At 42.8% G+C, this 243,793-nt stretch overlaps 1 protein-coding gene across 2 annotated transcripts; it reads left to right on the plus strand.

Moving 5' to 3' along the window:
• Positions 1–59,141: 59,141 nt before the first annotated feature.
• On the plus strand, positions 59,142–243,547 carry cblb (Cbl proto-oncogene B, E3 ubiquitin protein ligase). 2 transcript variants are annotated; one of them, XM_086006910.1, is made up of 17 exons: positions 59,142–59,876; positions 161,015–161,161; positions 178,169–178,325; positions 184,316–184,437; positions 195,484–195,621; positions 195,785–195,872; positions 196,846–196,977; positions 200,192–200,389; positions 207,863–208,048; positions 210,603–210,968; positions 220,700–220,800; positions 226,639–226,794; positions 230,783–230,856; positions 233,148–233,282; positions 235,338–235,481; positions 238,413–238,535; positions 239,518–243,547. In XM_086006910.1, exons 1-17 carry the CDS (start codon positions 59,482–59,484, stop codon positions 239,796–239,798), a joined length of 2,943 nt encoding a protein of 980 aa, XP_085863036.1. In that variant the 5' UTR covers positions 59,142–59,481; the 3' UTR covers positions 239,799–243,547. The 2 variants fall into 2 exon arrangements, with proteins under 2 accessions (XP_085863036.1, XP_085863037.1); XM_086006911.1 differs by having other exon boundaries at positions 59,143–59,876; positions 238,416–238,535.
• The last annotated feature ends 246 nt before the right edge of the window (positions 243,548–243,793 follow it).

Below are 243,793 nucleotides of genomic sequence, written 5' to 3' on the forward strand. Positions count from 1 at the left end.
TGAAATGACGTCAGGATCTGCGCGCGCAGCTGAGTGGGCGCTGCGGTTTTGCGCCGCCGCTAAATCTTGAGTGAAGTTCGCGAGAGGCGCAGATCGCACCGCGCCGCGCCCGGGCGCTAGCCACTTAGCGTCCCACTTCCGCTCCTCCTAAGGCGCTAGCGGCTGGTGCTAACAACTGAATATCTAGGCCTGAGTGTGTCCGCTTCCACCACTTCCATCGGCAGCGAATTCCAGGTCATCACCACTCGCTGTGTAAAAAGGTTTTTCCTCACGTCCTCCCTGTTTCTCTTGCCCAAAACCTTAAATCTGTGTCCCCCTAGTCCTTGTACCATCAACTAGCGGGAACAGCCTTTCCCCGCCTAACCTATCCCAACCAGTCATAATATTGTACACCTCTATCAAATCACCCCGCAACCTCCTTTGCTCTAATGAAAACAAATCCACCTGTCCTTGGAGCTAAGAGCCCCCATCTCTGGAACCATTCTGGTAAATCTCCTCTGCACCCTCTCAAGGGCCTTCACATCCTTCCTAAAGTGTGGTGACCAGAACTAGATGCAATACTCCAGTTGTAGCCTAACCAGAGCTTTACAAAGGTTCAGCATAATTTTTCTACTTTTGTACTCAATACCTCTATTTATGAAACCCAAGATCCAATATGCTTTGTTAACCACTCTCTCAATATGTCCTGTCACCTTCAGGGACCTATGCACATTAACTCCCAGGTCCCTCTGTCTCTGCACACTCTTTAAAACTGTGCCATTAAGTGTATATTGCCTCTCCCTGTTCCTTCTGCCAAAATGTATCACCTCACACTTCTCTGTATTAAATTCCATCTGCCACTTGTCTGCCCATTCTGCTAGCCTTTCTATGTCCTGTTGCAGTCGATTGGTATCATCATCACTGTTTGCCACACCCCCAAGTTTGGTGTCATCGGCAAATTTAGAAATTCTACTCTGTATTCCAATATCCAGGTCATTTATATATATCAAAAAAAGCAGTGGCCCCAGCACTGACCCTTGGGGAACACCACTGTCTACCATCCTCCAGTCTGAAAAACAGCATTTACCACAACTCGCTGTTTTCTGTCCTTAAGCCAATTCCTTATCCAAGCTGCCACTGACCCACCTATTCCATGAGCCTCAATTTTGTTAACCAGCCTTCTAAGTGGTATTTTATCAAACGCCTTCCGAAAATCCATGTAGACAAAATCCATTGCATTCCCTTTATCAATCCTCCCTGTTACTTCATCAAAAAACGTTAAAACTGTTAAATATTCTGTCACTTGTTCTGTTCTCCCTGCAGACATGTTTTAAAACACACACCTCCCCTTCCAGTAACTTTCCACAAAATCACAAATGACATTGAGAAATCCTATAGTCATACCTTTTAACCCTTTGACAAGATTGCTTTGGCATTTGAATAAGGAATCGCTGTGTTGCTCCAGTCAACTTTTCTTTTAATTCCAAATATAGTCATGTTTTCTTCCTGACTGGCTGTAACTTGAAGGTGAATCGCTCTGTAAATAAAGTTTGGTTTGTAATCCTCAGTTTCAGAATGTGAGAATAATTCCTTTCCACTGTTGACACAAGGCTATTGGTCATTCAAAACAATGTGCAGGCCTTTTACAGACTTTTGGCACATTTTGAACTTTCTCAATACATAGATAGGTTATGTTTAACTTGGGCAGTTATAAGAAAAAGAAACAACCCAGAATATTGGAATGAACACTGGTTTGGTTGTCGGACAAGAGTTGCATCTAGCCACACTTATACCCGAATAGAATGGCTGTACTAAGATTGCTTTAAGTCAGGAGTTAAGTGGGACTTGACATGAGGTTTGCCTGGATTTGCTTGTGTTAAGAAAAGCAATAGGATTTGAAACTGTCTGTAGAGTTCTAAGCTAAAATTAATTATTATATATTATATTATAAGATTCCACATGATATTGCTCACAGTGAGTCAGAGAAAGTGGGATGGGGAAAGTGGGCTGTGAAAAGTGTTACAGGAAATAAGTGAATTAATTACAGGATACGCACATGACTTTAAGGGGGAACAATTCAGTTGTTTGCGCCTCCTGTTATCGCCTTAAGAGGGCGCTAATGGGGCGCAAAGCAACTAGTGCCCGGGCGCGGCGATGTTTGCACTGCTCGCAAAATTAACTAAACATTTTGCGGCGGCGCTAAACACTACTGCCACAATCTCCTGCGCCGGCAGATTGTGACGTCAGTCGAGTGCGCAACGCCCCGTTAGCGCCCTGGACCGGATATTGAGTGGCGCCCCCTGCCTTACCGCCTGCCGCTAGCAACGACAGGTTGAGGGGAGCGTTATGCTGTCAGAAAGGGACAAGGGGAGCGCTATTTAAAGGCGACCGTTTCCTGCCTTTTTTTGTCGGTGACATTTTTGCACCACACATTCTGAGAGAGAGAGAGAGAGAGAGAGAGACTTCTGGAGAGATTCAACGCTGTGAGAAGAAGTTTTGAATACTGAGCAACACTTTGCAGATTTATTTTGATTTGCCCTTCCTTGCTTCGCCAGCGCTCTGAGGTAGCGCCTCGCTCCTCAGCCTTTGCACCTTAAGACAGGTGTGAAGCGCCTGATTTAGCGCTCCAATCACCTCCAGGGGCGATAAAAACCAAGTTTGCTGTCGGAGGCGATAATTAACGCCAGGCGCTAAACTTTGTGCATGGCCGATAATGTCGCCCTGTTTGAATTTTTCCCCCAAAATATTTTGTGAGCTTATCTCCTCTGGCACTGCTCCTGCTGTCTCTATGATCACGTAAATGGTTTCAATGTGGAAGATTTAATCACACAACCAACACCTGGCCGGCGAACTGGCAAGAGCTGGAGGCTAAACTCACCGCTCGCCTAGGGCGCTGGACAGGACTGCTCCGAGTGTTGTCCAACAGGGGTCGAGCGCTGGTCATAAATCAACTGGTGATCGCTATGCTGTGGTACCAGTTGGTCACTTTGATCCCTCCCCCTGCATTTGTCGCCAAGATACAGAAGAAGCTCATCGGCTTCTTCTGGGACAAAAGGAAGCACTGGGTCTCTGCCACGGTTCTGAGTCTCCTGCTTAGGGAGGGCAGTCAGGCGCTGGTGTGCCTTCGCACCCAGGCTGCGACTTTCCATCTTCGGACTCTGCAGAGATACCTGTAGGTCGAGGATCCTCCCAGATGGTGTGCGCTGGCGACGTATTTCTCCTGCCAGCTGCACGGCCTCAACTATGACACACAGCTCCTGTTTCTAAACCTGGGGGGTACCCGTGCCTCCTTGCGGGAGCTGCCTGTCTTCTACCAGGAACTACTAAGGGTTTGGAACATGGTCGCCTGCAGATGGAGTTCTCCCCAGTCAGGAGTGGCAGTTGTCCTTTGGGAGCCACTGCTCAGGAATCCGCACCTCCAGAACCGCGGGTTCATGTGGCTGGTGGAGGGCAGGGCCTTGGCTGGCAAAGTGACCAGAGTTGGGGACCTACTTGATGGCGGAGGAGCGGGTTGGATAGCACCAGAGGAGCTGGCGCAGCGCCTGTCCTGGGCCGATGTCCGGCTCGCGGCCAAAGCCATCAAATCGCTGAAAGTGGCACTGGGCCCCGACTCCACTAGGTGTATCGAGGAGGCTCAAGCACATGGGGCGATCCCGTCCGAACTGATCTCCATCCGGACGGAATTCCTCATTGGCGCCCGGCCCCGAAACCCTTCTCGGGAGCCAGCGCCTCACGACTTTAGCCGCCTCCGGGAAATCCCTTCCGTGCCTTTCCATCTGCATGGAGGGGTTTCCTGTACAGGCTGCTCTTGCACACCCTCCATTTTGCCATTCTCGTCTGCCGTCCGGACATGCCTTGGCACACCATTTTGCCGTCCGGAGGAGGCGGGGTTCCCCAATGGGGGGTTCGCTACGTGGGAGTCCTCTCTTTATCTGCTGGGGACTTGGCCTGGAAGGTGTTGCATGAGGCAGTCCCATGCAAAAAGGTTTTAAGTAGGCTCACAGACTCCCAGGCAGCCTGCCTTTTCTGCGGCCTGGAGGAGTCCGTGCTCCACGTTTATATGGAGTGTAAGAGGTTGCAGCCCCATTTCCATTATTTGAAGGAGATGCTCCTCGATTTTTACCTGCACTTCAGTCCCACGCTCCTGATCTTTGGTCACCCGGTGCGGAAGGGTTTGGGAAGATCGGGGGACCTCCTTGTGGGACTGGCCAAAATGGCCATCAACTGGGGTCCAGGCAGCGGGCGGTGGAGGGGGTCGTTCGGCCCGATTGCCTGCCTCTCTTCCGCAGCCACGTTCGCGCCCGGGTGGCCCTGGAGATGGAGCACACAGTGTCCGCCGGCACGCTTGAGGTCTTCCACGACCGGTGGGCACCGCAGAGGCTGGAGTGCATCATCACCCCGGCCAATGAAATTTTAATTTAATTTGTTAAGTTTCATTTAATGTATTTTTGTTTAGTTACAGTTTATTATTTACACCAAAAAGAGTACACCAATGTGAAAGGTAAGTTAAAAAAAACTAAAAGCCTTTTTAAGATTACGGCAGTGAAAACAGGTTCTTAGATTGTTATGGGACTTCAAGAGTTCATACTATATATCTGTATCGTATAATCAATTTATGTCTTTGCAAAGACATCAGGGCTGGTTTAGCCAGCGTGAGGATCAGATGCTTGGAGAAGAGCCCTAATGGAGAAAGAGGGATGTAGGCAAGAAGGTTAGAGGTCAGAGATTGAAGGGATCAGAGGTCACATTGTAAGGCCCAAGGTGGTAGGTTTGAGCTTGAATACTACTAATGAGAAGTTTATTTTTAATTCATTCACCGACAAGGCCAGCATTTATTGCCCATTCCTATTTGCCCTGAGAAGGTGGTCGTGGGCCGTCATCTTGAATTTATGCAGTAGCACAATAGAAAGCCTTGCTGGGCCACTTCAGAGGGAAGTTAGAAGTCAACCAGGTTGGAACTAGAAACATAGAAACATAGAAGATAGGAGCAGGAGTAGGTCATTCGGCCCCTCGAGCCTGTTCTGCCATTTAATGCGATCAAATTCAGTACCCTGTCGCTGCTTTCTCCCCATATCCCTTGATCCCTTTAGCCTTAAGAAATATATCTAACTCCTTCTTGAATATATTTAATGAATTGGCCTCAACTGCCTTCTGTGGTAGAGAATTCCACAGGTTCACCACTCTCTGGGTGAAGAAATTCCTCCTCATCTCAGTCCTAAATGGCTTACCCCTTATCCTTAGACTGTGACCCCTGGTTCTGGACTCCCCCGCCATCAGGAACATCCTTCCTGCATCTAGTCTGTCTAGTCCTGTTAGAATTTTATACGTTTCAATGGGATCCCCTCTCATTCTTCTAAACTCTAGTGAATACAAGCCCAATCGACCCAATCTCTCTTCATACGTCATTCCTGCCATCCCAGGTATCAGTCTGGTGAATCTTCGCTGCACTCCCTCCATGGCAAGAACATCCTTCCTCAGATAAGGTGACCAAAACTGCACACAATACTCAAGGTGTGGTCTCACCAAGGCCATGTATAACTGCAGCAAGACATCTTTGCTCCTGTACTCGAATCCTCTCGCTATGAAGGCTAACATACCATTTGCCTTCTTAACCACCTGCTGAACCTGCATGCTTACCTTCAGCGACTGGTGCACAAGGACACCCAGGTCTCGTTGCACTTCCCCTTTTCCCAATCTATTGCCGTTCAGATAATAATCTGCCTTCCTGTTTTTGCTACCAAAGTGGATAACCTCGCATTTATCCACATTATACTGCATCTGCCATGCATCTGCCCAATCACCCAACCTGTCCAAATCATACTGGAGTTTCTCTGCATCCTCCTCACAGCACACACGCCCACCCAGCTTTGTGTCGTCTGCAAACTTGGAGATATTACATCTGGTTCCCTCGTCTAGATCATTAATATATATTGTGAATAACTGAGGTTCTATCACCGATCCCTGCGGTACCCCATGAGTCACTGCCTGCCACTCGGAAAAAGACCCGTTTATTCCAACTCTTTGCTTCCTGTCTGCCAACCAGTTCTCTATCCAAGTCAGTACCTTACCCCCAATCCCATGTGCTTTAACTTTGCACGCTAATTTCTTATGCGGGACCTTATCAAAAGCCTTCTGAAAGTCCAAATACACCACATCCACTGGTTCTCCCTTATCTATTCTACCAATTACATCCTCAAAAAATTCCAGTAGATTAGTCAAGCATGATTTACCTTTTGTAAATCCATGTTGACTTTGTCCGATCCTGTCACTGTTTTCCAAGTGCTCTGCTATTACATCTTTTATAATGGACTCTAGCATTTTCCCCACTACCGATGTCAGGCTTACCAGTCCATAATTCCCCGTTTTCTTTCTACCACCTTTTTTAAATAGTGGGGTTATATTAGCTACCTTCCAATCCATGGGGACTGTTCTAGAGTCTATAGAATTTTGGAAGATGACCAGCAATGCATCTACTATTTCTAGGGCCACTTCCTTAAGTACCCTAGGATGTAGATTATCAGGCCCTGGGGATTTATCGGCCTTCAATCCTGTCAATTTCCCTAACACCATTTCCCTACAAATACTGATTTCATTCAGTTCCCCCCTCTCATTAGACCCTATGTTCCCCGACATCTCTGGGAGGTTATTTGTGTCCTCCTTTGTGAAGACAGAACCAAAGTATGTATTTAATTGGTCAGCCATTTCTTTGTTCCCCATTATAAATTCTCCTGATTCTGACTGCAAGTGACCTACGCTTGACTTCACCAATCTTTTTCTCTTCACATATCTATAGAAGCTTTTACAGTCAATTTTTATCTTCCCTGCAAGCTTACTCTCATACTCTATTTTCCCTCTCTTAATTAATCCCTTTGTCCTCCTTTGCTGAATCCTAAACTGCTCCCAATCCTCAGGTTTTCTGTTTTTTCTAGCCAATTTATATATCCTCTCCTTGGATCTTATGCTATCCCTAATTTCCCTTGTTAGCCACGGTTGAGTCACCTTTTTTGTTTTATTTTTATGCCAAACAGGGATGAACAAATTCTGTAGTTCACCCATGCGATCTTTAAATGTTTGCCATTGCCTATCCACCGTTAACCCTTTAAGTAACATTCCCCAATCCATCCTAGCCAACTCGCGCCTCATACCATTGTAGTTTCCTTTATTTAAATTCAGGACCCTAGTCTCTGAGTCAACTACTTCACTCTCCATTTTAATGAAGAATTCTATCATATTATGATCGCTCCTCCCCAAGGGGCCTCACACAACAAGATTGCTAATTAATCCTTCCTCATTACATAATACCCAGTCTAAGATGGCCACTAGAGCCACATATAGGCCAGGCTGAGCAAGGATAGCAGGTTTCCTTCTCTAAAGGACATTAGTGGACTAGTTGGGTTTTTAAGACAATCTGACATTTTCATGGTCACTTTTACTGATACCAGCTTTTTCTTTCCAGCCTTTTCTTAAACTGAATTCAAATTCTCAATGTTTGGATTTGAACTCACATATTCTAGATTACTAGTCCAGTAACATAACCACAACACTACCATACTCATTTCACTAGCAGCTCCAAGACTGGGCATGATTGAACAAACAAAATGGTGAACCATGCCAAGGATTTAAAATGTAGGACATGTGTTAGATAAATATTCTGGAGCACTTCTTAATTAACCTCATGGATTCAAGGACAAACTTTGCAAAATGTCTCCTCAGGAAATTAAATAAAAGTAGACCAAATGCTAGTGCAGACTGTACATGGCCTGTTAATTGAATTTGATGGGCGGAATGTCTTTTTCTCATTTCTTGCTTTATCTTGTTCTGATTAGCATTGGTAGGGCTCACGGGGTTGCGGGTAATATATTAGCATGGATAGAGGATTGGCTAACTAACAGAAAACAGAGTCGGGATAAATGGGTCATTTTCAGGTTGGCAAACTGTAACGAGTGGGGTGCCGCAGGAATCAGTGCTGGGGCCTCCACTATTTACAATCTATATTAATGACTTGGATGAAGGAACCGAGTGTAATGTATCCAAATTTGCTGATGATACAAAGATAGGTGGGAAAGCAAATTGTATGGAGAACGCAAAGAATCTCCAAAGGGATATAGATAGGCTAAGTGAGTGGGCAATAATCTGGCAGATGGAGTATAATGTGGGAAAATGCGAGGTTATCCACTTTGGTAGGAAAAATAAAAAAGCAAATTATTATTTAAATGGGGAGAGATTACAAAATGCTGAGGTACAGAGGGATCTGGGGGTCCTTGTATATGAATCACAAAAAGTTAGTATGCAGGTACAGCAAGTAATTAGGAAGGCAAGTGGAATGTTGGCCTTTATTGCAAAGGGAATGGCGTATAAAAGTAGGGAAGTCCTGTTACAATTGTTGGTGAGACCACACCTGGAGTACTGCGTACAGTTTTGGTCTCCTTATTTAAGGAAAGATATACTTGCATTGGAGGCAGTTCAGAGAAGGTTCACGAGGTTGATTCCGGAGATGAAGGGGTTGTCTTATGAAGAAAGATTGAGCAGGTTGGGCCTATACTGATTGGAGTTTAGAAGAATGAGAGGGGATCTTATTGAAACATATAAGATTCTGAAGGGGCTTGACAGAGTAGATGCAGAGAGGATGTTTCCCCTCGTGGGGGAATCTAGAGCTAGGGGGGATCATTTCAGAATAAGGGGGCGCCCATTTAAAACGAAAATGAGGAGGAATTTCTTCTCTCAGAGGGTCATAAATCTTTGGAATTCTCTTCCCCAGAGAGCTGTGGAGGCTGGGTCTTTGAATATATTTAAGGTGGAGATAGAAAGATTTTTGAATGGTAAGGGAGTCAAGGGTTATGGGGAGCGGGCAGGGAAGTGGAGTTGAGGCCAAGATCAGATCAGCCATGATCTTATTGAATGGCGGAGCAGGCTCGAGGGGCTGAATGACCTACTCCTGCTCCTACGTCTTATGTTCTTATGTAGGGATCACATAGAAACTGTTTATGTCACTGGTTCAATCCTTGTAACTCTATATATAGGACTACCACAATAAAAGTGCTTTAACAGTCAGCAGCTTCCTGTAGCTAATATTCTTATAAGCAAAGCAAACTTCTGAGTTTGTGTCTGCCAGTAGTTCATGTTTACATATTTTCTATGAACCTTGACTTGGCATGTAGCTTTTTGTGAATGACTCCAGAGAAAGTTCTAAAATAGAGGTATAGCAATAGAGATATATTAAGGAGAACCAAATAAAGATAAAGACCTGAAAAAGGAAGAGTGAGACTTCTAGCATAATTCTGAATACTAGTCACTATAAAAACAGCAATCCAACTTTTTTTAAAAGCTTTGTTACCTTAGTTGATAACTCAATTGATAAATGCACCACATGGTTTAGTGGAGTTATTTTGTACATTATAGAACACTTATAGCCACAGTGAGCGTGAGAGAAGGAAAAAGTCTGTTAATCTGGACTAGGTTCAAACCTAGAGATAAAAACCAAGTGTAGTAATCTACTGCACCAGTCTCCTCACAAACACTTGCAAATGACACTTCCTGTCCACAAAACCTTGCTTCCTGTAAAACTTTAAATGCCAACATTTTCTCAGTAATCAAAATTTCTACTGGCTAAAATAATGTTTTAAACACAATAAGAAATACAAAAAAATTACATATTACACAATAATATGATTAAACTTATCCACTACTTTTTCTTTGTGTTTTTTAATGCCTTTATTAAAGTTTTTACATAAAGGCCTCAGGCTCGCCCTAAAGCCAGGGTGTGCACTTGATACTTTTGACCAGTGCAGTCCTGAAGTCTGAGCATGTGCAGTGTACACAATTTCCATGGAGGCATCAGCACCAAATGATAAAATATTTGCTCTCTCCGATTTAGTTTTTCATAAGAAATATTTGAAGAAAAGCTAGAGGACAAATTTTAAAAGTTTTATTCAGTTAAAATGTATTATTGAGTGATTTTTAAAAAACAGAGAGATTGGGTCCTTTTTAACCCCCCTCGCCCTGCAAGAATGGTGCGTGGGAGTGGCTAAGATCAGGCCAGATCCACTTACCGGCCTGAGGCTGCTCCGTTCCCGCCCGGCCACATCTTATCTTCACAGACTTTTTGAAGTTGGCCGAGGCTCCCATGCAGGCAAGCAAGGGCCGAATTTAAATGTAAAAGTCGTGGCGCAATGACGTAATTGGTGCTGCGACAAAACGCGATTTTTACAAAGACTCAGGGGGAGGCCCAGCCGGTGTCAAAGCCGCCAGAGAATCCTGACAGGATGCAGCAGACTGGCCCAATGAGGCCAAGGTAAGTAATTTTTGAATCTTCGGAGGAGCAGGAAGAAATCCTTGGGTCTCTCATGCCCCGGCCTCCCCTCTCCCTCCCTACGCCATCATCTGTTTAGACACCCACCAGCACTTACCTTATGCCCGGGCCAGTTCCCTTAAGTCCGAGGTGGTAGCCGGCTCCCGCCTCAATTCCCGCTCCTGTCCGCTGGCCTTGATATCATGCCCGCTGGCTTCAAGCAGGACACTAATCTCAATTATTCAAATGTGGCCCATAAGTTAACATCAGCCAGTTAATATCGCTTCCTTCATAACTGCTAGGTGCACTTCCTGCTACAGGCCTCCCACACACCGTGCCCGTGCCCGCCCCCCTCCCCCTCCCCTTTAAAAGCAGGGCCAATGTGTGTGTGGACAGTTTCCTTCATGTTATATATACATTTTCTCCCCTTATTCCCTGAAGGCACTAGCTCATGCTGGTTTGGTTTCATGGGTGCCATCCTCCCCCTGGTACTTTGCTCAAGTGGTGACTCATTGGTCAGAATTTTCTTTGCCTGGGTGGGTCGGGTGGGGGCGGTTGGCATGGTGGGCTGAGACCCTGTTGTCCTTTTCATCGCGCTCCTCAGAGCGACTTTCCCTTAATGGTGCCTATTAGGGCCGGGTAACGCGCAGGGCTGCCTTATTAAATGGTGCAGGTCTGATGACATCATCGAGGACCCGTTTTCAAGCGGGATATTTAAAGGAGCCATGGCCACATTGCATTTGAAGGTTCACCTAGGACTGTGCAGGCAGCACACTGCACCATTGGAGTGTTGCAAACACTTCCAGAAATGACTGCACAGAGACAGAGGGCTACACCCAGGTTCTCCGATGATTCCCTCAATATGTTTGTGGAGGGAGTGAGAGCATGCAGGGAGGTCCTCTTCCCTGCTGAAGGGCAGAAGAGACATCCCCAGGAGACAAAAAGAGCTTGGTTGGAGACTGCAGAGGAGGTGAAAAGCAGGGATGTTGTCAGGGGGACCTGGGTGCAGTGCCGGAAATGTTTCAATGATCTCATTAGATCAGGAAAGGTGGTGCAAAGCCACACTCAACTTCATCCTGCTGTGCCTCTCATCACATCCCCATCACTCTGCCTTCCCAAACCTACCCCTGCACATCCTTACTCACACCAACATACCTTGCACGTCCACCCATCCCTTTCTCTCTATCTACATTATCACATCCCTATCTGACTAACCACCCCTCACACTCAGCCTCATCCTAACGCAATCATACCAACTAACAACACATAAGGAGGCCATTTGGCACTGGCACCACACTCCCTCATAGTCTCCCTCTAAAGATGTAACCCATCCATTGTTTGCACTCATTCCATCACTCAAACTTCTCATCTTTCCCACCTTGCAGGAGAAGAGAGCCCACAATAAGAGGGAGAAGGAGAGAACTGGAGGTGGGCCTCCATCATTGTCCACCTTAACAGCAGCAGAGAAGGTCGCCCTGGAAGTGTCAGGAGTCGCAGAGCAGCTGGCGGTGGGAGACGGAGAGGGGGACACCTCAACAACCTGGTGACACAACTACATCTCATACAGCTACATGGCATACAACAGTCACTCATATGGTGACTGATGTCAGCAGCCACTGAATGGTCATCATATGCATAATGGTCTTATTACCCATTCTTGATATGACATTTCTAATCATCTCTTTACTCTCCCACAAGTCCATCAAGAGCACCCCCCCCCCCCAACCCCACCACTGTCCAGGAGGAAGAGGAAGACGACTCCTCAGAGGAGCCTCCAGCCTCTGAAGGGGCACCATCACTAGACATAAGCGCACTCAGCACCAACCTCGGTGGGTCCCACGCGAGATAGAGTAGTGCTGTCACCTGGTGTATCACAAGTCACAAGTGAGCAAGAGGAGATGGTGGAGACAGGGACAGCGGTGGAGACTCCTCGCCAGAGGGCGCAGGATGCTCCCAGCTCTACGCAGCTGCACGCAGACGCTGAGCCTCGGGGGCCATCTAGAAAGAGGGTGATCCTGGAGGTGCAGGAAGAAGTGCAGGAGGCTTTACATAGGATATACAGCACAGAAGCAGGCCAATCGGCCCAACCAGTCCATGCCAGCGTTTATGCTCCACTTGAGCCTCCTCCCGTCTTTCCTCATCTAACTCTATCAGCATAACCCTCTAGCCTCCCCTTAAATGCATCTATACTATTCGCTTCAACCACTCCCTGCGGTAGCGAGTTCCACATTCTCACCACTTACTGGGTAAAGAAGTTCCTTCTGAATTCCCTATTGGATTTCTTGGTAACTGTCTTATATTGATGGCCTCTAGTTTTGCTCTTCCCTACAAGTGGTAACATTCTCTCTTTAGCTACTCTATCAAAACCTTTCATGATTTTAAAGACCTTTATTAGGTCACCTCTCAGCCTTCTCTATTCAAGAGAGAAGAGACCCAGCCTGTTCATCATTTCCTGATAGGTAAACCCTCACATTTCTAGAAATAACAACAGAAAATGCTGGAAAAACTCAGCAGGCCAGGCAACATCCGTGGAGAGAAAATAGAGTCGACATTTCGGGTTGAAACCCTTTTTCAAAACTGGAAAGGAAATGAAATAGATCGAAGGCAGGGCTGCGATAGAACAAAAGAAGAAAAGAGACATTAAGAGGTATTCAAAACCAGATGAGATGGTAATAGGACAGTGGAGACAAAAGACGGCTCAGATTAGGTGTGAAGTGTACTGGCAGAAAGAGAGACAGCTGCCATGTGGGAGAGAGAAAAAAAAGGAAAGAGGGGGGAGGGAAAACCCAAAACAAAGGGGTGGAAAAAAAATATAAGTAAAAATGTAATAGAGGCCGAGGTTATGATCTGAAATTGTTGAACTCGATATTGAGTCCGGAAGGCTGCAGAGTGCCTAATCGGAAGATGAGGTGCTGTTCCTCGAGTTTACGTTGAGCTTCCGTGGAACAATGCAAGAGGCCAAGGACGGTGAGGTCTGAGTGGGAATGGAGCGGTGAATTAAAATGACAGGCGACCGGAAGCTCGGGGTCACCCTTATGGACTGAACGGAGGTGTTCCACAAAGCGGTCACCCAATCTGCGTTTGGTCTCCCCAATGTAGAGGAGACCGCATCGTGAGCAGCGAATACAGTATACTAGATTGCAAGAAGTACAAGTAAATCGCTGTTTCACCTGGAAGGGGTGTTTGGGGCCCTGGACAGTGGGAAGGGGGGAGGTATAGGGGCAGGTGTTACAGCTCCTGCACTTGCACGGGAAGGTGCCAGGCAAAGGGGAAGGGCTGTTGGGGGTGATAGAGGAGTGGACTAGGGTGTCTCGGAGGGAGCGGTCCCTACGGAATGCTGAAAGGGGAGGGGAAGATGTGTTTGGTGGTGGGATCACTTTGGAGGTAGCGGAAATGGCAGAGGATGATCTGTTGAATGTGGAGGCTGGTGGGGTGAAAGGTGAGAATAAGGGGAACCCTATCGTGGTTCCGGGAGGGAGGGGCAGGGGTGAGGGCAGAATTGCGGGAGATAGAACGGACACGGTCGAGGGCCGTGTCAACCACGGTAGAGGGGAATCCTCGGTTGAGGAAAAAGGAAGACATGTCGGAAGCACTGGTATGGAAGGTGGCATCGTCGGAGCAGATACGGCGGAGACGGAGAAACTGGGAGAATGGAATAGAGTCCTTACAGGAGGCGGGTTGGGAGGAAGTGTAGTCCAGGTAGCTGTGGGAGTCAGTGGGCTTGTAGTGAATATTGGTCGATAACCTATCCCCAGAGATGGAGACGGAGAAGTCGAGGAAGGGAAGGGAAGAGTCAGAGATGGACCATGTGAAGGTGAGGGAAGGGTGGAAATTGGAGGCAAAGTGAATGAAATTGTCTAGTTCGGGGCGAGAGCAGGAAACGGCACCGATACAGTCATCAATGTATCGGAAAAAGAGGTGAGGGAGGGGACCTGAGTAGGGCTGGAACAAAGAGTGCTCCACATATCCCACGAAAAGGCAGGCATAGCTAGGACCCATGCGGGTACCCATAGCAACACCTTTGATTTGGAGGAAATGAGTGGAGTTAAAGGAGAAGTTGTTCAATGTGAGAACAAGTTCAGCCAGGCGGAGGAGGGTGGTGGTGGATGGGGACTGGTCGGGCCTCTGTTCAAGGAAGAAGCGGAGCGCCCTCAGGCCATCCTGGTGGGGGATGGAGGTGTATAGAGATTGTACGACCATGGTGAAAAGGAAGCGGTTGGGGCCAGGAAACTGGAAACTGTTAAAGTGGCGGAGGGCGTCCAAAGAGTCGCGGATGTAGGTGGGAAGAGACTGGACAAGGGGAGAAAAGATAGAGTCGAGATAGGAAGAGATAAGTTCCGTGGGGCAAGAACAGGCTGAAACGATGGGTCTACCAGGGCAGTCCTGTTTGTGGATCTTGGGAAGGAGGTAGAAGCGGGCTGTGCGGGATTGGGGAACTATGAGGTTGGTGGCCGCGGGGGGAAGATCTCCAGAGGAGATGAGGTCAGTGACAGTCTTGGAAATGGTAGTTTGATGTTCGGTAGTGGGATCATGGTCCAGGTGGAGGTAGGAGGAGGTGTCGGAGAGTTGGCGTTCAGCTTCCACTAGGTAGAGGTCAGTTCGCCAAACAACAACAGCACCACTCTTGTCAGCAGGTTTAATGACAATGTCAGCGTTGGATCTAAGAGAATGGAGTGCTGCAAGTTCAGAGGGAGGTAGGTTGGAGTGAGTGAGGGGAGCAGAGAAATGGAGACGGCCGATGTCACGGCGGCAGTTGTATTTGTCATCACTGTCCCATAGGTTGTTAAATTGTAAACTCGAGGAACAGCACCTCATCTTCCGATTAGGCACTTTGCAGCCTTCCGGACTCAATATCGAGTTCAACAATTTCAGATCATAACCTCGGCCCCTATTACATTTTTACTTATATTTTTTTCCACCCCTTTGTTTTGGGTTTTCCCTCCCCACCTCCTTCATTTTTTTTCTCTCTCCCACATGGCAGCTGGCTCTCTTTCTGCCAGTACACTTCACACCTAATCTGAGCTGTCTTTTGTCTCCACTTGTCCTATTACCATCTCATCTGGTTTTGAATACCTCTTAATGTCCCTTTACTTCTTTTGTTCTATCGCAGCCCTGCCTTCGATCTATTTCATTTCCTTTCCAGTTTTGAAAAAGGGTTCACCCGAAACGTCGACTCTATTTTCTCTCCACGGATGTTGCCTGGCCTGCTGAGTTTTTCCAGCATTTTCTGTTGTTATTTTGGATTTCCAGCATCTGCAGTATTTTGCTGTCGTATCCTCACATTTCTAGTATCATCCTTGTAAATCTTCTCTGCCCCTCTCCTGTGCCTCTCTATCCTTTTTATAATATGGTGACCAGAATTGTAAGTAGTACTCCAAGTGTGGTTTAACCAAGGTTCGATACAAGTTTAGCATAACTTCACTACTTTTCAATTATCTCCCTCTGGCCTGTCTCTCCTCCCTCTCCATTGTTAAGATGGCCTCCAGGGAAAAAGCAGGATCATTATTTCCTCTGCATATGTTAAATAGGTGGTTACCCTATTACTGGCAGTAGCAGATGAGGAAGGAACACTACAGAGGAAAAAGTATTTCATAGAAAATAAATTCAGGGTTATTGAGCAAGAGATTTCAAAATTAAAACTGCGTGCTTGGAAGCATATGGACTAACTCCCACAGAGAGCACTTCTGTCACAGAGAAATCTGTGACATAATCAACACCATATCTCCATGTTTATTGTCAAAAGAACATAGAAGGATGTGAGACAGAGGTTCAAACAACATTATTACCACAAACCACCAAAAGCAGAGAACTGCAGGGTGGGGGTAGTAGGGGGAGGTATACCACAAAGGCAAAGTCTTTGACATGCAGAGGAAGTAGTGGTCCTGCATTTTTTCCCTGGAGGTCATCCTAACAAAGGAGGGGGAGTAAAGCCTCATCACTGAAAAGGATGAATCTGGAAGGATTCAAACATGGATTCTAAATCAGACTGAGTTACCAATGTAATGGGAAAGATAGCTGTATATATCTGCTGTGATGTCTGAATGACATAGGACAGAATTCCATTGCATTTTTCCAGGCCCCTTCATTTTAGTGATGGGGGTGAGAGACATTTACATGTCCCCAGGCATGACCAAACTTATTTTAAGGTGATATGCCTGATCTGTGAAGCACTATTGATGTTTCTATTAAAAATCTTTTAAGAAAAAAACAAAAGTAAAATTAAACTTGTAACACAATGTTGCCAGAAAGTCACGGATTGTGTCACTGCACAACTACAAACCTGGAAAAAAAATGTCTTCCCAGAACATTTTCTGTGATAACAATGACAATTTTTCCTGTACAGCTCCACAAGCACTGGTAAACCTCTGATACTTCATTGAAGTAGCCATACTTCTTATGAGTGTCAATAGATTATTTCACCATGGGGTGGTGTTCTGTCCTCGCCCAATATTTTCACTTCCACCAAGGGTGTCTGAACTGTGATCAGGAGAAGAATCCCTGGCTGATGTTTCTCCTTTCCGGCTCAGGGCATTGTAATGATATCAGCAAATAGTGATGGTATTTGCCTGTTTGATTATTTATGCCTTACCAGCAGAGGGCATGTGAGAGAGGCAGAGTTTAGTTTTAGTTTCGTTTTAGATGGATCTCTAACATGGTGTCTCCTGTAATGCTGTTAACTTAGATGAACAAGCTTTAGATTAAAAGACATTCTCTTTCATCAATGTGTCGTCATTGAACCCATGTAGAAGTCAATACATGGTGTCAGAAGAAGTGATTGAAAGAGATGAAGAGGAAAAATCTGAAGTTAGCAACTCGACGAGATAGTGGCAAGCAAGCTATCCAGCGAAATCAGCTCTCCACATATTAGCAAGCCAAAAGAGAACATCGTTACTTACCTTTGGAGAATAGCTAACGAAGTGAAAAATGGAAGGTTTGCACCCACCGGCGAAGCTTCAGTTGACAGGTAATGTGGCTGAAAATTGGAGAAGGTTCAAACAACGTTTGGAGTTGTATCTAGCGGCAATCGGAGCTGACGAGAAAAGTGATAAAATGAAAGCGTCAGTGTTCTTACATGTTGTGGGTGATGAAGCGCTAGAGGTGTATAATAACTTCACATTCGCTGCTGATGGAGACAAAATGAAGTTGGATAAAATAATGGAACAGTTTGAGGCCTGCTGCATACCTAAACATAACGTGACGTTTGAGAGGCACAGATTTTTCACATGTGTACAGAAAACGGGAGAGACTATTGATCAGTATGTGACTGAACTGAGAAACAGAAGCAAATCGTGTGAATTTGCGGGACTGACAGACTCGCTGATAAAAGACAGACTGGTGTGTGGTATTCCAGATAATGGTCTAAGGGAAAGACTGCTTAAGAGAGCAAAATCTAGACCTGGGAAAAGCCATAGCACTGTGTAGAGCTACAGAGACTGTGAAGTCGCAGGTAAAGAAGCTGTTCAGTGACAGTAGCTGCAACGTGGATGCAGTGAGAAAGAACGGATACAAACCGTTTAACAAAAAGAGTGCCAATGTGAAAAAAGAGGCGTGGCCAGCGAACAAAAATGAAAGGGGCAATCGAAAGTCATGTAGTCGATGCAGTACACAGCATCCACCAAAAAAGTGTCCAGCATATGGTAAAACATGCAATAATTGCAACAAAAACAACCATTAGGCCCGTTGCTGTAAGAATCAAGCGCAACAAAGCAAGGTCCATGCAGTAGATGAAAGCGGGATAGAGGAGTTCTATGTGGATGTTGTGTCTGAAAACAAAAAAGAAAAAAGAGACTGGATGTTGACACTAAAAGTGAATGACATACACATTCCATTTAAATTGGATACTGGAGCACAAGTTAATGTGATATCAGAGACTGATTTTAAGAAAATTAGACCCAGACCAAAGATACATGGAATAAAAGTGAAAGTGACAGGATACTCAGGTACTGATATACCGGTGAAAGGAAGATGCATTGTCAAAGTGACACACAAGGACAGAGAGCACACGCTAGCATTAATCGTGGTGCCAAAGGATGTGCAGGTCATACTAGGTTTAATAGCCTGTGAGAAACTGAACCTGGTAAAGAGAGTCCTCGTTGTGGAAAGCGAAGGAGAGACAGTCTATGATGAACTCATGAAAGAGTACAACGACCTATTTCAGGGTCTAGGCTGCCTTCCAGGAGAACACACGATCAGAGTAGATAAAAGTATGCCAACGGTCATACATCCATGCAGAAAATTTCCGTTTGCTCTTCAAAAGCAACTGAAGGCAGAGTTGGACAGGATGGAAAGCCTGAACGTGATTCAGAAGATAGATGAGCCAACTGAGTGGGTGAGTTCCCTCGTCGTTGTGGACAAAAAGAATGGAAAGCTCAGGATTTGCCTGGATCCAAGAGATCTAAACAGAGCAATAAAGAGAGAGCACTTCAAGCTTCCTACACGTGAGGAAATCATGTCACAGTTTGCAAATGCAAGGTATTTCAGCAAGTTAGATGCATCATCAGGATTTTGGCAGATGAAACTGGATGAGGCAAGTTCAAGACTGTGCACGTTCAACAGTCCATTTGGCAGATACAGATTCCTAAGGTTACCATTTGGCATTGCCTCAGCTCCTGAAGTGTATCACAAAACTATCCATATGATCTATGAGCACCTGGAGGGAGTTGATACATCAATGGATGACATCCTAGTATGGGGAACCACGAGAACTGAGCATGACGAGAGACTGAAAAAAGTGCTGGAAGCAACAAGGAAAACAAACCTGAAGCTGAATAGAGAGAAATGCCAGCTCGGGGTGACAGAACTGACATTCGTGGGAGATATCCTTAGCAGTGAGGGCATCAGACCAGATCCCAGAAAGGTGTCCGCCATTGAGAATATGCCAAAGCCACAATGCAAAAAGGACGTGCAGAGGTTTAATGGAATGATCAACTACATGGGTAAATTCATATCCAACCTCTCAGAAAAGATGGCGCCACTGAGATGACTAACTGAAAAGAACATAGAATGGGAATGGAATCATGAGCATGAGAAGTCATGGAGCAATCTAAAGAAACTGCTCACAGAGGAACCAGTTCTGAGGTTTTATGACCCAGCGAGACCCATCAAGATATCATCAGATGCATCACAGAGTGGGCTCGGTGCCGTTCTTCTGCAAAAATATGACTACTGGCAACCTATTGCATATGCATCGCGCTCAATGACAGACGCAGAGACGCAATATGCTCAAATAGAAAAGGAGCTGCTCAGCATCACATACGCCTGTGAAAGATTTCACCAGTTTGTGGCAGGGCAAGCAATCAGTGTAGAGACTGACCATAAGCCCTTGATTGCATTGTTCCAAAAGCCACTAAATAGCTGTCTGCTTAGAATACAAAGAATGATGATCAGGCTGCAACGCTATACACTGAATGTTGCGTACACACCGGGTAAGCTGATGTATACAGCAGACACATTGTCCAGAGCTGTTGACCCAAGTGAGCCCGCAAACACCAAAATGGATGAAAAAGTGAACGCCTACGTGGACATGATCACAAGTGCACTGCCCATAGCAGATGCAAAAATGGAGCTCATAAAGACTGAGACAAACAAAGATGAAACACTGAGACGACTGAGGAAAAGCATCTTGGATGGATGGCCCAACATGAAGCAAGACTGCTCACCTGACATGGCAGAATACTGGAACTGCAGGGCGGAACTATCAGTGGTCGAAGACATCATCTACAAAGGAAGTAAAATAGTTATCCCAAAGAGTCTGAGAAAAGAGATGTTAAAAAGGATCCATGGAGGACATCTGGGAATCGAAAAGTGTAAGAAAAGAGCACGAGAGGTGATGTACTGGCCACGAATCAACCAAGATGTGACAAATGAGGTGTCAAACTGCACAATATGCCCGAAATATCGAGCAAGCAATCCGGTAGAACCACTAAAGCCACACCCAGCGCCAGACAGACCTTACCAGAAGGTAGGCGCTGACCTATTCGTATGTCAAGGGAAGGACTATCTGGTAGTCACAGACTATTACTCCCTGTATCCAGAGGTTTGTAGACTGTACACCACCACTGCAGATGCTGTGATAACATGTATGAAAGCCATATTCTCCAGACATGGCATGGCAAGCGAGGTCTTCACAGACAACGGACCCCAGTTTTACAATGCAAGTTTCCGACACTTTGCCAAAGAGTGGGACTTTTTCCACACAACGTCAAGTCCTCACTTTCCACAGTCCAATGGACTAGTGGAAAAATCGGTCCAGACAGTGAAAAGACTGATGTACAAGGCAAAAGACAGTGGAACTGACTTCTACCAGAGCATGCTTGTATACCGCACAACGCCGCTCGAGTGTGGTATGTCACCAGCCCAACTCCTTATGGGACGTCTGCTAAGGTCAAACCTACCCATCCCGGAGAACCTCCTGAAAACAAAAGAGAGGGAGAAAGTGAGGAAGTTCAAAGAACAACAGAAAGAAAAGCAAAAGTACTACTATGACAGAGGAACACAAAACCTACCTGAACTCCACACAGGTGACCAAGTAAGGTTCAAAGACAAAACAAACATATGGACTCAGAAGGGAACTGTCCTGAGTGAAGTTCAACCAAGATCATACACCATTCAGACAGATGAGGGTGCTGTTCTGCGAAGAAATCGTCGGGATCTTCTCATGGGACCAGCCACAGCAGGTCAAAAGACTGATACTGTTGAACAACCTGATCACACAGCAGGTCAAAAGACTGATACTGTTGAACAACCTGATCACACAGCTGAGAAATCATCATCTGAGGCAACAGCTCAGATTCAAGGACAATCAATCAGAAAATCCTCACGACACATGAAGCCTCCTGAGAAACTCATTGAGCAAGTTTAAGGACTATTGTTATAGAAGGAAGTAATGTTATTTTATTCTCTCTTCAAGTTCTAGTGTATTTACATATTTCATGTGAACACACAAAACAAGGTTAAAAAACCTTGATAATGATAATGTAAGTTCATTAAGTGTTACAGTTAAAATGCAGAGTAATACAAAGAAAACATGTTGTTAGATAAAAGTAAAATACTTTTGTTTTAAGAAAGGGAGATGTAATGATATCAGCAAATAGTGATGGTATTTGCCTGTTTGATTATGATGCCTTACCAGCATATTTACCTGTTTGATTATTTATGCCTTACCAGCAGAGGACATGTGAGAGAGGCAGAGTTTAGTTTTCACAGAATCACAGAATCACAGAAACCCCACAGTGCAGATAGAGGCCATTTTGTCCCATCGAGCCTGCACCGACACATATCCCACCCGATCCCCGTAACCCCTACACCAACACATATCCCACCCTATCCCCGTAACCCCAGTTTCGTTTTAGATGGATCTCTAACATGGTGTCTCCTGTAATGCTGTTAACTTAGATGAACAAGCTTTAGATTAAAAGACATTCTCTTTCATCAATGTATCGTCATTGAACCCACATACAAATCAATACAGGCATTGGGGCGAATTGTAGCGTCCTTACTGTGGTGTATGTAACCTGTTCCACCTTAAGAGAACTTAAGCCTGTTCCACCTTAAGAGATGTACTACTTTCTCTGGCTGCTGTATACGTAATACCGGTGGTGACCACCGGTATATAAGTACCGTGTAGTGATATTGCTGTTAGTATAGCCCTGACCTCCAACTAGTAAAGACCTGTTGAAACGTTATTCTTGTAGTCTGTGTCAGTAATTAATCTTACATACAACTAGAACACACAGACTTAACAGTGGCGACGAGTCCGATTCTTACCCTGCGGCAGTTTATATCCACGGTGGCTTCGTCCACAGAACGGGCGTCGAAAAGAGGCATCCACCCTCATCACCCTGCTGGAAGACACGTCGCGCGGCAGGCATCGAGAACCCGGAGTGCAGAAGATATCCTGAACTCGAAGCCTCCATCAGCGGCAGTCAGCTATCTTCCTTCTACCTCGGTGGTGGGTAAGCCGGTCAGCGACGCGAGCAGAAAGTCGGCCGCGTTGGCTGTACAGACGGGGAGGGAAGACGGAGGAATAAGGGTGGTGAGATCGATCGCGACCGGAGATAAGGGCCGGGCCGCATTTGGGCCAAAAGGCGCAGCGCGGGGACATCGATCGCGGCTGGTGATAAGGGCCGGGCCGCATTTGGGCCAAAAAGGTGCAGCGTCTGGGGCGACTGAAGGCGCGAGAGCCGCGGTGAAGGCGAACGCAGCCGGTGCTAATAATCAGGCTGCAAGAAGGGCTGCGAGGCGCGACATCGGGGAAGCGCGAATGCCCGAGGGAGCCGCGGTGAAGCGGAGACAGCGTCGGGGGAGTTACTAACCACTGGGAAAGGGGAGCAGCAGCGGCACGCCAAACGCCATTGCAGCCAGCGGGTGAAGAAGGCGAGCGTGGGAAAGACCGCCAAGCGCGGGAAACCGCCATTTTGTAGGCGGAGGACGAAGACAAGAGCGGGAAGCCACCATCTTGGAAAAAGGGAAATCACTAAAAAAAATTGCAACAATGCCTAAACATGGGAACATTAATACCTTTGATAGCGACATCGAAGATTGGGCCACGTATGTAGAACGCATACAAAATTATTGTAAAGCAAATAAAATCCCAGATGATGAGAAAGCACTAACTTTATTAAATTTAATGGGTGCGAAGACATACGGGCAATTGAAACACCTTTTATCACCAGATGAACCGGTGGAGAAGACATTCGAGGAGATTGTTACTGTCCTGAGAAATCATCTAAACCCCACGCCACTGATGCTAGCGGAACGATTTAAATTTTACAGCAGAAAGCAGCTGAAAGATGAAAGCAATGCTGAATATTTAATGGAATTGCGTAAGCTAGCAAAGTACTGTCAGTTTGGAACGGGACTAACAGATGCGCTAAGAGATAAATTTGTGTGTAGATTATTAAAAGAAGATACACAAAAGCAACTGCTCGAGGAGAATGAGCTGACGCTTGAGAAAGCGGTCACTATGGCAGCATCACACGAAGCCGCAGCGAGAGGCACGGCAGTAATGCAGCTACGGTCACCAGAACTCAGTACAAATCAATTGGTTTTGAGTACTGTAAAATGTTATCGTTGTGGAAAGACAACGCACGATCAGAACCAGTGTTGGTTTAAAAACCAAGAATGCAGAACGTGTGGCAGGCTTGGCCACATAGCTAAAGTATGCCGGTCAGGAAAGAAGACCAGCAACAAAAAGTCACCGCAAGGAAAATACATAAAGGTACACAAGGTGACAAAGAACAGTTCGAACGAACAGAAGTCAGATTCAGACGCCAGCAGTAATGAACTGGGTAGCTTAAGAGTACACAACGTTGGTAAGGATGCAGGTCTCCAGACAATTTGGGTCACTCTTCAGATAGCAGGAGTCCAAGTAAAGATGGAATTGGACACTGGATCGGCATTGACGGTCATGACTAAGAAAGATTACAAAAGGTTATTCCAACATATTCCCCTACGGGATACGGAGATTATATTGAAAACATACACGGGGCAAAAGAGTGTACCCCATCAGAAAGATAGAGGTAAAAGTGGTCCACAAGGGCAAAGAAAGCCAAGTAATGGACTTATATGTGCTACCTGAAGGAGGTCCACCACTACTGGGACGGGAGTGGATTAGGAAAATGAATATGGACTGGCACTCCTTAAAGGCACTAACGGTAGATTCCGGGGAAACAGATGTCAAACCTAAACAATTGTCCAGAATATTGGATGATGCTAAAGAGGTGTTCCAGCAGGGACTGGGAACACTGAGAGGAATTACGGCAAACATCAAGATTGATGAACATGCACACCCAAAATGTTTCAAAGCCAGACCGGTACCCTATGCAATACGACCTGCTGTAGAAGCGGAACTGGAAGCGCTAGAACGTTCAGGTGTACTGTCTAAGGTAGATTGGAGTGAGTGGGCTACGCCCATTGTTCCCGTTATGAAACATCCTTCGAGCAACAAGCCAGGAGAACCAGGGAAGGTTCGCATCTGTGGAGACTTCAAGATCACCGTTAGTCCGGTGCTTCACGCGGTGCAGTATCCGCTTCCGCGGATTGAGGATATTTTTGCTTCATTGTCTGGCGGGAAACACTTCACCAAGATAGACCTGGCGCAGGCGTACTTGCAGATGGAGGTTGAAGAAGAGTCACGCCAGTACCTCACGATCAACACGCATAGAGGTTTGTACCGGTATAATAGGCTGGTTTTTGGAGTGGCATCGGCTCCAGCAATTTGGCAGAGGGCCATGGAGCAGGTATTACAGGGAATTCCAGGCACACAATGTTACCTGGACGATATTCTGATTACAGGTGATGGTGATGAAGAACACCTCGCAAACTTGGAACTGGTGCTCAACAGACTGAAAGAGCATGGACTTCGAGTTAATCGGCAGAAATGTGAGTTCTTTCAGAAGCGGATCTCGTACTGTGGTCATGTCATTGACCGGGAGGGGCTTCATAAGTCTCCTGACAAGATAGAGGCAGTTGTAAAGGCTCCCGCTCCGGATAATGTCTCTCAGTTGAGGTCGTTTCTAGGATTGATTAACTATTACCATAAGTTTCTACCGAATCTATCCACGGTACTGCACCCGCTGAACGCTCTTTTACAGAAGGGGGTACCATGGGAATGGAGCGAAAACTGTAAGAAGGCATTTCGCAAAAGCAAAGAATTGATCACCTCAGAGGAAGTGTTGGCTCACTTCAACCCGACACTGCCTATTCGGTTGGCTTGTGATGCTTCTCCATATGGTATTGGGGCAGTACTCTCACACAAGTTGCCAAATGGCACGGAAAGGCCAGTCGCGTTTGCATCCAGATCATTGACCTCCGCTGAGCGCAACTATGCGCAGATCGATAGGGAGGCTCTCAGCCTTGTATGGGGAGTGAAGAAGTTTAATCATTACCTGCAGGGCCAAAAATTCACACTTCTGACAGACCATCAGCCGTTGGTATCCATTTTTAACCCTAAGAAGGGTGTTTCGGTGATGACAGCACAGAGACTCCAGAGATGGTCCCTTTTCCTAGGGGCACATCAATATCAAATAGAATTCAAAGGTACAAAGCAGCATGGCAATGCTGATGGGCTGTCGCGCCTGCCACTACCTGAAGAAGAAGAGACGACGAAAGTTGACCCTGTTGAGTTATTTCATTCGACCATCATCGAGTGTTTACCAATCACCAATGCAAGTATTGAAAGAGAAACCAGGAACGACCCGACACTGTCCCGAGTCTACGAGGTGACAGTTGAGGGATGGCCAACAAATGGTGATCCTCTGTTACCGGCATTCTCGGCAAGGCGAGACCAGCTGTCCGTCTGCCATGGTACTTTGATGTACGGGACAAGAGTGATTATTCCTCCCAAGTTAAGGGAAAGAGTTCTAAAGGAACTGCATGAAGGTCATCTGGGGGGAGTTAAGATGAAAAGTCTTGCTAGGGCTTATGTATGGTGGCCGGGTATTGACCAACAGATAGAGGAGTTGACGAAAAGCTGCGCTGGGTGCCAAAAAGTGCAAAATGCACCTCCGATCGCACCGCTACACCCATGGGAATGGCCTTCAGCCCCATGGCAACGCGTACATATTGACTTTGCCGGTCCATTCATGGACTCCATGTTCCTAATTGCGGTGGACGCACATTCCAAATGGCCAGAAGTGATCGAGATGAATACCACTACTTCAGAAAAGACAATTGTGGTGTTAAGAACAATATTCGCAAGGAACGGATTGCCAGAACAGATATGTTCGGACAACGGACCACAGTTCGTGTCGGAAGAATTCCAAAAATTCTTAAAGAAGAATGGGGTGAAACATTATGGCCTAGAAATTCAGTTGCCTTAGCGCCACTTTTGAGGCGCTAGAGGGACTAGCGCCAGAGTTATGGCCAGTTTAAAAATTCCCTGGGGCCCTAAATCGGCGTTGCACCGGTAGCGCTGCGCCGGCACCGATGACGTCATCGGTGTGCGCAGCGTCCCGGTTGCCGTGGTAACCCGCCCGAACTCCGAAATTGAGTTGCGGCCGCCTCGCCCGTGGCAGCCGCAAGCAACGTTCTGTCAGAGGTGCCTTACTCCAGTTTGCGCCGGCGCATTAAAGGCCCCGCGGCGGCCGGCCACTTTCCCGCCGGCCGCCTGCCCGCAGCTCCCTCCCCGGACTTCTCCCCCACCCCCCCCGGAACAGATGCAAGCCCGGCACTTGTCCGAGGTGCCGGGCTCATTTTTAAGCTGATTTGCGCGGGCCGCGGCCGGGTGCAGGCAGCTCCTCCTTAACGGGAGGAGGAGGCCTGCACGTCCCCAGCCTGCCGCACCGCATCGGGTGTCGCAGCGCCGGAATTGCGGCGCGAAACGGCAGTTAGCGCCGATGTACCGCCGCAAAGACCCTTCAGTAGCGCCGGCAGCCGTTTGGGCGCGGCACTACTGAATTTTTGGCATGCGCAGGGGGACTTAGCGCCGGCACTAACTTCCGGCGCTAAAGCCCTGCCTACGCCAGAACCCAATTTCTAGGCCTATACCTCTGCCCCATATCACCCGGCGACAAATGGGTTGGCCGAGAGATTTGTCCAAAGATTCAAAAAGGCAATAAAGGCCATGAACGATGATCCGATTCTGCTACAACACAAGGTGGACAATTTCCTAATGGCATATCGAAACGCCGCTCATGCAGTGACTAACCAAAGTCCTGCCATGATGTTTTATAACAGGAGGTTGCGGTCCAGGTTGGACTTGTTAAAACCAAATGTGCGGAGGGAAGTGGAAAACAAACAGTTCCGGCATATTAATAACAAGACCACTCGAAGTTTCGACGTAGGACAACCAGTGTTGGCAAGGGACTATGGAAACGAAAAATGGCAGTCCGGAACAATTCGGGCCAGACAAGGACCTCTGATGTACACAGTAGATATTGGTAACAATGCGATAAGGCGTCATGCGGATCAACTGGTAGAATCGAGAGCAAGGGTCGAACCCATGGTTGCGACAGAGACAACTGTGGAAGACGTTAATGAACCTGAAGCATCTACCTCGGCAGGGAATGTACCTGATGATGACGGCCAATACATTGGAAACCAACTAGAGGAGTCACCTCAGCAACAAGAATCAGAGACCACTGAAAGGCATTATCCAACCCGAATCAGAAGGCCTCCTGAGAGACTGAACCTTTGAACTGTTTATACCTGAAGTTATATATGTATATATGTTATTATGTTATGTTAAATGGGGATATGACTGTTAAGCTAAAAAGGGAGGATTGTGGTGTATGTAACCTGTTCCACCTTAAGAGAACTTAAGCCTGTTCCACCTTAAGAGATGTACTACTTTCTCTGGCTGCTGTATACGTAATACCGGTGGTGACCACCGGTATATAAGTACCGTGTAGTGATATTGCTGTTAGTATAGCCCTGACCTCCAACTAGTAAAGACCTGTTGAAACGTTATTCTTGTAGTCTGTGTCAGTAATTAATCTTACATACAACTAGAACACACAGACTTAACACTTACCATGATCCGAACTCATTTCAGCTAACTCAACAGAAGACCAGGAGTCGAACCTGGAATCTTCCTGGAATAATGGTTCAGTATCATGGCAGACAGTGGCTTAGCTATTGAGCCAATAGGCAAGTTCAGAACTACCCCTTTAACAATTCCTTCAAGAGCTCAATAACCCTTTGCTGAATAAACGGAAATTATATGCAGAACGCACAAATATGCAGTGACAGCACTTTGAATGGGTGGAGAATTATAAGTAAGTCACTTCACAATTTAAGTTAACAGGAGTGGTGATTAGTTTATCTTTTTTTTCCCCCATGAATGATCCATTTCCCAAACTCTTAAAAGGCTTGAGAATTGAAAACTATTAGTTACTCACTGAAGTACAGTAAGTCACATGGAAAGCAGTTTCCTGAGTGGAGGCTGCAGTAATCCCTGCTTTGATGACGTCAGTCTGTTAGAATTTCCTGTTCCAATAAAAGCACAGGAAAATCCACTCATTCACAAAAAAACAAAAAGAATACTGGGAACTGGATAGGGATTGTAAAGACTGCTTAGGTATTTTCTACTGGCAGAAATCTGAACCTGGACTGTAAAACATTATGGGGCCATCAGGGAGCAAGTCTGGATGATTGGAATTCCATGAGTTTCTCTTTTTAACTATGTGGGCTTTATTCAACATTTTAAATCATGTATCTACAAACCATCTGTTCTCCAGTTGACCATATTTTATGTAAAATGATTTGCAGAATTGTCCTTTTTGCTGGCTCTTGGTAGTTATATAAAACCTCTTCTAAGCAGCAAACTCCGACTATTGCTAAGTCCTGAAGGAAGTTAACTTTTGCATTGCGTACACTCTAAACTAAACTGCACAGCAGCTGATAAAACTATACTGTATCATTGTTTGATCTAGGATTGTTTTCTAATCATTATCCCATTCTAGCCTAAAGGCACTGACTCATGTTGCAGTAGTTCCACGGACAGTGGCCACACTCCAGTAACTCGCCCATGTGGCTGTTTTCAGATGTGAGTTCAGACAGTGTGAGTCAGCAGGCGATTTAATCATGGGGCGCATCACAGTTTATCCTGATCCTGACTTCACCCAATGTCCACACATGGACATTTTCTAACAGAAATAATTGGGTAGCAATCGAGAACGGGAACCGTGACTGATTTTTCTCCTAATTATCCCAGTGGTACTGATGCAATTGCAGTGCCCCCTCCTCCACTCTGGCCAAGATTAGCTAATGCAATGCCGACTAAAGATCAAAAGCCAAGCATCAACTGATCTGTTTTATTATATGAGAAACAGATTTACTAGAGCAAACTGAGTATTCATTATCAACTTGTCAGCCATCCCTCTTAATATAGAGTATAAAAGGGGAAACAGCAGGGGAGTGGGACTAATTGGATAGCTCTTTCAAACAGCCGGCACAGGCACGGTGGGCCAAATGGCCTCCTTCTGTGCTGTATGATTCTACAATATTCAGGTATTGAAAGACCCTAAAGCCCCAGTAAAGTGACATTCTGGTTTGGTTCGTGGACAATCCTGTAGCAAATAGATATGAGGTCATCCACTTTAAACCTAAGAAAGATAGTATTTTCTAAATGGCAAGAAGCTATGAACTGTGGAGGAGCAGAGAGATTTAGGGATCCAAGACCAAATATCACTAAAACCTGGTGGACAGCTTCAAAAATAATTTAAAAGGCTAATGGAATGTTGGTCTTTATCTCAAAAGAGCTGAAATACAAAGGGATGGAAGTTATGTTACAGTTATACAAAGCTCTGGTTAGACTCCATTTAGAGTACTGCATTTACTTCTGGGCACCGCACCTCAGGAAGGATATATTGGCCTTTGAGGGGGTGCAGCGCAGATTCAACAGAATGATACCCAGACTAAAAGGGTTAAATTACGAGGAGAGGTTGCATAGACTCGGCTTGTATTCCCTTGAGTATAGACGATTAAGGGGTGGACTAATTGGGGTGTTTAAGATGATTAAAGCAATTGGTAAGGTAGGTAGAGAGAAACTATTTCCTCTGGTGGGGAGTCCAGAACAAGGTGGCGTAACCTTAAAATTAGAGCTAGGCCGTTCAGGGGTGATGTCAGGAAGCAGTTCTTCAAACAAACGGTGGTGGAAATCTGGAATTCTATCCCCAAAAAGCTGTTGAGGCTAGGTCAATTGAAAATTTCAAAACTGAGATTGACAGATTTTTGTTAAACTAGGGTATTGAGGGTTACGGAACTAAGGCGGGTAGATGGAGTTAAGATACAGATTAGCCATGATCTAATTGAATGGCAGAACAGGTTCGAGGGGCTGAATGGCCTACTCCTGTTCCTATATTAAAGGATTACAAATGTTACACCCTTGTTCATAAAAGGGGAAAGGGATAAACACAGCAATTACAGACTTTTAATCTGGGACAAAATTAATTAGCACTTGGAAAAGTATGGGCTAATAACTGAAAGTCAGCATGGATTTGTTAAAGGCAAGTCATGTTTGACTAACTTGATTGAGATATTTGATGAAGTAACGGAAAAGGTTGCTGAGGGTAGTGCGGTTGATGTTGTGTATATGGACTTTCAAAAGGTGTTTGATAAATTACCGCATAATAGACTTGATAGCAAAATTAAAGCCCATGGGATTAATGGGGAAGTGGCAGCGTGGATACAAAATTGGTTAAAGGAGAGAAAACAAAGAGTAGTGGTCAACAGTTATTTTTCAGACTGGAGGGAAATATACAGTGATGCCCCCAGGGGTCGTTATTAGGACCACTGCTCTTTTTGATATATATTAATATCCTAGACTTGGGTACTCAGGGCATAATTTCAAAGTTTGCAGATGATACAAAACTGGGAAATGTAGTAAACAGTGAGGAGGATAGTAACTGACTTCAGGAGGAAATAGACAGATTGGTGAAATGGGAACATAAGAACATAAGAAATAGGAGCAGGAGTAGGCCATACGGCCCCTCGGGCCTGCTCCGCCATTCAATAGGATCATGGCTGATCTGAATCTAGACTCACGTCCACTTCCCTGCCCTCTCCCCGTAACCTCTAATTCCCTTATCTGCTAGGAGAATGTCTAATTCCATTTTAAATTTATTTAATGTTGCAGCTTCCACAGCTCTGAGGTAGCAAATTCCATAGATTTACTACCCTCTGAGTGAAGAAGTTTCTCCTCATCTCAGTTTTCAAAGGGCAGCCCCTTATTCTAAGATTATGCCCCCTAGTTCTAGTCTCACCCATCAGTGGAAACATCCTCACCGCATCCACCCGATCAAGCTCCCTCACAATCTTATATGTTTCGATAAGATCGCCTCTCATTCTTCTGAACTCCAATGAGTAGAGTCCCAACCTACTCAACCTTTCCTCATACGTCAACCCCCTCATCTCTGGAATCAACCGAGTGAACCTTCTCTGAACCGCCTCGAGAGCAAGTATATCTTTTCTTAAATATGGACAGATGGCAGATTAAATTTAATGCAGAGAAGTAGTGAAGTGATACATTTTGGTAGGACAAATGAGGAGAGGCAATATGAACTAAATGGTACAATTTTAAAGGGGTGCATCAACAGAGAGAGCTGGGGGTGTATGTACACAAATTTTTGAAGGTGGCAGGACAAGTTGAGAAGGCTGTTAAAAAGCATATGGAATCCTTGGCTTTATTAATAGAGGAATAAAGTATAAAAGCAAGGAAGTTATGCTAAACCTTTATAAAACACTGGTTAGGCCTCAGCTGGAGTATTGTGTTCAATTCTAAGCACCACACTTTAGGAAGGATGTCTAGGCCTTAGAGAGGATGCAGAAGAGATTTACTCGAATGGTACCAGGAATGAGGAACTTAAGTTATGTGGAGAGATTGGAGAAGCTGGGGTTCTTCTCCTTAGAGCAGAGAAGTTTAAGAGGAGATTTGATAGAGGTGTTCAAAATCATGGAGGGTTTTGATAGAGTAAATAAGGAGGAACTGTTTCCAGTGGCAAAAGAGGCAGTAACCAAAGGACACAGATTTAAGGTGATTGGCAAAAGAACCAGAGGCGACATGAGGAAACATTTTTTTTACGCAGCGAGTTGTGATCTGAAATGCACAACCTGAAAGGGTGTTGGAAGCAGATTCAATAGTAACATTCAAAGGGATATTGGATAATTACTTGAAGGGGAAAAAATTACAGGGCTATGGGGAAAGGGCATGGGACTGGGACTAATTGGATAGCTCTACCAAAGAGCCAGCACGGGTATGATGGGCTGAAAAGCCTCCTTCTGTGCTGTATCATTCTATGATTACAGAAATTGTTCCATTATCGACACCTTTGGTGCACTTACCACCTGGGGCTGTGTGCCCAGAGCATTTTAGACCACTTGACTAGACCAAAGAGTGCACTGAAAATCGTTTATGACTATATCAATCTCTGAATGCCTAAAGTTTGATTTCATAAATTTATTAACCAAATTTATAAAAAGATTGTCCGCCCTTCCACTTTTCTCCATTACTCTCCTACTGCTGTTGTCCACCTTTGCGCTTCTGTTTTCAGTCAGGACTGCAGGATTTTCCAGGTACACATACTTCTCGACTGCTACCCTCACTGTGATTGGTTTTTAGTGCAGTGTGGATCGATTCCTGCCACATTTTCCTTTTTGCTTGAAGTGGAGTGCTCGGCTTCTGTAACTGCTTAATCTAATTGCTCAATTGAGAATTGGCAAAACACCCACTGCAAGCAGACAAGTTCAAATGTCACTCCAGATTGGGATTCAAACTCATGGCCATCTGGTTTGAGAGCCCATAGCTGGAGCTGGCAAGCAGCCTCTAAAATACTGATTTGCAATTGCACAGTCCATTGAATTTCTTGAGAAGCTATCTATATGGCACTAAGTTGTGGCAGCTGTATAGCTGCCTTTCAAAGTCAATTTTGTTTGCTATGTAACTGCTATTTGTAAGCTTATAGTGGGCTGGGAGCACTTTGTTCAGACCAGGAGATCATTTGAACCAGCAAATTATTTTGTCATTGTTTATTCAAATTAATGTAGCAAAAATATCAAACTGCCCGAGTGAAAAGGTAATGCACGTTTTTCTCAGACCTCTCTGATTCTCCTACCATACTTATTTTAATGTTTCTTTAGCTCAGGCTGAAGATATCATACTACTTAGTGTAACCTATTGCTAAATATAAGATGTGAGGGCAGGACTCTGTTTACTTTGGGCTGCCACAGTGCAGCCTGTAAATCATACAACCTCCTTTCCCTCCCCCTCAGTCCTATAGCAGCACTGTGTCAGATTTACCATGTGGAGAGTGGGTGGAAAGAGTGTTACTATTGAGACACGAGTTCCAAGGCTGTTCAGAGTCTCCAAACCTGATGGCCCAGTGGATAAAGGCATTTCACGATGTGTTAAACCAGGTTCAATTTCCAGTCTATGCTAGCTAGCTGATTTCAGCTAAGGAAGTGGTAAGGATATTACAATTGCTCGTGGTTCCCCTAAGATAAGCGAGGCCAAAATCAACCAGGGTTGTATATTAAGTGAGGACCAGCTCAAACTTAGCATAGGTGGAATAGCCTATTGACACTCGCCATCCAGGCTTCCACGTTAAAATGGCCACTTGGGTAAGTTACTACAAGGTACCTATAAAACCATGCCCTAGAATAAGTCATGAGAGATGGGGGCAACCTGGAGGAAAAGTACTGAGGCTCTGGCTTGATATTTAAAATGCAATCCTGCTGTCCAAAATACCTTTCACAGTGTACAAGCAGCATGTAGCTATAAAGTGGTGAATTTTTAAAATTTTATTTATTCATTCACGGGATGTGAGCGTCGCTGGCAAGGCCAGCATTTATTGCCAATCCCTAATTGCCCTCGAGAAGGTGGTGGTGAGCCACCTTCTTGAACCGCTGCAGTCTGTGTGGTGAAGGTACTCCCACAGTGCTGTTAGGGAGGGAGTTCCAGGATTTTGACCCAGCGACGATGAAGGATCGGCGATATACTTCCAAGTCAGGATGTTGTATGACTTGGAGGGGAACTTGGAGGTGGTGGTGTTCCCATGCACCTGCTGCCCTTGTCCTTCTAGGTAGTAGAGGTTGTGCGTTTGGGAGGTGCCGTTGAAAAAGCCTTGGTGAGTTGCTACAGTGCATTCATAAACAAAACCCAGAGGGTTGGAGACTCTGAACAGCCTTGGAACAGTTTTAATTATTTTTCCCACATTGCATCTAGGGTTGCCAACTCTGGTTGGACTTATTCCTGGAGGTTTGATCATGTGATTTTGTTAACATGATGTTTCATCATGTGACATTTGCTCACTGTTGCAAATGTTATTGGATTTACCTTAGTTGAATATCTTAGTACTTGAGCATTCCTAAGATAATTAAAGATAATGATGTTATAGTACACAAAAAAAAAATTCCAAACTAAATGTATAATTTTTTGGAATCATGCTGTGCAGACATTTCCAGCAAAAAAATAGTTTTTGGTTTGTTTTTTGTTTTTCATACAGACCCCAGCATCTGCAACATTTGACCCCTTGTGACCCCACCTCATTGTTCTTTGATGTAATGTTTTCCTGACTGACCTGTTTGGACACCAGTCACACCTTTGATTGCTGTGATTATCTCTCTGCTGAGGTGTGATAAAGGGCAGTTAGAAAGATTACCTGTAATCATCTGGCAGTATTCTCTGACTATATAAGCTGTGCCTATATGCATCTCTCCACTTCACCTGACGAAGGAGCAGCGCTCCGAAAGCTTGTGATTTCAAATAAAGCTGTTGGACTATAACCTGGTGTTGTGTGACTTCTTACATTTGTTAAGTGTGCCAGGATTGAAGTGCCCAAGGACAGAATCTACGGCAAACTACCCATTTACATCAGCAACTTTGCATAGCTTAGAAAGCTACTTTGTTGTAACAATTATTCTTCGTGGCTGTTCTCGCTCTGTCCGCCACCATAATTTCGCCGGAGGTGCGGCAACCACACTTGCGACAAAGTTACGGTGACGGGGAGAGGCCAGCTATGAGGAAATTCCAGGCCGGTTCTTGAAGTTGGAGACAGGGAAAGGCTGAGAACCTATCAACAGAGGACAGACAGTTGTAACTGCACAGCCTCGAGCGTCAGAGTGGCAGGTGGGATGGGGATGGGGATTGAGGGGGTGGCAATATATGGGAAGGGTTTTACATCAGCAGCTGTCGCGTGAGAAGTAAACGTACACAGACGCACAGACGTGAATCGTGGATGCAAAAGCACTTTTTCCCGTGTCAATCTTCCATACCTGGAGACTCCCAGACAATCCAGGAGGGTTGGCAACCCTAACTACATTAAAAACAAGGGCAAGAAACTGCCTTTTTTCTGGTAAGTTATTTTTTATTTTTGAACTGTTTTCTCCTTCAAAGTACAGTCATGCCAACTTAAATGAGTAACTGATAAAATAATAAAACATTTGAGAATAAAATCTCCATGCACAAAACCCTTTTCAATCTTTTCCAGTGGTAGCTGTCCTTGTTAAATCAACTGCTAAATAAATAAAACATCAACTGCAAAAGCAAAATTACAAAAATCTGGATTTATTTATTTAAGCACTGTACTACCTCGCTAAGACAGTGTATTAAGTCTTTTTTGCCAATCAATGTGTTAAGCTCTCTTTACTAGCGTTTGTGTTTAGGTGTGAAAATTGCCTAGTAACCAATTCAGTGATGGTTTCAGTCTCTTTTTCACCGTTAGGTGCTAGGCCTCAAGCACTTTTGGTAAGCAATGTGATAAGCGCTTTTGTTTAGTTGTGAAAGCCGCCTCTTCAGCTGCTAATTCTCAAGCTTCGTGATACTTATAATTTACCCACGTTTAAGTGGCGCACCAATCCTTTGCAACAAACTGGCAGAAACTCTCTGTGAATAATGGAAATGCCACGTCTAAAGAAGACTTGCCTTTATATAGCGTCTATCACAACCTCAGGAAATCCCAAAGCCCTTTAAAGCCAGGAAAGACTGAACAGGCTGAGGGGTCTCTTTTCTCTGGAAAAGAGAAGACTGAGAGGTGATCATCTGCAGTATTTTGCTATCAGACTGAGAGGTGACCTGATAGAGGTCTTTACAATTATGAAGGGGTTCGATAGGGTAGATGTAGAAAAGATGTTTCCACTTGTGGGGGAGTCCAAAACTAGGGTCCATAAATATAAGATAGCCAACAAGGAATTCGACAACAACTGGCATTTATATCACGCCATTAATGTACTAAAATGTCCCATGGTGCTTCACAGGAGCATTAGCAGACAACGTTTGACACCAGGAGAAACTTTTTTACTCAGAGTGGTGAGAATGTGGAACACACTACCACACAGAGTGGTGGAGACGCATAGCTTAGATGCATTTAAGCGGAAGCTAGATAAGTACATGTGGGAAAGGAATAGAGGATTTGGTGATAGAGTGAGATGAAGTAAGGTGGGAGGAGGCTTGTATGGAACATAAACAAAGACATAGACCAGTTAGGCTGAATGACCTGTTTTTGTGCTGTAAATTCTATGTAAAGGCCAATGAAGTATTTTTTGAAGTGAAGTCACTATTGTAATGTAGGAAACACAGCAGCCAATTTGCACACAGCAAGGTCCGGCAAACAGCAGTGTGATAATGACCAGATAATCTGTTTTTGTGATGTTGGTTGAGGGACATTGTGGAGAATGCCCCAGTTCCTCTTTGAATAGTGCCATAGGATCTTTTACGTCCACCTGGGAGGGCAGACAGGGCCTCATCCGAAAGATGCCACCTCTGATAGTGCAGCACTCCCTCAGGGCTGCACTGGAGTGTCAGACTAGATTTTGTGCTCAAGTCTCTGGTGTGGGATTTGAACCCACAACCTTCTGATTCAAGGTTGAGAGTGCTACCCACTGAGCCATGAGAGCCAAATTTAACTCAATAGTACCATTTTAACATATAGTGCACCCATGGTGGCACAGTCAGCAATTCCGTAATGTGACACAGGCACTAACATATGTGGAGAAATGAGTGGAAAAATAATTTAGATAGATTAGTGTCAGCCGTGGCTCAGCGGGAATCACTCTCGCCTCTGAGTCAGAAGGTTGTGGGTTCATGTCGCACTGCAGAGACTTGAGCACAAAAATCTAGGCTGACACTCCAGTGTAGTGCTGAGGGAGTGCTGCACTGTCGGAAGTGCCATCTTTCGGATAAACCGAGGCCCTGTCTGTCCTCTCAGGTGGACGTAAAAGATCTCATGGCACTATTTCGAAGAACAGCAGGGGAGTTATCCCTGATGTCCTGGCCAATACGTATCCCTCAATCAACATAACAAAAAACAGGTTATCAGGTCATTATCAGATTGTTGTTTGTGGGAGCTTGCTGTGTGCAATTGGCTGCCATGTTTTGTACATTACAACAGTGACTTCTTCTTCTTCTTCTTAGGCAGTCCCTCGGAACCGAGGATGACTTGCTTCCACATTAAAAATGAGCTCGCAGGTGACTGATTAGTCCAATGCGGGACCTACAGTCTCTGTCACAGGTGGGGCAGACGGTGGTTGACGGGGCGGGTGGGTGGGGTGCTTGGGTTGACGTGCGCTCTTTGCGCTGCCTGCGCTTGGTGACTACACAGTGACTACACTTCAAAAAGTACTTCATTGGCTGTAAAGTGCTTTCGCAAGTCCTGTGGTTGTGAAAGGCGCGATATAAATCAAAGTCTTTCTTTTCTTTTTAGATGTTTAAGCTTTGGTGACATTTTGTACTTCGACTTGAGCAGAGTAACTGACTGAACAATGTACAGTTCTAAGAATGTATAAACTAACAATGGAAAATTGTACTGTTGAAGTTACATTTTCTGGCAATAACCACAGTATATTACACATTGCACAGTCAAGACCCAGGGGATAGCCCTGTTAGCTTGTCTTAATGGTACAGTTTAGGATGCCAATATATATTGCTGAAAGTAGTTGATACAGTCCAGTGTGGCATTCATAGATGCTCTGTTATCATGACCACATCATAAATTCCAGGGACAATTCATCCATGTCTGGCAATCAGCCAGTCAAATGGTTTATTGAGACCGTGACTCATTACTTAGAAGACATATTCAGCCAGTCATTAAACCAAAATCCTGAGTGTGTGGGAGATCATACTGAAGAGGACTGACATAGTGCAATGACTTTCAAACCAAATTTTGCCAAAAATTATAAAGTGGTGAGCACATTGAAAATGTTACTGAGATTGATAATAATGCAGTAATATCTGTTACCCTTCCTACTTCTCCACTTTCTCTCCTCTCGGTCCCGCAATGTCCACACTATCTTCATCATTCAAGAGGTTGGGATGCTACAATCACCTTTGCTTAACATGATTGGAAATGTGCGTGCTTGCATGTTAACGGATCCCTCTGTGGCTAGCTTTCACCAAATTGGCTCGACTAGGGATGTCCAGTTGTTTTGTTTTTGTGGGCCATGTAGATGTGTACAATGGAACCTTGGGGCACATATAATTTGCATATATTTCAAGTTGCTAATACTAACAGATTTAGTATGTATCTGTTAACAGCCCTTTCCAAACTATCAATTTTCAAACAAGACAAATCATTAAATAAAAAATAGGACATAGTTGTTTGGCTTGTAAGAGAAAATTGCCAGGGTAGCATGCCACATGTGGAACACAGTTTGGACACCTCTGGGCTGGATCAAGAGTTACAAATTAACCTCTCGGGAAAGGTAAAATGAAAATTTTAGCTCAGAATGAGATTAAAACTGGAGACTCTTTGTTAGAAAGTTCAGCTCTCTTTAGTGTTGTAATTACCAAGTGTCCTACTAATTATTTTATTTGGACATTATGCTTGCTGCCATTCCTAGAATTTATCACTATCCTCATTTGGAGCTAGCGATGAATATCTCAGGGATAGTAATTATCTTCCTAATGACTATAAAAAATAATGCCACTGTTGTATCAACTCTAATATTGCGGGACCGAGAGGAGAGAAAGTGGAGAAGTAGGAAGGGTAACAGATATTACTGCATTATTATCAATCTCAGTGTGGTAAACCACTGTTATTGTTTACACTGTTGTTATCACTACACAAGGTTACCTCTTGCCTCGCACGCTGTTATACCTAGGCATACCTCAGCTGACTCCGCCCATGGCTCCGCCTGCTTGCCCAGGTATAAAGGTGATTGCTTGGCTAGTATTCTTCCTTGCTGGAACCGATCACCCACGAGAGTGGGCTCTGTTATTTAGCCAATAAAAACCTATAGTTACTATCTTAACTCGTCGCTTTTCATGGAATGAATTGATAGGTGTATCAATTTTATTGGCTAAATTTTGAAATGACTGACCAGCCCCAGCAGCCGACTTGGCTGCGAGCCCTCCGACCGCCGTACCTGGATCTAAATCCACAGGCAGCGAATTCAGCCCTCGACTTCGATCACTGGCTGAGCTGCTTTGAATCCTACCTGGTAGCCTCCGGCGTGCCATCGGAAGCCGACAAACTAAGAGTTCTGACCGCCCAGGTGAGCCCTAAAATTTTTGCACTCATCCGGGACCTTACTACATACGAGGAGGCCCTCGACCTGCTAAAAGAGCAGTACCGGAGCCCAGTAAATTCAATGTATGCCAGACATCTCCTAAGATCCCGCTCACAACAGCCAGGAGAGTCTGTAGATGAATTTTTACGGGCGCTACACTCGGCAGGGACTGTGACTTTAAAGCTGTATTGGCTGCACAACATGCTGAAGGAAATATCCACGATGCCTTCGTGAAAGGCCTTCGGTCCGACTACTCACGGCAAAGACTGCTTGAATCAAAGGACCTCGACTTGAAAGCAGCTACAGCCCTCGCTCGCTCCCTGGAAGTGGCCCATCGGGACCTCGAGGCGTACTCCGGGTACAGTGCTGCGCGACCGTGGGACTCGGGCCCGACTCCGGCCGCAATACCCCTCGCACCGCCGCCCCTGGGACCTACTACGGCGTCAGTGTCCCGGAATCGATCGGGACCGCCACCCCCGGGACCTGCTGCGGCAGCGGAGCCCCGCGATCGGGCCGCCAGCTGCTATTTCTGTGGCCAGGCGAGACATCAAAGGGCGCGCTGCCCTGCAAGGAACGCGACCTGCTCCGGCTGCAGAAAAAAAGGCCACTTCGCGAACGCCTGCAGAGGGAAAGCCACAGACGCCAGCAGTGCCTCATGTGAGTTGTGGGGGCGGCCATCTTTGATCAAGGCCACAGACGCCAGCAGTGCCTCATGTGAGTTGTGGGGGCGGCCATCTTTGATCCAGGCCACCGACGCCAGCAGTGCCTCATGTGAATCATGGGGGCGGCCATCTTTGATCAAGGCCACAGACGCCAGCAGTACCTCATGTGAGTCGTGGGGGCGGCCATCTTCTCCGCCATTTTGTTCGCCGCACCCGGCCGCCATGTTGTCTCCAGACCCGACCACCGCCTCACCTGCCGACGACAGCAGCTCACTCAGCCATACACTGGCCTCCGTCACGCTTGACCAAGCTCTCCCGCATCATCTGTCCAGGTCCATGATGGACATCGAGGTAAACGGCCACGCCACGACCTGCCTGTTCGACAGCGGGAGCACAGAGAGTTTTATTCACCCAGACACGGTGCGCTGCTACTCCCTCACTGTCCGGCCAACGCGCCATCGGATCTCGATGGCGTCGAAGTCCCATTCAACAGACGTCAGCGGATACTGTGTGGTGACCCTGTCGGTTAGGGGCACGGAATATAAAAACTTTAAACTTCTCGTCCTGCCCCAGCTCTGCGCTGCCGTCCTACTAGGGCTGGATTTCCAATGTCACCTCCAAAGTGTCACTTTGGCATACGGTGGACCCCTCCCCCCACTCACAGTCTACAACCAGCAGTTTTTAAACCGCCCGCCGCATACCACCTGCGGCCTCTCCACTCTCAAAGTCCCGCCCCCCTCCTTGTTCGCTAACCTCACCCGCGACTGTAAACCCGTCGCTACCAAGAGCAGGCGGTACAGCGCCGGGGACAGAGCTTTTATTAGATCGGAGGTGCAGCGTCTCCTGAAGGAGGGCATCATCGAGGAGAGCACCAGCCCCTGGCGTGCCCAGGTCGTAGTCGTTAAGACCGGCAATAAAAACCGCCTGGTCATCGACTACAGCCAAACCATAAACCAGTACACCCAGCTGGACGCATACCCACTTCCCCGCATATCTGACATGGTCAACCAGATTGCACAGTACCGGGTATTCTCCACCATCGACCTTAAGTCGGCCTATCACCAACTCCCTATCCGCCCTGAGGACCGCCAGTATGCCGCCTTCGAGACGAATGGCCGCCTCTACCACTTCCTTAGGGTGGCCTTCGGCGTCACCAACGGGGTTTCGGTCTTCCAAAGAGAGATGGACCGGATGGTTGACCAGAACGCGCTGCGGGCCATGTTTCCTTATCTAGATAACGTCACCATCTGCGGCCACGACCAGCAGGACCACGATGTTAATCTGGAGAAATTCCTCCGTACAGCCCAACGGCTGAATCTCACTTACAATAAGGAGAAATGTATGTTTAACACCTCGCGCCTTGCCATCCTCGGCTGCGTAGTAGAGAACGGAGTCATCGGCCCCGGCCCCGAAAGAATGCGCCCCCTCATGGAGCTTCCCCTTCCCCACTGTCAAAAGGCACTGAAGAGAACCCTGGGGCTCTTCGCTTACTATGCCCAATGGGTGCCCAATTATGCGGACAAAGCCAGACCCCTCATGAAGTCCACCTCCTTCCCCCTAACAGCAGAAGCATGCGCAGCCTTCTCCCTCATAAAAGGAGACATTGCGAAGGCCACAATGCACGCAGTGGATGAGTCCATCCCTTTCCAAGTGGAGAGCGATGCATCCGACTTCGCCCTAGCTGCAACCCTTAACCAGGCGGGGAGACCTGTGGCCTTCTTCTCAAGGACCCTCCAGGGCCCTGAGATCCGACACTCTTCTGTCGAGAAGGAGGCCCAGGCGATTGTGGAAGCGGTACGACGCTGGAGGCATTACCTGGCAGGCAAACGATTTACCCTCCTCACCGACCAGAGTTCGGTTGCTTTTATGTTTAATAACAAGCTGAGGAGCAAAATCAAGAACGACAAGATCTTGAGGTGGAGAATTGAGCTCTCCACCTATGAGTACGATATCTTGTACCGGCCTGGTAAACTCAACGAGCCCCCAGATGCTCTATCACGAGGTACATGCGCCAACGCGCAAGTTGATAGACTGCGGACCCTCCACAACGACCTCTGCCACCCCGGGGTCACTAGACTTTACCACTTCATTAAGGCCCGCAACCTGCCCTACTCCATCGAGGAGGTCAGGACCTTGACCAGGAACTGCCAAGTCTGTGCCGAATGCAAACCGCATTTCTATAGGCCGGACAGAGCAAGCCTGATCAAGGCCACCCGCCCCTTCGAGCGCTTGAGCATCGATTTTAAGGGGCCCCTCCCGTCCTCTGACCGTAATGTGTACTTCCTCAACATTATTGACGAGTACTCCCGTTTCCCCTTCGCCATCCCCTGCCCAGACATGACCAGTACCACGGTCATCAAATGCCTGAACGACCTCTTCGCCTTGTTCGGGTTCCCGAACTATATACATAGCGACCGGGGCTCATCCTTCATGAGCGAGGAACTTCGCCAGTTCCTGCTCGCGAGAGGTATTGCTGCGAGCAGGACCACCAGCTACAACCCCCGGGGGAACGGCCAGGTGGAAAGAGAGAACGCGACAGTTTGGAAGGCCATCCTCTTAGCCCTAAAGTCTAAGGGCCTCCCAACCTCTCGCTGGCAGGAAGTCCTCCCGGCAGCGCTCCATCCCATCCGGTCACTGCTTTGTACTGCCATTAACGCCACCCCCCATGAGCAAATGTTCGTTTTCCCCAGGAAGTCGACTACGGGAACCTCGCTACCAACATGGCTGACTTCTCTGGGGCCCGTCCTGCTGCGGAAGCACGTGAGGACCCATAAAATGGACCCCCTGGTCGAGAGGGTGAACCTCCTGCATGCCAACCCCCAGTATGCCTATGTGGAATACCCAGACGGGCGGGAGGACACAGTCTCCTTGCGAAACCTCGCACCCTCGGGCACCCCTGAGACACCACCGTTATCCCCCGCCACTCCCCCAAATCCAGCTCCTGTAGGCAGCATGCCGGAACCCCAGGGGCCTTCGTCGACCACGCAGACACCAGCATTAACATCGAATACTGCACCACCGCCGCCGCTGCTGCGCCGGTCAGAAAGGCTTACGAGGCCTCCTGATAGACTGACATACACGAACTAGTAGTACACTTCACCCCGCCGGACTCAATTTTAAACAAGGGGTGAATGTGGTAAATCACTGTTATTGTTTACACTGTTGTTATCACTACACAAGGTTACCTCTTGCCTCGCACGCTGTTATACCTAGGCATACCTCAGCTGACTCCGCCCATGGCTCCGCCTGCTTGCCCAGGTATAAAGGTGATTGCTTGGCTAGTATTCTTCCTTGCTGGAACCGATCACCCACGAGGGTGGGCTCTGTTATTTAGCCAATAAAAACCTATAGTTACTATCTTAACTCGTCGCTTTTCATGGAATGAATTGATAGGTATATCACTCAGTAACACTTTCAAAGTGCTCACCACTTTATAATTTTTGGCAAAAGTTGGTTTGAAAGTCATTGCACTATGTCAGTCCTCTTCAGTATGATCTCCCACACACTCAGGATTTTGGTTTAATACTGTAACTGGCTGAATATATCTTCTCAGTAATGAGTCACGGTCTCAACGAGCTATTTGATTGGCTGATTTTTGTATTAAGGCTGTGGTGCAAATTTGTAGAAAAACGCTTGTGCCAAAATATTTGTACCACAGCCTTGGAAACACCAATGTCCAGGTCTCCCACTGACTTCCTTCGCACAAACCGTTTGGCTACTTTAATTAAGTCAAAGGAAGATGTTGCCAAATAGAAATTATGTTAGCATTCAACTAAAATGTCTCTTTCAGAAAGTATATGGCTCAAATGACATGTCAAAAATGTTAGATCCGTGTGTTAATGGAGACACGGAATGCAGGAGTTGATTTAACAAGTGTTTACTGAACAAAGTCTGGAGGTGAACTAACAACACAAGACGCTACACAGGCTTATATACCCGAGTGGTCACTACTGGTACTACAGTATACAGGGGCTTCAAAAACATAGTTCCTCTTAAAGGTACATACACTACAATTCCTCCCCTTTTAGATAAATAGTACATAACATTTTAAGTAATCATTAAATAACATTTTTACAAGAACAATAATATACAAATTTGCTGGTTAATCAATTACAAATTCAGTCTCTCTGCAGGCTTCCTGACTCGGTCCGGATAACGCCTCGGTGGTGTAGTAGGTTCTTTTGGCAAGGTCGATTCGGCTTCAATGCTAGTGTTGGGTTCATCTGGTTCCAGTATCACCGGATCGGAGGTAGATACTATGGGTATCTCTGCTTCATCACTAGGCGTATAGAGTTGTGGTGTAGGTTGTCCTTTTTCGGATGACTCTATGATCTGGTCAGCATGGCGCCTTATTATGCTTTCTCCAATGTCCACGGTATACATCAGCGGTCCTAGTCGTGTGCAAATAGTTCCAGGCTGCCATTTCTCGGTACGGTAGTCCCGGGCCAAAACTGGTTGATCTATCTGGAAGGTTCTAGTTGGCCTTTCATTCATGCTTTGAAATTGCCGGTTCTCTACGTCCCTTCTGACGTTTGGCTTGACCAAATCCAGCCGGCATCTTAGTCTTCTATTGAAAAACATCATGGCGGGGGTTTGGTTTGTAACCACATGTGTTGCATTCCTGTACGCAAACAAGAAGTTATCTACCTTATGTTGTAGATTTATGTCTTCATTACCCATGGCCTTTATGGCCTTCTTGAAGGTCTGGACAAACCTTTCAGCCAATCCATTGGTGGCGGGATGGTATGGGGCGGACGTGTAGTGCTTAACCCCATTGTTTTTTAAGAACTTCCTGAATTCTTCGGATACAAATTGCGGTCCATTATCAGAACAGATCTGTTCAGGCAGCCCATTCCTGGCGAATATGGTCCTTAATACTGTGATGGTTTTTTCCGTGGTGGTGGAGGACATCTTTATTACCTCCAGCCACTTGGAGTGTGCATCCACCGCGATTAAGAACATTGAGTCCATAAATGGACCAGCAAAGTCGATATGTACCCTTTGCCATGGAGATGAGGGCCACTCCCATGGATGTAGAGGGGCTTGTGGTGGGGCGTTTTGGACCTTCTGGCATCCTAGACAGCTCTTGGTCATTTCTTCAATGTCTCCATCGATACCTGGCCACCACACAAACGCTCTGGCTAAGTTCTTCATTTTCACTCCACCCAGATGCCCCTCGTGAAGATCCTTTAGCACTCTATCCTTGAGTTTGGGTGGAATCACCACTCTGGATCCACACATCAAGGTTCCTCGGCACACTGACAGCTGTTCTGTTCTTTGCGAGAATGCTGGCAACAATGGTTCGCCAAGTGCTGGCCATCCCTTCACCGTTAAATCGTAGACTCGTGAGAGAGTCGGGTCATTTCGCGTTTCCTTTTCAATGGTAGAATTTGTCACCAGTAGACATTCCACTGTGGCGTTGCCACATTGGGGAAACACTGTGTGTATGTAGATAAACCTGTATAATCCCCTTTTAACTGCTGTATTCCCCTCCCCCCGCAAGACAGTTGCAAGCTGAGAGGAATAAGGCATGTTCAGACTTGCCTGCTGCTGTTAGAAGGAAAACCAATCAGGTTCCAGCAGGTGACCAATCCGTGAGTCATCACAGGTTCGCAGGCTTCACGAATTCAGTACTGTATTGTGAGAGTTGGAGTAAAGACCTATTTCTTGTAGCTCGCTGTGTTGCCTATTTCTTTACGCAGGAGACCGTAGTCCCCCACATTGGTGACCCCGAATGTCGGCGGCCGAAGCCCCCGACTCACGCAGCCCTACAGAGGCCAGCAACGACCCGATGGCAACCAGCAGCAGCCTGATGTCGGCCGGCGCCGCGTCCTTGAAGCTCCCCACCTTCTGGGAACACCAAGCACCAGCTTGGTTCGCGCATTCGGAGGCCCAATTCACCCTTCGCAGGGTTCAAGACGATGAAGAAAGGTACCTCCACGTAGTCTCAGCACTAGCAAGCTCTACCGCCGCCGAAGTTCTCGACCTGCTGGGGAACCCACCACAGACCGGCAAGTACTCAACCATTAAGGGCCGCTTGCTGCAGGCTTACGGCCTGTCCAAGGAGGAGAGGGCCCGCAGGCTTCTCTCACTACCAGGCCTCAGCGATTCTACCCCGACCCAGTTGATGAGCCGGATGCTTGCGCTCCTTGGCTCTGAACCGTAGTGCTTTTTGTTTCGGGCCCTTTTCCTCAGCCTGCTTCCTCAGCAGGTACAGACTGCCCTCGCGGGGTCCCCGATCATGGACTGCGTACAACTGGCAGCCGCCGCGGACAAAGTTTTCGCCGTCGCCCAACTCGGCTGTGCAGCCGCGAGGCTCCCCGACACCACCGAGCGTGCGCCGCCACGCCAGGCCGCAGAACTATGCTACTATCATGCGCGTTTCGGCCACAAGGCCCAACGCTGCAGAGCGCCCTGCTCTTTTGATCAAACCAAGATGGCCGCCCGATCCAACGCACCAGCCCCGCGCCGCCGCCTAGGCCCACTCGACCGCACCCCCGCCGTCACGATGGCCATCGGCACCGCAGGTAAACTGCTGCATATAACCGACTCTCTTTCAGGGCGCAGATTCCTTTGCGACACCGGAGCCCAATGCAGCATAATTCCTGCCTCCCAGCTCGACATCCAGGCAGGCCGCAGTGGCCCACCCCTCGTGGTGGCAAATGGCGCAGCCATCGCTACTTTCGGAAAGCGACGGGCCGAGGTTTGTTTCAACGGCCAGCGATTTACGTGGGATTTCGTGACGGCCTCGGTGGCACATCCTTTGCTGGGCGCCGATTTTCTTTGCGCCCACGGACTCCTGGTCAACGTCCGCGACAGGCGCCTGATCGACGCAGCAACTTTCGCTTCACTGGCCTGCCAGCAGAGCAACAGCCCGGCCCTCGTCGGGTCCTGCTCCGCCCCGGTGCATGAAGACTATGCCCGCTTACTCGCAGATGTCCCGAGGCTCACACAACCGACCTTCTCAGCCGTGGCAGCCAAGCATGGGGTCGAGCACCACATCGCCACTACGGGACCACCAGTGTTCGCTCGAGCCAGACGCCTGGACCCAGCCAAGATGGCGGTGGCCAAGGAAGAATTCGCCACGATGGAAAAACTGGGCATCATCCGCCGCTCAAACAGCCCTTGGTCGTCCCCCCTCCACATTGTGCCCAAGCCGGGCGGTGGCTGGCGCCCCTGCGGCGACTACAGACGGCTCAACGACGCCACCACGCCCGATAGATACCCCATTCCGCACATCCAAGACTTCTCGGCACACCTAGCAGGAAAGTCCGTCTTTTCCAAGGTCGACCTGATTCGCGGCTACCATTAGGTCCCCGTCCACCACGCAGACGTCCAGAAGACGGCGGTCATCACCCCCTTCGGACTGTTCGAGTTCCTGCGCATGCCCTTCGGGCTTAAAAACGCCGCACAGGCCTTCCAACGGCTCATGGACTCCGTCCTACGGGACCTGAACTTCCTGTTCGTCTATCTGGACGATATCCTCGTGGCCAGTACCAGCAAGGCCAAGCACATTGCGCATCTGCGCTCCCTTTTCCAGCGCCTCAGCCAACACGGGCTAATCGTCAACCCGGCCAAATGCCAGTTCGGAGCAGCCCAAATTGACTTTCTCAGCCACAGAATCTCGCCAAGGGGAGCCATTCCCCTACCTTCCAAGGTGCAGGCGGTGGCGGACTTTCCCCAGCCCATCTTGGTTAAGGCGCTGCAGGAATTTTTGGGGATGGTCAATTTCTATCACCGGTTCGTGCCCAAGGCCGCCGCACTCATGCGCCCCCTCTACGAAGCCACCAGGGGCAAAACGGGCAAAGAGCAACTCACCTGGTCCAGCGAGATGGCGACAGCCTTCCACCAGACCAAAAGTGCCTTGGTCAACGCCACACTACTGGCCCACCCCATCCCGGGCGCCAAGACCGCCTTCACCACGGACGCCTCGGATTACGCTGTCGGCGCCGTCCAGCAACAGTGGGTCGAAGGCGCGTGGCAGCCACTGGCATTTTTCAGCCGACAGCTGCGCAAGAACGAGCAGGCCTACAGCACGTTCGACAGAGAGCTCCTGGCCCTGTTCCTGGCAATCCGGCACTTCCGTTTGCTTCTGGAAGGCCGGCCGTTCACCGCATTCGTGGACCACAAGCCGCTCACTTTCGCCATGGCCAAAGTAACCGAACCCTGGTCCGCGCGCCAACAGCGCCAACTCAACTTCATCTCCGAGTTCACCACGGACATCCGCCACGTCGCCGGCAAGGACAATTTGGTGGCCGACTGCCTCTCAAGACCCTCGCTCCACGCAGTGCACCTGGGCGTCGACTACGCCAGCATGGCGAGAGACCAGGCTGCCGACGTGGAGATCCAGGCCCTCAGGACGTCAACTACCAGCCTCACCCTGGCCGACATCCACTTCCACGCAGCCGGCACAACCCTCCTGTGCGACGTCTCAGTCCCCTCGCCTAGGCCGGTCGTTCCATCCGCCTGGCGCAAGCGAGTTTTCGACATCACCCACGGCCTTTCACATCCAGGGATGCGTGCGTCTCAGAAACTTATGTCTGCCAAGTTCGTCTGGCCTGGACTCCACAAGGATGTGAGAGACTGGACTAACACATGCGTGCCGTGTCAGCGCGCTAAGGTCCAGCAGCACACCAAGGCGCCATTGGAGTGTTTCCCGGTGCCCGAGAGGCGTTTCGACCACGTCCACGTCGATCTGGTAGGCCCCTTGCCGCCGTCGCACGGTTTTACACACCTGCTCACGATCGTCGACCGCACCACCAGATGGCCCGAGGTGGTTCCCCTCGCCTCCACCACCACGACCGACGTCGCGCGAGCATTCGTCTTGACATGGGTGGCCCGGTTCGGCGTGCCGACCGACATATCCTCGGACAGAGGCCCCCTGTTCACCTCCCACTTGTGGAATGCCATCATCGCCGGCCTCGGCACCAAGTTGCACAGGACAACAGCCTACCACCCGCAGGCCAACGGGCTCTGCGAGCGCTTTCATCGTTCTTTGAAAGCCTCCCTCCGCACCAGCCTGGCCGACACCAGCTGGATCTACAAACTACCCTGGGTTCTCCTGGGATTGCGTACTGCGCCCAATGAGGACCTCCGCGCCTCTGCGGCCGAGATGGTCTACGGCCAACCGCTCAGAGTACCAGGTGACTTCCTCCCCCTGACAACGGAGCCGTGGTCGGCTGCCAGACAGCTTTCCCTGCACCAGGACGCGGCCCAGCAATTCCGTCCAGTGCCCACTTCACAACATGGCCCGCAACCATCCTACGTGCCTCGAGACTTACGACATGCGGAGTTCGTCTTCGTGCGCCGGGACGCGCACAGAGGCCCGCTGCAGGCACCATACACCGGCCCCTTCCCAGTATTGGAGACGGGGGATAAAGCTTTTCTTATCGATGTCGGCGGGAAGCCGGACCTTATTTCAGTAGACCGCCTCAAACCGGCGCACCTGGACCTCAGCTTCCCGTTTCGGCCGGCTCTTCCCCCACGACGGGGCAGACCTCCCGTGTTGGCGGCGGCCCCACAAGAGGACCAAGACACGCCAGAACCTTACTTCCTGGCCGCCGCCCCACCTTCGCCGGCAGCCCGTCCAGCCAGCCCACCGGCAGACCAGCCGCCAGACCAGCCGACGAACCAACCGGCCGACCTCTCAGACAGCCCTCCTCACACGCCAGATGGCTACTACAGCCGCTACGGGCGCTTGGTCAAACCTCCGCAGAAACTGACTTTTACAGTTAACGAGGATTCTGGGGGGGCGTATGTGGCGTTGCCACATTGGGGAAACACTGTGTGTATGTAGATAAACCTGTATAATCCCCTTTTAACTGCTGTATTCCCCTCCCCCCGCAAGACAGTTGCAAGCTGAGAGGAATAAGGCGCGTTCAGACTTGCCTGCTGCTGTTAGAAGGAAAACCAATCAGGTTCCAGCAGGTGACCAATCCGTGAGTCATCACAGGTTCGCGGGCTTCACGAATTCAGTACTGTATTGTGAGAGTTGGAGTAAAGACCTATTTCTTGTAGCTCGCTGTGTTGCCTATTTCTTTACGCGGGAGACCATAGTCCCCCACACCACTATGATTGAGTGGAATATCTCCACTGGGTCCACTGTAGGCGCCTCTTCCACCGTTGGCAACGGTAGGCGCGATAACCCGTCAGCATTCCCATGCTGTTTTGTTCCTTTGTACTCTATGTCATATTGGTGTGCCCCTAGGAAAAGGGACCACCTCTGTAGCCTTTGCGCTGTCATAATGGGAACGCCCTTTTTAGGGTTGAATATGGAGACGAGGGGTTGATGGTCAGTCAACAAGGTAAACTTTTGTCCGTGTAGGTAATGGTTGAATTTCTTCACCTCCCACACCAGGCTGAGTGCCTCCCTGTCGATCTGGGCATAGTTACGCTCAGCTGAGTTCAATGAGCGTGACGCAAAAGCTATCGGCCGCTCCGAGCCATCAGGGAATCTATGCGATAATACCGCTCCCACGCCATAAGGGGATGCATCGCACGCCAGTCTGATTGGCAGTGATGGGTTGTAATGAGCCAACACTTCCCTGGACGTGATCAAGCCTTTGCATTTATGGAAGGCACGTTTACAGTCTTCGCTCCATTTCCAAACTACTCCCGTTTGTAGCAGTGCGTTAAGCGGGTGCAGAACCGTCGACAAGTTTGGTAAAAATTTATGATAGTAATTTACTAATCCCAGGAACGACCTTAATTGTGAGACATTTTCAGGTGCTGTGGCCTTTACGACCGCTTCAATTTTTTCAGGTGACTTATGCAACCCTTCTTCGTTAATGACATGGCCACAATATGATATTTGTTTCTGGAAAAATTCACATTTGGGGCGATTTGCTCGTAGGCCCCGTTCTCTCAGCCTCGTGAGCACCTGCTCCAAGTTGGCAAGGTGCTCGTTGTCGTTTTCTCCTGTTACAAGGATGTCATCTAGGTAGCATTGAGTCCCCGGAATCCCTTGCAGGGCTTGCTCCATAGCTCTTTGCCAGATAGCCGGAGCTGATGACACTCCGAAAACCAGTCGATTGTACTGGTACAGGCCTTTGTGTGTGTTTATCGTGAGATACTTTTTAGAGGCCTCCTCAACCTCCATCTGTAGATATGCCTGTGCTAAGTCAATTTTGGTGAAACGTTTCCCTCCGGATAGTGAGGCGAAAATATCTTCTATCCTTGGAAGAGGATACTGTACCATGTGAAGAACCGGGTTTACAGTTACCTTGAAGTCCCCACAGATGCGAACTTTTCTCTGTTCTTCAGATTTATCATTATTCAACGTTTTCTTCATGACCGGGGCGATGGGTGTTGCCCACTCGCTCCAATCTACCTTGGATAACACGCCTGCTTTTTCCAAATTCTCCAGCTCTGCCTCGACGGCTGGACGAATTACGTATGGCACCGGCCTTGCCTTAAAAAACTTGGGAATTGCCGCATCTTCCACTTTTATTGAGGCGGTGGCGCCTTTCAGGGTTCCTAGTTCCTGTTGAAACACTTCTTTGGCGTTAGCCAAGATTTCTTTTAATCATCCAGGTATGACGTCATCATCGTTTTTTTTCTTACTGGTCACCGTCAGTGCCTGAATGGAGTGCCAGTCTAAACGTATCTTTCTGATCCATTCACGCCCCAACAACGGCGGACCGCCATCTTGCAGAACGTATAAATACAACTTCTGTATTTCCTTGCCATTGTATACAACAGGCACACTTATTTTCCCTCTGGGGTATACTTTCTGCCCCGTATATGTCTTCAAGACAATGGATGTGTCTTTCAAAGGTATATGCGGAAATAGCCGCTCGTAATCCCGTCGACTCATGATGGTCAGAGCTAATCCTGTATCTAGCTCCATTTTGACTGGGGACCCCGCTATCGTGAGGGTAACCCAAATGGTCTGGTAATCTTCTTTGGCAATTATATTATGTAATTTGAGACAGCTTAGTCTCTTATTTCCGGAGTTGCTATCGCTCTTCTGGTCTTCGGAGCTACTGTCCGTCATCATTTGTACCTTTCTGTACTTTTCCTTATTGACCTTTTTACTGTCAGCGGATTTCTTTCCAGATCTGCATACACGTGCAATGTGTCCCATCTTTCCGCATTGCCTGCATGCTTTGTCCTTGAACCAGCAGTCCTTCTGGTCATGGGTGGATCTGCCGCAGCGATAACATCTCTCGAAACCCCATGTCATTTCATGGGTGCCGAAGTCCTGTGGCTTTTGCTGTATCTCTGCAGCTCCTCTTGCTGCTGCTTCGTATGATACAGCCACACTGAAAGCCTTGTCCAGTGTCAAATCTTTCTCAGAAAGTAGTCTTTTCTGTGTTCCTTTGCTTAGGAGACCGCAGATGAATTTGTCTCGTAGAGAATCTGCCAGTCCTGCCCCGAATTGGCAGTGCTTTGACAGTTTTCGTAATTCAGTGAGGTAATCAGCGTTACTTTCATTCTTGTGCTGATTCCTCCTGAAGAATTTGAATCATTCCGCTATCAGCAGCGGTGTTGGGTTTAAGTGCTCCTGTAAGGTATCAACAATCTCCTTAAAATTCTTGTCCATCGGTTTGGCTGGAGTGATCAAGTTTCGTAACAGCCCATATGTCCTTGCGCCCATCAGATTTAGAAGTACCGATGCCTTTTTATCATCCGCTACTTCATTCGCCTTGCAATATACCTCCACTCTTTCCACATATGTGGTCCAATCTTCTATATCACTATCGAAAGCAGTAATATTGCCAGTCTTCGGCATCTTGAAAATCTAAAATGGCGCTTCCCGCGCTTTTCTTTCTTCCCCGCCATGTTAAGATGGCGCCTCCCGCGCTTTCCCGCCGCTGCCGCTGCTGCCAACGCTGTTCTCCGCGGTTCCCGTTGCGACCTGCGGCTTTTCACGGTATTTCTATTTTTTTTTTAATATATCGCTTCAATAGTTTCTCCGTTACTTGGAGAACCGTTCCCGTCGTGGAGCGGACCCTCTGGGACTTCCCCTCCCTCTGCTCGGCCCGAACGCCGACCTGCTTTGCAGCACCGGCCGCGCCCTGAGTGCTCCACCCTCTGACTCTGTTTGCTTCTGCTTCCCGACTCGCTGCCCGGCCCTGTTGCAGAGCCACCCGATCGAGCTCTAGCCCACCACAGCCCAGGAAGGATCAGTGCACTACCTGCCACCAGCCCGTTTAGCTGGGGAAACCACAGACTGGAGACCAAGCCTGGCCCTCGTTTTCGAGTTTCTTCGAGTTATTTTTTTTTGCTTCTGGCTTCGACCTTCGTCTGAGGAATCGATCCCCTTGAGGTGCTGCCGAATTGCAGGTAAGTTTGTTTCTAACTCGTCGCCACTGTTAGATCCGTGTGTTAATGGAGACACGGAATGCAGGAGTTGATTTAACAAGTGTTTACTGAACAAAGTCTGGAGGTGAACTAACAACACAAGACGCTACACAGGCTTATATACCCGAGTGGTCACTACCGGTACTACAGTATACAGGCTCCCCCCTTTCCTTTTGTTTCTCTCTCACACCTGGCAGCTATCTTTTGCCCTGCCAGTACACTTTACACCTAATCCCAGCCTATTACCATCTCGTCTAGCTTCTAATCTCTTTTACTTCTTTTGGTTCTTTTATTCTTTTGTCCGATCGCAGCCCTGCCTTCGATCTAGTTCCTTTTCTCTCCAGTTTTGAAGAAGGGTCAAACCCGAAACGTCAACTCAAATTTCTCTCCACGGATGTTGCCTGAACTGCTGAGTTTTTCCAGCATTTTCTGTTGTTACTTCAAAAACATAGTTCCTCTTAAAGGTACATACACGACAAAAAATACCTCAACTTCTGTTTGTTTAAAATTACATTAGACACTGACAAAACAATAATTATCTGTAAAACTGTTGGTTGAATTCATACTTATAACTTGTTTTGTGCAGGTATATCTTTCGCTCTTGGGCATATCAAGGGAAAGAGCAGGGGAGTGGGACTAATTGGATAGCTCCACCAAAGAGCCGGCACAGGCATGATGGGCCTATTGGCCTCCTTCTGAGCTGTATCATTCTATAATTCTATGATGTGAAACCAGATCAGTGAATGAGTCAGACCTTTCAAATCATTCATCTGTTTTCTGTCTGTTGCCTGTTGGATTGTGCAATCTTCCTTTCTCCTTACAGAACAAATGTAATGGGTAAATTTATGTCATTTTGAATAAAAAGCTGGTCGGTGGGGTATTGTAAACAGGCTTTCAGATCCAAAATGACATTGATGCCAATTGCTTTATGGGCCAGTTCAGTTCTAGGAAGAGCCTGAGCTACACGTAATGCTGAAGAGCTTGCATTGTAATCTGGTGCTGGATGAATTTCTCCAAAATGACCTCAGTACCAGTAAACTTGACTTGGTAACATTACCAACACATACACATGTAAGATTTTTTAAATAAATGCCATCATATTCTCAATTGCAGCATCATACAATGTGTTTCTAAATGTAGTAAAATGTCTTGCTGCCTCATGGCTGAAGAATGAACAGGCTGGGTCTCTTTTCTCTTGAAAAGGGAAGGCTGAGGGGTGACCTAATAGAGGTCTTTAAAATTATGAAATGTTTTGATAGAGTAGATACAGAGAGAGTGTTTCCACTTGTGGGGATTAGCAAAACTAGACGTCATCAATGTAAGATAGTCACCAAGAAATTAAATAGGGAATTCAGAAGAAACTTCTTTACCAAGAGAGTGGTAAGAATGTGGAACTCGCTACCACAGGGATTGGTTGAAGCGAATCGTATAGATGCATTTAAGGGGAGGCTAGACAAGCATATGAGGGAGAAGGGAATAAAGGGTTATGCTAATTAGAATCTTGGTGTCAGCTGTGGCTCAGTTGGTAGCACACTCACCTCTGAGTTCAAGAAGGTTGTGGGTTCAAGTCCCACTCCAGGGACTTGAGCACATAAAGCTAAGCTGACACTCCAGTACAGTGCTGAGGGAGTGCTGCACTGTTGGAGGTGCCGTCTCTTGGATGAGACATTAAACCAAGATCAGGTGGATGTAAAAGATCCCATGGCACTATTTCGAAGAAGAGTAGTGGAGTTATCCCTGGTAGGCTGGCCAATATTTATCCCTCAACCAACATAATCTGGTCATTATCACATTGCTGTTTGTGGGAGCTTGCTGTGCGCATGTTTCCCACATTACAACAATGACTCCACTTCAAAAGTACTGCATTGGCTGTAAAGCGCTTTGAGACGTCCGGTGGTCGTGAAAGGCACTATATAAATGCAAGTTTTTCTTTAGATGAGGAAAGACGGGAGGAGGCTCGAGTGGAGCATAAATGCCACCATAGACTGGTTGGGTCAAATGGCTTGTTTTTGTGCTGTATATCCTATATATGCAAAGATTCATCATTGGCAAAGATCAGTTTTCAGCTTTATTTATTTATTTTTCTATTTAAAGGGTGGACTCCCAACACGTGGCTCTAGTGCAGATTTGAACATAGGGAATTTTCCAACCATGCCAGCCTGAGCAGATGCTTAGCAAAGGTTGGATTCCCTGCGACAACAGAAAAAAGCAAACTGGAATGAATAACTATTAAAACAAAAGCAAAATGTTGGAAATCTGAAATAAAAACAGAAAATGCTGGAAATACTCAGCACTCTCCACAGGTGCTGCCTGACCTGCTGAGTATTTCCAGCATTTTCTGTTTTTATTTTGGAATAACTATTAATCTATGCTCATGCCAATATACCTCTACTCATAGCCATTTTTAGAGGTGTATTGGTTGAGGGTTGTGGTAATAGCCGGACTGTGTACTTAGCCAAGGAAGTATGTGGCATTCAGCGGGGGAGGGTGGAGGCGCAATTCCGAAGAAAAATAAATCAGTACTCCAAAGCCTGCATTACATCAATGCTGCTATTTAAAAAAAATCTTTCCTTTTTGCCCCTTCTTACAAAAGCACTAACTTTTTCTGGGATGAAGTTCCACATACATACACCTGGCAGATCATCTGTACGTTGCCCAAATGACCACTGCCCATGTGTGAATCTGGACTGTTAGTAAGCTATTCAACGCTCGAGGGAACCATAACTGAGCCTGATTCTGTCCTTAACATGTGTTCATAAATACATCCTCGTTAGCAGGCATCACTGGATAGCAATCAAGATATGGACCCCAGGCTGATTTTTTCCTTCCCATTCCGGGAACACTGAAGTTATCTGCAGCTGAGATCAGCTACCTCATGACAGACCAGGAACTGAGTCTGGGACCTTCCTAATCTGATTTTTGAGCTTAGTATTACATTCCCTTTTTAGCCATTCCAAGAAGTTATTTTCCAACTAATGTAATGTGCTCTTTTAATCATACTGCATTAATTGTGTGAATGCAAATAATATATTTGAATAACAAAGTAGGAATATTAAAATGCTGGTTATGCTGTATGGATACATGTCCTGGATTTGAATGGACTATTTTTACCCTAATTCAGAACTATGTATACCTTTATTTGCTCTTGAACTAGAAATCTTGCCAGTTTATTTTTGAATTCTTTAAATGTGCAGGAGTTGCCTGCCATTAGTGATAACTGACTAGTGTAACCAGGTACTCACACTTTCATAATATAGGGTATCTAGTTTGATCCTCGGAGGAAGCAAAGCAAACTGCTTCTCCAAAGTTTCATTTGCTATATACAGACAGTAGTTTCAGTCACTGATTTCAATGATTATACCAGTTTTATAAATGGGAGGCAATGACATGAATGGTTATTTCAGTTTTTATACTTTTTCCTGAGAAATTGTTTCCTCTGATGTCTAGTTTGTAATTGCACCAACCCCTGTGGAACTGAGCAATAAAGGACAGAAAGCTTCCAGGTTCAATCCTCAGTCTCAACTGAATTAGCTAATCTCTACCATGATTGGGTGGATGCTACAATTGACATCTGCACTCCTAGATAAAAAGAGAAAGAAAAATCAGATAGGGTTCCCACTTACATAGAATTACATAGATTTCTTGGTGACTATCTTATATTGATGGCCTCTGAATACAAGAGCAGGGAGGTTATGCTTAAACTGTATCAAACACTAGTTAGGCCACAGCTAGAGTACTGCATGCAGTTCTGGTCACCACATTACAGGAAAGATGTGCTTGCACTAGAGAGGGTACAGAGGAGATTTACGAGGATGTTGCCTGGGCTGGAGAATTTTAGCTATGAAGAAAGATTGGATAGGCTGGGGTTGTTTTCTTTGGAACAGAGGAGGTTGAGGGGAGACCTTATTGAGGTGTATAAAATTATGAGGGCCATAGATAGAGTGGATAGGAAGGACCTATTTCCCTTAGCAGAGGGGTCAACAACTAGGGGGCATAGATTTAAAATAATTGGTAGGAGGTTTAGAGGAGATTCGAGGGGAAATTTCTTCACCCAGAGGGTGATGGGAGTCTGGAACTCACTGCCTGAAAAGGTGGTAGAGGCAGAAACCCTCACCACATTTAAACAGTGCTTGGATGTACACTTGAATTGCTGTAACCTACAGGGCCATGGACCAAGAGCTGGAAAGTGGGATTGGGCTGGACAGCTCTTTGTCGGCCGGCGCGAACACGATGAGCCGAAATGGCTTCCTTCCGTGCTGTAGATTTCTATGATGAATTCTTCTTCATAAGTGGAAACACTCTCTAGCAAAACCTTTCATAATTTTAAAGACCTCTATTAGGTTACCCCTCTGCCTTCTCTTTACAAGAGAAAAGAAACCCAGCCTGTTCATCCTTTTCAAATCCCTCCATGACCTTGGCCTATCTGGTGTCCAAGGTCACATCATCTGCTCTTCTCCAACAGCTTTCTGCATATCCCTCCCTGTGCTCCACCACTGGTGGGAGAGCCATTATGTAATCCTGCCACCGCACTCAAACTCCCTTCCCAAGTCCTTTGCCTTGCTACACTTCTCTCTATTTTCCAAAGATTGCAAATCCTACTTCCCTAACTTTCCTTGCAAACTCCCGCACGGTATCTGGTTCCGCTTTGTAAAGCACCTAGAAGTTTTGCTGTGTGAAAAACAAAACACAAGTGCAAATTATTGTGTTGGAGGGCTGCTACCATTTCACAGAATCACAGAATCTACAGTGCAGATAGAGGCCATTTCGGCCCATCGAGCCTGCACCGACACATATCCCACCCTATCCCCGTAACCCCACGTATTTAATCTCCTAACACTAAGGGTCAATTTATAATAGCCAAATCAACCTAACCTGCACATCTTTGGACTGTGGGAGGAAACCGGAGCACCCGGAGGAAACCCACGCAAACACGGGGAGAATGTGCAAACTCCACACAGACAGTCGCCCGAGGCCAAATTTGAACCCGGGTCCCTGGCGCTGTGAGGCAACAGTGCTAACCACTATGCCACCGTACAGGAGGAGGTGGTGGCGGTGAGGGGGAACATAATAAAATTGGAAGGTGGGCATAGGGAGTGGAAAGCACAGCTTCTTTAAAGCAGATTTTTAAAGTTGTAACTATTTTTAAGAGTTTGGTACAAGACTTGTTTTATTCCTGTATTAAAAAATTAATGGATTTAAAATAAAATAAGCACACCCACGTAATTTCCTTAACAAAAAAAAAACTGCATACCCCTGTACTACCCCTCCAAATACAAGTGACACACCTAACACTGCGAATTTAAACAAAAGCAAAATAGTGTGGCTGCTGGAAATTGAATTGTGAATTTGAAGTTCGCTCCACGCTGATCCGTGCCCCCGCCAACTGCACTCAGACCGGAAACCCTTTCTCCCTTTGTTTACAATTCTACTCCTCATTCCATTGGTTCCCCTTTATGTAAATAACATGACGTCCCCTAACTTCCGCGTTTTTATCAATGGAGTTTGCATTCAGCGCCCAACGAATAGCTGACCAGCCGGGGATAATACACAAGCTGCAGAATCGCCGCGGCACCGTTACATTGTCGATGTTTCAATCAGCGTTGATTGGTGCTGTGGGCCATGCTGATTTTTTCAGCTCTGTTCCATTGGTCAAATCTGGTTGTCACTTATCCAATAACAACGATCAATAAAAAAAAAACCGCTTTTCATAAAGCTGATTGGTCGAGCGAACCTCCCTTCCCTTTATTCGATTAAGGCACCTGAAATGCCAATCAACAGAGTCGGCCCCGCCCCTTTCTTGTAAACCCCACCTCAATCAAGGCGACTGCGCCAATTAGAAACGCGAACCGACTAAATCGGGGCAGCGATTGGTTCGCTCTGGCGTCCATCGCCCCGCCTCCCCTGCTGCTGAATCTGATTGGTTGCTATGGTAAATGGGCGGAGGGGAAGGAGGGCGGGGCATCTGGCTGGTCTCTGAAGCGGATTGGTGCGATGAGATGTCAGTCAGGCGGCCGGCAGCCCCTACTTTTCCTGCCGCTCGGTGTGTTTGTGAGTCGAGCCGTTTCGGGCTTGGTTTGCAGTTCGGGCCTTTAAAAAAAAAATCCCACACACAACTCCTCCTTCGCCTCCTCCTCTTAGCGCATGCACATGGTGATGTTAGATACCCCGGCACTCGGCCTGATCCTGCTCCCACTGTGCGGTCCGGAGTTTTAAATTTATCCCTGTGTGGGAGGGGGGAGTCTGTATATATTTTCGAAGTTTTAAAAAGAAGAAAGTCCAAGAAGGGGGAAAAAAGGGGGTAGGAACATGGCGGCGGCGCCGAGAAATCCACGTAGCAACGTCAAAAAGGGTCGGATTTTGGGGCTAATCGACGCCATCCAGGACGCGGTCGGGCCGCCGAAGCAGGCGGCCGATAAGCGGATGGTGGAGAAGACCTGGAAGCTGATGGACAAAGTGGTTAGGCTCTGCCAGAATTCCAAGCTGCAGCTGAAAAACAGCCCGCCGTACATTCTGGATATCCTCCCGGACACTTACCAGCATCTCCGTATCATCCTCTCCAAGTACGAGGATCGCATGCACGTCCTGAGCGAGAACGAGTACTTCAAGATCTACATCGACAGCCTGATGAAGAAGTCCAAAAGGGCCATCAGGCTCTTCAAGGAAGGCAAAGAGAGGATGTACGAGGAGCAGTCTCAGGATAGGTAAAATAAACTAACTATATCATCATCAACATCATCATCATAATTGATGCTCTCCACATCTTTCCCCTTTATCTTCCGATGCAAAACAGCATGCAACTTTTCTGAGTACTTGCCAACACTAAGACATGAAATTAGATATTTCTCTTAAAATGGCTTTTACATTGTGGCTGTCAAATGTTGTAGTGTACTGACATTTTCCGCGTAGGTGTATTTTAATAATTAAATATTTAAGTTGCTTGCGCAAAACGAATGGGTTCCCGTTTTCGGGTGAAGAAGTTTCATTTTCAAGAGTATGAACCCAAATAGCATTTTGACCTGCTATAACATCCTTTTTTTCTGGTTAAAACTGAGTAAATGAAAGTTATTCTGAACAAGTTATTGGAGTGGATAATCGCGATTAAATCGTTTCAGTAAATAGAAATCTGTTTTGGAAATTTAACTAATTCCAAATGAGCAGATTCTAAAATATAGTGATGAAATGTGTTTAGCTGAGCCACATATCAAAATCTGTCGAGCTTATTTTGTTTCCCTTTTCCATGATTTCTGGAAACGGTATAAACGGAAACCTATTATACTGGCTGTCGAATTTCCTGGTAATCAGCTGCAAGTTGTTTCTTGATGCACTTGTAATAACGTCACGGTTGTTAATCCTGAGCGTCATCACACAGCAACCAGCGCACTGGTGGTCGGTGGCTGAACTAAAGTACTGCTGGCACAAAACTGAATAAGCCCACTCGCATAAAAATGTAACTGTTATGAAATAGAACTTCCTGGAATTACTTGACTCGAGTCTTACTCGTGGGTTCCCTTGACCATTGCAAATTGAGCTTGATCTTTGTGGCTTGATGTCATCCGAACTGTTAAATTAGACAAGATTTGTATTCAAATTGATTGATTTTAGTTAGCAAATTGACTGTTTTACTAATGTATTATTGGGTTTAGTAACTTTGGATTGAGATACAATTGCAGATGCAAAGAGAATCCAGTGAAATACAATAGTGCCACTTTGTCTCCTCTGCCCATATTATACAAGATACACAATAACTTGCCCCAAATATGGAGGTGATGTTTACACAACTTTGTAAACTGCAGCACTTCTTGTTTTAGCTGTAATTAAGACAACTATACCGGAAAGAGAAAAGCCTTGCTTTGTCAAATATCAGCCTGGCTTAATAGTGTTTTTCTCAGCCTTGTCCGAGTCAGAAGATCATGGGTTCAAGCCCTACAACAGGATTTGAACATATGATTTAGGCTCATAGTTCAGTATGTTGCATTGTTGGAAGTGGCATCTTTTGGGTGTGACGCTAAACTGAGGCGCCATCGGGTGGGGGGAGATTTTATAGCACTCTTTTGAAGAAGAGTTGGGAGTTCTCCCGGTGTCCTGGCCATCAGTCACCCTTCAATCAATACCCCTGAAATACAGATTATCTGGTCATTAGTCTCATTGTTTGTGGGACCTTTTGCACAAATTAACTGCTGTGTTTGCCTACAAAATAACAGCAGTGACTACACGTCAAAAGTCATTCATTGGCTGTGAAACGCTTTGGGACGTCCTGAGGTTGTGAAAGGCACTAAAGTTCTTTCTGTTCCTTTTTTCCAGCTGTTACTGTTCTTAATAGGAATCATTTTTTAAAAATTGAGAAACCTAGATAGAGGGCCAAGGCTTGTGCAGAATGCCACTGAGGTTGAAACAACCCGTAAAGATGAAATAAATCAAGATGCAGTGGTTAGGTGACAAAGCTAAGGTTTGAAAAGCCTGTAGATTGTAGGAAGGAGGGTAGTCTGAAGGAGGTCAGGATTTCTGCAGATTTGATGATGACTGAGAATGGGAAACAGTGCATCCCACATGGTAGGTTTTGGCAAACTGCTACAGGAACTCTGGAAAAACAACATGCTGAAATTACACACCGGGCCTGTTAGCAGGGGAAATGTTCAGGTGTGAACTGTCATCGGAATAGATTACGGTCTCTCTCCACATTACAACCTTTTTAGCAAATGTTACATAAGGAAAATAATCTGATTCTTAAGAAAATAAATTGTTTACACATAAGTCAGTTTTATATGTATCTGCATTCCTTCATTTCAAAAGTTTCACCAAATATGTAATGCATTAGTTTTACTGAGGCCTTTTGTAATACTGGAATGCCATGCATGTACTGTATACAATCTATCCCCAAATAAGGAAAAAGAAACAACAACTTCCTGCCTCCAGCTCATACCTGGACATTTGGTTACACTGTTTTGGGAGTAAAAGGTAGGAACTGGAAAAGGGAAGTCAAACATCCTTTTTCTCTTGGTTTTTGCTGAAATGTATATTTTAAAAAAAAGTTTAGTTGCACAGCAAGTTATAACTTTTCATTGGAGAGGGAAAGAATAACCATGGCCTGGAAAATCTAATGCTGTAATTAACTTGAATTTACTAAACAGTGGAAATTAAAACACTTGGCAGCAATGATGCATAATTTTTAATATATATTGTCTTTGGATTCTTGCTCAAAGTTAGATTTGTGTACAGGAAAAGGAAATGCACAATTTAAGCAAACAGTCTAAAACAAACCTCTGTCCTGTAGCAGGCTTTAGTATGGGAAGGGGAGCAGGGGAGAGAATAAAAGGAAAGAAAGAACTAAAATGTTTTATCTTTTGAATTTGTCTGAAGAGTATTATGGTTTGAAGCTTGTTGATAAACCCTGGAATTAGGTGGAACCATTAAAATAAAGGAAGTCTAATGCATACCAGACAGAGTCCACTTTTTTTTACCCGTACTGTGGCCCCAAGAAAAGGATGTTATTACCAAGCGGATGTAGTCATTATGAGTTGTACTGCTGACAGTCAGATGTGAACTGCCTGAAAGAAATGCATCCTCCTGAAGTTTGGATGGTTTGTTTTAGTCTTTTCCCAAATGTTTAATGATGAATGCCTCCAGAATGTTTTTATTACTGTATAATTCAGGAGAAAAGTGTCTGTTATCAGCTGCTGTTCAGGGCACAGTATAAAGGAAAGTGTACTGTTTTAAGCACATTGCCGAGCAGTGTTTGAAGGTATCGTTATTTGATGGTTTGCAAAACAGAGTGATTTGGGTATAAAAATAGAATCCTGAATTTCAGTGTCACTAAGTTTTGTTATGGGTCGCGATGCCAAACAACATATTGCTTGAGAGTACACTCAGGAATACTGCAACATGAAGTGATGGGATGTGGGTCTATTTATGATTCTCCACACACTGAACTAATTTCAGTCATTCCAAGTAGAGGCCAGGGTTTGCCCTACATGAAAGGTGGGGTTGGGGGCAGGGATGCCTGGACGGCTGTTTCATTAAGTTTATGGAAGCTGGAGTAACTCTGCCTCCTAAAAGCATTGTCTTGCCTGGAGAGCAAGAGCAGCACTGAATTGCAACTCCACTAACATCCTCTCCCCCTGGCCAAGCAAGCCGTGCACAGAAGCTCTGAGTTATGTGGACTAGCAAGTCTGCGAAAGGTCAGAAGTGAAGGCAGGTGGGCCTCGAATGTCCCCCAGGCTGTATTTTGAGTATCAGTGCTGTATCCCATAAGGTGATTTAAATTTGGTGTGGTGATTTAGGGAGCGCCTTGCTTTACTGCCCTTCTGCTGATGCTTCCCAGTTTGTTTTCAAATACCCGCGGCTGTTTTCCATCAGGCACTGGGCAGAAGCAGAGTTAATGAATCTGGCAGAAGTTTCAAAACCTGCTGCCAGAACAAGGTGAATTAGGCCACTTCTATTCCAAAAGGCGGCAGAATGAGTATTTGTCAACTTTACATTTACAGTAACAGTAAATTGTATTTATATAGGAGGACATCTTGGCGTGTTTTGCATTAAGGAAGGAAAGAATGCAGTAAATAACATAAAACACCTCTCGTAATGCTGGATATAATGCTCTGTATCAAGAAACTATCTTTTATCCTGATCTATGTATGAAACTGAAGTGCTTCTTTGTCACTATTTAGAATGCCTTGTGAAATGTGAACCACACTGGAACCAAGATCTTATAGAATTGTCTATCTGAGTCCAAATTTGAGTTTTTGAAATTTGTACATTAAGAAATTTGTGAAATCTGTAGTCTGTGTTTTATATGGACCAGGTTTTATATTTTACATACAATTTACAGCACAGAAACAGGCCATTTGGCCAGAGATTATGCTCCACACGAGCCTCCTCCCACTCTATTTGGGGGTACAGGGCATAATTTCAAAATTTGCAGATGACACGAAACTTGGAAGTGTAGTAGACTTAAAGAGGACATAGACAGACTGGTGGAATGGGCAGACACATAACAAATGAAATTCAATGCAGAAATGTTTGAGGTGATACATTTTGGTAGGAAGAATGAGGAGAGACAATACACACTAAATGGTCCAATTTTAAAGTGGGTGCAAGAAGAGAGACCCGGGGGTGTTTGTGCACAAATCTGTGAAGGTGGCAGGACAGGTTAACAAAGCTGTTAATAAAGCATATGGGATCCTGGGCTTTATAAATAGAGGTAGAGAGTACAAAAGCCAGGAAGTTATGCTAAACCTTTATTTAAAAAAAAAAAAAAAACTAGTTCGGCCCCAGCTGGAATATTGTGTCCAATTCTAGGCATCACACTTTAGGAAGGATGTGAAGACTTTTCGAGAGGGTACAGAAAGGATTTACTAGGATGGTTCCAGGGATGAGGGATTACAGTTACATGGATAGACTGGAGAAGCTGGGGTTGTTCTCCTTGGAGCAGCAAAGGCTGAGAGGAGATTTGATAGAGGTGTTTAAAATCATGAAGGGTTTAGATAGAGTAAATAAAGAGAAACTGTTTCCAATAGCTGAAGGGTCGATAACGAGAGGGCACAGATTTAAGGTGATTGGCAAAAGAACCAGAGGCGACATGAGGAAAAACCTTTTTACGCAACGAGTGGTTAGGATTTGTAATGCACTGCCTGATAGGGTGGTGAAAACAGATTCAATAGTAGGCTTGAAAAGGGGATTGGATAAATACTTTGAAGGAGAAAAAATTGCAGGGGTATGGGGAAAGAGCGGGGAAGTGGGACTAACTGGATTGCTCTTCAAAAGCTGCAGACTCAATGGGCCGAATGGCCTCCTTCTGTGCTGTACTATTCTATATTTCTATTTACTTCATCGCACCCTATCAACATATTCAATTCATTTCTTCCTCATGTACTTATCTAGCTTCTCCTTAAATCCATCTATGCTATTCACCTCAACTACTGTGTGATGGAGAGTACCACATTCTCAAACATTGAGTAAAAAAGCTTCTCTTGAATTACTTACTAGATTTATTAGTGACTATCTTGTATACATGGCGCCAGTTTTAGACTCTCTTCTTTCCCCCCCCCCCCCCCCCCACCCCGCCACAAGTGGAAACAACTTCTCTACGTCTACCCTGTCAAACCTGTTAATTTTAAAGACCTTTTATCGAGTCACCTTTCTGTATTCCCTTTTCTAGAGGAAATAGCCCCAGCCTATTTAGTTTTTCCTGGTGGTTGTACCCTCTCAATTCTGGTATCATCCTCGTAAATCATTTTTGCACTTTCTCCAGTGCTTCTTTATCCTTTTTGTAATATGGAGACCAGAACTGTGCCCAGCACTTGGTGTGGTCTAACCAAGATTCCTGAAAGTTTAACATAACTTCTCTCTTTTTGAATTCTATTCTTCTAGAAATGAACCCCAGTGCTTTGCTTGCACTTTTTATGGCCTTGTTAACCTGCGTTGCTACTTTTACATGATACAATGATAATGGAGTTGTTGACTAATCATAGCATGTCTAGACACTTTAGAATCTTAATAACAGCGATCAGATCACCTCTCAACCTTCTCTTTTAGTCCAGCAAAAGCCGAATCAGTTTAAATTCTTGAGTAACTTGTAAAAAAAAACACATTATGTTGAAATAGTAGAATTCAACAGTTGCAGTTTTTTTTAATATACTTCCTCTTTTCCCATTTGATCACTAAAGCCTTGTTAACCATAATTGACAGTCTAAAATGTGAATGGTTTTTAACCTACATTTTCAGCAGATAGAATTAGTGATGTATTCTGTAATTTTTATTTGTTTTTAAAAGAGCAGAAAGTTCTCTAGTCTAACTAAATGATCTCAGAATTGGATTTTTGTCCCAATGAAAAATGTGAAGAGAAGAAATAATTTAGATGTTACTGCATCTGGCTTTTGAACTAATATGGTGGAGTTTTTAAAATCACACGACCAGTTTAGGCAATGTTACTCGGTGCTGCAGTCATTTGAATGTGTGGGCAGAGCAGCACAGCACATTTGTGCAATATTCACTTTGTGTACATTACTGTGACATTGGCCTTTTTGAGGCTTCCACGCTGTTTATTATGTGAAATATGCTTTGGCTGAGGTAGAGGTGTATAGGAAGAAACTTTATTTTACATGAATATTTTGCATAAACATCCAGCTTTTGTTTTACACATAGGCAAAATCTACAGCCAGTTTACTGAAAAACTAATGAACAGGCAGAGCTTGAATTTTTGATTCTATCTGCATGAAGTTTACATATTGTGAACACAAGTGAAAAGGATTTCTACACATCTAAGGGATTATAAACCTGGAAACTGGAATTTGTGGTTTGACGCCGCTCAATTTTTCCTTAAGTCGACACAGAAACAAGCCTTTGAGCTCTGAATCATCTCTTGTTTTTGAAATATGCCAATTTCTATTGAATTTATGTTTCAACTGCCGAATCATATGTATATAGAAAGAAAGCTAGAGAACTATAAAATGCCTTCTGAATTTTGAGCACTTGCTGTCCAAATAAATTACACAATTGTAAACCAATCTGTGGAGCAGAGTTGCTGCTGCAGTTATCCAAAGGTGAAGCCTGAAATCGAGCAGTGCTGGCTGACTGAAATTGTGCTGCATTACAACTGACTCAGTTCAGCCATTCAGAGATAAATTTTGCGATCAAATCCATGTTAAATCCCATATATCTTAAAATCACCATTTAAGTATTGAACACTTGAAATGGTTGCTTGAAGATGCCACTCAAAATTCTGAGGCAGAGTTTACAGTATTAGAATGTGTCACATATGCTACTTTTTGGTGTACAGGAAACTTTGGTTTATCCGGAGGTTAACTGTCCGGAATGCTCGAGCCACCGGCAAAAATCAGGAGCCGTTTCGTTAGTTTTTTTTTCTTTTCGTTGCTTTTTTTTCACCAGTCAGGCTCTGCAAGGTCTCGCTGAAGCTGTTGCTAAGCTACAGAGACTTGCAAGGTACGGCTGACTGTTTAGAAGCTGTTGCTAAGCAACAGGGTTTGTTGCCAGATACGGAGCTCAAAATCTCCGTATGTTTCAACATTAGCGCTGGTTTGTCCGGCAGTTTTGATGGGACGGCAACAGCTCGGTCCCGTCGGTGCCGGATAGCACAAAGTTTCCTGTACCTAGTTATACATTTAAAATTAAATTTACCAGATGAGTAGCTGATGATAAATTGCTGATCGGGTAAAAGCCTAGTAACTACTGACTTTTTAACATGTGACTGGCTGTCTGATGCAGTTTGTTTACATTTCAAAACATAGTGCATGTGACATTTTTGTCTTTTCTGAATGTATTCACTTGTTACTTATCTCGAACCTGCACACTCTGGGCTAAATTTACTGGTGTTACTTTAGTAAACTAGTGTTAATTTTGATCCATGCATACGCATACGATGGTGTGATCGTGTTCGTATACTCTGCTCTGTGTGGCTGGTTAGGTTACAGTAGGACAGTCAAATGAATTTGCTGCACTCCAGATGTAAAAAGATTTTTTAACCATTTGCCATCCTGCTATTTTTGACTCTAGTTAATGAACTGGTCCAGCTTATGGATCCTTGTGTGTCTGTAACCCCAGCAGACTCCAAGCTTTAACTGACTATTGATGATGTGCTTTGACAGATAATTTCTTCAATATTTTTATTTGGTTGAGCAGATAAATTTGTCTGTGATCAATGTGTGGAGTAAAAAAGAAAATCTAAGAACAAATTTTGTTTTACTGGAACTATTCTGCTGCCCCAGATAAATTTAACAATATTTTTCATCGGAAGTGGCTGTCACCTCAGCTAATGTTGTTATATTACATAGCCTACAGCACAAACAGGCCATTCGGCCCAACTGCTCCACACGAGTCTCCTCCCACCCCTCTTCATATTCTATTCTTTCTCCCTCGTGCTTATCTAGCTTTCCCTTAAATGCATATGACTTGTCAGAATGCACATCAGTATTGCTGCATGTTTCCTATAGACTTGCTGTGTACACTTAAGGATTGTGATACTGATGGCAGAGGACTATAGGTTTCACTACAGTGAAAATGCAGCTTTGAATGTCAGTGGAGGAGTGAGAGAGGATCCAGTTGTTATCCCTAGTTGCCAGTGTGGTCAGATTTGTAAATTAAAAGTAGAATGGGAGTATAGTATAAAATTGAACTTGACATTTGTATTGTCATATACGAAGGTGAGGGGAAAACTTTAAATTGCGTTTTATCCAGAGCCTGTCTTGGTTTTGTTGAACTGCTTCAATTGTGTGCTAATCTAAGCCATAATAACGGGAGAGGGAGTGGAGGAGGGGGCTAATGATTTAATGCAGTTCTAATCTCCGATAAAACAAAATTCTCTTAAAATAGGTCGACGCTGTTGATATGATATAAATTGATTTTGTGGTTATTTTCTGTCCCATTTGAGTTTTTAACGTAGGCTTGTACAGACAGTAGAAAACCGGACTGTTGAGATGCTGAAAATGTAGTTGGACAGGAACCAAAAATCTGCTGTTGTGTAAATGGTATTAAAGCACTAGCACATGTGGAGGCCACTGGAAATTTAAACTTCAGTGCTTTTCTCAGCAGAAGAATAAATATTTTGGTTGCCTAGCTTGCTGAGATCCAGTGTTCCCTTTGGTCAGAATGGAGTTGGTTTCTCATTTTTGGCTCTGCACCATTTTTAAGATGTCACTGTTTCAAGGTAGGTAATTCGGTGCATGTTAAGCACTGAACCTTGTGACTCTGGAAAGCACAGCTGTGGTTTGTCCTATTCTAGTCCTGTTCAGTAGGAGTGAAGTGTGGAAGTTTTGACAAGTCTTGGTTGAACAGTATTGGTACAATATTACATGAATTCCTGTGGCTTCATGAGATGTCTTAGTGTTACTTTGTGGGTTTCCATCTGTAACTACATTGTCACTTGGAGAAACCTTAAATGGAATATGTTGAGGTTGACTAATGTGACCTTTTGCTATAAAATCTTTCTACTTTAATCTTAAGATAAATTGCTTTCTGGCAGAGTATCATTCTGAAATTATTGTCTTTCATATCTGTAATAGCATGCATTTCTATTACTTTCTGTACAATTTGCATTTAAAATAAAATTCAACTAGTACGATTTCCCTTCATCAAAAGTTTTCCCTATGCTGAACTAGCCCAAAATGAGAACAAAATAAATGGAACTTACATAGGAGTGAATAATGCTGCCTAATTTATTTGGGGAGAAAGACGATGATTAATTTGTGATGTGATGCATTGAAATTTACGGAACAGAAGGAGGCCATTCAGCCCATCGTGTCTGTACCGGCCGAAGAAGAGCAATCCAGCCTAATCCCACTTTCCAGCTCTTGGTCCATAGCCCTGTAGGTTACGACACTTCAAGTACATAGCCAAATGAGAGGCTTTTGAAAGGGCTAGCAAATCAGATGACTTGTATGTGGATTTTTTCTATCCTTTGCATGCTAGGCCCTGAATAATGGAGAATTGCACTGGAAATTCAACACCTCTTGTGCCACTCAATACATCACCAGCTTTAACGAATCAAATTACAGCGGATGCTGTTTTTCATCCCTTTCCTTCCTCCGTCCCAATCCACTTTTCTCTTTCTGGCTTTTCTCTCTCTTGACTTTTCTCTCTGTACCCCTTGTTATGTTGGGGTACGGTTCCATGGGCAGTGGTGGTTCTTAAGTGGCTTGTCCAAGTGGCAATTCTAAATGGGTGAGCCTGGTGTTTGAGTGGAGGCAGGTTATTTGACAAAAGGATCATTAAAGCCAAGCCCGATGTTGCTCTTGCCTGATGTCCACACACCATAGGGTGGCCTCTTCCTACCTGGGAGATACTGAGACCATATGAGATTAATAGACTCTACTTAGACCAGCAATTAAACCTGAGATCTCCCAGGTAACTGCTCAGTACCACTGTACAGCATGGATTATTCACTGGGCTCACTGTTCTACAGCTGCTTTTCAAATGATTGAAATATTGCACCAATGCTGAGGGTTAGCAATATTGCAAATTTGTTTGTAGAGCTGTTTAAAATATTGCATGTATAGTAGCAATAATAGGACACCAAAGAAGACATTTGATTCAGGAACGTTTCCTAGAAATGTAACATTTGCTTACGATAAATTTGGACTTCATTCTGTTGACCAGTTATGATTGTATATTATGATCACAACTGGAGAGGAAATTCTAATGATTCCACTGAGTTTTGCATATTGAAATACTGTTGTATTGCACCATCCCCAACAGTAGTCTTGACCAGGCTCTTCAGTTCAGAATTGTCAGAAATCATATCAAATGCACAAAAAATAAAACCAATGAGTTAGAAGCACAAAGGGTATGATGTAGTAGCCATTTCAGAGCTTTGACTACAAGCTAGGTAAGACTTGGGAGCTAAATATTCCAGCCTATAGGTTCCTTAGAAAGAGCTGGGTAGGGGTAGCAATACTGATGAAATACACAATTATAGTACAGGGTAGTAGAAGGATTTCAGTAAGGGCAATCTGGCAGTGGAAACACTGAGTAGAACGAAGGAACAGTAAAGGATGCAAGACTCTGGTGGGAGTTGTCTACAGACCTCTGAATACTGATGTAGTGGGGGCAGAAACAGTGTCATTCTAACCTGAGATTTTATTTTTCACATAGACTGGGAGAAGCAGACAGCTCAAGTAGAAAAGACAACAAATTTCTTGAATTATTTTGGGACAGTTTTCTGGAACAACATGTTTTAGAACTGACAAGGGAACAGGCCATACTGAATTTAGTGATGAGTAACGAACCAGAATTAGTTAACAATCTGGCGGTAAGGGAACATCATGCAAATACTGACCATAACATGGTTGAATTTGATATTAGGTTTGGGAGAGTCACAAATCCAGGTTTTAAGTTAATGTAAGGTAAACTTTAAAGGGATGAGAAATAAATCGACCACAGTAAACTGGGCTGAACTGTTCATGAGTAATGAAACATATGGTACAATAGGAAACCAGTAGATACTCCATAAAGGCAAGTGTTCTGCTAGTGTAGTGATGCCGCCATGAAAAATAAATGAGCTAACAGACAGTATCAAGCTAAAAGATAAGGCTTCCACAAATACAAGGAGGGACTAATCTGGTAGGGATACAAAGAAAGTAATGAGGTGCAAAATGGGAATATGGGAAAAAAAAAATGCAAGGGATATTGTATCCGTGTGTTAATGGAGACACGGAATGCAGGAGTTGGTTTCACAGGTGTTTACTGAACAAAGTCTGGAGGTGAACTAACAGATACAAGACACGATACAGGCTTATATAGCCCGAGTGGCCATTACCGGCATTACAGTACACGGGCTCTTAAAGGCACATACACCACAATTCCTCCCCTTTTAGACAACCAGTACATAACGTTTTAAGTAATCATTAATTAACATATTACAAGAACAATAATTACACATTTGCTGCAGTTAATCAATTATAAGTCAGTCTCTCTGGAGGCTTCCTGACTCGGTCCGGATAACGCCTCGGTGGTGTAGTAGTTTTCGGTGGTGTAGTAGGTTCTTTTGGCAAGGTCGATTCGGCTTGAATGCCAGTGTCGGGTTCATCTGGTTCCAGTATCACCGGATCGGAGGTAGATACTATGGGTATCTCTGCTTCATCATTAGGCATATAGAGTTGTGGTGTAGGTTGTCCCTTTTCAGATGACTCTATGATCTGGTCAGCATGGCGCCTTATTATGCTTTCTCCAATGTCCACGGTATACATCAGCGGTCCTAGTCGTGTGCAAATAGTTCCAGGCTGCCATTTCTCGGTACGGTAGTCCCGGGCCAAAACTTGTTGACCTATCTGGAAGGTTCTAGTTGGCCTTTCATTCATGCCTTGAAATTGCCGGTTCTCCATGTCCCTTCTGATGTTTGGCTTGATCAAATCCAGCCGGCATCTTAGGCTTCTATTGAAGAACATCATGGCGGGAGTTTGGTTTGTAACCACATGTGTTGCATTCTTGTATGCAAACAAGAAGTTATCTACCTTATGCTGAAGTTTTATGTCTTCATTACCCATGGCCTTTATGGCCTTCTTGAAGGTCTGGACAAACCTTTCAGCCAATCCATTGGTGGCGGGATGGTATGGGGCGGACGTGTAGTGCTTAACCCCATTGTTTTTTTAAGAACTTCCTGAATTCTTCGGACACAAATTGCGGTCCATTATCGGAACAGATCTGTTCGGGCAGCCCATTCCTGGCAAATATGGTCCTTAATACTGTGATGGTTTTTTCCGTGGTGGTGGAGGACATCTTTATTACCTCCGGCCACTTGGAGTGTGCATCAACTGCGATTAAGAACATTGAGTCCATAAATGGACCAGCAAAGTCGATGTGTACCCTTTGCCATGGAGATGAGGGCCACTCCCATGGATGTAGAGGGGCTTGTGGTGGGGCGTTTTGGACCTTCTGGCATCCTAGGCAGCTCTTGGTCATTTCTTCGATGTCTCCATCGATACCTGGCCACCACACACACGCTCTGGCTAGGTTCTTCATTTTCACTCCACCCAGATGCCCCTCGTGTAGCTCCTTTAGCACTTTATCCTGGAGTTTGGGTGGAATCACCACTCTGGATCCACACATCAAGGTTCCTCGGCACACTGACAGCTGTTCTCTTCTTTTGCGAGAATGCTGGCAACAGTGGTTCGCCATGTGTTGGCCATCCCTTCACCGTTAAATCGTAGACTCGTGAGAGTCGGGTCATTTCTCGTTTCCTTTTCAATGGCAGAATTTGTCACTGGTAGACATTCCACTATGGTAGAGTGGAACATCTCCACTGGGTCCACTGTAGGTGCCTCTTCTACCGTTGGCAACGGTAGGCGCGATAAACCGTCAGCATTCCCATGCTGTTTTGATCCTTTGTATTCTATGTCATATTGGTGTGCCCCTAGGAAAAGGGACCACCTCTGTAGCCTTTGCGCTGTCATAATGGGAACACCCTTTTTAGGGTTGAATATGGAGACGAGGGGTTGATGGTCAGTCAACAAGGTAAATTTTTGTCCGTGTAGGTAATGGTTGAATTTCTTCACTCCCCACACCAGGCTGAGTGCTTCCCTGTCGATCTGGGCATAGTTACGCTCAGCTGAGTTCAATGAGCGTGACGCAAAAGCTATCGGCCGCTCCGAGCCATCAGGGAATCTATGCGATAATACCGCTCCTACGCCGTAAGGGGATGCATCGCACGCCAGTCTGATTGGCAGTGATGGGTTGTAATGAGCCAAAACTTCCTTGGACGTGATCAAGCCTTTGCATTTATGGAAGGCACGTTTACAGTCTTCGCTCCATTTCCAAATTATTCCCGTTTGTAGCAGTTCGTTAAGAGGGTGCAGAAGAGTTGACAAGTTCGGTAAAAATTTATGATAGTAATTTATCAATCCCAGGAACGACCTTAATTGTGAGACATTTTCAGGTGCTGGGGCTTTTATGACCGCTTCAATTTTTTCAGGTGACTTATGCAACCCTTCCTCGTTAATTATGTGGCCACAATATGATATTTGTTTCTGGAAAAATTTGCACTTGGGGCGATTTGCTCGTAGGCCCCGTTCTCTCAGCCTAGTGAGCACCTGCTCCAAATTGGCAAGGTGCTCGTTGTCATTTTCTCCTGTTACAAGGATGTCGTCTAGGTAGCATTGAGTCCCCGGAATCCCTTGGAGGACTTGCTCCATAGCTCTTTGCCAGATAGCTGGAGCTGATGCTACTCCGAAAACCAGTCGATTGTACTGGTACAGGCCTTTGTGTGTATTTATCGTGAGATACTTTTTAGAGGCCTCTTCAACCTCCATCTGTAGATATGCCTGTGCCAAGTCAATTTTGGTGAAACGTTTCCCCAAAGGATAGTGAGGCGAAAATATCTTCTATCCTCGGAAGAGGATACTGTACCGTGTGAAGGACCGGGTTTACAGTCACCTTGAAGTCCCCACAGATGCAAATTTTTCTCTGTTCTTCAGACCTATCATTATTCAACGTTTTCTTCATGACCGGGACGATGGGTGTTGCCCACTCGCTCCAATCTATCTTGGATAATACGCCTGCCTTTTCCAAATTCTCCAGCTCTGCCTCGACTGCTGGACGAATTGCGTATGGCACCAGCCTTGCCTTAAAAAACTTGGGAATTGCCGCATCTTCCACTTTTATTGAGGCGGTGACGCCTTTCAAGGTTCCTAGTTCCTGTTGAAACACTTCCTTGGCGTTGGCCAAGATGTCTTTTAATCGTTCAGGTATGACGTCATCATCATTTTTTTTCTTACTGGTCACCGTCAGTGCCTGAATGGAGTGCCAGTCTAAACGTATCTTTCTGATCCATTCACGTCCCAACAGCGGTGGACCACCATCTTGCAGAACGTATAAATACAACTTCTGTATTTCCTTGCCGTTGTATACAACAGGCACCTTTATTTTCCCTTTGGGGTATACTTTCTGCCCCGTATATGTTTTCAAGATAATGGATGTGTCTTTCAAAGGTATATGCGGAAATAGCTGCTCGTAATCCCGTCGACTTATGACGGTCAGAGCTGATCCTGTATCTAGCTCCATTTTAACTGGGGACCCCGCTATCGTGAGGGTAACTCAAATGGTCTGGTAATCTTCTTTGGCAATTACATTATGTAATTTGAGACAGCTTAGTCTCTTGTTTCCGGAGTCGCTATCGCTCTTCTAGTCTTCGGAGCTACTGTCCGTCATCATTTGTACCTTTCTGTACTTTTCCTTATTGATTTTTTTCCTGTCCGTGGATTTTTTGTGTCCAGATCGGCATACACATGCAATGTGTCCAATCTTTCCGCATTGCCTGCATGCTTTGTCCTTGAACCAGCAGTCCCTCTGGTCATGGGTGGATCTGCCGCAGCGATAACCTCTCTCGAAACCCTGCGTCATTTCATGGGTGCCAAAGTTCTGTGGCTTTTGCTGTATCTCTGCAGCTCCTCTTGCGGCTGCTTCGTATGATACAGCCACACTGAAAGCCTTGTCCAGTGTCAAATCTTTCTCAGAAAGTAGCCTTTTCTGTGTTCCTTCACTTAGGAGACCGCAGATGAATTTGTCTCGAAGAGAATCTGCCAGTCCTGCCCCGAATTGGCAGTGCTTTGACAGCTTCCTTAATTCGGTGAGGTAATCAGCGTTACTTTCATTCTTGTGCTGATTCCTCTTGAAGAATTTGAATCGTTCCGCTATCAGCAGCGGTGTTGGGTTTAAGTGCTCCTGTAGGGTATCAACAATCTCCTTAAAATTCTTGTCCTTTGGTTTGGCTGGAGTGATTAAGTTTCGTAACAGCCCGTATGTCCTTGTGCCCATTAGATTTAGAAGTACTGATGCCTTTTTATCATCTATTTCATTTGCTGTGCAATATACCTCCACTCTTTCCACATATGTGGTCCAATCCTCTATATCACTATCGAAAGCATTAATATTGCCAGCCTTAGGCATCCTGAAAAAAAATGGCGTCTCCCGTGCTTTCCTTTCTTCCCTGCAGGAAAAAAAATGGCGCTTTCCCGCCGCTGCTGCTGCTGACGACGCTGTTCTCCGCGGTTTTTTTTTCAATAGGTGGAGACTCGTTCCCGCCGGACTCTCTGGGACTTTTCCCTCCCTCTGCTTGGTCCGAACGCTGACCTGCTTTGCAGCGCCGGCCGTCTCCCGAGTGCTCCCCCCCTCTGTCTCTGTTTGCCTCCGCCTTCGCTGCTCGGCCCCGCTGCAGAGCCAGCCGATGGAGCCCCAGCCCGCCGCCCAGGAAGGATTATTGCAGTACCTGCCACCAGCTCGGCTAGCTGGTGAAACCACAGTTTTTTTTTCTTGTTTTTCTTCGACTTTCGTCTGAGGAATCAATCTCCTTGAGGTGCTGCCGAATTGCAGGTAAGTCCGTTTCCAATTCGTCGCCACTGTTGTATCCGTGTGTTAATGGAGACACGGAATGCAGGAGTTGGTTTCACAGGTGTTTACTGAACAAAGTCTGGAGGTGAACTAACAGATACAAGACACTATACAGGCTTATATAGCCCGAGTGGCCATTACTGGCATTACAGTACACAGGGGCTCTTAAAGGCACATACACCACAGATATCAAAGCTAATATTGAGAGAGAGAGAGTGAGTGGTAAGGGGCAATGTGAGCCCATTAAAGACGGTTGCAGGTGAGACTAGAATGGACAATAAAGAAATGGCAGACTTGTTAAATGAATACTTTGCATCTGTTTTCATGGTAGAGGAAGAGAACAAAATACCATTGGTACAAAGGAACCTAAAAATATGCCAAGTGGAGGAATTTACAGGATTTAATAGAAGGATATACTGATGGGGTTAGATGAAGAACGGTGGGAGGAGGCTCGTGTGGAGCATAAACACCAGCATAGACCAGTTGGACTGTGGCCCGTTTCTGTGCTGTAAATTCTATGTAATCTATGTTTTTCTTAAAGATACTGGAGAAAAGAATGGAATTTAAGATAGACAAACCTCCAGGACCTGATGGTTTCTACACCAGGGTATTAAAAGCTCTAGATTCTGGAATTGTGCCTTTTGGATTAGAAAGTTGCAAATGTCACCCCATTATTTAAGAAGGATGGGAGAAATCAGGAAACTACTGACCTGCCAGTATAACATCAGTTGTGAGGAAGTTACTGGAATTTATCATCAGAGCCAGAGTGACTGAGCACTTGGACAAGTATGAGCTGATCAAAAGAGAGTCAACGTGGATTTGTGAAGGGTAGATCATGTCTGAGTAATCTAGTTGAGATTTTTTTTTTTTTTTTTTTTACTGAGGTCACTTGTATGGTGGATAGGGGAGTGTCAATGGATGTTGTCTATATAGACTTCCAGAAGGCATTTAATAAGTTTCCACACGAGATTATTAGCAAAAATGAGAGCGTGTGGAATTGGAGGTAATCTTGTAAATGGTTGGGAGGGATAAAGGCAATGTATTCTGGCGGGCTGTAACCAGTGGTGTTCCCCAGTGCTCTGTACTGGGGCCTCAGCTTTTCACCATACCAATGACTTGGATGAAAGACTAGAGAGTTGTGTATCCAAGTTAGCACATGGTGCTAAATTAGGAAGCATGGTTGGTTGTATTCAGGTGCAGGAAGTTACAAAGGGACATACACAGATTATAAGTGAGTGGGCAAAACTGTGACAGATGGAGTTCAGTGTGGGGAAGTGTGAGATCACCCACTTTTTGATGAATCCCAGTCTTCCTGTTATGTGATGTTTATAGAAGCTGGGGGATAAGCTTCATTTTCCTGCCTATTTAAAATAAACTACTGTCCGCTTCAAGGGCAGTAAAGCCACGCATCTTATGAAACTAGATTGTTTTCTATTGAAAATATTGGCAGTTTTGCATAACATCAGAAATAAACCCTTTATTAGCACAGTTAATTGCATTCAAGATCAAAAGCTTGCTTTAACTGAGAATTGCTTTGGAAGCCATATTTCCACTATCCATACCCATCTGAAACTAGAAAAAGCATGAAGCTGATCTTAAGCTTTTTGCTCTTCTGCCAAGTAAGAGTTGCATTTCTGAGAAACTGGACGGAATTGCCTTTGATAAGTGTGTTTCAATAAAACAAACGTGAAATAAAAAACTTGTTTGTAAGATGCTGGTTGTTTCTGCATTGCCCTTTCCTGCCTTCTCTTGAAGGCAGTAATTTGTCCTACAGTACAATTCTATCCATGCTGGGCACCATCCAGTATTTTGCCCAATTGACCATGTAAATGTTTTAAGCCAGAACAGCACAAGTTGCCAGGCTATTTGATTGTGGAGAACATCAAGCCAAGCCTAATCCTTTGCTTACTTAACTTATCCAATGTTCATACATATTCACTTCTAATAGAATTCCTTGGATGGATCAGGAGCAGGAACTCTAGCTGATTTTTTCCCCCTCTCTCTTCCCTCCGCTTGAGGTGCTGTAGCCAATCATGTTGCCCTGGCTGAGATTGGCTAATGTAGTGCAGACTAAGGGTCCTTCTTGCTTCCAAGTACACTGGCCTGAAGAAACAAGAGACCTTCTAATCTGTACTGTTCAGTATCACACAAAGCAGTGCTATTATCCAGTGACTCGTTGTATTATAACAACAGTATACTTGGCATTTTCTTTATATAAGGCAGCATGTCAAACAACAATCACTTTGAAATGGGTTGCATCAAACTTGAAAAGAATGAACTTCAGTTAAGGTTTATAAGCTGTGGGGCATAGACTAAAGGAGCAGGTAAGGGCTTGCAGTTAGTGATACAGAAATAGATATTGTAAAAAGGTTTCCCTTTCAGACTGTTGAGTTGCATCTGTAATCCATCTGGGCCACCCTGCTAGTTGAGGTGAGGTAAATTACTATGTCTGCTCTGCCAGGTGTACTGGAGTGAATCAAGTGTAGCATTTTTAGGAGTAAAGGAATAATCTGCTCTCCGCTTTCTTGAAGTCCTCAATTTTACTTGTGGGATATATATGCTATATAATTTAGTTCCCTGACTAATACAACTAGGTGATCCCCTGTGGCATTGCATGTGGGGAGTCAAGATCAAGTGTGGTCTTCTGGTGAAGAGTGGTTAAAGGGCAGGGGAGAATTGAGTTACCATTTTAAAGCCAAACACACTGTCCTTATTTTTATATTTCCATTATAAACTGCCATGTCTATATATTTATAATGGGAGTCATGCTGAAATTACACCCTCCCCTTCGACAAGGTTATGCTGTAGTGCCTTCACTGAGGTGGGGATGTCATCACGACAAGTTTACATGAGCAGTTACCATTATAAATGTAAACAAAGGAGTTTATAATGGAAAACATCGACAGGAACTGGGTGCAGATGTAAAATTTTTAATATATTATTGGTCAATCTTCCATCGGTTTGCAAACAGTAAGTTGCAGAAAATGGCTTCTGTCACTTGCTTGTCTCTGCTGTCTTTGTGTTGCTGCTTCTCTTTCTGTCTCCTTGCTCTGGTTCTTTAGCTTATCTTCAGTTTCTTCAGCTCTTTTTACCTCCTCTTCAATTTTTTTTTCTTTTTTGTTGGGTAGGAGATCGTGGGTGGTATTCTGTGGAGTGGCAGAGAAATGGCTGCAGGCTACTTTTGGAGTGGTGGTTGCAGGGTAAATGTAGGCCTTAATGGCTCCCTTGCAACCCAGTCACTCTCCTCATGCTCCCCTACCCTATTCCCCATCCTACCATGCATTCACTCATATCTCTACCCCTACCTCTTCCCCTTTTGAACTACCCACTTATCCCCTGTATCCTTCACTCCCCCTTGTTCCGCTGTCATTCACCTGACCCGTAACCTTGCGTCTATTTGCTCTCCCTAAGGGTGGGTGGCAAGAGCCCAGAGGTTATCCTTTTCTTTCCCACCCGTCCTACGCACCCTTCTCATTTGTTTCTTCAGAGGCTTCATTTGCTTTCAAAATGGATCTTGTTTTTTTTTGTAGAAATCAAATTAAACGAGGGAAGAAATTGCACATCTGCCTTTCTCTTTACAGATGAGTGGTTTCTGTCTCTGGTGTTAGAAATGAGAATTTTTGTTGCACAGGTGTAAACAATGTTTCCTCTTTTTTAGTCCGCACAGCCCCTTTAACGGGCTGCGCGGGCCATTCAAAATTCCACGTGTGCGCGGTTTTTCTATTTAAAAGCTGGCTGACCGGCTGCGCGGGACCTTCAGAGCACTGCGTGGTCACGCAGCATAAAGAGAACGTTGGATGTAAGCCATTGGCAAGTGCCAACTTTAGCCCACTGGCATTGTTGCCTTTGAGTCAGAAGATGATGTGTTTAAGTCTCACTTGAGAGATTTGAGCACATAATGTAAGCTGACCACTTCAGTGTAGTACTGAGAGAATGCTGCATTGGCAGAGTTGCTGTCTTTTAGATGGGCTGTTAAACCAAGGACTGGTCAGTCTGAACAGGTGGAATTAAAAGATCCCATGGCACCATTCAAAGGCGAGCCGGAGAGGTCTCCTGGCCAACATTTATCCTCAACCAACACCACTGAAACCGATTATCTGATCATCTATCACATTGCTGTTTGTGGGATCTTGCATTGTGCAAATTTCTTCCACACACTCTTTCACTTTGGTGGCTTTTATCACTTCAAAAGTACAGTGGGCATAATGTAGCTTGTGGTTGGAATAGAAGTGATTTGCTATAGAGTCCAATTGGATGATTATGAAGCCAATAGAAACTCTGATTTCCATTGTAACTCGGGACCTTAATTAAGAATGGGGGACCCACTTGTCCAATGGACCACTTTTCTCCATGACCAAACATCTCCTTAGATCGATATCTATGTTTGTGGGATCTCGCTGTGCGCAAATTGGCTGCCGCGTTTCCCACATTTCAACAGTGACTACACTCCAAAAGTACTTCATTGGCTGTAAAGCGCTTTATACGTCTAGTGGTTGTGAAAGACGCTATATAAATGTAAGTCTTTTTTTATATATCTCCTCTCCCCCCTGCTCCACCTCCAAAAACAAGTGCCACAACCATCACTTCCGTTCCTCCCCCCTCGCTCCCGACCTCCTGCCAGTTTCCCAACCATTCTAGCCCGAGTCACTCTGCAGTTTCTCTCCCATCTTTTTCACCCGCCCATTCCAAGCTCATCTCTTCCTTGAGACACAGTTCATGCACTGCTTGATTCCCCTCCAAACTAATATCCTGATGACTCAAGTAACCCTCCTGGCCCCCATGCTAGTTGACATAGAATTATAGAATAGTACAGCACAGAAGGAGGCTATTCGGCCCATTGAGTCTGCGTCAGCTCTTTTGAAGAGCAATCCAGTTAGTCCCACCATCCCGCTCTTTCACCCATATCCCTGCAATTTCTTCTCCTTCAAATATTGCTATTTGCCCCCTTTTCACAGATACCCCTCATCTCCCTTTTAAAACCACTGTCATCAGGCTCCTTCTCAAACTGACTCTCGACCCATTTGTTCTATCCAACTATCTCCCATCTCTCATTTCCCTTTTCTCTCGAGCACAGGAGTACATTGTTGCCTACCAGCTCCTTTCCCATCTCTCCCAAAACTTAATATCCCTTAATTCCACTTTACATAAGACTGAGATTACCCTGGCAAAAGTCATGAATTAACTCTTTGTCCTTTCTTCAGCGTTTGATACGATTGACCAGACCATCCTCCTCCATTGCCCCCTCTGCATTGACCAGCTTCTTGGGACTGCCTTTGCGTGGTTCCACTTCTCATCTGGATACAGCCAGTGCACTTTCTCTTCTGCAGCTGCACCATCACCTCTGGAAACCCCCCCATCTCAAGGATCTTTTTATCATCTATAAGATAAACCTTTAGTGACATCATCCACAAGTATGGGGTCAGTTTTCATGTCTATGTCTATGTTGATGGTAGCCAGCTCTACCTCCAACATTTCTGTCAATGCCGGAACTACCCCCATCCTGTCAGAGTGTCTGGATGATGAAGTCACAGTGAGTCAAATCTTCTCCAGCTGAACATTGGGAAGACCGAAGCCTGCATTTTCAGCACCTTGCCATAAACTCTGTGCCACTGGTTCTTTTCCCCCTCCCTAGTCACTTGCTCAGAATGAACCTGACCATGTATACCAGACGTCCTATTCAATCCAGAGCTGAGCTCTATCACCCTGACCATTTACTTCTGCATTCACAGCATCGCCCACTTCTGCACCTACCTCTACCACAAACTCTTATCCAGAATTTGTTGCCTCTAGACTGATTTCTCCATTATTCTATCCTCCAACTTGTCTAAAACATAGCTATCTATATTCTATCCCATGCTAAGTTTCACTTTGTTCTCATTGACCTACAGTGGCTCCCTGACCACCAACACATTAAATTTTAAATAGACATTTTCAGAACCATCCACTGCTCCATCACACCCTGTCTTGCAAGGTTCCTCCAGCTTTCTTTCCTCCTTGCACTCTCTAGCCCTCAGTTCTAGTGTTCTGTGCGTCCCCCACCATTGGTGGCAGAGCCTTTAGTTGCCTTGGCCCTACTCTCTCAAACTCCTTTCCCTAAACTCTTTCTACCTCGCTTCTTTCAGTGGTGGCTCAGTTGGTAGCACTCTCGCCTCGGAGTTCGAAGCTTGTCCCACTCCAGAGATTTGAGCACAAAAATCTAGGCTGACGTTCACTCCAGGGAGTGCTGCACTGTCGGAGATGCCGTCTTTCGGATGAGATGTTAAACTGAGGTCCCGTCTGCGCTCTCGGGTGGATGTAAAAGATCCCATGGCACTATTTTGAAGAAGAGCAGTGGAGTTATCCGGTGTCCGGGCCAATATTTATCCCTCAATCAACAGCACTAAAACATATAATCTGTTCATTAACACATTGCTGTTTGTGGGAGCTTGCTGTGCGCAAATTAACTGCTGTGTTTCCTACATTACAACAGTGACTACACTTGAAATGTACTTAATTGGCTGTAAAGTGCTTTGGGAGGTCGTGAAAGGCGCTATATAAAAGCAAATCTTTCTCTCTCTCTCTCTCTTGTGTTTTTCTCTTTCTCTCCAGTTCTCTCTTTCTCCAGTTTTCTCTTAACTTTTTCAAAACCTTCTCAAAATCCTTCTTGTTCATGCTTTCAGTCAGCTCTCCTAACCTTTCCCTCCATGCCTCAAATCCCATTCCATATCGATTTCTATTTATTTCCCCATCCTTTTCCTACCTTCTCCTCTTTGTAAAGCTGCTTGGAACATTACTGATGAAGGCTCTATGTACAGGAAACTCTCTCTTAACCGGCACCTAAAACAGAAATCTCTCAACCGGCAAAATGCAGGAGTAGGTTCAGGTAAGTTTTACTTTATATTTAGTGGCCGTGTAACCGGGACTCCTGGATCTGTGGCCATGTAACCGGAGTTCCTGCACCTGTTGCCGTGCAACAGGGACTCCTGGATCTGTGGCCATGTAACCGGGACTCCTGCACCTGTGGCTCTCGTACCTTGGTAAGTAAACCACTCTGTAATCCGGACTTTTTGATCAACCGGCACCACGCCGGTCCTGTCGGTGCCGGATAAAAAAGTGTTTCCTGTAAATGCAACTTGTTGCTCATGTGCTACTAAGGTACACAGAGCAGAAGGTCCTGGTTTGATCCCCATTTTATGTTGAATTAGTTGATCTTGGTTGACTGCTGGAAAATCCATGTGCCAATGTTGGGCAAGGACAGGATTGAGCTTTACTGTGATGCCCTTTACAGTCAAATAGTCTGCCAGCACTTCCTATCTAGTTTCACACATGAAGAATGGATGCGGGTGCCAATGGAATTGTTTCCAAGTAAATGTCAGAACTATTAGGAAGAGGGTTATGTTTTTAAGGAGGGTAATGCTTTTAAGTCCAAGTATACCAGACACTTGCTTGAATTTTGATTGTGAGCTTGTGAAGGGGTGTTCTGAAATTAGATTGCAGTATTCAAATATGGAGTTGATGCCTGATTTGAATCAAACCTGATGTGTTGTGGATGAGTTGGAAATCAAAGGAGAAAGTTAATTTAGCTTCCTATTGCCTGTGAGACTTTTTAAAATTTCTGATAATGCTAAAAAAACAAAACATCTCATTATTCATTTTTGGGAATATGAAGCAAATTTGTGGAGAATTTGCAACTTAGTTGTAAAAGTGATGGGAGATTTAGTAATTCCATTTCAGAGTGAATATACTGCTACCAGTTTTCCCTTGGATTTTTCTGCTGATGGGAAGCTGGAGATCGATCTGATTAGCAAATTGCTGAAATAAAATATTGGCCATGTCATATAATACCTCATGATGTAAATGACTTGGGACATTAAGGACTGAGCCTCACAATATTAGAAATCACGCAACTAACATTTTTATCTCTTAATGAGGGAAGGCCAAGATAATCATTCTGGAAAATACGAGCTGGGATTCATATTATTGATTGTCAGTATATCTTGGTGCCGACCTTTACACTATTACTATACCATCATTTTATAGTATGATATCCCTTGTGAGAAGCATATCTCAAGATAGTCAGAATGGATAGAAAGTGAGATGAGGTAGAAAATAAATCGAGAAAATGAGAGTTTAAAGTGCAAATGCTGGTCCTAAGATTTTCTGCTGAGTTGTGATAATGTTGGGCAGAAAGTTCCAGAGTTTCTGATTAAAATTGTCACCAAGGCAATGGAAAAGATTATTGTATTAAGGAGTTGTACATTGCCTGAAGTAAATTAGTCTGTTGCTGATTTATACATCAAAATGAGACTGTGTTGGTGTAGGACAGGAAACCAGCCTGTAGAACTCTTAACCACTGAAGCTTGATCTTCAATCTGTAGCCCAGTCCATTAGTTGTAATTGATCTGGATTACATACAGGTGATGGCAGTTCATGGACATTTCTTTCTGGAACTGATCAGCAGCAATGCTGGGTTTTGCTTTGTGGGGGCTCTGATATTGGGACAGTCCCACCAAACATCCAACTTAATAAGTGTTCAGTATAGATGATTCTGAACTGATTATTCTTCTCTTTTCTTCATGCCCCATTGATTTGCATTCAGTCACTGAAACCTAAGGGTATATCCAAAATAGCAACAGGAACTTTCCTTGTCTGTAGAGCTCAGCTGCAGCACAAATGTATTTTGACTTTGTCTTTATTAATTACAGCCAATACAAATTCAATAGCAGTGTCTTTGGATGTAGATGTTCTTCAAAATGGGGTTGGATCTCAGTTCTCCAACCGAGATCCACAAGGAAATCGGGCCCCACGTTCTACCCTACGTAAACTTGAGGTCATCCAAAACTCGGCTACCCGTGTCCTAACTCGCACCAAGTCCTGTTGATCCATCACCTTGTGCTCGCTGACCTACATTGGCTCGCAGCTAAGCAACGCCTCGATTTTAAAATTCTCATCCTTGTTCTTAAATCCCTCCAGGGCCTCGCTGCTCCCTATCTCTGTAATCGCCCCTTCTCCCTCCCCCCCCCCCCCCCCGAGCTATCTGCGCTCCTCCAATTCTGGCCTCTTGAGCATCCCTGATTTTAATCGCTCAACCATTGGTGGCTGTGCCTTCAGCTGCCTAGGCCCTAAGCCCTGGACTTCCCTCCCTAAACCTCTCTGCCTCTTTACCTCTCTTTCCTCCTTTAAGACACTCCTTAAAACCTACCTCTTTGACCAAGCTTTTCATCATCTGCCCTACTTTCTCCTTGTGTAACTCGGTATCAAATTTTGTTTTATAACACTCCTGTGAAGTGCCTTGGGACTACGTTAAAGGGGCTATATAAATCAAAGTTGTTTTAAATACATTGTTATTGCATTTATGAGGCTGTTAACCATCTCTTGCATAAAGCTTTTAAAAATAACTTGTCCTTATTTCCGCTTTTTAAAAATAAACCTTTTGTGCAAGTGCGTGTGAGCCTTGAAGGTTTGAGTAAGACTTGCTTGAACACGATAGCTTCAGTTCTGCTGGTAGTTTTGTTGGCATACTATGTATTTACTGAAAAACCTTGATATCCATGTGGTTGTTGGAGAACTTGAGGTTTGTGTGACATACCACACTGGGGATTTTAATGTTCCATCTTGTATTTTTTTTTCCATTTTAGTAAATTAAGATGTTTGCTCCCAAGTGCATTAGATTGTCATTTCAAATCTTTTAAAAACTTCCATCTACATAAATTTCTGACTTGGATTGAAACCTCTGGAGCTTGTTTTAGGAACATTAACTTATGACATTCAACTTGCTCAAATTCTAGCCCTTCCTGTATCCCTGACAGACTGATAACAGCAAAAGGAATGCTTTGAACTGTTGTGACTATTTTTTGAAATTCTTCCAACTGTAGGCTGAGGTAAAGAAAGAACCTGCATTATTTAACGTCATTCACGTTCTCGAGATTTCCCAAGGCGCTTCACAGCCAAACAGTTACTTTAAAATATAGTCACTGTTGTGATGCAGGCAAGCATGGTGGCCAATGTGCACACAGCAAGGTCTAATAAACAGCAATGAAATAGAAAACCAAACAAAAAGATTTTGGTGGTGTTGGTTGAGGGATAACTGATGGCCAGGACACTGGGACAACTCCCATGCTCTTCTTCAAACCGTTCCCTGGATGTTTTTATGTCCACCTGAGCAGGCAGAGGTTTAATATGTAGAGGTGCCACCTTTCAGATAAGATAAGAACAAAAGAATTAGGAGCAGGAGTAGGCCTTACGGCCTCTTGAGCCTGCTCCGCCATTCAATAAGATCATGGCTGATCTTCGACCTCAACTCCACTTTCCCACCTGATCCCTTGATTCCCTAGAGTCCAAAAATCTGTCTATCTCAGCCTTGAATATACTCAACGATTCAGCATCCACAGCCCTTTGGGGTAGAGAATTCCAGAGATAGCTTATTGTCCACTCACTTAACCTGCCTATATCCCTTTGCAGGCTCTTTGTGTCCTCCTCACAGCTTACTTTCTCATCTAGCTTTGCAAACTTGGATACATTACTCTTGGTCCCTTAATCTTAGTCATTAATATAGATTGTAAATAGCTGAGGCCCAACACTGCTCCTTGCGGCACCCCACTAGTTACAGCCTGCCAACCTGAAAATGACCCGTTTATTGCTACTCTGTTTTCTGTCCATTAACCAATCCTCTATCATCAATGTTAATATATTACCCCCAACCCCATGAGCCCTTATCTTGCATAACAACCTTTTATGTGGCACTTCATCAAATGCCTTTTAGAAATCCAAATATACTATATCCACTGACTCCCCTTTATCTACCCTGCTAGTTACATCCTCAAAAAAAATTCAAATAAATTTGTTAAACACGATTTCCCTTTCATAAAACAATGTTGACTCTGCCTAATCATATTATGATTTTCTAAATGCCCAGTTACCACTTCCTAAATAATGGATTCCAGTATTTTCCCGACGACTGATGTCAGGCTAACTGGCCTGTAGTTCCCTGTTTTCTCTCTCCCTTTCTTGAATTGTGTAAAACTAATAGTGTAGAACTCAGTACTACACTGAAGTGTCACTCTAGATTATGTGCTCAAATCTATGGAATGTGCTCCATGACCTTCTGAGGCAAGAGCACTGCCACTGAGCCAAGGTTGACATCTTCATATTCCAGTGGATGGTCGCTGTATTTACAATTTTTGATGTTTAAATTGGTAGTGTATGCTCTCAGGCCCATAGTGCCGCAAATCCTTGCTGCTGTGAGTAGAGCAGGTGGGGAAACATAAGTCACTGTGGTATCTTATTAGATATCAGCCTCTTTAGCACTACATTAACTAATGTTTGGGAAAGGGAAGAGACAAATGAGACCACTTAATATAGCCTTAATTAGGTACTGGCCACAACTGAAATTAAATTAAATTTTAACTTTCCTGAAGCTATTTAATTATTTAATATTCTAATTCATTGACCTATGTCTAGGTTACTGCATCCATTGCCCCATTCCTCTGCTGGCCAGTTTTGAAATGGAGTATCAGTGCCAGATGTTAGGTCCAATGCTCCATGACCATGGTGTCTATTTACAATGAAGTATTATTCCAGCAGTCTCCAATCCCCCTCCCCAAATATACACATCAGTGATGGGCGTTGACATTTCATCTCATTTTGGCCTAAAACCTTAGCACTGAGCTCAAGGACACTGGACTTTGTGTCTGCCACTGATATAATATTGTGGCTCTTTGTTCTGAAAGTTAGCATAGCAACCAGGTAATGGTTGTGCCCACCAGATGTGGATAAAATGAATTCTCACTTGGAGAAACATGGGTTAATAAGGGACAACCAGCACTGATTTCTTAAAGGCAAATTGTGTCTAACTAACCTGATTGAGTTCTTTAAAGTAACAGAGGGTTGATGAAGATAGTGCAGTAGATGTTGTATATATGGACTTTCAAAAACCATTTGATAAATTACCTCATAACAGATTTACTCGGAAAATAGAAACCCATTGGCTAAGGGATGGAAGGCACAGAGTAATGGTGAATGGATATTTTTCTGACTGGAGAGAAGTATGCAGTGGGCTCCCCAAGGGTAGGTATTCGGACCATTGCTTTTCTTATATATAAATGAACTGGACTTGGGTATAGGGAGTACAATTTTGAAGTTTGCGGACAGTACAAAACTTGGTGACATAGTAAATAGAGGACATGATAGTAGCAGACTTCAGGAGGACCTAGACAGACTGGTGAAATGGGCATACACTTGGCAGATCCAACTTAATGTGGATAAGTGTGAAGTGATGCACTTTGGGAGAAACCACATGGAGGGACAGTATATTCTAAATGGTACTATTTTGAGGGGGTTGCAAGAATAGAGGGACCTGGGGGTGCATATTCACAAATCTTTGAAGGTGGCAGGGCAAGTTGATTTAAAAAAGCGTATAGTATACTTGGTTTTGTAAATAGCGGCATTTGAACACAAAAACAAGGAAGTCATGATAAACCTTTACAAATCTCTAAGTAGGCCTCAGCTGGAATATAGTGCACAATTCTGGGCACCACACTTTAGGAAAGACATCAAGGCCTTGGAGAGGGTACAGAAGAGGTTTACTCGGATGATGCCACAGATGAGGGCGTTCAGTTATGTGGAGAGATTGGAGAAGCTGCGATTACTCTCGAGAGCAGAGAAGATTAAGGGGAGACCTTTAATAGAGGTAGTCAAAATTGAGGGATTTTGATAGAGCAAGTAGGGAGGAATTGTTTCCTCTGGCAAGTGGGTAGGTTTCCAGAGGTCACCGATTTAAAATAATTGAAAAAAGAACTAGGAAGGAAAAATGAGAAATTTCTTCACACCAAGGGTTGTTGAGATCTGGAACAGATTACCTGAAAGGTGGTGGAATCCGATACCATAGGAACTTTTAAAAGTCAGTTGGCCATGCACTCGACGAGGACTAATTTGCACGGTTATGGGGAAAAAGCTGAGGTGTGGGACTAAATTGGACAGCTCTTTCGGGGTGCTGGCACAGGCGTGACAGGCCAAATGGCCTCCTTCCATGCTGTAAGATTCTAAGTGCAAAGTAGTCATTGGAGTATTAATAAGTGAAATGCCCTAAAATAGGCAATTTGAAATTTAATTTAATGTTTTAGTTGCCACTGAAGCGAGGCTGGTCATATAGTTTCAACTCTAACGTGTATTCTTTCAAAGGGAGGTTAAATATAAAGGAATGCTTATAAGGCATTGATTTATTGCTCATCCATCTTGCATGGTTTGCTCAGCTGGGAGCAGTTGACTCAAGGAAATATGTTGGAAGATTATCATTTAAGGGACTTTTACCCTAGAGGTTAACAGCTAGGTTGTCTTTGAGTGAATGGTTACCTCTTGAAATTTTGGTAGCGGTTGTATTACTGTATGTATTCTTTTCAGCCGCTGCTTAACATTAATAGAGGTCTGACTGAATTTAAGATTGGCTGTTTTGACCAATCGTTCTGGATTATTTTGTTCAATTGTGGAAATGTTGCAAAATGTATTTACACTATTACTCAATTTCTCTTTTAAATTGGCTTTTTATAAAATGGGTAAACAAAGGTTTATGAATTTTTAAACCATCTTAGAATAGTGGACTATTAAAATATTCTAGAACTGGCCGCAAATGCTTCCATTGGTTACTTGCAATGGTGTGTTTTTATTTCATAAACTATTTAATAGCTTGGTACTTCAACAACTTTTTTTAACATTTTATTTTTATTCAGAGGTTTTTATTTCCGCAGTTCTCGCAAAAAAGTTTGTCCTGTCCACAATGAATACCTGTAAGAGTTCATCATTTGAGTGTATACCCCTCTAATTTGGAGTGTATTGAAGGCCTTGGGGCTAATAGTTTTTCCCCTTTTCAAAGCTGTTTGCTGTCACAACGCAATTTAAGTATATCTACTGACAGAACCTTGACTGATCCTTTTTATTATGGATAAAAGGATTTGATATAAACCACAGGCTGTTTATAAAAAAAAAAAATACTCAGGATGCATGTTACAGCCTGGCTGCCAAATGGGCGATGTGGATTTCTGTAGCCTTTATTTCAAGCAGTAATAACCACAAGCATGAGGTCATTAAAGAATGCAGTATGTGTAACTTAATCAGTAGAAATTAAGATGCTTATATCTTCAAAGGCCAAGCTAAAATAAAAATTGTTTTGAAATACTCCATCTTAGCTATCTCGCTTTTTCAACCATTGAATGCTATTTTCTCGTGAAATGTATTTGATAAATTCGACGGAGCAGAAACCTAACTAGTAGCCTCTACCAACTTGGCTGTAACTATTGTTTGTTGGCAAGTGGGTTCACAAAGTTTGTGAACTGGAAGTCTAAAAGTGAGGTAGCAGTGTGAGAGAAAATGTAAAATGGTCAACATTGCAATTATTGAACCATTGCCATCCTAATGCCACAGTTAAGTATTTTACAGCTGTGCTTGTATTACGATCGGTCATGAACTACTTCAAAACCAATACATATTTCCTGTTTTAATTGCTTTAGTTTTTACAAAAAGCTGTTTAGAAACCATTTGGGAAGAAGTGAATAATATGATTGTTTCGTAGCCATTGTAAAGTTAACCATTACCAATTTAATTTTCTTTCATAGAATCATAGAATGGGCGATGTGCATCACAGAAGGAGGACTTTCAGCCCATCGTGCCTGTGCTGGCTCTTTGAAAGAGCTATTCAATTAGTCCCATAGCCCTCCAATTTTTTTCCACTTCAAGTATATATCCAATTCCCTTTTGAAAGTTATTATTGAACCTACCTCCACCATGGCTCAATTGGTAGCACTCTCGCCTCTGAGTCAGAAGGTTGTGGGTTCAAGTCCCACTCCAGAGACTGGGCAAAAAATCTAGGCTGACACTCCAGTGCAGTACTGAGGGAGTGCTGCACTGTTGGAGGTGCCGTCTTTCAGATGAGACATTAAACCGAGGCCCCTCCTGCGCGCTCAGGTGGACGTAAAAGGTCCTGTGGCACTATTTCAAAGAAGAGCAGGGGAGTCCTCCCCGGTGTCCTGGCCAATATTTATCCCTCAACCAACATCACTGAAACAGATGGCTGGTCATTATCACATTGCTGTTTGTGGGAGCTTGCTGTGCGCAAATTGGCTGCTGCGTTTCCTACATTACAACAGTGACTACACTTCAAAAAGTACTTCATTGGCTGTGAAGCGCTTTGGGTGGTCATGAAAGGCGCTGTATAAATGCAAATATTTCTTTCATAACTTGCTACATTAAAAAAAAATTCTGTTCATCTCTCCTCTGGTTCTTTTGCTTGATGGAGTGAATATAGGTGATTTTAAAGTCACCCGTCCTCTCTCACCGTGACTTTAAAATGGGCATTTCTTTACCTCCTGCTATTAAACCATTAATTGTATGTTGTTTCTTTTACCAGTTTCTCTGTTCAGTAACATGTTCTGGTAGTTCTTTAAGTGAATCACCAATAAAGAACTTGAATCTTTCTAAGAATACCAAAAGGGTTACTTTTCCTTTTCATCATTCTGGTTAATGTATTAGGAAAAGCCTTGTTTATCACAATATTCTAAAGTAGGTTAGCTAGCTAATTGATTGTATTGAATTTCTGCGCAGAGCATTAAATTGAAGACCACAGCACACGTAGAGAGGCAGCCTAGAATAAAAATCGAAACCCTTCTCTCCTTGTAGTGGAGTTCCTGAAGTTTAGTGTTATGTCTCGTACTGATAAGTTCTGTTCCTCTAAAGTGCCAAAGGAAGGATTGTGGCATCTTAACAATGAGCAGCTAGAGTTTACTCTCCACAAAAGCAGTCAGGTCAGTGTAATATGACAATTATAGTTTAAAAAAAAAACCCAAGAGGTTTATGCCAAAGGTTAAATTTTATTAAGCTTGAAAATTAACCAAAAGTTTATCCACTAAAATTGCATTTTTCAAACCTGTTTTTATGCTGGCAAATTCACTTGAAGGTGAATCCTTTCCAGACTCCAGACCATACCTAATACTGCTACACTCGCTTCTCTCTTTCTTCCTCTTCCCATCAACTGTATAAAAACGCACTACTCTGCGCGTTTCATTCTGATATTGCAATGTGCGCGGGTGGTGGAAGAAGCCATGAAGTTTTCATGTGACTCCAGGCAGCAAGGAGACTGGTGTGGCGACTGTTCAATCAACCAACATTCAGAATGTATGTAATCGAGTTTTGGAAGCCCACTCTGGCAGAATAATAGTGAGCCTGCTAAAGCAATTCTGGGTGCTAATTAAAATATCTGTTAATGGAATATAGTCTTAGTCAACATTTGTTGCCTCACATCAGGTGCTCAGCTTTAAAGGTTTAAACCAGGGAAGGTGTTCTTAAGCTTTTTATTCCGTAATGCTTTTAACAGATCACTCAATATTGGTGCGGATGAAGAAGTCTCTTGGGCCCATTTAGCATTTGGTGATTCTCCTAGTTGGAAAATTTAAATGTAGGTTTTCAACTAAGTTTACTTATGGAAAAACCTTGCAGCAAACATCCTTTTGTGTTGGGGTGCTTTAACAATGGCCACTGGATCCTTTGAAAGTTAATGTGTGGTATTTTCTGTTTGGCTAAAGGTGAAATGATACTGTGAGCAGCATTCCCCAGCTCCTGAGTCCAGGCGTGATCACAGATGTATCATCTCAAATAAAAGTACAAAATATTGAAAATACACAGGAAGTTGGCACCTAAAGTGAGTAGAAAGGCTAATATTTTGGGTGCAATCCTTCATCAGAAATAGGAACTTAGTTTGATAGCAAAATACTGCAGATGCTGGAAATCTGAAATAACAACAGAAAATGCTGGAAAAACTCAGCAGGCCAGGCAACATCCGTGGAGAGAAATTAGAGACGACGTTTCGGGTGAACCCTTTTTCAAAAGGGTTGGACCCGAAACGTCGACTCTAATTTCTCTCCACGGATGTTGCCTGGCCTGCTGAGTTTTTCCAGCATTTTCTGTTGTTATTTAGGAACTTAGTTTGTTGAGTTTATTGCCTATTTGGAGAGCGGTGCCCTTTTTAAAATTAAAGTAAAGTACAAACTATGAGCTCTAATTGATCTTGCATTGCTCTCAGACAAAGCTAAAAGTAAAACCTTTTGTCTGTCTGTGTGTAACTTCCTCTTGGCTTGTATCACACTTTGACTCTTTCCATCCTCCTTTTCTATCTATTTCCTCCACTTTTCTATCCTGTCTTCTCTCTGCTCTGATTCACACTTCCTCTTCATCCCTGTCTCTTCCTCCCTGTCTCTTCCTTCTCTACAATTTTCTAATCTTTTTGATGTATCTCTTTCCCTCCCCTCACTTATAAGAAGACTTTAAGACAACTCGCAGCATGATCCTAAAATTCCCTTCAGGAGAGATCAACCATCGCAAACGCATCAAATTATAGATCAGGAGATCGCTCCCTCACCATCCTGGCCAGTATCTCCTGATTCCGCCACCAGCGGACTAGTGTGTAAAAATTAAATAAAGAAATACATAAAAAATAACTTTCTCTGGAAAATTGAGAGTTGGGTTTGAGAGAGCTTGGGAGAGTTGGTGTCCATCCCGTGCTGGTCACATCAAGCCGCAGTCTGTCTCTCCCCCACTAATCCAACAAATAAGGTTGAGGAAAAGAAACCTGGGATGGGGCATGAACTAGGGGAAGTGGATACAGGGATTGTGATTTGGAGGCTGGGGCCTGACGGTGGATAGACTGGGGTTCTCAGACCCTTAGGAAAAGGTGAGAGTGGGGCAAGGAGAAGGCGGTGCTATCTATACCACTGCCGTTTTTTTGCTGTCTGTGCTTAGGCTGAGGGCTGCTGGACTTTTGTGTTGTTCACTGTCACATTTGGCTACCACAGAGTTCTGAAAAAGACTGCAGTCAGCTTTGACTCATTCATCCCAAGATGTACGACATCCGTTGAGAATTTGAAGACTTACTAAAGGTTTACTAAGAGAAGTTTCCCAGCGAATTCCTGTAATAACATCTTAAACGTTTGAAAGAAAAATATAAAAAAAGCTAAAAGGCAAGTTTGTGAGTGCCGTTTAATAGAGAGACAACAACTTTTGATGCCCTTTTCGTTCTTGGATACTTTATTTTTTTGGGGAACAAAATTTGATGCTGTAATTCCACCAGGAATTTGTTCATGTTCACTAGTGGAGTACTTAAATGTTTGGTTCACTGGGTAGCAGATGGGCCTGCCTTTTGTTCCAGGAATCCCCTGGGAGTTCAGCCACAGTTCTGAGTGTTTCCCTAGATAGTGATTTGGGTTTTCAGTGCAGTTAGCACAAGACTAGTAGGATATTCACTGGGGTCCCACAAGAAGCTGTGAAAGTAATTTTCACACTTGGAGCAGCTGGCTGATTTGGTTCATTTATCTCTGAAGTGTTTGGAGCAGTTTGTTTTTCATGAAATTTAAGGTTTGACAGTGTATTGAAATAATTCTAGAGATCCCATGATCGGTAGTCAGTGGGGGCATACAGTTTTTGACCTGTGACAATTATACTGATTACTGTGGGGTTTTAAAAATTTATTTTAAGATACTATAATATAAGACCACTAATCTGGAAATATTTGCAGTAATATCTAATCATTTAAAAACTTCTTTCAAATTTCTGTTCAATTGTAAATAATCTCTGTATTTTACCCATGTTTTTGGAAAGGGTGATAAAAGTTTTAAAAAATTATGTGATCAGGTTCAGTTTCCTCTGAATTGATTCTATTTCCCTCTAATTATTTTTCTCTCCAACAAAATCACCCTCCTGTATTACTGCAGTGCAACTTAATGCCAGCCTTATTGTCCTAATATTTTATCACCGTACTGTTGTGCAAGATGAGTGGTGAGAAGCATGTTGTGAATGTTGCGAGGAAATGCTGAACTGCAGTTATAATTGTAGTTGTCAACTGTTCAGTTAAAACTCCATGATAATGCATTAACCTCTTACCAGTCTTACCACATCATTTCACTTAAACTTGTTAATCAAGAATTGTTTACTCAGCATTTCTCTACTAATCTAGACATTCTGAAGGTACTGAGACTCTGTAAATGTTTCCAGTGAGGAATAGAAAGTGATTTTAGAGTTTTATCAGATATGTACTTAACTGTGTAGGCAATTATTAGATGTGGTAAACCTGGATCGAATGCATATTAACATTTGTGCGTGAAATTGTTTTGTGTTTTTCTTCATTTTGTATTAATTTAGGGTCAAACCCGAGCGTTGAATGAAACCAGATCCTGGGGAAACACAAATCTGTGTTATCTTTGCGATTGACTCTTTGCACTGTATTGGCAGGGCATGGGTGGGAGGAGAAACTATCTTTTTCACTGCTCCCTTCCCCTGCCCCAAAAAATTCTGACACTCTCAATTCACTCCCATACCACTGTGGATGAAGTGATTGTGTCAAGTTAAACTGTGATGTGTTCATGTGGCTCTTTCAATATCAGCTTGAACTGGATTGTTGTGTTTGCTCTGTAAAAATGGAAACCAAGCACTAACTTTGTTCTTGCTTTTGAATTCTGACTATTTTGCTTGCAGGGTACGGTGTTGCACTGAACACACATTTTTCCACATCATCAGTTCAATAGTCAATTCTAAAGCTAACTAGCTAAAACCAATTTTGCAATTGAGATCTGAATCTTTTGGGACGTACATTAAAATATATTCTAAATGCCCAAACCTGCACCACCTTCTTTGCATTTTGGACAAGTAATTTTCTTTGGAATTTTACAGGTCTTGGTGTCTGAAAATATACAGGAAACTCTCTTTTAACCGGCACCTAAATATCCGGAAATCTCTCTTAACCGGCAAAATTCAGGAGTAGGTTCAGGAAAGTTTTACTGTATATTAGTGGCGTGTAACCGGGGTTCCTGGATCTGTGGCCGTGTAACAGGGGCTCCTGCACCTGTGGCCGTGTAACCGGGACTCCTGCACAAGTGCCGTGTAACCGGGGCTGCTGCACCTGTGGCCGTGTACGGGGCTCTTGTACCTTGGTAAGTGTACCTCTCTGTAATCCGGACTTTTTGATCAACCGGCACCACGCCGGTCCCGTCGGTGCCGGATAAAAAAAAGTGTTTCCTGTAACCAGTTTACTGACTCCCCAGAGGTTGGCTGTTGACTTGCCGGAGTTTTCTGTATCATACAACTACCATAAGAATCTTAACCATAACTAAGAATCTGAGCTCTGGGATGCAGGATATTACACCTGACAACTTGAAATAATTCAGCTTTTCATTTACTAGAAGTTGCTTGCTTTTACTCATAAAGGATCTACCTCAAGGGTGTATTTCCCCTTCTTAGCAACACCTTCCCAGAGGAGGTAGGTTGGTTTAGAAGCATCTGTTTCCCGTGTTGGTACATTATTTTTCATTTCTCTATGTCCTTAGCAATGTGTAAGTCTATGATACATCTGTTATCCTCATAATAGTTAACTGTAGTTTGTTGCTTGATGTACACAACGTGTTTTTGCCAAGCTTATACTCACTACTTTTTGTACTGAGTTCTGGCAAGGTCCACAACAGTCAACACTAGGGTTTTCTAATGGCATTTTCTCTTGGAAATTAACAAGTTTCACAGCAAACACAGAATTAATTTGCAATGGACTAATATTACAATTACAGACTCAGATGGATGGTTAAATGGTTCTTGAGGTTTTTGTATTCTTCCTGTTTTCAGTGGACCATCAAATGGGGCTTAGTTTTTTTTTAAACTATTAAAGTGAGATTGATTGTTGGATACAGAGGTTTGGCTGTAAATCTTTGCTCCTGCCATCTGGAGTTATACATGCAGAGAATGTGGCTAAGATATCACAGCTGCAGTCTGTATGCCTACCTGTTAAACCAATGAGTTGTGATTCTTTGCCCAACACCTCTTGATGTCTGATACGTGGATATGTAATACCCGATAGAGAGGGACTCTGATTGTTAATGAACACAACTGTTCTGCTAACAGCTTTCTGTGCTTTGCAAATAGTTTTTTCCAGCTACTAAGAAATAAGAGTCTGCGGAGTGTGACACTGAATGTTTTTTACTGCAGGAGTTAAGTATGTAATTCGCATCATCCTTGTAAATGGAATAAACATAATTTAATTCCTTTCTACTTTTAAGTAGAAATTCCTTTCATGCCTTATGTTTTGTCCAGTGAAGACAATTATTTCTCCCTGTATAAGAGTCATATCGCATGGACAGTGTTCCAGAATCATCCTCTGAGAGGGCTGGGCACAATTCTCACTATCTGCTTATGGTGGGGGGAAAAAAACTCTTTGCCCAATTCCCTGATAAATTCACTCTCAAATCTGCAACTTCCTCACCTTGGCCCTCCAACTGTCGCAATATTTGTGCCGCTGTCAACCTGCTTAATTGTTCTCTTGCCTCTGTCCTCAATGCCTTGTCTCCAGCAAGCCCACCATTTTCTCTCACTCTTGTAACTCCCACCTTCATTCTATCAAGTCAGAATGGCATAAACCCCAAATTAAGTGATGCACAACTGGCCTAGTCATTAGTCACCAGATCTGGTTTGAAGGGCTCGGACAAACTCCGACATTTCCCCCCCCCCCACTGACTGACCAACCACCTCCTCCCACATCGGGCACCAAATTTGAGGAGCTCATGGATGCCATCTCCAAGATCAAAACCATCCATGTAGCTGTTGCTGCTTCTTCCTGCCCACCATCCCATCTCTTCAGTCTCCCAATTCTAGCCCAGGACACCCCCCCCCCCCCCGAGTCCTTTCAAAGCTCTACCCATCCTCTTGCTCCCTGATTCCCTCTCCATACTCAAAGCTCCTTCCTAGCCTCTATGCTAATTGACATTGTCCTTGGTATCTTTTCATCCGCCATCATCCTTCTCCCCTTCAAAGCCACCATCATCACCCCACTTGACCCATCCGTCATCTCCAGCTGCGTCATTTTTCTCTCCAAGGTCCTTGATCGTGTCATTGCCTCCCTGCTCCATGCCTTTGTCCCTTGAAACACTGTTTGAATCCCTGCAATCTGACTTTTGCCCTTCTCACATCATTGAAGGGGCACAATCAGAGTTGCAAATGACATCCTTAGTGACCGTGACTGTGGTGCTTAATCTCTCCTTGACTTTTCTGCAACATTCAATAGAGTTTAACATGCCATTCTCCAATATCTCCTCTGTCTTCTAGCTCTATGGGACTGCCCATATATGGTTCCACTTCTACTTATCCAAATGCAGCCAGTGCATCTGCAGAATTGGCTTCTCTTCCCTCTAATGCACCATCAATGCCCGGGTTCCCCACGCAACCTCTGTTCCCTCCAGTATCTTACCTACATGATTCTCCTTAGCAACATCATCCACATGGAGTCAACTTGTGCACTGATAATACCCAGCCGTACCTTGCCATTTCTCTCAAACCCCTTTACTACGAAAATATGAATGATGACGGGCAGGTAATCACCCTCTTGTCCATTGAGCCTGTCTCACACAATTGACATACCTCGTGTATCACAATATATACTCTCCACCTCACCCGAAACCATGTGATCTCCTGGGAGAGACGAAAAAGCAGATTAAAAAACCCAGGCCAATTTGGAGGGAAAAATCTGTGAAATTCCTCCCCGATCCATCTAGGCGATCGAAACTAGTCCAGGAGATCCCTCTCGCCCTGAATTCCTTGAAGTACCTACCTTCTATACGAGGTGATCTCCGCCCCAGCCAGAAACGGGTCCAGTTCTCACTTGAAGGAATTCAACGGATCAACATCCACCGCAGAAGATGGCAGCCTGTTCCATAGGTCCACTATTTTCTGGGAAAAGAACCACCTCCTGACATGTAACCTAGATCTGGCCTTATGCCACTTAAATTTGTGACCCCTGATTCTCCCTAACCTATTTAATTGGAACAAACTGTCAACTAGAACACATCTATCTACCGTCTACAAGATGCACTGCAGCAACTTGCCAAGGCTGCTTCGACAGTACCTCCCAAACCTGTGACCTCTACCACTTAGAAGGACGAAGGCAGCAGGCGCATGGGAACGCCATCACCTCCAAGTTCCCCTCCAAGTTGCAAACCATCCTGACTTGGAAATATATTGCCGTTCCTTCATCGTCGCTGGGTCAAACTTCTGGAACTCCCTCCCTAACAACACTTTGGGAGTACCTTCACCACACGGACTGCAGCGGTTCAAGAAGATAACTCACCACCACCACCTTGAGGGCAATTAGGGATGGGCAATAAATGCTGGCATTGCCAGCGACGCCCAAATCCCATGAACTAATAAAACAAATCTATTCCCTTCATTATCCTGTAAACCTCAATCAGATCACCCCTAAGTCTACGCTTCTCTAAAGTGTAGAATCCCAACTCTTTTAGCCTATTTTCTAACTAAGTTGCTTTAAACTGGGAATTAGTCTAGTGGCCCTCCTCTGCACCTTTTCCAAAGCCTCAATATCACTCCCCATGTGAGGAGACCAAAACTGGACACAGTATTCCAAGTGAAGTCTGGCCAAGGATTTGTACAAGGACAGAATAGTATTCCTCATCTTGTACTCCATTGTCCTATTGGATACACCCCAATACCCTATTTTCTCTAGCTATTGCTTCACAGCATTGCTCATCTACTTTAAAGATGTATGTACAAGAATGCCCAAATATCTTTCTAGCTCCACCTTCTTTAATGCTTTTCCCTGAAGGGTGTATGAATGTTGAACATTTTCCCTGCCCACATGCATAACACTGCACTTATCTAAGTTATGCATCATTTGCCAGTCATGAGCCCAATCTCCCAACACATTTAAGATCCACCTGAAGCAGACGAGCATCGTCGACAGTACTAACAATCACACGGATCTCCCTCGATTGTCAGACTACTTGTGAATCACAACTTTCAACATTATGCACATTGATATCAGGAAGACTGAAACTGTCATCTTCAGCCCCTTTCTACCTATTCTGGCTCCCTGCCCCAATGCATCAAATTCAATCACCTTGTCCTCATCTATAAATCCCTCCATTGCCTTGGCCCACCCTATAAATCCCTCCATTGCCTTGACGTATCCTATCTCAACAATCATCTTCAGCCCTATAATCTCTTCCTTAAAGCTCCATTCTGATTCCTGGCCTTTTGTGTAACCCCCTCTCTTCGCCTCAGTTGGTGGCAAAGTTTTCAGCTGCCTCAGTGTCCTACTCTGGAAGACCTTCCCTAAACCTCTGCACGTCTCTCGGTCTCTCTCACCCAGTCTGTGTGTGTGCTTGTCTGTATCTCTCAGTGTGCCCTCTCTGTTTCTCCCTCTTTTTAAAAACATCAAGAACCATTTTGGAAAGTTTCTTTGCTTAAAGGTACAAAAATGTGAATGTGTAGTGGTGGGGTATAAATGTCTGGTGGCTGCTGATTTCTGCATTTAACTGCATGTGTGTTCACTGGAAGTTGTTGTCCGATTTACACATTGATAATGGTGAGTGCCGGTAGCCTCATCATGATTTTTACCACTAAATCCAGGCCATTAAGTTGTGGATGGGGTAGTGTTGTCCCCACAGTGCTGTGCAGTAACTATAATTCTGCAACACCTGGCAGTGTGTTTGCTGTTGTGATTGATGCTTGTGAGGACCACGAAATTGGTTGCAGCTTAATTGTTGATGTAACTGCTCCACCAATAGCTCCGTGGCAGTTGAAAATGAGGAGGATTCCCTCGTTAGATCCCTGGTCAGTGCTGAGCTACCTGCTCCGGCCGTTGTGGTTGAGTGACTATAATTGGCTTTAGCACTGTTGAGTTATAGAGGGGAAGAATTTGATGTCCATACACAGTTACAAAAATGTTTTTTTTAAACTGAAAATAAGTGGCTGTTTATTAAATCTGCTCTAACCCAAAAGTAGCATGTGGTTTTGAAATCATGGAAATGATGCAAAGAAAGAAGAGAGTGGAAAGAATGTGATAGTACACTCTTAAAATATCATGAAATTGCCTCCAGAGTAACTGCCCTTTAAAGTGAGAAATATCACAAGTTATACAGGAAGTGCAAAGTGTTGAGATGGTTAAGGTTTCCTGTCCTTTCTGTTTGGTATGTACAGGTTATAATTCAATACTAAAACTCGACTAATGCCCTCATCATCTCGTATCCTAAGGAAAAATTAGCTGTAAACACTGTGGCGGCATTTCAAGGTGATTATTTTTGAAGCAGTTCAAGCTTCCCTTGCAGTCATTAGTAATGGCAGCTAATTGCCCCCACCCGCACCCTGAATCGCTCATCAGTTGAGTAACGCTGGCTGATGAGGGAAGTCTTCTACGTGGGAGAATGCTAGAAATGACTCTTCCATTATGACATGTTTGTGGTTTACTTAGAAAACATCATGAAAGTGAGTGCTGTGCTGGTTTCTCCAGAATGGAAGCTGTATATTCATAAAAGAATCCTTTCCAGTGGTGTTTTTCACTGCATTTTAGAAACTTTTTTGTCTCCCAATATCTTCAACATTGCCACAGTACAGCATCCCAGTATAATGGACTAATGGTGATCTGGAAGTGCAGATATGCATATTATATTCAGAATTTTTCAATAAGTAATTTTGTTGTACCTACACTATTTCAATTTCTGCAGTTGCACGAATTGACATTCACCCTAGTCAATCCTGTTTCCATGTCCAATGTGCTCTTGAGCCAGTCACACACACACCGTCTGTTTTTGGACAATTTGGTTAGATGCCCCCAGTCCTGTTCCTTAAGCACATCCATTTTGAAGGCATGTTATAATGCTACAGTATTTTTTTTTTAATTCGCTTATGGGATGTGGGCGTCGCTGGCAAAGCCAGCATTTATTGCCCATCCCTAGTTGCCCTTGAGAAGATGGTGGTGAGCCACTGCCTTGAACCGCTGCAGTCCGTGTGGTGAAGGTACTCCCACAGTGCTGTTAGGGAAGGAGTTCCAGGATTTTGATCCAGCGAAGATGACCGATCGGCGATATGCTTCCAAGTCAGGATGGCGTGTGACTTGGAGGGGAACTTGGAGGTGGTGGTGTTCACATGCGCCTGCTGCCCTTGTCCTTCTAGGTGGAAGAGGTCGTGGGTTTGGGAGGTGCTGCCGAAAAGCCTTGGCAAGTTGCTGCAGTGCATCTTGTAGATGGGGTACACTGCAGCCACGGTACGCCGGTGCTGGAGGGAGTGAATGTTTAAGGTGGTGGATGGGGAGCTAATCAAACGGGCTGCTTTGTCCTGGATGATGTCGAGCTTCTTGAGTGTTGTTGGAGCTGCACTCATCCAGGCAAGTGGAGAGTATTCCATCACACTCCTTACTTGTGCCTTGTAGATGGTGGAAAGGCTTTGGGGAGTCAGGAGATGAGACACTCGCCACAGAATACCTAGCCTCTGACCTGCTCTTGTTGCCACAGTATTTATGTGGCTGGTCCAGTTAAGTGTCTGGTCAATGGTGACCCCCAGGATGTTGTTGGTGGGGGATTCGGCGATGGTAATGCCGTTGAATGTCAAGGGGCGGTGGTTAGATTCTCGCTTGCCTCACTTCCCCCACTATGTATGTTTTCCAATTTGGCAGATAGTTAGCGATTGAATGGCGTATTGGTAGTTCTATCATCAAATTCATATTTGGCACATCTGCACTTAAGCTGTTTTTTCTTTTAAGCTTTCTGCTTTGTGGTCTGCAATGAAAAGCTGCTCATCAGAGACCTGTTTGTTTAAGTAACAAGTACAGTAAGTTTGAAAGCAAAGGGTTAAGATCTGTATGGAACTGTGGCCTTTGAGTCAGTAAGAACAGTCAGTGGGGACAACTGCAAATTGCTGCTAGTCTAGACTAATGAACCAAGAAGTCTTTAATTTAATGGGTTTTCCAGTTTATCCTGCTTCTCCAAATCTCCTTTACATTAGCTGAAAAGTTACACAATACTGCACTTCCAATCATCCAGAAATCCTCCAGTAGCAGGAGGATTTTTATTTTTCTGATCCACAGTGTAACAGTTTCCAATTTGACCATTTTGTTACAGGCTGTTAAAATTAGATAGTGTGGGAGTATTTATTTCCTGGGTGTTGGCGGTGATGTAGGGCTACACTAAGCTTCATGTATGCTGAGAGCTACAAAGTCATATTGGAAAATCCCTAATTAGTAGATGGTTAAATGTATCTTTTCTCTCTCTCCTTTTATTAAGGCTGGTGAGGCCTACACTTGTTTACATTGACCACATTCAGTGCACGCTGCGGCCCTCTTTATTTTAGTTGAAACCTTAAAAAAAAAATCATTGCAGATAGTGCGAGTATGAATGAATGACTGTATCCAGTTTCTAAACGTGCTCCCAGGGGACAGAGTAGTGAACATGTTGGTTGCTCTGTATGACACTTAAGGGCATTTAATGTGGGTTAAATGCTGTACTTTTCTATTCTTCTCTTCCTCCCCGCAAACTTATTTCACAGAGTCGTGATGTGAGTTGAGCTAAACAGCTTTTAAAAACATTTTGTCAATTGCTACCGTAGTGATTTCTCTTCAGCTCCGTATTCACCTGAAGTAAATGCAAGGTTCTACATGGCAAAGGTGATGCCACAAATGCCGCTGAGGTTGGTGGATCATGACTGCCAGTACCAATGCTCGAACTTTTTTAATGAAATAAATGCAATGCCTCATCTGCTTTGAGAGATATTTTGTTCAATACCCATCACCCCGCATGGAATAACACATTCTTATCTGAAGACACTGTGAAGAGACCAGTTTAGCAATAGCAAATTGTAGAGTATTTTAGGTGTAAAATGACTATGAATGTAAACGCCCATGATTTGAGGGGTGTTCATAGCCTGAGGTGCAGATTCTTTAAAAGTTTGATTAAAAAAAATTAAACTTATCTCTATACAAGTAGCTTATACTGACGAAGAGTTATGTATGAACCTGCTGAAAGCAGTAAACTTTATATTTACAGTGCTAATTGCATCTTCCTACATCAGATGGCTGACCACAACTAGTATTGCTCACATTTAATTTGATGTGTGGTAAACAAAATGTCAACTTGTTTCCTTGATGTGACAAATGGCAATTGATTAACACACTGTGGCAAAGCCTGTGTCACCGTAACAGATTGAGAACCAATTGCCAGTGTGTTTTGTCTTCAAACTGTTGTTGAGATGTAAGCAGGGAGTTCAGGAGCCATGCTGTTTAGTGCTGTAGTACTTCCAAAGAATGTTCACATTTGCTTAAAATCCAAACCCCGTGTATGATATCTGGTTACTCCCACTAAGTCAGCTCACCTTTATGTGGGAGGCAAGTTGCAATCAGTTTTACCGGAGCATTCGAAGATGTATACCTTCTGTGATTTGATTGCACATCTTTTGTGATTTGACAGCAAATTTTGATCTGAATTCTCATTATTGACGTGACTGACTAGAAGTATGCTTTGCAATATATGGTTTTTAAAATGCAGTTTCTTCACTTGTCGGCTCAGTGTTCCTGTTTGTCTTTTTCTATGGGTTTGGTAAATGTAGTGTCAACATGCCCCATGTCCTGTTGGCATAGTACAGGAGGATTACATTTCAGCGTAAAATTCTGGTGTGTGTCAGGGCACATCAGGTCTGTAGTGTTTGAGTGCCGACTTAATTTTCTTTTGCTTGTTCACTACAATCCGTGAAGGTCGTAGACTTTGTGGTCTTTTACTGCCACTCCATAACCACTGAGTCAAACTAATGCAGTTAATTTTCTCTCACCTTTTTCTCTCTCTCTCTCTCCCTTTTAATTTAACATTTTATCATAGTGAATGCGCCTTGTAGCTCTGTACAGAGAACTAGTGCCACAGCGGGGAATCTGACTACAAATTTAAATGCGGGCCTCTAAACAGGATCGCGCGCTACAGAATTAGATATTTGTAAGAAACATTAAACCACTTATAAAGCAATAATTGTTAAAAATGGATCAGGGCTTGCTGGAACACATTGCAGTATTCTTTGCAGTCAGATCATGCTTTTTTTGGGTCCAGGGATTTTTGACGATTACCTTGTTTCATACTATGGTACTGTGCGAAATGAAAAGTTTAAAATAAATTTTCCTTGTATGCTTGACCGTTGATTTCGCTACAGATCAAAAGGGACTGTTTCAGCTATTAAAAACTTACAAGAGCACACAGTGATGTAAAACAGATTACCAGTGGGACATGATTACGGCTGTAACTTTTACTAACCTAAATAGTTTAGTAGCCATCACTTTTTCACAAATGTATTATTTAGCTTATTTTGGCCTAAATGTTTTTTCCCCTTTGTTATCCTATCTTGTTCCTGAAAGATTTTCATTGGGAGTTGTTTCCCCCCATCCAACCGACAGTGTTACACATTATTGACTCTGCAAGTAGTTGAGTACAAGGGCCTGGCTAACTAATGGGTGCGTGAGTTATGCCGGTACGCTCAGCGAAAGCCAGAGTGTGAATTGAGACTCAACATAAACTTTTAAAACTGTTAGATTTAAAATTGTTAGATTGGGACAATTTATTCACAGAAATACTTTTTAAAAAAAAAAAAAAAAAAAAAAAATGTTTATACTGTAGCCTCTAATCATGTTCGGACTGATGTACTGTAAGAATTTTCAGGTGAATTGCAAAACCTGAGGGAAATGGGTGACATGTGTCTTCACCTCAGGGACCAAGATATATCTGAGACAGGATTCTGTGCTTCGGAAAAGTCTTGAGCTAAATTATTCCTGACTCTCTCTTCCCAGTGGATCCAAGTTAATAGTGTAAAAAAAGTGACTTTTAATTGTGCAGTTATACTCAGATAAAATCATTTTTACTACCAGTGAGCTGGCTGCTTCGTGAAGATCGGCCATCCTTTGAGTTGAAGTGACTAAAATCTATAGGAAGCTGCTTTCTGTAATAAGCAGCTGCATTGATGGCAGGCCTGGAAAAACACTGGCAAACGGTTCAGCTACCTACCGGTCTTGTTGGCAACCCAGTATAGTTTTTCTGTGGCTTAAATCACAAGGTCCCAATGACCCTTTCAGTGCTCCTTTCCCTAGCCTACTTTTAATATAAAATTGGAGTTGCTCTAATGGAACATGTTTGGGCCAGTGAAAATATTTTGTAATGGCATCCAAGTAATGAAATGTTAGCAAAATAACAACAGAAAACGCTGGAAAAACTCAGCAGGCCAGGCAACATCCGTGGAGTGAAACAGAGTCAACGTTTCAGGTCGAAGACCCTTCGTCAGAACTGAGAAAAAAGCAGGAAATGAAACAGATTAAAAAGCAAGTTTGGGGGCTGGGAAATGGGGGAGGGGATGAAAGAACAAAAGGGAAGGTCTGAGAGGTGAAGAGACATCAAGAGATATTCAAGGCGAGACGAGATGGTAATAGGACAGGTAAAGAGACAAAGGATGGCTCCAGATGAAGTGTGAAATGCGCTGGCAGAATGAGAGATAGCTGCCATGTGGGAGAGAGGAAAAAAAGGGAAAAGGCACAAACCGAAAGTGTGGATAAAAAATATATAAGAATATGATGGGGGCCGAGGTTATGATCTGAAATTTTTGAACTCGATATTGAGCCCGGAAGGCTGTAAAGTGCCTAATCGGAAGATGAGGTGCTGTTCCTCAAGCTTACGCTGAGCTTCTGTGGAACAATGCAAGAGGCTGCGGACGGTGAGGTCTGAGTGGGAGTGGAGTGGTGAATTAAAGTGACAGGTGACCGGAAGCTCGGGGTCACCCTTACGGACTGAACAGAGGTGTTCCGCAAAGCGGTCACCCAATCTGCGTTTGGTCTCCCCAGTGTAGAGGATGCCACATCGTGAGCAGCGAATACAGTATACTAGATTGCAAGAAGTACAAGTAAATCGTTGTTTCACCTGGAAGGGGTGTTTGGGGCCCTGGACAGTGGGAAGCGGGGAGGTATAAGGGCAGGTGTTGCATCTCCTGCACTTGCACAGGAAGGTGCCGGGGGAAGGGGTGCTGGGGGTGATAGAGGAGTGGACTAGGGTGTCTCGGAGGGAGCGGTCCCTACGGAATGCTGAAAGGAGGGGAAGATGCATTTGGTGGTGGAATCACGTTGGAGGTGGTGGAAATGGCGGAGGATGATCTGTTGAATGTGGAGGCTGGTGGGGTGAAAGGTGAGGACAAGGGGAACCCTATCGTGGTTCCGGTAGGGAGGGGCAGGGGTGAGGGAAGAAGTGCGGGAGATAGAACAGACATGGTCGAGGGCCGTGTCAACCATGGTAGAGGGGAATCCTCGGTTGAGGAAAAAGGAAGACATGTCGGAAGCACTGGTGTGGACGGTGGCATCATTGGAGCAGATGCGGCAGAGACGGAGAAACTGGGAGAATGGCATAGAGCCCTTACAGGAGGCGGGGTGGGAGGAAGTGTAGTCCAGGTAGCTGTGGGAGTCAGTGGGCTTGTAGTGAATGTTTGTCAATAACCTATCCCCAGAGATGGAGACGGAGAAGTTGAGGAAGGGAAGGGAAGAGTCCGAGATGGACCATGTGAGGGAAGGGTGGAAATTGGAGGCAAAGTGAATGAAATTGTCTAGTTCAGGGCGAGAGCAGGAAACTGCACCGATACAGTCATCAATGTACCGGAAAAAGAGGTGAGGGAGGGGACCCGAGTAGGACTGGAACAGAGTGTTCCACATATCCCACGAAAAGGCAAGCATAGCTAGGACCCATGTGGGTACCCATAGCAACACCTTTAATTTGGAGGAAATAAGTGGAGTCAAAGGAGAAGTTGTTCAATGTGAGAACAAGATCAGCCAGGCGGAGGAGGGTGGTGGTGAATGGGGACTGGTTGGGCCTCTGTTCAAGGAAGAAGCGGAGTGCCCTCAGGCCATCCTGGTGGGGGTGGGGGTGGAGGTGTAGAGGGATTGTCCGTCCATGGTGAAAAGGAGGCGGTTGGGGCCGGGAAACTGGAAACTGTTAAAGTGGCGGAGGGCGCCCGGATGTAGGTGGGAAGAGACTGGACAAGGAGAAAAGATGGAGTCATGATAGGAAGAGATAAGTTCCGTGGGGCAAGAACAGGCTGAAACGATGGGTCTACCAGGGCAGTCCTGTTTGTGGATCTTGGGAAGGAGGTAGAAGCGGGCTGTGCGAGGTTGGGGAACTATGAGGTTGGCGGCCGTGGGGTGAAGATCTCCAGAGGAGATGAGGTCAGTGACCGTCTTGATACCTTGTTAGTACCTTGAGGTCTACACCTCCCGTGTTTCTTCCGTGTCAAATTCTATTGACTCTTAAGTGTGATAGTAGTACATCCCAGCCTACAGTGGTGGATAGATAATAAAACTGATGTTGCCTCCCTGTAATTAAAAGGTGGGAAGAAATGCCTAACCAGAAGTAATCTCTGTTTTCCCCATATAAATGGAAATAATATTGTAAAATAAAAAGGAATTAACTTGAAAGAAAAATGAATGCTTTGTGTTACTGGTGGAATTGTAACAGCTATTCTTCTGTAATCAAGTCCCATTTGCAGACACCTACAAAAAACATTATTTCAAACTCCAAAAATTATTTTTTATTTAACAGCACCATTTTTACTGGGGTACTTCTTGTGATTGTTGCCTCTGAAACTCCCTTTCTAGGTAATGCTTTAAGGTACTTTTTACTCCCATTGCTATTTGGATTTAGCATAATGTTCAGATTTCCTGCCCTAATTTACCTGCATCTCTTTCCCTCCCTTTTTTTAATTAAAAAAAAAATCTACCATTGGCACTGATATTTATTTTTGAAAGCTATTTAACAGGATAGTCATATTGATTTTGTTACAGGATAGTCGTGTCATTATGATTGGCAATCAATTGTTTAAGTACCAAAGTTTATGCCCTCATTTTCCAATGGGAATCATCATGTAACAGGATGATCGTTTTCAGTCGTTTTAAATATTTCTGCCTTCACATGCAATCCTTTGCATTGGTGCCAACCATAAATCATCAAAACAATTCTTTGTATGGTAACGAGTACATTTTGTGAAATGGACTGCATTCTGTTTTGCGATAGAGCTTCACAAAGCATGGGTCTGCTTTTGCTTTGCCTTATTTTGTTACTCTGACAATTCTGTGCACATTTTAAAAGGTCAGTCTGTGGTGAGCTTGCTCGTTCTTTACTATAAATATTTTAGTGCATTTGCATGTTGATAGGGAGATTGATGCAAAAGTGTATACGAATTTATGTATGTTGCCAATACTGTTGGGCGCGTGTTTTGTTTCTAAGCCTGAATTTGAAACGCTAACCTGCTGAGGCTGGTGGTGGAATAGGATTGTGAAAGCCAATACACTAATGAAAAATAGACGTATACTAAGAAAGAACTTGCATTTATATACAGGTAGTGCCTTCCACATCATCAGGATGTCTCCAAGTGTTTCACAGCCAATGAATTACTTTTTATTATCCCACCATTATAGTTGCAGATAAGTGGCTGGAGCCACAAAAATAAACATAGGTTCTTCAATGTTAATTTTTTAGGAGTTCTGTAAATCTAATGGTGAGACCCATAAAAGTAGTGTCGGTAAATCATGTAAGTAATTGTGTATTATCATTTAGCTTGATTCGACCTTTTTTTAACTTTAAGTGTCAGCTGTGGCTCAGTGGGTAGGACACTCGCATTTGAGTCAGAAGGTTGTGGGTTCAAGTCCCAGTCCAGAGACTTGAGCACATAAAGCTAGGCTGACACTCCAGTGCAGTGTTGAGGGAGTGCTGCACTGTCAGAGGTGCCGTCTTTCGGATGAGACGTTAAACCGAGGCCCCGTCTCTTATCTCAGGTGGACGTAAAAGATCCTGTGGCACTATTTTGAAGAAGAGCAGGGGAGTTATCCCCCGGTGTCCTGGCCAATACTTAACCCCTCAACCAACATAACAAAAACAGATTATCTGGTCGTTATCACATTGCTGTTTGTGGGACCTTGCTGTGCGCAAATTAGCTGCCGCGTTTCCCACTTCAAAAGTACTTCATTGTCTGTAAAGTGCTTTGAGACATCAGGTGGTCGTGAAAGGCGCTATATAAATGCAAGTCTTGCTTTCCTTTGTTGCTTCTTGTCTTGAGTTTGTGTTTTTCAAAATAAAAACTGATTTACTCTGAATGTATTTAGGATTTTAAGGATTCAGTTTTTCCCACTTAATTTTTCTCTCTTATAGAACAGTAAAAATAAAATCTGAAAAACTTGACTTTGTAAATTAAAGAAAAAATGGACTTTAATCATCCTTGCCTCTACGTGATGCAGTCGCAGCTGTCCTGGCAAATGCTGACTGTTGCAGTCAGCGCGTGTGTGTGTGTGTGTGTGTGTGTGTGTGTGTGTGTGTGTGTGTGTGTGTGTGTGTGTGTGTGTGTGAGAGAGATGGCATGAACATTGAAAAATGAATGATTATGACATTGCCAGTACAAGTTTTCTCAAGTGACTATATGCTTACTGGGAAAGTCCGGCAGTGCTGATTTAAATTCTGTGCTAAGCACTTTATTACATTGTATAAGACTGATAGAATTGACTATCTAAATATGTGCTGTAAAATGTTACTAAAGGGGCTGGTAATTTTATGTTTAAAATGTAAGTATTTTTATGATCAAATTGCAATTGGAAAAAGGAACTTTGGGTGAATTGTGTAACACATAATTGAATATTGGTCTGCTTACGTTTAAGTTTGTATGTATTGGTGGATTTGGGACACAGACTGCTCATGTTTAAACTGGAGATGGATTTTTAACATGGTTTAACATAGCTCTTTATGGTTTCCTGTTTAGAACGATCATGAATGCAAGTCATCATAAAATTTCATGGCAAACAGGTTTTTTTTTTTTGTTTTCCTTTTCTCTTTCCTGTTACCGGCGTGCTTTGTAATGGAATAATGTGTAGAGCCCCGTCTTATTTATATAGTTAGTGACTGGAGTAAAAGAAATAAAGACTTGTGTTGAGTTAAACCCCTCACAGAATCGTAGAAATTACAGCAGAGTTGAAGACCATTCAGTACGGTTGGAGTATTCCATGCAGTTTTTGGCATCCCATTAACAGAAAGGATCATAGAACCATGGAAAGGGTGCAGCAAAGATTCACCAGAATGGTACCAGGGCTGAGAGATTATAGTTAAGTAGAAAGTCTCGGAAAATTGTTTTATTTCACTGGAATGGAACAAACCAGGTTAAAGAGGTAACCTAACAGATTTTCAAAATTATCAAAGGTTTTGAGAAGATAGACACTCCACAATTGTTAATCACCATCTTCTCAAAGGCAATTAGGGATGGACAATAAATGCTGGCCTTATCCAGAGAATGAATTATAAAATGGTATTCTAACTGTTAAATACTTGACTGCCACAAGTGTCATTTATGGATTGCAAAAGCATGGTTGGTACTGTTGAAATACAGTTAATTATAAGAGGAAAATACTGCAAAGTTTTAATTAAATCTGGTACAATTTAAAAATTGTCAGCAATAAAACTATTAATCCTTGCCCTTTTTGTTGTCTAATTTCTCTAAATGAAGACTGATTGCTGGCACACGAGGACCTCTGATAGCAGGCATCATTATAAAAAGGGATTGGAAGATGAGCTGAAAATCTAATGTGGTTTAGTCTTCCCAGAAAGCCACTACTCAATTTGGAGTTTGTTAAATAAGCATATTTATACAAGCTATATGTTTTAAGAGCGCTGTACTCTGTCATGCATGATCTAGTCTTCTTCACCATGTGTAATACTTTCCAGTGGACAGAATTGACTTCATGACATTTCGATGACATTTTATACTTCACCAGAGGAGATAGCTGAACTGAGTGCTGCTCGGTTTCTTTCGCATGTGAATAATTTTACTAAGCAAAAGAATAAGGTTATTTGTGCAATGTGGTGGTAGTGAGCGCGCACTGATTATCCTAAGGTGTTTGAGATCAACTACAATTAGTAGAATTATGCTAATTAAGGATGGAAGGAGAGAATGGTTCGCGTATCTGTGCTGACAGCATAGATAGCATAGCCAGTTCTTTTGATGGGTTCTGAGAGCGGGTCCACACCTGAAACATTCTCCATTCTCTCCAGATGCTTACTGATCTGCTGAGTGTTTACAACATTTTCTGTTTTTGTTTGCCTTGTTATGGTGTTCCTGATTGCATTAGGTGACTTGTAGAAAGTGTATTATGCTTAATCACACTGTGTGTGTGTGTGGATTTTTTTGTAATGGGAATGCGTGCATACCCATTGTAATCCAAATCATTCACTGAGAAGTGTAGGCTTCTAGAATTAAGAGTGAGGGCATAAAATGTTAAAAGGGTGAATGAAAATTGCTGCAAAATCTCAGCATTTTGCAGTATCAAGTTGGCCAATGTTCTAAGCTTCTGATTTGCATTTTCTTCGGGTTATCTGGGAACAGGAGTCGGCCATTCAGCTCCGAGTCTATTCCATCATTCTATTAGATCATGGCTGATCTGTACCTCAACTCCATTGACCTGCCGTTGCTCCATATCCCTTGATATCCTTACCTATTTAAAAAATCTATCTGGGTTCTAAAATGAGAAGTACAGCACACTAGTATTTGAAACATCTGTCTCCTTTATGATTACTTTTTAACAACAGCAAAATTAACTAATCCCTATGGATCTTTGAAATTCTGTATTGGGATTATTATGTCTATCGAAAAATTCAGTAGTGAAGAAGTGTGCCTTGAGCTTTCTATACACTGGTACGAAATTTTACAGCGTTTTTCCGAGATGAATCAGTCTAGAGCTCCTGGGAAGTTTAACTTTGATCAGTGAGTGTGCTCTCTAGCTGCTTGGGTCAATGAGCACTCCTTTAGGACATTTTATTTCTTGTGCTCCTAGTACAAATGCAAAGCCGATAAAGGCAACCTTTTTTGCTGAAGAAGAGACCTTTCTGGACTGAAAATTTGGTTATGGTTGTAATAATGTGAACCAGTGGGTGTTAATTTATATGGCTTTCGAACAAGTTTGTGTCTTTTTTTATAGGGCTTGCATGTGCGTTCACACTCGTAACTACTGGACACAAACCTAGAAGCTGCCCTCAGATATAAACCCGTGGCACAATTCAAAACTTTGAAAGAGAAAAACTGCTAAGTTTCAAGCTGAATGGTGGTAGATATTTGTTAAGTAAACATGCACATGAAGTACTGCCTGTATTGTATGTAAAGCATTTTCACCTGTGGCTAGTCAGCCACTTCTGTTGGGACAGCGCTGGGCTAGAGTCACGTGTCGGTCAGACTGGGTAGAGGTGACAGAATTCCTTCCCTGAAGGACATTAGTTAACCAAGTTGCTTTTTCTAACTATTTGGCAGCTTTCATGGTCATTTTTGTTTCCCTTGGAGCTGGGCCAGAAACTGTCAGATTTATTGAATTCAGTTTCACAACTTGCCATGCTGGGATTTGAACTCATGACTTCTGAATTGCTAGTTGAGTACCAGAACCATTACTCTGTAACACTATATTTCTGCCGCCCTCAACTCCTTGTTTTTGAGTTGGCAGTAATAACCACATATAAAGTAAACCATTTCAAAATCACACTGAAGAGTAGCAGAGTTAGGGTGGCCTAGTGCTCTGCATATTTCCTGCTGTTTGTTTCACTTTTGTTTGTTGAAACTGCAGTGTAATTTGAACGCGGGTTATTTCTTGGAGAGGAGGGAGAATTCCCAATGCAGAGCTGCATTAACAACTGGGAAGTGAGTCCTAATTACATAGAATTTACAGCACAGAAACAGGCCATTCAGTCCAACTGGTCTGTGCTGGTGTTTATGCTCCACACGAGCCTCCTCCCACCGTTCTTCATCTATCCCCATAGCATATCCTTCTATTAAATCCCACAAGTTCCTCCACTTGGCATATTTTTAGGTTCCTTTGTACCAATGGTATTTTGTTCTCTTCCTCTACCGTGAAAACAGATGCAAAGTATTCATTTAACAAGTCTGCCATTTCCTTATTGTCCATTCTAGTCTCGCCTGCATCCGTCTTTAATGGGCTCACATTGCCCCTTACCACTCTCTTATTAGCTTTGATATCCCTTGCATTTTTTTTTCCATATTCCCATTTTGCACCTCTTACTAATGATGTGAATTGTTTCTTGCTGGACCTTCAACCGGGCAGAATGTTTTGCCATGAAAAGCTATATTATTGGCAAATATTTTATTCCTCTTACTCTAAAATGTGCACCTATTGCCTCCCCAAACCCCCCATCCGTCCCATTTGATTATGCAAAGCCTCTTCAAAGGCAAATTTATAAATTGAGGAACTTCTTCAAGCCTGAATTTCTTCAAGTTGTGAAAGTGGTTTACTGTGTGGCTTATTGCCTTGTAGTAGCGACCAACAGCTGAATGAGCTTGTATTTAGCTTCTGTTCATTATAACCAACACAGTTGCAGGAAAAGCTGATTTTAAATAATATTGTAGCCAACACGAGATACAAGACAAAAGCAGAATACTGCGGATGCTGGAAATCTGAAATAAAATAGAAAACGCTAGAAATACTCAGATCAGGCAGCATCTGTGGAGCGAGAAACCGAGTTAACATTTCAGGTCGATGACCTTTCAAGATACGATGTTTGTCTTTGCTTTCTTGCCACTATAAACTGGCACTGAGAAGCAAAATTGATTTGTCAAAAAATGGCTGCCACAGACCAACTGCCTCTGGTATTACACTGCTACTTGTACTATGTTGGTATTGTAGCTCTTGTATGGGCTAATCATATTTTACGTGGAAGAATTGTGCGTAGTGGGAAGGCTAAACACCTAAGTAGCTGGTGCATTTATTAAACTCATTAACGTGTATGTTGTAAACTGGATATTTTACAGCCGCATAATATTGTAAACAACTTGTAGATTTTTTTTAAATATAATGTCTATATTAAAAATCTTGGGCCTGCACACATTTTCTGTTGGTAACGCTTGCTTCCTGTATCTGTTATGCCTTTTTCTCAGCCATATTTTGTTGATTTTCTTAAAATAAAATGGCAACAAATCAGAACTGAAGGGGTAGGGAATGTATGAATTAAAAATTAATAGTGGCAAGGAACCCACCAGTGAGCAGGTACTAAAGAATTTATGAAAATAACCATTCTGAATGATCAGTCAGGAGAACCTACCAGTCAAAGAAAGGTAAAGATGAATCTCCACGCTTTTTATTTAAAAAATCATTTTCCCCCCAGTAATTCAGATTCCATAATTTGCAAAAGTTTGGTTTGTATTCACTTGAACTTAGAAAATTGAAGGGTGTTATGAAGGGATTGTAAAGGAGTTTGGTATGGTAGAAACAAATACATAATTTTCTGTAGTGGGGAATCCAGACCAAGAGGGCATAATAAAAATAGAGCTAGGCCATTTAGGAGTGAAATCAAGAAGCACTTTTTCACACAGGTTGTAGAAATCTGGAACTCTAACCCCGCAAAAGGCTGTGGATGCTAGGTCAATTGAAATTTACAAGACTGAGATTGACGCGTTGTTATTTGGTAAGGGCATCAACGGATATGGAACAATGGTGGAAAAATGGAGTTGAGGTACAGATCAACCAGATTACTGTCTAGGCGGTGAAGACAACATTTCTCCCATTAAGTTTCTTGTTCAGTAATGGTTCCTGAAGACTTTAGCCCCAATTTTAACTTAACCCGTCCAGTTGGAATGGGGTAGGTTCGGGGCGAACGCCTGTCGTGCACACCAGCTCAAACGTACCCCATTCTTGCAGGTAGTTTAGGCTGAAATGGGGGCATTTATACTTGTGGTGGTTCTCCATATTCATATAATTTGGTGATTTTTTTTCAATAGTGCTTTCAATTCATTCTTGAAGAACATCTTCTCATTGGCTGTTTCCTCTTAACATTATCCTAATTAAGTATTTTTAAATTAGTATTGCATTATGTTTAAGTTGCATTTCAAGTTGAGTGGATATCTTTTGCATCTATATGGGATGTCAGGTTTCATGAATGTCTCAAAATTAGATTGCATTGTAATAGATGGTTTTATTTTATTTGTAATGCTAAAATGGGAAGCGCTTTTCCAATTGTTCACTTATTTTAGCAACCAGGGGAGAACCAGTTGGACAGCTAGTGTATTAAGCGATTTGGTCTGTTGAACAGAGGGGACTTTTCATTAAATTTTTGGTTCACTTTCACTGCTCATGACTTGCATTGTCTTCCATGATACTTTCCCCTACAAATTTCCTCTTGCTTCAAAGTACAAAACTTTGTTGAACCAAACAAAATCCCAACTTACTGATTTGCTCCCATGAATTAAAATTTCTGGTTTGGGAACTAAAGTTTCTACTGAAATTTTAAGAACTTGGCAATGGCTTGTCTCTTGACTGGAAGCACCATTTCTGAGGCAGGGTCCTAATACAATTTTTCAACACATTGTCTTGAACTCCTAGTGCATGGTTGCTCAGAAGTTAGTAGTGTTACACATAGGATATCTTTTTAACCCAGTTTCATGAACTAAAACGTGTTAAATCTACTTTTGTAGGAAATCTTTGAAGTAGAGTGTACGCTATTTTTAAAAATGCCACAGTCACTGGAAAAAAAACACAGGAAAATATTTGTGAATCTGAAAGTAACATTACAGAAGGAGTCCCCATTTTGGGGATTCCCTAAAAGGGTAGGAGTGTAATCTAACCTGTATTTTAAGTACATTTAAGTTTGTGTGGGCACCTCTTGGCTCGCTGACAGATGCAAGTTTCTCACAGCCCATTTTAAATAAAGGTTCCAGTAAGAATAAAAAAGTTGAACTTTTTAATACAAAAGTAAGCCTTGAGTGAAGCTCTCCCTTGTTTCCATGTAGTGCCTCGTTTTTCCACCTCTATCTGCTTGGGACTCAAAAAAAAAAAAAAAAAAAAAAAAAAAAACTTGCATTTGTATAAAGTAATCTTTTTTGCCTGACTGCTGTATTTTAGAACTTATGTTTTTCTAAAATTTTGAAGGTACATCTGAAGATTTTGTTTTACAGCTCCCACCCGTATCTCAGTACTCAATGGAAAAAGTCAATAGTTCAATTAAGATTTCCTGTTAATAGGGGTTTATAAATGGAAACCAGTCTGAGGTATTTGTAACTGAGAGTGAAACTATTTCCAAAAATAAAAGGGCTACAAATAAAAGCACATTACCAGTTGCTGGTTACATCCTCAGAGTTGTAATACATTTGCTGGGTTTGATCTGTTCCTTAAACCTATGTTGGCTTGGAGCTGATGGCCTGGAACTTGCGGCGATCTGGCAGCGTTCGGCGTCATTTCGCCTTTGAAACTGACGGCAACTTCAGGGTTTAGCGCATGCACAGCCTAACGTGGAAATTCTGAAGTTACAGTCACTGCTCCTCCACAGGCTACATTGTGGACACTCCCTCCCCATCCCCAGAGTCGGCAATCTGTGAAATCCCTGATCTGACAAAAATTTCCCTTTTATCCAAACAAATATCACTGTTAGAAACCCCATGAAAAGTTAGACCCATTCAAATGAAGTGCAACTGGGTTTTTAACAGTGATTTGAGTGATAACTACTGATCAGCAACTGTTCTGGCACTGAAAAAAGAATTTTATATTGGTGGAATGTCAAATTTCTCCATTTTAGTTCAAAATGATTAGATTTTAAAATTAATTAAAAAAAAAACTATTTTCAAAGTTTGTTGCTATTTCAGCTTCCACCATAACCCAATGTGTATGTCCCAACCTTTATTTCGCTCTTTGTAAATTTTTTAAAAAGTGGTTTGATTATTAGCGCTTTCTATTTCCTGGTTCCCTGTCTGAGAATTCTGCATTGTGATTGGCTGCTTGGACAGCTTGTTGACGTCACAGCAGCTCGCACTATGGGATTCCCACTAAACTGCATTGATTTCAACTGCACATCGGAAAAGCCAAACATCTCGCCACAGAGATCACAAGATCTTTGTAGGAAGCTTACTTCGGGGACTGCGGCCGAATGCCTTTAGTGTCGCCGCTGACTGCAAATTACTGGCCATTTCCTTGTTTAAATGCTCTTTGGGTGATTTTCTGTGCTATTTTCTAAATGATCCCTAAAATTTAGACTTTACCATTGGTTTGTCTGCCCCCTTTCCCCCTACAAGAAGTAATTTTGCACTTGAGCAAAAGCTGTGGTCAAATCTTATTCCTTTTTTAGGCAGTGCGTGTTTATACTGGGAAGCATAAACCACAGACCAGTCCAATTTATGGATGATCGTACAAGCAGAATATTGGTTTACTGTTTTTTTGGTTCAGATGTCTTCCTATTTGTGTTGCAGCAAAACATTGGCCAGACTAATCTGTTTAGTCCACAGCTATCAATGCACAATTGGTTACTCATTATGTTGCATTTTTCTTTAAAAAAAGAGCGCTTAAATGCTTTAACAAGCAAAAGAATGTGTCCAGAGGTAAAATAATAGAAATACAGCATTAACAATGTTAAATTCGCATTAATAAGGGGATACGTAGTACTCCAGTTAAATTGAATTATTGATGATAATTATTAATGTCTTTATTTTCAATTGATCATGCTGCCACTTTTTCAGTTAACAAAAGTCCTTGACTGTAAATATTGAAGGTAAAACCATAACTGTATTTCCTAGTTTCATTTTCTGTCATCAATAGGAGTTGTTTCAAACATACCATTTTGTGTAGGAATCCTAATCCTCTGTATCCTTTCATGTCAGTTTGTGCCAGTTTGCAGTGAGTCTTTGATCCCACAGTCTCCTTTCTGAAGTCACATTCCTGGCCTTGTCTTGTCTACAGGGATGACATTTATTTTCATTTGAAGGTGCAGCCAAAATGACAGTAAAATTCAAACGCTCAAAACAAAAATTGCCTCCATGGCTGTGTGTGTGCACAGTATGCAGACTTTATTTTTGTGCCTGTTTGGTGAACAAAAAAGATTGAGAGTTCATTTAAAATCTTGTCCTGATATATTGATAATCTGTATTGGAGTAGAGTTGAATGGAACAAGACAAGATGTTGAGACTGGGTTTTGAAAATTATTTAAATTAAAATTTTTCTTTTGTAATGGAGAGGAGATGAATGTTTCAGGGAACGCATATTTATGAATCTGAAACTATTTGTAGTGCACAGTTACCGAGCTTATATTCGGCCATCAGGAAGAATGCCAGTAAAGCTCTAAATTGGCTGGTTGATGTAGTAAAAGTGGAGCATTATGGTTAATCTATTTCTCTCACATTAGATTTCATTGAGAGGGGTTTTAAAAGAAAATCTTCATTTTTCATTTGTCATTTTTAATCTCTTGGGAGCTACAAAAATAATCTTTGCCTAAACTAAGTGCAGCATTTTTTCTCTCGTCTAGCCATGCGCCCACAAGACTGGAAAAAAAATAATGGTTTTTGACAGCTCTAGTTGTATTTTAAAAGCAAGTTGATTCATCAAAGACTTTTTGTTAGTATTTTAAGCCAAAAATTAAAAAATAAGCACCATGTCAATTATTTTCATAGTCTCTCAAGTATACTAAAAATAATTTTCAAAATCAATTAAAAAAATTCTCCAAATGTAGAAATTCACAGATAACTACACAAACCTCTCTGCACATATTACAGTTGATCTAAACTGAACACATTTTGGAATATTCAAAGATATTTATCTTAAGATATATTTTTCCCCTCAGCATGGTTCTTCTTGTAAATGCTATTTGTAATTAAGAACATAAGAAATAGGAGCAGGAGTAGGCCATTTGGCTCTTCGAGCCTGCTCCGCCATTCAATAAGATCATGGCTGATCTTCTACCTCATCTCCACTTTCCTGCACGATCCCCATATCCCTTGATTCCCTGAATATCCAAAAATGTATCGATCTCTTTCTTGAATGTACTCAACAACTGAGCCTCCACAGACCTCTGGGGTAGAGAATTCCAAAGATTCACCACCCTGAGTGAAGAAATTTCTCCTCATCTCAGTCCTAAATGGCCAACCCCTTATTCTGAGACTGCGACCCCTGGTTCTAGACTCCCCAGCCAGGGGAAACATTCTCCCTGCATCTACCCTGTTAACCAATCCTCAATCCATGCTAGTATATTATCCCATGAACCCTAATTTTGTTTAATAACCTCTTGTGTGGCATCTTATCGAATACCTTCTGAAAATCCAAATACACCACATCCACTGGTTCCCTCTTATCTATTCTGCTAGTTACAACCTTAAAAAACTCGACAGATTCGTCAAACACGATTTCCCTTTCATAAATCCACGTTGACTTCCCATGCTGTGATGCCGTATTCAGCTTTATCCTGGTAGCAGACTCGTAGACTAATGGAAAATTGGGACTGTACGAGTCTACTGGCAGAATGAAGGAGCCGGATTTAGCTGTGTAACTGCAGGGGTCGTCTCAGAAAACCTGGTCTTTTAGAATCCAAATTATAATAACACCAGTATCACTACAAACTAGCCACGTTTCACAGCCATTCAGCCAGTTGTGATCATATTGTTAAGCTAAGTGAGTGGCTAATGAAAGCATTAACTAGACCAACATGATGGATGCCTGCACACACATTTTATCTACATTTGTAACAACAACATTATAAAGGGGGGGGGTGGAGAAAGAATGGGTAAAATGCAACAATGTATTTATTGAGGTTATTATGGAGCTAAAATATACTCCACAATAGGTGTACTTCCCGCAACCAAATTGATTAGTCAGCTGTTTAAAATAATTTGCCATGAAATTCTGAAAACCTGCGCCAGAAACGGCTATACTGTCTTATTATTACTATTTTAAAAATGAATCAGTTTCTTTCAAGGTTTTTGATTTTATTTTATAGGGCACAGCAAATTGAAATACCAACACACGGCACCCCAGAGTGCTTTGTGTGAGTTTCTGCCCGAATGCCCCATATCTCAGACTTCTCAATCTAAGTCATGTTTCTGTTTTGAGCAGAGGCCACATGTTTCTGGGAAGGATCAGGAAGATAAAAATAAATGGAGTCATTCCAGGCCACTCTTCTGCATCTCCAGAAAGCTGGCTTACAGTGGTATAACTGGCATCTCCAGAAAGCTGGCTTACAGTGGCATAACTTGGCATCTCCAGAAAGCTGGCTTACAGTGGCATAACCTGGCATCTCCAGAAAGCTGGCTTACAGTGGCATAACCTGGCATCTCCAGAAAGCTGGCTTACAGTGGTATAACTGGCATCTCCAGAAAGCTGGCTTACAGTGGTATAACTGGCATCTCCAGAAAGCTGGCTTACAGTGGCATAACCTGGCATCTCCAGAAAGCTGGCTTACAGTGGCATAACCTGGCATCTCCAGAAAGCTGGCTTACAGTGGCATAACCTGGCATCTCCAGAAAGCTGGCTTACAGTGGCATAACTTGGCATCTCCAGAAAGCTGGCTTACAGTGGCATAACCTGGCATCTCCAGAAAGCTGGCTTACAGTGGCATAACTTGGCATCTCCAGAAAGCTGGCTTACAGTGGCATAACCTGGTTCATTGTGGCTGTGATAACTAAAGAGACCAAGGAATGAGGCAAAAAATGAGCATCTTGCCCTGAATAGTAAGGGTATTTATATTGATAGTTATAGTGCTAAACCCATTCATTAATAGTAGAAACTGAATAGAGCTCAGTAAAGTTCAGAATTTCCAACACAAGTGATCAGCAATGACTAGAGAATTGCAATCATAAAAGATTGAAACTTTGATCAGATTTACAATCAGAATCTTTATGTGGATGAGTTTAAAAGAAAAGTCAATGGATACAATATTTGGGAATAAGAACGGGTAGGCACCAGTGCGGCAACCCTTCCCCCACTGCCGCCCCCCGCCCCAGGACCCCCAAAATTTTCTAATTCTATAAACACAAAATGAAGCTACAAACATATGCAGTTTAAAGTAGGCAAAATGACCACAAATTCATTTCAGTAGGAAATAGGTCGTTCTGTGTCACGCAATTATTTGAAAGCATCTGGTTAACAAAAGTTGTAAAAAGCTTTTAAAGGTTGACAAAAAGGACTACAGCTTCAAACTCTGATCAATAGATTACATGGAAACATGGCAATTTGTAAACTGCAGTAGAATGTAGAATCTTTTCCCTGAACTTCAAAGATGCCAGATGCCACAATATAGGCTGTTAAGGAGACACAGTGAACCAGCATAGGGCTTTGAAGACATTGTCTCTCCCTCATCAACAAAAAAGTCCAAATCTGTCGCGAGCAGATGTTGAACGTTTCTTTGTTCCTAATGATGGAAACCCTCAAGACAATAATGTTCATTTCACAGATGAGATGATGTGCAAAGTCTACAGATCGCTGGGAAGGTCTTGAATTCAGGTGTGAAGAACAGTTTATTTCATGAATTATTAAAGATTGCAATTTGCCAGCACTTTGCAAACCTTGCAACAAAAGTCAAATCCCAGCACTGCACTTACTATAAATGAAATTCTCTTTGGCAGGGTAAAAGTAGACTCCACTTAGTGTATATTCTTGCCCAATTGTTCTTAAAGGAGGGGAAAGTCTGGATTTACCTGAATTTCTGGATATACAAGAGAAGGAAGTGTATGCAGCATTCAGTGGCCAGCTTGCTTGTGTAAATAAATCCAAAAATAAATAAGCCCAGTGAAAACACACATCACTTTTGCACATTATAGTCACCTGAAAACGGATCCAATCATATACTATTTAGGCTTCAGACTGAAATCAGTAGGTTCTGCAGAGCAGTCGAGGGGCCAATGATGAGGGAATCCTTTTGGAAATAGAAGTAAAATTGGGTAAAACTGTAAATGCCATCGGCTCCACATTACTATCTCCCCAGCACCGCTAAATGGGGCAAGAAGGACATTTTATTTTAATAAGTTGCTCTCGAGTCTAAGATGCACTGCTTTTAATATCTCCTTATGTGGCTTGGTGTCAAACTTTGTTTGAGAACGTTCCTGTGCAATGCCTTGGGAAGTTTTACTATGTTAAAGGTACTATATAAATGCAAGTTGTTTTGTTATTACCTGAAAGTTTTGGATTGTCAGTAACAGTCCAGGTTATTTTACTGAGGACTGTTTACTAGTAGTTCTTTCAATATACAGTACAGAGAAACATCTCTCTCATTCTCTTCACATTTCCTGTAGGTTTTCCCATTTTTGAAGGCCCAGCGAGCAAGATGCAAAGGTAGCTCACAGAAACTAACCATTAAATGTAGTTAGATGTGTGAGTGACTTGTTCCTTTCCAACGGTAGCAACAATATCCTTTATCTTTTGGGAACTGACCAGGTAGTTTAGGAGCACTCTATAGCAAAGTAGTTAATGTTACATTTGAACATAAGGGGCAGGATTTTCATTGAGCCTTGGAGGCGTGTGGGGGTTAAAATCGCGGAAACTGGCAGGCGGGACCATCCCTGCCTCCATCCCGCCTCCGAGCAATTTTAATTCATTCGTGTCTAATGGTTCCGTCTCGCCTCCAAGAGGCGGGATAGGCCATTAAGGCCCTTAACGAGCACTAAATTGCCTCTATAATGCCATTTTGAAAGGCCTTTGCCGTTTTAACCCTTTTCCCACGTGAAACACGCCGATGAAACCTGGCGGGAGCACAATTGGATTGCTGACTATCAGCTGCTGGTCAACCATTAAAGAGGAGATTTGATCAGCCATCATTTGCAGGTGGCAGGACTTTGTAGTCTCAGGTCTGGGGGAACGTTTAGAAGGCATAACCACAGCTGTGGAAGTTTGGAGCCTGACACCCATCTCCACTGTGACCTCCTGGGAAACCCCTCTTGCCACCTTCACTGAGCGCTTCCTCAACTGAAGCATATACCAGAAGCATGGGAGCCATTTATTTCCTTCCCTTCTGGGCATTAGATGAGCTCGAACACCAGCAGAACCAGGAACAACAGCAGCAGCAGCAACAGGAGCGCCAAGCTGCTGCTCACCCACCTGAAGCTGCATAGGCCAGAAGGGGCCAGCGCATGGAAGCCCGTCTGCGCAGGAGATACCCCCCAAACAGGGTCTACAGACACCGGGTCCGCTACCTTAACATGTCTGAGCAGCAGCGCCAAAGGCGGCTCCGACTCTCGCGAGAGGTAGTGGGTGACACCTGCGCAATGCTGCAACACCACCTGCAGGCCAGAGGACCCAGTGGACAACCCTTACCAGTGGCCGTCAAAGTCACCACCGCACTCAACTTTTTTACCTCTGGCTCATTCCAGGGATCAGCAGCAGACATCAGCGGCATCTCCCAGGCGGCCGCACATACTTGCATCACGCAGGTAATCGATGTCCTCTTTGCCATCGCGCACAATCGCATCCATTTCGCCATAGTATCAAGCAAGTGTCACGGCGCGTGCGGTTGGATTAGGTAATCTGGCAGGCTTTCCAAGGGTGCAGGGCGTCGTTGACTACACACATGTGGCTCTTAAGGCACCCCATCGCAATCCAGGTATTTTTGTCAACCGCAAGGGCTTCCACTCCCTTAACGTTCAGCTGGTGTGTGACCACAAGAAAGAAATTTTGCATGTTTGTGCCAAGTACCCTGGCAGTTGCCATGACTCCTTCATACTGCGCCAGTCTAGTGTGCCTCCGCTATTCAGTCTGCCAGACCAACTTAACGGATGGCTACTTGGAGACCAAGGCTATCCCCCGAGGACGTGGCTAATGATGCCATTGAGGAGACCATCCAATGAAGCTGAGGAGAGCTACAACTCCAGCCACATGTCCACCAGAGCCATAATCGAGCAAACCATCGGTTTGCTGAAGATGCGCTTCAGATGCCTGGATAGATCAGGTGGAGCCCTGCAGTACTCAGCAGCCAGGGTCTCCAGAATCGTCGTGGTTTGCTGTGCACTTCACAACATGGCACAGTGTCGTGGCTTGCAGATTCCTGAGGACCAAGTGGCTCCTTGCATATCCTCGGCGGAGGAAAGCGAAAACGAGCATCCTGCAGAGGCCCATCAACCAGTGGCAGCATTACACGAGAACATTGCTGCCGAGATGCAAGGAACGCACTCATCTTGGCCAGATTTGCTTAGTCTAGCCGATCAAACACTTTTGCCTCGCAGCTTCTTACCAGAGCATCGACAATGGCCAAGACTCTGCGGATTCCTAGCTATTTGACCAGCATACTGAGAATTGCAAGTAATCCTAAGCCCTCAATGTGAAAGTTCCATTCACGAAATGACACACGCCACAACTACAGTAGTAGCCATCAGAATTTTTATTAACATTATTAATCTGATGGCTTTTTCTAACAATACATCAAATTTCACCCAAGTGACTACCCCTTGTGACTATTTGTGCAGAATCTTTCTCTTATGCGTGCTCCTACATGGTACTTCCCCTGTGGCTTCAGCAGATGTGGAGGCCCCTTGCTCACTTTCCTGCTGTTCCTGTCTCTCCACCTTTGGCAGGTGTCCTCTGGGGTTGCGAGCTTGTGAGGGCTCATCAACAGTCTGCTGCTCCCTGCGGCTGTGCAGAGGTTGAGACGCTGATCTCAGTTGGGTGTGGACTCTGGTGGGGCTTTGACCCAGGGCTCTGCCATGGCATGGAAGTGTGAGCGCCTGAAGAGGACCCGTATCTGCACTGGCAGCCCTACTCGGAAGGACATCCATGAAGGTCTGGTTTCTCTTCAATAGATGACCATCGCTCCTCCAGAGATGTAATTCTATTCTGAACACTTACCATGTTTTCTGCACTCTGGCGACTTATCTCCTCCATGGCCGCAGCCATCCTCTCATCTACTGTAGCCATCCTCTCGTCTACTGTAGCCATCCTTTCCGTGGTGATGCGTTCATGTGCCAATGACTCCACAAAGGCTCTGCTCATGTTCGCTATGGACTCCATTCGCTCCACACTCGCAGCGACCCTGGAGACAAAACCTACCAGAGACTCCTGCATCTGTTCCTGGAGTTCCAACACCACTGATCTTATGGATGGACCCAGAGGCAGAGGGTCGACATGCAGCTGAGCCGAGCTGGCAGAGTCCTGCGCCCTCCGACTAGGACTCTCCACTGCTGTCCCTGTCTCTACAATCTGCTGATGCTCACTTGTGAGCTGTGATACACCAGGTGACAACACTACTCTATGTCCCGAAGGTCCCACCGAGGTGTGAGTGTCTGTGCTGGTGCTGGGTGTGCTGAATTCTGCTGACGCTGCGCCCTCAGAGGTTGCAGCTTCCTCTGAGGAGTCTGGCTGCTCAGGCTGTTCCTCCTGGCTAGTGGGGACGGCTGCTTGCGATGGTCCTGTGGGGGAGTAAAGGAAAGTCAGAGATGTGATGCCAAGGTTACATGCACATTGCATATTGCAGATGCTCATAAGTCCATCTGTTAGAGCTTCAGAATCATTATCAGCGACTCATGCAATGTCAGAGAGAAACTATTCTGTCACCAGCTTGCTGTGTTGCACCCGTCTGTTCGTCCCCCCACTTGCGCATCTTCCTCAACTCCAACGATTTCCAGGACCGCCTCCTCCCAGGGGGTGAGCTGGGCTAGCGAGGGTATCCCTCCTCCTGTCCTCGCTCTTTCTCTTTCATTGTGAGCTCTCTTTTCCTGCAATGAGGGAGACAAATGGAGGTTGAGTGAGAATGAGTGAGTGTAGAGATTCCATAGCATAGATACTTAGGAGACAAAGATGGAGTGAGGTGGCAAGACCAAAGGCCTTCCTTATGTGTTGTCAGTTGTCTGCATAGCATCACAGTGATGGGGAGTGTGAGGGCTGCATAGTCGAATAGTTAAGTGAATGTGACCATAGAGAGAAAGGGAATGGGTAAGGGTGCATGGATGTCAGTGTCAAGTGGGATGTGGAGGAAGAGATTGCTAAAGCTGAGTGCTGGTGAGGAAAGGCAATGGGGGTCAGATTGAGGGTGATGGGAAAATCATACTCACTTTTCCAGTGCGCTGAACATGAAATCTCTTCCTACACTGAATCCAGGTTCTGCGGGTCATTGCTAAGGAGTTGACCTCCTCTGCCACCTGTATCCACATGGCCTTGGTCTGCTGGGGAGGCTTCTTACTCCCTGTAGAAGGGAAGAGCACCTCCTTATGTGCTCTAGCTCCATCCACTAATGCCTGCAGGGCCACATCATCGAATCTGGGAGCAGACGTAGCTCTCCCGCTGCTCATGGTGCCTTCAGGTCCCTCCCACACCAAAGGCCAAAAGGTTGGCAGTCTGCAGAAGATGCAAGGCTTGCTGTCGACCTTAAATGCAGCAGCAATGATGACATCATCAGAGGCGACTTTCACACTGGTTAACTCATTTGCCAAGGGTTCCCACACGTTGGAACTCAATTGGGCAATTAAGTTAAATTTGCATCAATCTCCCACATCGATTTACATTTGTGTGGATAACATGAAATGCGGATTACACAACCCCAACCCAACCCTGAATTAAAACCCAGCCCTTGATATCAGAATCTGTGACACGCCCCTTTAGCTGAGCAAAAAGATCTTGAGATGTTGAAATGCAGTTAGCCTCATCTGAGACAAGTGGGTCTCATTATAAATCATTATGCCAGAGAAGATCACAATCCCAAATTTACAAAATCCACTTCTGCAAATTGCAGCTCATATTGTATGCCTTTGTGCCTGATTTTAAAATAGGTGAAACAAACAGGAAATTTTGGAAATATACAGCAGAGTAGTCGGCATCTGAAAGAAAGACAGGTTTCCGATGTAGTCGCCTGTAATGTTGACCTTTTTCTGTTTCAGATGCTGACTGATCCACTGTGTATTTCCTGTATTTTATTTGCATTTGCAATTTTCTTTTCAATTTTTTACTAATTGGAAAGGACAGTGCCATGTTCTGTGGTGCTCATTCAGCATATAGTTCACGTAAAGTAATTAGGTCAGCGAATGTGACCGGTACCATTTGAGCAAAATTCAGTTTGTTTTTGTTGTGTGTTGCCCCTGCACTGTACAACTGTTTGTTTTATAAAAAAAAAATTTGAATTGTTTCCTTTACTTCAAAGATCAAAATTTAATTAGCAGCATTGTTCTTTTGAGAGGGAAAGACTAGTTTGTTCCATTGTTTAGTTTTGTGTGATTGATGCCGGCATGAGAAGTGATAACGTCTACTGAGGATATGCTTCATAAGTTGCTTTTTCATTTTGGGAGCCCCGTGTGTGGGAGGCAGCTCACAGCTTTTGTGCTGCTAAAACCAGTTCTCATAGCTCAGGGCAGACTTGCAGGTCCAAGTTAGGTCTGTGAGTCGCTGGTGGGCGATTAAAAATAACCAACAACATAAATGCCTGGCTCGCAGAATCCGAATTAAAAGAACAATACAAAAGCAACAATTTTAACTTTCAGCATTTAGTTTCTCTATTGTTAATTGCATTTATTACGAATGAAGGATTGTCAAGAGTGTGAACAACAGTTACTTGGATCTGTGTAGTTCCTTTAATGCAATAAAATGCCATAGATTTTTCACATATGAAAGAAAGACCATTCACTAGAGGGTTGAGAAGAGCTGGCTGAAGGCGTAGTCAAAAATTAAGGTTTTCAGAACATTTTTAAAAGGGAGGCAAGTGTTCTGAATTAAGGGCTGTAGATATCTTCTCTCGTTTAGTTGCATCAGTTGGTCCCATATGTTGTTGGATCGTCTTACTTTTATGGGAGTTGACATACTGTCTTGTATATACTTGTAAGATAGTGGCACCTGGGCGTGTAAGAACAAAACCTCTTTGTGACCCAGACAGGATATTTGTGTCTTTTGCATATGTTTTTCTTCAATCTCTCCAACACTGGGTTCAAATCATTAAGTTGCTTTATTCCACAAGAATACTTATGATCAAATTCTATTAGTTCAGTTGATACAACTTATCTCTTTGTGAATGCATAAAAATAATGAATGTGCTACACTCCCCACTATGCTGCGATATCTTATTTAAACAGAATAACCCTTCTGTATTTTGTCTATAGTGTAGGCCAGACTCTTCTCTCCCTGCAGTCTTCTGCAGCCTTTTGCTGCCTGACTGCCTGTGTAGCATCCTGTTTCCAAAAGCCAGACTGCTCTTTCGGGTGTCTGACATTCTGCTTCATTTCCTGACTCTTCACAGTCAGGAAAAGATTAAGACCTTCCAACATGATGGATGTGAGGTGTTCATCAATCAAGGCGACCAGCCACTGAATTGCTTATTATTTACAGTCCAAGGAAACAACATCAATGCAAGCTCATTAGCATCTTTTAACCACCTACTGTCTCTGCCCCTCTTTTTATTTTACTTGCAATAATGCACGCATGAGGTTTAGAGGGAGTTCCAGTGGGTGGAGCTGAGATGATTTAACACTCTGCCCCCTAATGAGGACTGCCATTTTTAGAAGGAGGAAGGGAGAAGCGAGGGAGGAGGAGTTGGAATTCTTTACGATGTAAACTGGGACGTAGGCCTGATTTAGGTTGCAGAGGTAGGATGAAGTGATGCTGTGGAGGGATTTGTAAACAAGATGATTTTGAATTTGGTTTGTTGGGAGACGGAGGACAGTGGTGATGGGTGAGGAAGACTTAGTGCAAGACGAGATGTGGGCAGAAGCACTTTGGATAAATTGGAGGTTGTATAGGGAGGAGATAGTGAGACCAACAATAATGTGTTCAAGAAGTTGGGTCTTGAGGATCCTGGATAAGGGTTTCAGCAGCAGAAGGGGTAAGATAGTGTTGAAGGCAGGCAGTGTAGTCGAGGTGTAAGTATGCTCTCTTAGTGATGGATAGGATATGGGGTTTGAACCTCCGCTCAAGTTCTAACAGGACACAGATTACATATCGTCTGGTTCAGCCTGGGTGAGAATTTAGGGAAGGGGATAGAGCTGGGAGCAAGAGTATGGAGATTTTGGCAGGAGCTGAATAACCTGCCTTTGGTTTTTCCAGTATTCAACTGGAGGAGTCCTGGCTCGCCCACCACTTGATGTCGGATAGACAATCTGACAACACAAAGGTGTTATGGAACTGGGGATGGTGGTGGTGATGGGAAAAAGTAGATTTGGATGTTGTATGCATACATATAAAAACTGACAACATATTTACTCAATGTTCCCAAGGGTCAACATGTAAATGAGGAAAAGGAAGAATCCTGAGGCTGGAACCTTGGGATGCTCTAGAAATGACACTGCAGGGGTGGGAGTAGTACTTTGGAATGTCGTGGGGATCCTATACCCCTCTACCTTGGTTCATCTATTAACAGCTTAAAAAGCATCCTCAAAACTATCTTTTTGGCCATGTCCTAGCTGAACTATCAAGGAAAGCTAGTACAGGAAACACTTTTTTATCCGGCACTGACTGGACCAGCGTGGTGCTGGTTGATCAAAAAGTCCGGATTACAGAGAGGTATACTTACCAAGGTACGAGAGCCCCGTACACGGCCACAGGTGCAGGAGCCCCGGTTACACGGCCACAGATCCAGGAACCCCGGTTACACGGCCACAGATCCAGGAGCCCCGGTTACACGGCCACTAATATATAGTAAAACTTACCTGAACCTACTCCTGAATTTTGCCGGTTAAGAGAGATTTCCGGATATTTAGGTGCCGGTTAAAAGAGATTTTCCTGTAGTTGGTTATTTCACCACATCGCAGCTGATCCTGTCCTCCACTGAAACTCACATGTATACTTTCCAATTAAGTCACCAGATGGTGATGAGTGAAAATCTGGCAGACTTTGTTTTCTCTCTCCTTAGCCCAGGATAAGCCATTTGCAGCACCTTCACAATTGTCCACTCAGACCAGTAGATTCATTAGAGACTGTGCCTGGAACCTGAGATTCTTACGATCTATCCAGTTCAGTATTCCCCTGTGCAGTGGGCTTACCAACTGAACAATAAAGAGAGTTCTAAATGGTGCATTTTAAATCCATTTGAGACTAAATGAACTTTTCTGGAACTTGCAGTTCATGTTGGACACCTCGTGGGTTACCCACCCCCTCCTCTCCCAAGGGGCACAGCAGGAATTTCATTAGTAAGAACATAAGAAGTTAGAGCAGGAGTAGGCCATATGGACCCTCGAGCCTGCTCTGCCAGTCAATAAGATCATGGCTGATCATCGACCTCGACTCCACTTTCCCGCCCGATCGCCATATCCCTTGATTCCCCATGAATCCAAAAATCTATCTCTCAGCCTTGAATATACTCAAAGACTCAGCATCCACAGCCCTCTGGGCCAGAGAATTCCAAAGATTCCCAACCCTCTGATTGAAGAAATTCCTCCTCATCTCAGTCTTAAATGGCCTACCCCTTATCCTGAGACTATGCCCCCTAGTTCTAGACACTCCAGCCAGGGGAAACAACCTGTCAGCATCTACCCTGTCAATCCCCTTCAGAATCTTGTATGTTTCAATGCGATCACCTCTCATTCTTCTAAACTCCAGAGAGTATAGGCCCATTCTACACAATCTCTCCTCGTAGGACAGCCCCCTCATCCCAGGAATCAATCTAGTGAACCTTCGTTGCTCTGCCTCCAAGGCAAGTATATCCTTCCTTAGATAAGGAGACCAAAACTGTGCACAATACTCCAGGTGTGGTCTCACCAAGGCCCTGTACAATTGTAGCAAGACTTCCTTACTCTTATACTCCAACCCCCTTGCAATAAAAGCCATCATGCCATTTGCCTTCCTTATTGCTTGCTGTACCTGTATTTCTTGCACGAGGACACCCAAATCTCTCTGAACACCAACATTTAAAAGTTTCTCACCGTTTAAAACATATTCTGTTTTTCTATTCTTCCTACCAAAGTGAATAACCTCACATTTCCCTACATTATACTCCATCTGCCACCTTACTGCCCACTCACTGAGTCTATATATATCCCTTTGCAGACTCTTCGTGTCCTCCTCACGGTTTACTGTCCCACCTAGCTTTGTATCATCAGCAAACTTGGATACATTACACTCGGTCACTTCATCTAGGTCATTAATATAGATTGTAAATAGCTGAGGCCCCAACACTGATCCTTGCGGCACCCCACGAGTTACAGCATGCCAACCTGAAAAAGATCCATTTATCCCAACTCTGTTTTTTGTCCGTTAACCAATCCTCTATCCATGCTACTATATTACCCCCAACCCCATGAACCCAAATCTTGTGTAATAACCTTTTATGTGGCACCTTATCGAATATCTTTTGGAAATCCAAATATACTACATCCACTGGTTCCCCTTTATCTACCTTGCTAGTTACATCCTCAAAGAATTCTAATAAATTTATCAAACACTATTTCCCTTTCATAAAACCATGTTGACTGCCTAATCATGTTCTGATTTTCTAAGTAACTTGATACCACCACTTCCTTAACAATGGATTCCAGCATTTTCCCGATGACTGATGTCAGGTTAACTGGCCTGTAGTTCCCTGTTTTTTCTCTCCTTCCTTTCTTGAATAGCGGTGTTATATTTGCAACCTTCCAATCCGCTGGGACCATTCTAGAATCTAGGGAAGTTTGGAAGATCAAAACCAATGCATCCACTATCTCTTCAGCCACCTCTTTTATAATCCTAGGATGTGTAGGGGGTGGTGTTTGGGGTCAGCTTCACCTCTGACTTATGAGCGGTTCGAATCGCTCCCACTCCCTTGGTTCTGGACCGTGGACTTATTTGGGGGTTGTGATAAAAGTGCAGCAGACAACTGGTTTTGGTGCAAGAACTTTGATTTTTATTTGAGAAAGAAAATACAACACAATAATAACACTAATAAAATGGGGAAACACTTTGACATACACGAGGGAAAAATTACAGTAGACAAATATCTCACCCCTCCCAATCCCACCTTACTAGCTAAGTTAGGCTCTGAAAGGACCAGGGATAATGCTCACCAAATGACTCCTTGACAGTTGAGCTGGTTCGCGATTTCGGGGTTCACTGGATGTGTTGGTTGGTGCCTGCCGTACCCCGGTTGGTTGTTTTGTAAGGCCCTTGTTGCCACGCGGTGTCTGATGGTCACTGAAACTGTTGCTCTGGTTTCTTGTGTGTTGACCTGCTTCCAGAACGGTGAACTTTTTCGAACTTGATGAACTCCTGAGACCTGCCCAGGACTGTAGAGCTTGTAGAGAACTTGTTGCAACTGTGTAACTACTGAACTGACTGCTGATCGAGTCTTTCGAGCTTCTTGACTTCTCTGTCTTTAGAAAACAGGCTTTCAATTATACTAATTGGGGCCTCCTAATCTTAAGTTGTTTAATCGGTTTCAGGATGGCTTCCTGAGTTGTTGAAGTAGTTAAAAATGTGCGAAGTAGTTTCGGGATGGTTTTACTGAGCTGTTGAGCTCTTATCTAATTGTAGTGAATTGTCCTCAAGCTTTGAGTTTCCTGTGGGGCCTGAGATTCTTTGTAGGTTGGCTAAACGATTTGGTTTATGCATGATTTTGATGGGTTCTGTGAGACTATTCTTCCGTGGGTCTATTGTTAGCATGTAAATCTCTTGATAGGGGCTGAGTGACGTTTACAGTTCCCCCAGACAGTTTGATTACCTCGAATACTCAAATTGGCTACTGCATAGGTAGATCCCAAATTCTTTGTTGCAGCATTTTTCCCAAACATGCCTGAACATGTCCTTTTTAAAATGCCAAGTCTGATTTCTGAATCTCCTTGTTGGGCCCAACATGCCCTTTTTATCACTCCTGAAGTTTTTAGCAAGGGTCCAAAATCACTAATAGGGTTTTCTTTCGTAATGGGGATCTGTAAATTTTGAGGCCGTCCGGTCCAGGGGATTTGTCGGCTTTTAGTCCCATTCATTTCTCTAGTACTATTTCTCTACTTCTATTAATTACGTTAAGTTCCTCACCCTCATTAGACCCTTGGTTCCCCACCATTTTTGGTATGCTTTTTGTGTCTTCTACTGTGAAGACAGGTACAAAATATTTGTTTATTTTTAGATTAACATTGCATTGAGATGTAAAAAAACTACCACTAAATTAATTCAATTTGGAGAGGCATTGAATACTGAAGCATTAACTATTATTTCTCGGTGTTTTTCATCATTGTTTTATGCAGTATTTCTCCAAAATGACCATATAACTAACTGGAGGAACTCCTATTAGGAAAGAAAAACAAAGCTGTTATTACCAGAACCACAGCAAGGAAACTGATGGAAGATTTGGAATGGTAGGCTAGTCAGTCTTTTCATGTCCTAAACATTACTGCTAGTAATGTAGAATTTCAGAGAACATAATGCGAAAGAAGTAAAGAAACCTAGAGCATGTCTGTTTTTGAAGTATATTTTAGAAACCATTGTGGAAAGAAATCATCTTTGATGTAGTGTAGAAATGATGCAGTACACTTCAAGGTTAGTTGTAAATATGGCTGTTCAGCTAACATTGGTCAAGCTTTCAAACCTAACCCCCTCTGTTTAGTTGCTTATCATCCTCTGCAGTTTATTAATTTCCTTATTGGTAAATAACTGAAAACATGAGTTCAATCTAAAAACCATAGTAAACCTGTTGCTGGCAAACAGGAAATACTAAATGCATTAACTGCACTGTGCTGCCTTCATCATGATTGTGGTGAAGAGATAAATGTGGCTACAGGCATTGAAAGGCCGCACTAACTATTCAGGAGTCACTGGGGCCACAGCAGGGAAAGAGAATGTGACCTGAAACCTTTTGTCAGAAGCACTGTCCTCCAGAGAATGTAAAAGAAAATCATCCACGCTAATGCTTTCACTTTCCTTCTCTAATAATTTGTTTTGCTCCATTTCTTCCCTGACCCCCCCCTGGCCAAAAACAGAATAACCTAAGGCTTTATAGGTACAAAAAATCCATGTAAACATTTATTTTTAAAGTTTATTTCAAATAATTTTGTGAATTGTAAGAACTCAATACAAGGATTTTAAACTACTCAAAGTCCTGTTTTGAGTTACTTGCTTAGAATAAATTCTGAATGTAAAAGTTAAATAAGTCCTCCTTTCCACCATGAGCATGTGCACAACCATATAATTGTTTAGCTTTAACCACACTAATTGTTGAATTTGCTATAATGGATACTGAAGGATCGCAGTGAAAATTTGAAGCTCACGGTTGGTCGGGAAGTTTAGATTTTGTACAGGTCGGCTAAACCTTTTCCACCCTGCAGGATGTTGTAGGATTTGAAGAGATATTTTCATGCCATTTGTTGGTGAAGGAGTCGCATACTGTACTTTGTACCTTCTGGTGTATAGATTTCAGAAGTGGGGCCAGTATAGGATGTTTCAACACACTTAAGTTTTGAATAACAGAAGGAAAGGTTGTTGTATGGCTGTTGAAACTTCAACTGGTTACAATGATTGGGGCGCCATAGAAGAAATATTTTTGGAAGTCACTTGCACTGAAATTCATCAATAATTATAATTTAAAAATAAACTGCAGTAATTGAGTTATCCAATTATCACAAACACAATTTCCATATTTGATAAGACTGGTGCAGAAACCCAGTTTCTTCAGTACCATTCAGATCTTAATTCTTAAACCACAGTATACAAAAGCAGAATGTGATTAATGCTAAGTAATGCCTTGTGCAATATGTAAATAATGGCACACACAGGAGAGCAATTGGCACTATCCATATCTTTGACGTTAATGTGTACATCTCTTTGTGTTTCCTGTTGGCATGTCTTTCGGGGTGTTTATGTTTTAAAGATGCATAGTGTTGCCATGTAAAATTTGGTGGTTCTTGTATTTGCTTTGTAATTTTTTTGAAAAGCTCTCTTTTATTTGCCTTTTTAAAATGTCCGCTCTTGACCCTTGAATATAAAATTTGGAACACAATAATTACATGTGAAAATATGTGTTAATGGGATTGGGAGGGTACTTTCAAAAATAAGTTTAAAATCCTTTTCTAAGGGTCCCAGAAACATTCTTTGAGTGTTGATGTTATATAACCCTAAGATTGGAGCGGCGTAAAGCTAGCGTCTTATTCAAAAACCTCATAAGTCATTTCACAGAGCATATCCTGTCTCTTGGGCTGATCACACTCTGCTTTTCAGATGAATAACTGGCCATTTCAAGGTTCCCAATTATACCCCACAATCTGATCATTACACACAATAGTTCTCGATGTGCTTTTTGTTGGTGCCTACGTTGTTCCAAATAACTGTGTGTAGTTTGCAGCAAAATGCGTAGCTAACTGGTATCAAACCAAGGTTTCAACCGCATTTGCTCTGACGATGCCACCTTCCATACTAGTGCTTCCGATATGTCTTCCTTTTTCCTCACCCAAGGATTCCCCTCTACCGTGGTTGACACGGCCCTTTACCGTGGTTGACACGGCCCTTGACCGTGTCTGCTCTATTTCCTGCACTTCTGCTCTCACTCCTTCCCCTCCCTCCCAGAACCACAATAGATTTCCCCTTGTCCTCACCTTTCACCCCACCAGCCTCCACATTCAACGGATCACCCTCTGCTATTTCCGCCACCTCCAGCGTGATTCCACCACCAAATGCATCTTTCCCTCCCCTCTCCTTTCAACATTCCGAAGGGACCACTCCCTCTGCAACACCCTGGTCCACTCCTCTGTCACCCCCTCCCCTTTCCACGGCACCTTCACGTCAAAGCGCAGGAGATGCAACACCTGCCCTTTTACCTCCTCCCTTCCCACCGTCCATGGCCCCAAACACTCCTGCCAGGTGAAACAGCGATTTACTTGTGCTTCTTGCAATGTAGTATACTGTATTTGCTGCTCGCGATGCAGTCTCCTCTACATTGGGGAGACCAAACGCAGATTGGGTGACCGCTTTGCGGAACACCTCCGTTCAGTCTGTAAGTGTGACCACGAGCCTCTGGTCGCCTGTTATTTTAATTCTCCGCTCCACTCCCACTCTGACCTCTCCGTCCTCGGCCTCTTGCACTGTTCTAATGAAGCTCAACGTAAGCTCGAGGAACCGCACCTCATCTTTCGATTTAAGCACTTTACAACCTTCCGGACGCAAAATCGAGTTCAACAATTTCAGACTATAACCTTTTCTTTTTCTCTCTCACATGGCAGCTGTTGTTGATTTTGCCTTTGCCATTTACACCTCATCTAGAGTCCTCTTCTTTCTTAACTTGTCCCATTGCCATCTCTTGCCTTGCACCATCATCCCTTTTATCTTTTAATCTCTCCTGCCTTCCATCCTATCGCAGACCTTCCCTTTTGTTCTTTCCTCCCCTCCTCCCTACACTTGCTTAAGAATCTGTTACATCTCTAACTTTTTCCAGTTCTGACGAAGGGTCATCGACCTGAAACTTTAACTCTGTTTCTCTCTCTACAGATGCTGCCTGACCTACTGAGTATTTCCAGCATTTTCTGTTTTTATTTCAATTTGAATGTTGTGTTTGAAGGATTCTCTTGGGTTTAAATGCCAGTTGTGGCTAAATTACATTTTGGAATCATTGTCTTTTAAGCAAACACTTCAGTATCTACAGTTCGCTAATCTTGCAAAGTGAATTACCCACTACAAAAATATTGCCACTTGTTATTTCAGTGAACACATGAAACCTATTGGAATTAAGTTCCGGGCCAGCATTATTTTTTTTAATGCTCGACTTCCAGACGTACATTAGAACACACATTTTAGCATATTGCTTTGTTGTATAGGTAATGTAAAAATGGTTACATTCTGGTACCTGCTAAATAATGAATAAAGAAGTATTGAGTGTCCAGCTACTGCACAGTATGTAAGGGTGGAAAAAATAGTAAAGCTGCCTGATTTGGTTTGCATGGTTTCCATAGTGCTGTATATAGTTACCTTATATTTCTGGTTCAATACAACAACATAGGATCATAAAATCACACAGTATAATGTGAAAGTAAAAGAAAATTTGCTTCCTGCTGAAAGCTCATTAAGTTAAAGCAATACTAATAACTATCTGAAATAAAAACAGAAAACGCTGGAAATACTCAGCAGGTCAGGCAGCATCTGTGGAGAGAGAAACAGAGTTAACGTTTCAGGTCGATGACCTTTCATCAGAACTGGAAAAAGTTACAGATGTAACAGGTTTTAAGCAAGCACGGGCAGGAAAAGGGGGGGAAGGGAAGAAAGAACAAAAGGAAAGGTCTGTGATAGGGTGACAGGCAGGAAAGATTAAATGATGGTGTAAGGCGAAAGGAGGTAATGGGACAAGTAAAGAAACAAAAGGTGGGTCGAGAGGAGGTGTAAATGGGAATATCAGCATCATCAGCAACAGCTGTCGTCAAGAAAAAATGGGGGCAGAGGTTATGATCTGAAATTGTTGAACTCGATGTTAGCAGTCCAGAAGGCTGTAAAGTGCCTAATCGAAAGGTGAGGTGCTATTCCTTGAGCTTCATTGCAACAATGTAGGAGGCCGAGGTCAGAGTGGGAGTGGGGCGGAGAATTAAAATGACAGGCGACCGGAAGCTCAGGGTCACGCTTGCGGAGGTGTTCTGCAAAGCGGTCACCCAATCTGCGTTTGGTCTCCCCAGTGTAGAGGAGACCACATCGTGAGCAACGAATATAGTACAGGAAACTTCGCGATATCCGGCACCGACGGGACCGAGCTGCTGCCGATCTATCAAAACTTCCGGATAGACCAGTGCTAATGTTGAAGGATACGGAGGTTTTCATCTCCGTATCTGACAACAAACACTGTTGCTTAGCAACAGCTTATAAACACTCGGCCCGTACCTTGGAAGCCTCTCTGAAGCTGTTGCTAAGCTACAGAGACGCTTTCCAGAGCCTGACTGTTTATATAAAAAAAATGCTAGGAGAAGAAAAAAAACCTAACCAAAACGGCTGCTGATTTCTGCCGTTAGATCGAGGTTTCCGGACATACAACCTCCGGATAAACCAAAGTTTCCTGTGTACTAAATTGCAAGAAGTACAAGTAAATCACTGTTTCATCTGGAAGGAGTGTTTGGGGCCCTGGATGGTGGGAAGGGAGGCGGTAAAAGGGCAGGTGTTGAATCTCCTGCGCTTGCACAGGAAGGTGCTGTGGGAAGGGGTGTTGGGGGGTGATACAGAGGTCCTTTTCAAAATGCTGAAAGGGGAGGGGGAAGATGTATTTGGTGGTGGGATCAGGCTGGAGGTGGCGGAAATGGCGGAGGATGATCCATTGAATGTGGGGGCTGGTGGGGTGAAAAGTGAGGACAAGGGGAACCCTATTGTGGTTCTGGGAGGGTGGGGAAGGGGTGATAGCAGAAGTGCAGGAAATGGAACAGACACGGTCGAGGGCCGTGTCAACCACGGTGGAGGGGAATCCTCAGTTGAGGAAAAAGGTAGACATATCGGAAACACTGGTATGGAAGGTGGCATCGTCAGAGCAGATGCAACAGAGACGAAGAAACTGGGAGAATGGAACAGCGTCCTTACAAGAAGTGAGGGGGGGGAGTGGGGGTGGTCAAGGTAACTGCTTTTGGATGCCTGGTTAGTTTTTCTTGGTTTACTGAAAATTTCCATTATCGCAAGCCCTGGGATAATTAAAATAAAATTATTGTGTTATTAGCTGTAAATGTCCAATCTGTTGCCTTCCAACTTAAGGTTTAAATAAAGCAGTGTTTTGGTAATGTGGGTGGCCATTGGACACCTACAACAGCTCATTGGTTTTGTAGTACTGTAACTGAAAACAAGGAATCTCTGGTTGGCTGGTACTATCTCTCTCTAGTCAAAGCAACAAAACTGGGCCCTCGCCCATCATTCTGAGTATAACACGTGCTAGGAGAATTCAGCTGGTTTGGGTTCAAATCCTTGCGGTTAGAGCTTTAGTAGCATTAAACAGATTTAGGGCATCGTTATTTGTAAATCTCCACATGCACAGAAATGGCATTTGTGTATACCTGTACACCTGGGTTTAAACCAAGCAAACTATAGAAATAGGAGAATTTGGGACCATTTTTACATTAACTTTTCAATTATTAGACTTTATTATAAAGCAAGCTTCACTGTAGAAGAATTCTTGCATCATGTAGTCAATCATTAAGAAAGTGGTTCTTCTCTACCCCCCCCTCCCCCCATAGAGAGAGAATAGTAACTGATTCTTGTTGATCGTGGTCATTCCTGCATTATAGCAAAAGAATAAATGCAATATGTGACCAAAAACCAGAGGTACTGTTCCAGTAATTAATTGCCATGGTTGTAGGAAGAAACATCAGGAATCATGGGGAAGCTGAGCTTAATAACACAAGAAATGGTGGTGGGTCTCTAGAGACTAGTTTCAATTCTTCTTTTTCCTCTGGGATTTATGAACTTCCTCTGATGTAATGATTAGCTAATATCAAAGGTTTCCGTTGTGCAATGAGTTCCAACCCTCATCTCCAACTTAAAATGGGATCCTTAATGATGAGTTATGGCTAACTGACATCATTTGTTCCCTGTTACTGATGGTGATGAGCATAGTTTATGGTACAAATGGCAAAATCGAATAATGATTATTGTTTTGCTTGGGTTTTCAGAAAAATGTATACCTACATTTTCCATTTCCTGGAATTGGTTAGAGGAAATGGAACTAATTTTTATCCAGATCCCAATGTACTTTTTTGTCAGATAGAAAATGTGGTTTTGTCATCAAAGAAAATCATAATTGGTCCTGTTTTACTCAATTTACTGAGTTGGTGGGGTTTCTTCTCAAAATTAATCTAGAAGTATTTTAACTGAAATATTGATTAAATCTGCCTGGTAACAAATAGTGTTTATTGAAATCTTGCAACATGTTACTAATGGGCCTGCCTGTTTACCTCCATCACAACTTTTTTTTTCCGGTTGCACGTTTCCTAACCAAGAGACTGTTTCTGGGCATCTACCAATGTTGCTGTAGAACAGATCTCGGATGATTTTCCATAGTACCTCCTCCCACCCCCAAACAAATGCACAAAAAGGATTTTTTTTAGATCATCCTAGTTCAATTTGTTGCCCTCCAATGTAAGTGCTTTGGTAGTGTGGGTACACACAGTCAAATACACTAACATCAGTCAGAAGGCTCATTCCAAGTTCAGTTACAAGAGTAAGTAGTCTACCATGCTTGTCCTACTGTGAAGACATTGAACCACTGAATACAATTGTTCAGGCATGGAGCTGACGGTACAATAATGCCACAGTGACTAACCAGTTATTTCTACAATGCTGACAGATCTGAGCAAGGGTATTCAGAGCATTCCAAAATAATTGAACCATGTTAATTCATTAATATTATGTTTAATATAATATAAAGACCTTTTAATTTGGTTTTCTTGGTGCAAAAATACATCAATTTACCACCTCCATGGGTTTAAAAGAGCAGCAATTCTGACGTGGGTTTTCTACAGTAATCGGGATTTAATATACTAACTCATCAATGGCTGTTTGTTATGGATATCTTTATTCAGTGTGCTCCCAACAATGGATCTGTATAAAGAAGCCATTTATTTTTCTTGGACTTCACCGGGAGTATTTTCTTCTTTGTGTAAGATTTCACCACCACACACTTCTAGCCGTGGTTGGCAGCTTTCTTCTCCTCGGTTGCAGTTAATGGAGCGAGGGGGTAGCTGCCCCTATGAATACTGTACTTTTGAGTTGACTTCGTCCTTCAGGCAAAAGGTCTCTCCTCCACTTGGCATACAGCTCGATGAAAAATCGCAATGTGTTGTGTGGAAAAATTTCAGAATTGAACTGTAGTTGTATGACCTGACGGCACACTGTGTAACTACAATAAAGTCCTATTGTAAAAAGGTAAATTTAGATTTTTCTAAGTGCAAATTTAATAAATTTAGTAGGATAGGAATCATCTACCCTTGAAAAACTTCCTTTTAAAAGAAACACAAATGAAAATAGTAACTTCATCTAGATCAAATTCAAAGCAGATTCTGTGTACATTGATTTGTGTGCTTTGAGTTGAAGGTCTAATTTTGTGCAGAAGGAGCACAGCAGTGGTTTGGTTTGTAGAATAAACATTCTGTCTCTTGGGACCTGACCACTCGGAAGTATTCTCATGAGTGATATCTACACAAGAAGATCAGTGGTTTTCTCTGTGTAGCTTAAAGCTGAAATTATCGATGTTATAGTGTGTGTATCAGATTATATGGAAGAAAACCCCTGACTTGTGCTTTCTTTGATGTTCTGCATGTGGGACAGGGTATTGACGTATTTTGAGGAATCATTTAGCGTACGTGGTTTAATGTGTTTGTTCTGGTTGAAGATTGCTGCAGTCAGTATTTTAATCATTAAAAAAAATTAAAAAATTCTCAAACCTTTTTAATGGCAGTTTCATACCTTTTTGCATTGAAACAAAACAAACTTTTCCTCTTGCTTTTATCTGTACAGAATACTCTGAATCAGGTTATTGGGATTTTTGTAATGACGAATGTTTGGAAGAACATATTCTTAAATATGCAGTTAAAAACCAAATACTGGATAGATAAAATGGGCATTTTAGTAAAATTGAAAAGGGGGGGAAGGGAAAGACAATTAATAGGTGTACCAATCACCGAGGGAATAAATTACTTGCATACTGTTTAATAGAAGACTGTTAGATGATATAAAAGATCATCAATAAAGTGATGGAAAGACATTAAAAAACAAAAGAATGTACAGGTTGTGGAGGGTGAAAAGACATGAGGAAGGGCCACACAAACAAAAAAGTTTATAAAAAAAAAAGGGATTAACAAGAGGGGGGGGAAAAAGGCAAATGCAGCAAATCTGAAATTAAAACATAAAATGCAAGTGAATCCAGTGGGTCCAGAGTAGAACATGAGGGGCTCAGACTCCCACCAATGAGTTATTCTGATTGATGTAAGGTCTGCTGGAAAGAAAATGGGGCTAAAGTCTGAAGTCACTGAGGTCGGGGCCCAGCAGAAAGATGGGCAATAAATGCTGGCCTTGCCAGTGACGCCCACATCCCATGAACAAATAAAAACAACCTAGGGTTGAGCTTTGTAGGAACAGTTTAGGAAGCCAAAGCAGGATAGGACAGAGTGGGAATGCTTAAATGTGCTGTCCACTGCTATAAATTCAAGGGGCAACCCACTTACATTAGAACCCTACACCAGCAATTGTAATAACTTCAATGCTTCTGAGAGTGACCTTTGTTTTGCTTTATAATGGGAACATTTGCAGCTGAAATGGGTTAGAAATGGTTTGAGATTTCATTTTGCTGTTGGATTAGAATTAAAAATGAAGTTAAGCACAAAACTTTCCAATTTAGCATGCGCAGAGGTCACGTGCCAGAGGGCTTAAAAGGGCTTGATGGGGTGGGAAATCACAAACGTGTGGACATCATAAGAGCAACATTGAGGGGCACAGCATTAACACAGTAGTAAAAGGAAAGAAAAAGAATTTGAGTTCATGAGCAGAGCAGAAGCCAAGGGAGAACCCATGGAGACGAGAGTTAGTGGAAGTATGCTAAGATGTAATGAATGTTTGTGTGTTATTGTGTTCTGTAGGGTGGGTGAATAAGCAATATGGCTTCCGACCTGCCAATATTTGATCAATCACGTTATTTGAATAAAGCAGAATAGTGTGACACTTTAAATGTGTCTTTAGTACAAAAATATAATCACTATACGGAAAACTTTTAATTACTGCATATCGATGTGATGTTTGCAGGTAGATTTATCCCATTGTGTCCATTATTTTGTGGGAAATGGGTGTTGTGGCAGGCTGCTATATGGCTGGAGCATTCCATATGATTGCGTGAGAACAGCCACACACAACCAATGATGATCAATGCTGCAATTTCTGCAAGCTTATCTAGTAATCTACAAATTACAGTACTGGGAAATATGTTAAGTTATAATTTTCATAATTACACACCTACATGAGCTGGGTAAGTTCTGTAGAAGGGTTTTGACCCGAAACGTTGACTCTATTTCTCTCTCCACGGATGTTGCCTGGCCTGCTGAGTTTTTCCAGCATTTTCTGTTGTTATTTTGAGCTGGGTAAGTGCTGAGTTAGTTGATTTTGACAAAATGACATGGGAAGTTAAAATTGGTGATGGTGTTCCAGGGTTGGACTGTGGGCAGGGGGGGGGGGGGGGGAAATTCTGGGTTTTGCTGCTTGTAATTTGATTTTCTCTGCAGTCAAGTAGACTACAGTCTATTTGTCCAGACCCGCAGATTGACGATGGCTCACTTGAGCAAGATACTGGAGTGCTGACAGCACCTCTGGAACGGTACCCAGTATAAGTAACCCCTTTGAGAAGTAAATGAGTAAGAGGAGAATATAGTGAATTTATGGTAAGATGATACTGGCAGCTTTATTTGTGAATATAGGAAGGGTGTTAAAGCGTAGTGAGGCCTATTGCTGACATTCCTTTGTGCTAGCCCATATGCAATCGGGCCAAATTTCAATGCTGGGATGAAAAATGCAATATTCGCCTTAATGTTTCTGCTAAATAGAAATATTGGGACCAAGCAATAATGTTAAGAGGTATGTCTCTGTTCAAGCAAATCTCTTGAAATTGCTGTTTTCTTAATATTTGAAATCATGTGAGCCTTAGGTTTCATTACCTACATGGTGAAATCCAGCTCTTATTAACCAGTGCAAAGTCAGGGTGGACTGGCTACCCCAAAAGGATGCGGGATTCTTAAAGATTCTCACAAAAAGGAGGGGGGGGGGGTGGGTGTCAATAATATAATGCTACGGAACCATTCACGGGGGGCACTGAACCATTCACGGGGACACTCGTAATTTTCCCATATGGCCAGCCCTCCTGGGTTCAAAGATAGAATTTAAATGGCTAAAGTGGTACCAGTTTAGAGTTTGTCTCCCTGTTTTGAAAATGGTGATGGAGGAGTGGGAGCAACCAATTCAACTACTGCAGCTGATCTCCACCTGACATACTGTAAATTTGTCCACGATAATTGAGACAAATTCCTTTGTGTTCATATGCATGAAGGTTTACCGTCAGTATTTAATATCCTGTGATGTTTATTGGCCCATTCTCGCTCTGATTCCTTCTACCTTTTCTCACCAACCCCTTTGTGGTTGGGTTCTTGCTCTTCCCTCAGTCTTGCTGCTTCAGTAGAGCACTAACAGCAGCTGTGAGGAGGGATGATGTGTTAGAAGGATCATCAAATGAGGCCATATGGGTTGAACTGATGAATAAAAAAGAGACAGTCATGCTGCTGGGAGTATACTATAGACCCCCAAATAGTCAGAGGGAGACAGAAGAGCAAATATGCAGGCAAATTTCTGAGATGTGCAAGAATAGGGCAGTACTAGTAGGGGATTTCAACTACCCTAATATTAACTGGGATAGAATCAGTGTAAAAAGTATAGAGGGTGCAGAATTCTTAAAATGCATTCAGGAGAACCTTTTTAGCCAGTACGTAGCAAGCCCAACAAGGTTCTGGACTTTGTTTTAGGGAATGAAGCTGGGCAGGTGAGCTGAGAGCACAGGAAGGGTATCGGGGAGAGCATTTTGGTGGTAGTGATCATAATTCAGTTAGATTTAGTGTAGTTATGGAAAAAGACAAAGATAGACCAGGAGTAAAAGTTCTCAACTGGGGAAAGGCCAATTTTATTAAGCTGAGATGTGATTTAGCAAAAGTGGACTGGAAACAGCTACTTGAAGGTAAATCAGTGTCAGAGCAGTGGGAGGCATTCAAGGAGGAGATAGTGAGGGTTCAGAGCAAATATATTCCCACAAAGAAAAAAGGTGGGACTCCCAAATCTAGACCCCCCTGGATCTCGAGGGGTATACAGGGTAGGATGAGGCAGAAAAGGGAAGGTTATGTCGGATACAGAGAGCTAAATACTGCAGAAAGCCGAGAGGATTATAGAAAGTGCAGGGGTGAAATTAAAAAGGAAATTAGGAAAGCAAGAAGAGGGCATGAAAAAATATTGGCAAGTAAAATCAAGGAAAACCCCAAAATGCTTTATAAATACATAAGGAGCAAGCGGCTAACAAAAGAAATAGTAGGGCCTATTAGAGACCAAAAAAGTAACCTGTGTGTGGAAGCGGAAGACGTGGGTATGGTTCTTAATTAATACTTTGCATCTGTCCTCACAAAAAAGAGGGACGATGCAGATACTGTAGTTGAAGAGGAGTGTGAAATATTAGATGAGATAAACATAGTGAGAAGGAAATATTGAGTGGTTTAGCATCTTTGAAAGTAGATAAATCACCAGGCCCGGATGGAATTGTAGCCCAGGCTGTTAAGAGTAGCAAGGGAGGAAATAGCGGAGGCTCTGACCATCATTTTCCAATCCTCTCTGGCTACAGGTGTGGTACTGGAGGACTGCTTACATTGTACCGTTGGTCTAGCCCTTTCTCCCTTTTTAAACAAGTAATTACAGACCAATCAGCCTAACCTCGGTGGTGGGCAAATTATTGGAAAAATTCTGAGGGACAGTATTAATCGTCATTTAGTAAGCACGGATTAATCAAGGACAGTCAGCATGGATTTGTTAAGGGGAGGTCATGTCTGACTAACTTAATTGAATTTTTTGAGGTGGTAACAAGGAGGGTCAATGAGGGTAGCGCATTTGATGTAGTCTACATGGATTTTAGCAAGGCTTTTGACAAGGCCCCGCATAGCAGACTGGTCAGAAAAGTAAAAGCCCCTCATCCAAGGGAAAGTGGCAAGTTGGCTCCAAAATTAGTTCAGTGGCAGGAAGCAAAGGGTAATGGTCGACGAGTGTTTTTGTGACTGGAAGACTGTTTCCAGTGGGGTTCTGCAGGGCTCAGTATTAGGTCCCTTGCTTTTTGTGGTATATATCGATGATTTAGACTTCAATGTAGGGGGCATGATTAAGAAGTTTTCAGATGATACAAAAATTGGCTGTGTGGTTGATAATGAGGAAGAAAGCTATAGACTGCAGGAAGATATCAATGGGCAGAAAAGTGGCAAATGGAATTCAATCCAGAGAAGTGTGAGGTAATGCATTTGGGGAGGGCTAACAAGGCAAGGGAATACACAATAAATAGTAGGATACTGAGAAGTGTGGAGGAACAGAGGGACCTTTGGGTGCATGTCCACAGATCCCTGAGGTAGCAGGACAGGTAGACAAGGCATATGGGATACTTTCCTTACTAACCAAAGCATAGAATATAAGAGCAGGGAGGTTATGCTTGAACTGCATAAAACATTAGGCCATAGCTAGAGTACTGCATACAGTTCTGGTCACCACATTACAGGAAAGATGTGATTGCACTAGAGAGGGTACAGAGGAGATTTATGAGGATGTTGCCAGGACTGGAGAATTTTTGGCATGAGTAAGATTGGATAGGTTGGGGTTGTTTTCTTTGGAACAGAGGAGGCTGAGGGGTGACTTAATTGAGGTGTATAAAATTATGAGGGGCCTAGATAGAATGGATAGTAAGGACCTATTTTCCTCAGCAGAGGGGTCAATAACCAGGGAGCATAGATTTAAAGTAACTGGTAGAAGGATTAGGGAGGAGTTGAGGAGAACTTTTTGCACCCAGAGGGTGGTGGGGGTCTGGAACTCACTGCCTGAAAGGGTGGTAGAGGCAGAAACCCTCGTCACATTTATAAAGTACTTGGATATGCACTTGATGTGCCGTAACCTACAGGACTACGGACCAAGAGCTGGATAGCTCTTTATTCGGCCGGCACGGACATGATGGGCCACATGGCCTCCTTCTGTGCTGTAAAATTCTAGGATTCTATAAGAGCAATCCTTATTAGAGTGGAGGATTGAAGCTGACTACCACTCCATGGAGCTGACATGTGACTTCTAATTGTTTCATTGTTACAGATGTTGAAGCTTCACTGATTTTGTTTTGTTTTCATTTCACAACCAGGAAACTCTTGGGAACATAACAATGTTTCGGACTGGCAAAGATCATTGTGGCCCATCCATTTGGCTGGTCCCAGAGTTCAAAAACAGAATTCACTACCTATATCTCTCCATTGATTTTTCTTGCCAAATGCCTGTCCAACTCCCTCATAAAATTACTCACATCAGCTTTGATTGCCTCCCTGGGCAATGCATTCCAAAGATTTAGCATCCTCTGTGTGTAGTAGGTGTATCTGATCTGCCCATTCATCGCTCGTCTGAGCTTCATATCATGCCGCCTCTTGCTGTTCATATATTCTACATTTCTTACAAATATGTAAAGCTTCTATTTAGTTATGCATAATATTAAAGATAGACCTGCCGTTTCTCACTTTCATATGTTGCCTCTGCCATCTCTCTTCCATTTTTCTTTCAAGTAACACAGAATTTCAGAGAGCTTATGTGAAGCTACCCACCGCTATCATCTTGGTGTTGTTATTCTTTCAGTAGTCGAGACACTGATATGCGTAATTTTTAATTTTTTTTTTTTTTTTTTTAGAGTAGTTAAACTGTATTTTGATAACTATTTAATTTCTGCTATGTCATGGGACATTAGTCTTCAGCAAAATATAATTTGAAAAATGTCCATGTTGAGTTGGCATTAATGGTAGGTAATCCACCACTTCCCTGGAAAGGGTGGGTTGTGTTCTTCAGATGACTAAAAACTTAAGTATAGTGTTTATGTCATGGTAGAAAGTATTCCACACTGGTTTCCTGTCTTCTGCCAAAGTTACTACATCATTTTAATATCTGTGGTAGAATCATAATTGCTATTTAAGAAAACCAGATTTCCTTAAAATGGCTTATTCTGCTATTCCAACTTTTCTTAGTAAACCTGATTATAGTGTAAAATACCATAATACGGTACAGAATATTGTTATGGACAATTAAAGTACTAGTTTATTTGCCGTAAAATGGAGATGTTTTATCAAAAAGACAGACATTACCTCTTCGAACACTGCAGGCTTCTGTGTGCTGCTTTGCCACTGGCCTCCTGGAGGTATGTGAGAATGGAGCAGGGTGACTGTCCTGCTTATTTTTTCCCCTGTCTTTGTCTACCCAGCCCCTTGACAGTTCAGTCAAGATGTACAATTCGAGTTGGAACTTGTGAATCCATGCTTAGTATCACAGAATCACAGAATCCTCACAGTGCAGATAGAGGCCATTTCAGCCCATCGAGCCTGCACCGACACATATCCCACCCGATCCCCGTAACCCCACGTATATTTAATCCCCTAACACTAAGGGTCAATTTATCATAGCCAAATCAACCCAAATCAACCTAACCTGCACATCTTTGGACTGTATGTTGTCATCCACTTTTTTCCCCAGCAGATAAGTTTCCAGTAACTGTAGAGATACTTCTGCATTGATTATGTGTTTGATTTACATTGTTTTATAATTATTTTATACTTGTGAGATACTGATTGGAATTGAGACTAAAGATTATTCTGTGTGGCATCAGTATTCTCCTTAATATTGTTGCTTGCTTTGATGGTACTGGCGCATATCATATTTCCTGAAATGGTCTTTTGAAGGTGAGTTAGTGTTTGCCTTATTGCAGCTTGTAAAATCTACATTATACCCTCTGCCAGCAATCCACAAGGTTTGAGGTTTTGGAACTACTATATTTAGCTCTGGGCCAGTAGAATATTTTCTGTAACAATCTGATAGACTGGTTCTTAAGTCTGAAATTCAAACTGTGGACAAATCTAAATTTAAATCCCTATAAATTAAATTCATATGCTGTTATATGCCAAAATTAACAATTTAAAAATAGTGAGAAAGAAAATAGAATCTTGTTTTTTTTTAATATTTCTATTTTGTTAATCATGACATCATGATCATGTGAAATGAAGTTCCATTCAAAAATTCTTCCCCCTCCCATCCTAATCTGTTTTCTCCCCTTGTATCTCCTTAAGCTGTTTGTGGAGCACTGGAGAGTGAGATCCTCTCGTATCCTCCCCAAGTGGGCATTTTATATTTGTGTACCTAAAATTACAAGTATTGTCTGGATTTTTGTCTACATGGGGAGAGGAATCGCAAAACACCTAGTCCTGCCCTCATTGGTTGGAACGTTCAACTTTGGCAGGGGCGTAAAACGGGTGATATTTGATTGGCTGCCTATTGTACACCCCGCCCAATTTTTGCTTCCCATCAGTGACGGCCAATCCGATATCACCCGTGTTGCACTCCCACTGAATTTGTAAGTTCCGGCAAAAAAAAATTTTGCTCTTAGTTTCCAACTAGATAGTATGGACAAAAACTTTGCAGCTTTTTTTCCTCCTCTTCTTCCTTTCTCCCCTCCACTCGCCAAAGGATCAAGGTAATTTTAGTGCCCTAGATACTGCCTCACCGGAGATCTGCAAACTTTCCATAGACTCTTCTTGGTCTATATAACTTTGCACTGTATCACTTGCTCACTGAGCCATTGTAGGAACACATTTCAGAAGTGCGTTAAGAAGAAATACAGCTAGCCTCAGATGGAGTGCTGCTGGGATCTTTACTGTTTGAGTTTCAGCTTGGGTCGGTTGCTCATGCTCTCACTGAGTGGTTGGTTCAACCTTACTCTAGCATTTCTGCATATATTCCAGGCTTACATTCCTTTCCAGCACTGATATCTTTTACCAGTACTGTTACCGGTGCCATCCTTTGCATGAGACGATAACCTGAAGTACATGTCTGTTCTAGTGGACATTAAAGATCCCATGATACTGTGCAGAGACCTGGCCAACATTTCTCCCTCAACCAACACCACCAAAAATAAATTAATTAATCATTTCTCTCTCTGCTATGTGCGAGAACTTGTTTGCAAAGTGGTTACACTTGTCGACCTAACACAGTCGCTGCACTTCAGCGTAATTCATTCTATGTGCTGCACCTTGAGATGTTTGAGGAATGTCATGAGGTGTTGCATAAATGTAAATCTTTCCTTTTACAGTCTCCTCAGTGTCCATAGTGGAGAAATAAAAATCAAGTCAGTCAGGGTTTCTAATCCTGATTTACTATCTTGGGGCAATTGCTGAAAAGTGCATATTTGGATGATGGATAACAGAGCTGGATTATAATGCCTCCATTGTAAAGTAACTTACTGATATTCACTACCTCAACATGGAGAATTTTGAAAATTTCTTACCATTCCATTATCTGAACAATGACTTTGAAATAGGTACTTTTTAAAAATCTAAACTAGTTTTTGGCTTGTAGGTTTTCAAATCATAGAAACTTACAGCACAGAAGGAGGTCATTCGGCCCGTCGTGCCTGTGCCAGCTCTTTGAAAGAGCAGTCATGCTCAGTCCCACATCCCTGCTTTTTGTCTGTAACCCTGTAAGTTCCTCATCCTCAAGTACCTGTCCAACTCCCTTTTAAAATTATTGATGGAATCAGCTTCCACCACCTTTTCGGGTACAGTGTTCCAGATCGTGAAAACTGAGTGGAAAAAAATTCACCTCCTCTCCCCTCGAGATGTTTTTCCAATGATTGTAAATCTCTGACCTCTGGTTATTGACCCACTCAGAGGAAGCAGCCTTTCTCTATCGGCTCTATCAAAATCTCTCATCTTGAATACCTCTATTAGCTCACCTCTTAACCTTCTCTGTTCCAAGCAGACCAGTCCTAACTTTTCCAGCATCTCCTCATAACTGAAGTCCCTCATCCCTGATAACATCCTGATAAACCTCCTTTGTACCCTTTCTAAGGCCTTTACATCTTTCCTGAAGTGTGGTTCCCAGAATTGTCCACAATACTCCAGCTGAGGCCTAACCAGTGATTTATGAAGCATGATCTCTTTACTTTCCTATTCTCTGGCTCTATTTATAAACTGAAGTAAACCATATGCTTTTTTAACCACCTAATCAACTTGCCTTGCCACCTTTAAGGATTTGTGTATATGGACACCAACTACACTTTTCAAAATCGTGCCATTTATAATATACTGTCTTTCCATAATAGTCCTCCCAAAGTGCATCACTTCACACTTCCCCACATTGAACTCCCATCTGTCACGTTTCTGCCCATTTAACCATCCTGTGTATATCATCCTGAGGTCTACAACTATCCTCATCACTACCTATTACATTGCCAAGTTTCATATCATCTGCAAACATTATAATGCTGCTCCCTACACCTGAGTCTAGGTCATTTATAAAAATTGATGAGTAATACATCAACAGCAATTTGTATTTATATAGCACCATTAACGTAGTAAAACATCCCAAGGCGCTTCATAGGAGTGTTACCAGACAAAATCTGACACCGAGCCACATAAAGAGATATTTGGGCAGATGACAAAAAGCTTTGTCAAAGAGGTAGGTTTTAAGGAGCGTCTTAAAGGAAGAAAGAGAGGTCGAGAAGTTTAGGGAGGGAACTCCAGAGCTTAGGGCCTTGGCACCTGAAAGCATAGCCAGCAATGGTGGAATGATTAAAATCGGGGATGCTCAAGAGGCCAGAATTGGAGGAGCGCAGATATCTCTGAGGGTTGTAGGGCTGGAGGAGATGACTGAAATAGGGAGGGGCGAGGCCATGGAGGAATTTGAAAACAAGGATGAGGATTTTTAAAATTAGGCGTTGTTTAACTAGGAGCCAATGTAGGTCAGCGAGCACAGGAGTGATGGGTGAACTTGGTGTGAGTTAGGATGCAGGCAGCAGAATTTTGGATAACCTCAAGTTTACTGAGAATGTGGGAGGCCGGCCAGGAGTGTGTTGGAATTGTCAAGTCGAGGTAACAAAGGCATGGATGAGGGTTTCAGCAATAGATGAGCTGAGGCAGGGGCAGAGTCGGGCAATGTTAGAGGTAGAAATAGGCGGTCTTAGTGATGGTGCAGATATGTGGTTGGAAGCTCACCTCGGGGTTAAATATGATACCAAGGTTGAAAACCGTCTGGTCCAGCCTCAAAACTGAATGGACCCAAAACTGACCCTTGGGGAACACCACTGCAAATCACCTCCCAGTCTGAAAAACATGCATCACCACCACACTCTGCTTCCTGTCACTGAGTCAGTTCCACACCACCACTTTCCCTTAATTCCATGCACTTTCATCGTCTTAACAAGCCTCCTGTGTGCCACTTTGTCAAATGTGGTGTAGATTTTAATAGAAAAAAAGACATTTTGCAAGTGTGAGCGATTTTACAGTACTGCATAGAGACATGATTTTGAAGGCTGGTGATACACTGCTTAATAAACAGGAGACCTAAAACATTTTTTTAAACAGTTGATGTACAATATTGTCTGAAAAATGTAATACATATGTTCTGGTATTCACTTTCATGTGCATCTGTACAGGGCACTGAATGTACTTCAAGTTGTTGATCATTTTTCTTATTCAGATCCTCAATGTATTTCTACAAAATGTCAATGAATTTGTTCTATTTCATCTGCTAAATTTCAGTATATTTTCCAAGATGTAATAACATTAGAAAATTGACTTAAAATTAGTTTAATCCGAGTGAAAATTTGTCGTCTTCTCGGGGTTTAAATGAATTCAAAAGCTCTGAGCTCCGCAGAGGATCCAGATTTACTGTTGGAGAAATCCTCCCTAGTTTGATCAAATTTCTATTTCCTTAGACTTAGTTTTAATTTCTCATAGTTATGACGATTTGTGGATTGGTGCTTTTCAGTCATTCGACCATACAAAATATTTCTTAATAAAGATATAGTTGTAGTATTTGTATAAAAAGATGTACTCTCAAAAACAACCAAATGTAGTCAAATTAATGCGCAGTAGTTTATGGGAAGCTGAGGTCAGTTATGTCGTTACAAGGCAGGCAAAGGTTTTGGTGGCCAGGTTGTGGTTTACCAGGCATTCACGTGCAGATGCATGTATAAGGAAACCAGCTTTTAGAGAATCGACTCTGGCCTACTTATGCCTTGCATTATATTTAAGATTAAATTTTAATTTTGGAATGGATGACTGATAATTGAACTGGTCATGGTTAGGAGTTGAAATATTTGACTTCCATCTCGATGAGTTCAGCTACAGTGCAATCTTCCAAAATGTGAGCACCCCTTGTGACCAGCAAAACTTCCCATTATCCATCTCTTCTAATTAACTAAACTGTGTAAGATGTAGGGGGCAGGAATCTAGGCTCATGCACACATTCTTTTCTGATGAATATTTTTATTCAGACGGTATCTATATAAAATATGTTTTTTTTCCATTTATGCTATGATCCAAGGAGTGATCACAACAGCCTGTTTGATTTTGTTTTAGTATTGGAGGGGAAAATGAGAAGCGAGAGACTCTTCAGGAATTGTGTATAGGGGAAAAATAGACTGGTACAAAATTTGTTTCTAAAGAAATCTCATTTATGAATTACACCAATTTTTCTATAACCATTAGAAAGGTACAAACCCCTAAGAGCTCCACTAATCGCACAAATTGGTCAATTGCTCTCCATTGGATTAGGGGTCCAGTGACCTATATCGCAGCATGGAGAAAGAGTCGTGGGACCGAGATCACAGTCATCATTCAGTGATATCTACTTTATATAAAATAAAAAATGCCCTTTTACCTCCTCACGGTTTATGATTCCAGTGGTTGTTGCAGTCCTCCAGTACCTCACGCAAGTAAATATTCTTAGTGGACGAGTCTAGACAGTGCGCATTGGAAGACTGTTGACTTGACATGTCCTCATCTGACATTTATACATGCGCACTTTTCCAGCAGGGATCACTGGATAGCGATCAGGAACCTTATTTGATTAGAAGTGCTGAGACTAATTGCAGTGCCTCTACCAGCACTCTGAGATCAGCTAACTCAACATAAGAGTTAAATTTGAAACCTCCCTGGTTTATATGGCTGAGTAACATACCACCTGGTGAATTTGCCCAAAACATTGTGCAAAAGCTTCTTTTGGTGGCACTGCAGTACCCCATTTGATTTTATCACCGTGATTCTAAACTTGCCAATACCTCAGATTTTGAGGTTCCCATTTGTAGATTAATTTAATTCTGCAATTAAGTTGTGTTACACCATAAAGTTTACTTTTTTTATAAACCATCAAATGCAATGTCACTAATCGCAAAAATCCTAGCAAAAATTATTTGAAAGCTAGTGTGGTCTTTCTGGAACATTATTTTCCATAACTGTGTTCCTGCTGGTTCTGTAGTGACCTGTGTCAGCATTTTGCCCCAGAAAAATAGTTTTGGGAGGGCTATAACATTTAGCAGCAGTGTGTGATGCCACAAGGATTATGCTGAAGGGGATGAAATCGCTCCACTCTTTCTTGGCCCCTACTTCCAAGAATTGGAACCATTCATTAATCACAGGCACACGTGCCACATAGACCATTCCAGTGCAGTGCTTCCTGCATACTGTATTTGTTTCTCTGTTGGAAGGGTATAGTACTATCAGATCAAATACTTTCCTACTTTCCATCTATTCAAGGAGCTGTGGTGTTACCAAAATGACACGTCTTAGACATGAGATTGTACCACAGCCTGTGTGTATGAATTACAATGCCTCCTGTACTGTGAAGATATTTCCATTTCCCACAGTTTGTTTGTATGCCCTCTCCACATGCTGATGAAGTATGCAACACATGCCAAAGTTGAGGCAGCTTTGTGCTGTAGACCTAAAGTTTCTGCAGTCTGCTCAAACTTTCCCACATTCCTTTCATTTATGATTATCTATACAGTATAAGAAAATATTTTTTGCCCCAGGACCTTCACATACTCTCTGCACTATTTATGCAACACACAAGTGATATGAACACACCAAAAATGGGTAAATTTACATTAGTGCCTTGAATTAGAAAGTAAAAAGTGAACAACAGACTAATTGGCATGTACATGGGTTTACTTCATGCATTTAAACAAGGTCTCTTTTTATAATCAAGCTACAGTAGATTTTCTGGCAACAGCCAAAATGTTTAATTTGTAAAACTTCTTCACTGTTTACTTTTCATTTTCAAGTTGCATTGCCCCTTTGATCCAAGAGGTATAGTGAAATCAGAACCCTGGAAAAGCTCACTTGTGATTTTCCAACATTGTAAGCAGCCTCATTGAAATGTTTACATGTACAGTATCATTTTTTTAAAAAGTGCCGGGCACCATTATTCTCAATTTCTTGTTGATGTGTTGTGCTAAACACATTAAAGAAGAAACAAAACCACAGTATCCAAAGTCAGTCAGTATATCTCTGCAATTGATATGTATGTATGAGTTTAAGATTGATCACAAGGTAAATTTTACAAAAATGTGATGGTTTGATCAAGATAAAGAGCTAGAAGTTGTACACTTGTAGCAGTGAGTTGGTAATCTTTTGTATCTCTACATATAGACTTTGACCTCGTAGCCAGTGTAGTCAGCTGATCCAGAACTGCATTTGTAGCTAAGTGTGCAGCCAAAATAACAAGTTATTTTATTGCCGCAGGCTCACATTATGATGAGAACAATTGCATTTATAAAAATCTAGTGATGTTCCGTCGTACTGCTTTTGGATAAGAAGTAAAGGGGTTTTGTTCTTGGCTACGCCGTGCTGCTGAGTCCTAATGTGTCATTGGTGGGGACCTTGAACCATCTGTAGTTCTGACGGCTATGTTTTAGGGTACTGCCACAGACCCTAATCAACAACAAATAACCCCAGCTCCCAGCACTGGTGGTGAATGTACACCTGGTGCTCCTAGGCAGTGATTTGCACTTATATCTTGACACACTGGGCTGCTGCATAGTCCTGCAACCTCTCCCACTCCATCGCTCCTCCCCCACCCCATGCAGATTCTTCAAGTCCTCTGAACTTTTTCAGTCTTCTCTTGCATCTTGAATTCTGCAAGCTTAACAGCTTCCCTACTCCTGCCTCCAGTTCCGAGTGTCCATGGGTCACTTGTCTCACTGTGCTTAAACTCTTCCAGCTTCAATCCATCCATCTGCTCTAAATTCTGTTGACTTTGTTAGGCCCATCTTCCAACAGTTCCTTTTACTCTTGGGAAATTTAAAAAAAGAGTAAAATTAACATGGAGACTTCACACTAGACTCTAGCTGTATGTTGGCAGAAGAGCCTGAGAGTGTCAAGTGAGCTCAGAAAGAAAGAAAAGAAAGACTTGCATTTATATAACGCTTTTCACGACCACCCGATGTCCCAAAGCGCTTTACAGCCACTGAAGTACTTTTGAAGTGTAGCTCCTGTTGTAATGTAGGAAACGCAGCAGCCAGTATGCATATAGCATGCTCCCACAAACAGCAATGTGATAATGAGCAGATAATCTATTTTAGTGATGTTGATTGAGGAATAAATATTGGCTTGGACACTGGGGATAACTCCCCTGCAGGTGCATGAGGGAAACAAGAGAGGCCATTGTGAATAAGACTCTGGGAAAGAGGAACCAGTCGTCCCAGGCCAGTTGGGTCATTACTTCTTGCTGAAGACCATGTTACAATCTCACCTTCTCCAAACACACTTTAAAAAAAATTTGCATTTAGTGTGGAGTAGGCGCATACCTACTCTGACCTAAAACTTTTAAATATCATGCATGGAGTGAACAGGATTATCCTTTCCTTGAATTACGTGCTAGAAAGATGGATGGAATGCTCACCCACGCGGAGTGTTTGAGAGAGGGGGTTGTAGGACTGGAGGAGGTTATAGAGCTAGTGAGGGGTGAGGTCACAAAGGGATTTAAACATGAGACTTTTAAATTGGAGGCGCTGGGGAGGGAGCCAGTGTAGGTTACCGAGGACAGGGGTGATTAGTGAGTGAGACTTTGTGCAGGATAGAATGCAGACAGCAGAGTTTTGAAAGTTTAGAGGGTGGAGGGTGGAAGTACAGCCAGGAGAGCTTTGGAATAAGAGTCTGAAGGTGACAGAGACAGCGACAGGTGACTGGGTGTTATCCACGTACATGGGGAAGCTGACCCCCATGCTTGCGATGATATTGCATAGAGGCAGCATGTAGATGAGGAAGTGGCCAAGGATAATTCCTTGGGGGACTTTGGAGGTGATTGTACGGGAGTGGAAATTGTAGCTATTGCTGGAATGCATTAGCTACGATCAGATAGGTAAGAATGGAACCAAGGTAGGACAGTCCCACTGAGCTGAACAATGGAGGGAAAGCTTTGGAGGAAGGTTGTGTGGGCAAAAGCTGCAGAGAGGATGAGGAAGGATAATGCATAGTGGTCACAGTTATGCAGAATGCCATTAGTGACTTTAGTTGGGGCCATTTCATTGCTGTGGCAGGTGGAAATGTATACACACATACATGTACACGCTTGTGTGTATATAAACTTTCACAATAAAACATGTCACACAAGACCAGGCCAATGCGATCCCACAGAATGGGGCTTCAGCAACAGATGTGCTTAATTTTGTTACTGTAGCTTGGTAGTCTTGGTCACAGGTTTTAGAAAATCTGTTATAATGCAAGAAAAAATGGAGAATGCTATAAATTTAGATTTCTAAATCTCCTTGAATTCTTTTCAGTTTTTATTGAATATTCAGTATTTCAGATTTTATTTAAAACACTAATCTGAGCCACACCTGCTGATGAAAATGCAGAGTACAGTACCTGCATTTGAGGATTGAATGGTGCTTTCTAAACTTTCTGCAAAAGAAATAGTATTGTAACCATGACCCCACTACCGAACATCAAACCACCGTTTCCAAGACTGTCACTGACCTCATCTCCTCTGGAGATCTTCCCCCCCGCTGCCACCAACCTCATAGTTCCCCAACCCCGCACAGCCCGCTTCTACCTCCTTCCCAAGATCCACAAACAGGACTGCCCTGGTAGACCCATCGTTTCAGCCTGTTCTTGCCCTACGGAACTTATCTCTTCCTATCTTGACTCTATCTTTTCTCCCCTTGTCCAGTCTCTTCCCACCTACATCCGCGACTCTTCGGACGCCCTCCGCCACTTTAACAGTTTCCAGTTTCCTGGCCCCAACCGCTTCCTTTTCACCATGGACGTACAATCCCTCTACACCTCCATCCCCCACCCGGATGGCCTGAGGGCACTCCGCTTCTTCCTTGAACAGAGGCCCGACCAGTCCCCATCCACCACGACCCTCCTCCGCCTGGCTGAACTTGTTCTCACATTGAACAACTTCTCCTTTAACTCCACTCATTTCCTCCAAATCAAAGGTGTTGCCATGGGTACCCGCATGGGTCCTAGCTATGCCTGCCTTTTCGTGGGCTATGTGGAACAATCTTTGTTCCAGTCCTACTCGGGTCCCCTCCCTCACCTCTTTTTCCGATACATTGATGACTGTATCGGTGCCGTTTCCTGCTCTCGCCCCGAACTTGACAATTTCATTCACTTTGCCTCCAATTTCCACCCTTCCCTCACCTTCACATGGTCCATCTCTGACTCTTCCCTTCCCTTCCTCGACTTCTCCTTCTCCATCTCTGGGGATAGGTTATCGACCAATATTTACTACAAGCCCACTGACTCCCACAGCTACCTGGACTACACTTCCTCCCACCCCGCTTCCTGTAAGGACTCTATTCCATTCTCCCAGTTTCTCCGCCTCCGCCGTATCTGCTCCGACGATGCCACCTTCCACACCAGTGCTTCAGACATGTCTTCCTTTTTCCGCAACCGAGGGTTCCCCTCTACCGTGGTGGACACTGCCCTCGACCGTGTCAGTTCTATCTCCCGCACCTCTGCCCTCACCCTTGCCCCTCCCTCCCGGAACCACGATAGGGTTCCCCTTGTCCTCACCTTTCACCCCACCAGCCTCCACATTCAACGGATCATCCTCCGGCATTTCCGCTACCTCCAAAGTGATCCCACCACCAAACGTATCTTCCCCTCCCCTCCCCTTTCAGCATTCCGCAGGGACCGCTCTCTCCGAGACACCCTAGTCCACTCCTCTATCACCCCAAACAGCCCTTCCCCTTCGCCTGGCACCTTCCCGTGCAAGCGGAGGAGATGTAACACCTGCCCCTATACCTCCCCCCCTCCCCACTGTCCAGGGCCCCAAACACCCCTTCCAGGTGAAACAGCGATTTACTTGTACTTCTCGCAATCTAGTATACTGTATTCGCTGCTCACGATGCGGTCTCCTCTACATTGGGGAGACCAAACGCAGATTGGGTGACCGCTTTGCGGAACACCTCCGTTCAGTCCGTAAGGGGTGACCCCGAGCTTCCGGTCGCCTGTCATTTCAATTCACCGCTCCATTCCCACTCGGACCTCACCGTCCTTGGCCTCTTGTACTGTTCCACGGAAGCTCAACGTAAACTCGAGGAACAGCACCTCATCTTCCGATTAGGCACTTTGCAGCCTTCCGGTCTCAATATCGAGTTCAACAATTTCAGATCATAACCTCGGCCCCTATTTCATTTTTACTTATATTTTTCCACTCCTTTCCTCCCCCCCCCCCTTTCCTTTTGTTTCTCTCTCACACCTGGCAGCTATCTTGCCCTGCCAGTACACTTTACACCTAATCCCAGCCTATTACCATCTCGTCTAGCTTCTAATCTCTTTTACTTCTTTTGGTTCTTTTATTCTTTTGTCCGATCGCAGCCCTGCCTTCGATCTAGTTCCTTTTCTCTCCAGTTTTGAAGAAGGGTCAAACCCGAAACGTCAACTCAAATTTCTCTCCACGGATGTTGCCTGACCTGCTGAGTTTTTCCAGCATTTTCTGTTGTTATTTCGGATTTCCAACATCTGCAGTATTTTGCTATCGTGATAATTTTTTCCATTGGAGTTAAACAGATGAGAACTGCCACCTTGTATTCTTTAAAAGGGCCACTTATTAGAATCCTAATTTAGGAAGTCTGAACATCTTCATTGCTTTGCCTCTTGTTCAATATTTTAATCCAACATAAAAAATTTCTAATACGCAAGGATATTAAGCATTTCTGATTACTATTTTTAGTTTTTATTATCAAGAAGCTTCCAAAAACCCTGTTCTTTCAGAGCAGTAACCTTTTCCTTGTTCCAAGTAGTAACAGTGAAACATACTGTATATTCAAGGTTGAAATAGAGAGATAGACCGACTCTAGAGGAATCAAGGGATATGGATTGGGCGGGAAAGTGGAATGGAGGCAGAAGATCAGCCATGATCTTATTGAATGGCGGAGCAGGCTTGAGGGGCTGAATGGCCGACTCCTGCTCCTAATGCTTATGTTCTTATCACTTGAGTAATGGTTTCTGAGAAGTCCAGTAATATTGAGACACAAATGGGAGTCCATCTAGGTCAATATGTTTGTTGTGTGGAAATGAGATGGATTACAATTTAAATATCTAGTAATTTAAACTTTAGGAATCTCTGAGTTGTGGTTTAAATTTTCCTGCTTCAGATGGTATGATCCTCCATTTAAGTCATATTTGTACTCTTTTCAAACATGTGAGCCAATCTGTACTTTACATGGAGTGGTCAAGATTACAAGGCCTATGCCTCAGTGACCTATAAATGTAACATTGGATATGAATTTTTAGTTTCATTGTGATAGTGTTCAGGCCTAAGTTTTTTTTAAATCTAGAGTGTACAGTATAGGCTGGTGGCCCACTATGCCTCTCTGTCTGAAATGACCGTGCCATGATCTTTTTAACTCCGTTTCCTCCATTAATGGATGGAATTTGAAAATTGCAGAGCTCTTGTGTGCTCTTCTTGAGTTTTCTGCAATTTCCAAGTGTTAGATGGTGTATAGATTTCTGCTTTGGAGGTGGATTGAAATATCTTGTCTTCTGATGTGCTGCTTTTTTTTTTCCCTAGGAGGAATCTTACAAAGCTGTCACTCATCTTTAGCCACATGCTTGCAGAAATCAAGGCCATCTTCCCTTCTGGCCACTTTCAGGGTGACAACTTTCGCATCACAAAGGCAGATGCTGCTGAATTTTGGAAACGGGCTTTTGATGATAAGTAAGTATGACCGTAAAGCTTTTTCTTAAGTGATAGAAAATGGAGTGCTTTTTCATTTTAGTGTCGCCATGAAGCACGTCCAGCGTGGTGTGGTGTTTCTTAACCTCAATAGCACCTCTTACTGCACCAGTGAGTTTTTCTTAAAGTTTATCCTAATGGCTAGTTTGAGTAAGACTTGAGTGGTAATTTGTACCAAATTTTGCATACAGTTGTGCGGTGGATCCATGCTCATGACTAATTGAGTTGAAACTACTTATTTCACTTGGTACCCTTACAGCCAGCAGAGCTTGAGATGACTTTCATCCTGTTAGCTACTTCTCTGTTAGGCCAGTTTACATTTTTTAGCAACTGTCCATAATAGCAAATAAATTGCCCAAGTGTTTGTAGTGCATAAAAATTGGTGTTACCAAACTGCTATGCATTGTCGTGCAGTTAAAATAAATAACATTGTGACATGCTTTTGTTGCTGCTTTTTATGTGGAGCAATAAATGTCCGCTGCTACTTCTGTAGATTTCTCCAATACGTTGAGATTATCTTCTCTGGTTTGACCTTTTCAGTATTTCATACTTCAACGCTTGGCTTCGTCATCACTGCAACAGTAGATTTACAGATAAGATGCAATAAGAGGCCACCATAATCCACAAATAAATATTTAGAGGCCAAACATTAAAATACAGCATTCATTGTTCATTTTGAAGCATTTTTTGCTGTTTGGAATCCATTATTATCCACCAACAACCTCTGCTGAATTAATAATTTTATGTAACTAAATACACAGAAGTACATTTGCTTTTGCAGGCTCTCTTTTCAAATCAGTTATGTAATAAAAACAAAATTAGGTACTAAATTTAGATACACTAGTTCTTGATGTTAGCTATGTTGACTGGTGCTGTCATCCTCCTGCAAAATGTTTTATTCTATTTCTTGCTCCACTGTTTTTGCCGCCTTGCATTTTGCAGGATTGCCAGTTTGGAAAAGACTGCTCCATCATTGTTGGTTAAATCCTAAATACATCAGTGATGGAGCAGCCCATTCTAGGTCTGCAGAACTCAAGCAGATGAAATCAGCAGCTTAAGAAATGTAAATATTCAAAACTCAGCATGGCTTCATGTGGCCCAACGGCAGTAGCTTGGACATTCCAGAACTGTCAGAAGCACTATTAAGTTTGTGAATCTAAAAGACAATGCAATATTGCAGGTTTGTAGCTGTTGGGGCAATGCCTGCGTTAGGTTGACGATGCGGTTTTTATATTAGTGCCCTATCATGTTTTTTTAAAAATTCATTGATGGGATGTGGGTGTCGCTGGCTGGCTAGGCCTGCATTTAGTGCCTAATTGCCCTTGAGAAGATGGTGGTGAGCCGCCGCCTTGAACCGCTGCAGTCCATATGGCGTAGCGGTTGTTTACAACTGAGTGGCTTGCTAGGCCATTTCAGAGGGCATTAAGAGTCAACCACATTGCTGTGGGTCTGGAGCCACATGTAGGCCACACCAGGTAAGGACAGCAGATTTCCTTCCCTAAAGGACATTAGTGAACCAGATGGATTTTTGCAACAATCAACAATGGTATCATGGTCGCCATTACTAAGACTAACATTTAATTCCAGAATTAAATTGAATTGAATTTAAATTCCACCAGCTGCCGTGGTGGGATTTGAACCCATATCCTCAGAGCATTTGACTGAGCCTCTGGCTTACTAGTCTAGTGACATAACCACTACGCCACCACCTCCCCATTGCATACAATGAGCCCAGTTTAGCAGAACACTTATTTCCGTATATTAGCTTTTAATTTTAAAATCTATGGAAATAGGAGTGAAGTATTCTGTTTGTCTTTTGAATATTCTGATTGGTTTTGGTTTAGTTCATTTATAATTAGCTTGCAATCTAGAAACCAGTGGCCAATATTCTGTTGTGGCCGAGCTGTAAGAAGTGGTATGGCCGTATAGTTTGTGTGTTTGTTTTTTAAAATTCTAAATGTACGGTTTTGGGATCACCGCACATAAACGAAGATCATTACTTCGGTAGATTTTTAATTGCAGTGTAAATAGTCCTATTGAAATCTTGCAGCAGATCAGAATTGTTTGAAAGACCGAATCTAAATGGAGCATACTTTTACCTCAAAAACCCTTCTGTTTTTTAACTTGATACAACCTAGATTGTATAAATTTCTTTGCCGTTCATGCACAAAAAATTCAAGCTTATCCTCTCCTTCTGCCCTGTCTACGTGTGGCTCTAGTCAGAGCACTCTTAAAAGATTGTTCTTTGAAAGAGTGCTGAAAGTTGATCCATAAAAAGGAAAGCCGTTATTTCACAGTTTGAATGAATGCAGCGGAACATTTGGGTTGATCATTCATGTTTCCCTTGCCTTTCTCTTCCTGCCTCCTCCTCCCCCCCCCCCCCCCCAAAAAAAAAATGGTTGCAGGTAATTGAGACATGGTGGCACCTTTCCTGTTATTGACGGGTTTTACCCTTATGAATATGCCATATCTGATCCAGTTGTGGTGGAACGAATGATTGGGTTTATTTACACAGCAGCCAGAGGATGATAGGATTGCAATGATATTTTCAGGTTGTCAGATACATCTAGATGTAGCCAGTTAGACTGTGAAAAGGGCTTTAAAGCATTTTTTTCTTGGTATGTGAGCAATATTTATCCCTAATTACCCCGAGAAGGTCATTGTCGCAGTCCTTGTACTAATGGTGCTCCACGATGATGTTAGATAGGACATTGGGAATAAGAGTAAGGAATGTGGTTGATCAGGATTGGAATTTTTTAAGATGCTGTGGTTTTGTTCTTCGCACGGTTCATTGAATTGCATCTGGATCAGATCTATTCAAAGCTGCTCAGTATTTCACCAGCTGGAAGTAATGGAAATTGGCCAGGTGAGGTTGTTATTATGCTTATATATGATGCACTTCATATATGCATCATCTATTAACAAGACTTTTGGCATGTAGCCAGCATTTACTGTAAGTTTTTCAGGCCCAATTCTTTAAGGAGAATTCAGCCTGCTTAATGCAATCGATGATTGACTTAAATTTGGTCTTCCTGGAAAATGGTTTGCCATTTCAGCCAGGCAGGTTTGTGAGTTAGAGTCTGTTGTGACTTATTCCCTTAAGTGTATTTTCCCCTGAAGATATTTGGAATCTTCTTTCCAAGTTTCTCCTTGAGGGCTTTTTCAGCCTTTCTGCAAAAACATTGGTCACTGGGTGATCTGGCATGCTAAATTGGTCAGAGCTGGCAGCTTAAGATAAATCCTTCTGCACTCTGGTTTCCATGCCCAAGGCAAATATGAAGCTTGTTAATATATTTGCACAGCAAACAAAAAGTATTTTTGACGCCAAACAATCTCACATCCCTTCACAATATAATAGCTGTGCCTTGCCAGAGGTGAACGGCATAATTTGTGAGAATGAGTTGTCTGCCTGTGATGTTTTGTTGTTCTTGAGCCTTGGATCACAATTTTAGAAAGCTTAGACATTCCCTTTTTGATGTTGTACCAGAACCCAGAGGAGAATTTCCATTTTGAAGAATGGGGATTACAAATAATCTCTACCTTTTTTTCCTTCTCTTTTGTCAGATAAGAGGAAGCTTCTAACATATATTCTGGTTAGTAGATTATCAGGAAAATATAGTTCCGTCTAAACTGAAAAGAATTTCAACTGCCCATCTGCCATGCCCAAAGCAGCACATTGTAGAAACATGAAAATGGTGGGTGGATGCAAATTTGTGGCTAGTCCAAGGTAAAATGGTGTTCGTTTTGTTTTGAGTAGCACCAATTCAGTAATGCTTAGAGTCTCATTTAGTGCCTTTCATGATCTCAGGATGCCTCACAGCGCTCTACAGCCAATGAAGTATTTTTGAAGTAACAACAGAAAATGCTGGAAAAACTCAGCAGGCCAGGCAACATCCGTGGAGAGAAATTAGAGTCGACGTTTCGGGTCCAACCCTTTTTCAAAACTGGAAAGGAAATGAAATAGATCGAAAGGCAGGGCTGGGAGGGAACAATAGAAGTGAAGAGACATTAAGAGGTATTCAAAACGAGCCGAGATGGTGATAGGACTAGAGACAAAAGACGGCTCAGATTAGGTGTGAAATGCGCTGGCAGAGAGAAGGAAAAAAGGGAAAGGGAGGGGGGAGGGAATAACCAAAACAAAGGGGTGGATAAAAAATATAAGTAAAAATGTAATGGGGGCCGAGGTTATGATCTGAAGTTGTTGAACTCGATATTGAGCCCGGAAGGCTGCAAAGTGCCTAATCGGAAGATGAGTATTTTTGAAGTGTAGTCACTGTTGTAATATTGGAACGCAGCAACCAATATGGGCACAGCAAGCTCCCACAAACAGGAAAGTGATCATTGGTTGCAGCTGTAGTGCATGTGGATTTGCGGAAGGCATTTGATACTTCAAGTACACCACGAGTTCTGAATACTTCGCAAATGTGTGCGTCTTATCTTTGAGATGTTAAGCTGAGGCTCTATCTGCCTGTTTGGATGAACCTAAAAGATCCCATTGCACCATTTGAAGAAGAGCAGGGTGTCTTCTTGCAATACAAACCAACATTCATCGTTCACCCAATACCAGCAAAACAGATTAACTGGTTACTCCTCTCATTGCTGTTTAAGGGACCTTGCTGTGTACAAATAATTTGCCACTCTTGCCTACAAAACAACTGTGACTATACTTCAGAAGTAATTCATTGGTCGTATATGTAGTGCACGTGGATTTTCGTAAGACATTTTATAAGGTGTTCCACAAGGGTTGTTAGAAAAATTCAGACATATGGTACAAGAGAAACTGTAATGGCCTGGACAGAAAGTTGACAGCAAACCGAAGAATTCAGGTATGAGTCTGTCTTAGACTGGAGAAGGGTTTGAAGTGGTGTACCCCAGGGGTCAGCGCTGGGTCCACTTTTGTTCTCTGTATAGGATTTGGACTTGGGTATAGGGTATGCAATCTCGAAATTTGTCACCAACAGAAAAGTAGGAAGTTTGGCAAACTGAAAGGCATAGAAAGGTTCACAAAATGGGCAGACAATTTAATGTGGATAAGTGTGAGGTATTCTCTTTTGGAAGAAAAACAAGGAATGGGATTATAGACGTAATAGAAAGACACTGAAGGATATGGATAAATAGAGACACCTAGGGGTTCAAGTGCATAAGTCCCTGAAAGTAGGAGTGTAGATAGATAGAAAAAGGTCAATAGGATTTTTGATTTTATAACTGGAACCAAAGAGTAAAAAAAATAATGAATTAATGATGAACTTATGCCAAATGTTGGTCAGGCTGCAGTTCAGGTCCAGTTTCAGGTGCTCCTTTATGAAAAGGGCACAAAAGCCATGGAGCAGGTACAGCTTTGAATCAGCAGGATAATGCCAGACATGGAAAATATAGTTATGAGCATGGACTTGTGATACTAGGACTATTTACATTAAACAGATAAGGCTAAGGAGATTTTAAAATTTACGAAGGTTTTTGACAGAGCGACTAAAGCAAGACTGCTTCCTCTGGTTAGAGAATCAGTAATAAGGAGTTATTAATTTAAAATTATCATTGAGATTGAAGAGAGTGGTTTGGAGAAATTTGTTTTCACAGACTGTTGGTGCTCAAAATGCTTTGCCACAGGGAGTGGTTGAGGCAAGGACTGTTACATCTCTTAATGGGAAAATTAGATAAATCTTTGAAGCTGAGGAAAATCCAAGGCTTTGAGGAGGGAGCAGGACAATGGGATTGGTTTTGGATTGTTCTAGAACAGAGCTGGCACCGACATGGTTATGGTTATTTTCTTTATCACAACAACCTTGTTTAGAACCTTTGTCTGTACCTTGTTTGCAGTGGAACTTTAAAAGCCTCAAATGTTCCAGTCAGTGTTTTGGTGGAGTGTGTCACTTCACGGCTAGTAATGGATTTTTTTTTGCAGCCTTATGCACTGTAGTAGTTAGTGATGTTTTAATAGTTTTAATTGTCATTGGAGAAGAAGGCATATGAGGCCAATAGCTATTATAAAAGTAGAAATAAATCGACCACAGTGAACTGGGCTGAACTGTTAATGAGTAAATCTACAGTCAAACAATGGGAAGTATTCAAAGATAAATAGTACAATCTCTTTCTTCTTCGGCAGTCCCTCGGAGGATGACTTGCATCCACACTAAAAATGAGTTCTCGGGTGACTGATGAGTCCAATGTGGGACCTACAGTCTCTGTCACAGGTGGGGGTTGAAGGGGCGGGGTGCTTGGGTTGACGTGCGCTCCTTCCGCTGTTTGCGCTTGGCTTCCGCTTGCTCCTGGCAAAGAGACTCAAGGTGTTTGGCGCCTTCCCGGATGCTTCTCCTCCACGTTGTGCGGTCTTGGACCAGGGATTCCCAGGTGTCGGGAGGGGATGTTGCACTTCTTCAAGGAGGCTTTGAGGGTGTCCTTGAAGCGTTTCCTCTGCCCACCTGGGGCTCTCTTGCCGTGTCGGAGCTCCGAGTAGAGCGCTTGTTTTGGGAGTCTCGTATTGGGCATGCGGACGATGTAGCCCGTCCATCGGAGCTGATCGAGCGTGGTCAAAGCTTCGATGCTGGGGATGTTGGCCTGAGCGAGAACACTGACGTTGCGCCTATCCTGCCAATGGATTTGCAGAATTTTGCGGAGGCAGCATTGGCGGTACCTCTCCAGTGCTTTGAGGTACCTGCTGTACATGGTCCATGTCTCTGAGGCATAAAGCAGGGCGGGTATCACTACTGCTCTGTAGACCATGAGCTTGGTGCTGGGTTTGAGGTCCTGGTCTTCAAACGCTCTCTTCCTCAGGTGACCGAAGACTGCACTGGCACACTGAAGGCCGTGTTGGACTTCGTCATCGACATCTGCCCTTGTTGACGGTAATCTCCCGAGTTATGGAAAATGGTCCACGTTGTCCAAGGCCTCGTCATGGATTTTGATAATTGGGGAGCAGTACTGTGTGGCGGGGGCAGGTTGGTAGAGGACCTTTGTCTTACGGATGTTTAGTGTAAGGCCCATGCTCTCGTGCACTTCGGTGAAGGTGTTGACGATGGTTTGGAGTTCGACCTCTGAGTGTGTGCAGACGCAAGTGTCGTCTGCATACTGTAATTCAATGACAGAGGATGGGACGACCTTGGATTTGGACTGAAGGCGATGGAGGTTGAACAGTTTCCCGTTTGTTCTGTAGATTAGCTCCACTCCAGCGGGGTGTTTACTGAGGGTGAGATGGAACATTGCAGCCAGGAAGATGGAGAAGAGCGTTGGTGCGATGACACAGCCTTGCTTGACCCCAGTCCGTACGTGAATTGGGTCTGTGGTGGATCCGTTGGTCAGGATCACGGCTTGCATGTCGTCGTGAAGCAGGCGGAGGATGGTGACGAACTTTTGAGGGCAGCCGAATTTGAGGAGGACACTCCATAATCCCTCACGGTTGATGGTGTCGAAGGCCTTTGTGAGGTCAAAGAAGGCCATGTACAGCGGTTGGTGCTGTTCCCTGCATTTCTCTTGTAGTTGACGTGCGGTGAGGATCATGTCCATTGCGCCCCTTAGTGGGCGGAATCCGCATTGCGACTCTGGGAGGAGCTCTTCAGCCACTGGGAGAAGGCGATTGAGGAGGATTCTTGCAATGACTTTCCCTGTAGCAGACAGCAGGGAGACTCCTCTAATTACTGCAATCGGACTTGTCACCTTTCTTGAAGATGGTCACAATTACGGCGTCTCTGAGATCCCCTGGCATGCTCTCCTCCTTCCAAATAAGAGAAATGATTTAATGTATTTGCGCCAATAGTGCGCCTCCGCCATGTTTTAGCACCTCGACGGGGATGCCATCTGCTCCTGAGGCCTTGTTCTTCAGTTGTCGGCCATTTCAACCTCCTGCCGGGCTGGGATTGTGCTGAGGTGGTGGCGGGTAACGTGCTGCAGAATGGAATTGAGGACACGTGTATTCAAAGATAAATAGTACAATACAAAACCAGTAAATACCCCTTAAAGGCAAATACTTCACTTGTGTAGTGACGCCACCATGGTCAACAAATGAAGTAATAGACCGTATCAAGCTAAAGGATAAGGCTTACACAAATACAAGGATGTAGTAATCTGGTAGAGCTATTTTTTTTTAAAAAACAACAAAGGGATGCAGAAAAAGTAATAGGTGCAAAATGGAAATATGGAGCAAAATGCAAAGGCTATCAAATGCAAAGGCTATAATAATGTAAGGGGTAATGTGAGCCCATTAAAGACAGATGCAGGTGAGACTAGAATGGACAATAAAGAAATGGCAGACTTGTTAAATGAATACTTTGCATCTGTTTTCATGGTAGAGGAAGAGAACAAAATACCATTGGTACAAAGGAACCTAAAAATATGCCAAGTGGAGGAACTTGCAGGATTTAATAGAAGGATATGCTGATCAGGTTAGACAAAGAGGGGTGGGAGGAGGCTCATGTGGAGTATAAACACCAGCGTAGACCAGTTGGCTTGAATGGCCTATTTCTGCGCTGTAAATTCTATGTAACTATGTATGTGATAAATGAGTAATTAAAGACATTAAGAAAGGAATAAGGAAAGTGAGGAGAATCTCCAAAAAAATTAAAATAACGATGAAGTATTCTACAAATATATCAGTAAAAAGAGACTTTGTAAATGTGAGGTGGGACCCTTAAGAGGAAAGGTTAGTAGAGGATAAGCATAAATTTGCAGGGATACTTTGCTTCAGTGTTTACAATTGAGAAGGATATGGGGGAGGAGGTAAATTCTGAATTAGTTAAAAATGTGATGAGAAGTATAATAAAAGTACTAGCGAAATTAGTTAATCTGAAGTGTCAGCTTTGGCTCAGTGGTAGCATGCTCAGCTGAGCTGGAGGTTTGTGGGTTCAACCCTGATGAGGGAGACTTGAGCACATAATCTAGGCAGACACTTGTGCAGTAGTGGGGGAGGGCTGCTTTGTTGAAGGTGCCGTCTTTACAATGAGACATTAAACTGAGGCTCCGTCTGCCCTCTGAGACATAAAAGATCCCATGGCGGTATTTAAAGAGCAGGGGAGTTAGAATCACAGAATAGAATCATAGAATTTTACAGTGCAGAAGAAGGTCATTCGGCCCGTCATGCCTGTGCTGGCTCTTTGAAAGAACTGTCCAATTCTCCCGGTGTTCTGGCTAATAATTATCCTTCAGCCAGTACCATTAACAATGCAGATTATCTGGTCTTTTATCGCATTGCTGTTTATGGGACCTAGCTGTGCACAAATTGGCTGCCACGTTTGCCTACACTGTATCAGTGACTGCACTTCAGAAATACTTGATTAGCTGTGAAGTCCTTTGGGATGTGAAAGATGCTATATAAATGCAAGTTCTTTAAAACAGGACAAAGTGCCAGGGGCTGACTGGATACATCTGAGGATCCTGAGGGAAATGGAAAGGAATAGTGAAGATATGGTGGAAGGGTGATATGCAATGGATGCAGTGTACATGGACTTTCAGAAAGCCTTTGACGAAGTCCCACACAGGAGGCTATTGGAGAAGATTCTGCTGCTGTGTATTCCTTATTTCTGCTAGGTTTGAAAAATAATGCTGTCCATATGCTAAAGTGTGTGCTGTGCTTCACATTATCGTGTGAGGGTATTGTCAGTTAGGCTAGACTTTCCTCAATTCAGTGTGGCTGAATGCTATAAATTCAGTCAGAATGTTGTGCGATCTCATTAAAGAAATATACAATATTTCAGCTAGTTAACATTTAAAGGTGTAAACATTTGTTCTATCTTTAGATGTCTCGGTCCTGTTTCTGTACCATTTAATTTTTTCCCTATAGAAATAATATGATACCAGCAAGGTCCAGTTGTATTACTGTCCTATTGCAAAGATAATAGTTGTGTTTCTACATCAGCAGTTGCACAAATCTACACTTCACAAAATGATTTCTCTATGCTTCCTGTACGTATAATTGAGCCCTCTGGGAAAGACTGTTTTCTCCTCTTCGTAACACAATGGTACCAGCCTATTTGCAGTAAGGAACATGACTCACGTACGTTTGTGGTTCTGACTCATCAAAGACTTGCTATTTTAGAAACAGCAGCATTGTAATCCAACTGAGGCTGTTGATGTACATTACCGGCCTGTGTGCAAGTAACACAATGGGTTTCTCCGCTTAATAATAATTTATTATTTTTCAAAGGTAAAATTATAGAAAGTAGGCGACTGAAGGATTCTAACAGTTTTTAGGACCTTGAACAAAGTTGACATTATCTAAAGAAAAAATGATGTTACACTAACTTCAATCATGTACAAATTCTGCTTTCTATATAGATAAAGAGTGAATGGGGGAAAAATTCGGTTGATTTGCGCCCCCCAACGGGGGGTGCAAAACAACTGGCGCTTGGGCGTGGTGCCGCCAACGCCTCCTGTGAAATTCAGCGGGAGGTTGGCGGCGGTAACCGTTAGTGCACCGCCGGCGATGACGTCATCGCCGTGCACAGCGCCCCGGCTGTGATCTTCGATAGCACCCTCTGACTTACTGCCGGATGCTATGTCCGACAGGGTCAGGGGGGCCTACCTGCGGCCGGGGCGGCGCAAATTAAAGGGATTTTTGTTGCTGACCGCCTGCCAGCACCTGTCCGCTTTGCTGTCCCCGGCCTTCTGTGCAGCCCCCCCTGCAGAGTGTCGGTTGCGCTCTGAGGCCAGCACTTCTCTTAAGTGCTGGGCTCTTTTGCGCCGGCACGCCGATCCCTGGTGGCCCATCTGGGCCCCAGGTCACGCTGCGCTAGGCCCCTCCCCTTTAAGGGGAGGAAGGCCTGCAGTACGCAACGCCCCACCTCCCTTTTGGGGCGTTACCGGTGAATTTTGGGCACGGGGGCACTAACTTTTTCGGGGAGCTAAAAGTAGAGCCCCGGCAAAGTTAGCGCCCCAAAGGGGGCGCGACCCAATTTTTCCCCCAATGTATCTTCATACTGAAATGAAGTTTAATATTGGTACTGCCCATAATATAAATAGAGTTCATGTGGGAATTACTGGCTTACAAAACTTTGCATGGGATATCCTTAAAAACTACTCCGGTGCCATCTATAAACTGTGTATATCATACTTTTAACCACATGGCTTTGTTACTAATATAAGCAGCAATCATGAAAGGGCTCAAATTTGCGATTTGAACGTGATTTGAGCGAAGAGGCATTCACATAAATTGCAAAATATCTGCAAATCAGTTATTCACGCAAACCTAGTGGTAGCGTAACTAGAATTATAATGTTGAATATTACCATATAACGAAGAAATGTGGTCACTGGACATTAGAAATCCTTACACAGGAAGTACTGATCAACCTTTGAGGTGATATTTTCCTCCGTTCGTCTGCAAGTAAGAGGACATGTGGTCATATAACGTCTTGTGCATGTCCTTGAGGCGCCTACAATCTGACACTTGAGGTATATGCTAAGGACTTTGTGGAATCCAATCATTTTGTGTTGTAGCAATACCTGAAAACTGTAACCTTTTCGTTGTCATCATATATAATGAAAGACGTCAGTTCTTGTATGTTTTTCTGATGTGTGTCAGCATGGTACCAAGTGGTTTCCTGTTTATCAAGCATCTAGGATAGTATCTGATAGATCATTAGCATGAAGACGTATGGTTCATTGTCATTTTCCTCATGTGGTTTCTGCATATTTAAGCTGAAATTTTGAGGGCATTCCAAGTCTGCATGTGCAGTGTATGATACAACCTTTCAAATCCTGTTCTTTTTTAAAAACAAAAAATTAAATGTTTGTATTTTTTTTAATTTTAATGATTTATTGCACATTTCCTTGCATATTCCAACCCCTCCTTTATATTTCTATTGTCACTTTCACGTTTTCATTTTCATTCTTTTAATTCCTTATTTATTCACTATTTCTTCTCTTCTGCTTTTCAGCCATCCCTTCTCTCTCCCCAATTTAGTAATGCTAATTTAATGTGGGACACATTATGTACAAAAAACAAAGTCTCTACTGGGGACTTGCTAGGTTCTTGTTCAGACAAATGGTAAAAGCCAAGACTTTGGTGGGGCTTAATTTTTTTTTAAATTAGTATAATTCATTAATTGAATGGGAGCTACCTAATGTCCTGGAAAATATAAACCACTTCATTTAAGATTGCTTCATAGTTTTGTCAGAAATGAGAACTGCACCATTTAAGTCAAGTGCAAGATTGGGAGATATTAGTCAAAGCATCTTAATAACTTTCTAGGATTCTTGAGCAAGACACAGTCATTTAATGCACAATTCTGCAATACAATTTTAATTTCACTTCTGTCTCTCTTTGGAAAGTGAGACACAGTATTGTCAGTTGTCCGTGGCCTATGCATGTTTTATGTCTTCTGAAAGGAGGCAGCATTTCACTACTGGTGCTGCACCGAGTATTTGTTGCCTACCTCAGTCTAATAATCCTGTAATGACCAGATTTGCAACATGTATAATGACTAGTGGACAATAGAGTGGTCACATTTGTGGATTGTGGTTTGAAGAGAAACAATAGTGAGCAGTGTTGATTTAAATTGACATTATTACATAATCAGGGTTCTTCCCAAACTTTGGTTTCCCCAATTAGTTGTAGTGGGACTTGCATTATTTTCATATGTAATATAATCAGCTGCTTGACCAGACCACTTTACTTTACCAGTTATTCATTTGCATGGAGGAATTGACTTTTAAATGAGATTTGATGAAAATGTTGTGTTTGGTTAGTGGCCATATAATACCAGCTATTGAGGTTTTCTAACATGGCTGCATTGCGGCTTCTTTGAGCCCTGTGGAGGAACAAAAGGAAGTTGGAGTGTTTGTGTTCCTTGGTTCAGGTGCAGGGAGGAGTGCGTGCACATGATATAACCGGCAATGTGCAGGGTTTCTTCTTTAGATTTTGTTGGAAAGTGAGCAAACCTTTCAGCATTTATTTTGATGGTTGCCTTTTGTTTTCAGAATTGTACATTTCACAATCATTTACTGTTGGCAAATTGTCTAAACCATGGAAATGACGAATCTGCTTGAGAAACTGACTTGCTTGTTATTGTTTCTAAATTTGTAATAGAAAAAAACTAACCAGATAGCAATTTGCTTGTGAATATGAAAGTCATTTTGGTTGAGGTGCGATAGAGTATTGTTAATATAATCTCAATACCATGCTCCTGAAATGTGGGCAAGGTTAGGTTTGAATAGGGCTTTACATTTAAATGGGAAATGCAGGACATTCAAAATAGGTCCCTTGTGATTCTTTGTTGATCTTAAATGATGAAGTTGTATAATTTTCTTAAGTGAGGTACTTATGTCAAATGTGATCTAATTTGTAACCTCAAAGATCACTTCAGTTCACATTGTCTTTGTGATGGGTGGTGAGGACATACTTGAAAAACCATAGAACCTTAACTATATTTGAATGCCCTAGGCTCCCCTGTGCTATGAACTTCTATGGTTTGATTCATGTGTTGCCTTTTGAAATCCATGTAAAATATTGTACTGGTCAACACTACTGTCAATTCCAGCTTTGTAAGAATGGTGTAAACTATGCTTAATATATTCAACTCCCATGCTAGAGCCAGCTAACAAAATGTTGTTACTTGAAAATTGGTAACTTTTGAACAAGCACATGGTATAAAGTGTCATAGTTTGGACAGGTAACACACGCAGTATTGCTATATATTTTCTCAAAAGCCGTGCAGTTTCAAAGTGCCTTTGAGTGCAGTGAAGCAAATCAAGCGCCCAACACTTCATTCCCAATACCTCGCATTGTTTTACTGGACAGTAATTTGATCCTGTGCATGATTTTTTGGATTAAGTAGTAGTTGTGGAAAAACCAAAGTTTAACATGTATGTGTGCATACATACCAACTACAACAACAGTAACTTGTATGTCTATAGCGCCTTTAATACAGTAAAACGTCCCAAGGCGCTTCACAGGAGCGTTATCAAACAAAATTTGACACCGAGCCACATGAGGTAGTAGGACAGATGACCAAAAGCTGGGTCAGAGGTAGGTTTTAAGGAGCGTCTTAAAGGAGGAGAGAGAAGTGGAGAGATCTAGGATGGGGAATTCCAGAGCTTGGGGTCTAGGCAGCTGAAGGCACAGCCCCAATGGTGGAGCGATTCACATAGGGGATGCTCAAGAGGCCAGAATTGGAGGAGCGTAGAGATCGCGGAGGGTTGTAGGGCTAGAGGAGGTTACAGAAATAGGGAGTGGCAAGACCAGGGAAGGATTTGAAAACCAGGATGAGAATTTTAAAATTGAGGCGTTGCCTGACCAGGAGCGAGTGTAGGTCAGCGAGCAGAGGGATGATGGGTGAACAGCACTTGATGCGAGTTCGGATACGGGCAGCAGAGGGATGATGGGTGAACAGCACTTGATGCGAGTTCGGATATGGGCAGCAGAGGGATGATGGGTGAACAGCACTTGATGCGAGTTCGGATATGGGCAGCAGAGGGATGATGGGTGAACAGCACTTGATGCGAGTTCGGATACGGGCAGCAGAGGGATGATGGGTGAACAGCACTTGATGCGAGTTCGGATACGGGCAGCAGAGTTTTGTCAGGTGGATGATAGGTGGTTAGCCAGGCGAGCAATGGATAGTCGAGTTTAGAGGTAACCAAGGCATGGATGAGGGTTTCAGCAGCAGATGAGCTGAGGCAGGGGCAGAGTCGGTTGATGTTACAGATATGGAAGTAGGCGGTCAAGGTGATAGAGAGGATATGTTGTTGGAAGCTTGTTTCAGGGTCAAATATGACATCAAAATTGCAAACAGTCTGGTTCAGCCTCAGACAGTTCCCAGGGAGTGGGATGGAGTTGGTGGCTAGGGAACGGAGTTTGTGGTGGAAGCTGAAGATAATGCCTTCGGTCTTCCCAAAATTTGGTTGGAAGAAATTTCTGCGCATTCAGTACTAGATGTCGGACAAGCAGCGTGACTAATCCGAGGCAGTGGAGGGGTCAAGAGAGGTGGAGCTGGGTATCGTCGGCGTACATGTGGAACTTGACGTGTTTTTATTTGTTCCGGGATGTGGGTGTCGCTGGCAAGGCCAGCATTTATTGCCCATCCCTAATTGCCCTTGAGATGGGTAATAAATGCTGGCCTTGCCAGCGACACCCACATCCTGGAACGAATTTTTTTTTTAATCGAATGATGTCGTGGAACGGCAGTATGTAGATGAGAAATAGGAGGGGGTAATAAGGATAGATCCTTGGGGGACTCCAGAGGTAATGGTGTGGGAGCGGGAAGAGAAGCCATTGCAGGTGATTCTCTGGCTATGACTGGATAGATAAGAATGGAACCAGGCCAGGGCAGTCCCACCCAGCTGGATGACGGAGGAGGGCCGTTGGAGGAGAATGGTGTGGTTGACCATGTCAGAGGTTGCATACAGGTAGAGAAGGATGAGGAGGGATAGTTCACCATGGTCACAGTTACATAGGATGCCATTTGTGACTTTGATGAGGGCTGTTTCCATACGGTAGCAGGGTGGAAACCTGGAGTTGCAGGAAAGATGGGCACAGATTTGGGAGGCGACAACACGTTCAAGGACTTTGGAGAGGAAAGGAAGGTTGGAGATGGGGCGGTAGTTTGCAAGGACGGAGGGAATCGAGGTTTTTTTTTTTTTTTGAGGAGAGGGGTGATGACTGCAGATTTGAAGGGGAGGGGGACAGTACCTGAGAGAGGGAACCATTAACAATATCAGCTAACATGGGCGCCAGGAAGCGAAGTTGGGTGGTCAGTAGTTTGGTGGGAAAAGGGTCGAGGGAGCAGGAGGTTGGTCTCCTGGACAAGATGAGCTATCAGTGTTTCATGCTAGCTGGTAGCATTTCATGCTGATGGCATTTTGGGAATCCAGTTAGCATGAAAAAGCACAAGGGAGAAAGGAATAGAAGGATATGCTGTTGGGGTTAGATGAAGTAGGGTGGGAGGAGGCTCGTGTGGAGCATAAACACTGGCAGAGACCAGTTGCACGGAATGGCCTGATTTTGTGCAGTACACTTGATGTAAAGAGCTTGCTGGTAATAATCAACACAGGAGGACCCCTTTCTTCCCCCAGTTCCACTCCTCCTAAGTCCAGTGGTTAATGGTCTTGTTCTTGTCTCAGTCTGCTCCCAGTGCTAATGGCCAGAGTTGCTGTCTGTATGCTGCAGGTGTGAACTCTTGGGAGTTCCTACTGACCCTATTCAGAGAAGACAAACCCAGCCATTAGCCTTGAGAGGAAAGTGGGGCCAGTAAGAGGAGAGGAGTGTGGAGGTTGAATAGGGAGAGGTGAAAGTCGTAATGGATGGCAGTGAGAAGGAAGGTGTTGACTGGATGGTGGGAAGTGGGAATGGAATGCAGTGAATTTGGGAATGGATAGCAAAGAAAGCGGGGAGGTAAATAGATGCCATTGGAGGGAAGGGGGACTAAATGATAATGAAGGGAGGAAGGAATGAAGCAGATTCTGAAAGTGGTGCTTGATCTGAGAGAGGAAGAAGGGTGCCGGTATTAACCGAGTGGGGAGGGAGAGTGCCAGCATGAACTCTGTGGATGTCAAGGGTCTCGGTATGAATTTTGAGCCGGTGGGGGCAAGAGAAGAGTATCAACTTAGCTGGGTAGGGGGTAACAGGTCTAAATATTATAGGGGAATATTCCCCCACAACCCATTAGAAGTGCCCCACCAATTTTGTGTCTTTGACATTTAGATTTCCCCTTTAGGCCTTGTACTTTTTCCATCCATTCCAAGTGAAAGAATTTTGTGTATACCTATCAAGTTAACCAAACCCACCGGAGTATTTGCTTTCACATGCCAGAATTGGTCTGTTTTGGGGGGCAGTGCCAGCTGTTGATCATATTTTACTAGTGTTCTAGGCTGGCATTTGAATGAAAGCAATTTTGTTTAAGAGGCAATATACTTATTCCTAGGGGAAATGGACAGTATGTCCAGAAAAAGATTGGTTGGTATTATACTGGTAACTTATAAATGTTTGTTTTGTAAATAATTGTGCATTTTTTGTGATGTTAAAAATCATTGAGAGCAATAGTTTGTGGTATTTTCCTTCTTTCAGGACCATTGTGCCATGGAAAGTCTTCCGACAGTGCCTTCATGAAGTCCATTCTATCAGCTCTGGTTTGGAAGCCATGGCTCTGAAGTCTACAATCGATTTGACCTGTAATGATTACATTTCAATCTTTGAATTTGATATCTTCACCAGGCTCTTTCAGGTAAGTTAATGACTAATAAAATAGTTACTTACAAACGAGAATAGCGATTGTACACTACTCAGTTCATTTTAAGTCAGCAGTTCAAAGATTGTGCTAATCTACAGAGCGTTTTAATTTGTGTGCAGGGAGGAGGAGACTTGTTTAAAGTGCTGCAGTATTTCAAGCAGTTCTATATAGCCTATACTTTTCCAGGCTTTTTTGAGAAGAACAAACCAAGCTACTGTATATTGAGATACACCTGCCGCTTTTTAAAACAAAAACAAACTGACCATTTGGATTTCCAACTACTGTTGCCAGCTGCTGCATTTGGTTAGAACAGAGATTTCCAAACTGGCAGGGGTAGAGGGGGGGGGGCGAAGAAGATGCTGGGTATGAACAACATGAGTTGGGTGCATCTAGTGAAGGGGGAAACCTTGTTGCTGTTTTCCTGCAGCTGGGAACTTGCTGTCCATAACTATTACTGTATAAGCTTGGAAAATAAAATCCTCTGGTTCTATGCAAAAATACTGTTTCTTAGAAAGAGGGGTGCCACATGTAATATGAATCTCTGAAGGGGGAGCTCAGGGAAAAAAAGTTTGGCAACCTCGGTTAGAACAATATTTAGCTTGACAACTTGGCACAGTTTTGCAATAGGTTCTTCAGAAGTCACTAGCTCTAGAGGGAAAAAATTCCTGGAATAAATAAATAAATATATGTAATGTAATAATATCTATATAGGCTAGGAGGGAAAGCAGGTTAAGGAAATTAAAATTAATATTTATGGGGTAAGAAAGGAGGATGACCAGTCTCAAAGTGTAAGGACTGCTCGTATGGTTAGAATTGCCTTTAGAGCCAGGGGTTGGGTCTGACGCAGTGAGAATAACTGTCTCCTTCTTGGGAAATGGAGAGTAAATGGTCTTTTGATGTGCTGTATCATGATGGAGAGACCAATAAATCAAATGGAAGTTTCTTACAAGATGAAGGATTCCCTTGCAGCCTTAATATAAACAAGCTGATTCAGAGGACTGTAGATTCCTAAGTTGAGGACCAGAAAAATGCACTTATTCCACCAAGGCTTCTTGACCAATTGATGACAAATTGTGGACAGCAATGGTGTGGTCTCGATCGACCTGCCTGCGTTCCTTTCACGTTTTATTTGGGAGGATGTGCTTGAAGTCACAAAGGTTATTTTAGAAAAGAATGAGTCCATTACTACCTTGGAGAGAATCCCACAATTAATTTGCATGAGATGTTATCTGACATACTGTTGCTGTTCATACGAATGCAGTGTTCTATACAGTACAAGTATGGAGTTGATGAAGCCCAGCTTCCACAGAATTTGAACAGTTAGACTGTTGGAAAATCCTTTGGTTTATAACTGGGAAGGTTTTTCTATCTAAAAGTTGTACAATGATGCTCCTGGGCTGCCCTGAAAGAAAATTGCTGGCTTGCCCCACTGTCCTTTGAATGGTTTGTTGCAGGGGATGATGGAAACTTTGTGTTATAATTTTATAGTACTTTATTGCCAATACTTTTGGTTGCCCTTAAAAAAATAAAAGATAAAAAATGTTGTTGGCTGCCACACAGTTCCTTGAGTGTCTTGTAGGAAATGGTGGAAATAATGCAGTTTCTGATAGTATACTGATTCAAAAAACTCCATTGTTTTATAGTGCTTTATTACCAATGTTTCCCTTTAATGCAGTAAAGTGCTGTGATTCAGCGGAATATTTTGTTAGAGTATAGGCTGGAAGTTCTATGTTTTAGCTACCAGAGTTAGTTAGAGGCATTGTATGATGCTGTCTACAACATATGTTGCTAGCCAGCGGTAAGACTATTAAGAAAATTATCCTGAATAGTGTGTCTGACCTAGCTCCAATAACTTAAACAAAAAAGGTCTTTTATCATGAAGCATGCTTCAAGTAAAAGCATACAGATAGCAGGTTCCCACTTAAATGGTAAAGTACTGTGTCCAGTTTTTGTCCCCACACACACACAAGTGCGAGGAACTCATGGACTTTTTCTCTAAGATTGAGACCATCCAATCAGCTGCCTCTGCCACTTCCCTTCCTTCCCCTAGCCCACGGGCCAAACTTCCTCTAAGGTTCCCCCCTGCCCTAGTTTCTCTCTGATCTCCCCGCTTGACCTCTCCACGCTCATCTTGTCCATGAGACCCACTTCCTGCTCTCTCAACCCTATTCCCACTAAACTGCTGACCACCCAACTTCCTTTTCTGGCTCCCATGTTAGCTGACATTGTTAACGGTTCTCTCTCCTTGGGTACTGTCTCCCTCCTTTAAAATCTGTCGTCATCACTCCCCCCACCCCCTCAAAAAAAAAAAAAAAAAAAAAAAAACACCCTTGACCCCTCCATCCTTGCAAACTACTGCCCCATCTCCAACCTCCCTTTCCTCTCCCAAGTCCTTGAACGTGTTGTCACCTCCCAAATCTTTCCTGGAACTCCATGTTTGAATCCCTCCAATCCGGTTTCTGCCCCGCCACAGTACTGAAACAGCTCTCATCAAATCACAAATGACGTCCTTTGTGAGTGTGACAAAGGTAAACTATCCCTCCTCGTCCTTCTTGACTTGTCTGCAGCCTTTGACATGGTTGACCACTCCATCCATCTCCAACGCCTCTCCACCATCGTCCAGCTGGGTGGGACTGCACTCACCTGGTTCCATTCTTATCTATCTAATCGTAGCCAGCGAATCACATGCAATGGCTTCTCTTCCCACTCCCACATTGTTACCTTTGGTGTCCCCCCAAGGATCTATCCTTGGCCCCCTCCTATTTCTCATCTACATGTTGCCCCTTGGTGACGACATCTGAAAACACAGCGTCGGTTTCCACGTGTACGCTGACGATACCTCACTACCACTTCTCTCGACCCCTCCACGGTCTCTAAATTGTCCGACATCCAGTACTGGATGAGCAGAAATTCTCTCCAATTAAATATTGGGAAGACCAAAGCCATTGTCTTCGGTCCCCAGCACAAACTCTGTTCCCTAGCCACTGACTCCATCCCTCTCCCTAACATCTGTCTGCGGCTGAACCACACTGTTCACAACTTGGTGTTTGACACTGAAATGAGCTTCCGACCGCACATCCGCAGCATAACTAAGACCACCTATTTCCACCTCCGTAACATTGCCTGTCTTTGCCCTGACTCGGCTCATCCGCTGCTGAAACCCTCATCCATGCTTTTGTTACCTCTAGACTTGACTATTCCAACGCACTCCTGGCTGGCCTCCCATATGCTACCCTAGGTAAACTTGAGGTCATCCAAAACTCGGACTCGGCTGCCCGTGTCCTAACTCGCACCAAGTCCCGTTCACCCATCACCCCTGTGCTTGCTGACCTCCATTGCCTCCTGGTTAAGCAACACCTCGATTTCAAAATTTTCATCCTTGCTTTCAAATCCCTCCATGGCCTTGTCCCTCCCTATCACTGTAATCTCATTCAGCCCCACAAACCCCCCCTGAGATATCTGCGCTCCTCAAATTCTGCCCTCTTGAGCATCCCTGATTAGAATCGCTCAACCATCGGTGGCTATGCCTTCTGTTGCCAAGGCCACAAGCTCTGGAACTCCCTCCCTAAACCTCTCTACCTCTTGTTCCTCCTTTAAGATGCTCATTAAAACCTACCCATTTGACCAAGCTCTGCCCATATTCTTGTGTTGCTCGGTGTCAAATTTTTGTCTTGTAACACTCCTGTGAAGCGCCTTGGGACATTTTACTACGTTAAAGGCGCTATATAAATACAAGTTGTTGTTGTTGTGTCGGCAGCGGCAGCAACATGGCTCCTTCCTAAATATAGATCTCTTAGTTGCAAGGATATCCTTATAGATAATAACATTAAGATAATTTTAGTTATTCTCTTTAGACAAATATAGGTTTCGGGAATATGATCAAGTTTTGTTTAAATTATGGAAGATTTAGATAAGATATTTGAAAAGTAAATTGACAGTGGGACTAGAGGGCATGCCTATAAAATAAGTAGACAAGGGTTCCTTTAGACACCAGAAACAATATTTTTTTCTTCTTCCACTTAGCCCCGTGGATGTGCTAAATACGGGACTGCTGCAGTCTTTTAAAAAGCGATTTAAATTCCTGAGGGAAGATGGCCTTGAGAATATTGGGAAGGGAGAGGAGGCTGGTTAGTTCTCTTGGAGTTTGCTTGATTGCCATATGAAACTAGGGACATTATTCCGGAAAGTGACTGTATTTTCTCAGGATTTTTTGTAGTGATCGAGAGTTGGCTTTGAGTATTTGAAGAGGGTGGTGCATAGGATTGTACTGTTACATGGGTAGAATGTTCCTGAAGGTCTTTTCATATGTTTATAGAAATAGCATTTTGTAAAAGTTTAATAGTTGATGAGCAATAGTATCAAGAGATCAGAGCATCTGGATGGCACAATGCATTCGAGATCCAATACGCTACACTACACAGCTGTGCTGCCTTGCAGAGGCAAGTGGAGGTCAGACCTTTCCATTAATGAAGGGTGAGAAAATGAGCAGTATCCCAGGCCAGTGATCTTTTGGTACCTACTTTAACTGTTGGTTGAAGAATGGGGTATATAATAGAGGAATAGGATGAGGCAGCGAAAAACAAGTATGGCCAAAATGTAATAAATATAAGAAGTCACACAACACCAGGTTATAGTCCAACAGCTTTATTTGAAATCACAAGCTTTCGGAGCGCTGCTCCTTCGTCAGGTGAAGTGGAGAAATGCATAAAGACACAGCTTATATAGTCAGAGAATAATGTCAGATGTTTACAGGTAATCTTGCCAACTGCCATTTATCACACCTCGCGCTCCGAAAGCTTGTGATTTCAAATAAAGCTGTTGGACTATAACCTGGTGTTGTGTGACTTCTTACATTTGTCCACCCCAGTCCAACACCGGCATCTCCACACCATGGCTACTATCGACACCACAAAATGTAATAGGATGTGATACTAAGTCCAAACGTAAGCACAATTAAGTTGCAACCAAAACTCATTTGTTTCTGATCACTACTAACTGGGTTTCATAAACAGGGGCATAGGGTACCAGAGTGAAGAAATACGTGATAAATTTCCCCAAAGCACTGGTTCGGCAATATTCGAGTAATGAGTGCAGTTTTGAATGTCCCATTATAGAAAGCACATTAAAGCCATCAGGATACTGACAGGGATGAAAAACTATAGTTAAGAAGAGAAATTGAGCTCTTTCCACTGGAGCAGAGATGGCTATGAGGAGATTTAAGAGTTGTTTTAAATTATGAAGGGTTTTGGTTGACTGAATAGGGAAATACTTTTTCCTTTGGTTGCACAGATAGCCACCAGGGGGCACTAATTCAAAATTAGCACTAATAGTGAGGAGAGAGGTTAGGAAAAATTTCTTTATGCAGAGGGTGCTTTTCCACAGGGAGTAGTTGAGGCAGAGACTATTGCACCTTTTAAGAGAAAATTGGATAACTGCTCGCACCATAAAAAATGCAGGGCTATGGGAGAGAGCAGGGTGGGTGGGATTAATTTTGGATTGCTCTAACAAAGAGCTGGCACAGACACGATGGGCTGAATGACCTTTTTCTGTGCTGTAAACTTCCATAGTTCTGTGACCCCTGAGCCCCACAGTGTATACTTAAGTTTAAAAAGAGCAGCTGAAGTGTCTAATGTCTGTCAGAGGTTAACTTTCTTATTAATGTTGTTATTAATATGCAGATGATAAATTGTACATTGCTACAGAATCTAGTGTACAAGTTTCTCTGCTAGCTTTAATTCGCCATTTCAGAAAAAGCCCCTATAACTAATACTGCTATAGAACTCTCTCTTACAATTAGAGGACACCAAAGTCTGGAAGAAGGTGCAACTTGTACATTAGATTTCCAGTAATTTGGAGTTTGGAGTCTGTTAACATTTCGTGTTTATTTAGTCTTTCAGTTTTTTTTAAAAACTCTCTCTAAAAGCAGAATCAATCTACATGGTTTATTCAGTGGGAAAAAAGTTAACTTTGTTTTTCTTTGTTAGCCTTGGACCTCTATCTTAAGGAATTGGAATTTCTTGGCGGTGACACACCCTGGCTACATGGCTTTTCTTACCTACGATGAGGTGAAGGCTCGGCTCCAAAAATACATCAACAAACCTGGCAGGTAAGGAACAAACAAATTGTGATATTAAACTGAGCTTTTAATTGGACTTTCACTTTTAGCTTTCTGGAACAGCAGTGGTATGAGGTTTTCTCCTCTTGTATACAGATCATTCTAATTATGCACATTACCTTTGATGTATTTCATCTGGTTTGTCAAATATTTAATGACTGGATAAGGATCATTTTAGATTGCACATCAAAAAGGTAATTCTGGTACCTCAGTTTATTAAGTCTAAATATAACTAATCTAAATTAAAGTGTAGAACTACTAAAATATATATATTTTAAAATCTGCATGGTGCTATCAGTGTTTATCTAAAGAATGGAGAGGCCATAAGGAGTATTCATTGTGCATTTTGAAGCAACAGATTGTACTTTACACATCCTCTGGCATTCAGTGAAGAGATAATCAAATTCGTTGACAAAAACTCATGGAACTATTGGCAAATTAGCTTAGCTGGATCGAAAAATGCTTGGCAGAAGGGAAAGCACAAGGTAGTGCGATATATTGAGGGGGAGGAATCTTTGCTATTGAAAGTGACTGGAGGAGTTGCATAGGACGCTGTTCTGGGTCTCCTGCTGTTAGAATCATAGGCCCCGAAATTTAAGGGGAAGGAGGGGTGGGGGCAGCTTTGCAGTGAAGAAACCCAAAATAACGAGTTTACGTCAGGTCCTGCTGAATTTAACACTGCAAAATAAATACCATTTTTGAAATCCGTTTCACAGCTGTAGCCAGCCAGATTGGGAGGCTGACTGGCTGTCGGATGGGTAGGCCTGCGGCACCAGGCTGCCGCCGGAGAGTGTAGAGGATGGAGGGCGAGATCGGGGAGGAAGGAAGAAGATTGCAGAAGGGGCCGGAGAGATTGGGGGTGATGGGGAGAAGAGTATTGGAGGGGGGGAGGTGGGAATCGTGGTTGACGTTGGGGGGTGCATGGGAGGAGATTGTGGGCTGGGGGGATGGTCTAATCGCTGGAGAGGTTAACAGATTTGCTTGGTGGGCAGGGGGCAAACACTCCTGCTCCTCCTGGCCCACAAGCACTACTGGAAAAGCTCTTGCCTGTTCCATGCAGCAGTTCTTGCCTCCCTATAGCTGCCGGGTTTCCCAAGTCCCGGGAATCCCGGCCAGCCAGTGTCATGAGGTGCACAGCCTTATTAAAATATTTAAATGAGGGACCTGCCTCCTGGGAACGAGTTGATTGCCCGTCCCCCATCTCGCCTCCGTTAAAATCGGAAGTGGGTGGATTCGGCTCGGGTTTGAAATTGTTTACATTTTTATTTCCCACCTGACCCGTTTTGGGGATTTTAAATTCCCCTCATAGAATCTTACAGCATTGAAGGAGGCCATTCGGCCCACCATGCCTGTGCTGGCTCTTTGAAAGAGCTATACAATAAGTCCCAATTTCCCTGCTCTTTCGTCATAGCCCTGCAAAATTTTCCTTTTCAAATATATATCCAATTCCCCTTTGAAAGTTACTATTGTATCTGCTTCCACGCTTTATCTATTCTATTAAAACCATTCATAATTTTAAACACCTCGTAACCTTCTCTGCTCTAAAGAGAACAGCTCCAGCTTCTCTGGTCTCTCGACATAACTGAAGTCCCTCATCCCCGGTACCATTCAAATAAATCTCTGCATCCTCTCCAAGACTTTCACATCCTTCCTATAATGTGGTGCCCAGAATTGTTCACAGGACTCCAGCTGAGGCCTAACCAGTGATTTATAATGGTTTAGCATAACTTCTTTGCTTTTGTACTCTACGCCTCTATTTATAAAGCCCATAAACCTATATGCTTTTTTAATAGTCTTATTAACTTGTCCTGACACCATCAAAGATTTGTGTATGTAAAACAGGTGTCTCTGTTCCTGCACCCCTTTAAAAATTGTAGCGTTTACTTTATATTGCCTCTGCTCATTCTTCCTTCCAAAATGCATCACCTCACAATTCTCTACATTAAATTTCGTCTCTCGTGTCTGTCCATTTCACCAGTCTGTCTATGTCCTACTGAAGTCTGCTACTATCCTCCTCACTGTTTGGTTCATTTCCAAGTTTTGTGTGATCTGCAAAACCGACTTTATCCTGATATTCCTATACTCACTGGCACGTGACACTACAAGCAATCCAGAGACCTTTGGGGTCCTGTTCTTTAGTTTCCTCCCTAGCTCCTGAAACTGTGTGTAGGACCTCAATCCTTTTCTTTCCCATGTCATTGGTCCCATCATGGACCATGACTTCTGGCTGTTCCCCATTTCCCCCCATCAGAATATTCTGCGTGATGTCCTCTACCCTGGCACCAGGGAACCACGTGAGACTAACATCAGCGGTTGCAGAAATGCCTGTCTATACCCCTGATCATCGAGTCCCCTATGACAGCTGCATTTCTACACTTTGCTGTGCCCCTCTGTGCAGTCATTTGCCCCACGGTGCCGTGGATTTGCTCTAGACTGCACTCCCTGAGGTTCTGTCACCCACCGGTTCGTGAGTGCCACACTCCCGCAGGATTCCTGCACAGCCTGCCTCCTCTTCCTACCATGCCGGGTGGCCACCCACTTACTCTCCTGAACTCTGTGACTGTAGGGTGACCACCTCCTCGAGCGTATGATCCAAGAAACTTTCAGCCTCCTGTATGTCCTGTCGTGACACCAGCTGCTCCTCAAGTTCAGAAACCTTGTGATCGAGCAGCCGGAGACACTTCCTGCGCATGTGGTTGTCCAGGGCACCTGAAGTGTCTTGAAGTTCCCAGATGGCACAGGATGTGCAGACAACACATCTTAGCTGTCCTGCCATTTTACTGTCTGTTTACTTAAAGTTGATCGTATCCCTTATTTTAGTAGCCCTTTATCGCCTAGATAGTTAGATTAATAAATAAATTAAACACTTAGCTTTTATTCCAAGGAATCCGCCGATCGCTCTTATGTGTTGGCTATGACACCACTTTTCAGATGTTCACACTACAGTATTTACAAATGATATGAAGGAGGGTTATAACAATTACTTATGACGTATAGCCATCTGACCAGTTGAGTTGTGACAAATTACGTATTGTCTAGCTTTAATTAACGACTGTCCCTTTAAATTCAGTCACTGTACATAATTTTTTTAAATGGCAGTTCAGATTCTTGTATCAAGCTTATTTTGATACATAAGTTGCAAGTTTGGTTCAAACTGTCTTTTGAACTGTAGGCTTGAGGAGAGGAACAAAGGCAACTTTAGACAAGCATGGATGGTGTGATTTGTTCAGCAAAATACAAGACAGCCAGTTATTTTGAATCTAACTATCTGTTACGAAAAATCCAAACATGCCGTACTCGTAATCCACACATGCCGTAGTAACCGATGAAAGGGCCTTTAAGTGACTGGATCTGTTTACTGAGTTCTTGGAGGTAATCAAACTGATTTGAAAATTTCACAGAGAAAGTTAAGGTAGACTAACTAACTTCTGTTGTCGAAAAAATTTAAGGAGGAAAAGTGCTATATTTACAAAAGTTATCTAGAAAAGAATAGCAAGGTATTATATAATGACTTGTGTTACTTTGTTTATACCAAGGGTTAGATAGAAAACTGTAAATATAATACATATTATAATGACTTGGATTATTCAAGTAAGATTTGAGATTTAAATGATTTTTTTTCACTAGACTTATGGATATATGGAATTAACTCCCTGGTTAAAAAAAAAAGATAATGCTGCATCTAGCATCTTTGTAAAACGAACAAGCTAAATATCTGGTTGTGAACGGGATTGAGGATTCCAAGGAGAGGTACGGCTGGAGATAATTGAATGCTGTTCGGAGTGTGATGTTCCTGGATTGTTGGGGCCATGAAGGACAATTGGCTTGGTATCAATAGTGTGGGATATGAGATTGACTAGATATTCTGGAATTTTGCTTGATTTGTCCTATTTTGGGACACAGGATCTTTCTCTGGAAGGTTGGGTGGAGATTTATTTTGGTGAAGGGGTATTTTTATTATTTGTGGGTGTCACAGTATTTATTGTCCTCCCTGGTTTCCCTGGGGGCATTGAGAGTCAACAATGTAGTGTGGGACTAGGCATGTAAGTCAGAGCGGGTAGAGATAGCAGGTCCCTTCCTGAAGGACACTAGTGAAACAGTGGGATTTTGCAACAATCCAGCAGCTTTTATGGCCATTTTTCTGGTGCTAACTTACAAATGACCAGATTTATAGCATTAAGTTGGATTTGAACTCGTAATCTCTGGGTTGCTAATCCAGTATATAACCACTAGCCTACTGTACATGGCCTGTGGTTGAGCTTGATGGGCCGAATTGTCTTTTTTCATGCATTCTTATGAATGAGTTCAAGGTACATTTAACATGTTGCTACCTTCAGATGAACATAAGCAATTTATTGATCGTATAAAGTCTACTGGCATTAAAAGTATTATTCATCAAATTATATTGATTGGATTATTTCTCTATCTCAGATATTAACTAAAATTGTACTGAATTTAAATTGATTTTGTGTTTTGGGTGAGCTGTGTTTATCTGAAATTGTTTGTTGTGCCATATGCTATCTGTTATACACCTGCTTTGCAATTTGGAAGGCTGGTGATATTCTGGAGTTCGATGCTTACTCTGTGCACCCGGCTGTTTATTTTTGTACCATATGTTCTGCTTAGATTGCCTTCAATACTGCCCCAGTTCTGAAAATAAGCCAGGCTACAAGTAGTATTTGAACTGGCAAACCTACTTTGCTGAAAGGTGGGATTTATTAGCTTGAATTGCCACAGTTTTGTCTGACAAAGTACAGTAGACTGTTAACTCTGCATTAGACTTGTGTAGATGAATATAATCTGGAAACCCCGGGGCACAACCTAGTACTTGCCTTTAGCAAAACTTTGCCAGCATCCTACTGTGTTCACGCTGTACTCATTTAGATCTTGGCTCTACACATTTTAAATTACTTTAACATTCATGTTAGAAGCCGGCAGGGTTGATCTCTTGACAGTTAAGTAACGGTAAACAATCTAACCCAGTGTATTTTAAGTAATCTGGGTAATTACTACCCTCGGTATGATTTTCAGTACAGGATGGTTCAAATGAGCTAATTCAATGTAACAGGAATGGGATGCATATGGCTGGGTATTCATTCATCTTCAGGTTGTCAGTCACTGGCTTTGATGTATACTTTTTATATGAAAGGGACTTTTCAAAGCTATAGGAACATGAGTAGGCCGTTGAGCCTGTTGGTACCCTTAATACCATTTTTTTTTACCATTAGTTTACAAAAATCTATCAATCTCGGTCTTGAAAATTTCAATTGACCCAGCATCCACAACCTTTTGGGAGGAATGAGTTCCGGAGTGCCATGATCCTTTGTTGTAAAGTGCTTCCTGATTTCATTCCTAAATGGCCAATCTCTAATTTTAAGCTTATGCCCTCTTGTTCTGGATTCCGCACCCCCCCCCTCCCCACCATAGGAAATAGTTTCTCTGTATCTTCCTTATGGTTATCATTTTAAACACCTTTATTTGATCACCCCTCAACTTCAATGGAATACAAGCCAAGGTTATGCAATCTGTGTTCGTAATTTAACTCTTTAATCCCTGGTATAATTCTGGTGAATTTGCGCATTGCCCCTTCCAAGACCAATATCTTTCCTGAAGTTCGGTGTCTTAAACTGAGTGCAGTACTCCAGTTGAGGTCTGATCAAGGCTCTGTACAACTGAAGCATCACTTGCTCCCCATTGTACTCCAGCTCCTTTGAGATAAAGGCCAATATTCCATTAGCCTTTTTGATTACTTTTTGTACCTGTGCACGAGCATTTAGTGATTTTGGACACCTAAATCCTTTTGCTTTTCCACAGTTCCTAATCGCTCCCCATTAAGAAAATATTCCAATTTGTCTTTCTCAGATCCAAAGTAGATGACCTCACACTTTACAACATTGAACTTGAGCTGCCATAATTTTGCCCACTCACATAGTCTGTCTATGCCCATTTGCAACTTGTTGCTCCCATCCACACAACTTGCAGTGCCTTCGAACTTAATGTTGTCATGCAACTCTCTATTCCTTCATCCAAGTCATTAGTAGATCAGGTGAAAAGCTGAGGCCCAGTACAGATCCCTGGGGAACACCACTTGTCACATCCCACCACTCCGAGAACAAAGTCTTTATCCCTACTCTCTCCTAGCAGCCAACCAAAAAAAATGTACACTGTTTTACATTTTATATTGGAAAGTGGATGTAAAACTCAGGTGCTTATTATATGCCAATAATGCGAGATTAATTTTTCTTAGAAATAATTTTTCATGACCATTTCTTTTTTCACTTTTACTAATTGATCTAATTGTGAATGGGGGTCCTGTTTATTCACTTCCAGAAACCAACTCCAAGATCTATTGGTAGGCATCAATAAAGTAATTTTTTTTAACCAAGTTCCACCATAAACTCCTGGACATTTTCAAGTTGGTGGATCAATAGCGCTGATTCTCTCCCGATTCTGAACCGTAACCCCAAATCCTGCCCGGTCTCTGTGTTAAAATCAGGTTCAATATCCATTGATTTAGCTTTGAGTATACTATTAAATGTAGCACAAAATGAAGTGGGTATGTGAAATAATAGAATTTAAAAATATACATTTAGTAGAAATTGAGTCGGACACCATGCAACTTTACAGCAAATACACCAAATAGAATTAAATTGATAGGAGCATTGATAACACCTCATGGGTTCTAATGGAGTAAAAGTTTGCTGAAGAACCGATTGCTGGTTTGTATCTGAAGAATATCCTGTCTATCACTGATCATTTCTTCACCACAGTCGAGCTTTGCTAGCCTTTGCACTGGATTTTGGGAACAATAAATCTTCTCTGGAGGCACTAAATTGGGAAATTTATCGGTGATAAATGGAACGTAAATGTTTTGTATGCAGTATTGCTTGTATCGTTGGTATCCTTCATTTACTGTAAATAGTTTTTGCCCCTCAAATCTTGATATTGGAGCTAATTTTGTCTTTATTTGGGAATTAATTTTCTCCAAATTTACCTGTAATTTTTGGGATCTAGTTTTTTCCCTCTGATTTTCTTGCAGTTTCTGAGTGCACGATAGAACCTGGAAAACGCCCCAAAAAACTCAAACTGTCAAAAAAAAACTGTCAATAAAAAAAAAAGACTATCGAACAACAGTTGGATCTATCACAAGCTGATCCTAGCATCATAGTATGAAATGAACATGCTATCTTGCTAATTTCTGGAATTGAGTTCCTTTTGCAATGAGGGAAATATAGTAAACGGAGGAAAACCTACTCTTAAGAGTCGTCCTGCTCTTATTCCCGTGATCATATGGTGGCCTCCTGCTGCATGGCATTGTGCAAAACTGTACAAAGCAGGAAGATCCCAGGTCATTTCCTGGCCAGTGGTGGTAACTGCTCCTAGTATGGTGGTAAGGATGCTAAATGATCTCAGTGCCCCTGGGCTGGGCAAAAATCAGCCAGGAATCTGTTCCTGATTGCTATCCCACATCCTCTGCTAGAGGAGCATGTGTGTGACCATTGCTTGAGGACAAGACCAAGATCAGCTGAGATGTCCCAACGATCAAATATCCTGTTGTTGCTTACATATGGAGAGTGGTTACTTTGGCACGATAATGAAAGGCTGTCAGTACCCATGGAACTGTTGTGCATGAATCTGTGCCTGCAGGAAAGGGGGAGGAGGGAGCTTGAAAAAAAAGAAATTCTGATAAGAGCAATTTCTACTGAAATGGAATAAGATGCATATATTTACTTAAAAATGGTTGTTACTTTTGGTAAATTATCGACTGAGGACTTTAATAGCAATCGTTTGCTCTAATTTTTTCTCCTTTGGTTTGGATAGTATTGCAGATGCTGTTTCCCATGCTTATTTACATTTACCTAATTAACATTGCATGCTTGTGGCCTTTTGCAGATGTTCATGATAGAAAACATGTGTGATCAAATGGTTAATGAAGAACTACTTAATAATAGTGTTCTCATAGTTGAATTGAGCTGTATTTGGTGGACGTGTTTCTGGTTACTGGTAAAAAGGAAGTCTAAATATAAATGATTTGTATAGTAGTTTGATTCTTGTGAGGGAGTTGAACCAACAGCTTAAACTAAAGCTGAAGGAACCTCTGGTTAATGGTCTCCATCAGTTCCGATCTGTGCCCCATCTCCTTTTATTGAGTATAACTTTTTTTTTTTTTTAACTCATCCAAATTATCCCTTGTACTGAACGAATTCACTTATGAAGTATTTTATTCAAACAAGGATGTTCATGTTAACTGTAAATCTGTGTAAGTTTTTTTAACAATGATGTGGTGGTGGGCACACTTGTATAATTAAAAGTCCTATGACAAATATTGGGACTGATTTATTACAAGTGCACGTGTGGCTAGGATTAAATGTTTTTTTTACACCATTTAGACTTTAATCGATGGTTCATATAGACACCTGCAAAATAAATGCATCGTCAACTTTCTTAAAAAACCACTAGTACATTAGGGAATATGCTAGTCGTGCCGATTTGATTTTTTAAGACCTCTTGCTACCTTTTTGTTTTTTCTTCCGGACTTGAAGGAATCAAGGGCTTAATATGAAAACTGTACTTTTCAATTTGAATTCAGTAGCTGGTTGATTCATAGATTAAAATGTTTTCTGATTTTTCAAAAAATTGTTTATACATGTGCAGTCACCACACAACTACATATTGATTTGATCCTTTTTTCTAGGCTATGTAACCTTAATAATACATATTGCTTTCTTATTCCCTGTTTGAGTCTGGGACACGTGCCTTCTGTGTCTGATGGCCTGTATACCTAATGTATCCCTAAAACAGCCTCCACAGCCATTTTCTCACATTTGTAGGCAGAAGATTGGGCCTGTGGGAGAGCGGAAGCACCGGACAATAAAAAGGATTGTTTGTCTTCTTTAATACCCCATTGGAGTTTAGAGGAATGAGAGGTGATCTTATTGAAACATATAAGATTCTGAAGGGGCTTGACAGGGTAGATGCAGAGAGGATGTTCCCCTCGTGGGGAAATCTAGGACTAGGGGGCATAGTTTCAGAATAAGGGGTGCCCATTTAAGACGGAGATGAGGAGGAATTTCTTCTCTGAGGGTCGTGAATCTTTGGAATTCTCCACCCCAGAGAACAGTGGAGGCTGAGTCATTGAATATATTCAAGGCTGAGATAGACAGATATTTGAATTACAGGGGAGTCGAGGGTTATAGGGAACAAGCGGAAAAGTGAAGTTGAAGCCAAGATCAGATCAGCCATGATCTTATTGAATGGCGGAGCAGGCTCGAGGGGCCGAATGGCCTACTCCTCCTATTTCATATGTTTTTCTAATTGGTTATAGTGGGCCTGGTTATTGATGCTAGTCAATGCCATGAATCAGCGTGCTTGCATCATGATGCCATTTTGCATCACAATGCAATCATATGAGCTATCTGAATGCATTTAGCAGGATATGAAAGAAACCTTGTGTTCCATAAAACTACAGTGCTGTTGAGTCTATGGCGGTTGGATGGTTTATCTTCAGGAATGGTGCTGATAACTGGAGAGCCATGCATCAGCAGTTGATCGCCCTGTTGAGCAAGTACCTTAAGAAACTGGCTGTTGAGTCACTGGCATTGCTACCCAAACAGCTAACCAGGCAGCATACATGAGCAAAAGCAAAATACTGTGGAAATAGGAAATTGGAAATAAAAACACAAAATGCTAGAAACACTCAGCAGGTCAGGCAGCATCTGTGCAAAGAGGAACCAAGTTAATGTTTTAGATCTGAATCATTTTCGCTCTCCCCAGATGCTGCCTGACCTGCTGAGTGTTTCCAACATTTTCTGTTTTTATTTCAGCATACATGAGCAGTCAAACTGAAGCTCTGTTCAGCCTTGTGTACCATTGTGTTACTCTTAAGAAATCCATTTTTAGTGTCTCCTTAACGACCGGTTCATGTTATAAAGCACTAGAGTTAAAATATCCAGTAGCCTTAAGATTTGCAACTTATAGGCCTGGATTCTCCGGGGTCTATGACCGTGTACACACAGCACATGCGCGAAAACCCAGAACTTGCGATCGGTCAAGTTTCAGCTTGACAGATCGTACGAATCCAAAGGAAATAGACATTCACTGGCACAGGGTTATTTGCCCAACTACTGCCCAGCGAAAGCCCACAAAACTCTTACGCCTGGTAAAAGCAGGAGTACGGCCGCCTTTTACCAGCGTACGGGTTTAATAAATATTAAAATCAAATTTTTAAAATCATTTAAACATTCAAAAACCTTTAAAATTTGTTTAGGTTATTTTTGGCCCCTTTAAACATGTTTAATTTATTTTTCAAAAATTAAATTTTTGTTTTAAATGTTTAATTAAATTGTATTTTAATTTTTTAATATGATTTATTTTTATTTAAGTGGGGTGCGTGTTTTTTAGGGGATTCCTATTATGCTTATGGGAATTCCATACATAAATGGAATCCCCAGAAGCATAATGGGAATCCCCCTTTCTGATTGGTTGGGCCGGCCCACGTGATCTCAGGGACGCTTGCGAACCGCCTGCGCCCCTGGAATATGTGGGCTTTTACACAGGCGTAAGCCTGCAGGCCCAGGACCGCAAGAGCCCGACGATACAGAGGCACCAGGTAGGTGCGTACTTTTATTGCGGATCGGAGGCATTCGCCCGAAGGACGCCTCCGACCGCAATTTCCAGCCCATAATATATATGCAATCAGTGCCTTTTCTAAGTTCTTGAATGCGCACACAGACCCTAATTTAATGCTTTTAAGGGCTCTGATTGGCATTTTGGTGATTTACTCCAGTAGTAATTCCAGTTTTAGCCTTCAACTTTCAAAATAATTGTAAACTAGTTTCTTTTGTAAGGTACGTGACATCAGAATTTAAAAAAAACTCGGATCTGTGTAGACTAAGTAACTAAAATATTTGATTCCGTAGCTTGATTGTCATGTGCAAGTTTTTTTTTAAAAAAACAATTCAATAACGATGACCCAGGTAGAGGAAATTCACACTGTATGCGCAAACTCAATTATTTTATTTTCTGTTTGTGCCTCAGCTACATCTTTAGACTCAGCTGTACTCGGCTTGGCCAGTGGGCCATTGGCTATGTCACAAACGATGGAAACATCTTGCAGACCATTCCACACAACAAACCCCTCTTCCAAGCCCTAATAGATGGATGCCGAGAAGGATTGTATGTATTTGATATTGAAATGCTCTTTATTTTAATTTCTTGTAGTCTTAACTTCTGATCAGTGGTAAACTACCACTGAAGTAATAATGTCAAAATCTGCTTCAAGGTCGTAATCGTGATTTGACTCCTGTAATTACATAAATATTTTTTTTATTTTATTTAGTTATTTATACCCAGATGGACGAAGTTACAATCCAGATCTAACTGGACTGTGTGAACCAACACCTCATGATCACATAAAGGTCACACAGGTAAGTAAGCTCATTGATCTCCAGGTACAGTTTGAGTCTTTACAGCCTAGAAACTGGATTGCGCCATGCCCATTTTACAGCTCCAATATGGCAGGCAGCATGCACATGCTCTTGCCGTGCTGTAAGTGTGCCATTTGTCGTATTAGTAAAGGCTCCTGCATAGGCGTCCCGGGCACGCACCTGAAAAAGGCCCATTGCATATGTAAGTAGGGAGCCTCAAGCCTGCTTAAGGACCTCTTTGCAATATTTGTTTGTGAATAACCACTGCATGTGTCGTACGTGGTATGGTCAGTTTTCAGAGGCGCCTGGCAGTCAAACCAGCAGTCCTTAAAGGGAATGCTGGAGACTACCACCAGAAAGGTACGTTTTGACTTTTTTGCTTACCTTATTGTGGAGTCGGGAGGACCAGAGGTGCTCCTACAGCTCTACATTAAATTTGTGGGTTACAGCCAGCCACTGCTCGCTTCCCTTTCCTTACGACCTCAGCTGGCATCTGGCCCAGCTGATCTTGGTGCCTTCCAGGATGGCGAGCTGCCTCTGAGGCTGCCACTGGTGCCCGCAGCAAATTAGGCTGGCGGACCAATTTCTTTCTGTAGCCGTGTGCACAGTACCGGGGTTGCATACCGATTCAGGTGCCATCTGATTTCTAAGCTGTATCACCCTAACGCTGTAATATTGCAATCTGCTTCACACTAACAAAGGCAACTTCATCAAACATGAAGGACTTGCTCTTAATCTGTGAGGATCTCAGTGGAAGCTTTTGTACAGGTGAAGGGGGGGGAGGGGATGGGTTTGTGCCATGTCAGGCCATACTTGTGCTATTCTTAGCACTTGCTTACAGAGTCGCCTGAGCAGAGGACTGGGAGCAGTTTGCCTGTGTGCTTTATTTTCTGGAAAAGTACTGTATGTGGATGATATTGCTAACTGACTCATTTTGCAAACACACTAATAAGTAAAATTCTCTTCCATCTAGGAACAATATGAGCTGTACTGTGAGATGGGCTCCACATTTCAGTTGTGTAAAATCTGTGCTGAGAATGATAAGGATGTGAAGATTGAACCATGTGGTCACTTAATGTGCACTTCTTGTCTGACAGCGTGGCAGGTACGTGGGTGAGCACAGCGTGCTTCTGGCTGCAGAGTCCACAGAGAGGTTTACTACGCACTTCATTAAATTTTTTAACACTCAGGAGGGCTAACACGGAGCATTAATTTCTGAGTACCATATTTGGAAGATAAAGCAGGGATAGATAGGAGAGTCCTAAGTGTCATTTTTTTTTTAAAAACCTCTTCAATAAACACTGAAGAATTTGTTGTTAAGGGCCCCTATTTTTGGACATGGTGAAGAAATGCTGCCACAGTTAAGGAATTCCAATTTAAAAAAAAAAAAAAAAGTTTTTGAGGTTGTAACTAGCAGAATAGATAAGGGGAACCAGTTAATGATGTGTATTTGGATTTTCAGAAGGCATTCACTAAGGTGCTACACAAGAGGTTATTAAACAAAATTAGGGCTCATGGGATTGGGGGTAATATACTAGCATGGATTGAGGATTGGTTATCGGACAGAAAACAGACAGCAGGAATAAAAGGGTTATTTTTGGGTTGGCAGGCTGTTACTAGTGGGGTACTGCAAGGAGCAGTGCTTGGGCCTCAGCTATTCACAATCTACATCAATGATTTGGATGAGGGGACGAAATGTAATATATTTAAGTTTGCTGATGATCCAAAGCTGGGTGGGAATGTAAGTTGTGAGGAGGATGCAAGGAGGATTCAAGGGGATGTAGACAGGTTAAGTGAGTGGGCAAGAACATGGCAAATGGAATATAATGTGGAGAAATGTGAAGTTATCTACTTTGGTAGGAAAAATAGAAAAGCAGAGTATTTTTTAAATGGTGAGAGATTGGGAAATGTTGGTGTTCAGAGGGACCTGGGTGTCCTTGTACACGAATCACTGAAAGTTAACATGCAGGTACAGCAAGCAGTTAAAAAAGCAAATGGTATGTTGGCCTTTATCACAAGAGGATTTGAGTATAAGAGTAAAGACATCTTACTGCAATTATATAGGGCCCTGGTGAGACCACACCTGGAGTATTGTGTACAGTTTTGGTCTCCTTCCCTAAGGAAGGATATACTTGCCCTAGAGGGAGTGCAATGAAGGTTCACCAGACTGGTTCCTGGGATGGGGGGATTGCCCTATGAGGAGAGATTGAGTAGACTAGGCCTATATTCTGTAGAGTTTAGAAGAATGAGAGGTGATCTCGTTGAAATGTACAAAGTTCTTACAGGGCTTGACATGGTAGATGCAGGGAGGATGCTTCCCCTGGCTGGGGTGTCTAGAACCAGGGGCCACAGTCTCCGAATACGGGGTCGGCCATTTAGGACTGAGATGAGGAGAAATTTCTTCACTCGGTGGTGAATCTTTGGCATTCTCTACCCCAGAGGGCTTTGGAGGCTCTGTCGTTAAGTATATTCAAGACAGAGATCGATAGATTTTTGAATATTAAGGGAATCAAGGGATATGGGGATAGTTCAGGAAAGTGGAGATGAAGTAGATCATCAGCCATGATCTTATTGAATGGCGGAGCAGGCTCGAAGGGCCAAATGGCCTACTCCTGCTCCTATTTCTTATGTTCTTATGTTAATCGGGTAATGTAAAAATACAGCAGTATAAAGAAAATCTGTGATGGATTTAAAATCAAATGTTACATGCACAGAAAATTGAAAGCACAAGCTATAATAACCTACAGGAAGTTTTATTCCCCTAAAATGTTATGTTTTCACTTAAGGGCAATGTAATCCCTCAAAGTAATAGATTCATATCCAAACTCTAGATTAAAAAAAAAAATCTACCCTCTTTGAAGTTTTTAAAATATAAATGTACAGCGCTTGAACTTTTTAAATTTGCTTAGTTTTTGGGAGCAATTTTTTGTGTAAAATCCCATATTAGACATTTACCAACATTTTCTTGATTCGGTTTTGCTGTGGAAACTTGTTACTAGGTAGATGAGCACGGAGTGATGTTGATTTATTGCCAACAGTTATTGGGAAACCCGGCAGTAAAAGGGAGGCGAGAGCTGCCGGCTCAAGAAGTGCCTTTTACAGCACTCCTTGTGGACTAGGGGCAGCAGGAGTGTGTGTCCCTGGCCCCTCAAGGAAGTCTTCGGGCTTCCTCTCTGCTGATTGTGGCCTCTCTTTCCCCTTCCCCCCCCCCCCCCCCCCCCCCCCGATCACAGACCTCTAACCCCCTCCCCAAGCCTCATCTCTAGCTTCCTCCCTCCCACGATGGCCGACTCTTGTGTGTCTCCCCCCCCCCCCCCCCCCAAAAGCCCAGAACGCTCGCTCCCTCTCCCGCAATGGCCGACTCTTTTTTCCCTCACCCCCACAAGCTCTAATCTCTCCCTCCGTCCCACGTTGGCTGACTCTTTCCCCGCAGCCCCGATATCTCGCTCCCTGCCCGATTGCCGGTGACTACCACAAGGGTCCCCGGTTGCGACCCCTTGTCGCTGGTTTTACTGCCTGGCGGTCGGCTACCAGGAGATAAACGGAAGAAAAAAATTATAATGTGGTCCTGCCGTTAAATTCGACAGGACCGCCACACCCCAGACCTTGACTGGTTTTCCCCGCCCTTGCGTGCCTCCACACACCCTCCCTGTAAATATCAGGGCCTGTGTTTTTGTTAACTCATGCTTCTTAATAATGCTATTTTTAGTCGATGAATTAAATTTCTTGTTCCTAGCCAATGCTAAATGATTTGGAATGGAGTCCTTCCCGGTCAGAAAAAAAGTTGGTTGCACTGTTGTTGCAAATGATTATATGCAGTATAATTTTATCACTGCAAAGATCAAATTTCTTGAATGAATGCTGATGACACCATTTCGTGCTTCAGATATACACACGTGATCAAATGTCAATATCATTTGCCTTTGCATTTAAATTGTGGAAGAATTGTAGTTTTGTGCCATGGACATCGTTGTTGTTGCCTGTGCATTTCTTGTCAATATAGTTTCTATTTTTGCTACAGTGTGTTTTATTCAGTCTAATATCCAGATTTAATGAAAAATGTTGAGCAAAACTTCCATGTGGTACTGTGTTTTTTCTTGTGATTAATAAGCACTATCATACAACTTCACAGTGGGGGGAAAAAAGGAAGTTAAACAGATAGATGTATTGTGCTTCACTGGGAGTTGCATTAGTCTATGATGTAAATTAAGTTTTAATTATATGCTGAGGAGCTTTTTTCACTCTACTATAAACTTAAAAACTTAAAAACACAGACCTATCATTGCTTTTATATAATATCTGATTTCTTTCCTATATAGGAATCTGATGGACAGGGATGCCCATTTTGCCGTTGTGAGATCAAAGGTACCGAACCAATTATTGTTGATCCTTTTGATCCAAGAGATGATGGAGCCAAATTCTGCCTAGACAGTTTTAATATGCCAATATTAGACCTGGATGATGATGATGATCGCGATGACTCCCTAGTTATGAACAAGCTAGCTTCATTTAGAAAGGTAGGTTAAAAACAATACAAGTCTGAATCAAATCTTCTGAATATGGTTTGTGTGTGATACATTAACACATTGGGCATGTGATTTAAAATGTGCTGATGTTAACTTATAACTTCAGTAATGGATGTATATTTAGCATATTAAAAAGTGGTCATAAGAGGCTGTCAACAGGCAGCAATGACAGAGCAGCACCAAAAACTGCCTTCGAACACACTGCTGTAATTTCAATTTTAGCGCCTTTAATTGACTGACAAAATGTAGCTGTGTTTTTAATAATGTGTTCTTTGAATTTGCTGTTTTTATAGTCTACATTATTTATATGTGGTCTGAGGGGCTCCATGGTACACAATTAAGTGGCCCATATACATTTCCTGAGAAATCTTTTGTCTAATGTGGGACATTTGACAATACACTACTGTACCTGTACCAGTACAGATTGATACATGATAACCATATACAGGTAATACCACAGCAATCATATGGTTGGAACAGAATTCCAACCTGTTCTCAGCCAACATGATAGTTCCTCATTCCCTTCTTTCTACAATCTCTATGTAGGCATTTTACTTGCCCTACCCATGTCTCTTCTTTCTTGGTTGAACCTCATCTTCACTGTCCCCCAGGCCTGTCTCATGTGTTTCAGTCACAGAATCACAGAAACCCCACAGTGCAGATAGAGGCCATTTCGGCCCATCGAGCCTGCACCGACACATATCCCACCCGATCCCTGTAACCCCACGTATTTAATCCCCCTAACACTAAGGGTCAATTTTATCATAGCCAATCAACCTAACTCGCACATCTTTGGACTGTGGGAGGAAACCGGAGCACCCGGAGGAAACCCACGCAAACACGGGGAGAATGTGCAAACTCCACACAGACAGTCGCCCGAGGCCGGATTCGAACCCGGGTCCCTGGCGCTGTGAGGCAACAGTGCTAACCACTATGCCACCGTGCTGCCCTCCTGCTCTCCTCCCTTCTAATTTAGCTCAGTTTACTGGCTCTGCTCTCGCCCTCCTACTAAGACATACCCAGTGTACTTCAGCTCTGCTCCATCTGTCTCTGGCATTAGTTTACTCTCCCTGGCCTATTATCTGGACCGCTTTTTTTTTGCTCCATACTTTTATACTGTACTTCTCTCCCTGGCCCTGTGCTGTCTCCCATGAACGTATACTCTGCTATCCACACTCACTATTCCTGCTGGCTCTTAGTTGAGACACTTTTATCTCAATGTTCAAGTGGTGATTTGTCCCTCCTCGCCACTCACCTCTTTACCTGTGGAAAATATATATAACCTGAATCTTTTGTCTGCCAAAGACAGCACAGTTTAGGTTAGGAACTTGTAAGAAGGTACAGTATTTGCATGTTCTCCCATTGAATGGTACAATATATTGGAGCTCCAGTACACACTATCCTCTTTTTGACATTTTCTTTTTCTTCATTGTGTTCTATTGCTACCACAGTCTAGGGAAGTCCATTAAACTTTCAAAATTTATGTTTGCTACCACTTATAATGAAATCTTTTCACTCTGGATCTTCATAACAAACTAATTCCTCGAGTTCCAGCTGGAGAACTATTGCTAGAGAGCCTTAATAAGATGGACCTCAGTAAAAAGAACAATACCATTCTCTCAAGGTTGTTGCAATTTTGAAGTCTTGTTTAATTAGATTTGTACAGATTCACAATAGTCGATTGCCGTTAAAAGAAAATTAGAGATTAATTGACCCGTCGAGCTAACTAATAAGTGTATTAATCAGCACCATTATCATGTGAGTTTCTCGGATCATGATCTACATATAATTGATTTAACTGCAATACATAAATTGATATGTAATTTGGGCAAATATTGTCAGAGGTGGCTATCTGCATAAGTTGATGTTTGTTCAGTATGATGTCAGTTTTATTCAAGGTCTGAGCATGTCATCATGCAGTAATTTGTATGTTTCATATTTTATGCATCATTTAAAAAAAAAAAAAAGATAATCTGTACAGATCTACAGTTGTGTTTTTCGCTGCAGTTGAACATATACACTACATTGCAGGAGCTTTTGGGAATGCCATGCAGTGAAAATGTTGCACACCATTTATTAACCATTTGAGCACTGAATTTCCTGTGAATTTTAAAATTCACGTTTACTATCCCAAAAATACACAGCAAACCTCTTGTGAAAATTTCTTGTATTAAGTACCAAGTAGAGAGTATGTTATACAGTAATGATTCCAAGCTAATTGTGTTAAAACGGATCAACGTCTCTGCTTGATACTGGTTTTGTTTTGAGAAGATACATAGCACTGTGCATTTCCAAACTGCTGTGCAAAGGAGACATTTCTGCTGAATGAAATATTTTGATTGACTCTTACATTTTTGCAAATCAAATATCTTAACCCAGTTATAGTGATAATAAATGCAGCCCAATATTTTTTGCCTCAAACAAATTTGTAGCTAAGGAGGTTTTACGATTGCTTTGTCTCACTCGTACCATTATAGCTATGGTACTACTGACTTAGACTGACCTTTACAAGTTGGTTATGAGGTAGTGGATCTAATAAACTGAACAGAATGTTATTTATAGTAATGAATCTTGGCTTAAATGCTGAGAAAGGCATAATATTGAAGTGTTGAATTCAATTAAATTACTGAGTCTCAATGATGCAGAAACCCCTTCATGACGATTGGATGATCATTTTCTATTCATTTCAATCTTTTGGAAATAATCTCATGGTTTCATATCACACTATGAGTAACCTCATCACACTTCCTTCCCTTTGTCAGTGTGCTATGTGCTTGCTTTGGATTTAGTGCTTCTAACACTAGCTGCAATGCTAGTTGTAGGCGATGGTGGTGCAACGAAGGTTCACTAGATTGATTCCTGGGATGAGAGGGCTGTCCTCTGATGAGAGATTGTGTAGAATGGGCCTATACTCTCAAGTTTAGAAAAATGAGAGGTGATCTCATTGAAACATACAAGATTCTGAAAGGGGATTGACAGGGTCGATGCTGAGAGGTTGTTTCCCCTGGCTGGAGTGTCTAGAACTAGGGGCATAGTCTCAGGATAAGGGGTAGACTGAGATGAGGAGGAATTTCTTCACTCAGAGGGTTGTGAATCTTTGGAATTCTCTGGCCCAGAGGGCTGTGGATGCTGAGATAGATAGATTTTTGGACTCTTGGGGGAATCAAGGGATATGGAGATCGGGCGGGAAAGTGGAGTTGAGGTCGATGATCAGCCATGATTTTATTGAATGACGGAGCAGGCTCAAGGGGCCATATGGCCTACTCCTGCTCTTATTACTTATGTTCTTATGTACCTACAGTAAACTCACTGAAAAAACAGTAATTGTAGTAAATTTGGATTCCACCTGACAGCACGGGGGGCACGGTGGCATAGTGGTTAGCACTGTTGCCTCACAGCGCCAGCGCCAGGGACCCGGGTTCAAATCTGGCCTCTGGCGACTGTCTGTGTGGAGTTTGCACATTCTCCCCGTGTTTCCGTGGGTTTCCTCCGGGTGCTCCGGTTTCCTCCCACAGTCCAAAGATGTGCAGGTTAGGTTGATTTGGCTATGATAAATTGACCCTTAGTGTTAGGGGATTAAATACGTGGGGTTACGGGGATAGGGTGGGATATGTGTCGGTGCAGGCTCGATGGGCCGAAATGGCCTCTATCTGCACTGTAGATTCTGTGAGCACAGTGCTGTATAGCAGATTGTTGTAACCTATTAACGTAATAAGCAGTGCTACAGAGCAATATAGTTAGCCTTACTCATACCATTATGGGAATTGTATAGACTTATTCTTATCTTAACAAGTTGTGTATGAGGTAGTGGGTCAAATTACATAGGATTACATAGGATATACAGCTCAGAAACAGGCCATTCGGCCCAACCAGTCCATGCGGCGTTTATGCTCCACTCGAGCCTCCTCCTGTCTTTCCTGATCTAACTCTATCAGCATAACCCTCTATTCCCTTCTCCCTGATATGCTTATCTAACCTCCCCTTAAATGCATCTATACTATTTGCTTCAACCAATCCCTGTGGTAGCGAGTTCCACATTCTCACCACCCTCTGGGTAAAGAAGTTTCTTCTGAATTCCCTATTTGATTTCTTGGTGACTATCTTACATTGATGGCCTCTAGTTTTGCTCTTCCCCACAAGTGGAAACACTCTCTCTCTGTCTACTCTATCAAAACCTTTCAAATATTAAAGACCTCTATTAGGTCACCCCTCAGCTTTCTCTTTTCAAGAGAAAAGAGACCCAGCCTGTTCATCCTTTCCTGGTCGATATACCCTTGCATTTCTGGTATTAGGTACAACTTTAAGGCAGTGATTTCGGGTGAGAAAAAAAGATAATTTGAAGGCTTAAGAGTACCATTGACGGATGATTCGGCTTAATAAAAAATGGCTTGTAACAAAATCTTGCAGCTCTTCAAATATTTTACCCAATGGCAGCTTCTATATTTGACATCAATAGACCTGATGAATGTTTAAAAACTTATGAACATTTTCAACAGTTACCTTGTCGATGTTGAGCCTTCAATGAGATTTGCCAAACAGTAGTTTTTTGACTCGCTGCTATCCAAAAAAAGCTAGGGAGTAAAAGTCTTCACCATTGTTACGTGCAGCTTTCTACCATCCCCATAAATAGTGAACACCTTGTAGCTCTTGCAACCTGGACTCTTCACCATCATCCCATAAGTCAAAACCTCAGCACGGAGATTTGTCCATTAAATTTGTTAGGCCAGTATAAAGAAATCCACAGAAGATAAAACGCCACTGTAAAAATAATTGAAAACAAAATTAAAATGTCAAAACTGCAATATTTGATAGCAGTAGGTGTGAGGCCAAATACTTGCTGTTCCTGAATGAAGATGCCTCTTTCACTGCAGTAAGTGAACATTTGAACTCCTGTTTCCATCAAGTGTCCTCTTTTATATAATTAATTTCCGACTCTTATTTAAAATATTTAGTTTCATTCAACTTCTTCTTGGCTAAACAAAGAAAACCTTCTTGTGGAAGCAGAGGGCATGACTGAGGTACTGAATGAGTACTTTGCATCTGGCTTCACAAAAGAGGCTGAAGTTAACATTAGAGTAGAGGGGGTTAAGTAGAGATATTGGATAGGATAAAAATAGATAAAAAGGACATGCTAAGTAGGTTGGCATCACTCCAGGTCAGCAAGTCACCTGGTCTAGATGGGATGCATCCTAGGTTGCTGAGGGAAGCTAGGGTGGCGATAGCAGAAGCTCTGACCACAATCTTTCTATCCTCTTTGAATATTGGAGTGGCACCAGAGTATTGGAGGATTGCAAATGTTACACCCCTTTTCAAAAACCTGGAGTGGGATAAACCTGGTAACTACAGGCCAATCAGTCTAATGTCCGTGGTGGGAAAACTACTAGAAACAATTGTCAAGGACAAAATTAATTTTCACTTGGAGAAACATGGGTTAATAAGGCACAGCCAGCACGGATTTGTTCAAGGCAAATCGTGTCTGACTAACCTGATTGAGTTCTTTGATGAAGTAACCGAGAAAGTTGATGAAAGTAGTGCAGTAGAGGTTATATGTATGGACTTTCAAAAGTCATTTGATAAAGTACCTCACAACATACTTAATTGGAATCTAGAAGCACATGGTATTAAATGGACGGTGGTAACTTGGGTATGAAATTGGCTAAGGTATAGGAGGCAGAGAGTAGTGGTGAATGGATGTTTTTCTGACTAGAGAGAAGTATGCAGTGGGGTCCCCCAGGGGTCCGTATTGGGACCATTGCTTTTCTTGTTATATAGAAATGATATGGACTTGGGTATAGGGAGTACAATCTTGAAGTTTGCAAATGATGCAAAACTTGGCAACATAGTAAATAGTGAGCTTGATAGTAGCAGACTTCAGGAGGACAGACAGAAATGGGCTGACACATGTCAGATGCAATTTAATGCAGTTAAGTAAAAAGAAAGAAAGACATGCATTTATATAGTGTCTTTCACGGCCACCGGATGTCCCAAAGCACTTTACAGCCAATGCAGTATTTTTTGAAGTGTAGTCACTGTGGTAATGTAGGAAACATTGGTAATGTGTCAGCCGTGGCTCAGTGGGTAGCACACTCACCTCTGAGTCAGAAGGTTGTGGGTTCAAGTCCAAGTCCCACTCCACTCTAGGCTGACACTCCAGTACAATGCTGAGGGAGCGCTGCACTGTCCGTGGTGCGGTCTTTCGGATGAGACGTTAAATCGAGGCCCCATCTGCTCTCTCAGGTGGACGTTAAAGAACCCCTGGCATTATTTTGAAGAGCAGGGGAGTTATTCCTGGTGTCCTGGCCAATATTTATCCCTCAATCAACATAACAAAAACAGATCTGGTCATTATCACATTGCTGTTTGTGGAAACTTGCTGTGCACAAATCGGCTGCTGCGTTTTTCACATTACAACAGTGACTACACTCCAAAAGTACTTCATTGGCTGTAAAGCGCTTCGAGATGGCCGGTGGTTGTGAAAGGCGCTGTATAAATGCAAGTCTATATATGTAGGTAAAGTGTGAGATAATGCACTTTGGGAGAAACAACATGGAGGGACAGTATAATCTAAATGGTACTATTTTGAGGGGGGTCGCAAGAACAGAGGGACCTGAGGGTGCATATTCACAAATCTTTGAAGGTGGCAGGGCAAGTTGGGAAGGTGGTTAAGAAAGTGTATGGGATGCTTGGCTTTGTAAACAGGGGCATTGAATACAAAAAACAAGGAAGTCATGCTAAACCTTTGCAAATCTCTGGTTAGGCCTCAGCTGGGGTATTGTGTACAATTCTGGGCAGTACACTTAGGAAGGGTGTCAAGGCTCTGGAGAGGGTACAGAGGGGGTTTACCAGGATGATACCAGGGATGAGGGAGTTCAGTTATGTGGAGAGATTGGAGAAGCTGGGATTGTTCTCCTTACAGCAGAGAAGATTAAGGGGTGACCGAATAGAGGTATTCAAAATTATGAGGGGTTTTGCTAGAGCAAGTAGGGAGAAGCTATTTCGTCTGGCAAGTCAGTCAGTAACCAGAGGTCATAGATTTAAAATAATTGACAAAAGAATTAGAGGGGAAATGAGAAATTTCTTCACACAGAGAGTTGTTATGATCTGGAACGCACTACCTGAAAGGGTGGTGGAAGCAGATTCCACAGGAACTTTTAAAAGTCTATTGGGCATGGACTTGAAGAGGACTAATTTGCAGGTTTATGGGGGAAAAGCTGAGGTGAGGGATGAAGTTGGACGGCTCTTTTGGGGAGCTGGCACATGTGTGACGGGCCGAATGGTCTCCTTCTGTACTGTAGGATTCTAATTTTAATTTAGACGTGCTTTCCGCACATGTAGTGCTGCTAAATACATGGTAGTATCTACCTGTTGGCTATTAAGACAACTTTTGTTGTCCTATCACTATGCTTTATGAAGTCCTCAGTTATGGAGTATTTATTGTCTCATAACCCTATTTGGTCTTTGCAGTGTACAGAGAGGCAAACATCACCAGTGTCATCACCAAACTCATCGCCTATTGCACAGCGCCGAAAAGCAGCTCCAGACCCCCTCCAAATTCAACACCTCAACCTCCCCCCAGTGCCACCTCGATTAGATCTCATTCAGAAAGGAGTGGTTCGGTCACCTTGTGCCAGTCCCACTGGTTCACCAAAGGTAACTTATCAAAACAACTGTTATTAAATGGTTGATATATAAAGACCAATTATACTATACAGAACCCATGCATTGGCTTGTAAGGAGTTCTTGGTGAATATTATGAGTTTAAAATAAATTTTGAGAGCTAGAGAATTTGTGCTATTGGCATGCAAATCACTTGTACAAAATGTTTAGTTTTGTGGTTTTATTCCCAGGTTTAAGGAATAAATTGTGCCATTCTTGTCTATTTGTGCTCTCTGTTCCGTCAAGCAGATTTAATAAAATAGTCTACTTTGTCTTGGAAGTAATACTAGTTTTAAAATGTACTTGTTTATGTTTTTAAATGCATTGAATTATACCACAGGCATCACTTGATGGCTTATTTTGGGTTGGGGGGGAAAAAGTGGGGGGGGGGTGGAAGGGGGAAGAGAAAAAAAGGTTCCGGAAACTGCCATAAATTTTACAGCTACAAACTGGTTAAGCTTTTTAAAAAAAAAACTTGTTCTTGGAATGTTGGCAAAGCTGGCTATGCCACATTTATTACCCATATCTAGTTCCCTGAGAAGGTGCTCCCACAATGGTGGTGTATAGGGAATTCAAGGATATTGACCTAGCAACGATGGAGGAACAACAATATACATTCAAGTCAGGATGGTGCGTGACTTGAAGGATTAACTTGGAGGTGATGGTGTTCCCATGACATTGCTGCTCTTGTCTTTCTCGGTGGTATGGTCGCAGGGGAGGGAGGTGCTGTCGAGATAACCCCGATGAGTTGCTGCAGTGCATCCTGTACGTCGTACATACTGCACTTACAAATTAAGCAAACTGCTCCGATTTGGATGATGTTGAGCTTCTTGAGGGTTGTTGCAGTTGTCGCCATCCTGGTAAGTGGTGAATATTCCATCGCACTCCTGACTTGAGCCTTGCAGATGGTGGAGAGGCTTTGCGGGGTCAGGAGGTGGGCCACTTCTTGCAGAGTACCCATCCACTGCCCTGCTTTTGTAGCCACAGTGTTGATATGGTTGGTCCAGTTATGGTCTAGTTAGTAGTGACCCACAAGGTGCTCATGAGGGGGAACTTGACAGTGGTTGTGCCATTGAAGGTCGGGGGAAATGACTGAGCATTCTCTTGTTGGAGATAGTCATTACCTTGCATATATGTGGGATGTCATCCCAAATCCGATTCTGATGTAGGCTTCATTATTAGAGGAGTTCTGACTGAACTGAACACAGTGGAATCATCGGCGAACAGACGGTTCCTGACGCTATGATAGCGGGAAGGTCATTGATGATGCAGCTGAAGATGGCTGAGCTGAAGACCTTTCCCTGAATGTCCTGTAGCTGCGATGACTGGCCTCTGACAATGACAACCATCTTCCTTTTTGTAAGATGTAACTCCCAACTATTGGATGGTTTTCCCTTTGACCTCATCGACCTCAGTTTTGCTAGCCGATCGAATGCTGCCATGATCAGGACCGCCTCTCCTCTGCAGTTCAGCTCTTGTATACATCAAGGCTTTGATTGAAATGTGGATCCTGAACTGAGATATTGAGCTGAATATTGGTGATTAGGTGTTGTTTAATAGCATCATTGTTGATTTCTTCCATCGCTTTACAACGATTGGAATGAGGCTGATAGGATAATTGACCAAGTAAGACTTACCAGGGATTGGGCGATAGTACTAAATCGGCAGTGTTACATCAGTCGTCTGTGAAGTCAATGGAACTGAATGTCAGGCGGGGAGTTTAACCAGCAGTCAATTTGATACCACCTGTTTTGCGCTACCACCCAAGGCGAATTTCTACTCCATTCTGTTTTTCTGTGTACAGGATAGACTGGGGCAATCTTTTACATTGCTGGCTATATGCCAGTGTCATGGCTGTACTGGAACAGCTTGGTTATGAGAGCATTGAGCTTTGATGTAGATGTCTTCAGCACTACAGCCAAGATATTGTCAGGCCCATAAGCTCTTGCTGTGTGCAGTGTATTCAGCTGTTTCTTAATGTCACATGAAGCGAACTAAATTAGCTTGACACTTCTATCTGTGATGGTGGGGACCGCAGGAGGAGGCCGGATAGGATTATCTGCTCTGAACTTTTGGCTAGAGACACTTGCAAACACTTCAGTTGTCTCCTGCATTCACTTGCTTGGTTCCGCCATGGTTGAAGATGGGGGTGTTCATGGAGCAGCCTCCTCCTCTCAGTTGCCTGGTTATTCACCACCATTCTTGGCTAGCAGTGGTAAGGCTACAGAACTTTGCTCTGACCTGTTGAATGTTGCTCCACTTAGCTCTGTCTATAACTTGCTGCTTTTGATGTTAAGCATACTGACTCCCTTAATTTATTCTTACAAAAAAATACTGCAAAGTACCATTATTTATAAAGTTTAATTGCTTTTGTTCCTCTAATCACCAGAAAAAAGGAAAGTAAAAAAGTACATTAGTCATCAATAAAATGTAGAACACTGGTTCAGAGGCTCTTGAATTAATTTTGAATCCTTTGGTAGTTGCTTACCATAAATCTTAATTTGATACATAATATCAATCTGAATTTCTTTTTCTTTTTTTGAATCAGTCTTCACCATGCATGATGCGAAAACAGGACAAGCCTCTCCCAGCACCACCACCTCCCCTCAGAGAACCTCCTCTTCCGCCTGAGAGACCACCTCCCATCCCACCAGAAAGCAGGGTTGCACGTTCGCTACATCATTCTGACATTGCTTCTTCAAGGGACCAGCATATAACACATGAAGCCTGGTGTCCCAGGGATGTGCATGGTTCCACCACATCAGCAGAGTGCAGATCAGGTTGTGATCGATCTCCTAAATCTGGCCACACGGCACCTACTAATTTGAACGGCAGACAGAGCTGGCATGTGACAGAACCAAGTTTTCCACGCAAACCAGGCAGACGCCAAGATGTATCCCTTGACAGTGCAAAGGTAAGGAATAGAATATAGAATGAAGCTCTTTTAATGAAGTTTCTATTAGAGATTTTTTTTTACAGTTGATAAGATAAAAGGATAGCTGAGACTAGATATAACATCAGTGCTCCACATAGTGAAAACTTCTAAGCAACAAACACCTCCCCCTGCAGAAATTCCAGGTGGAAAGTTCTTGGAATGGATGGAATGGAGTGGCGTGATGAAGTGTGAGGTCATCCACTTTGGACCCAAGAAAGATAGGTCATTTAAATGGTGAGAATCTAGGAACAGTGGAGGAGCAGAGAGATTTAGGGGTTCAAGTACAGAAATCACTAAAAGCTAGTACTGTAAGTACAAAAAAAAATTAAAAAGGCGAATGGAATGTTGGACTTTATCGCAAGGGGGCTAGAATACAAAGGAGTGGAAGACATGTTAGTTATATAAAGTTCTGGTTAGACCCCATTTAGAGTACAGTGTTCAGTTCTGGGCACCACACCTCAGGAAGGATATATTGGCCTTGGAGTGGGTGCAGTGCCGATTCACCAGAAAGATACCAGGGCTAAAAGGGTTAAATTATGAGAGGTTGCATAGACTGGGCTTGTACTCCCTTGAGTGTAGAAGATTAAGGGGTGATCTAATTGAGGTGTTTAAAATGATTAAAAGATTTGATAGAGGCAATAGAGAGAAATTATTTCCTCTGTTGGGGGAAGTCCAGAACAAGGGAGCATAACCTTAAAATTAGAGCTAGGCTGTACAGGGTGATGTCAGGAAGCACTTCTTCACAAAAAGGGTAGTTGAAATCTTGAACTCTCTGTCCCAAAAAGCTGTTGAGGCTAAGTCAATTGAAAATTTCAAACCTGAGAATGATAGATTTTTGTTAGGCAAGGCTATTAAGGGTTACGGAACCAAGGTGCATAGCTGGAGTTGAGATGCTGATCAGCCATGATCTGATTGAATGGTGGAACAGGCTCAAGGGGCTGAATAGCCTACTCCTGTTCCTATGAGTGGCATATAGCATATTTATTACTGTTATGTAGTATATTTTTATAAATCGTTATTCTTTATAAAAAATAAAAAAAAATATATAAATAATTTTAACTTGCAACAGTTCGGAACAAATTTATGAACATATTGTAATTTGAAAATGTAAACATAGTACATGACATGCTAAATGAGTAAACTTAGACATTTTCTAAAAGTGTACATAACTGATATTGATTCACTTACTTTAATTTGAATGCATTAGCAGGGGGATAGAGTACAAATCAGAGGATTTTGTACTGATATAAGGTGCTGACCACAGTCCAACTGGATTACTGTGAATGCTGGTCACTTAATCATAGAAACATTTCTGCTGCCCAATATCCTTCCTATCAGCATGGACCGGGTTTGCGAAAGCCAGAAAATTGGGTAGGGATTTATTGATCCCGCTCAACTTGTCAGCACTCTTATTTTCCAGCCACATTTTAGGCTGACAAAAAATGCTGTTTCTCAATGCGTGAGGGCTTCATCACCATATTCAGTAATATTTAAATTACATTTAGAGTATTCTTTGCATGATTTGCCATCCTTTATGACCGGTTTATGCAGTGCATGCACCCTGCTCAATGGATTAGGTATAAAGGAAAACTCTTGAGGCAGAGGTTTTTTTGTGTAGATTTTTTTTCTGTTTTTTGGGATTATCGAAGATCTGACATTTTAATAAAAAAGTAGCCAAATATTGTCTGCTAAATCACTGGAAAACAGATTATAAATGAAGCAAATACTAATTTTCACTCCAGCTCATAGTGATGGCATCTAACTGCAAGCTCCCCCATCCTATGCCATTTGCGAAGTCAATTTAAAATTAAAGCTCTCCAATGGCAGTATTTATTGGTTGATGTGGTACAAAATAAACAAAGGTGATCTACTGTAAATTTCCAAGATTACCTAAGAATTTAATAAAACTAATGCAGGAAAATTGTTCACTATGCCAGAGGATATAATTACAACTGGATGCAAGTTTTAAAAATTAGGAAATAGGTAGTAAGGGAAGTAGGTGATAACTTTTTAGTGTACACAAAAGACGAAAATAAATTGGATTAAGTTACCACAGAGGTCCATTGAGGTAAGCAGTATAAATGGGTCGAAGAGACAGTTGAAAGTTTTTTGGCGTGAGAGGGGATTGAGATATGGCGAGAAGGAGGGTTGGTGTGGTTAATCTAGCAAAACAAACAGACTTAGCAGGTCTTGATCATGTTTACCATAAGATTCTTTACAGGTGCCTGGAAAACCATTTGTTATGGTCTAATATATATTTATTGCTTAGATTGCGCATAGTGCATTTTCTAATCTCCACACCTTTTTTTGTGAATAGCATTATTAGTTGTGGTTAAATACTAAATTGGAACATATTCATGTTTACCGTATAATTGCAAGAGATAGCATCCCTGTCTTGCATTCTTCTAGTCATTCTTTTTGTGAAGTAATGTAATCTTTTGACTACTGCTATTAACATATTTTAAAGGTATTAAGTTTGAGATTATATGATTCTGGTCCCTCATAAGGAATCTTTCTTTGATTTTTCGGAATGCTTTTGACAGAGACCTTGTTTTTGGTGTTTGTTGTAAACAAATAATGTCTTTGTAGGGTTGGCTAGGACTCACCTACAGATATTTTCAGTGATCTCCAATTTGATAGAATTGCATTGATTTTGTTTCGCACTTTGATCTCTTCACATTCTTAAATCGGACAACCAGAAAATTTTTCTGGCTTTAGCTACAGGCCTCCAATGTGTCGAATTCTGTTAGTATAAATCATGGATAAAGATATTGGAACAATCAAATGTCTTTGCAGGGCCAGCAAGATTTTAACAAGACCACAAAAGATTTTTAAATTTCTGCTGTGTTTTGTTGGTTGTCAGTTTAATGTTAGTAGATGTCTTTGAATTTGCCTCTATTATTCATTCATCCACTGTTTCTTGCGATTCCTTCCAGTTTTTTTAAAATCCACTTTCTCAATACATTTCTTTCTTTGATTCTCCTGTTGCATGATACTGTATAATGATCTTTCACAATACCACCATTTTGTTTTTAAGTTGCCAAAGGTTGAGGTTGAAGTTGCATATATAAATGATAGATTTGATCATAATGCATGTTCGTTGAAAAAACAATTTGTTTCTAACTGCACCATGGAGCCCATGTATAATCATCACATCAGAATATTGTAAAAGAAGTTTTATAAATGTGACCTTGCTTTTTTTGCTTCTTGAACTGAGCAATTTATTTTACACTGCCCACAAAAACACTCTAGTTTCTGGTTCCCTATTTTCTTGTGCAAAAGCAGAAGTCAAACACCCAATAACCAAATTATGGTTCTTAAAATAAATTATTGAATATGTTTCTTTGCGGCATCTTAAAAATCTGCTATTGGGCATTGGGGCCTCTCTTGAGAGTGATGACTGCTACTTGGAAGAGAAATGCAGAGCAGTTAGTATAGTGTTCACTGAATACAAACACCCGACACTGATTCCTCCCGCTCTGAGTTAGCACAGACTGGGGATCAAACCTGGGAGTGTCAGATCTGTGTGCCTCAGTATTGCTCTAGGTGGTGTCTTTATTTACTCAGTCATGGCGGGGGTGGGGGGAGTGTGGAATGGAGGAAGTGAGCTAGAAACATTGGCTTGAACTGCATTTTAATGGAGAAGAAACACTTATGGTTTTAAAAATTGATAAAAGTAATCCACTTACCATAAGCTTCCTACTAAAATTGGTCATTTGGTAGGAATGAATACACTCGCCATCGACATGAGGAATTGGGAGACCAATAAGCTTTCATATAACAGATGTGTATCTAAGTGCAAGTAACTATAGTTTTATCCCAGGATAGATTTTATAATTTGATTCAAAATTTCAAGGGATGGAAATTTGATTCATCGGCATATTGCCGGCGAACTGTGGACGCCAATCAGGCGTCCAGAGGCAGCTCGTCATTTCCAAGAGGACCAAGTTGGGCAGGCTGCCTCTTCGGGTAGGTTCTGCTCCTCCTAGCTCCACATTCAGATAAGTTTTTTTTTTAAATGTAACCTTTTTGGTGGTGGCCTCCACCAGTCCCTTTAAGAATCGCTCGTTGGGCTGCACATAGACATGATTATTCTGAACACAACAAGCACGGCATTGATTGCTTTCAGCACAGTCCAATTTCAGAAAGGAAGCATTAAACATTCGCGCCACACAAGTGCCAGGTAATGACCATCTCCAACAAGAGAGGGTCTAACCTCTGCCCCTTGACATTCAGTAGCATTACCAGCACTGGATCCCCCACCATCAACATACTAGGAGTCACCATTGACCAGAAACTTAACTGGACCAGCCACATAAATACTGTGGCTACAAGAGCAGGTCAGAGGCTGGGTATTCTGTGGCGAGTGTCTTGCCTCCTTACTCCCTAAAGCCTTTCCACCATCAACAAGGTACCAGCCAGGAGTGTGATGGAAAACTGTCCCGTTGCTTGGATTAGTGCAGCTCCAACAACACAAGAAGCTCAACCCCATCCAGGACAAAACAGCCCGCTTGATTGGCACCCCATCCACCACCTTAAACATTCACTCCCTTCATTACCGGTGCACCGTGGCTGCAGTATGTACCATCTACAAGATGCACTGCAGAAACTCGCCAAGGCTTCTTTGACAGCACCTCCCAAACTTGCGACCTCTACCACCTAGAAGGACAAGAACAGTAGGCGCATAGAAATACCACCACCTGCAAGTTCCCCTCCAAGTTGCACACCATCCTGACTTGGAAATATATCGCCGTTCCTGCATAGTCAGAGAATCAAATTCCTGGTACTCCCCAACAGCACTGTGGGAGTAGCCTCACCACATGGACTGCAGCGGTTCAAGAAGGCAGCTCACCACCACCTTCTCAAGGGCAATTAGGGATGGGCAATAACTGCTGGCCTTGCCAGCAACACCCACAATCCCATTAATGAATAAAAAAGTCAATGGGCCCCCTAGTTGCACATGCAAAGGACCTAATGCCTATTTCAGGCATGGCTCCATGGCACCTATACTAGAGCCTTTACCAATATGGCAGGTGTTGCACTTCCGACGTGGAATGTTAGCAATGCACGCCCCATGCAGGTGCCTGTTTTACACCTGTAACACATTTCTAGGCCCAGATCTCCAGTTTTGACTGATTGCTGTGGACAGGGATGTACACCTGATTCCTCTTGTTTTTTTTTCAATTCTCTTATTTTAGGACTTAATTGGATGTAAAAGAAAATGATCTTGGCAAGCAGCCACATTTAGGCTCTTTAACACTTACTTCCTGTCCCTTTCCATGTCTTTTTTTGGTTTTAATTGTTGTATTTCTGATGCCCAAAGCAGGTGCAACTTTTGACAGCCGAAACAGGAAACTAACACATTTAGGGTGATTTCTGCCTATAAATTCTCAATACATTTGATTTTATTTCAACTTGTTAAATGAAGAATACTCTAAATCACAATCTTACATATCACAGGCAAGGCAGTGCTTGAATTAGCATCAGTGCCACTAGAATAGGAAGCAACAATTTAGCTAGGGTTCCTGTCCATAATCACCGTCTGGTGACTGCTCCTGGAAGTAGACACACATAGATGTCAGATTAGGACAGAATTGATCTCCGTTGCAATGCTTCCTAGTTCTACCAGCACACTCTGTTTAGGCTCATGTGAATAATAGCTAATGGAAGCAAGCATCAGCTTGGTTCAGTTGATATCACTCTTGCCTCATAAAGTTGTGACTCCAGGACTTGAGCGCATAATCTAGGCTGACAATTCAGTGCAGTACTGAGGAAGTGCTACATTATTGGAGGTGTCGTCTTTCAGATCAGACATAAAAACCAAATCCCCATCTACCCATGCAGCTGGATACAATAGATCCAAAAGAGCTATTCAAAGAGGAGCAAGGAATTCTCATGATGTCCTGACCAACATTCCTCCCTCAACCAATACCACCAAAATACATATCAATTGATCATTCATCTCTTCCGCTGTTGTGGAACCTTGCTGTGCACAAATTGACTGCTGCATTTGCCTACATAACAGTTACTAAACTTTAAAAATAATCCACTGGTTATAAAGCCCTTTGGGATGTCCTGCGAATTTGATAAGGGATGACCTAAATAGAAGGGGCTGGATTTTGATTCTGGAGGCGTGTAGGAGGCGGGACTACAACTTTCGGGGTTGTAGTCCCACCTCCATCGAATTGTGGCCAACCCACGCGATTTTCACTTGATTGACCTTGTTGAGCCTGCCCAGTGGGCTCAGCAGGCTAATTAAGGGCCACCCGGCAACAGGTGCCGTCACAGATTGACATTTCATCTGTCAAGAGCTTTTGACAGATGAAATATCAGCGTTTGACAGCTCTTTGAAGCTGTCAAACACTGACAATCTGTACACTAAGTTAATTCCTTCCTCTCAGGCTGATTTAGAGATCTCTCCAGAACAGAAAGCTGAATGCTGCAACTTTTGAAAGCTCGCGGCCATTCTGCTTTCTGTGCCGGTGAGATGAGGGACGCCCGAGACCTGAAGGAAAGAAGGCTGTAAAGGTAAGTAAAACTTCTTTAAACACTTTACACACACCAAACACACTTATCTCTTCACTCATGCACCCATCACTCACCTGAACACCGGACATCTCGAACCCTCCAAGTCCTTCAGCCCGACGGCCTGCCTCGCTAACTTGGTGTGGTTTGGAACCGTCGGGAATCCCACACTTCAGGAATAAAAATAGAGATTAGGCTAAAAACTACCTGGTAACAGGCAGTTAATTGTCACTAATCCCCTTCCCACCTCGGGGAGGCGGCTCCCAGCACAGGCCGGGTATCCGCCTCCTTTGAAACTGGCATGGGGGCGGGATGGGTTCATGTGCCCCCCCCCCCCCCCCCCGATTTTGAGATTTTAACCCCCCACACGCCTCCAATCCCGCCTCCACGGCCCAATGAAAATCCTGCCCAAGGTCTTTCTTAGTAACTAACCACCCAATGAAACAACTTCAAGGAATCGCTGCCAAGCAATGTCAAACTCAAGCCATGTGAAATTGTCTGCTCAAGAACTTTCACACTGCTCCAAGTTGGGATCCAACTCTGGATTTATGTCACAACTTCAGAATTGCTGCAAAGTGGAAACAGCTTGACAACAATGTATTAAAACAGCCCTAGTTGTGTGGTAATTGGTTTGTGTTATCTGTGGATTTTACTGATCCTTGACCCCCCACGTTTCCTACTTGCATGAATTCTGTGCTTAAAACCTGTGGTGAAACCCACTTGTGTGCAACTCTGGCATATGCAAATTCTTGTTATTAGATTTGCTGCTGGAAACTGGGAAATTTCCCCACCTACTGTGCAATTCAACACCAGTTAGTCAACTCAGTTCTACGTATGCAATATTTTTGTTTTTGCCATGTGTGTAGACCGCGTAAATGATGAGCTTCAGGTGATGGAAAAATGTATCGTTACTATCCCTCAAATCCCACAATGCTTCATGATGTCCTCATTTTGAATTTTCTCCTCTGCTCCTGTAAGTATGGTGGGACTTCTGCTCACTCAACATGGGTTCCTCTACCCTGGTCCATTTTCCAAGCTCAGGATTGAAATATTTCAGCAGACACTGAGACCATTTATGACGCTGTTGGGATTGCCTTCCTAAGACAGTCGGTGAAAGGGGGAGCTGGAAGGGAAGGCGGGGGCACAGGATGGAAATCATTGTGGCGCTTTACTGCAGTGGGAGTGGCCTGTGGTCCCAACATAATATTTTGTTTCTAAATTAAATTCCCGTCCATGCTATCCAAGTTTGCTAATTATACCTGGAGTATTTTAGTAATCTGAGAGTAACAGATCTTGCAATTGGATTCTGCTGATGACCACATTCTCCTTTTAGTGTCCAGAACCAGTCTGTTCAAAGCAAAGTTTGGACGTAGGTTGCAGGTTGCAATGAGTTCAAGATTACATAGGAAATGGGAGGATTGATGAAAACAAAAGTGATGAAAAGGTCAATGAGGATTATTTACACTATGAAAATGGAGTGATGAGGGAAAAGTGAGAAGTAATATAATGAAGATTGTTTTGTTTCATTTAAAAGATAGCTGGGAACAGCGCACAGTGAGAGGAAGGAAAATGGGTAAGGAATTTTAAAAGTAGCACCACTAGCTCTCGAGCAATAGGGGCTTGTTATGGTTTTCCTGCATGTAACTGCTAGTGTTGCAACAAAGATATAACTCGCCAGAGGAGTAAAAAAAAACATTGTTTATTCACTACTGTTACACATCCTGTTCCACACAATTGTCATTACAGTTGCCTTCTAGAATACTCCAAAAGAACCCTCCCACTCCCCAAATCAGGACCAGTGTTAATAGGCTAAACTCTGCATGTTAGTCTACTTAGCTAGAGGTTTACCTGTTTTAGTAGCAGTGGGGATGTGGTGAATTGTGATGAAAGCTGCTCTGAGAGAATAACTTTTTCCTGGATCTGATGTCCAATCAGAAAGTTATATTTGGGAGAGAAAAAAATTCATCACTCGGGATGTGTCTTTAAAGCACCAGAATGTTCTGATTGACTAGAAGAGTGGCTTGCCACCACGCAGCCACATCACTATTAATAAGCCTTGACCTTTGTGCGAAGTATTAGCCTTAAGTAGAAAATACTTGAGGTGCACTCTAGGAGTTGAACTCCATGCACGGTGACATTGGTACATTTTGGGAGTTGTCCATTTGAACATTGGTGCATCTGGGAGTCTGCTACTTAGTTGAGCAGATTTATTCAGGGAAGGCCCAATTACACAGTGGAAACTGTGGAATGCAGTGGAACTCCCCTGGCCAATGAAAGAGAGAGGCAGGCACCTAGAGACCTTTCTGGTTTTAAATTATTTATGTATTTATTGTGGCTCAGATATCAAGATGTCAGTTGCAAAAACAAGTATAAGCAATGGGATTGGTTTGTTTTATGGTTGTTGCTATCCGATTGGTACCTTTATTGGTTCAGGTTGTGCAGGTTCCTCACACCCGATTCGTTACATTTTCTTGCTACAGACACATTTAACGTGTGATGTGTAATGCCTGGCCTGCTGAGTATTTCCAGCATTTTCTGTTGTTATTTCAGATATTCTGTCTCCGTGATGGGTTAAAAATGGTGACCTAATCACTGTGTTTAAAGCTGGAAAATGTTATGACTTCAGTCAAGCTGTGATGTATAGGCTGGACCTTGCAATTGTAGAATGATGATCCTTTCCTCTGGAACCATTGACTTCCTGTTTGTAAAATTAATCCTGTTTTCCCCATGCCTTGGTTTTATTAGAGTAATGTGTATTCAGCACTCTTGTGTAGAAGTCTTGTTATGTGAAGTTTTGATTTTATATATACTTGGACAGTATTAGTATCTTTGTACTGCAGTCAACTTTCTTAACCAGAGTTAAGTACAACAGGAAAGAAAAAACTCAAACTGTAAGAATCATAAGTAGCTCTGCTATGTTACTAGGATGACATTAGACAATTGTGTATAAATAAGAACAATAATCTTGGTCAGCCTTTGTATTTGGAGTTTTCATTCAAGGTCACTCGTTAAGACACACAGCCAATAAATATAAATAGGTTAGTCTTATAAGGGCACTGTTTACTGCTGCATGATTGTATAATTATGAAACAAATATGAATTGCTGGGTAAGGCAAAATGACTGTTTTAAAGGTATGTTAATGGCAGATGATGAAGGTTTTCAGAAATAAACTCTATTTTTATAGGCAATCCCCAATGGACTTCTGCGAACTGATGAATATGATGTTCCTCCACCACGACAATCTCCGCCACCGCCAACACTTGCAGCATTTCCCAACAGCACAAAGTGAGTTACTGTTCATTTTGGTGAAAAATAACAATGTCACACCATCAGATACACTAACACTGAGTTGTGTTGGCTTTTCCACAGCTTAGTAATCATAAATCGTGGTAATTATTACAGAGAAAAAAATGAAGACACTTAGAACATGGGGCTGAATTTTAATGAATGCAGGTTGGGGGCGGGGGAGGCTCTGAAGCGTTTGGGAAACTTGGGAGAACGGGTTTCCTGCAGGCCCTGCCAACTTTAACGGCAGGGCCTGATTTGCATGGGAAGCCTCTGTTTCCCACCCACAGCCAGCCAGATGGAGAGGCCGGCTGGCTGCGGGCGAGTAGGCCTGCGGCATTAGGCCGCACAGAGGAGGGCGGGAGGGAGAGAGGGATCGGGTGGGGGCCGGGGACGGACTCCTGAAGAATCGGCGTGGAACAGTTGATCACGGCTTGACGCCGGAGGAATCTGGGTGGGAGGGATGATCGCGGCCGGACTCCTGAGGAATCGGGGGGTGGGAGGGACGATCGCGACCGGACTCCTGAGGAATCGGGGTGTGGGAGGGACGATCGCGGCCAGACTCCTGAGGAATCGGGGGGGTGGGAGGGACGATCGCAGCCAGACTCCTGAGGATCGGGGGGTGGGAGGGACGATCGCGGCCGGACTCCTGAGGATTGGGGGTGGGAGGGACGATCGCGGCTGGACTCCTGAGGAATCGGGGGGGTGGGAGGGACGATGGCAGCCAGATCCTCGGTGGGTGGGTGAGAAGGAAGCACCGGGCTCCTGAGCATCCGGAGGGTGTGGGAGGGAAGCATTGGGACCGCATCCTCCGTGGGAGGAGAGAGGAACGGGGCCGGCCTGACGATCATCAGTGGGGGGGGGGGGATTCCGGGAAGGCGATTGGAGGCCTTGTGGGGGGATGGATTAGGCAGGGACCCTGGATCCAGGAGGTAGGTGTAAAGGCACTTTCCTCCCGGATGCACCAGTCCATGCCTTGCTGTAGCTGCCGTGTTTTACAATGTGTGTAAAACCCAACCAGCTACAGTTAAACACAAAATGGAGGTTAAAGAAGAGGCTTCCAGCCTCATTATTCTATTTAAATAGACAGCCCACCTCCTGGGAGCGGGTTGGTTGCCCGCCCCCGTTTAAAGCAGAAGTGGGCAGGTTGGAGATGTGTTCAGGTCGGGATTCACATTTTTAACACTTTAACTACCCCCACGCTCCCAACCTATTTTTTTTAGGATAAAATTCCCCCCATGGTCTTTTACTTGGGTTATTAATGTTCATTTAATCCCAATAATTGTGTGATGTGGTACAGATTTTTACTAACCTAAAAAGGTGGCCAGTTCAATCACTTACCTATGCTGAGTTAATCAGCAATGAGGGCACTATAGTTTGTATCCGTGGTCAGGGAGGACAAAGATCAGGCAGGATTCCTGATTATTACTCAGTGACCTCTGCTGGAAAGCCATTTCAATGCAGGCAGAATTGGACTTGGTGTTGCCACTACTTTTGAGCAGCCTACCAGTCTTCACTTTGCAGGCTTATACATAAAAGAATGGTTACTTTGGTGAGGTGCTGCAAAGTAAATATTGTATGTGGAAGCATGATTTAGCATGAATTTCTCCCTTAAATGGGGGAGGGGAGGAAAAAAGTTCCTTCATTTAATAATTAAATTGTAGATTTATCTTTTTACATGAAAGTGGGTGGGGAAATGAATAGATTTGAAATTGGACTACATTCACCAATCTATTTTGAAAACACCATTTCACAAGAACAGATATAAATAAACTTATGTTCAACATTTGGCTATACAGATGTAACTTTTTATAGGCCTGTATTTTCCCTGGAAAAAAACTTGCCTTCCTAGTCTACATAGGCAGAATTGAGGGAAATCTGTAAATTCTGATGAATCTATTGATGCTATATCCTGTTGGTGAAAAATAACTAGGCATCCCTACAGAATAAATAATATTGTCAGACCAGCCCAATCATTTGTCTTATACACTGTTGGGTAATGCAAAGACTGTTGGGTAATGGGAAGTCACCTTTGAAAATAAAGGTGGTGCACTACATTTCCGTAACCATTGTGATGGGAAAGCATATATTGAGGCAGAACGATTGAGTTAGATTTGCCTGAAAAAAATGGCATCATTATCCAATGTGTGCACTTGAGTTTATAAACTTACCGTACCATCACAGAGGCATGATTGATTACTCCAGCCATCAGTTTGCTCGTGATTGAGAGAAGGCTGATAGGGTGTTAATTGCTGGGTAAGATTTATCCTGTTTTTTGTAAATAGGACATACCTGGGCAATTTTCCAAATTGTCTGGCAGTTGCCATCATGTCATAGCTGCACTGGAACAACTCATTAGGAATTGAATCCATTATCAAAGGATTTGTTTTTCAGTAAACAAGAGCAATTGCTCCCTCTGTAGAAAGGAAGGTGAAGTGCAGAAGAGATCAGATGATTTAGTAGCTGTTTTCATAATTGAACAGTTGCAGCAAATGTCCACCTTAAGTCTACAGAAATGGTTTTTGATCTGACTCTCTGGAAACAGCACATATAATATAGTGCATTAGATCTCTTTAATAATCAAGGCAATTTTTCTTTAAATGTTTTCCCCTCCACAAATCCTGTTGGGCAGATCCACATCGAAGGGGGCAGGCAGATGGATAACTTGCTCCAGGGCCCTGTTAATGCTGATATAAGCTTAATGGGTAGTGAAAACAGCTTTGGATGGCTTGCCCTCGGGGGAGCTTTCTCACTCCCTGAAGGACATAGTTGAGGTCAGGAATTCACTGTGTGGAGAAACGCTGTTAGGTTCTACCGATCCCTGACACTGTAGACTAATAAGCAGCTCCATCACACTGCTTGTAGGTATTTTGGTGCCTGTGTTCAGTCATTGAGTTCATTTTTAACAAAAGGCTGAGCTATTATATTGAAGTTGCTGTTTTTTCGAGTGTTTCACAGCAGGATGTGAATTTTACCTGCTGGGGTTGTGGAGCCACCACCTGCCCTACCTTTACTATGTTTTGGTTGAGGGCAAATGTGGCATCAAAATAAAAATACTTCACTACAGGATACTTTTTAGGACAATCTAGTAGATGATATCCTTTTTTTAAAAATTATTACATTTTGAATGCTTTCATTTTAGTTGGACATATGTTACTGCCCAGTTCCATTGGTTGACTCCCTGATCCTGACTTTGTGAAAGCTAGCCAAGGTGCATCATTGATCTTGTTTCATCTGCATACATGTTAATTTGGCTGCTTCATAATATTCCCCCTCTTCTTCCTCTTGTGGGAAATCAGCAGCCAGTGTCTATTTAAAAAGTGTTTAAAAACAACTGTTGGGGAAAATTCTTAAAACGCTGACTGTTAAAACTGCTTATAATTTTTGTATTTATAGGAAAACATTTTGTACCTCTATATTCTATTTGGGTTTTTTTTTAACATTAGCTCCTTGTTTAAGTACAGAGCAGTAAACCTGTAGAAACCAGCCATCAGCTCATGCAGTGTGCCTGCCTACCTCACCCATCCATTCATCCATCTATTTGCTTTTTTGTATTAACCAGTTGTCAGGTTTGTTTTTCTTTGCTGCATTTGTTCACTGTAGCCTGTATTGTTTCCCAAAGTAGGTGTCCTCAAAAGTTTCAGTAAAAATGGCATTTTCTATTTCAACTAAAAACTGTTGGAAGTTATAGGATATTAGGCTATGGAATGGTTGGATGTAGGTCTGTGCCTGCTTTACCACCCAAAAATTTCCCAGTGCCACGCATGCTTTTACGTGAGTTGTTGGGAGGGGCCACTGTACTTCCCAACAGAGTTACAGAGACAATTAGACAAGTCCTGCAGGCATTCCTTGCATTTTAGCCGCCTGCTAAAAAGTAAATCAACCTGCTGCTTCCTCACCTCGAGTAACGTGGCATGGGGCAAGATACTTTTTTGTTAAGCAAAAAAAAGATAGTTTTAAGAAAAAAAGTTTTAGGTTGTGTATACAGATTGATATTTCATGAAGTCATTGTGCAATTTGTTTGCATAGCAGTACGTACTTTTGTTTAGACAGTACCCTTTACCCTTGTTTAAGGACAAGGTCAAATTCACATCCTGCTATGAAATATACTTGTACAGACAATAAAGTCGTTCAGTTTTTGTGGGCCACAAAATCTCCTTAATCCAATATTCCAGTTTTCAGATCACATTGCAAAAAAATAAACTGAAGAATAAGCATTTGTTATCCAATTTCAACTTGTTTTGGGAGGCAATGATTGTAGCCACTAGATTGTAGCACCATTTGCTCCTAAAGAATTCAAGATGATGCTAGTTGAAGCTGAACAAATACATACAGAAAAGTGTGTGCAAGATTCCAATCTGCAGTTTCTGCACTTTGAGGGGATACATGAAAGCCCACTTGAATCTACTTTGATGTGAATTTGTGGTATGGGTGCCCATGGAGACAGACAATAGAATTCATGTGTGCTTTGGGGATCTATACTGTGGCGTTACACTGAATTAAGATTTTCTGCATCCTGACAAACATTTGTAACTAAAGAATTGAACCCTATAGGTACCCCTGTATTGCATTTTAGCAGACCCAGACAACACTCATGTATTTTACTTTAACAATTTGACCTATTTTGGTGGTATCATTCCTAAAATAAGCACAGTCCTGTATTATTAAATGGTTGCAATCTGTCTCACTTATTGCTGATTAGAAATGTCACAACTAATACTTCAATCATGTTCATGGCTCTGATTTTTGTTGGTTTAGTTCTGTTCAGTGCAGGTTCTCTTATTCCTAACAGCTATCCATAAATTAATATAATTGTATAAAAAGCCACAAAGATGGATAGCATATCCATATTAAACTTGTTGCCCTACACAATTGGCTTTCCAACCTCCGCTGCTTGAACAGCAATGTGCAATCCTACGGGAGAAAACATGAGTGGCAAAAGTGAGCTATTCACGCATGCCCATAGTCCTGTAACAGTTGTAGTTATAGCCATTTGCACCTGCTCTTATCTGAAAGATGGTGCATGATCGGGGGGAGTGAAACTTATTTTTGTCTGGTTTTAATTTTATATTCTGTTGCTTAAGAGAATGACAAAGTTCAGGCATACATTCATATTTTCCTGAAAGGCTATCATTTAACTGTACCTCATCTATGTGTTCTAACTAATTTTCACAACAAATGCCTTTAAGTTGAATAGATGGAATGGGATAGGTCTTTCATTACTCACTGTATTGACGCAGCTCTTAAGTCAGCTACAGGGAATGCACAAGTGCAGCCCAATGGAGACTCCCATTTTATTTTCCTTCCTTTTGTGGGAAGATGTGCCATCTCTTATCAGCAGCTCTCTGCAGCAGCGCAGTCAAGATCAAGAATTCAGCAGTTTTGCGATCAAACATTGATGCTGCAGCATGTAGTGTGACACTGATGGCCATTTAGCCAGTAGGTGGCCATATCCCTCTCCATTAGTTGCTGGCCAAAGACAGCAGCTGTATTAAATATATCCTCAAACTTTATTATCTTGGTCACCAAGAATAGATTATCATGTCATTCTTTTCATGTAGATTTAACTCTTATGGAGCTTTAATTTGCAGTAACCAAATTTAGCATGTTGGTAAAGTATTTAAAGGAGAAAAATTGTGTGTAAGTTTTTAATGTTAAGTGGGAAGTTTATGGGATGGTGCGATTATGTTACTGCAAAATGTTTTTTTCCCTCAACAGGGCTGTTGTCAATTGTGGCTTCAGCTGCTTGAAATCAAAAAAATATGTGTGATGTAAAGCTTCAGATGGGTAACTCCTCTGCAGTGAATCATTTTATTTATGAAAGATTTTCTTTTGTAGATATCCACACCCACTCACAAATTCGCAGCCAAATTCAGAAAAACTAAGAGGGTTTAATGAGGATAATGAAGATGAATACAAGATTCCATCATCATATCCTGTGTCCATAGCTGCACAAGCTCCTCATTCGCAAACTGTGAAGCCTCGTGTATCAAGGTAAATTTCTTTTTTAGGCTAGTTTCAATACATTATGAAGTAATTGTTATAATTTCTACTTTTCTGTGTACAAAAACTAGTATTTTTTTTCAAAACCTGTTTGATTACATCAAAAACTTAGAGGATGCTCTATACACTGTCTAGATTCTAGTATAATAACTAGTAGATTATAGGTAAGTTTTAATCTGTTAAAATTAATAGTGGGGCCACAAATCCATTTACATCTATTTGTGTATGGAATTTAAGGCTACATTTTGTTTTTAGCACTTCAGCAACTTTTTATTTTCTTCATCAGTTTTCTCCCCTCCATTCTTGTTCTGAGAATGATGAAGCTTTGCTGGGGTATGATTCCAAGGACCACTGTTGCCTCACCCAAGTGATCATTGTTCATGTATGAGCCTTGATGGCAACTATCAGCAGATTATTTGATCACGGCAAGCATCAGTGGTTTCCTCCCTGACATACTCTAGGTTTTGCCCATTATTTATCATGGTGGAAACTCTGGTTGGATCATGTGGTTATGAAAATTCTGTACTTGGAATACAAACTTGTTATCTCAATAGTTTAATAGTCACTGATGGAATTTCTCCTCACACCAGAAGGCTATTGGTTCCTTTCAGCATTAACCAAACTGGGAATCACATCCCCATAAACAACTCTAGGAGAAGAAATATAACCTTAATCATAATTAGTTTATAGTGTAAATTCTTAGCTTACCATGAAATTTACATGATATTTCTTTTCCATTTTGCTTAGTTCATTTTGGAACCATTTACAACCTTCATTATCATAATCCTTTCACAGTGGATATTTATGTAATGGTTGCTCACACTTCAAATTGGATAGAAGAAATTTGTGATTTGCAACTTTGAAAGGAAATACTTTTTGTAGAATAAGTTACCACTGTAGCAATGTGAAATGCATCAACTAAGTCCTCTCTGCTTTGGAGCAGAGAATTATCTAGCTAGTGTAAAGGTGCTTGCAGCTTGGCTTTTAGCAGACATACATATTTGTGCTTTTCTTTTGCTTTAAGACCTGGGCTACTGGGAAGTTTTTATCAGGTCTTCTTGCCCACCAGTTTTGTTGAATTCCACTAAGTTTATTTTTGGGTTGCAGTTGGCTGCATGAGACCCTTGAGTTGAGAGTGAGTGCCATCAGCACCAATAGTATAACAACGCCCTTTATTGTTGATATTGATTACTCTACTTATAATTAGCTTCACAATTTGTATTACCAGGCTGAAGAGCTGAAATGATGTTCTTTATAGTGTATACATCATTGACAGTTCTGGATAACAATACTTAAATCTAGAAGCTGTGAGGTTTTTTTTTTTTAACTCAACGATGATTTCCTACTGTGTAAAAGTTAAATACAATTCAATAAATGAATCTAATCTAAATCTGACTCATCCTTTACCAAGTTTTATTGCCCTGTAACTGTGGTACTTTGGTCTAAAATTTATTTTCTTCAAGCCTCAATCAAAAAAATGCAATTAAAGCAAAGGGTGGAAAATCTGCATCCCAAGTCTTTAAACTACTGCAGTGTAGTAAAGTGTAGTGCAAAAGATAGGTCTCATTTTAAATAGACTTCACTTTGATTACCCTGTGTATATTCCCAACTATAGATCATTAAAAATACATTATAACAAACATTTAAAAGACTTAAATAAAACTTCTAGTTGGGCTTATTTTGGGATCTTCTTTACATTTAAAAGATTGTCAGGTATTCTAAGTTTAATCTGATCCTTGGCTGAATGAATGATGGGGAATGAAGGCTTTATTGTGAAAGTCATCCATTTAGCTTCCATTTAGCTTTTAATATACACGTTTTTGATGGGAAGTTGATACAGACACAGGAAATACCACCTGGAGTTGACCTACAGATGGAAGTAATTGGATATGAATCAATGCAAGAGTACAAAGAGAAATCGTTCATACTGTATATAAAACTTTCAATTTTGAAGATTTAGCAGTTGAGGACGTGGCTATACTTCTTGGACCCAACCTGTTTTACGGTTTGAAGTGAGATTCTTCAGGGATTGGCATAGAGAGCTTAACAACATCAAGAGTAAAATTTTGGTTGCTAAGCAGGAAATTGTAAAATATTTTCAGGTAAATCTTGAATGATTGTAGATGTGAAGTAGATGGATAGTGTAAGATCAATTTAGTATGTGTTTTTTTAATTCTTCCTTTCAACTTTACCCTTGCATTTTACTCTTCCCTTGTCTCATAGCTGCTCAGCTCTGTATATAGCTGAGTGGGTGGATTGCAGACTAATTTACGGACTTCTGACGATGTTTTTCCATGGAACAAACAGAAAAGGGGCACAGTTCAGGTTAAAATGTTTGGGGCGGGTTGCTAAATTGAGCTGGTTTTATATGGAGGAGGGGGCTGCTTTTCCAGTGAATGAACAAAACCGCACACATTAGTGTTCAGGCTTGGGCACTAGGCGCCTAGTTGCCACGGGGACTATTATCTGTTGAGCATCTTTGCTGCTAGACTTCTAACCAGCCTCAGCTCTTCTATATAATGAAACCTGTATTTCAATTTCTACTTTGAACAAGGATTTAGGGATGTAATGCAATTAACAATAATCATGTAGAAGGCAAGTAATTTTCAGAATAAAAAAGTTTTATATAATTAAGTAATAATTGAAATGGCAATTATAGTTTTTCTTAGCCTCTCTAAATAACTTTAATGTGCAAGTTATTAAGTGTTCAGCTTTTACAACCTTACAACATTTTCTGCAGTACTTATTTCCAGCCTTTCACCCCTTTTGGACCAGCCCAGATGGCAAAATACGTTGACTTTTTATCTCTCTCTTCAAATACAGTTGTAGATATTAAAATAGTCTAAGCTTCATAAACATCTGAAGATTAATTATCTTTATAAGGATCAGGAAGTTTATCTAGTCAGTAGGTGAAACATACAGACCCGGAAGACTTCAGCTTTGATCCCCAGTCAGTGCTGGGTTAGGTGATTTCAGCTAGGCTCCAGAGAAGATGTTCCAATTGGCTTTGTCACCCCTTGTCTAAAAAGTGAAAAATCAGCCAGAATTTCAAATCCTGATGGCTATCCATCAATCCATGCTGGAAGGAACAGTGAGTGTGAGAACGTTGAGTGAGGACAGGATTGGTCTCTGCTGTGATGCCTCCAGTAATAACTTCCTAATGCTCACTCTCTAGGTTCACATTTGAATCGTGGCCAAGTTGGTGAAGTGCAGTAGGGTTCCCGGCAGCTATGAAACCATATCCAAGCAAGGAAAGGATAGAGTGATATTGGTGGGAAAAAATTTATAAAAAATTGAAAAACCTGACAAAAATGCAAATTCTATTTCAGTAACAGCAGTACCTCTGGAATTGGGGAGAGAAGTAAATAAGAGTTAAAGGAAACGATGTCTACAGAACTGCTTTTAAAAGTTAGGAACAGTTTAATGGAAATGTTCATATCCTTTGTTACAGGAACACTGTCCTATTTCAGGCACACTGCATTAAGCACTCCTTTCCCAGTTATGGCACAGTTAGATGCAGAGTAACACTTTTTACTTCAGCCCCAATATGGGAACATCTATCCTTACTTCACCAGTGTGACTGCCAATATGCTGCCAGTTGGAGCTGAATTAAGTGCATTTTTGTGCTGTCGGCCCATGCCCAGCAGGACTGTCCAAACTCTGTTCACTGAGGATTCTTACAATCAATAGATAGAGTACACCGTATCCCAGCAGTCTGGGCTGGATTCAAACCCAGGTCCCAGAGTTGAAAGACCAATATACTAACCCACTGCACTTGTTCCTATAGATTTTGCATTTCATGAGGCAATTAACCTCATCTATCTTCCCCGTGCTCACTGACCTACATTGGCTTCTGGTTCCCTAATGTCTCAAATTTAAAATTGTCATCCTTGTGTTTAAATTGTCATCCTTATGGCCTCATTCTCCTTATCACTGTAACCTTCTCCAGTTTTATTTTTCACCCTGTTTAATTTTTCAGAGTATTTGAAAATGGACAGTGTGCGAATGGAACACACTTGTCAGAAGCAAAGAAACCCAAAGCGCTGGAAATAGGTAAAATATGTTTGATTTTACCTTTTTTATATTCAAATTATTTTAAATGTTGGGGAAAACAAATCAACTGAAGTAAGCAAAAATATTAGCAGTGCTATTTTCAAATACAGTGAGTACAGCTTGCCTTTTTATCATGTCCTGAAGATATGATCCATGTGTTTGATACTATAGAGGGAAACATGTGTTTCACTGAAATAGGAAACATTGCCACATGTTTTTAATGACTGTTCTTGATGTTGATCCCCTATTCCAATATAAAACATGCTGAACATTCATCATCACAAGATAATGGTTATTTTAAGAATAGATATTTCTGCCATGCACCAACATTCGGTCACTTGATCATCTAATGAGAACTAGATCAAACTAAACATGATTAACAAACCTCCTCCAGCCCTACAACGCTCTGAGATTTCTGTGCCCCTCCAATTCTGGTCTCTTGCACAGCCCCGATTTTCTTTGCTCCACCATTGGTGGCTGTGGCTTCAGCTACCTAGGCCCTAAGCACTGGAATTCCCTCCCCAATCCTCTCCATAGTCTCTTGCTGCTCCTTAAAACCTACCTCTTTGACCAAGCCCCTATCCTAATATCTCCTTATGCGGCTTAGTGTCAAATTTTCATAGAATCATAGAATGGTTACAGCACAGAAGGAGGCCATTCAGCCCGTCGAGCCCGTGCCGGCTCTCTGCAAGAGCACTTCAGCTAGTCCTACTCCCCCCACCCTTTCCCCTTAGCCCTTAAATTTTTTCCTTCAGGTACTTCCACTTTTGAAAGCCGCTGTTGAATCTGCCCCCATCACCCTCTCAGGCAGTGCATTCCAGATCCTATCCATTCGCTGTGTAAAAAAGTTTTTCCTTATGTCGCCTCTGGTTCTTCTGCCAGTCACATTAAATCTGTGTCCTCTGGTTCTTAACCCTTCCGCCAATGGGAACAGTTTCTCTCTATCTACTCTGTCTGGACCCCTCATGATTTTAAACACCTCTATCAAATCTCCTCTCTCCTCTGCTCTAAGGAGAACAACCCCAGCTTCTCCAGTCTATCCGCATAACTGAAGACTCTCATCCCTGGAACCATTCTTGTAAATATTTTCTGCACCCTCTCTAAGGTCTTCACATCCTTCCTAAAGTGCGGTGCCCAGAATTGGACACAATACTCCAGTTGAGGTCAGACCAGTGTTTTAAAAAGATTCATCATAACATCCTTGCTTTTGTACTCTCTGCCTCTGTTTATGAAGCCCAGGTTCCCGTATGCTTTTTTGTTTGATAACACTCCTGTGAAGTGCCTTGGGACATTTTATGACATTAAGGGAGCTATATAAATTCAAGTTGTTGTTGAATTACTTATTGTATGGTTTATTTGTTAATTGGGGCCAATGGGTACTGCAACAGACACTATTGCCTGCAGACCTCGCAAAGCCTTGTTACTGCCTGCTTGAGCACACTCTAAAATAAATAGAAAGGTTTCTCATTTTAATTGCCTGATCCAAAGAATTGCTCCTTTCTGAACAGAACACCCTCTGATTATGACCTTCTAGTTCCTCCACCAGGTACGTAGTTTAGATTAAGATTTACAGATAAGGGCCTAATATCGTTACTCTGACTAAAGAATTATTTTCAGAATGTATGACCAGGGCAGAAAAATCAGATTGTTGGCAATTTTAGTGGTATTAAAAATAAACATTACCATCTATATTTCTCTGTCTTTACAAACTGTTGTCCCTTGGGTTACTTTCTCAATAACTTTTGCATACTAAGAGAAAGTTGTTTTCCGTCCAGCCCAAAACCTCGTGTCAGTTAAATGAGTATTGTTATACAATGTACACATAAACTGTTCTTCAAAAAATTTAATGTTTCTCTTAAAAGGCGTACATGTGGCAATGTGAGACTTGTGTTCAGTCTCCAGTCTGTGCAGAGTTAACTATTTCAGCCAGAGTAGTAGTTGGAATGCTACAACTAGCCCCACTAACCCTGGGCTAGAGAGTGTAACAAATCAACCTGGGCTCTTACTACTGTTTCCTGTACAAAAACTGTATTTGATTAGATGTCTGAGGATATGAGTAGGCTCAACAGTGGTACCTTCTATGGTTGAATAGTCTGCTGACACTCCCTGTGCAGGCTTCTGCATGGGAATGGTCACTGGAGGGGTGCGAGGACCGAAGTAACCATAGCCCAACAGGACACTGAACCTTTAGGAAATGAGGGAAGAAAATTAATATAAAATGGCATGTTGCACTGAAAGATGAAGACTGAATGGTATTGTAAATGAGGTAAATCTATTTGTTGTATTTTCAGATGATATCTTTGAGATGCCGATTGTTCCAGCTCCCTTACCACCAGCTCGACTTCCAGCAAGAGACAACCAAAAACCCAGTTGCTCCTCTCTGAACAGAACACCTTCTGATTATGACCTTCTAGTTCCTCCAACAGGTACGTAGTTTAGATCAAGATGTACAGATAAGGAACTAATATTGTTACTCTGATCATGACTAAAGAATTATTTTCAGAAAACTATGCACGATTGAGGATAATTATCATTGCTAGGAAACTAGATGAGCTGGGAACCCATGCACAAAATAAAAAAAGCAAGAATTCAAAGTCAGCAATGGAGGAACAGTGGTGGGAGAAAATGCTGCATAAATAGGAAAATAAACTGAACATTGTAAACAGACACCAGAAAACTCACTGCATGTTTGCTCCCAGTTTTCTATCTTGAAGGTCCTTCTGCTGCGATTCTGTTCCACAGGAATTGGCAATCCCCTAGCACTTTGCACATTTGCTGCCATTTTAACGTGTGAGGCTACAAAGTAAGTGTTGGCTAGGCATGTCACACCCTTTACAGTTGATGATGAATGAGGAGGCCGGAGGAGGAGTACCCTTGCTGTTTTGGGTCTCCTTCCTTTCTTCCTTCACCCACTCCTGCAACACTAAGGCCAATTGTAGCACCCCTATCGATGCCCTGCCTGAGATCTGCTAACTATACAAAGACCAGGGATCAGACTGGGGACTTTCCGACTTTGTGCTAGTATCTCGCCAAGCAGTCCATTTATCCATTGAACTATTTGTGGAGCCCCAGAAAGAATAATTATGATTAACTTGAGCATCGTCTTTACGTTTTATTTAGTCCATTCTGCTGATGTAAGAGTAATTTTGTTTAAACGGAGACTGCTGATAATGATGCAGGGATACAAGGTTGTCTGACTTGCTGTGGCTGACAGTCATCTGAAGCTACATTAACAGTCAAGTGATCATTAGGCACAAGGATGCTTTTCCATCATTTATTTATATCATTTCAGGATCAGTATATTTTCCTAGCCAGTGCCTGGAATTATGTAATCAGTACGTGCTGATTAAACAAATATATTTTAAAAGCAAGCCAGCAAGAGCAGAGGAAAAAAAGGGCATTAATGTGATTTATTCCTTTTAACAATTTAAGTTTCAAAAAGTTCCCTGAAGAGACATTCTTTAATAGCCTTTGAAGTGATTATGGATTCCCTTAATTGTTCTATACTGTTCCAGCACCTTTAAGGAATGCACCTTTGTATTGGTTGTATGAAAAACCTTTGAATGAGACATCGGGCGGGAAATTGGTCGCGAGTCAGAAACAGCAGCAAGTGGGCGGCAGCCTGCAACACATGCCCAAAGATGTAGGCCTAAGGCTTGCTGGAAATTGGGCCTCGGGTCTCTTCTACATAATACTGGCAAGCTGTGGATGCTATTCGGGCTTACTGATGCAGATCACCACTCGGGGCCTTCTCAAAGTTGGATGGCTAGGTCTTGGAGGAAGGGAGGCAAATGGGAAGGGGGCAAGCATGCAATATGAACATAAGAATTAGCAGCAATAGCAACATTCCGCTCTTCCTGGCTCCACGTTAAGGTAAGTAAAGAAACTTGTTCTTTGGTGGCCGCAAGCGGTCCCTTTTAAAGACCACTGGTTAGGCCACTGTAGACCCGGAAAACTGAGCATAGTACGCACGGCACATGCTCCATCCAGTTTTTGCCGAATTTGGCTTTGGAATTCTAAAATGGGCATTAGGTCCCTGATTGGCATCTTCAAGGGGTGGATTGGGCGGAAGTATGGCTGTAAATTGGTGGTTTCTCTCCGTCACACACTCACACTCACCTCACCTCACTTACCCCAAAAACTTGCCCAGAAATTAGGCTTGACAAGGACCAATTGCTCCCCCATTGTTCTCGTCAGGGATTCATTCCTCCTATATTGTTGTAAGAAGTCATTTATTTTGGTGTACTGTGCAAAATCAGCCTCTGTTATTTGTAGAAAACTGTAATGACTGTTTTCTGCTAATCTGAAATTTTGTCCAGGAGTAGATTTATGTAAACCCTTTTGAATTTGAGGCTATTATTAATTTTAAAACTTATTTTTAGCAACTGTCACACACGCCTTTTTAAGTTGTTTAGGTTTGTGTGTCAATGAGAATCCTTGTTCTCATCCTTTGGCTTAAAGTTGTGTTTTTTTTTTACCAGCTGGTGATAATGCATTTGACAGCCCACCTCCCTCGCTGCCTCCACCCCCACCTCCTGTACGTGTCAGCCTCCCTGATCTACCCAGATCCTCTGGCTCAGGCAGCAGACCCACATCTGGCCATGACTTGTTCCCTTTCAGTGCAGGTAATCCAGCTTTCCTGTATGTTATGATTGATTGTATGTCTGGAGTAAAGGTGAGCTTCTAAATGTGACTTGGTCTAAAGATACTGAGAACTTTCTTGGTATATCGTCAGCTTATTGAAATATATAACAGTATCAGTGATCATTTTTGTTGTTGAATTCTTCAAGTTGCATAGTTTTTTGGGGATTTGTTTAGTCCTCTTCAAATAATTTTAATAGAGTTGAACTCCTGTGGCGTTGCAAACTGAGTGAATACCAAGTGTAGTCTTCAGGCAAAAAGGAATTGGAGGGTGGGAGATAATTCGACCCGAGTACACAGATGTAATTCAGTCCCCATTTTAAAGTCATACATTCTGTATTTATTTTTATATTTCCATTATAAAGTCTTGTGACCACATTTATAATGGAAATTAGTTATGTAAACTTGTATCACTGTAAGTACACCCTCACCGGTGGTGGCACTGCAGCACCTCCACTAAGGGGAGGATGTAGTATTAGCATAACAAGTTTACTCAGCCAGTTTTCATTATAAATGTGGATGTAGGAATTTATTATTGAAGATGTTGATGGGAAGTGTGTGCAGATGTCTGATTTTTAATATCATGTATATTGTGAATATTTCAGAGCAGTTCCATATATTGCTGTAAGTTTTTATTTCCTTCTCTTGCCCCGACCCCCTGTCTATCTATGCTGTTTACTTCAGGTTCCACGGGTGCTCCTTAGTTGATCTACCAGGGGTGCATTGAGAAATAGGCAGGGACTCCCAATAAGCCTGATTGGCTCATTACTGGAAGTAAGCCCAAGCACAGTTGGTCAGTTTAAAGTGTGAATTCAAATCTACTCTCATTCAGTGCTGTATCTTTTGGCTGCAAGTATATCACAATATAGCTGTGATATTTAGCACTCGGTAAATTGCGTTTCTTGAAATCTTCAGAAGCAGTCACACCAAATTGACATTTCAGTCTGGTATATTTCAGAACCAAGATCTTTTGAAAACTGTTGTGCCTTGCAAACTCTCGAGCACTTAATTAAACCATGGTAATTTAAACCAGCCTCCATTTTTATTGAGCAAATGTAGAAGAAAAGTTATTTATAAACTTTCACAGACCCATTAATCACTCCAATCTTCTTTGCTTTTGTACTTGAGCTGTTGCTCTCACCAGCTTCCTCAGTTTTTGCAAAGGTGCGTTTTATTACGCACTTTAAAAGTGATTGCATTACAATACGTTGCTCAGGCTTGTACCAGCCATCCTATTCAGTTTTCAACTTCTGCTTGAAAACTGTTGAATTCATTTTTTTGTTGAAAAATGCATTGTTTTCATTTATGTGTAATAATACTCTGCCATTAAATAAAATTGGTTTGATCTTCAAATAATATCTTATTCAACAGGGCGATAGTGGCTTTTGCAATAAGGCAGGCACTTTTGGATTTGAGCCATATATGGAAACCACTATAAACAAGGATGATTATAGTTGTTATAAATTGTATTGCCATTCGACTAAAAGCATCTACCGAAAATCTTCATGGATAATACCAGTCTCTTCTAAAAGAACATTTTAATGGGGGAGGGCTTGAGCATGAACATAAATATTTAAACATACCTAATTTTTTCCTAAAACTTTGAGGGAGGTTCATATTGCATATGGGGGCATACTATACTTGGAGTTATAGTAATTTATACATATGGCGAAGGAAGCTGATTTAATTCCAAATATTGATAGTGGTTAGTGTAATTAATATACCAATTGGTCACCTCCTGCTAAGCTAGGAATGATCCAATGAATTATTTTGTTTAACATCAGCAGAAGAACATTAGGAAAAGTCAAGGGCAACAAATTGCCATTTGGCCCAACAAACTCTGCCTTCTTGAACTTCGCCAACTTAGCATTCAACTGGAATTTGAACTTCTGTAATATCGCTGACTCTGCTACGTTACCTGGCAGGTTTTTTTTAATGGAGGGTGGAAAATGGGAGGCTGGGCAAGAGAGCATTGGAATAGTCACGTCTAGAGGTAACAAAAACATGGATGAGGGTTTCAGCAGCAGGTGAGCTGATCCAGGAGCAGAGACTGGCGATATTACGGAGGTAGAAGTAGGCAGTCTTTGTGATGGAGAGGATTATGGGGTCAGAAGCTCAACTCGGGGTCAAATCGGATGCCAACTTTGCGAAGTGTCTGGTTCAGCCTGAGATAGTGGCCGGTGGGTGGGGTTGGTTTTGGGGGGGAGGGTGGGGGGTGCAATATGGTGGAATCGGCGAAGAGGTCATGGAGTTTGGGGCTGAAGACAATGCCTTTGGTCTTTTACTCTCTTTCCAATACTTGTAGCTTAATTGCAACCTTATTATTCCTAATGAATATAGTTCTTTGTCAGTAGGTGAAGCAGGGACCTAGAAAATGTTGCTGTTCCACACCTCGTATGTTTAATTTATCATCCAGTAATAAAAGGTGAAGCATTTCTGTTTGACTTCTTCAAAGACTTGCATACAAGTTATCAGTTCTTGTCTCGGCGTCAAAATATTGTGGCTTCAAGCCCCACTTCAGGACTTGAGCACTTAAATTGGACTGACTCCCCAGTGCAGGACTGAGGGAATGCTGCATTATTTGAGGTGCTGTTCTTCAGTGGAGAACTTAAACCAGGTCCCTGTCTGTATGTTAAAGGTCCCATAGTACTATTTAAAAAAAAAAAAAAAAGAGCAGGCGTTTTCCTTGTGTTCTTGTCGGCACATTCAATCATCACACTGAAAACAGACAACTGGTCATTCATTTCTCTGTGTAAAATGGTTGCTTTGCTTGCCCACATAGCAACTCACTATTTGAGTAATACATTTTACGTAAAGCACCGTGAGACATTTCTGAGGTATGTGATAAGGTGCTAAATAAATGCAAGTTTTAAAAAAAAATTAGTAAGAATTACTTGAAACTTTTTGTTTTTAAGTAGATACGACCTTTGACCCGCCAAGTGTTCCCATACCTGTACCCCCAGCAAGGAGAACAGTTGAAGATAATCAGAAATCTAACAGGATATCACAAGAGTATGACCAACTCCCATCATTGGCAGGTATGAAGGGGAAAACTTGAACTGAAAGAACCACGGATAACTGGAGCCAAATAGTCTCTTGGCCTCAGATACTGGTTAATGAAAGAAAATCTTGAATTTTTAAAAAATTATTATTCATTCATTCATAGGATGTGGGCATTGCTGGCAAGGACAGCATTTATTGCCCATCCCTAATTGTCCTTGAGAAGGTGGTGGTGAGCCGCCACCTTGACAACTGAATAACTTCCTAGGAGCATTTCAGAGGGGCAGTTAGAGTCAACCACATTGCTGTGGGTCTGGGGTCTGGAGTCACATATAGGCCAGACCGGGTAAGGACGGCAGGTTTCCTTCCCCAAAGGACATCAGTGAACCAGATGGGTTTTTACGACAATCCGATAGTTTCATGGTCACCATATGAGAAGCACTATTCAGATATGTGAGGATTGCAGTATTTTGACCATTATCTGGAGTCCACACAAAATCCAGTTATGGTGCTCAGTTTCAATCTCTTTCCAATACTTGTTTGATTTCTTGAAACACTTGCGTACTTGAAACACTTGCGTATAAGTTATCAGTTCAAAAAGATGGGACTACGTAGTTTCTCTTTACGTATCAGGAGAGGTACAATGCCTGCAGGACAAAGGAACCTCTGACATTAAAACCAGGCTGAATTACTTTGTGAACAACAAAATTTGGTTTACGGAGGAAGTAACTTAAGAGTTCTCCCATTCCTCTCTGCATTATAATTGCTTGATGGTGTACCAAAATTTTATCTAAGAATGGATGTGGATACTATAGGCTGTCAGTACATCACAGCGACATAAATAAAATCATGTAAGTTGGGTTCTGGTTGTTTTTGACAGTGCTCAATTGCTTCCGCAATTCATTAAAATTTCACTAATAATGAACCGAAGTAATGGCGTGGGGTGGGGTCGCTTGACGTTTTTCTCTTGTCATTATGTAATTGGACATTAGTATTTCATTGTTCTGTTTTCTATTTCAGATACTTCACAAGCTCCAGCCAGACCTCCTAAACCACTCCCTCGCAGGACTGCACCAGATGGTTACCACAAGAAAAATCATGTTCAAGAGCCAACCTCTTTGCACAGCAGCCAAGCAGGAGAAAATGTGGATGCTAAAATTGCAAAACTGATGGGCGAAGGCTACTCCTTTGAAGATGTAAAACGAGCCCTTGTGATAGCTAACAATAATGTAGAGATGGCCAGAAGTATTTTGCGAGAATTTGCCTGCTTTCCCCCTATTTCACCACGCCTCAATCCGTAGCAAGGAGCTGGTCACATGAGAGTGGAAAACCCAGAGAATAGGCTTCTGAATTTCTGAAGAGCATTGAGTTTTAAAGTAGCATTCAACAGGCAGAACAATTGTGTGCAGACTGTGTGCAGTCTGCTTCTGCGGGTTTCTTGAGAACGTTTCTGGTAGAAGATAGAGAATGATGCTTATGTATTTTTGTTAGCCATAATGTTAAGAATCAGGGTTCAACTGAGAAGAAGAAAGTTTACTGTTCTTGAATTTCACTCCTGTGAATTGCTTGAGATCTCCGCTGCTTACCGCTGTCGAAAGATTTTTGAAAGTCATCTGAACTTTCTTGTTTAAGTGGGATATACAGTCTTATCGGTCTCAGTATTTTTTACGTCTGGACTCTGGGAACCGGTCAGTCCTGCTGCAGCATTCCTTTCATGTCATCTGCACTGATGGGGACACACTGCTGGTTTTGACCACTCCTCCCTCCTCCCCCATCATTCAATCTAAGACACAGACTAAATGAGTTTTTTCTGAAGATGCTTTAATTTGCTGCATTTCAGTCTATCCAACAGGTGCAAAAAGCATGTGGCCTTCACTACTGAGTCTTTTCTGAGATAAAGTGAAATTTCTTTATTAAAAAACTAATTTCTGAATGTAGAGTACTTATATTTGTCTATGTATTGCCTTTCACGGTAATTTTTTGACTGTAACCTTGGCAGCTTTCCATTGTGCACAGCCTTTAATGTATTTTTTTTATTATTTCTATTTCCCTTCTTGTCTAACGACCCAGCCAGTTCATCTGTGTTGTATTCTGACAGAACAAAACTGGTTTTGAAGTTTCTGGTTAATGCAACAAAAAAATGCTACTTTTGTGAATTGTGACATCGCTAACTGGATCAATTTCAAAGTAAAAATTTGCCAAATTATTTTTTTAGTTTTTAAAATGGTTTATAATGCTGGATATAGAGAAGCAAAAGCAGCAGAGACAACACACAGCATCTATACACACTGAGTATGGCCAACTGAATGTAAAACTCTGCCTGCATTCAATTATGTGCCAATATATTAATAGAACTGTGTAGCAGAGTGAGAGTATCAGTTTTGCTATTTGTGTGTGTGAGGGGAGGGAGCAATACCATTATTTTCTGACAATATGTTATCAGCATCAGCACCCTTTTGTTTGGAAAAGTTGCGTGTAGTCAATTTTCAAGTCTGGTATCACTAAGTTAGAACTGGTATTGGCCAACTATTCAGCTCAAAGAAAGGAATAGACCTTGCACTGTTAACATTGTGTCGGATATTATAGTGGCTGTGAAATGGTGAACAGTTTCCTTGTCAATTCAAGAGGTGTCTACTCCTTTCCTCACATTGGTCAGGAATCATTTTTTTCCAATAATCGAGAATAAATGAACTTGGTTATGTTGCTGCCTGTTCTCTAGGTTACAGTGGTGAAGGGAATGCTAGATTTGCTTTGCCTTGTGTCGCCATAATTTCTGGTGGATCAAAACTCAGGGCAAATATCCAACGTCGTTATGTAAATGATGACTATCTTTTGTGACCTAAGTTCAGTTAATAGCGTTGCAGGTAACTGGCTTGCCTCATAGCTTTGAGGATTAGTAATTCCGGCCTTGATGGTAATTGAAATCTGACCTCAACTGCTCCTTACTAGGAGCTGTTCCAGTTTTAAGGTGTCTTGATCACAAAACTCATACAGAGGCGAACAGAAAATATTAAAACTAGCTGCCAAGATGAATCACTGACTATATGATGCATAATATTGTGATTATTAAATGATTATATCTTGCATAAATTGCAGTAACAAGACTATTATGGCAGTTCCTTGGTCTCCGCTTCTCCATTAGTGTGGTGCATTCAGCTGTGGAACACTCAAAATATGTGTCTCATGCCCCCTACTGGTCTGTCCACACAATAGCATTGATGATAAAGTTACAGACAACTTGTGGATCTTAAAAGAATGAACTTACAAAGGATGAGGGGATAATTCAAAGAATATTCATGTAATTTTTATTTTAAATGTATTTATAAATGCGTTAATGCACTCAATCCAGCTCGCCATAATTTCTTCTGGGTTAGATACAGTGGGGGTAATTTTGACTTTGGGTGGTCATGTAAATGATTCAGTCGCCCATTATACATCTCTCTCGATTTTCATTCGATATTGCTGTTTTACACTATCACCTAAAGTCAAAATGACCCCCCGTGACCAATGCTATAGCCTATCTATGTGCTGCCTATGAAATGGGGTCCAGTTGCAGATGGGGGATGGAATGTTGATCCACAGCTCGCTCTCCCTACCCACATCAAAGTAATACCCCTGTCAATGTATTGCTGCTTTCCATTAAAAGTTACTGAAAATGTTAATTAATTTAAATATTTTTTTTAATGTTTTCACTTTGACAGTCAATTCACAATGTTAATTCTGTTAGTCATTATCTGTGCGATATTAAGGTGTATACAAAAATATCATTTTTCAGAGACTGAGACAAACCATTTATCATTGGCTGTGCACAGTATTAAAATCCTGCACAATGAACATCCATTTAGTTGAGGATTGACTTCACAGGGTTACTTGCACCTCACGATTCTAGATCTACAGGAAAGCCATCAGCAGTTAATAGAACATGGATTTTGAAATCAAGTTCAGGAGTGGCACTTGTCTTGCCAAATGATTTACCTTAAATAAATGTGAATGACATCCTTTGGCCAGGCACATCCATCTGATATTCAGGTTTTTGTTCATTCTCAACTTGAAGGCTTTTTCCCTTTGCACTGGTCAGCTTCTCTTATTTAGTTTCCTTATGTCTTTGAGCATAAATGTTTGAAGCTAAATAGCTACAATGTGCTTTAATGGCAAAATAGAGAGGCTTTCTCTCTCTCTCTCTCTCTCTCTCTCTCTCTCTCTCTCTCTCTCTCTCTCTCTCTCTCTCTCTCGAGGCACCCATAACTAGAGCTGTACCTTATTCATAGGCTACATTTGTTGCACAGAGTCTGAGAGCTTTGGAACGCTTCTTGAAGTTTATCGGTGATTTTTTTGAGTATTTAGAAGACATTGATAAATTTCAGAGGGTCTTTGACATCATGGGATCTCATAAGACAGATGCAACCTGTGAAAAATGTACAGTTAATTATAAAAACTTGTAGGCACTCGCTATCCTGCAGGGAAAATTGAGCTGCTGCCTACATCATGAGCCTAGAGAAAATTAACAATCATATTTTTCTGCTGACAATCACACCTCACCCCTTTGTATGTAACCATTTATAGTAGGTTCACTTATGTCGAACATGTGGTTAGAAGTTTAAATGTTTTTTAAATGGTGAGCAAAGTCTGTTTTGTAGAAGTTGTATTCTGGTGTGGTTATGTTAATATTACTCTGTGCTTCTGAGCTGAATAGTAACTCTTCACCTCCCTGAAATAATGCAGTGCACTACTAAGGACTGCCTCCAGGTGGAAGCCTCTTCATTCTGTTGGTAGAGTTCAGGTACTGCCTGTGCTCTGAACCTGAGGACTCTCTTTAAAAAAAAAAGGACTGCAGTAGTTTCTTAATTAGGTTTATTTTCATATTAACTCAATGTTCTGTTGAGAAGAATGCCTTTTTATTTGTCTTAACACATGGCAAAATAGTAACGTGTGCAATTAATTTATATTTTATTCAACATTTGATTTTTTTTCAATTCTGAGTATTCAGTAACCTTAAATATTTTCTGTTCTTGTAAAATATTTTATAAAATCAGTATTAACAAATAAATTGTGTCCATTTCTTATTTTTAACATTTTTGTTATGTCTACTGCAGTGAAGGATTCTTATTTTCTTTCCCGCTTGTTGTAAATGCTGGTATCTAGATCCTTTTTTCATAGCTTGCAAGAGGATTGGATTTGTCATTCTAAACTGCAGAGCCTGTAAGAAAATCCTCTCAACACCCATAAGCAGGGCTACTGGTTTACAATGACTGACTAACTGAAATTCCATTTTTATTACGTAGGATTTTTATCATCT

Source organism: Somniosus microcephalus, chromosome 14 (genome assembly GCF_052327205.1).
Source record: "Somniosus microcephalus isolate GS21.2 chromosome 14, FLI_Smic_1.0, whole genome shotgun sequence".
NCBI classification, from domain to species: Eukaryota; Metazoa; Chordata; class Chondrichthyes; order Squaliformes; family Somniosidae; genus Somniosus; species Somniosus microcephalus.

Coding starts and splice junctions, on each gene's coding strand:
- cblb (XM_086006910.1), top strand. CDS start 59,482: ATGGCGGCGGCGCCGAGAAATCCACGTAGCAACGTCAAAAAGGGTCGG. Junction 184,438..195,483: donor TACATCAACAAACCTGGCAG/GTAAGGAACAAA, acceptor TTTGTGCCTCAG/CTACATCTTTAGACTCAGCT. Junction 233,283..235,337: donor CCTTCTAGTTCCTCCAACAG/GTACGTAGTTTA, acceptor TTTTTTTACCAG/CTGGTGATAATGCATTTGAC.